Raw genomic sequence first — 273322 nt, 5'->3', positions numbered from 1 at the left:
TACTGTGGAAGAAAATATATAATGATGGCATTTGGGAGTATGTGTCATCCCTAGGAACATGGTGGTGGTAATTTCAGCACTCACAAAGCTCTGACTCATAGCAAAGCATGCTGTGCTAAGGGGATAGACCCAGCTCTGGATTGGACAGTTTCTAAGACACAGTCACCCAACAGGCCCGGGAAGCTCATTAATCCTCATCAGGGTGTGATTACTGTTGCCAACCCAAGCCAGCAGTGAACACAAATGCCCTGCTGAGATTCCCAGGCTAGGACGTGTGGGGGCAAGACTTGTCCAGGAAGGGATATAGAAGAGTCTCTACACTACACTATACTATACTACAGATCCTCCTCCCATGCTCACAGAATAGAGACAGCTTAGTCCAGGGTAGAAAGGGCACCAGGCTGGGGTGGTGGCATGGGGGACAGGGATCAGAGGCAGGATGGGTGGCTTGATCTCAGCCTTAGAGTAGTCATGCCTGCCATTCCTCAGCACTACCAAAGTAGGGTAAAGCAGCTATGCCTGTACCTGCAGGACTGTTGGCAAAACAAAGAGGACCCTTGAGGGTGATTGGAACTGGAAAATTCTGCTCCCCTCGTCAACACCACTGAACGCTGATTTTGGAGATCCTTGCGTCAGTTGTGGAGGCAACCAGGCAGAAGTACAAGGGAAAGTGCCTACCTGCTAGGAACTGCTGCTGTAGTGTGAGGGGAGTTCTGGGTCAAATGCCAAAGCCCCTAGAGAGGTTTGGGAACAGGCTGTGGAGGTTCTCCACGAACGAAAGAGCTCTTAAGTTCCTTCCATTCCTAACATTCTGTGATTCTGATTTAATGGGAGACTGGAGAAACATATGTTGAAAACACACAAATGCTAAGCAGCAAGAAATGTAGTGACAGAATGAAACCTTGACTTCCTGCCTTAAGCATGATCTTTGGCCGGGCACGGTGACTCAAGCCTGTAATCCCAGCACTTTGGGAGGCCGAGACGGGCGAATCACGAGGTCAGGAGATCGAAACCATCCTGGCTAACACGGTGAAACCCCGTCTCTACTAAAAATACAAAAAAATTAGCTGGGCGAGGTGGCGGGCGCCTATAGTCCCAGCTACTCGGGAGGCTGAGGCAGGAGAATGGCCTGAACCCGGGAGGCGGAGCTTGCAGTGAGCTGAGAACCGGCCACTGCACTCCAGCCTGGGGGCAGAGCGAGACTCTGTCTCAAAAAAAAAATAAATAAATAAATAAAAATAAATAAAAATAAAAATAAAATAAAAATAAAAAAAAAATAAAATAAAGCATGATCTTTATAGGTTGTGGTCCTCAGCAGGGCCCAGACCACCAATAGCAGGGTCGAAGACAGGAAGACAGTGAGGTTGGACATGGGACGAAGGGCATAAGTGTAAGAAAAGACAGGTGGGTCTAGCTGAAAGTTCAGAGAGGCCGGGCGCGGTGGCTCAAGCCTGTAATCCCAGCACTTTGGGAGGCCGAGACGGGCGGATCACGAGGTCAGGAGATCGAGACCATCCTGGTTAACATGGTGAAACCCCGTCTCTACTAAAAATACAAAAAAACAAGCCGGGCGCAGTGACGGGCGCCTGTAGTCCCAGCAACTCGGGAGGCTGAGGCAGGAGAATGGCTTAAACCCAGGAGGCGGAGCTTGCAGTGAGCTGAGATCCGGCCACAGCACTCCAGCCTGGGCGGCAGAGCGAGACTCCGTCTCAAAAAAAAAAAAAAAAAAAAAAGAAAGTTCAGAGAGCTGTTGTAAAAGAGACTGGGAAGAGGAAACGCCAAAAAATGACTTCTTTTTTTTTTTTTTTTTTTTAAACTCAGAGGCTGGAAATCTCTTTTCTCCTGGAGAAGAGAAACTTGGCTGTTGTTTCATTTAGATATGAAGTTCTTCTAGGCTAAGATGATTCCACTCTTCCCCCCTGAAAACGGTTTTTGGTGAGAGGGAGGTGGGTGCAGAGGATTCGGGGCTTCTTTGGACCTTGTCTGCAGTGACTGAGGCATCCCAGGATCCTGCCTCCTGTGGACCAAAAACCTGAGATGGGTTCCTCTCCTGCAAACACATATCCCGTTGTCATGTGGATGGACTGAAGATACTTTTGTGACTGCTCAGTAAATGTCTCAAGGGAAAATCATTTGGTGGGTAAGCTAGGAAAGGGGAGAGGTAACTAGAGTGTTCTAAAGCTAAGCAGATTCCAGCAAGCAGGAAGGTTTTCTAGAAAGGGGGAGTTCAAATCTGCTTGACTGATGAAGGTGAGCTGTCTTCTGTCTCACGCATGACCTGCAAATGCATCCCCATGTGTACTAACCTGATCTGCCGTGGTGGTATGGCTCTTAAACATCCAAGTTGGTCAAATCTCCTTTGATGGATTAGAGCAAGCAAAGGATGTTTATTGAGCACCTCCTGCCTCAGGAGGCTTCATAGTACCTTGGAAAGTGCCTGAGTTCTGTGGCCAAAAGGATCTGGGTACAAGTCCTGCCTGGGCCACTTACTAGTCACATCTCCTTGAATAAGTTGCTTAATCTCTCTGATCCTGCAGGGTCCTTAGTTATAAAATGGGGACAGCTACTCACTTCACAGGGCTGGATTGAGAATGAAATCTGACTAAAGCCCAGAGGTAGTGCCTTGGGCATGTCGGTTGTGTTTCTTCTTGGCATTCATGATAAGAGCTAAGAAGTGAAATTTCAAAAGGAGAAATAGTAGCTAAGATCACATGAATAAAACTTCCAGTAGATAGACAGATTTTTATTTTTCTTTTCACATTTCAGTATTATTTGTGAGTGTTCTTATATGAGAATGTTTCTGTCAGGGCTTAAATGTGTCAAACAAGAAAGAATCAGAGGAACCAGAAGTCTGGGTTTCTGCTCCAGCTGCTATTAACTGAGAGACCTTGGGCAAAAGCTTTCATCTTGTTGAGCCTTGATGATCTCATCTGTAAAATGGGAAGACTGGGGCCTCTCTCAAAGGGTTGTGGTTAGGATCAAATAAAATCATAAATGTAAAAGCCCTTGATGAACTGGGGGGAATGTGACACAAATGGAAGCTAGTTTTTGCATGTCAGATGTTCATTGATCATCTGCTGGAAGCATACATATTAACTGGGTTGATTTCCTAGGCAGTCTTATCCGGATTTTTTTTTTTTTTTTTGAGACAGAGTCTGGCTCTGTCGCCCAGGCTGGAGTGCAGTGGCATCATCTTGGCTCACTGCAAGCTCTGCCTCCCGGATTCATGCCATTCTCCTGCCTCAGCCTCCCAAGTACCTGGGACTACAGGCGCCCGCCACCACGCCCGGCTAATTTTTTTGTATTTTTAGTAGAGAAGGGGTTTCCCCATGTTAGCCAGGATGGTCTCGATCTCCTGTACTCGTGATCTGTCCTCCTCGGTCTCCCAAAGTGCTGGGATTACAGGCGTGAGCCACCGTGCCCAGCCAGTCTTATCCATATTTTAGCAGACATGTGCACCTGCTCTTTTTTTTTTTTTTTTTTTGACAGAGTCTCACCCTGTTGCCTAGGCTGGAGTGCAGTGGTGTGATTTTGGCTCACTCCAAGCTCCACCTCCTGGGTTCAAGTGATTCTACCGCCTCAGCCTCCCAAGAAGCTGGGACTACAAGTGTGCACCACCACACCCAGCTAATTTTTGTATTTTTGGTAGAGACAAGGTTTCACCATGTTGGTCAGGCTGGTCTTGAACTTCTGACCTCAGGTGATCCACCCACCTCGGCCTCCCAAAGTGGTGGGATTATAGGCATGAGCGTCTGTGCCCGGCCCGCCTGCTTTTTCTTTGATCCTTCAATCCTTATCTCAGTCTCATCCCTCCACCAGGTTAAAGGGACTGAGACGCTGTTAACCTTATTGTGCCTTGGGCAGGCCAGATATTCCTGAATGGTCATTAACTCAGGACCATGAGGATGATCACCACTTGATGGTGAAAGGGGCTTTTTCTGCTTGCTGGGAAAATCCTTTCAGGGCTCATGATGCTATAGCCAGCACTCCTTTGCTGTTCCCTGCCTTTTCTTCATCAAGCGTCATTTTAGGATAACCAAGGAAAGAAAAGATTAATGGGATATAGGTAATAGGATGTGACCACCAAGTTGCTCCACCCACAAACTTTGCATGAAACACCTGAATACAACACAAAAGAAATGGTAGTGTCATTCTCCAAATCTCTCTTTGCTTTTTTCTCTATGCACCTCGCTGTCAAAAACTGCAGAGATTGTAGAGAAGAAGACTATAGCTATACAGCATGAAAACAAAAGAGGGGTGCAACTCCCAATCATTCTGCATTAATGTGAGTTTACTGTCACTTGTTTATCTTGCTTTGAGCATAAACTACCTTGTCCTATCTATTTGTTTGTTTATTTATTTATTTATTTTTTTGAGAGGGAGTCTCCCTCTGTTGCCCAGGCTGGAGCGCAGTGGCGCCATCTTGGCTCACTGCAACCTCCGCCTCCGGGGCTCAGGCCATTCTCCTGCCTCCGCCTCCCGAGCAGCTGGGGCTACAGGCGCCCGCCACCTCGCCCGGCTAGTTTTTTTGTATTTTCAGTAGAGACGGGGTTTCACCGTGTTCGCCAGGATGGTCTCCATCTCCTGACCTTGTGATCCGCCCGCCTCGGCCTCCCAATGTGCTGGAATTACAGGCGTGAGCCACCGCGCCTGGCCTTATTTATTTTCTTGAGATGAAGTCTCACTCTTTTCTCCAGGCTGGAGTGCAATGGTGCGATCTCAGCTCACTGCAACCTCCACTTCCCGGGTTCAAGAGATTCTCCTGCCTCAGCCTCCCGACTAGCTGGGATTACAGGAGCCTGCCACCACGCCCAGCTGATTTTTGTATTTTTAGTACAGACGGGGTTTCACCAGGTTGGCCAGGCTGGTCTCAAACTCCTGACCTTAGGTGATCCGCCTGCCTCAGCCTCCCAAAATGCTGGGATTACAGGCGTGAGCCACCGCGCCCGGCTCCTATTGATTTATTTGCATTAAAAATTAAAACCTCGGCCGGGCGCGGTGGCTCAAGCCTGTAATCCCAGCACTTTGGGAGGCCGAGACGGGCGGATCACGAGGTCAGGAGATCGAGACCATCCTGGCTAACACAGTGAAACCCCGTCTCTACTAAAAATACAAAAACTAGCCGGGCGAGGTGGCGGGCGCCTGTAGTCCCAGCTACTCCGGAGGCTGAGGCAGGAGAATGGTGTAAACCCGGGAGGCGGAGCTTGCAATGAGCTGAGATCCCGCCACTGCACTCCAGTCCGGGCGACAGAGCGAGACTCCGCCTCAAAAAAAAAAAAAAAAAAAAATTAAAACCTTTTCTGGCCAGGTGCTGTGGCTCATGCTTGTAATCCCAGTAGTTTGGGAGGCAGAGGTGGGCAGATCACCTGAGGTCAGCAGTTCAAGACCAGCCTGGCCAACATGGTGAAACCCTGTGTCTACTAAAAATACAAAAATTGCCAGGTCATGGTGGCGAGCACCTGTAATCCCAGCTACTCGGGAGGCTGAGGCAGGAGAATCACTGAACACAGGAAGTGGAGGTTGCAGTGAGCTGAGATTGGGCCACTGCTTCCTGGGCGACAGAGCAAGACTCCATTTAAAAAAAGAAAGCCTTTTCTAAAAATAAAATTATACATACTTGTAGGAAATTTAGAAAATAAAGAAAATGATAAGGAAGAAAAAAAGAACACTTACAATTCCACCACTGATAATGTCTAGGGGTTTGCAGTCATAAATGTAAATAATCTGTCCACAGTTTTCTATATTTTTTCACTCAGTTTTATGACATGAAAAATTTCCGATAATGCTAAAATTATCAGAAAAACAGATTTTAATGACTGTATAATGTCCATTATACTGATGAATCATAAGTTATTTACTAATTCTCTATTGTTCAACGTTTTTATTTTTTTCTCCATTAAGAATAACACTGCTATTAATATCCTTGTGCATAAGTGTCCATGTCTCTGATTATTTCCTTAATATAAATTACTAGAATAGAACTACTGGGTCAGAGTCAGAACATTTCTGAAAGTCTTGATAGATGATGCCAATTTACCCTTAAGGGAATATGTACCAATTTACCCTCCCACTAATAGTGTATAATAGTAATATTTCAGCACCCCCTGCTAAGAAGGCTGCATATTATCTCTATTTTAATATTTTCTATTTTAATGAGTGAAACTGATTTGCTTTGTTTTTATGTGGCCACCCTGCCCTGTCACTCCAGCCATGGTACTTGTTTCTTTGTTACCTGTTGGTTAAATGTGTATGCCCTGTCTACTTCCAAACAGAATTTGAAGTGGTTCTGACTAAATCATAAGCCCTTAAAGCTAGCAATTTCCCCTCTTTTTAGCTTAAGGTTTCTGTGGCTGGCACAGTGGGTTTCACATATTCAATATTTGATATGTTTGGAGGTTATTTTTGAACTCTATAGAAATATCCACTAACAGGATATTTTCTCTTTCGTGGATGCATATGGCTCTATTATGTCCCCATCTCTCAACTCTCATCGTCCTTACAGGTATATTATGTAATTTAACGTTTCATTTTATATATGTATAATTATGCAGTAGTTTGTTGGGAGGAAAAAACAACAACCCGAAAAACCCTGTCTTCCTAGCTGGATTATCAGTTACTTGAGCTCAGGGAATATGTTATTTATTTCTCTTAGAAAAAACGAGCACAGCATTGAGCACATGCAAACACTGTGTGTGTGTGTGTGTGTGTGTGTTTCTTTGTTTTTTTTTTTTTTTCTTTTTGAGACAGAGTCTCACTCTGTTGCCCAGGCTGGAGTGCAATGGCACAATCTTGGCTCACTGCAACCTCTGCCTCCCGAGTTCAAGTGATTCTCCTGCCTCAGCCTCCCAAGTACCTGGGATTGCAGGCATGCACCACCACACCTCACTAATTTGTTGTATTTTTAGTAGAGATGGGATTTCACCATGTTGGCTAGGCTGGTTTTGAACTCCTGACCTCAAGTGATCCGCCTGCCTCAGTCTCCCAAAGTTCTGGGATTACAGACATGAGCCACCGCACCCGCCCTGATGTTTATTAAGGCATGACTTATCAGTAAAAGCTTTCTCACATTTATTGCACTCATAAGGTTCCTCTCCTTTATGGGTTCTCTGACAAACACTTTTTTTTTTTTATGAAACATGATTGTTTGTTATGTGTCAAGCACTTCACTCAGTGCTGAGGAAACTAGTGCACAGTCTGATAGAAGAGGTGGCATGTGGGGGCACGAGGAATGTGATGAGAGCTTTAGGAGAAACCTGAAGCCCCAATTGGAGGGATCAAGGAGGACTTCCTGAAGTAGGCAGTGACTCACAAGAGTTAGCCAATAAATAATGCAGCTGAGAGATTGAACATTTCAGGAAGACAGAATAGCATATGCAAAGTTACAGTAGACAAAAAAATTATTACTGACTGGAGGACTATATTCAACATATTCAGAACAGAGAAAATTGCAGGAGGTAAGGCTGGAGAGGTGAGCAAAGTCCATTATGTGCACAGTGAGAATGGAAGCCACTGGTTTTGGCCTTCATCAGTGTGTATAGTGGTGATCCCATTAGCGTCAATACCCAGCTCTCACAAACTCTTGAGTCTCACTGGCTTAACTAAAAGAAGTCAAGATCCATGCAGGAAATCAAAGTTATTTTCAGAGTTTTTCCTACCAAATACTTAGGGAACTCTTTGGGGAGTATTTTTATGTTTTCATGAACCCATCTAGATTACCACTTGCTACCATGTCTAGCCAGGCTGCATTTCTGCAGTTCCAAGGCTTAATGATTTAACAGGGTACCAACACAAGGTGGAACATTTTTCCTGTTATTGGCATGAATACCTAGACAATTAGGTTCATAATATTGAAACTGGAGCATCACTGCTGCATCTGAAGACCAGACTTTATTGCCACTGCTCTAGTCAAGTGTGAAGGAAAATGCTCTGATTGGCTACAAGTCAATTAAGGATTCCATGGCAAGCCTGCTTTGGCTCCAAAATAACAGCTCTTTAAACCTCCATTCAAGCCCCTGCAATGGTTGGAATGTTTGTGTCTCTCGAAAATCCATGTTGAAACTTAATCCTCAATGCAAGAGTGTTAAGAGGTGGGGCCTTTTGGGAAGTGATTGAGTCATGAGGGCTCTGCCCTTGTGAATGGCACTAATGTCCTTATAAGAGAGGCGTCAGGCCGGGCGAGGCGGCTCACTCCTGTAATCCCAGCACTTTGGGAGGCCAAGGCAGGTGGATCACCTGAAGTCAGGAGTTTGAGACCAGCCTGGCCAACATGGTGAAACCCCATCTCTACTAAAGTTACAAAAATTAGCCGGATGTGGTGGTGGGTGCCTGTAATCCCAGCTACTTGAGAGGCTGAGGCACAAGAATCACTTGAACCTGGGAGATGGAGGTTGCAGTGAACCAAGATCGTGCCACTGCACTCCAACCTCTGTCTCAAAAATAAATACATACATACAAACATACATACATACATACATACATACAAGAGGCTTCAGAAAGCTACCTGGCCCTTTTTGCCTCCTTTCCATCATGTGAGAACACAGCATTTGTACCTTCTGCTTTGTGAATACACGGCAAGAAGGTGACATCTTGGAAGCAGAGAGCAAGCTCTCTAAATCTGCTGGCATCTTGCCCTTTCACTTCCTAGGCTCTAGACTGGAAGAAATAAATGTCTATTGTTTATAAATTACCCAGTTTTATAAATTACCCAGTCTTGGTAAATTACCCAGTCTGTAAGAAATAAATGTCTATTGTTTATAAATTACCCAGTCTGTGGTATTTTGTTATAGCAGCAGCCCAAACACACTAAGACACCCATTTTCTCTCAGCACCCACATAGGCTGCCAAAGCAGCTGGGTGAGACAAGTTCCAATATTGGGTTCCACAGTGAACCCAGAACTGCTTTTGGACATTCTGGCTCAAATGCTGGGTTGGATCCAAGGGGCCAGATCCCTTCTGCTCTATGATGACCTACTTTTCAGCACCACCCACACTACCACCACTTTAATCATGCCTCCCTCAGGGCCACCCCAGTCCATCAGATGACTGAAATCCAACCAAGAACAAGGTTCAGACCTTTTCCTCATAGACCATACTGTTTAATCTGTGTGTAAATCAACGTATGTAAATGGACACATGGGGAGAAAGGAATTGAGTTGCCTAACTGTCCTTATCAAAGGCATCTGAACAGCATCTCCTGCCCAGACAACATACTTCACTTTGTTAAAACACCTGGACTTGGCCGGGTGCGGTGGCTCACGCCTGTAATCCCAGCACTTTGGGAGGCTGAGGTGAGCAGATCATGAGGTCAGGAGATCAAGACCGTCCTGGCTAACACGTTGAAACCCTGTCTCTACTGAAAAATACAAAAAAAATTAGCCAGGCGTGGTGGCAGGTGCCTGTAGTCCCAGCTACTTGGGAGGCTGAGGCAGGAGAATGGCATGAACCCAGGAGGGGGAGCTTGCAGTGAGCTGAGTTCGTGTCACTGCACTCCAACCTGGGTGACAGAGTGAGACACTGTCTCAAAAATAATAATAATAATAATTTAAAAACCTGATTTTGGCCTTCATCAGTGTGTATAGTACTTTATTCTGTAGGCAAAGAACAGTCAATAAAGTTTTTATGTAGTATGCTAGAATGCTAATTATACTACATTAATTGCTGATTAATACTCGTAATACACAAAAACTCTCAGAAATTGATTAGAAAAGACAAAACTAGTAGGAATAGATGATATGAATGAAATGTAATTCATAGAAGATAAATTCTAAGGATCTGATATTTATTTATTCATTTGAGACTGGGTCTCCCTCTGTTGCCCAGACTGGAGTGCAGTGGCATGATCATGGCTCACTGCAGCCTGACTTCCCTGGGCTCCAGTGATTCTCCCACTTCAGCCTCCCAAGTAGTCAGGACCACAGGTGTGGGCCACCATGCCCAGCTAATTTTTGTACTTTTGGTAGAGATAGGGTTTCGTCATGTTGCCCAGACTGGTCTTGAACTCCTGAGCTCAAGTGATCCACCCTCCCTGGCCTCCTAGAGTGTTAGGATTACAGGCACGAGCTACCATGCCTGGCTAATAAATAGATTTAAAAGATGCTCAATATGACCATCAATCCAGGAAATGAAAATTAAGGTAATAACATAATATTACTTTATACCCTTCAGATTGGTAAAAATTAAGAGTGAAAACATCTACTGTTGGTAAGAATGAGGAGGAAATAGGTACTCACGTATTGCTGGGTGCAGTATGAGTCGCTACAAACCTTTTGGCAATTAGCAAAGACTACAAAATTTTAATACGTTTGCCCTTCAACCTAGTAATCCCACTGCTGGGAATCTACTGTATAGAAATAAAAGCACCAATACAAAAAAAAAAAACGCATGTACAAAGGTGTTTATTGCTGCATTGTTTGTATTTGGCAAAACACTGAAAACCAAGCAAAGCCCATCATTAGGGGAATGAATGAATAAATTTTAGTGTTTATACATGGGGAATTGTGTAGCCACTTAAATATATGTTAGATCTATATTAATGGACTTGGAGGGATTTCCATGAAATGTGATTAAATGGGGAAAGCTATATGCAAAGGTATAGATGTACTCTGAACCAATTTTCAGAAACTGATGACATCTACCAACAGCAAAACAAAAACCCTAAAACCGTTTGTGTGTGTGTGTGTGTGTGTGTTTAGGTACAGTCTGCTAGCTGCCTACCTAAATCTTTTATTTCTTTCTTCCTTACTAAGAGAACCTCCATTATTAGGGGTAGCAATGTGCTCAAACGTTTCTCTTCTTGCAGATAGGAATGGCCAGTGAAATTTAAGTGGAAGTTTTGGATGAAGTGTTGGATGAAGTTTAGGTGAAGCTCTTTTTGGCCCCTGGTCTTCCCCATTTCTTACCTGAAAAGGATGCATGGCTGGTGCTTTTATAGTCATTGTTTGACTTTGAAGATATGACAATGTGAAAGGTTGCCAGGCACACAGTTTGAAGGAAGCTGGCTCTCTGATCACTTTGTGTAACCACCATAGCAGCCCTGGATGCCTACATACAAGAATAAACTCTAAAGTGATTAAGCCTGTGCTGAGTCGCTATTATGGGGAGCCAAATGCAACATATGATTATGTGGGCATGAAGAAAAGGTATGAAGGTACACATACCAAGTTATTAGCACTGGTTACCTGGGGTGCAGGTGAAGCTGCAAGGAGTAGAAAGACAGAGGAGGGAAGGTAAACAAAAAAGATTAAATAGAATGTTCTTGTAGCAGATTTTACACAGTAAAAAAAATTTAAAAACATATGATGTGCCCCTCTTTGAAAACCAAACGGCATTATGATTGTACTAGTGCATTTTCTGTTGCTTATAACAGAATGCCTGAAACTGGGTAATTTATAAAGAAAAGGAGTTCATATCTTACAGTTACGGATGCTGAGATAGTCAAGGAGCCACATCTGGTGAGGGTCTTCTTGCTTGTGGAGGCTCTGCACAGTCCTAAGGTATCCTAAGTCCTAAGGCACAGGGTATCACATTGCAAGGGAGCTTAGCATGCTAAGATGCTAGCTCAGGCCTCTTTTCCTCTTTTCATAAAGCCACCAGTTCCCCTTCCATGATAACCCTTTAATCCACTAACCCATTAATCCATTCATCCATGAATAATGGCTCTGCCCTCACGATCCATTCATCTTTTAAGGCCCAGACCTCTCAGTATTGCCACACTGGGGATAAAGTTTCCAACACATGAAACCAGGGGAGGCATTCAAACCATAGCAATTAGATTAAGCCATTTGTTTACGATTATATATACCCTCTTTCTAGGCCTTCTTCGTCCCTAATTAAAATTGTTCCTCTTTCAAGGCCACTCTCTGACATCTGAATCCCAATGAAGATCACAGTTCAAACCCTTTTCTCATATGACTGATCAACATAAAAAGGTGCATGAGGCCATGTGCGGTGGCTCATGCCTGTAATCCCAGCACTTTGGGAGGCCGAGGTGGGTGGAACCCAAGGTCAGGAGATGGAGACCATCCTGGCTAACACAGTGAAACCCCGTCTCTACTAAAAATACAAAAAAAATTAGCCGGGCATGGTGGCGGGCACCTGTAATCCCAGCTACTCGGGAGGCTGAGGCAGGAGAATGGCATGAACCCCCGGAGGCAGAGTTTGCAGTGAGCCGAGATCGCGCCACCACTGCACTCCGTCCAGCCTGGGTTACTCTGTCTCAAAAAAAAAAAAAAAAAAAAAAAAAAAAACAGGGTTCGTGAAAGGATAATCACCAAAAAGTTAGTGGAAGAATGAGGGTATCTTAGGGCGGTGGGATTTCAGGTGATCATTTCTTTTTTTTTTTCTTTTTTTCTTTTTTTTTGAGACGGAGTCTCGCTCTGTCGCCCAGGCTGGAGTGCAGTGGCCGGATCTCAGCTCACTGCCAGCTCCGCCTCCCGGGTTTATGCCATTCTCCTGCCTCAGCCTCCCGAGTAGCTGGGACTACAGGCGCCCCGCCTCGTCGCCCGGCTAGTTTTTTGTATTTTTTTTTTTTAAGTAGAGACGGGGTTTCACCGTATTAGCCAGGATGGTCTCAATCTCCTGACCTCGTGATCTGCCCGTCTCGGCCTCCCAAAGTGCTGGGATTACAGGCTTGAGCCACCGCGCCCGGCCTATCATTTCTTCCTCTTATTTTTGCGATTCTTTCTGTTCTTATATTGACCTTATAATATCTACATAATCAGAAAAAAAAACAATAAAGCTGTTTTCAGTGTGAAACAACAACAACCTAAGGATTGGAATGAGGCAAGATTGGAGGCAGGGTCAACTACAAGGGCATTTTAGTAATCCAGGTAAGAACTGATGATGGGCTGAGTGCAGGTAATGACAATGGACATATAGAGAGATGTAGAAACATTTAAAAATAATAAGGTTCTAGAATCAACAGGACACAGTGATTGATGAGGAGACAGGAAGAAGGCAAGCTTTCTAGCCGAAGTGAGTGGGTGGAGAGGTATGCTATGCTCTGACAGGGAACACAGGAGGAAAAGCAACCACTGAATGGAGGACAGGAAGCATCTTCAAAATACTGAAGCCCGGTCCCCACTCTGAATACTTTAGGCAGTTATTTCCAGTGATTCCTAGCCACAGCCAGGGCTGAAAAACGCTGGTGAAAACCCCAACATGGGGCTTTCAGGGGGCCCCACACTTGAAGTGTGGACTGAGGACCAGGAACTTGGAGGCTAAGAAAACATGGCCAGGGAAAGAAAGGGAAACCAAAGAAAAGTATATCCTGGAAATGGACAGAGGAGGAAGTTTCTGCTGGTGCTCAATAAATATTGACTAGATGACAGAAGGAAGGAGAGTACAATGGTGTCAAATAATCCCGAGGAGTCGAGAAAGAGAAGGGTTATAACGTGTCCAGTGGAGTTAGCCTCAAAGAGGTCACCTATGACCCTTCTGGATCTGTTTCTGTTGTTGAGTGAGAAGTGAGGGCAAAAATCAATGGTTTGACAACTGAATGGAAGAGGACAAGCTATCCTATTGGAAAGTGTGATAATACCTTAGAAATTACATTTACAAAACATAATTTGTGATATTGAAAAATACTTAGAATATAACACTAAGTGAAAAGCAGGATATAAAACATTACCTATAATATATGATTCCAATTCTGGTATAAATTAGAGGCATAAGGAGCAGGTTTAAGATCTCGCCCTCTGAAGCCAGACTCCCTGGGATCAAATCCAGACTAGGCCACTGACTGGATGTGTAACCATGGTAAAGTCCCTCACTGGGTAGTGGTTAGCCTGGCACGCAGAAAGCGTTCAGTAAAATGTTAGCTATAAAATGCTGAACATAGATGTATACACATAGAAGCAAAGTATCCTCAGGTGGGGCCGGGCACTGTGGCTCACACCTGTAATCCCAGCACTTTGGGAGGCCGAGGTGGGTGGATCACAAGGTCAGGAGATTGAGACCATCCTGGCTAACACAGTGAAACCCTGTCTCTACTAAAAATACAAAAACGTTAGCTGGGCGTGGTGGCACGTGCCTGTAATCCCAGTCACTCGGAAGGCTGAGGCAGGAGAATGGCATGAACCCAGGAGGCGGGGCTTGCAGTAAGCCGAGATTGTGCCACTGCACTCCAGCCTGGGGGACAGAGTGAGACTCCGTCTCAAAAAAAAGAAAAAAAAAAGATATCCTCAGGTGGAGAGATTCCAAAATGAGTGCCAAGGTTACAAAGTTTTGTTTTGTTTTGTTTTGTTTTCTGTACAGTTTTCTTTGTTTTCTAAATATTCTGTAATGAACATGTACTACTTTTATAAGTAGAGAAAAATGTAAAACAGCATTTAACAAAAAACAAGCTTTGCTGTTAAAGGAAAGAGAAAGAAAAGGCATTTTAGTCTGTTTTGTGCTACTATAACAGGATACCACAGACTGGGTAATTTATAAGAAAGGAAATTTATTTCTCACAGTTCTAGAGGCTGAGAAGTCCGAAATCAAGGTGCTGGCTCCTGATGAGGGCCTTCTTGCTGCATCCTCACATGGAAAGCAGAAGGGCAAGAGAGAACCAACTTCCTCTCCGAATCCCTTTATTAGGATACGTAATCCCATTCAAGAGAAGGAGCCCTCATAGCATAATCATCTCTTAAAGGCCATGCCTTTTAATTCTATCACATTGACAATACCTGGTTTTTGGAAGGGACCCATTTAAACCATAGAATTGGGCAATAGCTACAGGGTATAGGATTAATGCTTCATGTGCTCATGATGACACTTCCTGTTCACAGTTTTTGGGAAAGATCCTGAAAGGAGTTGAGGGTGGCAACTGATGTAATTGTTATTATTATTAATATTTTATTTTATTTTTTTTGAGACAGTGTCTTGCTCTGTCACCCAGGTTGGGGTGCAGTGGTGCGATCTCAGCTCACTGCAAGTTCCACCTCCCTGGTTCACGCCATTCTACTGCTTCAGCCTCTCGAGTAGCTGGGACTACAGGCACTCGCCACCATGCCCGGCTAATTTTTTGTATTTTTAGTAGAGACGAGGTTTCACCGTGTTAGCCAGGATGGTCTTGATCTCCTGACCTCGTGATCCACCTGCCTCGCCCTCCCAAAGTGCTGGGATTACAGGCGTGAGCCACCACGCCCGGCCATAATGATGTTTTTGAGGAAAAAGGAAAGCATGAATGTGGTGTGGGGAATTAGTCTTTAATAGGACATCTCTTCCTGTGATTGGGGAAGAAAGAATTTGTGAGTAGGTATAAATACAATAATTTGTAGATGCAGAAACAGAAGGCTGAGGAAGTTCATGACTGATAGCCTTGATGTTAATCACTGAAGCCAGCAAGGCTGTCCGCTGAGAGGGGGGTGTCTGAATATCCACAGAGGGGGAGAAGGGGGTGCCTGAATATCCACAGAGGGGATGAAGGAGGAAACTGACACACAGCTGCATTGCCAAACAGCACTGAGAGCCTGGTGCTGCCTGGAGACGTGACTCTGCCACGGCCCTGACCTAGGTCACCCCCAGTGCAGCAGATACAGCCACGGTTCTGTCACACCGTTCTCGTAGGCTTGTGGCTTGCTCTAGATCCTTGACTGAGTTGCTTCCCATGGGAATTCCACTCCTCCCTCTCACATACAGAAATCCTACTCAGTCTGCAAGGCTAGCTCAGGTTTGTTTATTCAACTATTCAGATATTAATTTATCCAATTTCCAGTTGGTCTCTCAGAACCCCATGGCTTCTGGGTTCAGGAACTTGCAAAAGCTCCATCTCTGTCTTTTCTCTTTGATACCTGTGCTATCTGATCATGAAAGAGTCGTTTCAGGACAGAGGGCTTGCCTTGAAGTCTGACTTCCTGATGATTTTTGATTGGGGGCCAGTATTATATTCAGTCTGTGTGTGAGTGTACATGTGCTTCCTTTCCTTCTGCTATTAGGGGTTTAATTTACTGGAGGGGAAGCACCTGTAATCCCTGTTTGGAAAAATGTCTGCTTAATGGCAGTTCTCCCGGATGTGACCCACTTGATAATAAAAGTTCCAGTGGAATCGGGTCTCTCTGTAGCCCAGTTCATGTGAAGATATAATCAGGCATTTGGCCAGCTATTCTTCGATTTTATCAAGATCTCCAGCACTTCCACCCCTCCATTTTCTACCATCTCAGTGCATCTCCTGGCACATTTTTTTTTTTTTTTACAGCCCGCCTGAAACCCATAGCATATTTTCTGGCATTCTTGGTATCCAAGCTCTCTCATCTTCCTGTCACATCTACTTTACAGAGTATCAGCTGTGAATCAGTCCTGACATTCCTCCTGCTTCTTCACCAAGGCTACTGGGCCCTTCATCAGGGTCTAGGCTTTGGCTTCAGCATGGCCAGCAGCAAATAGTGAGGGAAGAATTTAGTCCTGATATCACTGGCGGGAATCAGTGGGGCACCAGAACCAAGGACTGGCTCCAGAGTGGCCAGAATACTGGTTACATACAGGAAGATTGAGCAAATACATAAATGTACAGAAGATAATGAAAGCTGATTCTCTCACTGTGAATGAATAGAGTTACAAATATGGAAAGGGTCCTGCTGAGGAGCACCAAAGGAAATAAAAGTTAAAATTAAAAAGACAAAAATGGAAAGGGGAAGGCTAAAATAAACCCTGTGGTGTTGGATTGGAATTGGAGGCATTGGTGAGGGCTCACGGTTTTAATAGATAGTTATAGAAACAGAAACAGGTGTGCATGTGTACATATATGTGAGTATATACATATGTACATTTCCTAGCTCTGCCCACAGGGGCCTAGAAGTAATGAATGATACTCTAGTAGCAATGAGCACACTAGTACCTAGATCCTGCTTTGTGAATATCACTTTCCACAAAAAGAACCAAATCTCCTTAGAGAAATGGCTGATTTCAGGGGAAGGGCAGAAGACTATAAAATGAGCCTGGAACTTACTACCAGAAGTAACAAAGTGCTCAAAGAATGATGGGAGACATATCAAAAGGACACAAGAACTAACTTAAAGGGATTCCCATTGACCAAATCTGGGATGATTTGAAGACTAAAAAAATAATAATAACAGTAATAGACCGTATCACTGAATAAAATAGGAATCTGTGAGTCTATACAATTGAATTTTAACCAAAAGTTAACAATAATTTGTGGAGTTTATAACATATGTAGAAATAATAAAAGGCATTATAGCAATAGAAAAAAGACCAGAAAGGGAATAAATATAAGTATGTTGTTTTATGTTTCTTATCTTACACATGAAGTGGTATAATCTTACTTTGAGATATACCTGTGATAAGTGATGGATGCATATGATAACTTCCAGAGCAACCACTAAAACAAACAAACAAAAACCACCTGAACTAGCTCAAGAGTCAATAGAGGAGATAAAATGAAACCCTGATAATTTTCTTCTTGCTTTATACAAAAGAAAGCAGGAAAAGAGGCAAAAGGAACAGAGAACAGGTAGGCTAAATTGAAAATAAATAGCAAGACAGTGGACATCAACTGCATCAATAATTACATTAAATATAAATGGTCTTAACACTATAATTAAAAGGCAGAGTGGATAAATAGGATGGTCTAGGAAAACCTCGCTATGAAGGTGACAATTTAAAAAATACTGTAAGAAGAAGGATCAAGGATGCAGATAATAACTAGAATAAGAGTGTTCTAAACAGGTAAACACATAAAAGACCCTGAGGTGGGTGCATTCCTGGTATGACAGAAGAACAATGAGTAGGCCAGTGTGGTAGAGCTAAGTGAGCGAAAAGGAGGTGAGGTCAGCCAGCTAATGGGGTAATAGATTAAACAGGACCTTGAAGGCCATTGTAAGAACCCCGGATTATACTCTGAATGAAATGGGAATCCATTTTTGATGGTTTTGATCCAATAAATGACATAATCTAATTTGCATTTTTAATCTTTAATGCAATACAATTTTTTTGAGAAAGGGTCTTGCTCTGTTGCCCAGGCTGGAGTGCAGTGGCATAATCATATCTCACTGTAGTCTTGACCTCCCAGGCTCAAGCAATTCTCCCACCTCAGCCCCCTAAGCAGCTGGGACTATAGGCACACACCACCACGTCTGGCTAATTTTTTATTTTTTTTATTTTTTGTAGAGACAGGGTCTCACTATATTGCCCAGGCTGGCCTCAAACTCCTGGGCTCAAGCGATCTTTCCACCTTGGCTTTCCAAAGTGCTGGGATTATAGGCATGAGCTACCACGTCTTGCAATATAATTTGTACATAATAAAATTTGCCAATTTTAAGAGTATCATTTGATGAGTTTTGACAAATGTATGGACTCATGTAACCACCACCACAATCGTCATATAGAACATTTCCATCACCCTACTCTGGATCCTGTGCTGAGAAAGACTCGAAGATGGAAGCAGAGAGACGAGCTGAAAGGTTACTATGGTAATCTCGGTGAGAGATAACCATGGCCTAGATCAGGTGGCAGCAGTGCAGGTGGTGAGAAGTGGTCATAATCTGAATATATTTTGAAAGTAAGAACAACAGGTTTTTCTGAAAGACTGGCTATAAGGTCTAAAATAAGTCGTAAATGACTCCAGGGTTTTTGTCCTAGCATATTGAAAGGATAGAGTTGCCATTCATTGAAACGGGCAAGACTGTGGGAGGAGCAAGTTTGGTGGCAGAAGATGAGTCTGGGGTATTTTCAATTTAAAATGTGTAATGGATATTCAAGTGTAGGTAGTTTGAAACACAAATAAAATGTCCAATTCATTGGAACAATCTAAGCAGAGGAGAGGTGTGAGTTAGAGAGAGATTTGAGAGGGAAACTATATCGGAAATAAACTATAATGTACCATCAGGAAAGGACAGCACTCTTGGGGTGTTTGGTGTTAGATACAGACTATTTCAACAAGGGAGTTGATTAGCAGACACTGTCCAGAAGAGAGGCTTCCTGGATTCTCAGTGACTGAAACATTCAGAAATATTCTTAGACTATATATTGGTAAGTTATTATATCCTCAGAGATTTGTAGGAATATCCCTCAGAACACAACAAGTTCTGATTCTTGAATAGGCCTTTTCCGAGTTGATTATTCCACACTTTACCACAAGACCCTTGTGGAAAAGGTGCCCAGTTTATGGTGATAATTATTACAGTCGTAGAGTTAGAGCTTGGAAGATATCTTAAAGGTTCTCTTGGTCCCAACCTCACACCCATGGCATGGCTGATAGATAATTACAGTCACATCCAATGGAAATGATCTCACATCTCCCAGGCCAACTCTTCCCCTGATGGTCAACTCCATTAGAAAGTTCTTTCATGTTGGGCATAGTGGTTCACGCCTGTAATCCCAGCACTTTGGGAGGCTGAGGTGGGTGAATCACCCGAGGCTAGGAGTTCAAGACCAGCCTGGCCAACATGGTGAAACCCTATCGCTATTAAAAAATACAAAAATTAGCCAGGTGTTGTGGAGCATGTCTGTAATCCCAGCTACTTGGGAGGCTGAGGCAGGAGAATTGCTTGAACCCAGAAGGAGGAGGTTGCAGTGAGCTAAGATTGTGCCACTGCACTCCAGCCTGGGTAAAAGAGGGCGACTCTATCTCAAAAAAAAAAAAAAAAGAATTCTTTCTTGCGTGAAGCACAAATATGCCTCACTGTCGTTACATTTTTTTCTGCGTCTAAGAGACCCCGGTGAACGCCTTACTACATTTAGCAAATGAGACTCAAAGTGCAAGAGCGTCAATGTGACCGTAAGTTTCACCTTCACGGGGCCTGTCAAATGGTTTAGGTTTCAAAACTTAAGCCCTTGGCCTTCACTAAACCTTCCCAATATCTTCTGTCAAGAGGCTTCCTGGACTTTTGAAGAGAAAGTAAACCAAATGGGTGTTTGTTTCTCATCAGTGAAAGCAACGTGCTTGCAGAGGCCAGCTGGTCTATTTTTGTCTGTGGGTGGTGGATGGTTGCCAGGATTGAGCAGAGGTGTTTTCCTGTGGTAAAGACCAAAGATGGGGGTTGGTGGAGATGGTTCTTGACGCAGGAGAAGGAAGATTCCTGAACAGGATTCAGAACCTGGGAGCCTGTTGAGATGGTCCTAGGTCTACCTTCAAGCTCAGACCCTTCATTCGCCACCTCACTTGCATCCTTTTTTAATGTGTGCTCAGGGACTGCTAAGAGGGTCATTCCTCCCCTAATGGGCAGTAGCTATGAGGCTTTTAGTTGGGCCAAGTCTTGCAGGACACTCATCCTTCTGTATGATGGTCTCATTGCTGGTACCCTGGGTCCAAGTGTCCCCTACCTATCCTCACTAACAGCGCTCTGGCACTGCTTGTTTGGATGCAAATATCTGGGATAGGAGGATGTAACCACCTATAGTGGCACGAAATGCCCAGGAGTCAAGTTAATCCTAAGGATTCGGGGACTAACTCAGATGCAAAGCCTGAGAAACACCTTGTCCACAGGCCCAAAGAATGTCTAGGGTTTTAGAGCCATGGATTTGAGACCCAGTAGAGCTAGGACTAAATGAAAGCAGTTTGGGAACAAGCCAATGTAGGGTCCTGGGTTATTTTAGCATCTGCACTTTCTTTAAGGGCCCACGTGTATGTGGGATATTCACAAGTGTGAATTCAGGGTGGTTTTTTTTTAAATTGAGATTTTTAAATATAGATTTTAAAAATATAGATAAAAATATGGATTTCTGGGCCTTGTCCTTAGAAATTCTGATTCAGTGAGTCTGAGGGGGACTCAGAAAGCTGTCTTTTGAAAACTTTCCCAGATGTGTGCTTGCAAATCATCAGCTTAACGAATTAGAGGTGGGGCAGACGCTTGTCTGTCAACATCCAAACTTCCTGTCCTCAGCCTTGGTGGTGCGCTTGTCTTCACATTTCTTTTGCCTACCTGGATGACTCCCACTGCTTGATTACCTCCCTGCCCAGTCTTAGCAATTCCACAGGGCTGCTGTGAGGCTTAAGTGAGCTAATGTGTAAAGAGTGCTTAGCATAGGGCCAGTACGTAGTAATCACTCAATAAAAGCGGGTTGTTATTCTTATTATCTGTGGTTAAAATGATATGACATGCCTGAGCTGTATGACTCACTGGACCAGGCAGTAATATCCCTTGAACACAGTGGAATTAGGTCAACCTCCTACCACCACTAATCCTGGCGTCTCTCCTCCCCCAGTGAGCTTCCTATTTGGCCCTGTTGGGTTCTCACTTGGTGCCAGTCTGACTTTCTTGGGTTTGCTTTCTATTCTTTTGGCAGGACCCAGAGCAGGTGCAATCCCCTTTGTGTTTGTTTAGAAACTGCTCTTCAGCGGTTGAGAGGAGTTGGGCCTCCCAGTCACAGTGTTTTGGTGGTTTGTTTCCATTCCTCCTTTGTGGTTGTGTTTATGACTATGGTACAACTACTTGGAACTGAAATGTAGTTTCTTTGGAGACAGGGGTATTCTGTAGACACAGTGAAATTCCTTGGACTTGGAGGGTCTCCAGAATGCAATACAATATCTCTAACTGGCTCTAGAACTACCCAGAGTGAATAGGATTCTATTGTTACAGCTAGAACTAGGGTGAATGAATGCAGGATTCTTCATTTATTCAGCCATGTGTGTGAGCACTTCTAATGTGCCAGGCACTATACTAATACTGGGAAGAATAAAATAGCCCTGACCATTCCAGCCGAGATTCTCTTTGTTCCCTTTCCAGTCCATCAAGCACAATGCTGCCAGGTTAACCTTCACACACTCACACTCATAGGTATTAACACTTACTCTATGTTAGGGTAAAACGTTGGTTATGGGGCTGGGTGCAGTGGCTCACGCCTGTAATCCCAGCACTTTGGGAGGTTGAGGCGGGTGGATCACCTGAGGTCGGGAGTTCGAGACCAGCCTGGTCAACATGGCAAAACTCCATCTCTACTAAAAATACAAAAAAAAAAAAAAAAAAAATTTATCAGGGTGTGGTGGCAGGTGCCTGTAATCCCAGCTACTTGGGGGGCTGAGGCAGGAGAATAGCTTGAACCTGGGAAGTGGAGGTTGCAGTGAACCGAGATCACACCATTGTACTCCAACCTGGGCAACAAGAGTGAAACTCCGTCTCGAAAAAAAAAAAAGGTTGGTAGGGTATAGTCTCTGTCTCTCAGAAACACAAAATTATCCTATTTTAAGGCCTGTTTGGAATGAGTGAAATACATTTATTCTACCAAGTGCTTGGGACTAGAATAGAGTTATAATAGAAATGCATGGAAAGGCCGGGCGCGGTGGCTCAAGCCTGTAATCCCAGCACTTTGGGAGGCCGAGACGGGCGGATCACGAGGTCAGGAGATCGAGACCATCCTGTCTAACATGGTGAAACCCCATCTTTACTAAAAAAATACAAAAAAAAACTAGCCGGGCGAGGTGGTGGGCGCCTGTAGTCCCAGCTACTCGGGAGGCTGAGGCAGGAGAATGGCGTAAACCTGGGAGGCGGAGCTTGCAGTGAGCTGAGATCTGGCCACTGCACTCCAGCCCCGGCGACAGAGCGAGACTCCGTCTCAAAAAAAAAAAAAGAAATGCATGGAAAGTACAGGAGCATGAGAACTAAATCTACTGCAAAGGAGTCATTTGCTGAATGCCTACTATATGCCCAGCGATAGAGAAAAACAGCTTTGGCTTCCAGGCTGAGATGTGTGGACTTTTGAGTAAAAGAAACCTGAGTTTGTAAACTGGATCTACCACTTAGCAGCTGTGTGACCTTGGGCAAGCTCTTTATCCTCTCTGAGCCTCACATTTCTCATCTATGAAGGGAAGAAATAATATCTACCACAAAACATTATTGGAAAGGATAAGGGAGATTTTTTTTTTTTAAAGCTTTCAGTCTGGTAGCCTTTTGTTCTCATTTACCACCATATATGAGTTCGTTTTTTGGTGCCTGACAGTTGCCCTAGACCACGAGCTTTCCAAGGGTGGCGACTGTCCTATTCAGTTTCGTATCTACTGTGGCTGTTGCTTGTCGAGGTGACTGTTTCCAGCTCACCTCTGGTTTCAGAGTCTGCCTACCAGAGACCCTCACAGTTGTTGCTCATGCTCGCATGCTGCGGCCCATGAGCCTGTGGTTAGGCTGAGCTGATTCTCACTGCAGAGGACACTATCAGTACTGGGTCATGGTGCAGGAAGCTGCCTCTGGTTAAGTTGCTCCTCCTCTCCTGCAGGTTTCTGATGTGCCCCTTCCATTTCAACTTCCACTCACACCAGGTTCTTGAATCCACTTGGCCCCAACCCCTCTCTTGGTGCCCATGTGGGCACTGCCTTGTCTGCCTGCTGCTGACTTCCTGCCTGGCCTGATTCACCAAATCCAAGGTCACCTGGCTCCCTGGTAGTCTGATTGGCAGCACTGTGTGCTTCAGAAGTTTGTGGTCACGCAAGAGGCACCCCAACTGGGCTCTAGATCTCTGACCCAATGACCTACTGGTCACCTTGTTATCAGCTTGGCTGCCCTAGTTGGACTCTGGTTCCACCCTGACCCACTCAACATACATGCATTGAGTTCTGAAAGTGTACCAGGCCCTGTGATAAGCAACATGCAAATGAATGACATGGTTCTTGCCCTGAAAGACACCTGTAACTGTCCCTGTCTTCAACATCCTCAGGCTAAAAATGATGTTAGAAAAAGAGTCTACAGCTGGCAAGATGACTGGTTGCGGGAAAACACCCTTTTCACAGTCACAACGAGGTTTCTTTGCCTGCTTTGATGAGTAGATAGCAGTGTGCCGTCTGGCAGACAACTAGGGTGGGATCCTTTACCTGACCTGAAAGAACGCACAGACATGAAGCAGGTATAACGGAAGTGAGATATAGGCTGGGCGCAGTGGCTCACACCTATAATGCCAGCACTTTGGGAGGCCAAGGCAGGCGGATCACTTGAGGTCAGGAGTTCGAGACCAGTCTGGCCAACATGGTGAAACCCTGCCTCTACTAAAAATACAAAAGTTAGCCAGGCGTGGTGACACACACCTGTAATTCCAGCTATTTGGGAGGCTGAGGCAGGAGAATTGCTTGAACCTGGGAGGTGGAGGTTGTAGTGAGCTGAGATCACTCCACTGCACTCCAGCCTGGGCAACAGAGCGAGACTCCATCTCCAAAAAAAAAAGGGGAGATATAATTTCTGTCCTCACAGAGCTTGGAGTCTGTGGTAAGCAGAATAACAGCTCCTGGAGACGTACACATTCTTATCCTCAGATGCTATGAATTTACTATGCTACATAGCAAGGGGGAATTTAGATTATAAACAGAACTGAGGTTGCTAATTAACTGACTTTGAAATAGGGAGATTGGCTGAGTGTGGTGGCTCACACCTGTAATCACAGCACTTTAGGAGGCTGAGGTGGGAGGATCCCTTGAGGTCAGGAGTTCAATGACCAGCTAGGCAACATAGTGAGACCTTGTTTCCACAATTTAAAAAAAAAAAATTAACCTGGCATGGAGGCACGTGCCTATAGTCCTACTTATTCGAGAGGCTGAGATGGGAGGATTGCTTGAGCTCAGGAGGTCAAGGCTTCAGTGAGCCATAATTGTGCCACAAGCACTCCAGCCTGGGCGATACAGTGAGACCCTGCCTCAAAAAAAAAAAAAAATCAGGAGATTATCCTGGATTATCCAGGTGGGCCCAGTGGTATCACAGGGCCCTTAAACATAGAAGTTCAGCATTAAAATGATGTGATATGAGAAAGACTTGATCAGCCACTGATGGCTTTGAAGATGGCCAGGGAACCTAGGAACAAGGGCAGTCTCTAGAGGCCCGAAAAGGCAAGAAACAGTTTCTCTCCTAGAGCCTCCAGAAAACACAGCCCTGCTGAGGCCAGGATTTTAGCCCAGTGAGAATCATTTCAGACTTCTGATTTTTAGAACTATAGAACAGTAAATGTATACTGTTCTAATCCACTGAGTTTGTGGTAACTTCTTATAGCAGCAGTAGGAAATAAATACAGTCCAACTGGAAAGATGGCGGTTAAAGAAAGGATTACAATTCCAAGTGATGTGTGCAGGGACATGAAAAGTAGGGAATGCTGTGGGGATCCCCAGAAGGTCCCTCCCCCAGTCTTAGTGGGCACAGTGGTGGAAGACTCAGCCAATGCGTTCTGGAGGAAGAGGGCTTGGTACCCTCAGGAGAAGGAAAGGAGCCAGGCAGGAAATCTACTGGAACTGTGTGAGGAGGGCAATGACCTGATCCGTCCAAAGAGCTGTGGGAGGACCCGGGCTGTGAGTGAGGCAGGCGTGCAGAGCTATCTGGGTTGGTTCACCTGGGTTGACTCCTCTGCCTGAAGTTCCTCCCACATGAAGAGGAATTTGGCTGGAGTTCAAAATGTCAATGGTGGATTAATAAATTGGCATATTCATACAATGGAATGCAGTCAGTCTTTACAACTTCCCCGGTAGGTTCTTGGAAATTGAGACTTAAAGTGAAAAGGAGTATAATGAAACGAATTTTACCATAGGCTAATGGGTATAAACAAGAGTTAGGTTCCTTTGGCATATTTCTGGTCACAGAAACAGCTTCTAAATAAAGACAAAAACACTTCTAATATGAAATGTCTAAATAAATGTGAGCTATACGTACATTTAAGGAAGATTAATAAAATCAAGTAAGATCACTATATACCTGCTTATTCCAGTTCAGGATCTCCGGTTGCCAGAGCCCAGCCCGGCAGTTTGGGGTACAAGGCAGGAACCCACCCTGGCCAGGACACCATCCTATCACAGGACACAGTCACACACACACCCACTCTCACCCAGATGGGGACCACTGAGGCATATGAACAAGCCTAACAGGTACAGCTTTGGCATGTGGGAGGAAACCGGAGTACCCGGAGAAAGCTATGCAGACATGGGACATGCAAATTCCACACAGACAGCAGCCCTAGCAGGGAATCCATTTTTTTCTCATCAGTGTTATAATGAAACAACAACATTGTTTGAAAATCTGCCGTATTACACTTCAATTAAAAAGTTAATAAAAGTATTATTTTGGCCTGGCATGGTGGCTGATGCCTGTAATCCCAACACTTTGGGAGGCCAAGGTGGATGGATCATTTGAGGTCAGGAGTTCGAGACCAGCCTGGCCAACACGGGGAACCCTGTCTCTACTAAAAATTTAAAAAATGAGCAGGGCGTGGTGGCCCACGCCTGTGGCCCCAGCTACTCGAGGGACTGAGGCAGGAGAATCACCTGAACCCAGGAGGCAAAGGTTGTAGTGAGCCAAGATTGTGCCACTGCACTCCAGCCTGAGCAACAGAGTGAGACTCTATCTCAATAAACAAACAAACAAACACATAATATTATTTTACAGAAAAATGTAAAAGGCACAAACTCTTTGACCCAGCAATTTTCACTGCTAGGATTTGCCTTCCACATGTACTCTCACAGGGGTTCAAGGGAATGAGGAAGGAGGCTCCCTGCTGAATTCTTTGTAATAGTTAAAAACTAAGGGCCGGGCATGGTGGCTCATGCCTCTAATCCCAGCACTTTGGGAGGCTGAGGCGGATGGATCTCTTGAGCCCAAGAGTTTGAGACCACTCTGGGCAACCTGGCAAAACACCATCTCTACTAAAAATACAAAAATTAGCCGGGCCTAGTGGTGAGCCCCTGTAATCCCAGTTACTCCAGAGGCTGAGGCGAGAATCACATGAAACCGGGAGGCAGAGGTGGCAGAGGTCATGCCACTGCACTTTAGCCTGGGAGAGAACAAGCCTCCATCAAAACAAAAACAAAAACAAAAACAAAAACCCCAAAAAACAAAAAAACAAGCTAGGAATAACTATTCATAAATAGATGATTTAGTTACAATTAAGGTATCTGTGATGTGCCATTTCACGAAACTTACTAAAAGCAAAAAGGCGGATTCATTTTGCCTGATAAATAGAGTGACTATGAGATTTATCCAAACCAGGATTCTTTTGAGAGTGGGAAGGGATTCTACTGGTAATTATACTGGGACAAAAACTGTAAACGGGACTGGCCCAGGCAAACTGGGACATATGATCATACTACTGATAAAGAGTGATCGCCAAAGAAGATTTTTAGGTGAAGAAAGCAGATGTATAACAGTATGTATAGCATGATTCTGTTTGTGTTGTGTTGTGTGTGTGTGTGTTTTTTTTTTGCAGAAAAGATACATTCTTATATTTGCATACATACTTTTTAATAAAAATGTATAAGGAGCTGCTTACCATGGTCTTATCTGAGGAGGAAAACAAATTCTACACTAGGCATTTATACTTATTTTACATTGGGTATTTAAGTTACTTTTATTACACTGGGTAATAAAATGTGTGTTAGTCAGCTTGGGCTGCCATAACAAGATACCACAGACTGGGTGGCTTAAACAACAGAACAATTTTCTTAGAATTCTAGAGTTTGGAAGTCTGAGGTTAGGGTGCCAGTATGGTTTTCTGGTAAGGGCTCTCTTCCTGGGTTACAGACAGCCACCTTCTTGCTGTATCTTCACATGGCAGCAAGAGAGAAAGAGAGAGATTTCTCTCTCTCCCTTCTTTTTATAAGGCCACCAATCCTGTCTGATTGGAACCCCACCTTCTGACTTAATTTAATCTTAATCTCCTCCTGAGAGCCCTATCTCCAAGTGCAGTCACATTGGGGATTAGAGCTTCAACATATGAATTTTGGGGGGACACAATTCAGTCCATAACATTCCCTAGGAAAGCTGATGATATAATTCCAGTCCAAAAGCCTGGCAGGCTCAAGACTCAAGAAAAGCCAATATTTCAATTCAAGTCCAAAAGCAGGAAAAGATTGATGCCGCAGTTCAAGCAGCCAAACAAGAGACATTCCCTCTGACTTGCAAGAGGGTCAGCGTTTTTGAGCTATTCAGGCCTTTCATTAACTAAACAAGGCCCACCTGGATGATAGAGAGTAGCCTATTTGACTCAGTGTACTGACTCAAATGTTAATCTCATCCAGAAATACCCTCACAAACAAACCCAAAATAGTATTCAACCAAATATCTGGGGACCTCATGGCCCATTCAAGTTGACCCATAAAATTAACTATCACAAAATAGAAATTTAAATAGGTGCATATATTCTTTTCAGGGTTTTTTTGTGGACTGAGTCTTGCTCTGTGGCCCAGGCTGGAATGCAGTGCCACAATCTCACCTCACTGCAACCTCCACCTCCTGGGTTCAAGCGATTCTCATGCCTCAGCCTCCTAAGTAGCTGGAATTACAGGTGTGCACCAACTCACCTAGCTAATTTTTGTATTTTTAGTAGAGATGAGCTTTCACTATGTTGGCCAGGCTGGTCTCGAATTCCTGACCTCAAGTGATCCACCCACCTTGGCCTCCCAAATTGCTTGGATTACATGTTTGAGCACCCTTCCTGGCTACATATATTATTTTCATAATTAAAAAATGCAAATTTAAATAAAGTCATAGAAAGTCAAATACACTTTCGTTTAGTAGTGTGCCCCAATCTTTCTCTGTTTCATAGTTTGGCTTCCTTGCCAATCTTCCCCCTCTTAATCCCAGCCTCATCTCCTCACACACCACCCAGTATGAATTGCAGCAGTTGCAACAGGAGGTGATGGGAAACTTATAGTAAATAAATAAACAGCTCAACCTCACAGATGATAAAAATCTCCCCAGGTTTCCAACTGGGACAATTAAAAAAGTAGAGGCTAAAATTTCCAGGGAAAGGTATCTTTAAAGCTACAAACTATTCACTCAGGTTGTCCATTTTTAGAAAATATATTTCCTCTATATTCTAAAAACTACTGCAGGACAGTAAATTCTTCCTCCCACTCCTTTTTTCCTTCTGCACTGAAAAGGGAGCACATTTTAAAGCTTTTCTCCTTTAGATGATCAGTTCCTTCCAAGAAGAGAAGGGTTGAATTTTAGGTCATGTGTCTACCTACTTCCTGAAAGGAGGTCACTTCCTTAGTCCTTATTATGTCCCTGCCTGAGAGCAAGGGACGGGGACTGTTTCTTGGCTTGGTGGTTTGGTCAAACTGCCTTAGAGGGATCAAATTTGTCTGAAGACCTATTGATGTCCATGGATTTTTTTATTTTTAACCTTGAAACCTCCCTCAAGGAAAAGGAGAGGATAGAAACACCCAGATCAAAGGACAGAGAGGGTGGAGGTTGTTTGACTATTTCTATTTCCCTGAATAACTTTTTAATAGGAAGAATCCCTGTCAGATTCATTATGTTTCTGGCTTTTCCCTACTCCTCATGATCACTTAACTTTTCTGGCCTCAAAGAGCTTTCCCTCACAGTGAGGGGCAGGCGGTGGAGGGTGGAGGTAATAGCAGCAGTAAGTGGCTGAGCTAGGGTTTGATCAAGTCTGTCCTCCTCAAAAGCTTGAGACATCTCCACACATCTGGCCTATACCAGTTCATTCTCTCTTCTTCTTTTTTTTACCCCCTTTTTTTAGAGACATGGTCTGTTCGTTGCCCAGGCTGGAATGCAGTAGTGCGATCATGGCTAACTGCAGCCTAGAACTCCTGGACTCAAGCAGTCCTCTCATCTCAGCCTCCCGAGTATACCCAGGTAATTTTTATTTTTTAGACACAAGGTGTTGCTATGTTGGCCAGACTGGTCTCAAACACCAGTCTCCAGTGATCCTCCCGCCTTGGCCTCCCAAAGTGTTGAGATTACAGGCATGAGCCATTGCACCTCGCCCCCTCTTCTCCTCATGAGAATTCAGTATTCCTCCCTTCATGCCTTTCCTCAGCTCCTGTGTGTCCCTGCACCTTCTGCCCTCCACACCCCATTCCCATCCTCCCACCCTAACTCCCTTCCAAATACCATTCATTTTTCAGGGTAGACCAGTTCTCTCTCTTATTTTTTCATGAAGATTTCCCTGAGCATTGATGTTATTCTAAAAAGACAGTGGATTTTAAAAACTAAAAAATGTGCAAAAGATGTTTATTGTTATCATTCATAATAGTAAAGCCATTGACTAACTGTGGCTCACATACAAGCTCCCGGTTGAGCCCAGTGGCAGGGAGCCTGTTGTAGAAGCACTGGACTCTCCAAGCTGTTTTTCCAAACTGTGACCTAGAACAGCAGTAGGCAGGGACCAAACAGCCCAATGGACCCAGTAGCTCTTCACTCAGGGTGAAAGCCAAGCCAGTCACAACTGGCCTGATAGCAGAAGGTACCGGGAAAGAACAGGCTGCAGTTTGCACATCAAATCCCAAGCTGTTTTGCCAGAAATACAAAGGAGTCATTTTCTAAGAGGAAGTCAGCTCTTCCCGCTGCTTATCTGGTGCTACCAAAACAACTGTTGCTTGATTTATCTGGGCACAGGGGGATGGTGTGGTCTCAGAACAGAACCTGGCTGGACATTCATCCAGCCTGCTTCTCTAATTAGAGCATTCTGGCCTTTACCACCCAAACCCATGGGTTCTCATTTCCAGCTGTGTTCAGTGGAAAGAGAATCGGAACTTGAGTCAGATAATCATAAAATGTTAAGAAATAGAAGAAAATCAACAGGAATATTTGTCAGTCTTCCAAAAATGAAAATAAGGACAAAGTAGTCTCCTTTTATTTTTAGAATACACTGAATAAAACAAACGGAATTTATTTAATTTAAAAGATGAGCTGTTAATTTTGGTATCATGGTCTTCTTTGTTCTTAATATTAAAATGGCATTTCTTTTGTGCAATGATGTTTATCATAGATGGTAGCTGATTTTTAAAACTCTTTTTTTTTTTTTTTTTTGAGACGGAGTCTCGCTTTTAACTCTCAGGCTGGAGTGCAGTGATGTGATGTGATCTGGGCTCATGGCAACCTCCGCCTCCCAGGTTTAAGCGATTCTTCTGCCTCAGCCTCCTAAGTAGCTGGGACTATAGGCGCCTGCCACCATGCCCGGCTAATTTTTTTTTTTTTTGAGACGGAGTCTCGCTCTGTTGCCTGGCTAGGGTGCAATGGCTTGATCTCTGCTCACTGCAACCTCCGACTCCTTGGTTCAAGCTATTCTCCTACCTCAGCCTCCTGAGTAGCTAGGATTATAGGCATACACCACTATGCCTGGCTAATTTTTGTATTTTTAGTAGAGACGGGGTTTCACCATGCTGACCAGGTCTCGATCTCCTGACCTCATGATCCGCCTGCCTTGGCCTCCCAAAGTACTGGGATTACAGGAGTGAGCCACTGCACCCGGCCTAATTTTTTTTATTTTTAGTAGAGACAGGATTTCACCAATTTGGCCAGGCTGGTCTTGAACTCCTGACCTCAGGTGATCTGCCTGCCTCAGCCTCTCAAAATGCTGGAATTATAGGCGTGAGCCACTACACCCAGCCAAAATGACAAAGTTCAACTGGCATATGACCTTTCTCTGGGAACACTTGACTGGTAAGGGAAGAATGCTCAAGTGAGCATGTGTGCAGCTCCAGTAAACACACTACACATGTGGCCCAAGTGCTAGCAGGCCACTACACATTCAGACAGCCACCCCAAAGGAAGAATGAGGGGAGAAGGCCCCCAGAAGCGTGGCAAGGTATAAAATCCCAAGTCAAAGTTCAAACCATGCACTTGAATGTCTCAAGTCACCCTCTTGGCCCTTTTCCAAGTGTATTTCCTTTCGTTCCTGCTGTGAAATTTTTTTTTTTCTTTGAGACGGAGTCTTACTCTGTCACCCAGGCTGGAGTGCAGTGACGCGATCTCGGTTCACTGCAAGCTCCACCTCCTGGGTTCACGCCATTCTCCCGCCTCAGCCTCCCGAGTAGCTGGGACTACCAGGCACAACGTCACCATGCCTGGCTAATTTTTTTTTGTATTTTTAGTAGAGACAGTTTCACTGTGTTAGCCAGGATGGTCTTGATCTCCTGACCTTGTGATCCACCCGCCTTGGCCTCCCAAAGTGCTGGGATTACAGGCGTGAGCCACTGCACCAGGCCCCTGCTCTGAAACTTAAAATAAACTTTCACTCCTACTCTAAAACTTGCCTCAGTTTCTCCCTCTGCCTTACGCCCCTTGGTGGAACTCTTTCTTCTAAGAAGGCAAGAATTGAGGTTGCTGCAGACCTGTACCGATTAGCCGTCACTAACAAAAGGACTTTGAGAAGTAAAGTTTTTACATTGTACAAGAGCTTGGTGTGATTATGTCAGTCCATCCATTTTTGAGGCTCCAGCTGTGTGCAGATTATTTGCTTTGAAGGCTCTATTAGTTTCCCAGGGATCTCCAAACAAAGTTCCACAAACCAGATGACTTAAAGCACCAGAGACGTATTCTCTCAGAGTTCTGGAGGCTAGAAGGTATTGGCAGGGCCACACTCCCTTATAAGACTGTAGCAGAGGATACTTCCTTGCCTCGTCCTGGCTTCTGGTGGCCTCAGGCATGCTTTGGCTCTAATCTCTGCCTGTCTTCAGGGGCTGCCTTCTTCCTGTGTGTGTGTGCCTGTTCTCTCTCTCTCTCTCTCTTTTTTTTTTTTTGAAACAGTCTCTCTCTGTCGCCCAGGCGGGAGTGCAGTGGCGCAATCTCGGCTCACTGCAAGCTCCGCCTCCTGGGCTCAAGCAATTCTCCTGTCTCAGCCTCTCGAGTTACTGGGATTACAGGCGCACGCCACCATACCCGGCTAATTTTTTTTGTATTTTTAGTAGAGACAGGGTTTCACCATATTGGTCAGGCTGGTCTTGAACTCCTGACTTCAGGTGATCCACCCACTTCAGCCTCCCAAAGTGCTGGGATTACAGGTGTGAGCCACTGCACCCGGCCCTGCCTGTTCTTTTTATAAGGACACTGGTCGTACTGGATTATGGGGCCCACCCTACTCCAGTATGACCTCATCTTAACTTGAATTCATCTGCAATGGCCCTGTTCCCAGATAAGGTCACACTCTGAGGTACCAGAGGTTAGGACTTTGACATATCTTTTGTTGGGGGGACACATTTTAACCCATAACAAAGATGATGTAAATTTTAAGTTGCATTTTAATTAACACCATCTGCTCTGACTTTAAGGAAAACAAATTTCTCCCTATCCTTCTAAGAAGAAACACTATAGGCCGGGTGTGGTGGCTCATGCCTGTAATCCCAGCAGTTTGGGAAGCCGAGGCGGGCAGATCACGAGGTCAGGTAATCCAGACCATACTGGCTAACATGGCTAACATGGTGAAACCCCGTCACTACTAAAAATACAAAAAATTAGCGGGCGCAGTGGGCACGCCTGTAGTCCCAGATACTTGGGAGGCTGAGGCAGGAGAATCACTTGAACCCAGGAGGCGGAGGTTGCAGTGAGTCGAGATCACGCCATTGCACTCCAGCCTGGCGTCAGAGTGAGAACCCATCTCAAAAAAAAAAAAAAAAGAAGAAACACTGTGAGGCAGAAACAAAGGGAACCGGGGTGGGGCGGGAGTGTGGTGGGAAGTTGAGTTTTAGAGGCAAATTGAAGCAGTTGGTTAATGAACAAACAAACTCCTTGGCTCCTGAGAGACGAGCATTTTAGAGCCCGAGTGGCAAATCAGTAGTGACCAAAGCTTAAAAGCAAACTCTAGGCAGCACTTACTCCACGGAGAGCTCTCAGCTGGAGGCGGTTCCCCGAGATTAATCTGCACTGCCAGGGAAGGGTGAAGGAACCACAGTTTCTTAAGTCAACACACTTGGGCCTGAAGCAATATTTATTCAGGAGGATCTGAGTTGGGTTCTACTCTGCCCAGAACTGGGCTGTGCAGTCCCACCTCGCCAGGCCCTGGGGCCAGTGAAATGACGCCAGCACTCTTCTTTCCTACCTGCAGGCCTCCGCTTCCTTCCCAGAGAGCTGTTTTGTTTTTTATCCTGCCTCAAAGGATAAAGGCAGCTGTGTTCAGTTCTCCAAAGGACTGGGCCGAGGGAGGACATGGTCAAAGCAGGGATTCTGAGACCTTGGGGGAATAAACAATCTCGTCTCCAGGAAGTTTGTGGACCCTGAAACCTGTTACTTAAGGAAGTCAGGGCCGCATTGTAACTTCTGCTAGCCCTTGGCACTTATGCCTGTTATGGGTCCTTCCTCCATAAGAAAATATCATTATATTTTATATGACTGGTATAAAGAGTATGATCCAGGCTGGATTCATTATTATCTATCCATTCTTATTACATCCTTTGTATTTTCCTGGTTTGAAATCAAATTAAAACATTTTTGCTGGCCCCTAAAATATTCTCCACGCTGTGCCCATTGTGTCTATGGACAGGTCAGCCCTGGAGAGAGGCTATTCTATTTTTAAGCATGTGGGTGTGGGGTACAATAAGAGGGGTGTGTGTGTGTGTGTGTGTGTGTATGTTAGATCTGGGAGATGATTTGAAATCAGTCCAGTCTAGGCCAGGTGCAGTGGCTCACACCTGTAATCCCAGCATTTTGGGAGGCCAAGTCAGGCGGATCACTTGAGATCAAGAGTTCGCGACCAGCCTGGCCAAAGTGGTGAAACCTCATCTCTACTAAAAATACAAAAATTAACCGGGTGTGGTGGCAGGAGCCTGTAATCCTGCTACTCAGGAGTCTGAGGCAGGAGAATTGCTTGAACGTGGGAGGCGGAGGTTGCAGTGAGATGAGATTGCACCACTGTACTCCAGCCTGGGTGACAGAGTGAGACTCCATGTTAAAAAAAAAAAAAAAAAAGAATTAAAAAAAAATCAGTTCAGTCTAGTTAGAGGGGAATGATCAATATGATCTTTTGAGACCCTTGTAAGGTGAAGGAATAAGGTTTAAGGTATCAAGCTGTTTCTCTTCAAAGTTAGATGCTCCCATTTCCTCCTATGGACCCAGATGTATGTTCAAATGTAAAGTGCATCTACCTTGTCAGTGGTTCCCTGTTGTCCAACTGTAGTGTCTGGATGCCTTGCTCCACATCAGGTCAAAAAAGTGGATGGGGTTGTGCAAACAGGGCAATGAATGGGGAGAAAGTTGAGAGGAATTACCTGGACCACTGATCTGAACAGGGGCCCAGGATCTGACATTATTGCATACCACCACAAATTTTTCCTTGCTGGGGTCCTAAAAAACATTTTTTCACTAGGACCAGAACTATTCACAGTTTTGAGCACAAAGCATTTCATCTTCCATCTAACCTTGTACTCACTTCCCTTCTCCTCCATCAAGGAAAACTGTGTCAACTCTACGGAGTCTAGGAAGCACTGATTGAGTCACTTTAGACTAACCTAGAGGTTGGCAACTTTTTCTGTAAAGGGCCAGATAGTACATATTTTAGACTTCGCAGGCCTTATGGTCTTCGTTGTGACTACTTAACTCTGCTGTTAGAGTGGACAAGCATCCATAGACAATATGCAAATAAATGGGCATGGCTGTGCTCCAATAAAACTTTCTTTTAAAAAACAGATGGGGCCTGGTGCGGTGGCTCATGCCTGTAATCTCAACACTTTGGGAGGCCGAGGAGGGCTGATCACGAGGTCAAGAGATCGAGACCATCCTGGCCAACATGGTGAAACCCCGTCTCTACTAAAAATACAAAAATTAGCTGGGAGTAGTGGTGGGCACCTGTAGTCCCAGCTACTGGAGATACTGAGGCAGGAGAATCGCTTGAACGTGGGAGGCGGAGGTTGCAGTGAGCCGAGATCATGCCATTGCACTCCAGCCTGGTGACAGAGCGCAACTCCATCTCAAACAAACAAACAAACAAAACAAACCAGATGGAGGGGCCAGGCGTGGTGGCTCATGCCTCTAATCCCAGCACTTTGGGAGGCTGAGGCAGGTGGATCACTTGAGGTCAGGAGTTTGAGACCAGTCTGGTGAACATGGTGAAACCCCGTCTTTACTAAAAATATAAAAATTAGCCGGGCATGGTACGGGTGTGCACCTGTAATCCCAGCTACTCGGGAGGCTGAGACACAAGAATCACTTGAACCCAGGAGGCAGAGGTTAGAGTGAGCTGAGATCATGCCACTGCACTCCAGCCTGGGTGACAGAGCGAGACTCCATCTAAAAAAACCAAAAAAACCAAAAAACAAAAACAAAAACAGATGGAGGGCCAGATTTGGCCTGTGGTTTATTGTTTGCTGAACCCTGAAGTAACCTCTCTTTTATTACCTGACCACATCATTTTCCTTCTTTCCAGAATATTTTTTTGAGTGTCTTTTACATGCCATGTACTATGTTAAGTACATTATGAGGCCTTGTTATATATATATTATATATATATATAATTTTTTTTTGAGACACAGTCTCATTCTGTAGCTTATGCTAGAGTGCAGTGATGCAATCTTGGTTCACTGCAGTCTCCACCTCCTGAGTTCAAGTGATTCTCCTGCCTCAGCCTCCCTACTAGCTGGGATTATAGGCATGCTCCACCATGCCCAGCTAATTTTTGTATTTTTAGTAGAGACGAGGTTTCACCAGCCAGGCTGGTCTCGAACTCCTGACCTCAGGTGATCTACCCGCCTCAGCCTCCCAAAGTGTTGGGATTACAGGCATGAGCCACTGTACCAGGCCAAGGCCTTGTAATATTTAAGTTTTCCTGTCCTTTTTCTGGTTTCTTCAATAACCTCAATGGCCTTGTTTTCTTCCATACTCACCCTGAGGCCTAATAAAGTGCTGAGCTGAGCATACTCTGGCTTCTTAGGATATTTATTGCTTACATTCTTCTAGTCTCAAAATCAATGAGGAAGGCATTAGTTAAATTCACTAAAACCCACTTATTGGTTTTTGGGGTTCAACCACCTTTCCTCTCAGGCCTCTGCTTTCTTCATGGAGCAACCTTCAGCTCTTGCCTGCAAGGCTTATCCTACAGAGATTTGCTGTTAACTCTACTTGCCATTAATTTATTCAGTCAACAAATTTGATTGAGCGCCTACCAATATACTCTAGACAATGCTAGTAAGTGTGAACATTTCCAAAATAGAAGATACAATCTCTACCCTAAGTGTTTATAAACTGTGGTCAACATTGATGGCCCCCAATAAGCCACATCTTCTGCTAGTCATATCCTTTTGAAGACCTTTCCCACATTGACTTGGGGATTTTTGTTTGTTTTTTTTTTTAAGATGGAGTTTCTCTCTTGTTGCCTAGGCTGGAGTGCAGTGGTGTAATCCCGGCTTACTGCAACCTCCACCTTCCTGTTTCAAGCGATTCTCCTGCCTCAGCCTCCTAAGTAGCTGGGATTACAGGCACCTGCCACAACACCTGGCTGATTTTTTGTATTTTTAGTAGAGACGGGGTTTCACCATGTTGGCCAGGATGGTGTCGAACTCCTGACCATGTGATCCACCCATCTCAACCTCCCAAAGTGTTGGGATTACAGGCATGAGCCACCACACCTGGCCATGACTTAGGGATTTGTTGTGTGACTTCTTTGGCTAGTGAGATCCTAACAAACATGAAACAAGTAGGTAAGCTCTTGCATATGGAGGGTCAACTTCTTGAAATACTCTCTTTTGGAATTCAGCCACCATGCTGTAAAAAAGTCCAGGCTAGACCGAGCACAGTGGCTCATGCCTGTAATCCCAGCACTTTGGGAGGCCGAAGTGGGCGGATCACGAGGTCAGGAGATCGAGACCATCCTGGCTAACACACTGAAACCCCGTCTCTACTAAAAATACAAAAAATTAGCTGGGCGTAGTGGTGGGCACCTGTAGTCCCAGCTACTAGGGAGGCTGAAGCAGGAGAATTGTTGGAGCCTGGAAGGCAGAGGTTGCAGTGAGCCGAGATTGTGCCACTGCACTGCAGCCTGGGTGACAGAGCGAGACTGTCTCAAAAAAAATAAAATTAAATTAAAAAAGTCCAGGTTACCCTGCTGGAGAGAGAGGCTCATGTAGAGAGGCCCTGGAAGATGAGACCCCACATGGAGAGATGGGATAATCAGTCCCTCCTGTTATAATCTCCTCAGCTGAGGTGTCAGACAGGTGAATGAAGCCCTCTGGGATCCTCCCATCCCTGCTGAGCCTCCAGATGACTGAAGCTGCATGAGAAACATCAAGCCAACCAGCAGAAGAACCACCCAACTGATCCCAGCCTAGTCAGGAGTAAATCAATAGTTGCTACTAAGTTTGGGGGTGGTTTTTCATGCAACAGTAGATAATTGACAGACTAATCAGGAAGAGAGGGGACACACACACACACAGAATCCAGCCAAGAAGACACACAAGGCCATAGGCTACTAGATCAAATACATGTACCAGCAATACAGAGCCCAAAGAATAGGGCAACAGAGCAGAGTAGGCTGGAACGAAACCATTGAGGAAGTGCACCGGGCCCTGACTGACAGCTAGGATTTGAATATATGGAAAAGAGCAACCTAAGCAGGGGACAGCTAGGGCAAAGGCTCATTGTCCCTGGATTATGTGCCTTTCAATGGAGATTCTGGGGGCTAAATGAGTCCCTAAGGACTGACTCTAATAATAGAGAACAATGATGTGAGGAGTCATTTTTGTATACGACTGAGGCACCTCATGTCTCTCAGAACACACACGTAGGTAGCAACCTACTCCACTTACTTATAAAGTCAGCCCTGATAAAAAATAATCTCTTACGATTTTAGAAACCTCCTAGAGCTAAATCCTTAGGACCCTAATAGAGGCTTCTCTTAAGGGAAATAGCCAGGAACAGCTAGATTTCTACCTTCTACTGTATAAAATTGCTGAAGGCCAGGTCTTAGGGTCCCATTTTTCTCTCTCCTGGTCCATCTTATAATATGCTTTGGTTTCATGTTGTTAATCTCCTCTGTGAAGGCTAAATGCTTCTCTAACCCCTGACTTTTTGGTTTCCCAATGGCAACACCATCAGCTGAGATGCAGAGCTGGACAATTACTGCATTATATTGTAGTTGACTATCCACTTCTCTCATCCTTACAAGATCCTCAAAGGCAAAGACGTCTTCTTTCCAACTTTGTGTCTCTAATGCTTACATAGTAGCCAGCACAGAGTAAGTGTTCAATAAATGTGCAATTAGTGACTGAATTAGTGAGGAACCCAGAATACAGCCACCATAAAACCAGGCAAATTAGAGTGGAAACATCACCAGGCACAAATATCACTAACATTGATTGGCACAACTTTGTTCCAGATTCTGTGCTAAGCAGTTTATGAACCTTTTGTTCTTCTCTCTTTTTGTTTGTTTAGAGGGGTTTTAGTTCAGTTTGGAAAGATTAAATTATTTATCTGCAGAGCTGGAATTCAACTAAGCCCTTCTGTTCCCAAGTTCATGCTAGGTTTTCTTACCCTCCTGGATATTGAATATTGCCCAACTGCTCCTATGTGAGGGTTCACCAAATAGGGGCAGGAGATAGAGGGGAGATTCACAAGGAAATCCGAGAGAATTTTTGCTTAGGCCTCAAGAAAGAACTTAACCCTGAGTGCCGGCTGAGGAGGATTAGGATGCAGACAGGAGAGGCCCTGAGAGTCTTTGCATTGGCACAAGGAGAGAGGCCTTGGCACCCAGCTTCAGTGGGAATAATGAGGATGAGTTCTTCCCAGGCTGCTCTTTTCTTTCTGAGGAACGAGTTCATGCTCTCTGCAAGGACCGACAGGCAGGAGAGGGCAGCCAGATCTGCCTATTCATAGGGTGGGGTGTTACCACTTAACGTTATTTCCCCAAAGTTTCATGATTAAGACCTGGAGCTAGGGGTGGGGCAGGGGCTTGGCACTGGGGATGGGGTAGACAAGGCACATTTGGGCTCATGAAGGGCAGGGTGGAGCTAGGCTGACTCAGTGGGGCTGCCTTTGGCAGGCAGAGGCAGATCTGAGGAAAACGTCTAACTGCACATTTGCGCCTGTAACTTTGCAGGCACCATCTGGCAGCTGCAGTGCGCTAAGGTCATCTGTGGCTTGGTCTCTGACATCCTAGGCTCAAATTTTAGCATGGCCATTTACTCTCTTTGGCTCTGCCAAATCATTTAACTTTTCCAAGCTCCCATTTCCCCTTTTATAACCTAGGACCAAAAAGCTGGGCTGGGGTGACAAATAAATGGGAACACACCCTGAATATCAGTTTCCCTCCATCTCCCTGTCCTGACCGGCTCTTGCTTGATATTAGCCAGAGCCTTAAAGGGGATCTTAGTCAGGGCCACATTGTCATTTTCATGGGTCTCTTTTGCCTTCCTGGTTGCTTTCTCCATTAAAAAAAAAAAAGAGAGAGAAAGAGAAACTGTATTTTATGACTACATTGGTATAAAGATGATTATAATCCCAACTGGATTTTTTACCTCATATTAACTATTATGCTCATTTTTCTTCTGATTCTAAAATAAATTGAAATATTTCTGTGGGCCCCTAAAAGTGTCAGGCGTCCTTGGTGCTAAGTTTCCTGTGCCGAATGGACAAATCAGCTCTGGTGTCAGGCCACAAGCTATTCCTGCAGGCTCCAGTCTTTTCTTTCTTTCTACATCTTTGAGTCCCGTTGCAATCCAGGTAGTTCAGGACAGTGAATTCACAAGTGAGGGGGCCTTTCTCCCCCCAGGTCAGTGAGTGTGTTGTTTCCCATGGCTGTCTGGCCGTGCTATGTTTCTTTTTCTACCTAGGAGTGTTTCTATGGTTGTTTTGGTGCATCTGCATTTCAGGAGGTAGCTGTTTTGGAGTGGAGTGGGGTAGTGTGAATTCCTAGACTATAAAGTCCCTGAAACTTTACCTGTTCATTCAACAAATTCTTTTGCATATCGACTACATGCCAAGCACTGTTACAGGAATTGGAGATATCGTGCAATAAACAAAAACACAAAGTCCCTGGCCTCACGCACGTTACATTCTAGTGGAGGCAGATAGTAAACAAAAATTGACGGCAGGTGGTAAGTGCTAAAGCAGGGCAAAGGGGAATAGGGGGTGTGGGTGATGATAAGATGGGAGTAGAGGGCCAGGCACGGTGGCTCATGCCTGTAATCCCAGGACTTTGGGAGGCCAAGGCAGGTGGATCACCTGAGGTCAGGAGTTCAAGACCAGCCCAGCCAATATGCTGAAAACCCATCTCTAATAAAATTCAAAGATTAGCCAGGCCATGCTGGTGCATGCCTGTAGTCCCAGCTACTCAGGAGGCTGAGGAACAATAATTGCTTGAACCCGGGAGGTGGAGGTTGCAGTGAGCCGAGATCGTGCCACTGCACTCCAGCCTGGGTGACAGAGCAAGACTCTGTTAAAATAAAAATAAAAAAATAAAAAAAATAAAAGATGGGAGTAGAGTTTGTTATGACTTATGTGATGGTCTGGAAACATCTCTGTGTCAAAGTGATATTTGAGCAAAGTCCCAAAGTAAGTGAGGGATGGAGTCATGTGGCTATCTGGGAGAAAAGCTTTCCAGGCAGAAGGAAAGGCAAGTGCACAGGGTCTGCGGCAGGAGCATCCTTGGTGTGCCTGAGGAGCAGCATGGAGGCCAGAGGCTGGAACAGGGCTAGGGGAAGAGTGACAGGGGAGGAGGTCAGACAGGTGGCCCAGTGCCAGGACATGGAGGGCTTTGGAGGCTCTTGTAAAGACTTCAGCTTGTAGTCTGAGTGTGATGAGAAGCCACTCAAGGAATTTGTTAGAGAAGTGACATGAACAGACTTAGCTCTTAACAGGATCACTTTGGCTGCTTGCTTGGAATAGATGGGGCGGGGCAAGTGCAGAAGCAGGGAGGCCAGCTGGGAGGCTAGAGTGTGTTCCAGGTGAGAGTTTATAGGGATTTGGACCAGAGGGTTAGCAGTGGTGTGCTGAGAGATGGTCAAATTGTGGAGGTGAAAGTAGAGCCAACAGGATTTGCTGGCAAATTAGATGTGGGGAACCAGAGAAAGAGAAAAGTCAGGGAAGACTGCAAAGTTTCAGACTGGACAAAAAGAATGGAATTGGCATGTACTGAAATGGTTTAGGTTTAGAGAGAGAGACTTGGCTGTGAACAAGTTAACTTTGAGATGCTTTTTAGACAGAATTGCCTCAATCTGAGGCACTGGGCAAGGCTTTGTAACCCCGTATGGACCAGTCTTTGGATGTGGGCTGCCCCCAGTGAGGGGGGTAGCATTGAGTCAAGGAAGCTCCCTTCAGCTGCCAGCAATTGCCCAGAGAGGGACACAGCTGTGAGCCATCAATAGTCAACACTCTTGGATGCTGAGGAGATGAGTGTCTTAGTTCTGAAGGGGGAATTTGGATGTTCTATCACAGAGTCCCCTACAAACCACAAACCAGTCCTTTCACCATTCAAATCCATTTGCTTCTTATAATAAATTCACTCCATCTGGGAATAACTTCTCTAGGATTCTGCTTGGTCTATTTCCTTGGGAAACTTAAAGGTTAGCGGGACAAACTAGCCACTGCTTCCTCCATCCCCTCTGCTGCAGCTAGTCTTGAGGCCACATCAACATTCTTCATCTCAGATCAAGGCTGCACTTCTCCACTTACCTCTATAATTAGGAAAGGAAGTGTCAGGAGATATCTCAGTGGATTACATGAATTTGAAATTCTTCTCTGCCCTCACAGCATAACACAGCCTTATTGCCTTATGATCAGGGTCAATTACGTCAGCCTGTGTGGTCACTCCCTTTCTTGTATGCTGGTCTCTTGGCATGAGGAGTTTAGTGACTGGGCAGCAGCCATAGCTTAGTTTACTGAAACTACTATACCTCCTCCTGGTGGAAGCATTCTCCCTTTGGGAACTAGGACTTCCAGAGTCACAGAAGCCAAAGTTGCAGAAATAGGATGCACAAATTCCTCCAGGAGGTCACTGGAGTGATGGTAAGTGGGTCTACGCCTTGGTTCCTGGACCTATGTATTCTGCCCACTGGGGACACCGTGTCATATCATGGTCGTTGATTTAGGATGACACCCTGGAGGATGACACCTCAACTTTGTAGGATATCAACTCCAAGTTGGCACCTCAGCTGCATCTTTTTAAAATTTTTTAATTTTTAATTTGTATGGATACACAGTATTTATTTATGGGGCACATGAGATATTCTGATACAAGCATACAATATGTAATATTCATATCAGGATAAATGGGGTATCTATCTCAGCACCATAGGAAAGGTTTTAAAAAATGGAGTATCTATCACTTCAAGCATTTATCATTTCTTTGGGTTATGAACATTCCAATTGTACTCAGTTAATCTAAAATGTACAACAAATTATTGCTGACTGTAACAACCTTGTGCTATCAAATACTAGATCTTATTCATTGTATCTAACCATATTTTTGTACCCGTTAACAATCATTTCCCTCTCCCTCTCCTCCCACGACTTTCCCCACTACCTTTCCCAGCTTCTGGTAATCACCCTTCTATTCTGTATCTCCATGAGTTCAATTGTTTTAATTTTTAGCTTCCACAAATCAGTGAGAACATGTGAAGTTTGTCTTTCTCTGCCTGGCTTATTTCACTTAACATAATGTCCTCCAGTTCCATCCATTTTGTTGCAAATGACAGAATCTCATTCTTTTTTATGGTTGTACTCCATTATGTGTATGTACCACATTTATCCATTCATCTGTTGATGGACACTTAGGTTGATTCCAAATCTTGGCTATTGTGCATAGTGCTGCAATAAACATGAGAGTGCAGATGTCACTTTGATATACTGATTTCCTTTCTATTGGGTGTATACTTAGCAGTGGGATTGCTGGATCATATAGTAGTCCTATTTTTAACTGTTTGAGGAACCTCCAAACTGTTCTCCATGGTGGTTGTACTAGTTTACATTGCCACCAACAGTGTACAAGTGTTCCCTTTTCTCCACATCCTTGCCAATATTTCCTATTGCATCTTTTGGATAAAAGCCATTTTAACTGGGATGAGATGATATCTCATGGTAGTTTTTATTTGCATTTTTCTGATAATGAATCATGTTGAGCACCTTTTCCTATACCCATTTGCCATTTGTATGTTTCTTTTAAGAAATGTCTATTTAGATCTTTTGCTTATTTTTAACTAGATTATTAGATTTTTCCCTATTGAGTTGTTTGAGCTCCTTATATATTCTTGTTATTAATCCCTTCTCTGATGGATAGTTTGCAAATATTTTCTCCCATTCTGTGAGCTGTCTCTTCACTTTGTTGATTGTTTCCCTTGCCATGCAGAAGTGGGGTTTTTTTGGTTTGTTTTTTGTTTTTTAGAGATGAGGTCTCATTATGTTGACTAGGCTGGTCTTGAACTCCTGACCTCAAGTGATCCTTCCATCTTAGCCTCCCAAAGTGCTGAGATTATAGGCATGAGCCACTACACCCAGCCCTGTGCAGAAGTTGTTAATTTGAGGTGATCCCATTCTTGCTTTGGTTGCCTGTGCTTTTGGGGTATTACTTAAGAAATCTTTGCTCTGACCACTGTCCCCAATGTTTTCTTTTAGTAGTTTCATAGTTTGAGGTATTAGATTTAAGTGTTTTCTTTTTCTTTCTTTCTTTTTTTTTTTTTTTTTGAGACAGTCTTGCTCTGTTGCCCAGACTGGAGTGCAGTGGCACAGTCTCAGCTCACTGCAACCTCTGCCTCCTAGTTTCAGGCGATTCTACTGCCTCAGCCTCCCGAGTAGCTGGGATTACAGGCGCACACCACAGCGCCCGGCTAATTTTTTTTTGTATTTTAGTAGAGACAGGGTTTCACCGTGTTGCCCAGGTTGGTCTCGAACTCCTGAGCTCAGGCAATCTGCCTGCCTTGGCCTCCCAAAGTGCTGGGATTACAAGCGTGAGCCACTGCACCTGGCCAGATTTAAGTCTTTAATCAATTTTGATTTGATTTTTGTATATGGTAAGAGATAGGGGTATAGTTTCACCCTGCATATGGATATCCAATTTCCCCAGCACCATTTATTGAAGATAATGTCCTTTGCCCCATGTATGTTCCTGGCACCTTTGTCAAAACTGAGTTCACTGTAGATATATGGATTTATTTCTGGGTTCTCTACTCTGTTCCATTGGTCTATGTGTCTGGTTTTATGCAAGTACTATGCTGTTTTGGTTATGATAGTTCTCTAGTATAAGAGGTTGGGTAATGTGATTCCTCCCACTTTGTTCTTTGTGCTCAGGATGTCTTTGGTTATTCAGGGTCTTTTGTGGTTTCATATAAATTTTAGGATTGCTTTTCCTCTTTTCTGTGAAGAATGTCATTGATATTTTGATAGAGATATAGAGAGTTCCTTAAATCTGTAGATTGCTTTGGGTAGTGTGAACATTTTAACAACATTAATTCTTCCAATCCATGAACATGGAATATCTTTCCTTTTCTTGTAGCCTCTTCAATTTCTTGCATCAATGTCTTATAGTTTGCATTGTAAGGATCTTTTACTTCTTTGGTTAAGTTTATTCCTAGGTATTTTATTTTATTCATAGTTATTGCAAATGGGATTACTTTCTTGATTTCTTTTTCAGGTTGTCCACTGTTAGCATATAGAAATGCTACTGATTTTTGCAGGTTCATTTCGTATCTCGCAACTTTACAGAATTTGTTTATCAGTTCTAATAGTTTTTTTTTTTTTTTTTTTTTTTTTTCAGCTTCATCTTAAGCAGTCACTCCATCACTCTATCAGGCCAGGAGCTTTGGGGTATGAGATAGAACTAGTGCATACCATGGTCATGTGCCCACTTCCACACACCTTTTGCTGAAAAGTAAGGCCCTTGGTCCAAGCCAAGGTTATACTCTATCTTATGTCAGTGGAACAAATGTTTTCTGTAAACCCCTGGATACTGGTGTTGGCTGAGGCTTTACTGGTAAGAAAGGCAAATTCAAATTTGGAAGATCAATGTGGAATATGTTGTTTTAAAATTAAACTTTTATTTTTGAGATAATTGTAAAGGCACATGCAGTTGTAAGAACTAATACACGTACCCTTTTTCCAGTTTCCCCCAAAGGTAACATCTTGCAAAACTGTACTACAATATCACAACCAGGATATGGGCATTGATACAACCACCCAAACTTATTCGGATTGCTCCAGTTTTACTTGCACTCATGTGTGTATGTGCATGTGTTTAATATCAAATTTTATCACATGGTAGGCTTGTATATACACCACCACAGTCAAGGTACAGAACAGTTCCCTTCCCACAAGGATACTTGTGTTTGCTTTTTATAATCACACTCACCTCTCCCTCCCTTTCCTGTCCCTAACCCTTGGCAACTACTAATCTGTTCTCCATTTCTACAATTTTGTCATTTCAAAAGTATTTTAGAAAAGACTTAAAAAATGTTTATTTTAAGTTCAGGGGTACATGTGCAGGTTTGTTACATAGGTAAACTCATGTCACAGAGGTTTATTGCACAGATTATTTTGTCACCCAGATATTAAGCCTAGTACCTGTTAGTTATTTTTCCTGATCCTCTTCCTCCTCTCACCCTCCACCCTCGGGTAGGCCTCAGTGTCTTTTGTTCCCCTCTTTATGTCGATGAGTTCTCATCATTTAGCTCTCACTTATCAGTGAGAACACATGGTATTTGGTTTTCTGTTCCTGCATTCGTTTGCTAAGGATAATGGCTTCCAGCTCCATCCATGTTCCTGCAAATGAAATGATCTCATTCTCTTTTATGGCCACATAGTATTCCATGGTGTATAGGTACCACATTTTCTTTATCCAGTCTAGCATTGATGGACATTTGGGTTGATTCCATGTCTTTGCTATTATGAATAGTGCTGCATTGAACATATGTGTGCATGTGAGAATGCTTTATGTTCCTTTGGGTATATACCAAGTAATGGAATTCCTGGGTTGAATGGTAGTTCTGTTTTAAGCTCCTTGAGGAATCACCACATTGCTTTCCACAATGGTTGAACTAATTTACACTATCATCAACAATGTATAAGCATTTGTTCCTTTTTCTCTGCTCTCTGCAATCTTGCTAGCATCTGTTATTTTTTTATTTTTTTATTTTTTTAGATGGAGTCTCACTCTGTTGTCCAGGCTGGAGTGCAATGGTGCAATCTTGGCCCACCACAAACTCCACCTCCTGGGTTCAAGCAATTCTCCTGCCTCAGCCTCCCGAGTAGCTGGGATTACAGGCATGCACCATCAGGCCTGGCTAATTTTGTATTTTTAGTTAGACGGGTTTCTCCATGTTGGTCAGGCTGGTCTCGAACTCCCAACCTCGGGTGATCTGCCCATCTCGGCCTCCCAAAGTGCTGGGATTGCAGGCATGAGCCACTGTGCCTGGCCTATTTTTTGACTTTTTAATAGCCATTCTGACTGGTGTGAGATGGCATTTCATTGTGGTTTTGATTTACATTTTTCTAATGATAAGTGATGTTGAACTTTTTTTTTTTTTTTTTGAGGCAAAGTCTCACTCTGTCATCCAGACTGGAGTATAGTGGCATGATCTCTGCTTACTGCAACCTCTGCCTCCTGGGTTCAAGCACTTCTCCTGCCTCAGCCTCCTGAGTAGCTGGGATTATAGGTACATGCCACCACACCTGGCTAATTTTTGTATTTGTAAGAGATGGGGTTTCATCATGTTGGTCAGGCTGGTCTCGAACCCCTGACTTTGTGATCCACCCACCTTGGCCTCCAAAATGCTGGGATTACAGGCATGAGCCACTGTACCTGGCCCAATGTTGAGCTTTTTAAAAAATGTTTTTATGAAATGTTGGAACCATACAGTACAGAATTGACTCTTTTTATTCAGCATAATTGCCTGAAGATTCGTCCAAGTTGTTGCATTCATCAATAGTTCATTCCTTTTTATTGCTGAGTATCCCATGGTATGAATGTACCAGTTTGTTTAACCACTCACCCACTGAAGGACATCTGGGCCGTCTCCAGTTTTTTGGCTGTTATGAATAAAGCTTCTATGAACATTTGTATACAGGTTTTTTTGTGAACATAAGTCTTCATGTCTCTGGGATAAATGCCCAAGAGTACACTTGCTAGGTCATATGGTAATTGCACATTTGGTTTTATTAAAAACTGCCAAACTGTTTTCCAGAGTTTCTGTACCATTTTACATTTGCACCAGCAATGTATGACTGATCCAGTTTCTCCAAATCCTTGCCAGCCTTTGATGTTGTCATTATTTTTTAATTTTGTGTGTAGTGATATGTCATTATTGCTTTAATTTGTATTTATTTAATGGCTAATGATACTGAATATCTCTCTTCATGTGCTTATTTGCTGTCTACATATTCTCTTCAGTAAAATGTCTGTGGATATCTTTTGCCCATTTTCTAATTCAATTTTTTTTTACTGTTGAGTTTTAAGAGTTATGTATTTTAGATACCAGCCTTTTGTTGGATATGTGCTTTGCAAATATTTTCTTCCAGTTATAGCTTGTCTTTTCATCCTTTCCACAGGGTCTTTCACGGAGCAAGTTTTTAATTTTGACGAGGACAAATTTATCAAATTTTTCTTTTATAGATTATGCTTTTAGCATCAAGTCTAAGAACTCTTTCACTAACTCTTGGCAGAGCCCAAATATATTCTCCTCTGTTTTCTTTTCTTTTCAGATGGAGTCTTGCTCTGTTGCCCAGGGTGGCACAATCTCGGCTCACTGCAATCTCCACCTCCTGAGTTCAAGGGATTCTCCCACCCCAGCCTCCTGAGTAGCTGGGATTACAGGCATGCACCACAACACCCGGCTAATTTTTATATTTTTTAAATAGAGATGGGGTTTCCCCATTTTGGTCAGGCTGGTCTTGAACTCCCAACCTCAGGTGATCCACGTGCCTCGGACTCCCAAAGTGCTGGGATTACAGGCATGAGCCACTGTGCCTGATGGTCTCCTCTGTTTTTTCTAAAAGTTATATAACTTTACATTTTACATATATATCTGTAATTCATTTCGAGTTCATGGAACAGGTTTTAATCCCCAGTCAAGGTAAACTGTTATCTCTTCCAGAGTGAAGAAGACCCAGTGTAATCAACTTGCCACCAAGTGATTGGATTGTCTCCTCAAAGGATGGTGCTGTATTGAGACTGAGTAAGTTTTCGTTTCTGGCAGGTTGGGCATTTGCAGCAGCACTAGCTAGACCAGTCTTCGAGAGTGGCACTAATGAGTCCCATGACAGAGGCTATCTGACATCAGCTGGCTGAGCCATTCTGCCTGCTTGGCTGATGCTTTCTTGTGGGAATTAACTTGTGGTACGAAGATCTTCACACTTTGTAACTGTCTTTTCACACACACACACACACACACACACACCTCTCAGACCTCCTTGCCCCCAATCCAATCTTTCACCTTCCAGGACCCTGACCAATACAGTCAAACCCTTCACCACAACCTATGAATCTTTGTACTTTTTACCTCATGCAACTTCTCTTCCCTCATCAATGAATGACAGATGCATAGGAGCACTGTCTACGGGGAAGATTTCCCCTCACCACTGTCTTTCAGAGCTGCCCTGAAATGGGCTGAGAGGCAGTACCATCTGTGACTTGACCCATACGTGAATCAAGGCTGGTGCTTTTTCCTCCTTTGTTGGCCGATCCTAAGGGACCACCCAGGTGGTCACAAGTGCGAGCTGCAGGAGAGGTGGTAGATGACATTGGTGTCTGGAAGCTTCACTGCCTTTCCAACCTAGGCTCAAAGTCAACACAGCTTCATTACCATATTCAATTGGTAGAAACAATCATAAATTTTCCCAGATTAAAGGAGGATGGAAATAGACTCCACCTCTTAGTGTGGGAATAACAAGGTTGCAAGATTGGAACTATTGGTCCGTCTTTGGAAAATACAGTCTGTCACAAGGTCTCTCTACTTTGACTGGTCAGAACTTGAATGATCCAAGCCCTACATGAGCTCTAAGGATGTCTGGCTTCCATCTCCTCAGTCATTGTTATTTCCCCAGCAGTTGTTTTTTGGCCTGGCCTTGTGGAGTGTCACCCTATGCATGCACTACTGGTATTCAGCTAGAGACTCAATGTTTTATACGGAGCTCTTTCTCTGTGTAGCTCCCTCCTCACTGGTATTTTATCTAGCAAATTCTAGCTGATTTGGCCTCCCAGTACTCCAGTCTCTGACTCCTCAACTCAGGAAGACCACGAGGCTCTTTCTGAGTTCTCCTTTCCTGTATTGAAATCTGGAAATTGCCTCCACAACTGTGGGCTAACCTCATTTGTTCCCTTCCCTGAGTGGTCACAGTCCTGTACTGCCTTTTGTCTATGTCTGGAAATAGCTGTTTCATGTGTTTGATCCAGCTTCTCAGTGGTTTAGCAGGAGAAAGCAACTCCTGTTTCAGTTATTCCTCCATGAGTGGAAGCAGACTCTGAATATATTGTGAAAATAAAGCCAATAGGGCTGGGTGCAGTGGTTCATGCCTGTAATCCCAGCACTTTGGGAGGCCAAGGCCTATGGATCACTTTGGGTCAGGAGTTTGAGACCAGCCTGGTCAACATGGTGAAACCTCGTCTCTACAAAAAATACAAAAATTAGCTGGGCGTGGTGGTGTACACCTGTAGTCCCAGCAACTTGGGAGACTGACGTGGGAGAATTGCTTGAACCCAGGAGGCAGAGGTTTCAGTGAGCCAAGATGGCATCACTGCATTCCAGCCTGGGCGACACAGCGAGACTCTGTCTGAATAAATAAATAAATAAATACATAAATAAATAAATAAAGCCAATAGGATTTGAGTATGAGTTGGATATAGGTTGTAAGAAAAGGAAAAATATTAAGGATGACTTCAAGCTTTTGGCCTGAAACTGGGAGAGGGGCATTGTTATTACCTGAGGTTAGATCACATTTGGGGTTGTGAGGGTGGGTAAAATTAGGAACTCAGTTTTAAACATGTTAAATTTGAGATGCCTATTAAACATCCCAGTGGGGATGTCAGCTTTGCAGCTGGATATACAGGCCAGGCATTCAGGCTGGAGGCCAGGCTAGAAACATAAAACCAGGAATTGTCTGCGTACAGCTGGTATTTGAGGCTGAGTCTGGATGAGCTCAATAAGGAAGTGAGTGTAAAGAAAAAAGACAGAAAAGATAGAGCCAAGCACTGAGCCCTGGGCAGTCTAATATTAAGTTATTTGGAGAGGTGAAGAGGAACTCTTGACTGTTTGTGCCAACTCTCCCCACCCATTGTCTCTTACACCCATGACTCTCCCCATCCTGTCTGCTTGGTCAGCCTTCTCTTGCCACCTTTCTGGCACTGACTTCTGCTGACCTGCTTTGTTCTGTGACCATCCAGCTCCAGGCCTGACCAATCAGTTCCAGGGCTGGTTCTGGGCCTTGGAAACGGACTCTATCAGGACCAGTTTTCCGCCAAAGTATAGCCTGGGAATAAGGCAAATAGTCTGTGACTTCCAGAGTGAGCAGAGCCTTGTCCGGAAGCCCTTGCCAGTCCATCCGTGGTGATGCCTCTCACGTTGAGAGCTCCAAAGAACAGGAAAAGGGAGATATATCACCCTAGACAGAGCAAGTAGTTTTTTTCTTTCTTTTTTTTTTTTTTTGCCTCAGATTCTGTCCTGGACAGTGTTCTGGTGTGGTTGCTTAGTAGTTGTACTCCATGTTATTGACCTCAAAAGATTAAGTGTACATTCCAAACATCCCCAGTTTCCCTATAGTGATTTATTACTGACTGGATAGTAGTAATTAATGTTAGCATTATTCATCCTGTCACATCATATGTAAAAAGAACCAAATGAGGTTCTGTTTGTTGCAGTGCTATTTATAAAGGTAAAAATATTAGAAACTACCCAAATAACTAACAATGGGGGACTAAGTAAATAAGTATGACAAATCCATAGTATGCACTTAGTAAAATAATTTTGCAGATATGGGAGATGTTTGTAACATGTTGCAGATTTAAGCTTTTTTTTTTTTTTTAAGAGATGAGGTCTTACTGTCACCTAGGCTAGAGTACAGTGGCACAATCATAGCTCACTGCAGCCTCAAACTGGGGCTCAAGTGATCCTCCCACCTCAGCCTTCTGAGAAGCTGGGACTACAGGTGTGTGCCACCATGCCTGGCTAATTAAAAATGCTTCTTTTTGTAGAGACAGGAGGGTCTCACTATGTTGCCCAGTTTGTTCTCAAACATCTGGCCTCAAGCGATCCTCCCACCTAAGCCTCCCAAGTGCTGGGGCTGGGATTATAGGTGTAAGCCACCACACTTGGCAGATTTAAACATTTCAATGGAGCAGTACAGTGTGGTGTTTAAGAGCACTTTAGCATAAACAGACTTGAGAATGCCATGGCTTGAACTCTAACAATTAATGACTAGGTAGAGAAAATGAACCTGCAAATGAGACTGAGCAAGAGTAGTCAAAGATATAGGAATTAAGCAGGAAGAGTGTTTCATCATAGAAGACAAGGAAAGTTTTTTTTTTCTTTAAGAAAGACGAAATGGTCAATCATTCAACAGTGTCAAATGATGAAGAGCCAAGATGAGGCCTGAAAGGTGACCACTGTATAAAACAACACGAATGTCACTGATGACCATTGCAAGAGCTGTTCCAGTAGAATAATGAGAGCAAAAGTCAGATTGGAGCGGGCTGAGGGGTGAATGGGAGGTGAGAAATGGAACTAGAAAGTGTAGAACTATTTTGAGGAATTAGAGTGTGTAGAGGCAGAGGATTTTTTTTTTTTTTACAGGGATATCAGCTTCTTTAAATAACCATGAGATGGATCCAATAGAGAGGGAATGATGAAATGCACAAGAGAGGAACTGGGTAATCTAGAGAGAAGGGTGATGAAAAGGTAGGAGAAGATGGGATCTAAAACACAAGTGGTGGAGCTGCTCTTGATTAGACAGAAAAGAAACTCCTCAATTGCAACGGGAGGCAAGGAGGAGGGGTGTAGGTGTGGGTGGGTTTAAGCATTTGGTAACACAAGGAAGAACTCAAAGATTATGACATCTGTGGAGAGTGGGGGGGTGGGGTGAGTGTCAGAAGTATCGGGAGAGTGCAGAAGGTTTGAAATAGTTGATTATAGTAGGAATGTGAGCTATAGTACTACATTTTCAGAGCACAGTCGTCATATTTTCGAGCATCCTTTGGTCCCATGTGGAACTGGTGATTCTGAATTATAGAGAAACCCATCTGCCTTATGGTGACTTTCTCTGGTAGTATTTGGTTGCCTTAGTCCAGGCATGGTGGCTAATGCCTGTAATCCCAGCACTTTGGGAGGCCAAGGCGGGTGGATCATTTGAGGTCAGGAGTTCAAGACTAGCCTGGCCAACATGGTGAAACCCCCGTCTCTACTAAAAATACAAAAATCAGCCAGGTGTATAGTGCACGCCTGTAATCACAGCTACTCAGCAGAGTGAGTCAAAAGAATTGCTTGAACCTGGGAGGTGGAGGTTGCAGTGAGTTGAGGTCGTGCAACTGCACTCCAGCCTGGATGACAGAGAGAGACTGTGTCTGAAAAACACAAACAAACAGAAGTATTCGGAGCCCGGGTGCGGTGGCTCATGCCTGTAATCCCAGCACTTTGGGAGGCCGAGGCGGGTGAATCAACTGAGGTCGGGAGTTCGAGACCACCCTGACCAACATGGGGAACCTCTGTCTCTACTAAAAATACAAAAAATTAGCCAGGCATGGTGGCACATGCCTGTAATCCCAGCTACTTGGGAGGCTGAGGCAGGAGAATCGCTTAAACCGGAAGGCGGAGGTTGTGGTGAGCCGAGATCGCGCCATTGCTCTCCAGCCTGGGCAGCAAGAGTGAAACGCCGTCTCAAAAAAAAAAAAAAAAGAAAGAAAAAGAAAAGAAAAAAAGGCCAGGCGTGGTGGCTCACGCCTGTAATCCCAGCACTTTGGGAGAGCAAGACGGGCAGATCACAAGGTCAGAATAGCGAGACCATTCTGGTTAACATGGTAAAACCCCATCTCTACTAAAAATACAAAAAATTAGCCGGGCGTGGTGGCGGGTGCCTGTAATTCCAGCTACTCGAGGGGCTGAGGCAGGAGAATGGCCTGAACCTGGGAGGCGGAGCTTGCAGTGAGCCGAGATTGCGCCACTGCACTCCAGCCTGGGCGACAGTGCGAGACTCCGTCTCAAAAACAAACAAACAAACAAAAAGTATTTGGTTGCACGAAAGAAGGAAGAAAATAGTTTCCTTCATCTAGGGGTGGGATTTAGCCAGAGAAAGGAGAGAATTTCCCTGCACTGCTTTGAGACCTGGGTAGATGGAGAGAGCCAGCCACTCAGCTCTTCTGTGGAAGCACAGCCACAGGGAAGTGGGAGAGGGTGGTTGTCCATCCCCATAAAAGGAGGTTCCCTGCAGTTCACCTTCTAACTTCCTGTCCCTGGGAGAGCCCGCCCTTTGTTAAGCCTGACAGATTCCTCATGTAGAGCTCAGTCCCCCCATATGCTGTTTGCTGTTTTTACAGGCTTGTCAGGAACAATCCTTTTCAGCCTTCAGAAAGGTCTTTTTTCTTGATCCATACTGTGCTTGGGAATGCATGGGAGGGCCAGGTGTGACCCCCTGAGGAAAGTCACTATTAATATCAAGTGAGGACAAAACAGCCTTCTTTAATGCTCCCAGCTCACATGATACTCCAATACAGCCCATAAGAAGCAACGGGACTTCTCTTTCCTATGGCCCTTGGCTTCTGTGGGAAGCAAAATAGAATGGAGACACTTACTTTCCTGAGCTCTGTAATTTTTATGCAAAGAGACACAGGGCAGCCAAGTTAGAATTTGTGAATGTGTGGCTGGGCGCGGTGGCTCACGCCTGTGATCCCAGCACTTTGGGAGGCCGAGGTGGGCGGATCACGAGGTCAGGAGATCGAGACCATCCTGGCTAACATGGTGAAACCCCGTCTCTACTGAAAATACAAAAAAATTAGCCAGGCATGGTGGTGGGCGCCTGTAGTCCTAGCTACTCAGGAGGCTGAGGCAGGAGAATGGCATGAACCCGGGAGAAGGAGCTTGCAGTGAGCCCAGATTGTGCTACTGAACTCCAGCCTGAGCGACAGAGCGAGACTCTCTCAAAAAAAAAAAAAAAAAATTTGTGAATATGTGACGTTTCTAACTTGGTCTCTTGGCCAGAGCTGGTGCTGGGAAGGGAAAAGCTTAGGGAGGAGGATGGAAGGAGTGGTGGCATCAGGTTCCAGCTCAGCCACAGGCTCCAGCCATGCCTCTACTGCTCGGGAGACAGAGGAGTGAGGGCGAACATGGGAGGGTGGCTCTGCTGGAGGGTGGACACTATTCTCCAAGCAGGCTGGCCTTGGGGAAGGAGCCAGTCACCCCCACTCCCACCTGGACATACACACCCCAACTGGAGAAAGGCTGCCCTGTGCATCCTGCATGCCTCTGTTACCTCAGGCCAGGGACAACCCCATTTAATAAGAAGTCACTGGCCAACTGACAAGGATGGGGAGGTGATTTGTCATCTCTGGGCCTGTTCCTCATTTACAACCTGAAAATTGAACAGGGTAATTTCTTTTTTTTTTCTTTTTTTTTTTTTTTGAGATGGAGTCTCGCTCTGTCACCCAGGCCGGAGGGCAGTGGTGCCATCTCGGCTCACTGCAAGCTCCGCCTCCCAGGTTCACACCATTCTCCTGCTTCAGCCTCCTGAGTAGCTGGACTACAGGCGCCCGCCACATTACCCGGCTAATTTTTTGTATTTTTTTTAGTAGAGATGGGGTTTCACCGTGTTAGCCAGGATGGTCTCGATCTCCTGACTTCGTGATCCGCCCACCACGGCCTCCCAAAGTGGTGGGATTACAGGCGGGAGCCACTGCGCCTGGCCGAACAGGGTGATTTCTAAGGCTCCTTTATTTCTGGCTATTAGTCTCTGGTTGGTCTGAAATGACACTGGGTTTAAATTATTTTACAGTCTTTGGATATCAAGGTCTTCACATGATTCAGTTGATAAGCACAGAGTTCCGGCAATGGTCCCAGGGCTGTGGGGAAGAGAATGATTTGGGAGGGCTCTGCCTTGAAGAAAGGCCCTGACTCTACTCTGGAGGCCTCAGTTTCCTCAACTATAAAATGAGACTCTGAAGTCTAGAAGATCTTTGAGATCCAGTTGTGGTTCTCTATGCTGAATCTCTGTCTTCAGGCAATTTGGATCCCCAGTGAAAACATACTTCCTGAGCTATTTGCTTGGCATGTGTGCAGTACTATATTGGAACATGGTCCCTGTCCTTAAGGAGCTCGCAATGTATTTTAAAAAATAATAAGCCACATACATAGGAAAAACTAGTGTAATCCACATCCAAACGAAAAATAGAGACACCAGAGTATGGCTGTCTCTGGGTATACTGCAGGCCAGAGGAAAGCAGGCAGAGGCTGTGAGTAGAGCTTGCTCACCCCATGACTTCCTGCTAACTCCGCTCTCAGAGGGGCATGGTGGAGCCAGACTGTCTGGGTTCAGTCCTGTCTTCACTGCTTGCAAGCTTTAGGGAAGTTACTAAACCTCTCTCAGCCTCAGTTTCCTGATCTTTAGGATGGGGATAATAAAAGTATTGCCTTGCATCTTTGTTGTAAAGATAAAGTGAAATTATCCATGTAAAGTATTTAGCATAGTGCCCAACACATAGTTGGTGCTCTATAATGATCCCTTCCCACCCTGACCCGCCAGGAAGCCCAGCTGTGGGAATGACTCTAGATTAGGGAGGGTTCAATACAGCTGGCCAAGTCCAATATGACCCTGGCTTAGTGCCAGATCACTCAATTCAAAGTCTAAGTCCATGTCTAGGTAGGACTGGGCATCCTACCTACAGCATACCATTGTCCTCCTGGCCTACGGGTAATCCCTGCTTTTCCAGGAGAAAAATCTAGGTGCAGATGGAGTCAGGGCAGGATGAGGACTACATGCAAATCAAGAAGTGTCAGGGGCTGGGTGCGGTGGCTCAGGCCTGTAATTGAAGCACTTTAGGAAGTGGATGTATTAGTGAGGGTTCTCTAGAGGGACAGAACTAATGGGATAGAGAGATATATAAAGGGAGTTTGTTAAATATTAACTCACACGATCACAAGCTCCCACAATAGGCTGTCTGCAAGCTAAGGAGCAAGGAGACCTAGTCTGAGTCCCAAAGCTGAAGAACTTGGAGACCAATGTTCGAGGGTAGGAAGCATGCAGCATGGGAGAAAGATGAAGGCTGCGAGGTTAGGCCAAGTCTAATCTTTTCAGATTTTTCTTCCTGCTTTATATTCCAGCCATGCTGGCAGCTGATTAGATGGTTCCCACCCAGATTAAGGGTGTCTCTGCCTTTCCCAGCCCACTGACTCAAATGTTAATCTCCTTTGGCAACACCCTCACAGACACAGCCAGGATCAGTACTTTGCATCCTTCGATCCAATCAAGTTGACACTCAGTATTAACCATCACAGTGGAAGTGAGAGGATCACTGGAGGCCAGGAGTTTGAGACTAGCTTGGGCAACACATAGCGAGCCCCCAAGACCTTGTCTCTGCAAAAAATAAAAAAAATTAGCTGGCCATGGTGGCCTGAGGAACATAGAAAGACCCCATGTCTACCAATAACATAACGTAACATAACATAACATAACATAACATAACATAACATAACGTAACGTAACGTAACATAACATAACATAACATAAATAAAATAGCTGGGTGCATTGGCATGTGTCTGTAGTACTATTCTTTTTTTTTTTTTTTTTCTTTGAGACAGAGTTTCACTGTTGCCCAGGCTGGAGTGTTACAGTGGCATGATCTCGACTCACTGCAACCTCCACCTCTCGGGCTCAAGCGATCCTCCTGTGTTAGCCTCCCAAGTAGCTAGGATTACAGGTGTGCGTCACCATGCCTGGCTAATTTTTTTTGTTGTTTTGGAGACAGAGTCTTACTCTGTCGCCCAGGCTGGAGTGCAGTGGCACGAACTCGGCTCACTGCAACCTCCACCTCCCAGGTTCAAGCAATTCTCCTGCCTCAACCTCCTGAGTAGCTGGGATTATAGGCATCTACCACTACACCCAGCTAATTTTTATATTTTTAATAGAGGCAGGGTTCCACCATATTGGCCAGGCTGGCCTCGAACTCCTGGCCTCAAGTGATCCTCCTGCCTCAGCCTCCCAAAGTGCTGGGATTATAGGCGTGAGGTGAGCCACTGCGCTTGGTGTTTTTTATATTTTTAGTAGAGATGGGGTTTCACCAGGTTGGCCAGGATGGTCTCAAACTCCTGATCTCAAGTGATCTGCCCACCTTGGCCTCCCAAAATGCTGGGATTACAGGTATGAGTCACTGCGCCTGGCCTGTAGAGCTCCTATGTGCAAAGTTAGCTCAATTATTAGGGAGTCACTTGAGCCCAGGAGTTTGAGGCTGCAATGAGCTATGATTGTGCCACCACATCACCATACTACAGCCTGGATGATAGAGCGAGACCCTGTCTCAAAAACAAGCAAACAAAAACAAAGAATGTCAGGGATTGAGGAAAAGAAGCAGCAAGATGATGGAGTAACACGGTAGAGTCAGAACAGGGCTAGGAGCTTGCTTAAAACTAAAATAGTTTTATCTGCATCTAGCGTGGAAACCTGGCTCCCTTTTTTAGTTGTTTAGTTCCAGTATTTACTCAAACTTTTAGAGTTGCCCTATTCCAGAGTCACATGCCCATCGAAGATGAGTCTGAAACTAAAGTGGCCATAGATGGTAGAGGACCTTAAAATTGTCTCCCTCCAACTTGATTTATGACATGAAGAGATCTTGATGCTGTGGCCAATGGGATCCCTGGGTGTAGACAGCATCTGAATCAATATCTATGCAGAACAAGATAACTATATTGCCATAGAAGAAGATGCTGGCACCAAATTGTGTCCGTATGTGTTTGTTTTTGTTAGTAACTTCTTTTTTTTTTGACACAGAGTCTGGCTCTGTTGCCCAGACTGGAGTGCAGTGGTGTGATCTCAGCTCACCACAATCTCCACCTCCCGGGTTCAAGGGGTTCTTCTGCCTGAGCCTCCCAAGTAGCTGGGATTACAGGTACAAGCCACTGCGCCTGGCTAATTTTTTTTTTTTTTTGTTTTTGTTTTTGTTTTTGAGACGAAGTCTCGCTCTGTCGCCCAGGCTGGATTGTAGTGGCGCAACCTTAGCTCACTGCAAGCTCCACCTCCCAGGTTCACGCCATTCTCCTGCCTCAGCCTCCCGTGTAGCTGGGACTACAGGCGCCTGCCACTGCACCCAGCTAATTTTTTGTATTTTTGGTAGAGACGGGGTTTCACTGTGTTAGCCAGGATGATCTCAATCTCCTGACCTCGTGATCCGCCCGTCTTGGCCTCCCAAAGTGCTGGGATTACAGGCTTGAGCCACCGTGCCCCGCCTGTATTTTTTTTTTTTTTAGTAGAGACAAGGTTTCGCCATGTTGGCCAGGCTGGTCTTGAACTCCTGACCTCAGGTGATCCGCCCACCACCTCAGCCCCCCAAAGTGCTGGGATTATAGGCGTGAGCCACTGTGCCCGGTCAGTTTTTGTTAGTAATTTCTTAAGGAAGGTTTGAGCCTTATGGTAAATAGTACCTAGCATAGTGCTTGGTGCACAGTGGACGTTAAATATGTTTTTTTTGATAAATGAATAAATGAACAAATGTATGATAGACACTTAGTAAATACTGGCTGCCTATCTTGGTTCATATCTTTAAAAATGGAGATATTATAATCATGTGCTTTCTTACACATATAAAGTTGATATTCCTGATTCACCATTAAAAGAACATTTACTTTGTGGTGTGACATAGGCTGTAGTCCTGACCCTGCCAGTAATTATCCATGTGACCTCAAGTAAATGACTAATATTCTCTTGCTTCTTTTTTTTTCCTGTTTAATCTGTAAAAGGAGGTGGTTGAACTGAGCACATGCTAAACCTCCTTCTTGATCTGAACTTTTGAGATTATTCTGTGATTCTAAGATAAGAGCTGCTGTGTACAAAGTTGGCTCAACCACTTAGGGACCAAACCTACCAGCCTTGTTCCATCAGCATTGTGCTTGGGCTTGAATTGGCTTAGAGTAGTTTAAGGCATCTTTAAACAGAGATCTACAAATCTCCCAGACTCCATCAAGGGGCTTTATAGGGTTTACAAACTTGCAGCCCCTCCTCACACTCTTATAAGCAACATTTTGTATATAAGCATCTTGTGAATTTTTCTGGGGTATGTGTCCTTAGGTTTCAAAGAATCTCAAAAATGTGGATAACCTCTGAAGGTTAAGAAATCCTGCTCTGTCACCCAGGCTGGAGTGCAGTGGTGTGATCCTGGCCTACTGCAACCTCTGCCTCCCAGGTTCAAGTGATTCTCCTGCCTCAGCCTCCCAAGCAGCTGAGACTACAGGACGTGCCACCATGCCTGGTGAATTTTTGTATTTTTAGAAGAGATGGGGTTTTGCCATTATTGGCCAGGCTGGTCTTGAACTCCTGACCTCAAGTTGTCTGCCTGTCTTGGCCTCCCAAAATGCTGGGATTACAGGCGTGAGCCACTGCACCTGGTCTGTTTCCAATACTATTGCATTTAATCTGATAAATGAGTAAGTCCCAGTTGTAGCCACAGAAAAACTAATGGAATTCAGAACACAAATCTCACCATTTCTATGCTTTAGACATTTTGCCTACAGGGAAGCCTGAAACCCTCTTGATTAATCAACGACAGAGAAAAATATAGAACGCTCTGACTGCAGGACAATTATCTCTGGGCACAATAGAATTCCACCCGGTTGGGCTTATCACAGAAAGGAATCTGTCAGAAAGTTCCCCCAGTGTAGTGATGACCATTACCTGATGTGGTGATGTCCACACTGTCACACAGAAGGGGTCCACGCCTGTGGTCACAAGTGGTTTGGGTCTTAGACTGGCACAAACCAGAGATCAGCAGGTGGAGGGTGGGCCAACTGACAGAGGCAAAGACTGTGGGGCTCTAATCACTGCTGGGCTATAAAGTTCTTTTATTTGTTGTTTTTTGTTTTTTTTGAGGCAGAGTCTTGCTCTGTCGCCCAGGCTGGAGTGCAGTGGCGCGGTCTCCGCTCACTGCAAACTCCGCCTCCCAGGTTCAAGCCATTCTTCTGCCTCAGCCACCCTAGTAGCTGAGACTACAGGCACCCGCCACCACGCCCAGCTAATTTTTTGTATTTTTAGTAGAGATGGGGTTTCACCATGTTAGCCAGGATGGTCTTGATCTCCTGACCTTGTGATCCACCGGCCTCAGCCTCCCAAAGTGCTGGGATTACAGGCGTGAGCCACTGCGCCCAGCCGCTATAAAGTTCTTATGACCATTCAGTGCAAACCACTCAATCTTACTGGATTCCAATTCCTTTCTTTCTTTCTTTCTTTTTTTTTTTTGAGATGGAGTTTCACTCTTGTTACCCAGGCTGGAGTGCAATGGTGTGATCTTGGCTCACTGCAACCTCCCACTCCTGGTTTTAAGCGATTCTCCTGCCTCAACCACCCGAGTAGCTGGGATTACAGGCATGCACCACCATGCCCAGCTAATTTTGTATTTTTAGTAGGGACGAGGTTTCTCCATGTTGGTCTTGAACTCCCGACTGCAGGTGATCCACCTGCCTCGGCCTCCCAAAGTGCTGGGATTACAGGCGTAAGCCACTGTGCCTGGCCCCAGTTCCTTTATTTCATAAGGGTACTTAATATGAGAGAAATTGAATTCCTAAGAAAAAATCCCAAGGAATCAATAGGACATACTTTTTAAGAAAAAGGTGGGTCAGTATATAAGAAATTAAGATATTAATGGCAACTCACCTAGAGTCCAGACTTGGGGGATCTGGAGGGGTCTAAGGAAGACTGGAGATTTAAGGGAACCAGATCTACTATGCAAGAGCCATGAATATCCCCAGGGCTGAGTCTTTGGTTCTATATGTTTAGCAGAAATTAACCCAAGGGCTTGTTTCAAAGGTTCTCAGGGCCAGTTAGCTCAAGTTTCCAGAGCACTGTGCTCAAAGAATCGCAAGTTTGACCTTTGTGTATATGCGCCAACTAATGTCACTCTGTTTTCACATTAGACTGAGCCCTAGCTGTAGCCAGGAGCATCACTAGAGACACATGGAGGACTGGCTGGGAGAGTGTGAGTGGCATCCCTGCCTTTGGAAACCAGCTCAAAGTCTACTCTAGCTCAAACTGCACACCTTAACACCTCAAGTTTGTATGTGTTCTGCATGTCATCATCATTTTAGGTAATTTTCAAAGAACAAGTCAGCAGCGAAAGTAAACAAGTCTCACTCCTAAGGGACTTCGGGCTGAGGCACTAGCCCAGTTGGGATGACCAATGGGATTGACTCCTTCAAGAAGTAAGGACTCCTTTAAGAAGTAAAGACTCAATTCCCCCTGTCTTTGGTGAAGTCACATAACTCGTCTTTTTTACAGGGCCTGCCTCTCTGGGCACCTCAGCCAGTGCCTGCAGGGCTGGTTATCCAGGCTCGCACTGAGACCTGTCGCTGAGTGTCAGGCACACAGAACCAGAGGGCTGGGCCTTTGACAGCAGCTCCCAAAATAAGGTGCCAGGCCCTGCTTCTCACTTTCCCCTTGTGCCCTGTGAGCTGCTGGCATTGCCTTTGAGTCATTACTCAGCAGGCTGAATGTAGCAGAAATAGGATGCTGCACTGACTCAGGAGCACAGATTCTTTCTCGGGCTGAGTCCTGCAAGCCTGTCCCCTGCACTGCAATGGGGGGGCCCTGGCAGGGCTATGTGGGGACATAACCTGGCCTCTCACTCTCACTTCCTGGCAGGGCAGTAATCCAGGACAGTGTTTTGCTGCTAACTATCCCTGGGCTTTTGCAGGTGTCTCTGTGACCCTGGGCTGTACAGCACCAGCTATCTGGTGAACACTTTCCTTACCTCCTCCATTCTTTTCACACACACTCCTTCCCCCTTCTCATCCTAAATGAAAACCTGGCCTGCCACCAGGCCCCACCTCTCTTCCTAGGGGTCAGAGTAGGCTGACCCTCTCTAACCTCCTGACCCCAGCTTCTCCAGACCCCAGTTTCCCCTCCCTTCTTGGGCACATCATCCTGTTTTACTGCCGACTCAGTCCACTCAACTGTTCGCTGGTGTCCAGCACATTCTCTTACCCTCCTCAGTGGCTTAACACCTACCTGCCTCGTAGCTTTCATGGCAACTTAGCTTCATTATTGTTTTTTTTTTTTTTTTTGAGACTGAGTATCACTCTGTCACCCAGGCTGGAGTGCAGTGGTGCGATCTTGGCTCACTGAAACCTCCACCTTCCGGGTTAAAGCAATTCTGCCTCAGCCTCCCGAGTAGCTGGGATTATAGGCACCTGCCATCACGCCCGGCTTTTTTTTTTTTTAGTAGAGACGGGGTTTCACCATGTTGGCCAGGCTGGTCTTGAATTCCTGACCTCGTGATCCGCCCACCTTGGCCTCCCAAAGTGCTGAGATTACAGGCATGAGCCATTGCGTCCGGCCTCATTATTGTTTTCTAAAACCTACAAATGACATTAAATTCTGTCCAACCTGTCATTCACTGTAACAAATACGCTTTGGACATGGGCATCAGAATGGCCCATATCATACCAAATTCTTACAACCCTACTCTGACCACAAACATCTTAGCTTCTTTTTACTTGTCTGCTTCAGGTAATTCTTCCTCACCTGCTCACCCTTCCCAGAATCTCTTGCATCCTCCACATCCAGCCTGGATCCCTTGGCCTGCCATTTCCAGGGTGCCCGTGGGACCCACATGCTTTCACTCTTCCCTAGTCTTCCCTAGGTCGCCCCTGATGACTTCCCACCTTGGGTAATCCCTACCTCAGTTTTCTTTGGCTCTGCTCCCAGATTGCTGAGTGCAGCTGAAAACATACAAGCTCTCTGTGTTGTTGGAGCCTTCGACAACCCATTCCATTAAGACCATGTGTGTCTGACTGTCTTCCCCACTATTTGCACTTCAAGGTAGGGACTTTAGCACCCCCAGGATAATAATAAAAAGTTAAAATGCAGTACATGACTGGCACTTGTCTAGGCACCTTACATATAGTAATTCATTTAATCCTCCGATGACAACAGAGAAAGTACTGTTATTGAGGACACTGGGGTTCAGAGAAATGAAGTAACTTGTATAAGGTCACAGGATCAGTAGATGGTAGAGTCAAGATTATGGGATCTGGGTGACATGTTTATACTGTTCTCTTCACAAGAGCTCCATGGAAAGTTTGTTGACTTTCATCAGAGTTTCTGCTGCAGCTAGCAATCTTTTAAATCATCCCCTGTTCACTCTTAATTGGACTTAGGTATATTTCTTTTTTTTTTTTTTGAGATGGAGTCTTGCTCTGTTACCCAGGCTGGAGTGCAGTGGGGTGATCTTGGCTCACTGCAACCTCCGCCTCCCAGGTTGAAGCGATTCTCCTGCCTCAGCCTCCTACAGGCACGCGTCAACATGCCCGGCTAATTTTTGTATTTTTAGTAGAGACGAGGGTTTCATCATGTTGGCCTGGCTGGTCTCAAACTCGTGACCTCGTGATCCACCCGCCTTGGTCTCTCAAAGTGCTGGGATTACAGGCGTGAGCCACTGCGCCCGGTGGACGTATATATATTTCAATTCTGACTCTTTAATACTTCTGTTGAATTTAGACCAGAGAGCATTGCTCTCTGGTCCCAGTGAGCATCTAGACTCTCAGGGCATCCTTCCATGCTCTTCTTCCTTGTGTTTGACTGAATCAAGTTTGTATGTGTTCTGCATGTCAGCATCATTTTAGGTAATTTTCAAAGAACAAGTCAGCAGCGAAAGTAAACAAGTCTCACTCCTAAGGGACTTCGGGCTCATCCCAGATGAGCTTCCCTCAGGGCCCCATGTGCCACAACCCCAGATACTTCCACTGTTCAGCTAGGCTGTGCTGTCCCAGTTCCCATTCTCTAGGGAAGAGAGAAGACATTACAATTGTCATGATAGTTATTTAAAGTCATTTCCATGTCAACAGGTTTTGGAGGCTGGGACTTAAATCCCCCCTCTGCCACTCACTACCTTCCATGGGCAAATCACTTAAATTCAAAGAGATTTAGTTTCTTTCTCTCTTCTCTCTCTCTCTTTTTTTTTTTTTTTTTCGAGACGAAGTCTTGCTCTGTTGCCCAGGCTAGAATGCAGTGGCACGATATTGGCTCACTGCAACCTCCACCTCCCGAGTTCAAGCAAGTCTCCTGCCTTAGCCTCCTGAGTAGCTGAGATTACAGGCACGTGCCACCACGCCTGGCGAATTTTTGTATTTTTTAGTAGAGACACGGTTTTGCCATGTAGAACAGGCTGGTCTCGAACTCCTGACCTCAAGTAATCCACCCCTTGGCCTCCAAAAGTGCTGGGATTACAGGTGTGAGCCACTGTGCCTGGCCTAGATTTAGTTTCTTTATCTGCAAAATGAGAATAATAATGATACTATTAGGGTTATATTTATTAAAGAGCCTTGCACAGAGCCTGGCTCATATTAGGCACTGTAAATATTAGTTATTTTTCCTTCTCTTACCCCTACACCCCTCTCCTGTCAATTCATTCTCTGCAGATGACCTTTTAGGGTGAATTCTCTCAATTCCCTTTTATTTCTATCAAAAATTTCTCATTTATAGTACAAATTTCTTAAAAATGGGTTGGTACTTTTAAGGCAATTGCCTTTATCAGACCCTTTGTCATAGTAATTCCACTTCTAGGAATCTATTATGAAGTAGTAGTTGGATATGTGTGTATAATATTCTATAACATAGTTATATCATCTTATATAATCTGTTATATTTAAATATTTTCCATTATAAGACTCTATATTCTGTGTTGTTTTTTTTTTTCTTTTGAGACAGACTCTCACTCTGTCACCCAGGCTGGAGTACAGTGGTGTGGTCTTGGCTCACTGCATCCTCCACCTCCCAGGTTCAAGCAATTCTTGTGGCTCAGCCTCCTGAGTAGCTGGGATTACAGGCGTGTGCCACCATGCCTGGCTTATTTTTGTATGTATGTATGTATACTTTTTTTTTTTTTTTTTTTTTTTAAGACGGAGTCTTGCTCTGTCGCCCAGGCTGGAGTGCAGTGGCCGGATCTCAGCCCACTGCAAGCTCCGCCTCCCGGGTTTTACACCATTCTCCTGCCTCAGCCTCCCGAGTAGCTGGGACTACAGGCACCCGCCACCTCGCCCGGCTAGTTTTTTGTATTTTTTTAGTAGAGACGGGGTTTCACCGGGTTAGCCAGGATGGTCTCCATCTCCTGACCTCGTGATCCGCCCGCCTCGGCCTCCCAAAGTACTGGGATTACAGGCTTGAGCCACCGCGACCGGCCTGTATACTTTTTTTTAGTACAGACGGAGTTTTCCCATGTTGGCCAGGCTGGTCTCAAACTCCTGGCCTTAAGTGACCCACCCACCTTGGCCTCCCAAAGTGCTGGGATTACAGGTGTGGGCCACCATGCCTGGCTTATATTCTGTGTTTTTTTTTTTTTTTTTTTTTTTGAGGCGGAGTCTCGCTGTGTCACCCATGCTGGAGTGCAGTGGTGTGATCTCGGCTCACTGCAAGCTCCGCCTCCCAGGTTCATGCCATTCTCTTGCCTCAGCCTCCTGAGTAGCTGGGACTACAGGCGCCCGCCACCACGCCTGGCTATTTTTTTTGTATTTTTAGTAGAGACAGGTTTCACCTTGTTAGCCAGGATGGTCTTGATCTCCTGACCTTGTGATCCACCTGCCTCAGCTTCTCAAAGTGCTGGGATTACAAGTGTGAGCCACCGCACCTGGCCTGTTCTGTGTTTTTATACACATAAAGATGTTCGTTGTGAAATTCCTTATCCTGGAAAAAAATGCAAAACTTCTTTGTATCTCTGCTCATTATTTCTTCATTTTCTCCTGCTTCTGAGAAATAAGTAACCTCTTTCCTCCCTAGTTTCAACTAAACCTTATTTTGTAAAACAACTTTTAAATTTTATTTATTTATTGTTGAGACAGCATCTCGTTCTGTTACCCAGGCTGGAGTGCAGTGGTACAATCATGGCTCAGTGCAGCCTCAACCTCCTGGGCTCAAGTGATCTTCCCACCTCAGCCTCCCAAGTAGCTAGAATAGCAGGTGCTTACCACCACACCCAGCTAATTTTTACAATTATTTTTGGTAGAGACGAGGTCTCAACTATGTTGCCCAGGCTGCCTCAAACTCCAGGGGCCAAGTGATCCTCTTGCTTCAGCCTCCCAAAGTGCTAGGATTACAGGTGTGTGCCACTATGCCTGGCCTGGCTTAAAATAACTTTTCTCTTTGAGACGGAGTCTCGCTCTGTCACCCCGGCTGGAGTGCAGTGGCGCGATCTCAGCTCACCACAACCTCCACCTCCCAGATTTAAGCAATTCTCTGCCTCAGCCTCCCGAGTAGCTGGGATTACAGGCACCTGCCTCCACACCTGGCTAATTTTTGTATTTTTAGTAGGGATGGGGTTTCACAGTGTTGGTCAGGCTGGTCTTGAACTCCTGACCTCGTGATTTGCCTGCCTCAGCCTCCAAAAGTGCTGGGATTACAGGGGTGAGCCACTGCACCTGGCCAAAATAAGTTTTTAAAATTACAATATTAACATATGCTTCTTGTAGAAAATTTGGAAAATGCAAGCAAAAGAAAAAAATCACTTGTGGTTTCTACTGACTGTGATTACAGTACATTTCAATGTATGTGTCTATATATAATTTATACCAAGCTTGCCCAACCCATGACCCATGGGCTGCATGTGGCCCAGGATGGCTTTGACTGTGGACCAACACGAATTTGTAAACTTTCTTAAAACGTTGTTATTATTATTTTTTAAGCTTATCGGCTATTGTTAATGTATTTTACGTGTGGCCCAAGACAATCCTTTTTCCAATGTGGCCCAGGGAAACCAAAAGACTGGACACCCCTGATTTATACCATTTATGTATTTATTTAGAGACCGAGTCTCACTCTATTGCCTAGGCTGGAGTGCAGTGGTGCAATCTCTGCTCACTGCAACCTCCACCTCCTGGGTTTAAGTGATTCTCCTGCCTCAGCTTCCCAAGTAGCTGGGATTACAGGCACCTGCCACCACGCCCGGCTAATTTTTGTATTTTTTTAGTAGCGATGAGGTTTCACCATGTTGGCCAGGCTGGTCTCGAACTCCTGACCTCAAGTGATCTTCCTGCCTTAGCCTCCCAAAGTGCTGAAATTACAGGTATGAGCCACCGTGCCCAGCCAATTTATACATTTTATAATAAAATTATATATCTCTTATTTTATAACTTATGTCCTATTTTTTTTTTTTTTTTTGAGATGGAGTCTCACTCTGTTGCCCAGGCTGGAGTGCAGTGGCCGGATCTCAGCTCACTGCAAGCTTCGCCTCCCGGGTTTACGCCATTCTCCTGCCTCAGCCTCCCAAGTAGCTGGGACTACAGGCGCCCCGCCACCTCGCCCGGCTAGTTTTTTGTATTTTTTAGTAGAGACGGGGTTTCACCGTATTAGCCAGGATGGTCTCGATCTCCTGACCTCGTGATCCACCCGCCTCGGCCTCCCAAAGTGCTGGGATTACAGGCTTGAGCCACCGCGCCCGGCCCTTATGTCCTATTTTTAAAAAATCATTACAGTAGTATAATTTCTAACAGCCACATTTTAATTTATTTAAACATCCTCTAAGAATGTTAGAACTGTGTTATCCAGTGTAATACCCAATGTAATACCTATATGAAATAGGGGATTTTCTCCCCCACCTTAACTCTGATGCCTAAGATCAAAATTCCTCCTCATGACCAAATTGGCTAATACTGATGGGATCCCAGATGGTACTCACTTGACCTCTGAAGTACCTCTAAATTCATTAGAATCTAATTCCCATACTAAATGACACTCCCACAGCACCATGATAGTTGATCACCATGACAATGACCAGAAGAAACCACAAAAGGACATAAAGGAAGGTAGCACTTCTTTTTTGAGTTCTCTGCCTATTCCTAGAAAAGACATGAATATTCCTCCCCTGGCTTTTAATGCCCAAACCTTTCATTAAATATACCCTGTATCTGTGACTTCCCAGCTCTCACAAGCTGATAAATTGGTTTATGAGTCAAACTCCCACTTCTCAATTCCATGGCCATTGAATAAAGCCTGCACTGCTAGACACTCACTTTTGGTTTTGTGTATTGGTTTTGTAGCACTGAACAGGGAGAGATCCCATTTTTGGGGCACTGGCTTTGTTGGTAACAGAAACATTTAAGCTGTTTCTATTTTTCCAAGATTATACATAACACTGTGATAACTTCAACTGCATTTTTGGGCACTTTCTAAATTATTTCTTTGCCCATCTCTGTTCCTGATGCCATTCCTCCCAAACCTCCATTTCTGGGACCCTGAACTACTGCTTCACCTCTCCCATAGCATGGGCCCTGCCTCTGGCTGGCTCCTTCCCTTCTGCCTACAAATATTACAAACTTGGTGCAGGGTACCTATTCTTCCAAACCCTCCCAGATTCTTCTGGCCTTTCCTGGCATCCCCAGCCACACCTCTGGCCTCAGAGGTGGGGCTCCTCCTCCTGCTTAAGGCAAAGTCCCCTTCCTTCCTGCTTCCCTTGTTAACCCCTCATTGTCATCTGGGTCTTTAAAACCCTCCTCTTTCTTGCCTGCTTTCTCCTAGCCCATGAACTGATCTAAGCTTTCCCATCCCCAAGTCCTTTCTTGACCATGACCCCCTTCATACCCTCTCAGTGTCTGTTCTTCTCACTTCTCTTCTCAGCCAAACTGTCTCGAAATGTAAACTGCACTTGCTCTCTCCCATTCCCTGACACTGCCACTTGGCTCTAATCTTACCTTCCAGATTGTCAAATGCAATTGACATTATTTGTGCTTCATCTGGCTTGACTTTACTGTTTTACTCCTTGAAACTCTGTCCTGGACTCTCTCTCCCTAAAACAGCTTCTCAGTCACCTCTGTCAGCTCTTCTTTCTCTAATTATCCATAATGCTGGCCTTTCTCCACACTTAAGAAGACTTTAGTTTGCCATTTCAGGAGCATCTCTCAAAGCAGTAACATCCTCTCATGTGCACCATTGTTTTGTTTCAGGCCCACCTTCCGTACTGCATGGATCACTACAATCACCTCCTGATATGGTTTCACTGTGTCCCCACCCAAATCTCATCTTGAATTGTAGCTCCCATAATTCCCACATGTCATGGGAAAGACCCAGTGGGAGGTAAATGAATCATGGGGGCGGGTCTTTCCCGTGCTGTTCTCGTGATAATGAATAAGTCTCACAAGATCTGATGGTTTTATAATGGGGAGTTCCCTTGCATATGCTGTCTTGCCCGTCGCCATGAAAGGCGTGACCTTGCTCTTCATTCGCCTTCTGCCATGATTGTGAAGCCTCCCCAGCCATGTGGAACTGTGAGTCAATTGAATCTCTTTCCTTTATAAATTACCCAGTCTTGGGTATGTCTTTATTAGCAGTGTTGAGAGAAGAGAGACAGACCCTCTCATATTGTATTATATTGTTTTATACTCAGAAAAGGAAAGAGAAGCAAAACTAAAGGCACGTAGCCCGTCGCCTAGGAACCAGACCCGAAACCAAGGAACCAGACCTGAAACCAGGCCTGGGCCTGCCTGTCCTAAGCCTGGTAGTTAAAATTCCACCCCTGACCTAGCAACTGATGTTATCTATAGATTATAGAAAGACATTGTAGGCCGGGCGCGGTGGCTCAAGCCTGTAATCCCAGCACTTTGGGAGGCTGAGACGGGCGGATCACGAGGTCAGGAGATCGAGACCATCCTGGCTAACACGGTGAAACACCGTCTCTACTAAAAATACAAAAAACTAGCTGGGCGAGGTGGCGGCGCCTGTAGTCCCAGCTACTCGGGAGGCTGAGGCAGGAGAATGGCGTGAACCCGGGAGGCGGAGCTTGCAGTGAGCTGAGATCTGGCCACTGCACTCCAGCCTGGGTGACAGAGCGAGACTCCGTCTCAAAAAAAAAAAAAAAAAAAAAAGAAAGACATTGTAAAACTTTCTGGTCTGTTCTGTTTCACTCTGACCACTGGTGCATGCAGCCCGTCACGTACCCCCTGCTTGCTCAATCGATCATGACCCTCTTAGGCAGACCCCCTTAGAGTTGTGAGCCCTTAAAAGGGACAGGAATTGCTCACTTGGGGAGCTCGGCTCTTGAGACAGGAGTCCTGCCGATGCTCCTGGCCGAATAAACCTCTTCCTTCTTTAACTCGGTGTCTGAGGAGTTTTGTCTGCGGCTTGTCCTGCCACAGTGTGAGAACAGACTAATATATCTCCTAACTGGGCTGCCTGCCCAATGTCTGGTTCCTTTACAATCTTTATATTAACCATTTACATTACTACAGAACCATTTTTCGAAAATAAAAATCTGATTGTGCTTGTCCCCTGCTTGGTCATTCAGTAGTTGTCTAGTGCCTCAAGATAAAGCCCAAACTCAGTATGGTGGCAATGCCAGGCCTTTGTGCCCTACCGCTGCTTACCTCCAGTCTCATCTCCTGCTGTTCTTTACATGTTCTCTCTGCTGCAGCCATCAGGGAAACTGGAATAACAGAGTTCCTCAGACAGGCCATTCTTTCTCATGTCCTCAAACCTCTGTTCATGCTATTGTGCTATTTCCTTTGCTAGGATAATTCTTCACTTAAACATTTGGAAATTTTGTTTTTCTCCAGAGTTAAGCTTAGAGTTGGCTTCTGTATGCAAACTTCCTGGGATCTCCAGGCTCATTTTAATATGCTCCAACAGCCCCCAGATCATGCCTTCAGAGCACTTATCATTGTGTTCTTGTGTCTGTCGGCCCTGTCAGTCCAGAAGCAAATTGACAATGGGCCCATGTGTTGTCTTTGTTTAATGCAATGCCTGACACGTAGTAGATGTTCAGCAAATAGCTGTTTAACAAGAGAAAGACTCCTCCTGTCTTAAAAGGAATTTACATCTACTGCTCATTTCCTAGCCACCTGTATTTTTTTTATTCCCAGCCATCTTTCATATCTATCATCCTACTGAAGTAGCTCTTGAGAAGGACAAAGATGTGCTTAATTTAGCCTTATTTAAGTTATCTTCATCAACCTCTCTGCAGCAGTGAACACCCACTTCTCAGAAACTTCTCTTCCCTGGGCTCCTGAGCTGACGCTATTTGAATTCTCTTTCCTTTTGATCTGCACTTTCACTGGTTGTCTTTCTTCTTCATGCATCTTACAACCACTATGCCAAGCACTACAGCAAGCACAGGGGCAGACAGGTGGTGGTAGGGTATGTGCAGTGATGTGCTGGTAAGCTAGCTCTCCAGAAAAAATAAAAAAGACCCTGATTTGTACCTTCTGCCTACTTCCACAGTGTAAATACTCTTGCCATGATTGAGTATTTACTACTGAGTATCAGGCTACTAACACTTGAACAGCTCACAGAATCCCTGAATATTTAATAATTGGCTGTCACGAGTATAAGCCAGTTCCAGCACAATACTGGGTATAGAGAAATAAGTAAGACCAGTTGGATATTGAGGAGACTAGTCTAGTGGAGGAAATATATAAATAATTCTAAGACAAATGTGCTAAGCACTGTCAGAGTGTTGAAACCAGACACTATGGGGCTGAGTGGAAGGAAGCTATATGAGGAAAATCTGTGAAGAATTCCTACAGGAAGTGGTGGAGGGGTTGAACTGGATCTTTAAAAATGAGGGCTTAAAGGTAGTCCTAAGGTGGGAAAACTATTCCAGGCAGAGAAACATTTTGAATAGCAAAGTATTGAGGATAATGGCTAATAAATCAAGAGGACTGGGTGCAAAAACTGTAGGATACCAGCATGGATTCTGCCACTATCTAGCTTTGCGACCCTCTGTATCTTTAAAATAGGAATTGGATTTCTATGCCCCATTTCTGCATTGATTTGATGGTTGACCTTGAGGAGAGAAAGAAAATACAAGACTGGGGAAGAAGGAGAAAGGAGGAAATGCATATGATGTGGAGCTTTAACAGGCTGCCAAATGCTGCAGTGCTGGCAACGCTACAGGACCTCCCTCTGTTGGCCACCCCTTGCTGTCTTCTGGCTCAGTCCCAGCTATGAAAATCCCAAACCCCATGCTTCAGCCACAGCACATTTTGCTGAAGGGAAAATTCTTTTCTTTTAAACTGAATGCATATACTGAATCCTGACAGTACATGGAGAGGCAACTTAGTTTATCCTTCTGCTTTGAGGGAACAGAGGATTCTCCTGTTTTCCTTAGAAAGCATCAAGAAGACCCACAGTCTCACTCCAGTAGCTTATTCCCTTTGAAGAACTGGTGGCAAGTCTATCTAGACCTCCCCAATGCCCACCTCTTGTCTATCTTCTCTAGAGAACTATCTGATCTTCATTCCTTTTTAAAAAAACCTTTAAAATCATGAATCATAAAACATATATATAGAAAAATGTATAAAACATAAGTGCAAGATATAATTATAGAGCAAACACCCATATAATCACTAACCAGGGCAAGAGACAGAACCTTGTCATAACCTAGGAAGTCCTTCATGTTACTACCCAAGCACAACCCTCCAGAGGGAACTACTATTTCATTATAATAATCAAATCAGGATTTTGTTTTGCTGTTTACCACCTATGTGTATATTTCTCCATACTAGTTAGAATTTCCTGTCTTCTGTTAACACTTGATCTGAATGCAATCATATTGAATACATTCCTCTTTCTTGCTTCTTTTGCTCAACATTCTAACCATTCATTGGCATTGTCATGTAGCTAGTTCATTCTTTTCCATCTCATTGTAATATACGTTGTTATGAGTATTTTATAGTTTATCCATTCTACTGTGGACAGACATTTGGATTATTTCCAGCCTTTCGCTAGCATAAACAATGCTGCCACAAACATCTTTATACGTGTCCCAGTGCATGTGAGCTTCTCTCGGGTAGAAGGGTGGAATTGTTGGGTTATAGGGCATGTGTACCTTTATCTTCATTCTCTGCCGTCATATTCGGGGGTAAGCCTTTCTTCACTTTTTCTAATTTTAACTTCTGTGCTTTTGTTCCTGTTTTCCTATCACTGTGTTCATCAGTCTTCTTCCTGTGCTCTTATAACACACTCTCAGGACTGATTCTAGCTTCTAGTCCTGCATATTCCCTTCCTTCTATAGTTAACAATTGTTTCTTCTCCTAAGGAATATTTTTTCAAATATTACTCTAGTAGGAAATGTATTCTGAGAGTTCTTCTCTTTTGAATATACTGACAATGGAAAGCACATATTTGATTGATGGGGAGGGCCAGAGGACAGACACTCTAGGATGGGAATTAAGACTGTGGGCTTTGAGTCAGACCAAATCCACAAGCTGCCACTTGCTACATATCCTTGGGCAAGTTATTTAACTTGTGTTTTAGTTTCCTTATCTGAAAAAAAAAATGGGGATAATAATTATACCCATTTATAGGGTTATAAGTGGGTACAGGAGTGTGCACTAAATCAAACAATCTACAACTTTGATTGTAAGAGGTTTATACAGTTGGTCTTCAGGCAGGAAGAGGAAAGACAGGCAGCACTGAGAATGCCTTCAGGTTGTAGAGTGAGGATACATACTATGAGTTTCTATCTAGTGTTTATACCAAGTCTAAACTCTGTCCACTCCTCCTTGTGGAGTGGCTGGCTAGCGCAGGCAGTGAGACGCTGCCTGTGGCCACAGAATACACAGTGAAATGAATTGGCCCATTTGGGAATGAAACCCACAATCCTGGGTTCATGCACTACTCAAATGAGTACAGTGGCCAAAATGACATAAAAAGGGAGAATATAAATGGGCTCAGAAATGCTGTCAACGTAAACAGGAAGGCAAGAGGACACCACAGGATAACTCAAATTAACAAGCTGCTCTAAACAGCATCCTCTCTTTGTGCAATTTATTGTACAGGAGAGTTGGCTGGAACAGTAACTACTCGTATTCATTATAATTTTTTTTATACTGCAGGCTTTCCGTGTATAACTTCAGACCCTGTCACTTACATTTCTTGGTTTTAGTTTTCCAAAGCCAGATACTTAAATTACACGTGCACCACTCCAAGGCCAATACCTCATTATCTAATTAGGGAGTTGGGAAGTGTTTATCATAACCACACTCAAGATATTAATGTTTGTTTTAACTTGTCTTCCTCTTTCTGAAGACATTGATTTTTGGACTCTGAGTCTCTTACTCCCATATAAAACTGTCTAAATCCAAAAGGGCTTTTGAGGAAGCAGCATTTCCAACTTGACATTAATGGTTGGGCTGAATGTTGCCTCTTATAGAGGCAACAATACCCACTGGATTTTAATTTCTCATTCCTGAACCACTAATAAGTTATTTCACAGTTACATTTAATAAATCCTCTTTATGCTTCTTTTCAAATAATTCTTGGAAAATTGTGTTTGAATATATTGCAGGAGATGAGGGAAAGGTGGAAGAGAAATGAACAGTCATGCTGAATGATTATCAAGTGACATGGTATAACAATATTTGCTAACTCCATGTCAACATAGCAAGGCCAGATGGTTTGGTTTTGTTTCAGTAACATATATCATATGGTAATATATTGATAGAGAAAGGGTTGATTTGTATAATTGCTTTTAGACTTTGACTTCAGAAGTAAGCAAGGTTGTTATCAAGAAAAAAACAACCCAGCTCTTAACATCTTCATTTCAATTGATAACTGGCACAAACCCATGAAGGGGATACAAGGTGGCAGGACTATTTGCAGAAGCAGATACCAGCTTCCAATAAAAGCATGCCACATTCCTTAAGTTCCTGTAAATTGGAAACTAGGGTCCTTAATAGCATCAGTGGCAGCATAAATTCGATGCTTAGATGACAGCTGAAACCCCAGTGTTGGATTTATAAATCAAAATACCAAGCAAACTTTCAGGGCTGGTATTTTCACACTGATGTGAGAATGGCAACAAGTATTATTGGCATCAAAAACAGAGTAGCCTGGGGAAGAATCTCATCAAATGAGAGCGAAGACTCTAGAGTCTTCATTATACTTCAATGAAATGTTTTAATCTTCTTTTGCATCCTACTACTATCAGACAGCAACATGGCTTGTTTTCAGCTTTACCTATTTTATTTGTCTGCTCATGAGCAAGAGAGCACAATAGCCTAACAAGTGAGCAAGAGTAGGCTCTTGGCTCTAAAGACCAGCAGCTGCAGCTTCCTCTCTAAAGGTGATCACATCTTAAACAATGAGGCAGAGCTGGGGGCAGCAGTCAGGAAATGGGAGGGTGGGCTTTGTGTGAGCAAAGGCTTTGGTTTGTTTAAGAGTTCAGGATACAGATTTGAAGATTATGGTCTCTTTGAACAGTGGCTACAGGCCACGTATGAAATAATCTCTGTAATTTTCATGTGTACCTGGTAGGACAAAGTCATGAATTTCAAACTTGATTTTTCCCCACAGACCTACTTGCTCCTTTTGAAAAGTGCTGGGACTGGGAGGCCCAGGCAACATTTATGCTTTTGTTGTTTTTTAATTACCAGTTGATTCTGATTTGCGAAGACCTTTGCAGACTGTAGCTGTTAGTGGAAAGGGAACAGGAATGAGCTAAACTTTTATGTCCATGTATCGAATATGGATAATAACCCTTGCCCTCCATACTTAACAGCTAACAGCAACTGTTCAATAAAATATTAGGTATTATGTGCCAGGCACTGTCCTAAAAGCTTTACGTGTAATAACCACAAAAATCCTTTTTTTTTTTTTTTTGAGACGGAGCCTCGTTCTATCATCAGGCTGGAGTGCAGTGGCACGATCTCAGCTCACTGCAACCTCTTGACTCCCTGGTTTAAGTGATTCTCCTGCCTCAGTATCCCGAGTGGCTGGGATTACAAGCATGCACCACCACACCCAGCTAATTTTTGTATTTTTAGTAGAGACGGGGTTTCACCGTGTTGGCCAGGATGGTCTCCATCGCCTGACCTTGTGATCTGCCTGCCTCTGCCTCCCAAAGTGCTGGGATTACAGGCATGTGCCACTGTGCCCCGCCCCACATAATTCCATTTTAAGGTAGGAAACTGATTCACAGAAGGGTTAAGTAACTTGTCCACTAACACACAGGGCTTGGATTCAAAGCCAGACAGTGTGGCACTAGAGATCATGTTTTCAACCATTATTTATAACCTTGTAAGGAATTTAATAAAAACATGTATCCAAAAAGTATTTTACTTTGAGAAGTTAAAAGTTCTAAGCAGCAGCTGAATTAAGTTCCTGGAGGGAAAAGTAGGCTTCTAGACAGTACTTGCTACATAATAGCTGATTACAAAACAACTTTATTCAAAGGACTTGAAATCTGATCTTTGCTGTTTCTCTCAAATGCTGACTCTGGCCTCCTGAAGTATTATAAAGTGACTCCTTTGGCAACTGAAAATAAAGAAAGGAACTCTTTGCAGACCAGGTGCCTCACACACAGGGCTTGGCACCCAGGTGATATGTAAATGTTGGCTGACTTAAACGCCTTCCAATCAAAGGCATTTTGAAATATGCTATTCATATTTCACAAAATGGCTTGAATATAAATTATTCAGAATGTCAAAACAAAGGGGCATGTGGCAAGTTAAGGAAATTAAAGACAAATGGAGTATAAACGGAATATTAAACCTTTTACATTCAAAATAAGGAACCTAGTTGCATACCCTAAAAACCCTCTTTCCTGGCTTAGCAAGGGATGAACTTTAGGGATCAAATAAGCCCATTCTTTAGTAACATAATATCTCTCATTTGTGATGTTATATGCTTGCTGCAGGCATACCAATATAAACAAGCTGCTTAATATGCTCAGGTGATTTCTTCTTTAAAGGCTGAATTTATCTTACATCATTTCTCAACAACCCCTACACTTTTTAGCTTGTACTCAAACACAGCTCAGAAATAAAACAGGTTTTGCTACCACTTTAGGGAACAAAATGGTTACCTTATAACAAGCTAGGGTTGTATTCCAGGGATTAAAGCATTAAGCTTAAGTCCAACAAAATGTGTTCACCCTGCCTATAACTTCCAACCAATATCTAAAGAACTGATGCATAATCCAATTTTTTTTCCATAATCCCTGATAATTTTATGAGTAATGGGTTAATTGGTAATGTGGCATGATCCAAACCTAGGGCAGGCAAAGAATTCCCTGTGAAGACCTGTGTGAGAAGCAATGAGATCTACCGACAAGAGCTCAACTGGGCCTACATTTAGCCCTTTATGGAATTATGAAGCAGAAACCACTTGTGTTGAATTGCCATAGGGAGGAAATGAACTCAGTTTTTCTAGTACAATGTTTTCACTCAGTCTCTCTTCTGACACACATTTGTAAAATGTTGCCCACACTACCTAGTTGTGGAATTGATTTTTCTCTGTGAGACTACTTGGCCTTTGCTTTAAGAGCAATGTAAAAGGAAGTCTGGCCCTCTTGGGACTAGGAAAAGCGGAAAAACAGACTTAAGAGCAGCAGTGTGTTGGCTATGACAGGCTCTCAAAAAGCATTTGTTGAACCCACACACGACCGATGTTATGAACATGGCCATACGCTAATTTCAAGCTGGGAGTTAAAGCTGTTTTAAGCTATTAGGGCTGGGGATGGGGATAATGGGCTGACCCTCAATACAAGAGTAGCTACACATGGTCTTGATCCATCATCAGTTAAATGTGCAGTCCAGATGAAGAAACATTTGAAGGGACTAGTCAGTCATCCTCACAAAATTAAATTAAGGGCCCGTGTTGAAACAGCCAAAAGCAAACTCTTATACGGGATCCTAGCAATAGTGCTTGGAATGTATTCAAATGGAAAAGTTTGTGCTGGAAATACTTGTTTAGAAAAAGAATTACATCACTCCACCCTCCTTTATCAAGTAATCCAAGCCATCTTAAATGCTCAAGGTCTGACCCAGGCAAGATGTTTTTTATTTTTATTTATTTTATTTTATTTTATTTTTTTGAGGCGGAGTCTCGCTCTGTCGACCGGACTGGAGTGCAGTGGCCGGATCTCAGCTCACTGCAAGCTCCGCCTCCCGGGTTTACAGCATTCTCCTGCCTCAGCCTCCCGAGTAGCTGGGACTACAGGCGCCCGCCACCTCGCCTGGCTAGTTTTTGTATTTTTAGTAGAGACGGGGTTTCACCGTGTTAGCCAGGATGGTCTCGATCTCCTGACCTTGTGATCCGCCCGTCTCGGCCTCCCAAAGTGCTGGGATTATAGGCTTGAGCCACCGCTCCCGGCCGATGTTTTTTATTAAAAGCTCTTTCAGCTTGAAATAGATTATAACTTTGGGAATAAACATTTTATTTAATGAACAAGTAGAAGGGATTCTTGACTACTATAGTTCTTTTGTGTAGACTGCTTCTAGGTAATGCAAAAAGCTCAGAAAAGGACATCAGATAAGGTAAAAGGCTTTATTATTCAGGATCAGCTCAAAGTCTGACACTGACACAGGCAGGGATAATTATCTCATTACAGTTGACCTTTGGCACCCATTTAAAAGTACTAGCTTTCCAAGTGAGACATGTTATACCCAGTAGACTCTTGGTATAGTTTCTGACAGCCAAATGTATCCCAATTTCACTCAGTAGTGCTGCCAGGAGATGTGTAGGGATACAAACAAAATCACCTACTTTATCAATCCTTTTCTTTTTCATGGATTTTTCCCCCCATTGGCTTTCAAAGCAAGTGAGATAAACAGCATTACTGGCAGATATTGGTCATAAATAACATCCTTCCAAAGCCCAACAGTCAAAAAACAAACACCAGACATAAGCAGATTTCCTAAATATTCAGTTAAGGCTATGGTGTGCTTGGTTTTGACCAGAGCAATTTTATGGCTTCCTTTTATTTATTTTTCTCCCTGGATGAAACTATGCTTACTTGACCCATGCAATTTCAGTTGTTACAGCTTTAACTTATAAGATCAAAGGAATTAAAAAGTTGTCAGCAAGAACAGATTTTCAAATAATGACAAAAACCGACATAAAGTTACACAGTCCTCAGGGATATGGATAAAACGAACGAAGTTTCATGATTGGAAGGAGGCTCCCTTCTAAGTACATAGTACATAGAATGTATGTAAAGCCTCTTTCCATGAGGTTACAAAGGTGAAAAATATAAAACAATGGTTCAAGATCACTGATACATAATTGTTGATTAAGGGGAGGGATGTTGAAGATATTTTGCACATTATTAATTTAGAGTCAGTCTATACACTCTAATACAGATCTAGAGAAAATTCTATTACTTTTCGGCTCAAGGCTATCTATACTAAAAGGCTATTGCTTTTTATGTACATGAAGAGAAACTCAAGATTTATGTTTCTGGTTCTGGATTTTCAGTTAAGAGCTATATTCTGTCATAAAAATATCAATAAGAAATCATCACTTTTTTCTTAAAATCTGATGACTTATTTTTTAAAAAAACATTGCAGCCCCTAAAGAACCGATGACTACACCTGATTTCAAACCCCAAACTGATTTTATAAAACATCTTCCTCTAGTAAATGGCGAAAATCACAACCTCCTGTAGAAAGTGATGTTGGGTTGGCTGACATACCAGATTGCTTGGTGAAAACATGGGGACCCGAAATCTCATACGGGAGATATATTTGAGAGAAAAAAGACAAACACAGCTTTCTGTTGTTGTTCTCCTAGTTTCTCCAAAGAGTTGACATTTATCACTGCATTTAAAATAAAGATGACTTTAACTCAAGAGACTGCATTTTAACACTGAACTGATATAAATGTACTTATCTGAACATCACATTTTTATACATACTTAAAAAAACCCCACAAAAGCATAGTGAAAAGATTATGTATTTCATATAAAATTATACATGTTGGAGGCAGAACAGAACCAGGGGTCTTCAGCAGAGGATTTCTTCAGCAGTCAGCCTTCACAGGCCTCATGCTGCAGCTGGCAGATACTTTCCACTGAGCATAGAAAAGTTTCAGGATAACAAGAAACTTGTTTTTTGCCTCCATGAACCGGGATGTCATTATTGTAGAGAACATGAATAATTTAAAAAGTGAAAACTATTCATTCAAAATGCTAGAGTGACAAATTTACTTTATGAAATTTAAACACAGCATTCATCCTGGGGAAGCTGCATATACATTATGGTAGCAGAACCAGATTAGGTACATTTCAGCATTGAAAATATTTTGTCTAAAAATGAAAAGGCAGCTTTCTTAAAGACCAGAGTTATAGAGTCAGTCTTGTATTTTTCATCTTATTTTAGTGGACCAAAGCTCAGTAACTCACTCAGATTAGAATCTATAATTCCGTTGAGTGTTCAGGACCACAGAAGTCCTCCTGGGACTTTCTATGGAAGTATGTGCAGATTTTCCTCATGGAGCTGGGAGTGATGGTGACCTAGAAGAAGAAAGTTTAGATTTCAGAGATTTCCTTGAAGTTCAACTGTTACCAAGTTTTTACTAAGGTGTACCTTAAATTTGGCTGCCAGAAATTTGATTGTTTACTTAGCCTGCTTTCAGCTCCAAAAACTTTTAATGGCAATGTCTTTTTGGCTAATTTGTACTGACTACAGTAAAAACTTAACAGATGATATGTAGGGAAAGAAGGCATAGACTTTTTACATGAAAAGAAAACATTTACTAGCTAAGTCTCCTAACAAGAAACGAAGAAGTTACAATTAACATCCTTTTTGAAATAAATGAATAAATCAGCCCCCCATTTATAAACAAAATAGGTATTCAAATGGAAGCTGTTACTCTCTTCTGAAGTTGACATTATCATCATATAAAGGTAAAAAATTTTTAAGAAATGTTAGCTTCAAATAAATTACAAGACCAGCACACTATTTCTACTTTTTAAAGATTTTAAGATTTTATTTATCAGTGAAAGTAGTTTTTCCTTGAAACTACTTTTTTGCTAACACATAGCTGATACCAGCTCCCTTGAAAAAAAAAAAATAGAAATTTTGGCTAGGGATAAAGAGCAGTCACAATTTTGAGAGAAGGAAAGATTCCTTATAACTCTTTTTTCCCCACTTTCTACAGCAAGGTCTTGATTGCAGTTTGTGTACTAAGTTGTCTTTAAAATGTATCAGTTTATTTTTCTAAAATTATGGGATAGGCCTTCATGAGAGCAGGTGGGGGTTATGAACACTTATTAAACCAAAACTGGCCTAAGGATGGTTATCTAGCTTCTGCCCTTTAAAATGGCAGATGATGCTGATCATGATCCTGGATTCTATTTCAATCATCCTGCCACCACTTCCATAACTCATAATAAGAGCTACTGTGAAGTACAGTGGAAACTTGGTTAACCCATCTCCCCTTAACATGCAAACAATAGCAGCTTTTTATTCCCTCTGACAGGTGCCAATAGCTCACCCAATGCTCTCAGCTACTTCTGCCTCCACCACCGTAATGAATCTTGTTTTTCAAGGTTCACAAACCTATTTCCGCCAGCAATCACTGATGACTGATATTATCTAATTTAAATATTAAGTCAGTCAATGAAATGAGTTCTAAAAAGATAAGTGACACTACACTGAATGTTAAAAAGAATAGATATAGGTGTCAAAAGTATTACTGTGGTGTGGCAAGATGATTATAAAAGACTGGGGAGAAGTCATAAAAATCTAGAAAGATTCTGCACTCAAATTGTTCTGTAAGTATCTAAGTTTCACTGTATTTTAAATAATCACAAAATGTAATTACAAACTGGAAATCTACTTATGGATGTTGGCAACTTTCCCATGAACAACAGCTTTATCTATAAAAAGAAGATGGCATACTGTCTAACAGGGGAGGGGAGATATTTTGGAATTGATATCCTGGAGCATGATGAGGGCTTTAGTGAATCAGGCAACAGGGCTGAGGAGTATGGACACTGACAGGAGGGATTTTAATGGGAGTAAGAAGAGTTGCCAGATAAAATACAGCACATCCAGTTACATTTGAATTTCAAACAAAAAGTTTCTTAGCATAAAAAATTTTTAGTTAAAATATGGCCCATGCAAAATTTTGTATTTATGTGCTAAATTTGGTAGCACTAGGAATAAATAGATTTCTTTTAAAAAAAAAAAAAGCATCTTGACTTGAGACATCTGGGTGTCTGGCCTCTTTTAAATTAGGAAATGTATCTTCCCACCACTGCTGACTTACCGGGCTTGGTGATGTCTTTCCGCTCTGTCTCCTGGAATTGGGTGTCTGGGATGATGGACTTCGTGGAGATGGATTCTCAGCCTTCCGTTTGGCTGCCATGGCCAACAACCAGTTTTTATTCTCTGGGGAACTATTCTCTTTGCCTACCATTTCAGACCCTTCTCCACAAGGTCTCAAAGGAAGAGGTAGCGTTCCACAGCTTTCTGAAGCATATGGACTGACAGGAGACGGAGGCTCTGAGATACTTGTACCAGCTCCTTCAATTTTGCTTGATTTGGTAGGACCTAGAGAGTCCTTACTAAGGTCTTCCTGGTTACCAGCAAGGCAGCACAGATCCAAATGAAGATTTTCAACTTGGCCATCAAGCTCAGTCACACAGTTACAACTCTTCACACACTTTTGTTTCACACTCTCCAGACAGCTTGAGTCTAGCCTCCTCTTTACTCTATTTCTGGACTCAGAGCAAGCTTCTGCTTGGGATGACTTCTGGCTCACGGGAATAAGGGCTTTTCTTGGAGACATGATCTTGGTCTCGGAAGCAGGTGGAGTGATGGGTGGTGATGAGGAAGGTGTTCGGGTCACCCAGTTTCTAATCGACATCTTGAAAGATGAAGGTGGCTTGGGAGAGACGGAGGAGACAGAACTTCTTCTGTTGAGGGGAGACCGGGCCTTGGCAGGAGGGGTTTTAATAGAGAAAGTGGGAGTATTTGAAGGAAGAGGGAGGTCTCCAGCACAGCTTGGGGCACAAGCTGCGGATGACGGGGAAGAAATGGATGCATTGCACTTTACCCTGGGGGCTTTGGCAGGAGTACTCTGGCTACTCGTTACTGTTACTGAAAAAGAGGAGAGGATCATGAAAATCAGAAGTGAAAGCCACACAAAGTCCCTAAATTCTCATCAAGAAAAATCGTAGTTAACTTAATTATCTAAGGGTCAATTTGCCAGTAAGTAGGTTATATGTATCACTTGATTCCAACCATACCCTTTTATCATTTTCCTTTCTCTTTTCCAAGTCACCAACCTCCCAACTATCCCATTATAAAATACATACTTGTAAAAATCAACAAAATACCAAAAAACATAAAGAGAAAAAATTTAAAGCGCCTACATAAACGTTTAGCATACTTTCTATATTTGTGCATGTGATACATACTACATATCTCAACTTCTTTCTATACAAAAATGAGACTGATATAAGGGGAAAGTGGCAGATAGGAGGCAGGACTAACTTGCCACTCAGAACAGAACAGCATGTGGAGACTCACATAGTGAACTTTGGCTCCAAGAACTACCGCAGGAACATATCAGAAAAAACAAAAGAATTAACAGATCCTTTGAAAGAAGTAGCTTGCTGCTACAAAATCCACAAGACAGCAGAAAAATTGAGTGCCCAAAGTGTGAGAGGGCTCCCGAAACTGCACGCTTGGTTGAAGAGGACGACCATCCCTGATAGAGAACCGGTCTTCGGTCAAGGGTATACGAGCAGCTGCACTCCCCTGCTAGAACCTCCAAACAAACTCTCAAGGTCCAAAGTGTGAGAGGGTGGCCGCGCATGGTGATTCATGCCTGTAATCCCAGCACTATGGGAGGCCGAGGTGGGTGAATCATTTGAAGTCAGGAGTTCAAGACCAGCCTGGCCAATATGGTGAAACCCTGTCTCTACTAAAAATACAAAAATTAGCCAGGCATGGTAGTGTGCACCTGTAGTCCCAGCTACTCAGGAGGCTGAGGCAGAAGAATCGCTTGAACCCAGGAGGTGGAGGTTGAAGTGAGCCAAGATCTTGCCCACTGCACTCCAGCCTGGCCGACAGAGCATGACTCCGTTTCAAAACAAAAAACAGTGTGAAGGGTGAAAATCCACCTCTGCACACATCCTCACTGGGGAACCTGAAAATCCAGATCATGGGAGAAGGAGAACTGAAATGAATTTAGAGAGCCAAGCAAAATATAAAAGTAGAAGCAGCAGCAGGAAGAGCCCTGTAGGCACTCCTGGTCCCCAGGGAAACCATTTCTGACTATCTCACAGGGGTCTTTGGAGAGGGCAGCCAATGGAATTGGGGAAGGACCATAGGGAGAAGGAGACTTTCAGCTGAACTTTGTAATAATTTCAACTGAGCGTGAATTATCCTGGGCAGAATCTGTGGGGGGGATGGGACAAACAGGAAGTGCACATACAAGCACAGAAGCCGTGGCAGGCAGATGGGCAAGGTCTAAAAGCCCTGCTTGCTTTCTTGGCGGGAAGGCATGTAGTCTAGGGCAAGATATCCACCCTGTGCACTCGAGGCATGGATATAAATTTGGTTCTGTTGGGCTGTTGGGGAAGCACGGCAGGAGCGAGACTGGCCTTGCTGGCTGTGGCCTGTCACTGCTGGCTTTCCCCTATTTCCCTGGTGATGTGTATGAAGCAGCAGAGGCAGTCATAATCTCCCTTAGAACATAATTCCGTTGGCCTGTGAACCACCACTCCCACCACCCAGAGGCCACAGCAAGCCCCACCCAAGGAGTCTGAGCTCAGACACACTATCCCTGCCCCCACCAGATGGTCTTTCTCTAACCGCCCTGGTAGCCATAAACAAAAGACATAAACTTGTGGGAGCTCTATGGTCCTGCTCATTGAGTGAGAAACCCGAACATTTATCCAGGCAACCTTAGGGCAAGCTTATATCCCTGCTATACTACCACCGCAGTTGATACTCTCTTGAAAGCAACACCTCCGGGCTGGAGGCCAACCAATTCAAGCCATCACAGCAACTCAACAGAACAACCCTGCTCCAAGAAAGGAGAAAATAGCAGCTAATTCTACTGCCTGTAACATCTCGGCCAACCAGAGGTCCTGAGTCTGTCCATGTAATAACTTCAGTGCTAGTAGAACTAGCATTCAAGACAACCAGTGCACTAAACAAAACTACAACCAAATACTCTCACACAGTCCACTTCATTCCCTTGCTACCACCTTCATCAGAGCAGGTGCTGGTATCCATGGCATACAGACCTGAAGACAGATCACATCATGGGACTCTTTGCGGACACTCTCCGGTACTAGAACCCAGTAGCTCTGCTGAGTGGCTCGACCCAGAAGAGCAATAACAATCACTGCAGTCCGGCCCTCAGGAAGCCCTACCCCTAGGGAAGTGGGAGAGCACCACATCAAGGGACCACCCTGTGGGACAAAATAATTTAAACAGCAGACATTGAATCCCAGATCTTCTGATATAGTCCACCCAAATGAGAAGGAACCAAAAAAACAATTCCGGCAATATGACAAAACAAGGTTCTATAACCACCCCTAAAAGATCACACTAGCTCACCAGCAAATGGATCCAAACCAAGAATAAATCTTTGAATTGCCAGAAAAGATTTCAGAAGGTCAATTATTAAGCTACTTAAGGAGGCACCAGAGAAAGGTGAAAACCAACTTAAATTTTAAAACAAAACAGGATGTAGATGAAAAGAATCTCCAGAGAAACAGATATCATAAATAAAAAACAATCATGACTTTTGGAAATGAAAGACACATTTAGAGAAATGCAAAATACACTGGAAAGTTTTAACAATAGAATCAAACAAGTAGAAGAAAGAATTTCAGAGCTCAAAGACAAGGCTTTTGAATTAACCCAATCCAACAAAGACAAAGGCAAAAGAATAAAAACTTCTCTGGCCTTGCTCGAGATCTAGACATCCAAATACAAGAAGCTCAAAGAACACCCAGGAAATTCATCACAAAAAGATCATCACCTAGGCACACAGTCATCAGGTTATCTAAAGTCAAGATGAAAGAAAAAATCTTAAGAGGTGGGAGGCAAAAGCATCAGGTAACCTGTAAAGGAAAAACCTATCAGATTAACAGCAGATACCCTACAAACTAGAAGGAATTAAGGTCTTATCTTTAGCCATATTAAATAATTATTAGCTGACAAAATAATTATCAGCCAAGAATTTTGTATCCAGTGAAAGTAAGCTTCATAAATGAAGATAAAGTATTTTTCAAATGCTGAGACAATTTGCCACTACCAAGCGAGCACAGTTTACAAAAACTGCTAAAAGGAGTTCTAAATCTTGAAGCAAAACCTCAAAATACACCAAAATAGAATCTCATCTCATAGTGGGGGACTTCAATATAGAAAGTCAACATAGAAACAATGGACTTATACCCTAGTACAAATGAATTTAACAGGTTATTTACAGAATATTCTACCCAACAACTGCAGAGTATACATTCTATTCATCAGAACATTCATGGAACATTCTCCAAGATACAGACCATATGATAGGCCACAAAACAAGTCTCAATAAATTTAAGAAAATCAAAATTATATAAAGTACTCTCTCAGACCACAGTGGAGTAAAATTGGAAATCAACTCCAAAGGGAATTCTTAAAACCACGCAACGTTAAATAATTTGCTCCTGAATGATCTTTGGGTCAATAATGAAATCAAAATCAAGCTGGAAATTAAAAAATTATTTGAACTGAATGAAAAAAGTGACACAACCTAACAAAACCTCTGAGATACAGCAAAAGCAGTGCTAAGAGGAAAGCTCACAGCATTGAGTGCCTACATCAAAAAGTCTGAAAGAGCACAAATTGACAATCTAAGGTAACACCTCAAGAACTCAAGAAACAAGAACAAACCAAACGCAAACCCAGGAGAAGGAAAGATATAACAAAGATCAGAGTAGAACTTAGTGAAATTGAAACAACAACAACAAAATACAAAAAACAAATGAAACAAAAAGCTGGGTCTTTGAAAAGATAAACAAAATTGATAGCCCATTAGTGAGATTAACCAAGAAAAGAGAAGATCCAAATAAGTTCAATTAGAAATGAAACAGGAAATATTAACAACGAATACCACAGAAATACAAATGATCATTCAAGGCTACTATGAACACCTTTATGCTCCCCCACTGGAAAACCTAGAGGAGATGGGTAAATTCCTGGAAATATACAACCCTCCTAGATTAAACCAGGAAGAAATAGGAACTCTGAACAGATCAATAACAAGCACTGAGATTGAAATGGTAATTAAGAAATTGCCAACAAGAAAAAGTCCAGGACCAGGTGGATTCACTGCTGAATTCTATCAGACATTCAAAGAAGAACTGTTACCAATCCTACGGAAACTATTCCAAAAGAGAAAGAAGGAATCCTCCCTAAATCATCCTATGAAGTCAGCAGTATCACTCTAATACCAAAACCAGGAAAGGACATGACAAAAAAGAAAACTACAGATCAATATCCCTGATGAACACAGATGTAAAAATCCTCAACAAAATACTAGCTAACCAAATCCAACAGTATATCAAAAAGATAATCTACCATGATCAAATGGATTTCAAACCAGGGATGCAGGGTTAGTTTAATATACACAAGTCAATACATGTGATACGGCATATAAACAGAATTAAAAACAAAAATCAGGCTGGGTGTGGCGGCTCACACCTGTAATCCCAGCACTTTGGGAGGCCGAGGAGGGCAGATCACTTGAGGTCAGGAGTTTGAGACCAGCCTGGTCAACATGGTGAAACCCCATCTAAAAATACAAAAATTAGCCAGATGTGGTATCCCAGTTACTCGGGAGGCTGAGGCAGGAGAATCCCTTGAACCTGGGTGGCAGAGGTTGCAGTGAGCTGAGATCGTGCCATTGTACCCCAGCCTGGGCAACAAGAGCGAAACTCTAAGAGAAAAACAAACAAAAACACATGATCACCTCAATAGAAGCAGAAAAAACATTTCAGAAAATCTAGCATCGCTTTATGATGAAAACCCTCAGCAAAATCAGCATAGAAGGAACATACTTTAAGGTAATAAAAGTCATCCATGACAAACCCACAGTCAACATTATAGTGAACGCTGAAAAGTTGAAAGCATTCCTCACGAGAACTGGAAAAACACAAGGATGCCCACTTTCACCACTTCTATTCAACATAGTGGAAGCCCTAGCCAGTCATAGCCAGTCAGAAAAGAGAAATAAAAGGCATCCAAATTGGTAAAGAGGAAGTCAAGCTGTCACTGTTAGCAAATGATATGACTGAATACCTGGAAAACCCTAAAAACTCATGCAAAAAGCTCCTAGATCTGACAAATGAATTCAGTTAAGTTTCAGGATACAAAATCAATGTACATAAATCAGTAGTACTGCTATACAGCAATAGCAAACAAGCTGCAAATCAAATCAATAACTCAACCCCTTTTACAATAGCTGCAAAACCAAAGAATATACCTAACTAAGGAAGTGAAAGACCTCTACAAGGAAAATTACAAAACACTGCTGAAAGAAATCAGACGACACAACAAATGGAAAAACACATCCTATGTTCAAGGATGGGTAGAATCAATGCTGTGAAACTAACTATACTGCCAAAAGCAATCTACAAATTCAGTGCAGTTCCCATCAAAATACCATATAATTCTTCACAGAACTAGAAAAAACAATCCTAAAAGTTATATGGAACCAAAGAACAGCCCACATAGCCAAAGCAAGACTAAGCAAAAAGAACAAATCTGGAGGCATCACATTACCTGACTTCAAACTATACTACAAGGCTATAGTCACTCAAATAGCATGGTAATGTTATAAAAATAGGCACATAGACCAATGGAATAGAAGAGAGAACCCAGAAATAAAACTAAATACTTACAGCCAACTAATCGTCAACAAAGCAAACAAAAACATAAGGTGGGGAAAGGACAACCCTATTCAATGGTGCTGGGATAATTGGCAAGCCACATGTAGGAGAATGAAACTGGATCCTCATCTCTCACCTTATACAAAAATCAGCTCCAGATGGACCAAAGACATCTAAGACCTGAAACCATAAAAACTCTAGAACATGGGAAAAACTCTTCTAGACATGGCCTAGGCAAAGAGTTCATGACCAATAACCCAAAAGCAAATGCAAGAAAAACAAAGAAAAATAGATGGGACTTAATTAAACTAAAAAGCTTCTGCACAGCAAAAGAAATAATCAGCAAAGTAAACAAAGAACTCACAGAGTGGGAGAAAATCTTCACAATCTATGCAACTGACAAAGGCCTATTATCCAGAATCTACAAGGAACTCAAACGAATTGATACGGGAGTGCTGGGAAGGGAAGAGCATGGCCCCTTTAAATGATACAGAATGAGGGAAGAGAAGTGCTGGGTAGAAGGTGTGATCCCTGGCTAGGGCTCCATCCCCACGGACCTAGGTGAGGACAGGCATTTCCTGCCCAAATGTTGCATTTCCCAGACCACCTTGGCCTGCCACGCCCCCATCCTGTGCCTATGAAAAACCCCAAGACCCTAGCAGGAACACATGGTGACTGCATGTTGTGAGAAACACATAAGCAGAAAAAGACAGTAGTGGCTGCTCGTCAAGCAGACGTTGAAAGGAGCACGCTGGCGGAAGAGCACACTGACAGGCTTCGGCAGGCCGGCAGGGCATCAACCGGTGAAATGATGCAGTTTGGTTGGGGCAGTCGGAGGTGAACTTGGGCCGCCAAGGGCCCAACTCCAGGGGAAAACCATCTCCCTTCTGGTTCCCCCATCTGCGGACAGCTACTTCTGCTCAGTGGAACCTTGCACTCAAATTCTTCAAGCCCACATGTGATCCCATTCTTCCGGTACACCAAGGCAAGAACCCCGGGATACAGAAAGCTCTCTGTCCTTGTGATAAGGCAGGGGTCTAATACAGCTGGTTAACACAAGCCGCCTATAAACAGCAAAACTAAAAGAGCGCCCTGTAACACATACCCACTGCGGCTTCAGGAGCTGTAAACATTCACCCCCAGACACTGTTGTGGGGTTGGAGCCCCACAGCCTACGCATCTGTATGCTCCCCTAGAGGTTTGAGCAGCGGGGCATTGAAGAAGAGAGCTACACCCTCATTGCACGTCCTGCAAGGGGGACAAGGGAACTTTTCGAGTTTTAAAATCAGCAAGGAAAAAAACAAATAATGCCATCAAAAAGTGGGCTAAGGATATGAATAACAGAAAATTCTCAAAAAAAAAAAAAAGATATACATAGGGCCTTCAAACTTATGAAAAAATGCTCAACATCACTAATAATCAGGGAAATGTAAATCAAAAACACAATGCAATACCACCTTACTCCTGCAAGAATAGCTGTAATTGGGGTGGATGTGGTGGAAAGGGAACACTTTTACACTGCTGGTGGGAATGTAAACTAGTACAATCACTATGGAAAACAGTACAGAGATTCTGTAAAGAACTTAAAGTAGATATACCATTTGATCCAGCAATCCCACCACTGGTATCTACCCAGAGGAAAAAAAGTCGTCATATGAAAAAGACACTTGCACATGCACGTTTATAGCAACATAATTTGCAACTGCAAAAATGTGGAACCAGCCCAGATGCCCTTCAATCAAAGTGGATAAAGAAAATGTGCTGTGTGTATATATATATATACACCATGGAATACTACTTAGCCATAAAATGGAATTGAAATAATGGCATTTGCAGGAACCAGGATGGAGTTGGAGACCATTATCTTTTTTTTTTTTTTTTTTAAGCTGTTGTCTCGCTATGTCACCCAGGCTAGAGTGCAGTGGCACAATCTCGGCTTGCTGCAACCTCAACCTCCATCTCCCAGGTTCAAGCAATTCTCCTGCGCCAGCCTCCCAAGTAGCTGGGACTACAGGCATGCACCACCACGCCTGACTAAGTTTTGTATTTTTAGTAGAGGGGGGTTTCACTATGTTGGCCAGGCTGGTCTTGAATTCCCGACCTCAGGTGATCGATCCACCTGCCTCGGACTCCCAAAGTGCTAGGATTACAGGCATGAGCCACTGCGCCTGGCCTGGAGACCATTATTCTAAGTGAAGTAGCTCAGGAATGGAACCAAACATTGTATGTTCTCACTTACAAGTGGGAGCTAAGCTATGAAGATGCAAAGGCATAAGAATGGTACAATGGAATTTGGGGACTCAAGGTGGGAGGCAGGTAAGGGATAAAAGACTACACATTGGTTACAGCATACACCACTTGGGTGATGGGTGCACTAAAATTTCAGAAATCACTACTAAAGTACTTATCCATGTAATCAAACATCACCTGTTCCCCCAAAACTATTGAAATTTTTTAAAAAGGAGAGATCACTATATATATATATACACTATTTAGTAATCTTTTATCTCAAGTCAATTTATTTGTATTATGTATACAGGTTATATAATGTGATGTTTTGATACACGCATACATTGTAGAATGATTAAATCAAGCCAATTAACATCACTTCATATATTTTTGTGGTGAGAACATTTAAAATCTACTCAGCAATTTTCAGGTACATAGTACATTATTCTACTCTCTGCTCCTGTGAGTTCAACTTTTTAAGATTCCACATGTGAGATCATGCGGTATTTGTCTTTCTGTGTCTGGCTTATTTCTCCTAGCATAATGTCTTTCAGGTTCATTTCTGTTGTTGCAAATGACATTAACTTTCTTCTTTTTCAAGGTTGAATAGTATTCTATTGTGTATATACATCATATTGTCTTTACTGTTGATGAATACTTAGGTGATTCTGTATCTTGGCTATCATGAATAGTGCTGCAGTGAACACTGGAGTGCAGGTATCACTTCCACACACTGCTTTCATTTTTTGGGATATATACCCAAAAGTGAAATTGCTGGATCATTTGGTAGTTCTATTTTTAATTTTTTGAGAAACTGTCATTCTGTTTTCCATAATGGCTATACTAATTTACATTCCCACCAGTGTACAAGGGTTCCCTTTTCTCCACATCCTTACCAATCCTTGCTACCTTTTGTCTTTTTGATAAAAGCTATTCTAACAGGTGTGAGGGGGTATCTCATTGTGGTTTTGATTTACATTTCCCTGATGATTGGTGATGTTGAGAAGTTTTTCATATACCTGTTGGGCATCTGTATGTCTTCTTTTGAGAAACATCTATTCAGGCCCTTTGCCCATGTTAAAATTAGGAACAACCTGCTTCCTTAATGTATCGTGAACATTTCCCACATTAATAAAGATTTACCTTATCATTTTTAACAGCTACAATGTATTCTAAGGTATAGGTATTCTACAGCACATTTAATGCTGCCATTAGCATTCTTATATATATTCTTGAGCAATGCTAGGGCAGAAAGGCACTGCACAGGGGCTCTCACACAGGAACCCACAGTTCTAAAACCTGGCACAATCACTTACTATGTGACTTGGGCATAACCCTTTATCTCTTTGGACTCAGATTCTTTATCTGTTAAATGGAGATAGTTTTTCTTTTCACAAGAAGCCATTCAATCAGTTACGTGTTTAGGTTATCAGGCCTCACATGGCTTCCCACTTGATTTTACAAACGACTACTATTTTCCACAAATAAAAAAAAATTCAGAATCTCAGTGCTTGCTCTCTGTAAATCAAATCAAACTTAGTAAATAGGGTTTCTCTATGTGTACCCATCCCTTTGTTTACATACAATGGCAAGTACTTCAGGCAAATTTTTATGAACTTCATGCTTCTTCCCTCTCAGGCCCTACCACAGACAACACTTTTTCAATTTCCTTCTGAGCTTTCTAGATTGCTGAAATAGCATTCCTGTTGTCAAATAATAAGGGCATTTATTTATTTCTTAGTCACAAAGCCTTTGAATTGTTAACTATGATTTTTACCTAATTGCATTTATATCCAGCTGAATTTAGGATGGGCTGATATAAAAATGCAATCTCTCTTTTAGCAGAAATAAAGATTGGCAAGTACTCACTTTAGTCAGTTAATTATCCTGTCCTTTTTTACTTTGTGCTTTTCACTCCTAAAGCAGTCTTGCCTTGAGAGAAATTCTACAAATTGACTTTTGCTTAAACTTTTCTCATCAACCATATGTTTAGAACCAGCCAAAATGATACTGCTCTTTTTAATAAGGATCATTAATGAAAAACCCCATTTTGTCATAAGGTGCTATGAAAAGGACTTAGTAACAGGGACCTATTCATGAAGCCTCTGGTTATGGCTCTCATACTAATGCTCTAGAGCTTGATAATAGCTATTTTTTTCAGCAGAAGGAAGTTTTCATTTGTTGCACTCCTTGGTGTAGGTCAATAGTCACTGCACAGCTGCCACAGTCATCTGTTCCATTTAAGTGGGTCAAAGTGTACATTTAGGGCAGAAAGTCCTAAAATTTTATGAGTCCTATAATATGCCAATTAACAAGGCAGGATTGGAGAAGGAAGAGTTGGGACAGGGACAAACCAGGTATGCAGGTTTCTGAAACTTGCATGGCATACACTGGAAGTATTTACTGATAAGGCTGGTATAAAATTGATGTGTTAGATAGTTGGGGCATTTCCTCTTCCTTCAGGATGTCACGGTGAAAGAAGAAATGGACTATGGGAGTCAAAGAAATTTTGTTAGCTTTGAAGGTTAGCAAATGCTGGGTCAAATTTAGTGTGTGTGTATGTGTTTTTTAAACAGTAACTAGATTATAACAGTATGAAAGTTAATGGTAAAAAAATTCAACCAGTACAGAGGGGAAGAGGGTAGAAACAGGATCCTCTTTTCAACTTTTTCATTTCACTTTTACATTCTTGTGCATTCCACAATTTTCTCTATGCCTATTTAGCATATACAAAGGTTATGTACCATACCTTAAAAAACTCCAAAATACAAATGGATTATACTATATATATGTGCATGTTCTGCAATTTGCTCTTTTATTTTTATGTCTCTTTATGAAAGTACAAATAGATGCACTGCATTACTTTTTACAGGTGCATTGCATGCCATTATATGAGCCTACACATTTAAATATGGCATGCCATTTTCTTTAGTACTTCATCTACTTAAGTGGACCAACTCCTTATTGACCTTAAGCAATATATGAGATTTGATGACATGGTAGCATAGACTAAGTTACTGCCCTAAATGCTTCCTAAAGTCAGTTCCTTTGAAGAATTATATGGAGTCTACTAATAGTTTGCAGCTTCTTTCTTTATTTTTTGAGATGGAGTCTTGTTTTGTCGCCCAGGCTGTAGTGCAGTGGCATGATCTCAGCTCACTGCAACCTCCGCCTCCTGGATTCAAGCGATTCTCCTGCCTCAGCCTCCCGAGTAGCTGGGATTACAGGTGTGTGCCACCATGCTTGGCTAATTTTGTATTTTTAGTAGAGATGGGGTTTTGCCATGTTGGCAAGGCTAGTCTCGAACTCCTGACCTCAGGTGATCCACCCGCCTCGGCCTCCCAAAGTACTGGGATTACAGGCGTGAGCCACCGTGCCAGGCCAGCTTCTTTCTAGATGAGAGTTTGCCATCTGGCCTCAGCCTGCCTTTTCAGTCTTATCATGAACTTTGCTATTCTAGGATCATGTTACAGGACACTACTAGTTGCTTCCTGAACAAGCTGTGTACTGTCACATTTCTTTGTTCATGTGGTTTTCTTGCCAAGTTAGCTCCTCCTTTGTCAGGCAGAAATTCTTCTCATGTTTCAAGACTCTGATGACAACGTTAACTCCATTGTGAAGAATTCATAACTTCTTTCCTCTTCTCCCGCAGAGGAAGTAGGTTCTCAGAGTCCCTTGTTTATACAGCTAATGGCTGTGTGCTATAGTTTTTGAATATGCCTCCTAGACTAGACTGTGAGCCTAGAGGGCAGCTAACAATGGTTTATTCATCTTTAGGCCCAGTGCCCCTATAGTGCCTAGCAAGGAATTATTAAACAATGTTTGTTAAGTTTCATTACTGCTGACAAGGATACAGGTGAGGTTCTAGGCATCAGAAAATTGACTCCATAATTATCCTGTTGACTTGTGAGACTGCAGCAACTGAGACAGAATAGGTAAGGTTTCCTTCTCTTTAGGATAAGGATAATCAACTTTGTCACTCAATAATGCTTAAATCAGAGGTTCTCAATCCTGGCTACATAACAGACCTACTTGGAGCTCTGTAAAAATACAGGTACTTGGCCTCCACCCCAGTCCTATTGAATCAATCACTGGGGATACATGGACTTGAAAAGCTCCCCAAGTAGCTATGATGCATAGCCAAGATTGAGGACTATTGGTTTCAGCAGTGCTATGAGATCTCTGGCTAAAACACAGGGAAAGAGAGGTAAGCAATAAAGCAGGTGCCGGCTGGGAGCAGTAGGGCAGGGGAAAAGAGGCTGTGACTTGGCACTTAAACCCTTCCAGTTAATGTGTTAACTGGGGGGTTTACAAACCAGGGCCAGAAGTGAAGATACGCAGCCCAGGACAGCAATGAAAGGCTGGTGTGGCAATTAGAAGCTTGGGAAAGCAGGGGAACATGATTTTCAAGATGGCAATGTGATTAGAAGCAGTAAATCTGTGGCTGGAAGCTGGCTTAGAGAGCTGAATGGTCAGTGTGCCAGCCTTTGGCACCCATGTCAGGTTGTTGCTTCGTAGTGCTCTTCAGAGTAACCCTCGCATCACTCATAAATGGGGTAATCTAGGCATAACTCTTACTCCGATCTTAACCTGAACTTTTGCCTTGCTTTGTTAGGTTCTAAAGAAGGCAGTGCTGCAGAGTAGTTCCGAGCATGTGTTCTAGAGTCAGACTGTAAGGGTTCAGTTATAGACTCTGGTTCTACAACTTCATAGCTATGAGATTTTAAGCAAGTCTAACTTCCTTGACGTTCAGTTTCAGTTGTTTTCATAATTAAATGAGATAATCCAAGTAGGTCCTTAGAACAATTATGCTAGGAGTCAATAGTGGCTAAACGTTGTTATTACAACTCAAATTTGGTCAATATGTAACTTTTTGGTGACTTGGCTTCTAAGAATAATTAATGGCACACTAAAAGTACATAGTTAAAAGCCAGATACTTTTCATCACAAATTTTAAAAAATGGTATAGTCATTAACACAAGAATTCTACCTTTGGGAATCTTATTTTAATGGGAAGGGGGACACTAAATTCAGGGAGGAAAACCCTCCAACTTTTAAAATATTGGAAACAAATGTTTAACTACAGTAGAATAGCTAGGTAAATTATGGAACATTTACTCAAGTATAGTATTTTAAATAGTGTTGCAAAAAAGATAACAGAAAGTACTTAAGGCTGGGTGCCGTGGCTCATGTCTGTAATCCCACCACTTTGGGAGACTGAGGTGGGTGGATTGCTTGAGCTCACGAGTTGAACCCAGCCTGGGCAACATGGTGAAACCCCACCTCTACAAAAAATACAAAAATTATCCAGGTGTGATGGTCAGAAGTCAGAAATAAACCCTCACATTTATGGTCAATTGATTTTTGGCAGATTTTTTACTAAGGGTGCCATGACAATTCATTGGGCTAAAGAATAGTCTCTTTAACAAGTGATGGTAAGAAAGTTAAATATCCATATGTAAAAAATTAATTTGAATGCCTAACTCACCATAACACAAAAATAAACTCAAAATGAAACATAGGCCTAAATTAAAAAACTAGAAGAAAGCACTGGAGTAAATCCTTGTTACCTTGGAATAGGCAGTAGTTTCTTTCATTTAATATCAAAAGCATAAGTGACAAAAGAAAAAACAGATTAAACTGAACTTAATCAAAATTATAAAGTTACATGTGTCTAGAGACACCATCAGGAAAGTAAAAACACAACCCACAGAATAAATCATTTCAAATCATTACATGATAAGGGACTTAGGTCCAGAATATATAAAGAATGCTTACAACTCAACAATAAAAAGACAAATAACCCAATTAAAATATGGGCAGAAGATCTGCATAGACATTTTGCCAAGGAAAATATATAAATGGCCAATAAGCACATGAAAAGATGTTCAACATCACTGGCCATCAGGAAAATACAAATCAAAACCACAATGGGATACTAATTCACACCTGCTAGGATGGGTACAATGAAAAAGACGGACAATAACAAATGTTGACAAGAACATAAGAGAAACTGGAACCTTCATTTTAGGTGTTGAAAATATTCTAGAATTAGATTGTATTGATGACTACATAACTCTAAATATAGTTGACTCTCTGTATCTTGAGTTCTGTATGCTGGGTTCCACAGCCATGGATTCAGTTAACCACAAATTGAAAATATTAAAACAAAAATGCGAAAAAAGATGGTTGTATCTGTACTAAACATGTACAGACTTTTCTTTCCTGTCATTTATTCCCTAAATGATATAGTACAACAACTATTAGTATAGCATTTATACTGTACCAGGTATTTAAAGTAATCTAGAGATGATAAAAGCATATGGGAAAATGTACATAGGTTATAGGCAAATACTACAACATATATAACGAATCTGAGCCTCTGTGGACTTTGGTATCTGTTGGGGGTTCCTGGGTCCAATCCCCCATGGACCCTGAGGGACAACTGCATACTTAAAGGAACTGAGCTGTATCTTGATTTAACCAAAATCATGACTCTGTATTAGGAGGATGAGGAGTATGAAGGTTTGATAGTGATGGGACACAGGAAAGGGAGTTAAATCTTCATGCCACAAAGGAAAGAAGTTAATAAAGCTGAAAATTGCAAAAAATAAATAGAAATGCACAAAACTATTTAGAGGTCTAGACATACATATCAAAGAATCAGCAAAAAGATTTAAAAGAGGTTGCCTCTGGGAAAGGGAAACTATGAGGCAGAGGGTCTGTGGACTGCTATTTATCTTATTCACTCTTGTAGAACTAGCTGACTTAATACAAAAATTAGCCGGGCATGGTGGTGTGTGCCTGTAATTCCAGCTACTCGGGAGGGTGAGACAGGAGAATCACTTGAATCTGAGAGGCAGGGGTTGCAGTGAGCCAAGATCATGCCACTGCACTCCAGGCTGGGCGACAGAGTGAGACTTCATCTCAAAAAAAAGAAAAAAAAAATTAAAGAAAGCGAAGAGCAAAAACAAATAAGGCAGCACCATCAAAGACTACAGAAACCAGAATTAGAGCAAAAGACTCCTCTGAAGTCTAGTTCTGCATCTTATAAGCAACTAAATAAGTCATTAGAAAAATGGGCCTATATATTTTCCCTTTCTCACCTTCAATTCCCCATTAACCTTAGGCCTTGATGGCTGAAGTAAAATGAATCTTTAAGCTTAAACCTCAAGCTTAAAGATAATAAAGTCTGAAACAGTCACTGAGAGAATATAAGAGTAAATGGACAGGGAAATATGATTGTTGGCCAGTAGGAGTCAACTTCAGGCTAGCAGTAATTAATTGAAAGTGAGCATTCCACATGGTTGTGTGTTTACCATGTAAGTACAAATTGATACCCTGAGGATCCACTGTGGCTGTCTCATTGCTTGAAGATTTTTGCTCTTGGTTCATTGTTACTCTCTCCAACATCGTCTCTGTCAATTTGTGGTGATTAAAAAATCCATGTACATAATCTTTCCAATACCTTGGTTTCTCAGTTTCTTGACCTCCTTCTTCTATAATAATCTTGTCCTTTCACTTTCCTAAGCCACTTATTCTTGATCTTATTATTACTAATACCTGGAAATCTTCCATTATCTTAATTTCAGTCATCCCACCACTTATTTTCCCAGCTCCCTTTACTATTTCAATTCCAACAATCTTTTATCCTCAATCCATTGATAGTACACTATCCCTTGGCCCCATTATGTCCTCACTTCCCCTCCTGACATGGTTTTGCTGTTTCCCCACCTGAATCTCATCTTGAATTCTCATGTATTGTGGGAGGGACCTGGTGGGAGGTAACTGAATAATGGGGGCAGGTCTTTCCCATGCTGTTCTCATGATAGCGAATAAGTCTCATCAGATCTGATAGTATTATAAGGGGGAGTTTCCCTGCCCAATCTCTTTCTTTGTCTGCCGCCACCCACGTAAAATATGACTTGCTCCTCCTTGCCTTCTGCCTTGATTGTGAGGCTTCTCCAGTCACGTGGAACTGTAAGTCATTAAACCTCTTTCTTTTGTATATTGCCCCGTCTCGGGTATGTCTTTATCAGCAGCGTGAAAATGGACTAATATGCCTCCTTACCAAGGTTATATCCTATAGTCATAATCATCCTCTTTGCATCTACCCTCAACTTCCTTCTTCACTTGCACTGCTAAACCACATCCCTGGTTAAATCCAGCTAACAAAGCTGACTCTTTAGTTTCTTCTTCATACACACTCTACTAGTATGTCTTTTGTTAAATCCAGCTCCCTACCTATAGTACACTTGTACTTGCATAGCAAATACAGAACCATGTGGAGTGCTCACTTTCAATTAATTACTGCTAGCCTCAAGTTGACTCTTGAAGCCCAACAATCATATTTTCCTGACCATTTATTCCTCTATTCTCTCAGTGACTATTTCAGACTTTCTTATCTCTTCTAAAATCTCTACTCCCTTTCTCCCTTATCCTTATTCGCAGTTAATAACCCTGATTCACGTTTTAACATCAGAACAGAAGGAAGCTTCCATTAAGTTATGGCCATCTCATCTCTCCACCTCTCTCCCCACCATCTCTTAGTAGCCTACCTGCACCATGCTTATATATTCCACCTTTTCTCCAATTACTATGATCAACTATCCACGTTCCTGGCAAAGGCCTATGCTCCTACTGCGTATCAGATAGTATCCCCTCATGCTTAACACGCTCCAGCAAATTCCCCTGCATCAATTTCCCCCTCTCTATACAATCCTGCCAATCACTGCGAAATGTTATATTCCTATTTAAAAAACCCCCAGCAAACTTCAACCCTGCTTCTTTCTCCAGCTACCACTTCACTTCTCTTCTTTCCTTTATAACAAAACTCCTTGAAAGAACTGTCTATACTTGTAGTCCCCAAGTCATATACATGAATGACACCAATCAGGCCACCATACCACCAAAATGACACTCATTAAGGTCACCAAATAATCCCTACAACTGCCTAATCCAATGGTCAGTTTTTAGGCCTCATTTTATTTGGCATGCCAGAAACATCAGATCAAATTCATTCCTCTCTCCTCTTATTTACTTGGCTTCCAGGGTACAATACTCTCCTAGTTTTTCTCTTACTTCTCTGGTTGTGGCTGCTCAGTAGGCTTTAATGGTATTTGTCACCTCCTCAACCTCTACACACCAGGGTACCCCAAGACACCAGGCCTAATTTTTTCTATCTATACCTATTTTCACCCTGTGTGATAATGAACCTCACATCTACAATCTCAACCCTGAACTGCAGAATTGAACATCTAAATGTCTCCCTGACATGTACATTTGAGTGTTTAATAATCATATCAAACAACATTTCTAAATGGAACTCCAGCTGTTCCCTCCCAAACTTGCTCTTCCTGCAGGGATATTTATCTAGGTTAATGAAACTCTATCCTTTTAGCTTCTTAAACAAAACCTCTGAAGTCATCCTTGATAACTCTCCCATATAGCCCCACATCTGATCCCTCACCGTATTCTGTTGGCTCTGTCTTATAAATATATCCAAAATTGAATGACTTCTCATCATAGCTTCTGCTACTACTCTGGTCTAAGTCACCGTCATCACTTCCTGGATTATCTCAATGGCTTTTTAAAAGTAGCTTTTTGCTTTTATCCTGACCACCTTACAATTTATCCTCAACACAGGAGCAAGAACGATCAAGTTAAAAGTCAAATTATGACACTCTTCTGCTCCAAACCCTCTGGTGGACTTTTGTCTATCAAAATAAAAGCCAAAATCTCACAAGAATTTCATTTTCTACTACTCTTCCCTCCCTTTCCTTTGCCTGCTCCAGCCCTAGGGGCCAGCCAAGTTAGCCTCTCTGAGGAACAGAAAATATGCCAAGCATGCTCCTGCTTTAGGGCCTGTGTACTTTTATCTGCCTTAAATACTCTTCTTTAAAATATCTACATGGCTTACTACTTCACTTTCTTTACTCAAATGCCACCTTTTCATTGAGGCCTCCCTGGTCACCTAATATAAAATTTTGATAGCATACTTCACCCTTGCCCTTCTCCCTTTCCTATTTCCTTTATTCCTAAGCCCTTATTGTTATTTGACACAGTACATATTTTACTTTTTTATCTTGTTTATTGCCTCTCACACTAATATGTTAGCTCTATTTACATCTTCAGGATTTTAAAAATTATTTTGTTCATTGCTGAATCCCTAGCAACGAAGAACAGGGCCCAGCACATACTGGGTGTTCAAGAAATATTTGTTGAATAAATCCACCACTGTAGTACCTTGTATAAATGATAAACATAGTAGGGCTTGGGAAGTACTTATCAAAAAGAATGAATGGCAAGAAGATACCAAACACACCAAAGCAAGATCAAATCTAGCTTATTTCTCTGTACTATAGGATTAAACTAGTCAAACCATAAAAAACTTGCAAAGTACATAATATCCTTACCTAGGCCAGGTCTTGACTCTTTTTTCTTCTGAGAGGCCCAACCCACCATGGAAAATTTATCACTTCCTGGTTTCTCCTCTAAGCCTCTATTCAAGCGCCAGATTTTTAGTGTATTGTCATCAGAACAGGTAGCAATCTAAGAGGGAGCACCAAGAAGGGAATTAAGAAATTTTAATCAAAGATTCACAATACATTAAAAAAACAGGTGTGTCTTAAGGACTTGTGACTGGAGAATTATTTTGTCTAATAAACAGGACATAGAAAATAATATCTGACAGATCATGTACATCCATTTCTTGCTTTCAGGAATCATTCCAGATTTCTAACAAAGCTGACTCTTTAGTTTCTTCTTCATATACACTCTACTAGTATGTCTTTTGTTAATGGTCATTTCTTATCTAATCTAAAGTTCTGCTATAAAACCTGGCTCTTTATTATCTTCTGTATAAATACAAAATATGTAATTAAGACACCCTTTTTACTCTTCTGTTAAATGATCAATCAGTATATGTTACCAACATTCAATTTCTACAATTTTCTTCTGAATTCTGCATTTTGTGCCACATTGCTAAAGTAATGGCACCATTTGCAAGATCAGACTTGGCCCATGTCTCTAGTAGGCTGTGACAAGTAGAAGGAAACCATTCCTTTTGAGATTCTTTTTCAGATAGGTAAAGGAGCAATCTGGGAAAACAACAAGTTCACTAGGCTGAAAGAAGTTAAAAAATAACCTTTGCCCCTTTAAAAATATCTGACTATTCTCGATCTTGGTCCCAAGCCTTTTATGGCAGAGAAAGTCCAGCTTGAAGAGCTTGTGGCAAATGGCCACTGGTACCAGAGCTGTTCCCCAGCATTTGTTTATATAATTTCTCTATTTCAGTCACTAAAGAGAAAGAAAAAAATAATACACTTTCTCTTAAGTCTTGGCCCCCAAGAGACTGGCAGCTTTTTCCTTTCCTTACTGGGAGGCCAAAAGAAGATACACATATTTAACTGTTCAATATGAAATGTTTGGAATCTCACAGTTCCTCTATAGTTTATTAACAATAGTTATTTACAGAGCATCTACTGTGTGTCTGGTAGTTTACATTCTTTATCTTTAATTCTCACACTCTAAAAGCTTTGTACTCAAATAATCTCATATGCAAAATGGGAATAAAGTTATTTGCCCAAAGTAACCACAATCAAATGGAGGAGCTAGAATTTAAACCAAGCTTTCTCTTATTCTAAATGTCAGATATTAAAAACACAAAAACAACACAAACCATATCCTACTTTCCTAATTCTAGGCTTGGGATGAAATTATTTTTAAAAGACTTAAAAAAGTAGCCAATACATTAAATAAACAGCCCTGCTATCTCCTTTGAGCACAGGAAATAAGGATAATTAATATATGATGTCTGAGATGCACAGGGGTAAGGATAATATATGATGATTGAAAAAAGATAACATAATTAACTGAATAATTCGAAAATCATTCAACTTAGTAAGTCCATGAAGATGCAACACTCCATGTTAAAAGCAGACATTTCACTAGAAATTACATGGAATCTCAGAGAAAAAAACATCATTAACATGTAATTTCGGGTGATTAGAGTAATGACTAAAAAAAAAGAAAAGGTCTGCCATGAAGTTGAGCACAGAAATGGTAACAAGAATAAGGAGAAATCCACAGCAATACTAGAAGCTAGCAGGGATGCCACAAATAGACCAGACCATGAGAAGTTTCTGGAAGATAAAAAACAGATGGGAACAATAGGCAACAAAACCTCAAAATGTCGTACGTGAAAGGGGAGACCTCCACAGAAATAAGATGTCCTGTAAAACCCAGAATAACTCAAAGACCAGAGGCAATGGGGGTTGGGAGAATGACTGGAACTTGAGGTACTATTACATGAAATTCCAATATATACATAGGTTTTAATGTTTCTGGCCTTTCTACATTTTAGGGGTTTTTTTGTTTCTTAAAGTGTCGCTATAAAAAAATTAAAAGGTGGGCATATTGTCTTCTTTCTGGAGTATCTAAAACATTTCAGACCTACTTACATAGTTTAGCAACAGATAACCTAACATGTTAAGACTTCACAGTAACTATTTTGTTAGTCATATGTGAAAACCCAAATGAGGCTGTCAAGATGTTACCTTTAATATACTACATTGATAGTATCTAAAAAGTAAAAAAGACTAGTTCTCACCTTAGATTGTATTTTTATCTTAGATTTTAATAGAAAACTTTAATTAAGTTAACAACTTAATTCTATATTTAGGAAAGAAAGAACTCTATGGAACCAGAAATCTATCCTTATTTCACAGGGCATAATACCATTATGGTATGGGTAGAGAAAAGCAGAATATGCTTGAGTAATGGGAATATAGATCCTGGATGGCACCTAGATCTTTAAAATCTCAAACATAAAAATTTATATCATTCTCAAAACAAACCTTAGAAAAACCGATAAACCTGTGATCTACATTTTAAACCAACTATAGAGATTCATTTACAAACCTTTGTGAAGTCAGACGGACACCAGCACACAGATGTGACCTCTTGAGAATGACCCAGGAGCACAGTAGGAGGTTGCCAGGGTGTGGAGACCTAGTCCAATTAAAAAGAAATAAGTCAGCAAAGCAATGTTAGAATTCCCAGATAGAGGCCTTTGAATTCAGAAGTGTGTCTTGGAGAGTTTTAGGATTGTTACCAAAGGCCACTAGACCTGCCTAGATATAGTATGGGGGAAAAAAAAAAAGATTTCCAATGGGCAATGAAATATTTCTGTTACTGATCTGGGAAAACACAATGAAAACAGCCAAAATAAGTAAATAATATGAGCTTACACACAAGGATAGTTCTTATTTCATATTAGGAAAACCTAGGCATATATATTTTGACTAAAATTAAAGACTGGCATTGTCCCTCATTCCTCAGGTGGTAAACTTTCTGCAAGGATGTTATCCATCCTTAAGTAGTCAACTTGACAACTCGGTCCTGTTTTTACACAGCACAGACATTGTCAGATCTCTAGTCAGCTACTTCTAGGAACACTAAATTAACTGTGAAACTTGTAGATTTCCGAAACATGCTACCAGCTCTCTTGGGACAAAACGACAGTCTTCCTTCCAAAAGAAGACCATTCTCTTGTCCCAACAGAGCTGGTCAGTAACTTTTACCAAAACCCAAAGTTATACTCTTTCATTTTGAGTTGGATAACCTTCATTCTGAAGGGATATAAACTATATTTTACATGGCACTTTGGTATTCTTTCTGGAAAAACATTTTTTTCCCTCTAACACTTTGTTTCAGTTAATTTTGAGAGAAGTTTTGAATTTTCAAGTAAGTGTCACTCACATTTTAATATATTTTAATGCAGAAAGAAGGGTCACATTGTACTATCCTGTACATGTGACTAAGAATCGTATTTTTCCATCATCAGGTGCCACCAGTTATGTGCATTTGACAGCATCATACAGCTGACTCATTCAAGAGATGTCAATCTCTTTCATAGGCCATGGGAATTAATCAGCACAATAAGGAGTACAAACTCACATAACTATTATTAGCATGTGTGTTTCAAAAGAGCAAGGAGGTTGGGGCTGAGAGAAGTTATTCTCTTTCCATTTTCCTGAGGCTCTGAATCATGGCTCATTTGTTTGAAGAAAGTGGAGGTGACTCTGGAATGATTATTTGTGAGAATGACTAAGTAAACTTAATAGATTCTCCAGATTATAGTTAAGAGATCTAACACACTGATTGATAAGGTTATTCAACTCAATCATTAAATGGTTTAAATGGTACATATGCAATAATTCAAAAAGCAAAAGAATACAACGAGCAGAGTCTAACTTGTCTTGCTGAGTAAATTAAAATTTAACAGAAAGGAGGCTTTTTCCACATCCACAGGAACCTCACTTACTGCCTACTCCTACAATGGCACAGAGATAATTCGTTCTCACAAGGTAAAATATTTTAGAAAAGACTTTGAAGATCGTCTCTAACTATCCCAGCGATCACAGAAATTTTCCTTTCCTCTTCCATTTGGGAAGGCCCCAGTCTATTAAGTTTCTCTTCACCCGAGGTCCAAACAGGTCTGGTAGCAGCAAATTAAAAAGGAGAGGAAATCCTCAAGTCCTACTGAGCATCCCTGGTAGAAATACATTATTCTCTTCCATTGGTTCACCCTGCTTATTACCTCTAGCTTTTAATTTCATGATATTGGTCCTTTCTCAGTTTCTGTATTACTTATAATACCTAGGAGAACCTAAATGTGTACACCAAGGATTAAAATAAGTTTCAAAAAAACCCCTGAAATACCCACTAATAGAATATATGCACATTTTTGCATTTATCTATAGGGTTTCAGAGAAAAAAGAAAGAGACCCATTAGAAAAACATTTTGGAATATGATAACAAGGTATCAATGACGACAGTAAAAGTCCAATCCAGGCACTTTACATAGCACTAAAAGTAGGGGGAAGATTCCTCAAAAAGTTAAACAATTATATGACCCAGCAATTCTATTCTTAGGAATAGAATTCTGTTCCTATATTCCCAGGAGAATTAAAAACCTATGTTAAACAAGAACTTATACACAAATGTTCATAGCAGCTTTATTCATGCCAAAAAATGGAAACAACTCAAATATCCATCAACTGATGAATGAATAAACAAAATGTGGTCTATCCGCACAATGCATATTACTCAGTCATAAAAAGGAATAAGTACTGATTCATGCTATAACATGGATGAACCTTGATGATATTAAGTAAAAGACGTCAGACACAAAATGCTGATTTTGTATGATTCCACTTATATGAAATGTCTGGAATAGTAAATCCATAGAGACAGAATGAGGTTTAGCAGGTGTTGGGGAGGAAGAGGGGATTAGAGAGTGACTTAACTGTTAAAGAATACAGGTTTTTTTCTGGTGTGATGATGTTTGGGAATCAAATAGTGGTGATGTTGGTACAACATTGTGATTACAATAGTTAAGTACTCCATTGTAAACTTTAAAATGACTAAAATGGTGAATTTTATGTTATATGATTTCTATCTCAATAAAGAAAAGTTGGGGGAAGGGCATGTTATGGGTTAAAATGAGAAACGAATGTCTAACAAGTTTTTATGAACTTTTATGCTTTGATAGTTTAAGACTATCCTAGGGTATAGTATGACTACTTCAAGAAAGATTCATTTCTTCCAATGAGATTCAGGTGACTTTTAAATCCTTCATTTTTATTCAAATAAGTTTTTATTTATGTCCCTACATTATTATAAGAACATTATCATAATTACATAACTACATTTTTTAAAGCTTCCTTTCCCTTTTAAGTAGGAAGAAGACTATTAAGTCTAAGAGACATTTATATCCATGCATTTTGGAGATACTCAGACACAGAAGACTGTCCTCTCTTACATATTCTACTTTTTGTAAACTAAAGACTTCAATTCAAGGCACAAGGAATCCCAAAGTTAAATCTCCTAGAACTATGAAGGTACCTCTAGAAGTAAACGGCTCTAACCTACAGATCTCATAAAAGTTATTCTGTGTACTGAAACACACAAAGAAGATCAGCACTTTTTCTCACAAAATCTCTTCTCTGCCCAGTTGGAAACCAAGTCTAATCTTTATTTCTGCCATGAGATCATTTACACTTCCTAAAGTGTCAGGCTCAACGTTTCACCAGTCAGTGGTAGAATGACTATGCCAAATCAGTTTATTTATAACCACTTCGATGCTATTCAGTGGCTATATCAGAAACAAACCAGAGAAAAGAGGATGGGGTGAGGGTGGGCCAATAGTTAGGAAATAAAAAAGAAAAGGTATAATATTAAATCTTTTTAAGTCTTAGACCTCAATATCAGTCTGAATATATTATATTTCCCCTTTGCTGGGCAGTAGTGAGGATTAAAAAGCCATTCTTTTCTGTCTTAAGATACAAAACTCCCTTCTATTTTGTTTTCTTGTGCCCATGGGCTTTTGGCTTTTTAGCATAGAACAAATTCCAATACTTAAGAGAATTCTGACTTTTTAACATGTAGAAGAGCAATCTAACAGCCTGGATATTCAGCTTGAATGGAATTGCTCTTAAAATACTACTCCTTTTTTTAATCATGGAAAAGAGAAACTGAGCCACCTCACTAGGCAAATTCAATTTTAGGAGGTGCAAGCTTGCCAGGATCTCAAATATCAGAGCCTGTACACCGAGTTATGTGTGGACAGGCAGAAGAACATCACATCTGAACCACGTCATTCAACACTGACATGTGATCCAGCCTAGGAATTAAAAAAGGGTAACCCATGTATGTGGTAGCCACTGATTGGTTGTCTGAAAATGGCTTAGAAACAACGGCCAACTATATTTAGTATATATCTTTAAAGGCAGGAAGTATTCCTTCAACCTTCACTCCCTGAAACAAAATTTTAAAAAGGCCTTTGCGCTAGAGAAGAGGAAAGAACTTTAAGAATTGTCAAGAAAACTTTACACACATACACATAATATATAATTGTACACATAATTATGTATATATATAATTTAAAAATTTATTAAGAATTTTAAAACTGTATCAAGAAAACTATACAACACACACGTAATTGTATACATAATTATGTACATATAATTAAAACTTATTAAGAATAATTTAAAAAGAATCATGAATGCGTATTTTTTAAATTATTCTTTACATGCTTTTTGTTATGTTTGGAAAAAAATTTTTTTTTTTTTTAAGAAGAAACAAACTTTAAAAGATACAGACCTGTGGTAGGAATAAAATCCTCTAGTTAAGTTGGGAGCCAAAGTAGAGAAGGAAACATAGATAAGACAGTGAGCAAAGAAGAAAGGAAAAAGGTAGCAAAATAAGCATTAAGACCAAATTTGAAACTGAAAATTTAAAATATAAGAGCATTAGTGCCAGTGACATAACATTGTTAAAGTTAAAATCTCAAGTAAGAAGAATACTATAAAAAGGAAACTCCATCTTGTGATGGAGTCTCAAGTATATACTTTATAGGCAAATTTTCATTTAAAAATATAATGAAAGAAATATGCTTATAGAAAAAGGCAGGCCCAACATAGAAGCATCTTGGGTAGAGCAATATCTCCACCTTGTGACTATTTAGGATATTGTTACTAAAATTTTAATAAAGCAGTGTTGCATTTTCGCAACTCTAGTTATATAGAAATCACTTTTTTTTGTACTTCCCTCAGGATTGGAAGAAATTAAGCTGAAGAATTATGCTTCATACTAAACAGGTTTTACCCCTGTCCTAAAAAAAATTAGCAATATTACTTTCTAGAGCTTGGCAGGATAAAGAATGATATAACTTTCTCTTGAGAAGGGTTTGCTACTATCAAAACTATGGGATGTATGAAGTTTTAGACGTTATGACTTTAAAACCCAAAATATGTGAACTCTAATCTTTGAATTCACCAATGTCAAAGACATTTATGAAGTTACAGGGAGATCTAGAAGATAACTAATTTTTAGTCATGGATAAACAATGCATTAATGATCGTTCTCTGAATTCCCAGAACATTTCCATAATTAATTATTCCTTCAAGAGACATTTTTCAGTAATACGTGCTACCTGTTGTGTAATATTTTTATTTTCTCCACTGGGCTTCAAATGGACAGCTTTAAATTTCTTAGCTTATAGTAGACACTTTAGAATTACTGTTATTAAAAAAAGTTAATTAAAAGATTATTGGTCAGGTATGGTGGCTCACCCTGTAATCCCAGCACTTTGGGAGGCCGACTTGGGCGGATCACGAGGTCAGGAGATTGAGACCATCCTGGCTAACATGGTGAAATCCCATCTCTACTAAAAATACAAAAAAAATTAGCCGGGCATGGTAGTGGGCGCTTGTAGTCCCAGCTACTTGGGAGGCTGAGGCAGGAGAATGGCATGAACCTGGGAGGCGGAGCTTGCAGTGAGCCGAGATTATGCCACTGCACTCCTGTCTGGGTGACAGAGCGAGACTCCATCTCAAAAAAAAAAAAAAAAAAAAAAAGATTATTAAATAATGCTATTAAATATATAAAAATCTGATAAAGCAGCCATATCTACTTTAGTAGCCTGAAGATCAGCTACTTGTAACAAGAGAATAAAGATTAAATTAATCACACAAATAGTTTTGAGTTTCTGTTTTGTGCAAGGCTCCATGGGTGATTCAAACACAGGATCCTAAGGCAAAATACTGTATTCTGAATGAGAGTTTGAAAACACAGGGCAGAAAGTCAGTACAGCATATTTTCCAGGATGCAAGAACAAAGTAGTTAAGGTTCTTACTACCCTCTGAATTCTCAATTCCTAATCATTTGTGAAACAGAGGATACAAATTGTCAATTTCTGACAAGCTATGGCCCTGAAAGTGTCATACATTCTGTAGCAGAGTAAGGTTTCAGCTATATTAAGAGCTAAGAGCAACCTTTACTAAATATCTGATTTAGGAATAGTACAGTATGTGGTTACATTAAACTTACCTCATATTGGACAGAACAAATATTTGCAAGAATACTTCAGTCTAACATTTGTGGGTGAAGTTTAGCAGCTTACCTTCCATATGTAGGCAGCTTCATCACTTGAGCCACTGACTAAAAACTGGTCATCTGGACTAAGGCTGGATTTTACATAAAAGGTAGAGTTCTGGTGTCCATTGAAAATAGCCACTGCCAGAGGAAAAAAAACAAATTGCTTGGCTCTTGTTATTTCTAGTGGTCAAATGGATATAGACAGCATATATATTCTAGCAAGTTTTATCACTGTATTGCCTATTGAAGCAGATGGTCTAGCTTTATCCATCAAATACAAGGGAACTGGACACTGGCAGAAAAACAAAACCCTAGAAGGAGGCTTTAGATTAGATCCAATCTCATGAACTCAGTCTGAATACTTGGTATGAAAATGGCGGTATCAAGAGAAAAAAATTTGATGGAAAACATTTCTTAAAAAAAGAATGCAGCCAATGTGCATTCTTTAAAAAAAACAGTTTTTTTAACTGTTATTAAAAAAAGTTAATTAAAAGATTATTGGTAACTTACAAAGTTTTACTGTCTTTATAAGAGGGCCTTTATAAGACCCTCTCTCTCCAGCCCAGGGTAGGATTTCTTCCATTACATAATATATTCATCTAATTTCCCCTTAGACTTCAAGCCTCTTGAGGATAAATTTTATGTCTTACTTTCTCTTCACTAGATTTTATAGTGCTTTGAACAGAGTAGATCCTCACACATTTGTTCCATGAATAGGAAACAAACAAACAAACAAAAAAAACAGTGAAAAGTATCATTTGAGTTCTGGAAAACTTACTACTAGCTTATCTGGGATGTGAGAATCATTTTAATCCAGCATTTTAAGTAGGCTGAATGGTGGAAGTAGCTAGTGGGGTAAACTACGTTCATATGCAAGGCACTAGATTAGGTTTAGCCTTCTCACTATCAGTGGCAAAAGGGCAGGTAACCCAATCTAGCATACGTTCTTGATAGGTTCTTCTATCCTAAGAAGGTCAAAACCTGAGGCCTCTGACATTAGAACACTACTAGGAAATACAAGAGAAAAATCTCAATGTTTGGAGAATTTAAGGATACCTTTAGGCAGGAAAAAACAATCACACTCCAGACAGAAAAGTATTAGTAGGGGACTTAACAGCTTTCCATAAATGCTTATAGGAATCTCTTCCATTTTCTAGAATAAAGCTGGAAAATAACTTTGTATTTATAGCTTTTAAGGAAAAAGCTATGCAGGCATAGCAAATACTCCTCACATCAGATATTTTTACTGTGAAAGTGAGGCAGGATATGAATCAATTTGTATATACGTATTACCACTGCAAAATAAACAAGCTCCTTTATTCTGAACATTGTTTTAAAACTGTAATTTTTAATCTTCCTCAACTCTGAACTATGAATGGAAAACTCTAGCCTGAATTTCCCACTATACCTGTAAGGATTTATTGCCCTCTGCTGGTCTAAGAAAGGCTGGTATGATATGCACTGTAAATGTTTAAACCTTGCTAAAAATCCTCCTAAAATGCGTATTGGCTTTAATGAGCTCAATTTAATCTTGCAAAGTCATCCTCATGAACATCACTTAATATAACACCATAAATACAAAGCATGGCAGATCAAGTATCAAATCCAAGATCCTTTCAGAAGTTTTGAAAAGGACAAGTAATTACAAGATGTTATACACAAATACATACACACACACACACACACACACACACACACGGTTGTCATTCAATTTTTTTTTTTTTTTCAAGACAGGGTCTTACTCTGTCACCCAGGCTGGAGTGCAGTGGCAAGATCATGGCTCACTGAAGACTCAAACCTCCCAGGATCAAATGATCCTCCTACCTCAGCCTTCCGAGTAGCAGGACTAGGTACATGCCACCACATTCAGCTAATTTTTTGCATCTTTGTCAAGATGGGGTTTTGCCATATTGCCCAGGCTGGTCTTGAACTCCTGAGGTCAAGCGATCCACCAGCCTCGGCTTGGGTTTATAGGTGTGAGCCACCATGGCCAGCTGTCATTCAATTTTTAAGGAACAAATTGATCTGTTAATCTATTTACCTATCTATCCATCTGAGCAAATGAAATTAAATAGAATCACACAAAAGCTTTACTAAATTATTAGCGAAGTATTTGACGGCAGGACACTAAACTCAAGGCCCTTTTCAGTGCCACACTGCAGCAAAAATTATATAGAAAGAGCTCTTGTACATCTGATAATATAATCAGGATTAGGTTTTATCTTTCAAGGAAAGATTTTTGATTAACTAAATTAGCAGTTCTCCAAGCTCAGATTCCATTAAGGAAAAGAGCAAAAGAAACACCTCTTCCCTTTTCTAAATACTATTGCTCTTGTTTAGAGAAAACCAGACCCAGTGCAAAGCATCAGAAATGCCGACTATGACACTGCCACCAATACTAAAGTCCTAATAAGATTGCTTGGAGTGACCTTTGGAAACTTCTGTAAGATTTCAGCTAAAACGACAAGTTCTGGGCCAGCATGGTGGCTCACACCTGTAATCTCAGCACTTTGGGAGGCTGAGGTGGGTGGATCACGAAGTCAGGAGTTCAAGACCAGCCTGACCAACAAGGTGAACCTCCACGTTTACTAGAAATACAAAAATTAGCCAGGCGTGGTGGCGGGCACCTGTAATCCCAGTTACTTGGGAGGCTGAGGCAGGAGAATTGCTTGAACTCAGGAGGCAGAGGTTGCAGTGAGCTGAGATCGAACCACTGCACTCCAGCCGGGGCAACAGAGGGCAAAACTCCGTCTCAAAAAAATAAAAAATAAAAGATAAAATTCTGTACTTGAGATTTCTTGTTTATCAAACCATTTCACTTTAGTGGAAACTGGGTAACTCTGAGGATTGGTTATGGAATTCAAAGTGTTTTTGAAAGATCTATAGATGAGGAATAACCAGGCTACTAAGATGTAGCTTAAGAAATTGATGTTCTTAAAAATAACGTAACCCAAATAACTCTCTTATAGCATGCCTGAGGCTAGTGATTTGGAAGAGGGAGAGGAGAAGATTAAAAAAAGAGGAAAGCATGCTTGAGAAACTTGGGTTTTCTTTTTAAAACTACCATTTATTAGTTGTAAGTATCAGATTCTATTTTTATAGTTTTGAGGGAAAAAAAAAAAGGTGAGGCTGGGGAAAACATCTAGAAATAAAAGGGCCTCTCTTTAACATTAAGGAGAAGGCTGATAGGCCGAAACTATTTTGGAGGTCTGAGAAATTCAGTCCCCTAATTTTAACCAGCAGCCCCTAAAGAGGACAAAAGCTGAGCAGAAGTGCTTTTTCTACTCCACAGCTTATTAAATCAAAAATTGAGAGAATTCTAAATATAGGCCAAAGGGTATAATTTCAGGAGATATTCTCTATTAAAATAAAATTAAGTCACCATGTAAAGCACAATTCAGCTTACTTATGAAATCACAAGGAATGTACACTTAAGAAATTACCACCGGATGTAATCAAAGATGCCAAAGTCCTCATATGGCTTAACAAGTTCAGTTTAGAAGAAAACCCATTAAATTATCATTATCAAAAAAAAGCCCATAATGGTTTCCTGGTAAGAGAATTTGAATGACTAATGTCTTACCTGGAGAAGTCTTCAACCCAGTCATATTGAACATGTAGATGTTATCGTCTGTGCAATTAGCAAATAAAGTAGAGCCAGTGGAATCCAAAATCAGACTTGAATATCCTAGAAAAAGGAAACTTAAGTTAGCATGTCCTGATGATGGTGAGTAGATTTGAGGTTAAAACGTAGAGACAAAAATAGATCGTTCCTTAAGAAGAATCATCAGAATTCTTTGTCCCCAAAATATACACAAACCAAAAACATTCTTCTGAGTTTTTATCTTTTGAACTTCACATATTAGAATTTTTCATATCAATGTTACTGGAAACTAGCCTAATTTTTTTTTTTTTTTTTTTTAACAAAAACTCATATCTCCCCCAAAAGACCTATACAAAGGCTTACCAAGTTTTCGAGTGCTGCTACCTGGGTACAGGAAAGACTTGGATGCTATGGGTTCTTGTCGATAAGCAGTATAATTCTTACGTAAATCCCATACTTTGATTATCCTAAAAACCAAGGCAAATAAATATTTTGTAGACCTTCTTCCAACCCCAAACAACTTCAATTACACTAAATGTGCAATGACTTTTAATCTAACTCTTCTGGCACATTAGCTAGGTACAGTGAGGATATTTCATTGGGAAACAAATCAAACTATCTTACACTGTTGTCTCCAATACCAGGCTTATAATTCTGACAGAACGGAAACAGATGTGATTTGACCCAGTGATGGGTTACTGGAGTTTACTCTAAGGGAACGGAAAAGGAAGATGAAGGCTGAGTGCTGATAGTAATTGTTCCATTGTTTTTAGAAAAAACACTTCCTAAGCCTTAATATTCTGCATATATCCTTTGATACCATAAGTAGTAAGTTCTGTCCCTGTGGTTACATCTCCATACATAACTCCTTAAATAATCTAAACAAATTGTTCTGTGAAATAAAGTATTTTTTCATTTCAGCTACTGAGATAATTGTCTTAACCCTCTACTTTCTAGCATGAAGGCAACTTGAAAACACAGACCTGATATGAAATGACAGTATTCTTGGAAACAAACAGAGCAAACTTTCACAGTCATTCACAAGCAGAACTAACAACCTTTAGATAATCCTTCATTCCTGCCTGATAATTTGGTTCAGAGGGTTTTAGTGCCCAGAGGACACAACGGAAATCCTAGTTTGGTAAGCCATCATATTTTAAATTAAAAATTTTAAGGGAAGGATGCCTTGAGAGATATAATAGGAAGGAAGCTTAAAAAGAAAGTCTCCATTTGCAAAGAATTTATATTCTACAAAGCAACCAACCAACAAGCATCACAGAGCAGACTTATTTGGAAGCCAAGAATTCAGACTAATCATGGATAATAGGTATGTGAAAGTCATTAGGCCTTACTATCATCAATCTAGTTAGATTACTCCCAGAAATGTTAATTACATCCCCAGAATCAGATTTCTTCTTTTAGGATATTCTTAAACCTGAAAAAGATAAAACCCGAAGTAACAAAAATTTTACTCTTCAAAATGAGAATTAGTGACTAAATTATATTGCATAAGGCAAGCAAGCTACCCAGCCAGCTTTTCTAAGATAGCAACAGCAGCTACCACTGCTCTTACGTGCTAGACAATGTGTTAAGCGTGACACATGTATTCTTTCATTTAATTATCCTTCAAGAGTCCTTCAACTAGGTATTTTCCAGTGTGATCTACAGTTCTTTTTCTCATTTGGGGTACTTGCTATGTTGACAGTTGAAAGCACACACATTCAATTATAATGAGACTATGTGACTGTACCATCACAGCTCATAAAAAAGATCTCGTCGGAAGAAATAAGAAATAGACTCTTACCCATCCACAGCTCCTGCTGAGACTAATGTATTCTCATCTTGAAAGAGGACCACAGTAACACTTTGCTGGAAATCCTGATAGCACAAGAAAAGAAAAAGATTCTATCTTGAGCATCATAATCTTTACCATCAAGAGAACGAGGTGCTAAAAAACGACTTTTCTCCCCAGACTGACTTAGATGAAGTCTTCTCTAATGAGCTCAATCAGATATATATGCTGACCAAGAGGTAATTTTAGCAAGGATCATTAAGTTTTAGTATGTAATACTTCAACTTGTACTCAAGAAACAAACTGGTGACTAAAAGATTTTGCTTGTCTGAGCCTACTGCATCTAGTTAGACTCAGCCCTACTAATATGCTGTGTGTATCCTTAGGAAACTTATTTAACTTTCTTGTGCTGGTTTAACCTCTAAAATGTTGCTCTACCTAGATTATCATACAGGAGTATCAAAAGAATTATGAATAAAAGATTATTACATGCTCTCTGAAAAAGAGGCCCAGTGGAGTCTTACCTCCTAATTGCTATTACCTAACAAGTTATCTTGGCTCAGAACCCGATTAAATGTCTGAAATGTTACTCATTTTAACTTCATATGGCCTCCACTATCTGCCTGCATTCATGCTTGTGTCCTGTTCATGGTGTATAGTTTTAAGTCTTAATGTCTTAGCAGTCATACTTCCCCCAAAATATTAACTTGTACCCTACACACGAGGAATATAAAAAAAAATTAAAGGGAGAAAAAGGGCAATTTTTTTTAAAGAAAAAGGATATATTATGGGCATTGTTTGAGCTCTGACTGTAAGTTATTAGAGAGGTACTATGTTCTACTCATGTTTCTCAATATATTTAATAATATTTTGTCAAATGCTTAAAAATAAGCTGGCTAGGCGTGGTGGCTCACACCTGTAATCCCAGCACTTTGGGAGGCTGAGGTGGGTGGATCACGAAGTCAGGATATCGAGACCATCCTGGCTGACACGGTGAAACCCCCTCTCTACTAAAAATACAAAAAATTAGCCAGGCATGGTGGCGGGTGCCTGTAGTCCCAGCTACTCAGGAGGCTGAGGCAGGAGAATGGCGTGAACCCAGGAGGCGGAGCTTGCAGGGAGCCAAGATGGCGCCACTGCACTCCAGCCTGGGTGACAAAGCAAGACTCTGTCTCAAAAACAAAAAACAAACAAACAAAAAACAAAAAACATATCTCTCTGTAGTTTGTATTACAAAAACAACAGGTGTTCTTTCCCCATAGAAAACTGCATCACAGTACTTAATATGCTTCCTCAAACTACTCCTCCCCCACTTTTCCTAATGAATTCCACTATATTATAGGGGTGTGTGTGTGTGTGGAGAGATTTTTAGGGATGAGACACAGTAAGGTGAATTTTTAACATGTGCCTCAGGCAACTCTGATGCACATAGTATTTGAGGTGATGGCTATCTCAATTACCCTGATTTGATCATTATACACAGTGTACACCCCCAAAATATGTACAATTATGTTATCAATTTTTAAAAATGTAGATATTGAAATTTAAAAAAAAATAATAACTTGAAAGCTTAATGGCATGAGACAACATGATCTTATGATTAATTCAATCTAATTATTTAAAACCAGAGTAAATTTAAAGATATTTATCAACAAGGCTACGTATATTTTAATTCCATCAATAATATAAGTAAATGTAATTATAATTCAGAAGAACTAAAAATTAGAATTTGAGAACCACAAATGTAGGCACTGAATAAGCAATAAACCATTGATATCAAATGAAAATCATGAAGATTCTCATTCATCAAATGAATCTCATGAAGATTCTCACTCTTAACTCTCATTCTCATTCTCTTAATCAATAGCCTCCCATTTATTCTATCCTACAGATAAGATCTGCACACATGTATACATCTGTAAAACCTTACCACAGAAGGAGCAAGTCCTTTTGAATTCTGTTTCTTCTTGGGTTTTGAAGGGGTTTGCTTGTCTGAGGTATTGTGAGCTCCACTGATTTGATTCACTTGCCTATAAAACCCATCTGAAAGATATTCCAAGGAAATTTAGGTTTCAGGATTCTTACATGCTGAATACAACATGTGTACATAAAACTTCAATATTAAGTAATTTTTGACCAAACTGGTGAAATTAGAAGCCAGCAGAGCCAGCTACACTAGATCTCCTGTGGTGAGACTATAATGTATAAAAAGGGAGAGATGTTTATAACGGCTTTAATAATTGCCAAAACTTGGAAACAACCAAGATGTCCGTCAGTGGGTGAATGGATAAACTGTGGTTCATACAGACAATGGAATATTATTCAGCACTAAAAAGAAATGAGCTTGATAAAGCCATAAAATGACATGGAGGAAATGTGTCTAGGGGAAGTAATAAGATCAGTGGTTGCCAGGGCTTAGAGGGAGGTAGGGATGAATAATTGGAGCACAGAGGAATTCTAGAGTAGTGAAACTATTTTGTATGATGCTACAATGGTGGACGCGTGTCATTACACATTTGTCAATATCCACAGAATGTGTAATACTAAGAATATATAACACTAATGTAAATTATAAACTCTAAGTGACAGCATGTGTTGATATAGGTTCACTGATTATATAACAAATGTACCACTCAGGCATAGGATGTTGTCAGTGGGGAAGCTTGTGCACGGGCAGGACAGGGGCTGTATGGGAACTCTCTATACTTTCTGCTCAGTTTTGCTGTGAACCTAAAACTGTTCTACAAAATAAGGTTTATTAAAATTTTTCAAAATAATTTTAATATATATTTCAAAATAGCTAGAAGAATGGGAGGCCAAGGCGGGCAGATTGCCTGAGGTCAGGAGTTCCAGACCAGTCTGGCCACATGGTGAAATCCTGTCTCTACTAAAAATACAAAAACTAGCAGGGCATGGTGGCATGCACCTGTAATCCCAGCTACTCGAGAGGCTGAGGTAGGAGAATTACTTGAACCCAGGAGGTGGAGGGTGCAGCAAGGTGAGATCACGCCACTGCACTCCAGCCTGGGAGACAGAGTGAGACTCCACCTCCAAAAAAACAAAAAACAAAACACAAAAAACTAGAAGAGAAGAATTGTAATGTTTCCAACAAACACAAAGAAAAATGTTTGAGGTGATGGATTTCCCAATTACCCTGATTTGATCATTTCATGTTCTATATATGTATCAAGATATCACATATACCCCCTAAAATATGTACAACTTTATCAATTTTTCAAAATGCAGAAACTAAAAAAATTTTTAATAAATTAACTAAACGTGAACACTGAGATAATCATCATCGTCTGCTTAATGGCATCACCAGACAACCATGAGTTTATGTTTGAATTCAATCTAATTCTTTAAAATCAGGCCGGGCATGGTGGCTCACGCCTGTAATTTCAGCACCTTGGGAGGCCGGGGTGGGCAGATCACTTGAGGTCAGGAGTTTGAGACCAGCCTGGCCAACATAGTGAAATCCCATCTCTATTAAAAAAATACAAAAATTAGCCAGGCATGGTGGCAGGTGCCTGTAATCCCAGCTACTCAGGAGGCTGAGCTAGAGAAATTGCTGGAACCCAGCAGGTGGAGAGTGCAGTGAGCCAAGTTCATGCCACTGCACTCTAGCCTGGGCAACGGAGACTCCATCTCAAAAAAAATAATAAAATAAAATAAAAAAATAAAAATTCTTGAAAACCAAAATAAATTTAAAGACATTTACCAGTGAGGCTGCATATTAATATTTTTAAGTCCATCAATAATGTGGGTAAATGGCATTATCATTCAGAAGACAATATGAGATAAATACATGAGTGTAATACTTGTAACACTGACAAAGATCCTGAGATCTGGAACAGTGAGCAGAAATGGGGAATTATGAGTACAAGCCCCCTGGTGGTAATCAGATGAAATCACTAACTCTTTCACTCAAAATTAAGTACAGGGTAATCCCAAATCTCTCAGAATTAAAATCTAACCTTTTTTGTTGCACCTGGTATCCCAGACCATAATGTTGCCATCTCTTCCACCTGTACAGAATACAGCTGTGGGGGAAATAAACACATTATTGAGAGGTTAACAAAACCAGTAAATGACACATATATTTCAATTTAAATTTCCTAGACTATCTGTTATGTACAAGGTACTGTATCTGGCACTGGAGTCAAACATTTAAGAATATATAGCTCAATAACAAATAGGAAAAAGGATTACGAAGAGCTTGAGATACTAATGTCGAACCAAAACTTTATAGAATCACCCCTCTGTAAATTTTTTAAAACCCATATAAAATATATAGTGGTTATAGTAAGAATGACAAGCAAGAGTCAAAATACGGAGTGCCTAATATTCTAAATGTTAGCTACTATCCCACATGTTTTATACAAATTATCTCAATCCTTGCTATCAACCTTATTAGGTAGGTACCAAGAGAGGCACAAAGAGGGTAAGTAACTTGTAAAGGTATTCCTGGCAGTATGAATCAGCTTACACTCCAAACCTCTAAACTGTATTGGCTCAGTATAAAAATATGGACCAGATCCGTATGAAGTTTGTGAAAGAGGCTGCCTCTGGGATGCAATGGGATTGGAGAAGGCACTATAGGAGAACTTCAATTTATCTGTAATGTTTTATTCTTTAAAAGTAAGCCAAAAAACCCCCTGCCTCCTGTGTGAAAGAGTGAGCACTTAAAACTAATCCACTTGCATTAGTTGTAAATGGGATAAAACACAAAAACAGCTACCTGAGGGCTCTGTGGAAACTGAATGAAAACATGCAATTTTGCTTACTGATACAAAATAGTTTACATATTTATGGGGTATATGTGATATTTTGATATCTGCCTAGAATGTGTTATGATCAAGTCAGGGTATATGGTATCCATCACCTTGAGTACTCATCATTTCTACGTGCTGGGAACATTTCAAATTGTCTCTTCTAGCTGCTTGAAATATACAATACTTTGTAAGGTGACAATAGTCAGGTATCGAACAATGGAACTTATACCTTCTATCTAACTTTATGCTTGTATCCATCAACCTTTCTTCATTCCACCCTCACACCCACTCACTTTCCAGCCTCTGGTTATCTATCATTTTATTCTCTACCTCCATGAGATTGTTTTAGCACCCACATGTAAGTAAGAACATGTGAAATTTATCTTGTGTGCCTGTCTTGTTTAATATAATGTTGATGTGAATGACATTTCATTCTTTCTTATGGCCAAATAGTATTCAATTGTGTATATACTACAATTTTTAAAAACTCTTATTTGTTCGTTAATAGACAGATTGATTCCATATCTTGGTTATTGTGAATAGTGTTGCAATAATGTAACTGCAGTTATCCCTTTGATACACTGTTTCCTTTTGGCTCTATACCCAATAATGAGACTGTTAGATCAATAGTAATTCTATTTTTTTTTTTTTTTTTGAGAAATCTTACTGTGTTCCATAGTGGCTGTACTAATTTACATTCCCATCAACAGTGTACAAGAGTTCTCTTTTCTCCACATCCTTGCCAGCATCTGTTTTGTTTAATAATAGCCATTCTAACTGGGTTAAGATGATATCTCACTGTGGTTATGAGTCATGTTGAGCAGTTTTTCACATACCTGCTGGCCGTTTGTATGTCCTCTTTCATGAAATGTCTATTCATGTTCTTTGCCTACTTTTTTTTTTTTTTTGAAGACAGGATCTCACTGTCACTTAGGCTGGAGTACAGTGGTATAATCACCACTCAGGGCTCAGGTGATCCTCTCTCATCTCAGTCCCACCAAGTAGCTGGGACTACAGTAGGGCACCACCATGCCCAACTAATTTTTTTGTTTTTCTTTTCAGAGCCAAAGTTTTGCCACATTGCCCAGTCTGTGTTTGCCTACTTTTTAATAGTTTGTTTTTTCTACTGTTGAATTGTTTGAGTTCCTTGTATACATTCTACATATTATTCCCTTATCAGATGAATAGTTTGCAAATACTTCCCATTCAAAAGGTTTTGGCATGCAGAAGCTTTTTAGTTTAGTATAGTCTAGTTTATCTACTTGTTCTTATTGTCTGTGCTTTCGAGTTCTTGGCCATAAAATCTTTGCCTAAACCAATATCCTGAAGTGCTTTCCCTAAATTTTCTTCTAGTAGTTTTGTTTCAGGTCTTACATTTAAGTCTTTATAATCCATCTTGATTTTTTATTTTTACTTTTTTTGAGACTGAGTTCCACTGTGCCAAACAGGGTGGAATGCGGCGGTGCTATCTTGGCTCATTGCAATCTCTGCCTCCTGTGCTCAAGCGATTCTCAAGCCTCAGCCTTCCAAGGAGCTGGGACTACAGGCGCACCTACCACGCCAAGCTAATTTTTTGTATTTTAGTAGAGGTGGGGTTTTGCCATGTTGCCCAGGCTGGTCTTGAACTCCTGAGCTCAGGCAATCATCTGCCTTGGCCTCCCAAAGTGCTAGGATTACAGGCATGAGCCACTATGCCCAGCCTATCTTGATTTTCTTTAATACAGTGAGATAGAGGTACAGTTTCATTCTTCTGCATATGGATACCCAGTTTTCCCAGCACCATTTATTGTATGTTCTTGGTACCTTTATTGAAAAATCAGTTGGCTGCAAATATATGGATTTATTTCTGAATTCTCTATTCTGTTCCATTGGTCTGTGTGTCTGTTTTTACACCAATGCCATGCTTGCTGTTTTAGCTATATTAGCTTTATTCTTTTTGCTTAGGATTGCTTTGGCATTTGGGTTCTTTTTGGCTCCACATAAATTTTAAGATTGTTTTTTCTACTTCTGTGAAAAATGATGTTGGTATTTTGATAGGGATTGCACTGAATCTGTAGATTGCTTTGGGCAGTATGCCCATGGGAAAATAATTTTTCCCATCCATGAGCATGAAGTCTCTTTCCATTTGTCTCCTCTTCAATTTCTTTGATCGGTGTTTTATAGTTTTCCTTGTAGAGATCTTTCACCTCTTTGGCTAAATTTATTCCTAGGTGTTTTTTTTTTTTTGTAGCTATTGTAAATGGGATTGCCTTCCTGATTTCTCTCAGCTAATTCATTATCAATGTATAAAAATGCTATTGATTTTTGTACGTTGATTTTGTATCCTGCAACTTTTAATGAATTTATTAGATCTGAGGTTTTTTTGTTTGTTTGTTTGTTTATGGTAGAGTCTGGTCCTGAACTTTTCTTTGCTGGAAGACTTATTATTGCTTTGATCTTGTTACTATTGATTTGTTCAGGTTTCCTATTTCTTTCTGATTCAGTCTTGGTAGGTTGTGTCTTGTAATCTATCCATTTCCTCTAGGTTTTCTAGTTAGTGTATAGTTGTACACAATAGTTTCTGATGATCTTTTGTATTTCTGTGGTATCAGTTGTAATGTTTCCTTTTTCAGTTCTGATTTCATTTAGACCATCTTTCTTTTTTCTCTTGGTTAGTCTAGCAAGTACTTTATTGATTTTATCTTTTCCAAAAACCAACCTTTTGTTTTGCTGACCCTTTTTCTTGCTTTTTGTCTTTATTTAGTTCTGCTCTGCTATTTATTATTTCCCTCTGTTAATCTGGGGTTTGGTTTGTTCTTGCTTTTCTGGTTCCCTGAGGTACACCATTAGATTCTTTTAAAGTCTTTCTACTTTTTTGGTATAGATGCTTATTGCTATAAACTTTCCTCTTAGCACTGCTTTTATTGTATCCCATGGGTTTTGGTATGTTGGGTTTCAATTTTCATTTGTTTCAAGAATTATAAAAATTTCCTTCTTAATTTCTTCCTTGACCCAAGTCATTCATAACCATACTGCTTAATTTCCATGTATTTGTAGTTTCCAAACTTCCTTTTGTTGCTGATTTCTAGTTTTATTCCATTGTGGTCTCAGAAGATACCTAATATTATTTCAGTTTTTAAAAATGTGTTGAGACTTGTTTTGTGTCTTAACATGTGGTCTATCTTGGAGAATATTCTGTTTGCTGATGAGAAGAATGTGTGTTCTGTAGCCGTTGGATGAAATGTTCTGTAAATATCTGTTAGGTCCACTTGGTCTAATGTGCAGTTTAAATCCAATTTTCTGTCTAGATATCTGTCTAATGCTAAGTGGTGTGCTGAAGCCCTCAACTGCTATTGCACTGGAGTCTCTCTCTCCCTTTAAATCTAGTAATATTGGCTTTATATATCTGTGTGCTCCAGTGTTAGGTATATACATGTTTAGAATTGATATATCCTTTGGCTGAATTATCATCACTGAATAACCTTCATTTCTTCTTACTGCTTTTGACATAAAGTCTGTTTTATCTGATGTAAGTATAGCTATTCTTGCTTGCTTTTGGTTTCCATTTGCATGTAATATCTTTATATTCCTTTATTTTCAGTTTATATGTGTCTTCACAGGTGAGATGCATTTCTTGTAGGCAGTATATAATTAGGTCATGTTTGTCTATTTGCCCAATCTGTATCTTTTAAATGGAAAGTTTAACATGTTTACATTCAATATTATTGATATGTGAAGGCTTATTCCTAACTTTATTGACTGACTTCTGGTTGTTTTGTATATCCTTTGTTCCTTCCTTTCTCTGGTACCTTTTATCATTGTGGTTTCATGGTATTCTATAGTGGTAACATTTCAGTCTTTCCTGTCTCTTGTGTGTCTGCTTACCAGTGGTTTTTGTATTTTCATAATAGTAGATATTGTTCTTCACTTCCTGGTATAAGACTCCTTTAAGTAATTTTTGTATGGCCCATCTACTGGTGATTAACTTCCTCAGTTTTTGTTTGTTTGGGAAAGACTTTATTTCTCTTTTATTTATGAAGGATAATTTTACTGGGTGTAGCATTCTTGGGTGGCAGGGTTTTTTTTTCTTTAAGCATGTTGAATATATCATCTCATCCTCTCCTGGACTGTAAGATTTCTGCTGTGAAATCTGCTGTTAGGTCTGATGGGGTTTCTTTTATAGGTGACTAGATGTTTTTTCTTTGCTTTTAGACTTTTCACTTTGTCTTTGACTTTTGATAGTTTGACTACAGTGTGACACGGAAAAAAACCTTTTTGAATTATATACTTGTGGGGATCTTGGAGCCTGTTGTATGTGGATATATAAATCTCTTGCTAGACTTGGGAAGTTTTCACCTATTATTTTGTTAAATAGGCTTTCTAACTCTTTCATTTTATCTTTGTCTTCTGGGACACTGAAAATTCATATATTTGGCCACTTTATATAGTGTCCCATATGCCATGAAAGCTTTAGTCATTCATCTTTATTATTTTTTCTCTATTTTTGTCTGACTAGGTTATTTTAAAAGATCTTCAATACTTCTTCAAGTTCTGGGATTCTTCTGCTTGATCTAGTGCATTGTCGAAGCTTTCGAAGGTATTTTGTATTTCATTCAATGAATTCTGTAGTTCCAGAATTTAGCTCTATTTTAGAATACCGATCTCTTTGGTAGATTCCTCATTCATTCCCTTAATTATTTTTCTGTTTCTTTTTTTTTTTTTTTTTTTTTTTTTTTTTTTTTTGAGACGGAGTCTCGCTCTGCCGCCCAGGCTGGAGTGCAGTGGCCGGATCTCAGCTCACTGCAAGCTCCGCCTCCCGGGTTCACGCCATTCTCCTGCCTCAGCCTCCCGAGTAGCTGGGATACAGGCGCCTGCCACGTCGCCCGGCTAGTTTTTTGTATTTTTAGTAGAGACGGGGTTTCACCGTGTTAGCCAGGATGGTCTCGATCTCCTGACCTGGTGATCCGCCCGTCTCGGCCTCCCAAAGTGCTGGGATTACAGGCTTGAGCCACCGCGCCCGGCCTATTTTTCTGTTTCTTTGTATTGTCTTTCAGAATTCTCTTGTATCTCACTGAGCTTCCTTAGTGTCAATATTCTGGATTATTTTTCCAGGATTTTGTGAATTCCTTTTTGATTGGGATTTGTTGCTGAAGAATTACTGTGTTCCTTTGGATGTGTCACATATACTTGCTTTTCGATTTCTCTGTGTTTTTATGTTGATATTTGTGCACCTGGTGTAACAGTTGCTTCTTCCAATTTTTTGAATTTGGTTTGTAGTGGAGAACGTTTTCCTGAAGATGTATCTATGGTGATGGTTGGAAAGGATACTTGGCTTTGGTTCTGGATGCATGCAGTAGCATAGTCTCTATCATTCCTTTTGGCCATAAATACAGTCAGTGGTATCTGTGGTTTCATTGGTAGATTAGAGTGTGGTTGTCAGTGCAGACTGGTTAAGTTTTGCCAGAAATTGAAATACCAGGTAGGCCAGTCTTCAGGCCCCAGTGTTGGCAGCAGTGGTCTGAGCCTGCTTGTCCTTTGGCTCCAAGGCAGCATACACTGGCACTGGTGTTAATGGATCCACACAGGTAGATTCTTGGGCCTTCAGATGGCTTACTCAGGTATTGGAAATGGCAGCAGTGGGCCAGATAGGTGGGCAAGTTCTTGAGCCCCTGGGCAGCAGGTGTGGAGTGGTGTGGGTGATGACAGTAGCAGTGATGGAAAAATCCCCTGGAACCCAAGTGTTCCATACTAGTGCTGGCAGTGGCTGTGACAGGTTGGGCAGGCCAGTCCCCAGACCTGCAGGTTGCACGTACAGGTTGAAGCCAGCTGTGGTGGTAGCAGCGGATTGAGTAGGCCCAACTTCAGACTCTAGGAGGAGTGCTCAGGCACCACTGGTGATGAACTGAACTGGGCAATCCTCAGGCTTCCCAGATGGTGTGCTTGGGTAGTGGTGGGTATGAAGCTAGGCTGGGGAGAACTGCCCTCGGTGACCCTGGTGGTGCCTGCAGGTGCTGGCTATGGAAGGCAGGGGTGGGGTGATTCCCCAGGCTTCCGGTGGAATGCTCAGGTAAGGGGCAGCAGCAGCTATGCTGCAGTACTGACATGGAGAGTGGGGTTGCTTTCCCTGGGAGTATCCATAGGCAGGCAGTAAAGGGACTGGGCTTCGCTTATACCTCTGCCCTGCGGCAGCTCAGAGTAGTGGTGGTTGCAGGCAGTGGAATTTGTCCTCGGGAAGCGTGAAAATGTGCGGCTGCCCCTCCACTCAGGGGAATGAGGTTGCTGTGTGTGGCTCCTAATTCAGCCTGGGTGAGAGGGCAGGACACAGTCTGGTGGGGGCTAGGCTCTGAAAATCAAACTGTGTTACAGCTGCTTAGGACTTGGAGGTTTGTGGGACCCAGTATGATATCTCTCTGGAGCAATGCCTTCATGAAGTCTCCACGCAGCTCCCTATGTTAGTCTTAGGGTCCATGAGCATCAAGTGGGTCTCCCATGGCTATTATTATTAGGGTTCACAGTGGGTATTTGGGCTGCTGGGTGTCTCACTTCCTCTTTCCCTGCATAGGAAGCCTCTGCAGATTCCTAGCTGATCCCAGTCAAATAGGCTGCTTTTCTCTCCTTCCTTGCTTCCAGAGCTTCTTGTCACTTCCCGTTGAATCCCAGTGTTCTCTCTTAGACGATCTATCTGAAGTGTGACTATCTATGATCTCACTCTCACTATAATATCTCACTATTTTGGTTCCACTCTGTGAAAGAGGTGAGTGCCAGATGCATCTAGTCAGCCATGTTGAAACCATTCATCTAATTCAGCACTTTTTAAGTGTCAGGCACTATTCATTCCTTTTAACAGCTTTGGTTGTACAGACTCTCAATCAGGTTCATTTTCCCCCCTTTTGTTGGAATTTGTTGCCTAAAATAGAAACTCTTGTTTGGGGATAAAATTTACTCCTCCCTTTAAGTTACCACTTTCCTCCTTTTTTTTTTTTTTTTTTTTTGAGATGGTGTCTCGCTCTGTCACCCAAGCTGGAGTGCAGTGCCACGATCTTGGCTCACTGCAACCTCAGCCTCCCATGTTCAAGCAATTCTTCTGCCTCAGTCTCCCAAGTGGCTGGGATTACAGGCATGCACCATCACACCCTGCTAATTTTTTATATTTTTGGTAGAGACAGGGTTTCACCATCTTGGCCAGGCTGGTCTTGAACTCCTGACCTCAGGTGATCTGCCCACCTCAGCCTCGCAAAGTGCTGGGATTATAGGCATGAGCCACCAAGCCCAGCCCACTTTCCTCTTAAACATACAATTTTTGGAGGAGAGTCAACATCTTTAGCAAATGATTGGCCTGAGATTAAGTTACTGGGTTTTGTGTGTGTGTGTGTGTGTGTGTGTGTGGTTTTACCTTGAGGACAGCCAAAGTTGCAGCATTAATACCAGGCAGCTAAAATGCAAATTTAAAAATCTGCCATCTTTCAAGCCAGAAGAACCAGGAAAAGGAGACTGGGAGCAACAAGAACAGTCAGAGAGTGAGGGGATGGGGAAAACCTGGATACAGCTAGAGAAAGGGAACCCATGGAATTATGATTCCATGTTTAAACTCAGTCTAAGTCTCTGGCTAACCCCTGTACAATATGGGCAAGAGAAACTGAAAGCAGTTTACAACTGAGGCTTAAACTAAAGAAAATAATTAAGATCCACTGTCCTCCTGTAGGTGTGATAGTCTTCAATTTGGATCTAAACAAGTGAATTGACTGTGAAAAAAGGAACACCAACTCTTTTCTAATCAATATAACAGAATCTAGAATCCATCATACCATTCGCAATGTCCAGAATATAATCTTAAATTACTTGACTTACAAAGAGCCAGGAAAATGAATTATTCTCAATGGAAGCCAATCCCAAGATAATCCAGATGTTGATTTATCAGATAAGGTTGTAAAGGATACATAACCATGTTAAATGAGTTAAAGAAACGTATACTTGGCCTGGGCAACATGGCAAAACCCCATCTCTACAACAAATACAAAAATTAGTCGGGTTTGGTGGTATGTACCTATAGCCTCAGCTACTTGGGAGGCTGAAGTGGGAGGATCACTTGAGCCTAGGAGGCAGAGGTTGCAGTGAGCAGATTTCACCACTGTACTCCAAATTGGGTGACAGAGTGAGACCCTGTCTCAAACAACAACAATAACAAAAAAAAAAGGAAGAAAAAAATATATACACTTGCAATCAATAAAAAGATGATAAATCTCAGCAGGAAACAAACAAATGAAGATCAGGCACCGTGGCTCATGCCTGTAAACCCACCATTTTGGGAGGCTGGGTTGGCAGATCCCTTGGGCCCAGAAGTTCAAGACCAACCATGGGTGAAACTCTATCTCTACAAAAAATACAAAAAAAAATTAGCCAGGCATGGTGGCATGCACCTATGATCACGCTACTGCCCTCTAACCTGGGCAACAGAGCAAGACCTTGTCTTAAAAAAAAAAAATAAGAAAATTTTAGAACTGAAAACCATCTGAAATGAAAAAATTCACTGGACAGGCCTAAGAACAGACTGGAGAAAATTGAGAAAGTGAACTTTAGGACAAATTAATGAAAATCATTCAATTTGAAGAGAGAGAAAAACAGAACTGAATATTATGTTAAATTAAAGAAGCCCGTCACAGAAGATCACATATTGTATCATTCCATTTGTATGGATGTGTATAATGGGCAAATCTATAGAGACTGAAATTACTATAGTGGTTGTATAGGGTTGGAAGGAATGAGTGAAAGTACTGCTAATATGTTCAAGTTTCTTTTTGGGTTGATGAAAAGATTCTACATTTAGATTGTGGTGATAGCTGCACAACTCAGTGAATAAACTAAAAACCACTAAAACGTGCACTTTAAATGGATGGATGTTATGGCTTTTTCGGTTTATCTTAAATTTAGGATAACTGAAAAAAAAGAAAACCTCAAGGACGCATGGGATAATTTAGAAAAGTCAAATATATGAGTAATTGAAAATATATATATATGAGTAATTAAGGTACCAGAAGAAGCAGGGAGGAGAAAGAATATGAATAAACTAGGCAGAAAAAAATATTTCTTTCTTTCTTTCTTTTTTTTTTTTGAGTCAGAGTCTCGTTCTATTGCCCAGGCTGGAGTGTGGAGTGCACACTCACGATCTCAGCTAACTGCAACCTCTACCTCCCATGTTCAAGCGATTCTTCTGCCTCAACCTCCTGAGTAGCTGGAATTACAGGTGCCCACGACAACGCCCGACTAATTTTTGTACTTTTAGTAAAGACGAGGTTTCATTGTGTTGGCCTGGCTGGTCTTGAACTCCTGACCTCAGGTGATCTGCCTGCCTCAGCCTCTCAAAGTGCTTGGATTACAGGCCTGAGCCACCATGCCTGGCCCAGAAAAAATATTTCAAGAAATGATAGAAAAATTCCCTATTCAGTAAAAAGGAATTTACAAATACAAAAGGCTCAGCAAGCTTCAAATAGGAAAACTGTGAAGTGAACCATGACTAGACATACCACAGTCAAACTGCTAGAAACCAAAAAATCCTGAAATTAGTCAGGAAAAACAGCATATTATATACAGGGAAATGATTTTAACAACCACAGAGTTTCAATGAAAGCAGAGATGATAGTGGAACATCTTCAGGCAATGAAAGGAAAAAAAGCTGTTGACCCAGAATTTCATATCCAACAAAAATGTCCTTCACGAATGACAACGAAATAAGGACATTTTCAGATAAAGAAAAACAAAGGTAAATTATTACCATCAGACTCGCACTATAAGAAATGTTAAATCAAGTTATTCAAGGAAATGATACCAGAGGAGAGGAAAAAGATGGCATTGCCAGGGAGAAATCATGAGTTTAGGAAGGAAATTGTGGGTTCAGTTTTTGCTATGTTGAATCTGAAGTACTTGCAGAAAGGTTAAGGCTAGGATTATAGATCTGGGTCAACACAAGCAGAATGAAAAACAAAACCAAACTGGTACAGATGAAACTGTCCAAGAAGGTATAGGTTGAAAGCAAAAAAAGGCTAAACACCAAATCCTGGGCCTTGCTAACACTTCAAGCTAGGTAAAAGCAACTATGAAAGAATAAAGAGAAAGCAGAAGGAGTACCAGAGGGAGTGGGATATCACAGATTCTAAGCAAATACTTTTACTGGAATTTTATAAACACTAAAAGTGTAACATATTATAAACACTAAAAGTGTAGCATATTATACAAGCAGAAGAAAAGACCTGGAAAGTTTCATGCTTTCTGATAGTTAGATAATAACCTTAGCAAGAGTGATTTCAGGAAGAGGGCCAGATGTGGAAAATAGATTAAACCAAATTAAAGGAGATGGAAAATATGTAACAGTAACTAAAAGAGAACACAGGGTTAAGATATTTGGGAAAATAGGTCACAGGCATTCTTGAGTCTTTCCTAAGGAGAAGCAGCCAATAGAGAGGGAGAACTTGAAGATATAGGGTAGTGGGGATACATGCGATGGGGGAAGGTCTTGGGAAGAATCAAGAATGTTTCTCAATTTTAGCTACACATTGGAATCCCTTGAGGAACTTTAAAAAAATAAATGCCTGGCCCACTTCCAAGAGATTCTCAATTAATTAAAACTTGAGAATGATGAGAAAGAAGGTTCAAATATAGGTAAGTTTGTAGGAGAGGAAACAGAAATAAATTTATAATCAATTTTAATTTTCCACTAAGTTCTAATACTTGCCCTTTTGCCACACAAAGCACTTATCTGAGTCCATTTTCTTCGCTTTTAGTTGGTAGATACTTAGGGAAGGCAAATTCCATTAGTATGACTATGCCCAGTTAGGATTATTTGTATCCTACCCAGGTAGGGTGGGAAGAACTGGACCAATGATCTTTTCTACCATGCTACCTACAAAAACCCCCACAAAACACTAAGCATTTATATAATTCCCTGATTGATTATAGACAGATCAATTGATTTAATTTATTTTGAGACTGGGTCTCACTCTATTGCCCAGGCTACAGTACAATGGCACAATCATAGCTCACTACAGCCACAAACTCCTGGGCTCAAGCGATCCTCCCACCTCAGCCTCCCAAGTAGCTCGGACTACAGGTGCATACCACTGTACCAAGCTAATTTTTTATTTTCTTAGATATAGGGTCTCACTATATTATCCAGGTTGGTCTTGAACTCCTGCCTCAAGCCATCCTTCTCAGCCTCCCAAGTTGCTGGGATTATAGGAATGCGCCACCATAATGAGTTCAGATTTTAAAAAAAAAGCATTCATATTTCACCTCACTTTTATGTCTACAATATTTTTGTGACCTAAATAGAATAGGTACTTATCTCACAAAATTAGAAAATGAAGGCCCAAGGAGGTAAAAATCACTTTGCCCAAGAGTCCAGAATAAAACAAAGGGCTTCCACGTTTAGTTGCAAAGGTTTGTCCTATAAGAGGGCTTATGGCTGATGGAGTGAATAGAGCTATTATCTGTTCTGTTTTACCAAAACAAACCACAGGGCTTGGGAGTAGTATCCGATCAGATTAACTTACACTAGAGCACCTATGGACTACTGAAAGCCATGAAAAAAGCCACCTGCCCCAATCTCTAACTCAGTGCCTTTTCTTCTACAGCTCATTGTCATAAGCTGGTTCACATGCAGAGTTGTAAAACTTAAGCAAAAGGACCAAAAAATATGATGTTTTCCATTATTCTTTAGTTAGGTAAATTTTCATCATCTTAACATTATTTTTACAAACTCAGAGTGAACTCTGACACAGGAGTGTAGAAAACTAGAACACAAGCATACCTAACTACTTAAATATGTTAATAAAGTTATGCAGAAATAAGAAAAATCATGCCATAGTTCCCCTTAAAGGTTCCAGTTTCAACTGCAACCACAGTAGATTAAAACTGACTTTCTTAAAAGTCCAAGCCAGGCTGGGCATGGTGGCTCATGCCTGTAATCTCAGCACTTTGGGAAGCCAAGACGGACAGATCATTTGAGGTTAGGAGTTCGAGACCAAACTGGCCGACACGACAAAACCCTGTATCTACTAAAAATACAAAAATTAGCTGGGCGTGGTGGCTGGCGCACGCCTGTAATCCCAGTTACTCGGGAGGCTGAGGCATGAGAATTGCTTGAACCTGGGAGGAGGAGGTTGCAGTGAGCCGAGATCATGCCACTGCATTTCAGCCTGGGCAACAGAGGGAGACTTTGTCTCAAAAAACAAACAACCAGTCCAAACCAGCTTAACCTCCTAAATGGCTCAGGTGAATAAATGAAAACACTTGATTTTTAAAATAGAGTATTTTTTTTAAGTGATAAAGGAGATTGTAATGTCTGTCACTATTATTCAGAGATTTAAGTCAGATTACTTCAGAGACTCCTTTGAAATAAATGTTTGTTGGTCCATTAAAAAAAACTTATTTACTGAGAAGCAAATGGAAGGAGAAAACAAAACAAAAAACAGAAATGAAGAGCTTATTCAGACACCACTGATACATTTTTCCCTAGCTGCTACAGTACTGTGCTGTTATATCACTCTTAAATCTTCCTTGTCCAATTATAACAATAAAATAAACATAGGAAAATCAATTTTAAGTAATAGTTGAAAACATAATAGAAAATTGGACCATTTGGCCGGGTGCGGTGGCTCACGCCTGTAATCCCAGCACTTCAGGAGGCTGAGGCAGGTGGATCATGAGGTCAGGAGTTTAAGACCAGCCTCGCCAAGATGGTGAAACCCCGGCTCTACTAAAAAACAAAAATTAGCTGGCTGTGGTGGCGGGCTCCTGTAATCCCAGGTACTTGGGAGGCTGAGGCAGATGACTGCTTGAACCCGGGGGGTGGAGGCTGGCTTGAACCCGAGGGGTGGAGGCTGCAGTGAGCCGAGATTGAGCCTCTGCACTCCAGCCTGGGTGAAAGAGCGAGACTCTATCTCAAAAAACAAACAAACAAAGAAAGAACAAAAAACGGGCCATTTAAACCAAATACATGATAAATTTTTAGGTAGAAAATCATGTTCAGTTTATCAGCCTTATAGCTCATTTAGATTTTACAAGTAGAGTTAAAGTAACTCTGTTTTACAGAGTTAATGAGTGCCCAGTACAAGGTTTTAACTTCAATGAACAAAGTTAAACAATGGTATTGTAGCTATTTATAAATCTTCACCTTATGTGCAAGATTATAGAAAAATTTACCAAAGACTCTCGACTTTCAGAGACAAGCTAGAGATAATGTCCAGAAGAGTGGGCCTAAAACCAATTTAATTTTATTAAGGTTTTCAGTCATATTAGAATTTTATTTTATTTTATTTTATTTTTTTTTGAGACGGAGTCTTGCTCTGTCGCCCAGGCTGGAGTGCAGTGGCCAGATCTCAGCTCACTGCAAGCTCCGCCTCCCAGGTTTACGCCATTCTCCTGCCTCAGCCTCCCAAGTAGCTGGGACTACAAGCGCCCGCCACCTCGCCCGGCTAGTTTTTTGTATTTTTAGTAGAGACGGGGTTTCACCGTGTTAGCCAGGATGGTCTCGATCTCCTGACCTCGTGATCCGCCGGTCTCGGCCTCCCAAAGTGCTGGGATTACAGGCTTGAGCCACCGCGCCCGGCCATATTAGAATTTTAATCACCTGGCTGGGTGCAGTGGCTCACGCCTGTAATCCTAGCACTCTGGCAAGCTGAGGCAGGTGGATTGCCTGAGCTCAGGAGTTCTAGACCAGCCTGGCCAACATGGTGAAACCCCATCTCTACTAAAAACACAAAAAAATTAGCTGGGCATGGTGCTGCACGCCTGTAGTCCCAGTTACTCCAGAGGCTAATGCAGGAGAATCACTTGAACCTGGGAGGCAGCGAAGGTAGCAGTGAGCCGAGATGGTGCCACTGCGCTCCAGCCTGGGCAACAGAATGAAACTGTCTCCAAAAAAAGAATCTTAATCATCTATGTAGGTAAAGTAGTAACTTTGGTAGGGAAAAGGGTAGAAACAATTATAGGTTCTTATCTCCCCACTGTAAAGAAGGTTAAGGAGATGAAAGAGGATAAGCACAAACCTACCTTTCTCAAACTTAGAAAAGGCAACTGACTTGAGGCTGCACTGATGACCTTTGCACGTTCCAATCAGCTCACCAGCTTTCACATCCCAAAATTTGGCTGTTTGATCACCTGCTGCTGTAACCTTTCAAAAATAAGGTAAGCACAATTTAACAAAGCAATCTCTTATCAGTATTTACCCAGATCCTAATGAAATAAAGTCACTTACAAGTTTAAGTTCACCAGGAACCCAGGCCAGGTCAAAGACGGCATTCCAGTGAGCCATCCATTCTAAACAAAGAAAATGGTAAATATGAAATGTCTAAATTGTATTCTGTGGTAGCCATATTAATAGAAGTTTAAATGCCTGGAAAGCTGTAGTAGTAAAAAGATCAGTAGTCGATCATTAAGAGAAATACAAATCAAAACCACAGTGAGATATCATCTCACGCCAGTCAGAATGGCAATTATTTAAAAAGTCAAGAAACAACAGATGCTGGCAAGGCTGCGGAGAGACAGGAATAGTTTTACACTGTTGGTGGGAATATAAATTAATTCAACCATTGTGGAAGACAGTGTGGCGCTTCCTCAAAGACCTAGAACCAGAAATATCATTTGACCCAGCAAACCCATTACTGGGTACAACATACCCAAAAGAATATAAATCATTTTATTGTAAAGATACATGCATGCATATGTTCACTGCAGCACTATTCACAATAGCAAAGACATGGAATCAACCCAAATGCCCATCAATGATAGACTAGATAAAGAAAATTTGGTACATATACACCATAGAATGCAGTGCAGCCATAAAAAGGAATGATGTCATGTCCTTTGCAGGGACATGGATGGAGCTGGAAGTCATTATCCTCAGCAAACTAATGCATGAACAGAAAACCAAACACTGTATGTTCTCACTCAAAGTGGGAGCTGAACAACGAGCACACATGGACACAGGGAGGGGAACAACACACACTGGGGATTGTTGAGGGGGAGCACGGAGAAGGAGAACATCAGGAAAAATAGCTAATGCAGCTGGGCGCGGTGGCTCACGACTGTAATCCCAGCACTTCGGGAGTCCGAGGCGGGCGGATCACGAGGTCAGGAGATCAAGACCATCCTGGCTAGCTCAGTGAAACCCCGTCGCTAATAAAAATACAAAAAATTAGCCGGGCGTGGTGGCGGGCACCTGTAGTCCCAGCTACTCAGGAGGCTGAGGCAGAAGAATGGCATGAACCTGGGAGGCAGAGCTTGCAGTGAGCCGAGATTGCACCACCGCACTCCAGCCTGGGCGACAGAGCAAGACCTTGTCTCAAAAAAAAAAAAAAAAGCTAATGCATGCTGGCCTTAATACCTAGGTGATGGGTTGATATGTTCAGCAAACCACCACGGCACACATTTACCTACATAACAAACCTGCATGTCCTGCACATGTACCCTGGAACTTAAAATAATAAAAACAAAGATGCACACATAAAAAATCAGTAGTCAGCACCCTTTGGCATGAGCAAAGATAATTTGTGGACTCACAGAAATTACACATTTCCTTAATTACCACATGAGAACTACCATCTGCTGTCAACTTCCTTTCCATGAGTTCACTAGTAATATAATCTCTAAAATGGAATCTTTCTGAAACATATTCCAGTTCAAAAATCTCCATGATACTGGCTGGGCACAGTGGCTCACACCTGTAATCCCAGCACTTTGGGAGGCCAAGGCAGGCAGATCACTTGAGGCCAGGAGTTAACCAGCCTGGCTAATGTGGTAAAACCCCGTCTCTACCAAAAACAAACAAACAAACAAAAAATAAATAAATAAAAAGAACTTCATGATGCTCTCTGAATGGAATGTAAAATACTTTAATTTGACATTCAATATTTTGCATTCTTTAGTCTTTATCTTGGTTGCAAGCCTCATCTCTCACTGTTCTCGATATCTTATTCCAACCAAATTGGTCACTTCCTATTTTATTATATCCTATGCTTTTCCATCTTTAGACCTTTGCTAATGCTTTTCCCTTCACCTGGAGTACCCCCTTCCATTTCCACTGGTCTAAATAACCATAGTCCAACCCAAATGCCCCATTCTTCATAAATTTTCCTAGCCTTCTTTACTACATGAGAGTTTTCTCTTGGACACCAGTGTGTTTTCTTTCTACTTCTGTATCATTTACAGCCTTTGTTTTATTTTAGTTATTTCAACACTTGACTTATGGGTTCCAAATTATCAGCTTCTTAAGGTTAGAAGAACTTTGCTTTATACCTGAAAAATGCTTGATCAATATAAATATTTTAAAGCAACACTTCTCTAACCACATTAAATGTTTAAGATTCAACTTTTTGAAGGAATTGTTTTTAATCCTAAAACGTATTTTTCTTAACTTTGAGTAAAGGCATTGTCATAGTTAACAGTTGACAGATAGGTAGTCCACCATTCACATCTAACCTGGTCCCTAAAAAGACTTAATCAGAAGCTAACATAATCGGGAATGTGTTATATATACTTCAGATGTTTGTCCCTTCCCAAATCTCATGTTACAATTTAATCCTGAAAGTTGGAGGTGGGACCTAATGGAAGGCATTTGGGTCATGGGGGTGTATCCCTCATGAACAGATTAATGCCCTCCCTAAGAGGTGAACAGATGAGTGACTTCTTACTCTATTAGTTCCCTGGAGAGCTGATTGTTAAAAAAAGAGCTTGGTACTACCCCTTTCTCTTGCCATATAACCTCTGTATTCATGGGCTCCTCTTTGCTTTCTGCCATGAGTTGGGGCAGACTGAGGCCCTCACCAGATGTCTAATCTTCTAGCCAGTAGAATCATGCACCAAATAAACCTTTTTTCTTTATAAACTACCCAGTCTCAGTTATTCCTTTGTAGCAACACAAGACAGACTAAAACAGAATGTGTTCAAATAATAATATACTTCAGGATCTGTAAAGTTTTTTAAATGTTAAAACAAAAATTGTAGACCTAGACTTACCTTTGAAGCACTTCTTTCTGAAAGTTTGTGATTCTGTGTTATACAATCGAACAAAGCCTTCTTCATTGGCAACTGCTAGTACATGTTCCATATTGGGAGCTAAAGCAGAAATAAAGAATAAAATATATGAAGAGTAACACAAAAAAAATTTTTCTTTTTTTAGACGGAGTCTGGCTCTGTCGCCCAGGCTGGACTCCAATGGCACGATTTGGCTCACTGCAACTTCCACCTCCTGGGTGCAAGTGATTCTCCTGCCTCAGCCTCCCAAGTAGCTGGGATTATAGGCATGCACCACCACACCCAGCTAATATTGTATTTTTACCAGAGATGGGATTTCACCATGTTGGTCAGACTGGTCTTGAATACCTAACCTCAAGTGATCCACCTGCCTCAGCCTCCCAAAGTGCTGGGATTACAGGCCTAAGCCACTACGCCCAGCCACAAAACTTTTTAAGCTTATTCAAAACCACCAAAATTTTCTTCAGATAATCTCTTATTTAGAGAAGGGCTAAATCGAGGGTTGTACTTAAACAAAAAAGGAGTGCTACTGGCCAATGGCAAACAAAGGCATACAATGATGTAGGCCGCCAGCAGGCTGAGTCTATCCGTTTTTTTTTTTTTTTAATCATATTTTTATTTACGTATTTTTACCACAATCATGACTACGTAATAGTCTATTAGTTTTTATTTGTTTTTGAGACGCAGTCTCCCTCTGTCACCTAGGATGGAATGCAGTGGCGTGATCTTGGCTCACTGCAACCTCCGCCTCCCAGGTTCAAGCGATTCTCTTGCCTCAGCCTCCCCAGTAGCTGGGACTACAGGTGTGCACCACCACGCTTGGCTAATTTCTGTAAGGAGTCTATTAGTTTTAAATTTCCTTTTCACAACTTTTTCTTTCCTCTCAAACTGTTATGGGTGGAGACAAGTACTTCTATTTCTTTCTTTTTTTGGAGATGAAGTCTCACTCTGTCACCCAGGCTGGAGTGCAATGGCACAATCTTGGCTCACAGCAACCTCTGCCTCTCAGGTTCAAGTGATTTTCTTGTCTCAGCCTCCCAGGTAGCTGGGATTACCGGCATGCGCCGCTACGCCCAGCTAATTTTTTGCAATTTCAGTAGAGATGGGGTTTTACCATGTTGGCCAGGCTGGCCTTGAACTCCTGACCTCAAGTGATCTACCCGCCTTGGCCTCCCAAAGTTCTGGGATTACAAGTGTGAGCCACTGCACCCAGACCTGCCTTGGCCTCCTAAAGTGCTGGGATTTCAGGTGTGAGCCACTGAGCTTGGCCGAAGTACTTCTATTTCTGTTCATATATTCCCCAGTGAGTCACAGAAAGATACATTCAACCAGATCAAAGGGTATGTATCTACTGGGTAAAACAGTTTTCATTGTAGTCGAACCTTTGCAACCATTTCCTTATATTGGTTTTTTAAAAATGGTGCTATAACAATCCTATGCTTTAGAAGAAATATAGTTATGCTAATGATGCATAGAGATTAAGAAAAGTCATTTTATAAATCAGAAGATAACAGTTTTTACAAAAACTCTAACATCCACCTAGTTTACTTTTTGAAGTATATTTGCCCTGTAAATGTGAAATAGATCATTTCTGTCCAAGCCTTGCCTAGAGAGTAATTCTCTTACCAGAAGAGAAGGTACATCCAAAAGGAGGAACTGGGACTCCTGTTTCTCCATAAGAAGTGTGTTCATCATTACCACTGCATTGATAACCAGTCAGAAGGGATTGTAGAGGGTATTGTGAAGACCATCCTAAAACAAGACAATTCCTTACAGAATTCCAATAAAGCATCACATTTCAGCATTTTTAACAAATCCAGAGGTAAATATTTGTTCTTAAGAAACTTTAGATATTAACATAGATCCACTTACTATTAATATCTATGGAAGACACCGTTTCTGGTATTTCCTTAAAAGAGTCCTAAGGAAAAAATGAAAAAGCACTTCCAACTCCTGGGGAGGTATAGCTTTGGGCTTACTATCTAAAATGAAGACGCTCACTAGCACATTGAGATTAGAAGAAATAAGAGGCCTTTGCATATTAAGAAAGATCTTCCCCCTTCTCCTACCAAAGAGACAACCACAAAAGCATTCCATTAAAACTGTTATCCCTTTCTATTAAATTCTTATGCGGGAACATCATACAAAATCCAGTGGTCAAAGAGCCAAAGAAAATAATATATGTCAATGTAACTACTATAGCCAGTAACATATTCACCAAATTTACTTTCTTTTTCCTTTAGTGCTGAAATTGTAGGAATCTAAAATGTTAATAGCAACACTTACAGTATCTTAAATTATATTAGAGAAATTGTAAAGTGAAGTGTTATGTACCTACCCCTAGAAAACATTTAGTTAGCCCTGGCTAGTGGCAGTGGGTCAGGCAGTCTTTACAGAAGGTCTTGAAAGACTGGTAAATTTTCACTAAATTTAGAACAGAGAACAGGAAACTCAGGGTGGAAGAAAAGTTTATTCTGCTTGGGTCAGAGATCTAACGTGCACTATGGTCCTAAATAGTAAGACATCTTCAGAGATTTGTTTTTATCACACTGATTTGTGGTCAAGACATTTTAAATATATAAAAGAAACATTCATTCAACAAGTAATTACTGAAAACCAAATGTTCAATAAGCATTGGAAGAAACACTGAGTTTACAATCTATTGAAAGCATCTTAAATAATTAACAAACTCACATTTTAGGGTACTCTGAATTCTCACTTTTCATCAAAAGTACTACGTGGAGAATACATCCTAGCTTGACATAACCTCAGACAAATCTACATTTGGATGTTCACAGACATAACCTGAAGGAATCAATAGAAGGACACCAAAAAATTTAATCCAAATTTAATAATTAGTTCTGGGGCCATCATGTCACAATTTCAACATCAGATATCATTGTAAAGGAGCTGTTAAAGACCACTAAAAGAATGCAATAGGCTGGGTGCGTTGGCTCATGCCTGTAATCCCAGCACTTTGGGAGGCCGAGGCGGGAGGATCACGAGGTCAGGAGATCAAGACCATCCTGGCTAACCCGTGAAAGCCCGTCTCTACTAAAAATAAAAACAAAAACAAAACAAAAAAAATTAGCCAGGCATGGTGGCAGGCTCCTGTACTCCCAGTTACTCAGGAGGCTGAGGCAGGAGAATGGCGTGAACCCGGGAGGCAGAGCTTGCAGTGAGTCGAGACTGCGCCACTGCACTCCAGCGTGGGCGACAGAGTAACACTCCGTCTCCAAAAAAAAAAAAAAAAAAAGAATGCAATAGTTATGTTGAGTTCACAAGTATTAATGTACAGAATAAGTGTGTCAAAACAAAAGCCTCTGTTCAAAGGTTATGTAAATATACACGTTTTGGAATTTAAAAAAAATCAACTGCAAAATGCAAACTCAAAAGGGACTTTTGAACAACTTGGTTGAAATGAAGATGATACACTCCAAAAAACCTGCAATTTTTTACAATTAAACAATGACTTTAACTCTGCATAACTGCCTACAATTAACATCCAAACACCAATGAATGGTAAGTGATTGGTCCTTGCCTACTCCTCTACTTCTGCAATCCCTGCAATACACACTTCACTGATGAACCACCCTAAGCTACTTTTGGACCTTATTGTGTTATGAACATGAAACTGTAATGCTTTCCTCCACAACACATTTGGAAAAAGCTATTATTTCCTCTTTGTACAACTTAAGCCCCTGGAGTTACATGCACATATTCCAAGTAGTATACAAGAACCTGAGAGTTTTCAGAGACTAAATTTCCAGATACAGTAGTCACCCCTCATCTGTGGTTTCGCTTTTCGTGGTTTCAGTTGCCTATGGTCAACAATAGTCTGAAACTATTACATTGAAAATTCCAGATATAAACAATTCATAAGTTTTAAATTGTGTGCCATTTTGAGTAGCAAAAAAATTTCACACTGTCCTACTCTGACCTGTCCAGGGATATGAATCATCCGTGTCCAGAGTATCCGTGCCATATACATTACCTGCTCTTTGGTCACTTAGCTGCTTTGTCTGTCACATAGTTGGAAAGTCAATAGTAGCCTAATGTTAAATCACAGTGCCTGCCTACGTCATTCATCTCACTTCATCTCATCATGTTGTAGGTATTATATTATCTCACATCATCACGAGAAGGGCAAGTACAGTAAAATGAGATATTCCGAGAGGCCACCTTCACATAACTTTTATTATAGAATATTGTTATAATTGTTCTGTTATTATTAATTGTTAATCTCTTACTGTGCCTAATTAAACTTAATCATAGGTATGTGTCTGTATAGTAAAAAACACAGCATACAAAGGGTTGGGTCTTGGAACATATCCTTCAAGGATAAGGAGGTACTATTGTACTCAACTATGATATACAGTCATATGTCATGTAATGGCATTTTGGCCAAAGACAAACCGCATACACAATGGTAGTCTTACAAGATTATAATGAAGCTAAAAATTCCTATTGTGTCTTAGTTTTTAACAAAAGGTTCGAAAAGTTAAGAAAAAAAAGAAAAAAATTTAAAATAAAAAAACTTATAGAATAAGAATATGAAGAAATAAAATATTTTGCACAATTATACAATGTGTCTGTGCTTTATGCTGTTACCACAAGGGTCAAGAAGTTAAAAAATTTAAGATGTTTGTAAGTTTAAAAGTTACAGTAAGCCTAATTTATTATTGAAGAAAGTATTTTTTAATCAATTTAATGCAGCCTAAGTATAGAGTGTTTATAAGGTCTACAGTAGTATAATGTCCCAGGTCTTCACGCTGACTGACCACTCACTCATCGATTCACTCACAATAACCCAGAGTCCTGCAAGCTCCCATTCATAGTAAGCACTCTCCACAGGTGTACCATTTTTTTCTTTTATATCCTATTTTTACTGAACCTTTTCTATGTTTAGATACACAAACACTTACCATTGTGTTATAGTTGCCTACAGTATTCAACACAGTAATATGCTGTACAGGTTTATAGCCTAGGAAAAATACATAGCTTAGGTGTGTAGTAGGTTACACTATCTAGCTTTAAGTATATTCTGTGATGTTTGCACAATGATAAAATCACCTAATGATGCATTTCTCAAAATGTCATCTCCACTTATAAGCAATTGAATACCATATATGCATTTCTAAAACTCACCTGTCTGAAAAACCTGATGTCTCTGAGAAGTCACTTTTTCCCTTTCCCTTCATCACTTCCTTTCTTCCACTTTATAAAAGAAAGGCATTCCCGTGCCCCAATCTTAAACCTTGCATTGATCCAAAGAATAAAAACTTGTGGGTATCAAATATTTTAAAATAAAAACAAATAAACTTGTGGAACCTTAACTAACAGATAAATAATTCCTTCAATAAAGGAATCATAAACACCCAAATTCATCTCTTTAAAAGACGTACTTCCAACAAAATTTTACTTTTGGTTAATAATTACCAAAATTGGTAATCTATATTGTATTAAACAATCATATAGTACTAATAATTGAATTGAAAATTCAATCCATAAAGAAGTTTTAACACTCAGAGGCTTATGACAGAAAACAGCAATTTAAATACATCTTTTGACACAGAGGGGTATGACAGAGTGATCAGTAAAAGAGCTTTTCAAGCATAAAATTAAATTACTGTGGGAGAAATGAAATGGAAATAAATTCAAGAGGAAAAAGCAGTTATATGGAATTTCTAGCAGTTAAAGAGTTTGTTCGTATGTTTCTAAAAAATGGATAACGTGATTATCAGATCACTACAGTATTTACATTATATTAGATACACTTAAAAGAGTGATATAGCATTTCTATTTTAAAATGTCAATATTCCCAATATGGTCAGAAATTATATTCTTTGCATTTGTTTAAATTTATGATAAAAACTTTTAGATATCAATTTGAAAATACACAGAAGAGTAATCAGATTTCCATTTTAGAAGGATCATTAGCAGCAATGTGGAGAATAAAGTGAAGACAGACAAACCAGGAGGCCATTTGGGAGACTTCTTACAATCCAGACAAGAAGACATTAGGGCCCAACCTAGGGAAATGGAATGGTAAAAATAGAACACATCCAGGATACAGTAAAGATGCATAATCACAGAGATTTTAACGAAATGTTTTGAATGTGTAACTATGAGGAAGATGAGGAAGTCTTTAACTGACTCAGGTTTCTGGCTGGGAAAACTGGTTTAAATAATGAGGCCACTCCCTAAAATTGGTAATATAGCAGGTTTTGGGGGAGAAGTTGAGTTCAGTTTTGGGTATTTGAGTTTGAGATGCTTGTGGGATTGACTGTCTGGGTGACAATCAACCCACACAGCTTTTACAGAAATGAATCTCAGGTACATGAAGTCTTCCAATAACATCATTTTGTACAAAGTCATTTCCTCATACTGTTCATGAGAAAAAAATCAACTCCTGTTTGAGGCCACTGGCTGGGTGGAGTTTGTACATGTTCTCCCCATGTTCACAGAGGTTTTCTCCAGGTACTCTTGTTTCCTCCCACATGCCAAAGATGGGTATGTTAGAGTCACTGGCATGTCTACATGGTCCCAATAGACAATGGGTGTGTGTGAGTGCTTCCTGTGATGAAATAGCGTCCGGTCTAGAGCTGGTTTCCACCTTGTACCATGAGCTGCCAGGATAGGCTCCGGGCACCCACAGTCCCCAGCTGGAATAAGTGTGTCAGAAAATGAATGAATACAAATAATTATAAAATAAAAATGATAAACTTTACAATAATCATACAAATGAATGACAATAAACAATTTGGTATGAAAGGGCTCAGTGAGCTGCCATATTTGTGATTGTTTTTGAACTGGGTGGTGGTAGGAGGTGCTCCAATTTTCAGTTTGCAAACATTTATTCCTTGATTTAGCCCACCACTACTATGACCGAGGTCACTCACTGATACGCCAAACTTGGGTAAATAATTATCACACTTGTTTTTATTAATCTTTCTCAAATGTATGCATAGCACACAATTATTTCAACATTTAATATTAAAAGTGCTTTGGGTCTTTATTTAGAAGTTCGGTGGTGTTTGTATGACCAAAATATGCCACTGGAACTTAATTCTTGTTTATATCAAGTAGCCTATGGTAGAGTTGGTTTAGTTATACATTGTTTTCCCTAAAGTCACAGTTTCCAAGAGCCTATCTAGGCATTAAGTGAGGACTTACTGTATAAGAAATAGAAAGTTGTATGTACATAGAAGTGGAAGAAGCCCTGGTTATGGCTGTGATCATCCAAAGGAGGAGGAAGAAGAAGAAAAGGGGCCAAGGATGGAACACCAACACTGAAGAGGAAAGGAGATGATTCTATAGATTTCAGTGGGTAACATATAATAGTGAATTAATTTCAGTGTCTATTGTGTCACAACGAATGAGTACTCGTGAACAGGAAAGAGGGAAGGGAAAGGTAAACACATGGAGAATTAGGAGAAAATCTGTCACAAAACAGTCTGAACAGCTCCCCCAGGACACACATATAGTAAGGTGTGGAGGTATAATAAAACTCAGGTAGCACTGTGCGTACTGTCACTCTTAAACAGAGGACAGAGAAGTTAGTCAAACAAGGTCCCAGAACAGACAGAAAGAGGAGCATTTAGAGTATAATTACAAAGATTATCTAAGAGGGAAAGAAATAAGAATAGTATAAAGTTTCAGATTGCTAGCAGGAAGTTGAGGGACTACTACTCAGTCTCTTTCTCAGTATCATTTTCCTAGACTCATCCCTGAATATAAAAATTCCCTTCTCAGGTTCCTTTTCCACATGGTTTCAAGAGGAAAAAGAACCTCTGGCTATAGTCGACCTTCACATGAGTGAGATTTTATTTCTGTCCAAGGTTAGTCTGCATAGTTACCTCCCTTATCAGAAACTTACCAAGAAGTTTAAGTTGATGACACCCAAACCTAGCCTCAAATCTCTTATTGCCAATGTTTTAGCGTAAGAAAGTTAGATTTCTACATATTAACATGGGAATACGTTCAACTTATACCATTAAAGTGAAAAAACAGGACATTTTGATCCCATTTCTGAAAATAATAGATATTACCTCTAGTGTCGAAAACATCTGGAATAATATACTTCAATCTATTAACAGGGGTCATCTCTGGCGGATGTGGTTACAGGCATCTTTCACTCTAAATGTTTATGACCATGTAGTAAACGGGGAGAAAAAGATTTTGATACTGTTAGAAGCAGATATTCTGTCTTCTCTGCTTGACTGAGTTCCTTAACAGTGGGTCATATTCACTAGTATATACCCATAGCAAATAGCTGGGCTCACTAAGATTCTACAACAAACGAATGAATTAATCAATGAGTATAAGTTTTGACCATCTCAAATAACTGTTGAGAGAAACATATACACACAAACGCATGCATTTTCCCGTTAACGCGCAATGGAGATGTAAGCTGTAAGAGGCCTTGGAAGGCAGTTATTTCGACGTCCATGCCTAACGTTACGATTTTAAAAGCCCGATTACAAGTGTCCCGAGGAGATGAAAGCACAGCTTTCTTCAGTAGTCCCAGCTAACACTAATTTACCCTTGCCATGGGAGAACTCAGAAGCTGAGTTCAGAATTGGAGTCGGCCCTGGTCGGAGGTGGCGTGTGTTTCGGGGTAGATGAATCCCGCCAGCCCCGAGCAGCGGTTGGGACCGTTACTCACCATTTCTCAGGACGCCAAGCTGGGGCTGGCGAAGCACCGAATTGAAGAGCATCAGGGCCGGAGGAAAAGACTCAGCTGAGAGAAAAGTCGTAGAAATGCCTCCAAGTTCAGCAGAAACCGCAGCTTGCGCCTCTCACAACACAAATCGTTATCGCCTCCAACTCCCGCCACTGTAAGCCCCGGCCGCCAAACTCCGCGCCAAACTGACGTCACGCTCTCTGATTGGCTTCCGAGCGACGTCCGGGCGCCTCAGAGTCATTTCCCCCTTCGGATCCCCGCCTCCTTTTCTCCCAGCCGCGGGAACCTGGAGGCCAAGAGCTTCTTGAGCGCCTGCGCAGAAGGCAGCAGAGGCGCCGGCGAACCGCGGGGTGACCAGGGCGCATGCGTAACAGGGCTTGCCAGCGCGCGGAGGAAAAACCAACAAGAAGGCGGCGGGAGAAGATGGCGGTTCTGGGGTAGAGTTTGCAATCTTTCTGACTAGGCTAGTCGAGTAACTATTCGGGTCATGGCGTCAAACTCAACTAAGTCTTTCCTGGCAGATGCCGGCTATGGCGAACAGGAACTGGATGCCAACTCTGCCCTTATGGAGTTGGACAAAGGTATTCGAAAGAGCGGGCTGAATGGGTGAAAACGGGCGTGGGGGGAAGTGGCGCCACCACGTGGTGGTAGCTTTGGAGGACGGGCAGGCGCATGCGCCTATCTTCGCTGGGCGGGGAGTGCCTGTGCTTTTGCTGGGGCGTGGGCTTTGACCCCTTCGGGAGGTTGCGGGAAATTTGCAGGATTGTTTGGCCTTACACCGGCTAAACAAGTGGTGAGCTCTAGTGAGAGGCCCGTTTTGACCACTTGAGGGAACAGCCCCCTATTTTCTAAGCAGTGACAGTGGCTGATTTCTAAGAAACACTACAAAGAAATTGTGAAATTGGTTTTCAGTCTGTTCAGTTGAGACCAGGTCACCATGAATTGCACCGACTTAACAGCGATTCATTTGATTTCCGTAGCTCTGTTACCTGCGGGTTACAAGGCAGGCTAACCATGGCCAAGACCATGCAAAAAGCAAGGGCCCTGCTCATTTTCTGCAGACAAGTTCCAGGAGTTCTGTTGCCTTCCTTACAGAGAACAGTTTGGTGTAGAAGGAACTTTGGGGTTGCACTGAGTTAAATTTCAGTGCCGCTAATTTTATGATTAATTTCATCTAGCCTCGGTTTGTCGTCTGCCAAGTGAGTACAGTACAATTGAGCCGGCAGAATTGTTATATTAAGCGACTTAATGGTATGCAAAAGAAGCATTTAGTAAATGCTGAAGAGATATAGATATGGATTTGGGAAGCAAGGTCGGAAATTTGTCAGTAAAGAACTCGACTGGTGATATGAAACCTGTTTCATATTAAGGATTTTTATTGTACGGGAAACATTTCGGCAGCTGGTATACAATTAAATCTTGATTAATCGTAGCCAATATATAATGTTGGAGAACAGGACTAGAACTCAGAAGGATCTCTCTTTAAGTCCCCTTTGAGCCACTTCCCAGCTTTCTGAGTTTGATATGTCTATTAACGTTTTTGGGACTCTTTTTCCGTTTATTTTTTAAACTGTGAATATTTTTAGTGGGTTAGTCTAAATAAGAGTTTCCCAGGCTCTTAAAAAAGCTTTTACCTCCTTCTGATAAACACAAAAATTTCACAGCCCCCAATGGGATATTCCTTTGGTTGAGTCTCAGTATCTTTAGTGCACCCCCATCAACCAAGAAAATGATGTTGAACTTTTCTTTCTCTTACCAAATCTATAGGGTTTTTCTCCTCTGAAGAATAAAATTATAATATTAAATATGTTTTTCTTTTCTTTTTTTTTTTGGAGACAGAATCTTGCTCTGTTGCCCAGGCTAGGGTGCAGTGGCGCGATCTCAGCTCACTCCACCCTTTGCTTCCCAGGTTCAAGTGATTCTCATGCCTCAGCCTCCCGAGTAGCTGGGATTACAGACGCCTACCACCACGCCCGCCTAATTTTTGTATTTTTAGTAGAGACAGGGTTTCACCATGTTGGTCCAACTCCTGAACTCAGGTGATCCGTCCGCCTCAGCCTTCCAGAGTGCTGGGATTACAGGCATGACCCACTGCGCCGGGGCTTAAATATGTTTTTCAAACACTTTCCTCCTCATTCTGATACATCTCTTTCTTCTTCCTCAGTGGAACTTACAGGTCAGGATAGCATCTAATATCCCTACCAGTTCTAAGGACATTTCCTATCATTCTGGTCCAGCTGAGCTTGTACCATGCTGACAGTAGAATAGTGGTTGTGGAACAGGGATCAGGATGGGGCACTGAAGAGGAGTCTAAAATTGTTTAATTCCTCAAATTTTGCAGTTGTAAGAAAAAAACCACAATTTTCCTTTTTTTTTTTTTTTTTTTGGAGGCGGAGTCTCGCTCTGTCGCCCGGACTGGAGTGCAGTGGCCGGATCTCAGCTCACTGCAAGCTCCGCCTCCCGGGTTCACACCATTCTCCTGCCTCAGCCTCCCGAGTAGCTGGGACTACAGGCGCCTGCCACCTCGCCCGGCTAGTTTTTGTATTTTTTTTTTTTAGTAGAGACGGGGTTTCACCGTGTTAGCCAGGATGGTCTCGATCTCCTGACCTCGTGATCCGCCCGTCTCGGCCTCCCAAAGTGCTGGGATTACAGGCTTGAGCCACCGCGCCCGGCCTCCTTTTTAAAGAGAAGTTGAAATGAAAATATTTTATATCTGTAAGAAAGAAATCAGGTGTCAATCTTAGACACAGAGTAAGTGATCATTTTCACTCCTCCCAGCAATGCCCGGCATGTTTTACAGATGAATCTCAGGCTCAGAAAGATGACTTGTTCTTTTTCATCTCACCTACAGTACCTTTTAAAACTGTTAGGAAATTAAGTTATAGAAATAGCCAGTTTCATGTAGAATATAGTTGAGTATTTTAAATATTGAGTCATTTCATCTTGTACCTGTTAAAGTACTTCTGTTTTGTGAGCTAAAGGTCAGAAGGCTACAAATTACAACTCTTTGTTCGTTCCCAAACTCCAAAGAATACTGTTTTTGAAATATCTCCCCACCTCAGCACAGACACTCAGACACATGACTTATTTGATCAGGCTTTGTACTGGGAACATGGCAGTTAATGAAACAAAACAAAACTCCTGCCCTTATAGAGCTTACATTCTAGACAGCAGATGCAGACACTCAGCAAATACAGCAAACATGTGACAGACAGTGATACATATTCTAAAGGAAAATGAAGCAATGAAGGGGACTGGAGAAAACTGATCAGGGGCTGGAGTTGATTTCTTATTTTATGAAGGATAGGCAAGAAAGACCTCCTTAATCAAGTGGAGGAACAGCAAGTGCAAAGGCCCTGAGGTAGAAGCCTCCTTTGCATGCGGTTATCTGGAGCAAAGTAATAGAGAATGAATATAGAAAGATAACCAGAGTCGGTTGGGTGCAGGTGGCTCACACCTGTAATCCTAGCACTTTGGGAGGCCGAGGTGGGTGGATCATGAAGTCAGGAGATCGAGACTGTCCTGGCTAACACGGTGAAACCCCGTCTCTACTAAACAAAATACAAAAAATTAGCCGGGCATGGTGGTGGGCGCCTGTAGTTCCAGCTACTGGAGAGGCTGAGGCAGGAGAATGTCGTGAACCCGGGAGGTGGAGCTTCCAGTGAGCCGAGATCACGCCACTGCACTCCAGCCTGGGCAACAGAACAAGACTCTGTCTCAAAAAAAAAAAAAAAAAAGAAAGAAAGATAACCAGAGTCCAGTTCAGGTAGGGCCATGCAAACCATCAAAAGGACTGGCTTTCATTCTGAGTGAGATAGGAAACCATGGAGGATTATCAGCAGGTGTGTGACATGATCTGACTTTCCTTTGGAAAGTGTCAGTCTGGCTACTGTGTGGAGAATAGACTGAAGTGGGGAGGGTCAGGGACCCAAGTATGGAGACCAATGAGAAGGCAACTATCACAATCCAGAGAAAAGAATATAGTGGCCTGGACCAAGGTGGTGACACTGAAAATGTGTGAAGTGCAGAGATTCTGGATATACTTTCAAGGTAGAGCCAACAAGATTTGCTAATGGATTAGATGAGGATATAAGAGTAAGTGGTCAAGAAAACTTAGAGGTTTTTGGTCTGAGCTACTGGGAGGATGTATGTATGTTTAGTGAAATCAAATCAGTTTGGGATATGTTACATTTGAGATGTCTCTTAGACATCCAAATGGAGATGAGTAGACAGACATAAGATGTAACCTTTGGACGCTATTTTAAATAAATATTTTGTGGCACTGGTGTCGCTAGAAACACACTCGGGAAATGCTGCCGTTCATAACCTGTTATATATTTATAACCTATTGTACTTTATTCTGAGCCTTTTGAGCAAGCACTGGCAGTAAGCTGATTGTTTCTGATCTCTATAGGAATAAGTGGATACTATTTTGAAGCTGACTCAATTCCATTACTTTAGAATGTAGTTAGTAACAGGAAAATCATCCTCCATATGATAGCTATTCATTTACTCAACAGATATTTACTGACCACCTGCATTGTCTCAGGCTCTGTACTCAGACTAGGGGCTATATTTGCATACAAATAATAAGGAGATAGACAATGCTAGATCAAATGTGGCGCTGTTAGTCAGGACAAGAAGTTGGATTTTGTGCAGAGTGCAGTGGGAAGGCATTGAAAGTTGTAGGCTGATGGCCATGCTGACTGAGCACACACAAGCAGAGTTAAGTGTTATAATCAAATACATTACAGCTTATGTTTATCTGACACATTTCAGGATATAATCATTACTATACGTAATTGGCAATATAAAGAATGCATCTCACAAAAATTAGTGTAACTTTTTCACTAATATAATTTCTTAGTCTAAACATTTTTAGATCAGCTGATGGGAGGTTATCCTGGTGATTTGGGAAAACTTATGCAAGATCTCCTTCCACCTGGGAAAAGAGGAGTCTCTTAAATGACATTATTCAGCCTATCTGCCTTCTGCAGTGTTGACCTTGGAAAGGATGAGATGAAAGCAATGGGGAAGAGAGCAGTGGCTCATTCCTTTTCTTGCAGCTGATGCAATGGGAAGGGAGGAAATATAGAGGGTAGATTTGTTACTAGAGGTGCTGGTGAACATAATGCTGCGTGAAAAAGCTTGATGGTGTGCTTAATGAAAAATTTAGTTATGAAGTAGAGAAATGATGTGAATCAGGAAACTGAAATCAGTTCCAGCTATGGAACTGATTGATTCGGAAGGAGGCATGTGACCCACACTGAGTCAAATTCTTTCTCCTGAGAATCTCTGCTGCCAGGCCACACAGTCTGAGAGTGTTGAGAAGCGGACCTATAAAATCATGTAGAATTAGGCGGGGGGCAGTGGCTCACACCTATCATTGCAGCACTTTGGGAGGGCGAGGTGGGCGGATCACCTGAGGTCACGAGTTTGAGACCAACCTGCCTAAGATGGTGAAACCCTGTCTCTACTAAAAATACAAAAATTAGCTGGGGGTGGTGGCAGACACCTGTAATCCCAGCTACTGGGGAGGCTGAGACAAGAGAGTCACTTGAACCCAGGAGGCAGAGGTTGCAGTGAGCTGAGATTGTGCCATTGCACTCCATCCTGGGCGACAAGAATGAAACTCGGTCTCAAAAACCAAAACAAACAAAAACATATAGAATTGAAGCTAAGGTGAGACTCTGGGCAACTTAATGCCACATAAAAACCAGCAGCCTGGTTGGTAATTCCTTCATGGGCTATGAACTAATCCAAAAATTCAAGTTTTTACTGAAACCCACAGACTCATTCTTGTATATTACTAAGATTTACTGTCTTGGAATTTGCAAAGTAAGTTATTAAATATTCCTAGAAATTGGTATTCATAAACTCAAATTTGTTTAGGATTCTAAATTAGTACTCTCATGTGCGTACTGGATGACGTTGCATATATCTTACCATGTACATTTACATACATTTTCTGAAATTTGGGGGAATGGATGCTGCCTTATTAATGCATCATTAGTTTTCACTATCATTTTACTTGTTTCTATTTCTGCTTTTTAAATATAAAAATTGGCTTTGCCATCAATTTTTTAAGCTGTGGGTTGTATGCTTGTGTTCATATTTCTACCCATGTCCCCCCTCACACCTTTTATTAATGTATAGATTTCAAGATTTGTTTGTGTTATGGTTCAATTTCGAATCGTCCTCATTTCTTAGCTAAAGCGAATGTATGTCACAAATTCTCCTAAATTGTGTTTGTTTGGTAAGGCTTTATTTGTGGTGTTCTTTGTAGTGGATGTTAGTTATGTTGATGGTTGCTTAATATCTTTTGAACACTCTTTTTGTGCTTAAGGAATGTCCCATAGCATGAACCTTGTCTAACCAAGGTAGAAGCAAAAACTCATTTCCTAGTTTCCCTTGCAAGAATGCAGGATCTGACTTAGGCTCTGCCAATCAGACACACCTCCTTCACACTGTCTGATTTAGAAGTTAGAGATGCAAGAAGGAAGAGTTGAACTGTCCACTCACAGTTCTGCCCTGGCAGCAGCGGTATTTCTAGTGTACAGTAGCAACAACAATGGCTACAATATTCCTAGAAGACAGCAGAGCTAATTGTTGCATCTGGTGTTTCCTACCAAAGACAGGGTTCCTCCATCCAGTTGTTTGGGTAGTGTGATATTAGGTGTTCCTAGAAATTTAGCCTTAAAAATGTTTCTTAAGCTTTTAATAAACTCATTTTCTGTCTAATAAGCCAGAGTTAGCTTCTGTTGCTTGCAGCTAAGAACTGCTGATAGATGCTACTTGGAGATTTGTGCTGTTTTGAAAACTTGATTAATGTATATCCCAGACCCCAAGTTTACCATCATTTATGGCATTCCCCTAATTCCCTAGAATTCGTCACCTCAGAATTCCACTATTTAATCACTCATTTAAATGTCTCATTCTTGAATCTTAATCTCTTTCTTTCTAGTTGCTTGCTATAGATGCATTTTAGCATAATGGTTAGCACTATAGCCTCCGGAGCCACATTACCGGAATTTGAATCCCAACTCTGTCATTTGTTAGCATTGTTGTTTCTTATGCAAATTGCTTAACTGGTCTGTGCCTGTTTTCTCACCTTTCAAATGGGGAAAATAATGGTGCCTAATTTATGTGATTTTTAGTGAGACTTTAATACATGTAAAGTGCTTAGAGTGACTGGCACAGAATAAGCACTTCATGTGTATCATCATTAGCATTATGATTAACTGCTATTTTGGCTAGTCTTTATTTTCATTCAGACCTCAGTATTTCACCTCTCTTCTTTTCTGTACCTGTTTTACTTCTTTGTTCAGCTTAGATTTCATGGTCCCTCATTTTATTAACTTCATTTACTTTCTTTCCAGTACTTTAAATTCCCATCCAAGGTTCCATTCTTTACTATCCCTAAAGGCAGTCAAAAATTGCTGCAGAAAGTCATACAATAGGGTATATGGCTATCATAAATGGCAGCCAAATACACACTGACCTTCAACACGGACCTGCAGTACTGTAATGTTTCTGCAGTACTACTATGTTTCTTTGGTCAGACACTCCTACCTTCTTCAGTAACATTTCAGATCTTTTACTTTTCTAAAACCAGAGATCCCGGGGTTTTATGTGAAGTATGATTTGTAAAACCTGACAGTGTGTTCAAAACCTTTAAAAACATTGTGCCTGTCAGATAACAGCATTCTGAGGACCAAATTCAGCAGCCTAGTAGTTTTCTACCTCCAGTATAATCAGTGTGGGCAGGCCAGTCAAATAAATTATCAAGTGGCAGAAGTTAACTTGAGAATCTAGGTGCTGGCTGGGCACAGTGGCTCATGCCTGTAATCCTAGTACTTTGGGAGGCTGAGGCGGGAGGATCACCTGAGGTTGGGAGTTTGAGATCAGCCTGGCCAACATGGTGAAATCCCATCTCTACTAAAAATATAAAACTTAACCGGGTGTGGTGGTGCACACCTATAATCCCAGCTGCTCGGCAGGCTAAGTCACAAGAATCAGTTGAACCCCGGGGGCGGAGGTTGCAGTGAGCTGAGATCACGCCACTGCACTCCAGCCTGGGCGACAGAGTGAGACTGTCTTAAAAAAAAAAAAACAAAAAACAACCTTTTCAAAACAGTTAAACAGATGCCTGGGACTCTGCCCCGTATATTTAGTAGGTTTGGAGTAAAACCCGTAGCACAGATATTTTTCAAAAACTTAACAGATATTGCTGATGCAGAACAAAGCTGAAAACCACTAGCGTGGCAAAAAGCTCTGCACATTTTAAGTGCAAAATAAGATTAGAATAATGCATGCTTTACTTCTGCCAAATGAATTTTGAATGAATAAATGATTTTACAGCCTATTTTAATTCCCCTGGTCTACATGCATGTTGCAACTGAGTTAAGCACTGTTTAAGTCCAGGCACAGAAAAGCAGGAGAGATCTGTTTTTGTTTTTGTTTTGTTTTGTTTTTTGGTGGAAGAATACAAAATAAAATGTAGGTATGGCAATCACATCCATCCTTCTTAATCTTATCTCTGGGCTCACAGTAGTATTCTTATGATTAGTGGTCTTATGACCAGGGCATTCTTCCTGTAGCAAGCAATACAAATAAAATGTCTAACCCTCTTGTACTAGAACTGGAATGTGCTGAGCTCCTATTTTCCAGTGCTTACAAAATTGGCCTAGAGCAAGCAAGATGAGTACCATACTATCCCAAACCAGGGCTGTTGCTAAATTATAAGCCTTTAAAGCACTTTTTCCTTCTTTTTCACCTTAACTCCTATCCTTCAGAGGCAGCCTCCTTCTCACTTCCTCTTTCCTAAGAAGGGCTCTTATATCAGAAAATACAGAAGAGATTTCGTATTCTTTAGCTTATTTACCCCATGGAGTTATTATAGAGGAATGAGAGTCTACTTTATCTCAGATAAAAAAGTTTGACGATATTAGAGAAAACATTCTCTGGCTTCATTCAAAATAATCTTTGGTACATTTTAAATCAGCATGTTTAAACAAATCAATATGGTCTTTGGTTCTGTTTTTCAGGGAAGATAAAACATGGTTATATTCTGTCAAGGAGACTACCTGTACATAGGCTGTTTCCTACTATACCTTTTTCATCTCAGCCAAGGTTAATTCATTACAAACAGAACTTTACCATCCTTTGTATGTAACTCAGCTACTGGAAGTGAGAAGAAAATGAAACAATCCAATTAATGTGGATTTTTTCAACTCCTTTGCCAACACATATGCATAAGCACACATCTCTGTTCCTTGTCTCTTCCTCTCACCTCCATCCTCAGCTATGTCTTTCCTCTTCTGTGCCTTATCTGTGTGTCCCTTGACCCGTTTTTCATATCAGGCTTTTAGAAAAGCCTTTAAGGCTACGTGAGCCACACTGCCAGCTATGTGGAATTATCCCTTTTGGCATTGTGTGTTTGATAGGAAAAATATTTCTAGAGCTTCAGAGGCAGTTCTTTGTGTGTATATGGGGGTGAAGGGGAGGAGGGACCAGATGGAGGAATGTGTTCTATCTCAGTTAGAAATGTTAATTCATTATCCCATAGAAACTTTTATTATAAATGGTTATTAGATTCCAGAGTACTATGAGTGCTGATAGTGCTATTATTTTCCTATGAGGAAATAATGTTCTAAGTACTGAATAACTAACGTGAGTGTATTACAGAACATCACTCATTAGTAAATGAGAGAAATTACCTATGCAGTTTTACTTTGTGGTTGTCTTTTGTATAAAACATTGTGGCAACTAGGAAGAGCCTTCAGATTTCCTTTGTCTTTTTGCTTTTTGGAGACAGGGTCTCTGTCACCCAAGTTGGAGTGCAGTGGTGCAATACTGGCTCACTGCAACCTCTGCCTCCAAGTTCAAGCAATTCTCGTGCCTCAGCCTCCTGAGTAGCTGTGATTACAGGTCCCTGCCATCACGCTGGGCTAATTTTTGTATTTTTTTTTTGGTAGAGATGGGATTTTACCATATTGCCCAGGCTGGTCTTGAACTCCTGGCCTCAGGTGATCTGCCTGCCTCGGCCTACCAAAGTGCTGGGATTACAGGCGTGAGCCACTGCGCCTGGCCTCCTTTCTTGTTTTTGTAAGAATAATCAAAGGTTACTGGATGGAGATATTCTAAGATACTTATTCCTGTGAGGATATAATTAGCATTTTGTGACTGGTAAAATACTAAACAGAGACATTTGAAATTGATGCTACTACATCCTTACCATGTATTCACTCTTAGTGAATTTTTTTTTTTTCCTGATTCAGCTGTGACTCCAGGCAGGATCCAGAGGAGTTTTCCAATCTCTTCTCTGGGTTTTTTAGAAACTTACTTTATCCTTCTATATTAGCTTCTTAAAGCACTACATCAACCTTAAAAGGGCATAGGAAAGGGCGAATTCTTAATGAATTTTTTAGAAAATTGAATATTAATTCTTTTTTGTTGGTTGGGTTTTTTTTTATTTTTTAAAAAATCAGATTTAGTGAGGTATAATTTGTGTCAGATAAAATTCACCAAATGTATGTAGTCATGAAACCATGATCATAGTCAAGACATAGAATATTTCCTTTACCCAAAAAACTTTCCTTGTGCCCCTGTGCAGTCAGTTCCCTCTCTCTAGCTCCTGGCTACCACCAATCTGTTTTTTGTCCCTATAGTTTTGCCTCTTCCAGAATGTCATATAAAACAGAATCATACAGTAAGTAACTGTAGTCTTTCGGGTCTGGCTTCTTTCACTCAGCATAATGATTTTGAGATTGTTTTATGTGGTTAAAATAAGGTATGATTTCACAAATCACATAGTTTATTACCATACAGAAAGAGTTTTCCCCACCTTGTTCACAATGTTTAGAGGGGGAGAATAATAAGAACAAATCTCACAGGGAACACATTTGATAGACAAAGTCCATAAACCACATGTAAGTGAATACTAGTTTCATTTAGAGTCCAATAAGTAAAGTCTAGTTGTGCATTTAGGATGGAAACAGGCCACTGTGAATGTAAAGTCTAGTTGAAGTTTGAGGTGTACCTTTCTATGAGATGTTCTCTGGAGAGAAGATCTGACCAACACTGGAGATCCATGATGACAACAAGGTTTTCAATGCTAGGAGCCATGTCAGCAGGGAGGGAGATTACACTCCATGTTCTTACCACAGCAGAACATATCGGTCACAATAGCAGACTATGTGTTTGTAATCATTTCAAAGCTACACAACAGAGATCCACCTTTGTTGTTGTATGCATCAGTAACTGGTTCCTTTTTTATTGCTGAGTAGTAGTTCATTGTATGGATATACCACAGTTTTGTTTATTCATTTACCAGTTGGTGAACATATGTGTTTCCAGTTTGGGGCTATTAATGAATAAAACTGCTGTGAATATTTTCATACAGATCTTTGTGTGGACATATGTTTTCATTTCATTTGGATAAATAGCTAAAAGTAGCATTGCTATGTGTATAGTATGTTTACCTGTATTAAAAAAGAACCAACAAAAAATAAAATGCCTAGGAATACCTCTAACCAAGGAGGTAAAAGATCTCTACAAGGAGAACTACAAAACACTACCAAAAGGAATCATAGGTGACACAAATGGAAAAACATTCCACGTTCATGGATTGGAAGAATCAATATCGTTAAAATGGCCACACTGCCCAAAGCAATCTACAGAGTGCTATTACTGTCAAACTATCAACGTCATTTTTCACAGAATTAGAAAAAAAAACTCTTCTAAAATTCATGTGGAACCAAAAAAGAGTCTAAATAGCCAAACCAATCCTAAGGAAAATAACAAAACTGAAGGCATCGCGTTACCCAATTTCAAACTATTCTATAAGGCCACAGTAACCAAAACAGCATGGTATTGGCACACAGGCAGTCACACAGACAGCAGAATAGAGAACCCAGAGATAAAGCTGCACACCTACAGCCATCTGATCTTCAACAAAGTTGATAAAAATAAGCAATGGGAAAAGGACTCCCTGTGCAATAAATGGTACAGGGATAGCTGGCTAGCCCTATGCAGATGAATGAAACTGGACCCCCCTCACTTTCACCATATACAAAAATTAACTCAAGGTGGATTTAATATTCAAATGTAAGATCTCAAACTGTAAGAATCCTAGAAGAAAACCTAGGAAGTACCATTCTCGACATCAGCCTCGGGAAGGAATTTATGGCTAAATCCTCAAAAGCAGTTGCAACAAAACCAAAAATTGACCAATGGGACCTGATTAAGCAAAAGAGCATCTGCACAGCGAAAGAAACTATCAACAGAGTAAACAGCCTACAGAATGGAAGAAAATATTTGCAAACTACGTATCTGACAAAGGTATAATATCTAGTCTATAAGGAACTTAATTCAACAAGCAAAAACCAAATAACCCTATTAAAAAGTGGGCAAAGGACATGAAAAGACATTCTCAAAAGAAGACATACAAGCAGTCCACAAACATGAAAAAAATGCTCAGCTTCAGTAATCATCAGAGAAATGTAAATTAAAACCATAGTGAGATACCATCTCACACCAGTCAATGTGGCTCTTATTGAAAAGTCAAAAAATAACATGCTGGTAAGGGCTGTGAAGAAAAGGGAATGCTTATATATGTGCTGTTGGTGGGAATGTAAATTAGTTCAGCCAGTGTAGAAAGCAGTTTGGAGATTTGTCAAAGAACTTAGAACTGCCATTCAACCCAGTAATCCCATTACTGGATATATACCCAAAAGAAAATAAATCATTCTACCCAAAAGACACATATACTCATATGTTTATCCCAGCACTGTTAACTATAACAAACATATGGAATCAACCTAGATGCATGTCAATCATAGATTGAATAAAGAAAATGTGGTATATATACACCATGGAATACTATGCAGCCATAAAAAAGAATGAAAACATATCTTTTGCAGCAGCATGGATGCAGCCGGAGGCCATTACCCTAAGCAGATTAATGTAGGAACAGAAAATCAAATACTGTATGTTCTCACTTATAAGTGGGAGCTAAGCTTTGGGTACACATGGACAGTAGACACCCAGGACTCTAAAAGTAAGCAGGGAGGGAGAGGGGAAGAGTTGAAAAACTACCTATTGGGTACTATGCTCTCACTACCTGGGTAATGGGATCATTCATACCCCAAACTTCATCGTCTCACAGTATACCCATTAGCAAACTTGCACATGTACCCCCTGAATCTAAAATAAAAGAAAAATGAAAATTAAAGGAAAGAGCCAGAGGGTTGTCAAAAGAGCTGTACAGTTTTACATTCTTACTGACAATGTGTGAGAGTTATAGTTACCCCATATCCTCATTAGCACTTGCATTGTTGGTCTTTTTAAAGTTTTTGCCATTCTAGTGAATGTGTAGTGGTATCTTATTGGAGTTTTAAATCTTCATTTCCCTGATGACACTGTTGAGCATCTGTTCATGTGCTCATATTTGCCATCCATATTTTTTCCTCAATGAAATTTCTCTTTAATTCTTGTCCGTTTAAAAAATTGGTTTGTATTATTGATTTACAACAACTGTGGATGAAGTCCTTTATCACATATGTGTTTTGTAAATGTTTTCTTTCAGTATGTGGGTTGTCTTTTCATCTTAACAGTGTCTTTTGAAGAGCAGTTTTAAATTTTGATGGAATTTAACTTACCACTTTTTTATTTTATGATTTATGCCTTTTGTTTTATCTAAGAATTCTTTGCCTAACCCAAGCTCATAAAAATTTTCTTTATGTCTTCTTCTACATAGTTTATAATTTTAGCTCTTACAGTGAGGTCTGTGGTTCATTTTGAGTTAATTTTTGTGTATGATGCAAGGGAGGAGGTTGATTCTTTTTGCTATGCTTATCTAGCTTTTCCAGAATCACATGTTTAAAAGATTATTCTTTCCACATTGAATTATGTTGGTACCTTTATTAGATTATTGATTTGAGAACTTTCTTCTTTCTTAATATAAGCCTTCAATGTTATAAATGTTCCTTGAAGCACTACTCTAGTTGCATTCCATAGATTGTGGTTTTATTTTCATTCAGTTCAAAATATTTTTCTAATTTCTTCTTTCAGCTGTGGGTTATTTATTTATTTGTTACTTAAAATTTTTTTTTTGAGATGGGGTCTTGCACTGCTGCCCAGGCTGGAGCACGGTGACATAATCACAGTTCACCGCAGCTTCAGCCTCCCAGGCTCAAGTGATTCATCCACCTCAGCCTCCCCAGTAGCTGGGTCCACAGGCGCACACCACCACACTTGGATTTTTTTTTTTTTTTTTTTTTTCGTAGAGACGAGGTCTTACTATGTTGTTCAGGCTGGTCGTGAACTCCTGAGCTCAAGCAGTCCTCCTTTTCCCAGCCTCTCAAAGTGTTGAGATTACCGGTATGAGCCACCATGCCTAGCCACCTATGGGATAAAGGTGCTTTTTTATTTTCTTTTTTCTAATTTAATTCCATGTGGTCAGAAAACATGCATTGTATGATTTCAGTCCTTTTAAATGTGTTGAGCTTTATTTTGTGGCTTTGAATATTCTTAACTCGTACCTTAAAAATTTTTTTCATTATTATTTATCTAAAAGTAGTGATTTCCAGATTACTATTTGATATATCATTTTTACTTTTAAAAGGGTAATGAATTATACTTTACCTGCTTCTTAAGAATGATTATTTCTTCACTATCTAGTAAATTAATATTGCTATTTTTGCTTTGTAGCCACAAATATGCAAACTGTTCTTCCCTCTCTCTGCTTTTTTTTTCCATAGGCCTAAGATCTGGCAAACTTGGTGAACAGTGCGAAGCAGTTGTTCGCTTTCCCAGACTTTTTCAGAAGTATCCATTCCCTATTCTTATCAATTCTGCATTCCTAAAGTTAGCTGATGTTTTCAGAGTTGGGTAAGTCTTTTTAAAGGCTCAATGTTCTAAAGTACTTTGTTCATATTTCTTGTTTTCTATTGTGGTCTTTTTCTTTTTGCCTTTTAGGACTTCCACCTGGTTAGTTACCATTAGTGGACACACATGACCTGTGCAGCACATCAGTGTAAGATTTAATGACGTTTAAAGCAAAAATGAGGAGTATAATTTAGACAATACTTATTTCTTTGGAGAACAGAATAAAATTAAGACAACCTTGATATTTTACTGTATACTTCAGGAAAATCTGGGGCTTTGTACAGATTGTTTTTGAGAAGTTGCTGATTTAATAATTTATTTTATAGCATGAGATGCATGTCTGTGAAGTACCTGAAACATATAAGCACTGAATACATGCCTGTTTGCTTTTTCGCCCCCACCATTCCCTCTTCTGCTGCTTTCTGCCATTCTCCATGCCCTCATGTGCTCATATGTACACAATACCACACTTGAGGAGAAGAGAAGTTGTGGAATAAGCGCAAGAGAAGAGAAAGACCATCTGACTTCCTGGCCTTGGTTATAATACAGTTTGAGGAGATTTAGTTCTGCTCTAGGTCTTCTCCTTGTGTCACTGCCATTTTGGTGTCTTGCAGCAAGACTATAGCATAGCTAACTGCTTATGCTTAGTGTCCACATAAAGTACAAACTTTAAGTAACTCTTTTAGTAGTGAAACAAATAATGATAAGATTGAAAAATATTTGCTGTTGCTAAAATTTAATATTATTAGTGTTGCTTTGGTTCCTAATTAAATATTACTTTCTTTTTTTTTTTTTTTTTTGAGACGGAGTCTTGCTCTGCCACCCAGGCTGGAGTGCAGTGGCCGGATCTCAGCTCACTGCAAGCTCCGCCTCCCGGGTTTACGCCATTCTCCTGCCTCAGCCTCCCGAGTAGCTGGGACTACAGGCGCCCGCCTCGTCGCCCGGCTAGTTTTTTTTTTGTATTTTTAAGTAGAGACAGGGTTTCACCGTATTAGCCAGGATGGTCTCGATCTCCTGACCTCGTGATCCGCCCGTCTCGGCCTCCCAAAGTGCTGGGATTACAGGCTTGAGCCACCGCGCCCGGCCTAAATATTACTTTCTAAAGTGACCTAATTTATTTTATTTCTGGTTTTTCTAGAAATAATTTCCTGAGGCTGTGTGTTCTTAAAGTTACCCAACAAAGTGAGAAACATTTGGAGAAGATTCTAAACGTGGATGAATTTGTGAAGAGAATTTTTTCTGTGATTCATAGTAATGATCCCGTGGCAAGAGCCATCACCCTCCGGTATACTGTATTGTAATAATTCACTGTAAGATTATTTGAACTGTAGTTATGTACAAAAAAGGCAGTATATTTACATTTTTCGTTTTGAATATTAGGAGTTGTTTTTGGTTTTTTGACTAAGAGTCAAGGCAAAACTGTGATAACCATCCCAATCTGCAAATGCTTTTTAGTTAACATCTATGTTAACTGTTTTGGTTATAAATTGTTGCCTAACTTGTGTTTGAAATGCATCTCTATATAGGTAGGTGTTCTGATCAAATAACTTGGTGGATCTCAATATAACAGCCTCAGCTCATTTTGAACTTTGCCTTCCTGACCTTGTACTTAATGTTTTCTGTCAGTTTTCTATATTCTTCCCTGATTATGTGATCATTTTTAATGTGACAGATCATACTTGATCTCACTGGAGAACATCAGATACAACCACTATAGTTTCTTTAGCTTTTTCTTTTCTTTCTTGGCATATTTTAAAAAATGTATTTGTTAGAATTTCATTTTGTAAGCCTTATATCCAGCTAGAACTATATTCTCTTTTTAGCTCTGCCATTTATAGAATCATATCTATAACTTTTTATATCTTTTGAAATTCACTTTCCTAAATTATAGGGTTCATTTCTGACCTACCCTGCCCAGACAGTCTTCTTTTTAACCAGGAAGTTCGGGATGTCACATCTTCCCTGAATGTCCTTTTTTCCACACCAAGAATCAGTTCTTCCTTCTTGTTCAGAATTTAGTGCTTTTGTCATTTCTTTGCCTGTTGAGTGATTAAATTGTGAGCAGTATGTGATATTTTAAAGTCAGTTAATTGATTTTCGTCTTTTGAAAGCTATATTCAATAGAATTTATTTATTTATTTATTTATTTATTGAGATGGAGTCTCAGTCTGTCGTCCAGGCTGGAGTGCAGTGGCGTGGTCTCGGCTCACTGCAACCTCTGCCTCCTGGGTTCAGACAATTCTCCTGCCGCAGCCTCCCAAGTAGCTGGGATTATAGGTGCCCGCCACCACGCTCAGCTAATTTTTTTACTTTTAGTAGAGACACGATTTCACCATGTTGGCCAGGCTGGCTGGTCTTGACACCTGACCTCAGGTGATCTGCCCACCTCAGCCTACCATAGTGTTGGGATTACAGGTGGGAGCCACTGCATCTGGCCCAGAATTGAAACTTAAGATATTTTTACCCTTTACTTCAGCAAATATACCTGTAGGAATTTTTAAAATAAATCATTTTTAAAAGCTGGTGAATATATGTATATAGATGATTATAGTGTCATTTTTGTGGAATGAAAAATTGGGGAAAAATCAATGTAGGAATGGCTATTTGTGAACTACTGTGTAACTTTTAAAGAGTAAAGTGAGTTGTGAGTCTATATATGCTGACATAGAAAGATACTAAGTTTGGCCGGGCGTGGTGGCTCAAGCCTGTAATCCCAGCACTTTGGGAGGCCGAGACGGGTGGATCACGAGGTCAGGAGATCGAGACCATCCTGGCTAATACAGTGAAACCCCATCTCTACTAAAAATACAACAAACTAGCCAGGCGAGGTGGCGGGCGCCTGTAGTCCCAGCTACTCAGGAGGCTGAGGCAGGAGAATGGCGTAAACCCGGGAGGCGGAGCTTGCAGTGAGCTGAGATCCGGCCACTGCCCTCCAGCCTGGGTGACAGAGCGAGACTCCGTCTCAAAAAAAAAAAAAAAAAAAAAGAAGAAAGATACTAAGTTTTTAAAAGTTGTCAAATAGTATCAATTTTATTAACTCATTTTGTCAGTTAATACTAATATATATGTTTATATAGGCTCAGAAAAAAATCTAGAGGAATATATACCATTAACAGTGATCATTTTTGGTAGAGTCTTTGGGTTATAGATTACAAGAGGCTTTTCCATTTGACATTTTTTTGTAATGTTTGAATTGTTTTTCACAAACCTGGTTTTTTTTTTTTTTTTTACATCAAAAGATAATAGAATTTAACTGGTGGAATGAATTTCGTAAATAATTTAGAGCTAGCCTGAATATTTTGGTAAGAATGTAGATTAATATTTGTTATTCATTTTGCATGCTTGCCCTTCTCTAAGTCATGGCAGTTGACTCTTGCCTCAACTCTTTTTTTTTTTTTTTTGTGAGACGAAGTCTCGCTCTGTCGCCCAGGCTGGAGTGCAGTGGCCAGATCTCAGCTCACTGCAAGCTCTGCCTCCCGGGTTTACACCATTCTCCTGCCTCAGCCTCCCGAGTAACTGGGACTACAGGCGCCTGCCACCTCGCCCGGCTAGTTTTTTGTATTTTTTTAGTAGACGGGGTTTCATCGTGTTAGCCAGGATGATCTCAATCTCCTGACCTCATGATCTGCCCGCCTCAGCCTCCCAAAGTGCTGGGATTACAGGCTTGAGCCACCGCGCCCGGCCGCCTCAACTCTTTTTTTAAGCACTATGGTTATCAGTAAAACCAGCGATCTCTAGAAAGCTTCCAAAAAGAAGGATCACTTTAAAGGAAAAAAAAATTAGATTTAAAACAGATTTTTCTACAGTAACACTTGTTGCAATAAGTATTAAAGGAAAATTGAGCTAAGAATTTTATATCTAATCCAGTTTTCATTTAAAAGAGTGGTAAAATAAAAAGATTCTCAGGCACACAAGGCCTTAGGAGGTTTGCCATATAGGACCTATTTTGTAAACATTCTAGAAGGAGGTACTCAAGTAGGAAGAGAAAAATTAAGCTGGAAGCAGTGGGAATAAGTCGTTAAATATGTCAGTATTAGACTAGTCTAATCTTTTCTGGTATAGTAGATTAATAGTCATTTGTTATTTCTTTTGAAAAATGTATAATTTCAAAACCTTCAAATTAAATATAAATTACATATTTAGTCCATTTTAGTTTCTTGCTACTAATAGTATTACTTAATAGTACTAGAAACAGTACTAATTAATTGAGTAATTGCAGGGAATAATTAGGGGGTTACATGTCACATTGGAAGGTTATTTAGGATGTTGACTTTGAAAAAGGTTGTCATTGTAGGAACATTGTAGGTTTTGTTTACTGCAGTGTTTTGCAGATTTCTAAAATTTATGCCTTGCTACTGAAAAGATTTTTCAAACTACTTTCTGTTGTTTATATCACAAACAATAGATTTTTTTCCTTTCTAAGTGTGTAATTTTATTATGAAGCAGACTGTTTTCCAAGCTTTACCTTCTGCACCGTTGTTGATTCTGGCATGAGCCCCAGCGATGTACTCAACCACTCCTTTCTTGATCTTGAGGACATTTGAAAATCATCATACCAATATTTACTGATGTGGGAAAAAAAGATTGGGAGGTCTTACTTTTTTTTACTTTGTGTATCTGCTTAACAGCAAAAATGTAGTACTCTTAATGCTTTGCTGAAATGGACTTCTTTATGCAACATTGGAAAATTGATATTTTGATGCTTTAATAATTCAGAAGTTTCCTTTCTGGGCTGTTTGGTACCTGGAATGTACTTCAAGGTGATTGTTAAAAATTTTGCTTTTTAGATAAGCCATCTTAATTTTTCTGACATACTGAAATATGTAAAAGTGTTTAAAATTTGAGTCATGGATTTCTAAAGTTATGCTTTATTAACCAGAGTTACATGGAATTACCTGTAAACTTTAGTTTTGATAATCTGGCTTTGCCTGGCCTCTTCCTTTTCTGACCTTGACTTTATCATATGCCTGATATTCTTGGGTTTCTCTGTTTCTGTAGGATGTTGGGAAGTCTGGCATCAATAATTCCTGAGAGGAAGAATGCTCATCACAGTATTCGTCAGAGTTTAGATTCACATGATAATGTAGAAGTTGAAGCTGCTGTTTTTGCTGCTGCAAACTTCTCTGCACAGTCAAAGTAAGCATACAGAAGTACATCCCTTTTAGTAGTTTGGCTTCCCAAGAGAAGTTTTTGAAGGAAAAACTGATCAACTTATATAAACACTAAGAGATACAGGAAAGTGTAAATGACAAGGTATATTTTCCAAGAAGGTTTACCTTACACTGGGGAAACAAGACTTAAATTCATAAAATAGAAAATGTAAGTACAAATGTTGGCATTAATTGTGTAAATGAAATGAGTTTCCAGAAGGACAGGATCAGCGTAGATTAGTTGGGGAAGGCTTCATTGGGTAGCAGAGGCTTTATTCACTGAGGAGCTTCTCTCAGACATAGACATCTGTAATACTAAAATGCTTACTCACTGTCTTCTAATGTTAATTTGTTTTGCATTAGAGCTGTCCACAGTTTGGCAAAGACAATAACTTGAATTAAAACCAATTTTAACCTATTCAGAATGTCATGTCCTACACTTGTTTTACAGAACAGTATTTTTTGGAGGGGGGGGCGGGAGGATTAAATGTTGACCATGGTTTTATTACTATGTTTGATTGGCTTGTTTCTCTTCTGTAAAATAAAATATAATATCCCCCTGACTGACAGGAAAAGTAGCATTGCCTTCTGGGGAGCATTTTGGTCATATGTATGAAAAGCCTTAAACAGGTACAGCCCTTTGACCCAGGAAATTCACTTCCAAAATTTATCCTAAGATATCAGCAATATGTACTGATAATTATTTATATGGATGCTAGGTGTAGTGTTACTTGTAACAACAAAAGAAATGAGAAGCAACCTAAATTTCTGCCATTGAGCTTAAATAAATTATGATCATACAGTAGAATACGGTAACAACTTAAATGTTTCTAGAAACATATTTGGAAGCAGTTTACATAATAGATTATGTAATATGACAGGTTTGTTTTAAAAAAAAAACCCTAATAACTTATGTAATATAATAGGTTTGTTGAAAAAAAAGAAAAGGCCTAGTATTTGTATTTATGCAATAGAAAAAAAGACTGGAAGGACATATATATAAAAATCTTGTCTCTGAGTGGTAAGATGGTATATAATTTTTGTTTTCTTTTTATACATTTCTCTATATCTTGGCATGAACAAGTTCCAGTTTTATAACCAGGTGAATAATAAATTTTTTTTTTAACATTAAAAAAATTAGTATTTGCATACCTTTCTCTTCAGCTTTTGTTTTGTTTTGTTTTTTGAGATGGAGTTTCGCTCTTGTCACCCAGGCTGGAGTACAGTGGCACCATCTCAGCTCACAGTAACCTCCGCCTCCCAGGTTCAAGCAATTCTTCTGCCTCAGCCTCCCAAGTAGCTGGGATTATAGGCGCCTGCCACCATGCCTAGCTAACTTTTGTATTTTTAGTAGAGATGGGGTTTCAGCATGTTGGCCAGGCTGGTCTTGAACTCCTGACCTCAGGTGATCCACCTGCCTCGGCCTCCCAAAGTTCTGGAATTATAGGCGTGAGCCACCGCGCCCGGCCCCTTCAGCTATTCTTATCAAACCTTCAGAGTTCCAGGAATTCTTATTGAAAAAGTAGATAATAGAAAGCATGTAGTTTTTAATTTCATGGATCAAAATTAATAAATAGATGTGGCAGTAATTGATGATCAGAAATATCTGAATAAGTAGAGTTCCTTTTTGTCCCTTTGAAAATAAGCATTTTTTTTCTCATTGAGAGTCATTGGTATTGAGAGGACTTTAAAAAATTTCAGTCACATGTCTCTTAACTATGAGGTTACATTCTGAGAAATGCATTGTTAGGCAATTTCATCGTTGTGCAAACATCATAGAGGGCTTACACAAATCTAGATGGTATAACCTAATATACACCTAGGTTATATGGTATATAACCGGTTGCCCCTAGGCTGTAAACCTGTATAGCATGTTTCTATGCTGAATACTGTAGGCAATTGGAACACAGTGGTAAGTATTTGTATATCTACACATAGAAAAGGCTCAGTAAAAATGTGGCATAAAAGATAAAAATGGTATTCCTGTATAGGGCACTTACCATGAATGGAGCTTGCAGGACTGGAATTTGCTCTGGGTGATCAGTGAGTGAGTGGTAAATGAAAGTGAAAGCCTAGGACATTACTGTATTACTACTGTAGACTTTCTGGACACTGTACACTTAGGCTTCACTAAATTTATTTTTGAAGTTTTTCTTCCTTCAATAATAAATTAGCTTTAACTTACTATAACTTTTTAACTTTATACAGTCTTAATTTCTTTTAACTTTTTGACTCTTTTATAATAACACTTAGCTTAAAATACAAACATGTAGCTGTATAAACATAATTTCTTTATATCCTTATTCTGTAAGCTTTTTTTGTTAAAATTAAGACGTAACTGGGCACAGTGTCTCACGCCTGTAATTCCAGCCTATAATTGGGAGGCTGAGGTCGGGGTATCCGCTTGAGCTCAGGAGTTCAAGACCAGCCTAGGCAACATAGTGAGACCCCCTCAAAGAAAACACACAGGGACACATACATTAACCTAGACCTACACAGGGTCGGACATCAAGACATCTCTGGCCAATATGAATTTTTCAGCTCTGTTATAATCTTTTGAGGCCGCTGTCATGTATGTGGTTTGTTGTTGACCAAGACGTTGTTATGCTGTACACGACTGTACTTTTACTGATTAGGAGGTGTGCCTAGTGAATATCATCTGATTACCACTGCCAAGGTGTCAGTGCTTCATAGTCTGTCAGATTACATACGTACTTCCAGTGCTTCCAAAAATAGTTTTCTAAATTTAGTTTCTAAATTTGGATGATAAATTTGTAATTTAGTGATTAAATTTTATATATGAAAATCACTTTTAGTTCAGTTTTTCTCTTGTGTTCTTATTAGAAGCTAATTTTATTTCAGTCTATGTAATTACTGGTTTTGGAAAATGATTAAGACCAAGTAAGAGAAACAGCAATTCTTTACTTGTGGAAATGATGATTAAACATCTAAATTAGCAGTTTATGTAGAAACAGTTTTTAATATACCATGCTTTAATGTGGTAACTTGTAATTTGTTATATTAAAAAATACCAAATGAGTCTCTTGTCACCTAGGCTGGAATGCAGTGGTGCAATCATGGCACACTGCAGCCTCGAACTCCTGGACCCAAGTGATCCTCTCACCTCAGCCTCCCAAATTTCTAGGATTACAGGTGTGAGCTACTGTGACCAGCTGACAAGATTTATATTTTTGAGATCAGTGTTCATGTCTTCTCCCAGAAATAATGACCTGGCTTGAGATCACATATCTCGGTCAGTGCTGATGGATTTTTTTTCTAGTGTCTGTATTGATCGGTTTTGGATATTAAATCAGAGTAACAAGCCAAATAAGACTTTTAGAATTTATTTAATCCTGTTCTTCCCCTGTCTCCTACTGTCACCACATCTGTTTTATTCTAAACCAGAAAATTTTAAATTGCTAGTCTCTGGGTCACAAAGCAGGAGTTACAAGCTCAGATGCTTTCAGGGACCAGGTGAACATTGTCAGTGAGAGCAGTGTCCCCTAGTGGCATCTGTGGTGAACTGAAGCACATCCGCTCCATCTAAAGTGCCCCATGGCACCAGCCTGTTGTTAACAGTGTGGGAATGGATGCCCAGTGCTCAGGTCTCAATTTTTGGCAAAGGAGAGGGGATAATCTGAAAAACCAGATTATTCGATTTGGGCTCACTATATTTAAATGTTGACATTAAGAATTTTTAAAAGGTTATTTTAAAAATAATTTTAAAAATATTATTACACACAAAAAGCCTGCAGTCTCCTGGTTTGCAGTTTCTTGGCCCTAAAGGTATGTAACTGATTTTTAAATTTCAAGTTGTTATAAGAAGTCTTTATATGGTTATTAAAGAAATACTTACTGAATATCCACCATGTTCAGACACTTTTCTAAGTACCAGAAATATAGAGGTGAAAAAGGTCAGGCCCTATTGTTATATAAACACAAAATAATTTCAGATGCTTGTTAGTGTTATGAAAAAATAACACTGTATTTTGATAATGTCCTAAGTGAGCTGCTTTAGAGCAGTTTGGCATAGCCCATTTGGTTGCTGGAGTTTTTGTTTTAGTTGTGTTTCTTACCACCTCCCCTAATCCGAGCACCTGACCTTGGAATGTTAGTTGCAGTTTGGAATATTGGATTTCTTCTGTTTTATTTCTTTTAAGTCCTTAGAAAATAGAAGCAAGTGTAATTTTTTTGGTTTTAAAGTTTTTTCTGTTCTCTTTTCCCAAAGGGATTTTGCTGTAGGAATCTGTAACAAAATCAGTGAAATGATTCAAGGTATGTATTCTTCATTTAGTATTATGAGTGACTTTATGAGATTTATAATAGTTGCTAACACTAATTAAGTACTTACTATTTGCTAGTCACCATACATTCAAATAATATTTATTAAGTATCTTCTATGTGCCCACACTGTTATAAACGCTGAGGATACAGGAGTGAGCAAAACAAAGTCCTTACCCCCATCTAACCTACACTCTGGTCAGGGGTGGGGTGTGTGGGGATAGACAAATGTGCATGTGACATTTCTGGTGCTATGGTGAAGAAGTGAGAGAAGAAGGATAGAGAGTCTCAAAAGTAAGTCGGTGGGGGGAGAGAAGGGACTTATCTATTTTATATATATTGATCAGAGAAGGGACTTTCTTGTATATATTGATCAGAGACGATCTCTGATGAAGTGATATTTGAGTGAGACATGAAGGAGAAAAAGGAGTGAGCCATGCTGATATAGTCCTGCATTGCTTAACAATGGGGATCCTGTGTGAGAGATGTGTCCTTAGGCAGTTTTGTTGTTTGAACTTCATGGAGTGTACTTATATAAACCTAAATGGTATAGCCTCCTATACACTTAGGCTGTATGGTATAGCCTATTGCTCCTAGGCTGTAAGCCTATGCAGCATGTAACTATGCTGAATACCATAGGCAGTTGTAACAAAATGATAAGTATTTGTATATCTGAGGTAGAAAAGGTAATATATTGCACTGTGGTGTTACAGTGACTACAGGATCTCTGAAGTTACTCGGAATTTTTCAGCTCCATTATAATCTTATGGGACCACCATCTGTCATGTGGTCCATCATTCACCAAAGCATACTTATGGGGTGCATGATTATAGGGAAGACTGGTCTGTCTGAGAGAGAGTAATGTTATTAGGAGCTCTGGAACTCTCTGCTAATGTCCTTCCAGTGTCTCCCAGTTGCAGTTAGAATCAAATCCAGATTCCTTACCATAGATTACAAAGCTCTGGTTTTCCAATCTCTTCTTTTATACCGTGAGTCATGTGTATTAACCCTATTTATCCTTATAGCAGTCATTATGGGAGCCCAAGAACTCCCATAGGGTTAATACCCTTGTCTTACCCCTAATTTATCCTAGCAGTCATAAAAGGGAGCTCTTGGGCTATAGCATTGCATGACTCTAGAGAACACCACTTTGTTTATATTCTTATAAAGAGCATTCTTTTGAATTGTGCAACGTGGCAGCCTTGGATAGGTAATGCTATTATGTTCGTTTTACAGGAAAGGAAATGGAGCCACACTAAAGCTGAATGATTGGTTCACAGTCAAAAAGCTGATAACTTGCAGTTTGGCTTTGAGGCCCACGCTTTTAACCACTATGCTATCGTGCCTTTCTAAGACATGAATTTCTTAGTGTAGTTATATTTTGCATGCATTTAAATTGTCCTTCAAATTAAAATGAAAGAGAACTTGCTCACTTGCATAAATAATAAAAATCACTTCAAGACCAAGCTACAGTGAATGAGCTTTGTTGTTTTCCCCTTTATTCCTTTGTCTTTTTTCTTCCATCATTAGCAAAAGGGCTTTCCTGCAGAAAGGTATCCTTATGACATTAGAAGGAAGCATCACTTATTCATTGACCAGGATTTTATCAGTTGCCTACTATATCAGACAAGATCTCAGCAGGAAACAGGTGGCACATTTGAATTAAGATAACTCAAGGAAGGTGTAATAAAGGAGCCATTCACAAAGGCATGGCCAGGGTATACTATAGGGGATAATGTAGTTTTTGAGCCTGTAATAGCTGTTACCACATCTCTAACAGTATAGGTTAAAGAGGGGTTACTAGAAACTTGGAGTCATGTCAGGAGGGCCACTTTAAGAAACTAACCTCCAGGAGCGTGATGTGACCCTTCTGTGAGAGAACCAGGAAATAAATACTGTGACCTCATTCTCTGCAACTCCTGCTGGGCTCTCCATTGGTTAAACTCATAGGGCAGATAGCAAGGGAATTGATGAGAGCTATACAGGTGAGCCTTCTAGGATGCTGGAGTAGTCTGTGTATCTGATGGTAGTTATATGGGAATGTACGTATGTAGAAATTCATTAATCTGTACACTTAAGATTCATTACTTTATTGTTCCTTAAATTTTATCTTAGAAAAATCTAAAAGAGCCGGGCGCAGTGGCTCAAGCCTGTAATCCCAGCACTTTGGGAGGCCGAGACGGGCGGATCACGAGGTCAGGAGATCGAGACTATCCTGGCTAACACGGTGAAACCCCGTCTCTACTAAAAAATACAAAAAACAAGCCGGGCGCAGTGATGGGCGCCTGTAGTCCCAGCAACTCGGGAGGCTGAGGCAGGAAAATGGCTTAAACCCAGGAGGCAGAGCTTGCAGTGAGCTGAGATCCGGCCACAGCACTCCAGCCTGGGCGGCAGAGCGAGACTCCGTCTCAAAAAAAAAAAAAAAAAAGAAAAATCTAAAAGAACAGGAATTAGAAGAGAGAGCCAGAGGAAAACATAGGAGTGTGGGTGGAGGAAAAGTGGAAGAAAATTGGAACCCAAGACATAGAAATGGAAGAGGAGTTTTAGGAACAACGTATCCTGACATTTGGTTTTAAGCCACTTGTGTTTCTGCCAAGTAAAATCTCTGAGCCTCACTAAATCTTTAGTAAAGATGCCTGTAAGCACTAAGATCCCTCTGAGTACTGGGTTGAGAATAAACTTGCAGTGGAGGAAAGGAGGGGATATGAGAGTGGAGCCTGCCATGGGGAAAGGCCTAAGTAGGGAGAATACTTAGGAGACTTTCTATAATTAAGTAAAGAGATGGTAGTGGAAGTGGATCGGCATGGTAACAACGGAGGTAGAAAGAGTTAGTTTTGGGTTTTATTTTGAAGATAGAACCAATAAGATTTGCTAATACATTTGGAGATGGGATGTGAGAGAATCCTACTTTCATTAAGAAAGACTCCAGGGTCTAAGGAGCTATAATGATGTCATTTACTGAGACAGGAGTATTTTTGGAGGGGCAGTTTCAAGGTGAAGATCAGTTCTCTTTGGGCCCTATTAATACAAAATTCTTCTGAGACCTCCTAGTGCAGATGACCAGAAGGTAATGAGATACATGCATCTGATGTCCTGGGCAGGAGGACGGGTGGGTGGCAACCTTTCACATTTAGCTGATAAGGGAAACCATGGGATTATATCAACTCACTCAGGGAAAGCACATAGAATGAGAAGAGAATTTATTACCAACCTATGGAAATATCAGAAATTAAAGTGTAGACAGACAAGGAGACTGCAAAGGAGGTTAAGAAGGAACAGCCAGAGAAAGAGGTCAGAAAACAGTAAGAGTGGAAGAGCCAAAGCCATTAGGAGAGAGTTTCAAAGATAGAATGGTCAGCAGTGTCAAGTGCATTCAGAACCTTAAGGAACAAAATAATAACAACATGAGCATGATGTGACCCTGCAGAGAGGAAAGCAGGGAATACTCTGATCTCATTCTTTTCCCTCTGGCAAAACCAAGTAGAGACCATCCAGCAACGGAGTTTGTTGATGTAGGCAACTGTTGGACGTTGAAGTGCTGTCTTACGTTCATACCCACAATTATATCACAATGGAAAAACCAGCGATATGCAGAGTATAATTAGCTTGTGGCATGTATGTGGTCATACATTATGGCTGAGAAATTTGTGTTCACCATTACCACAAAGCCATGCCATAGAAGAAAAGATTTGTTGGTTTCACTCCACTGTTGACAGGAAAATGTGAATTAGGGTTAGTCTTCATGGACTCAGTTGTGTATGCAATAAAGAAAGGCATTTACTACACAAAGTTCAGAGGATTTCAAAACTGTTCTACACACAGTTTATTCACATCCTGATTCTGATTTAGTTGTTGAAGGAAATAATTAAAATCATAAGTATAATCAGACTGTAGCCATCAAGTGTGTGTGTTTGTGTGTGTGTATATATATATATGTATATGTGTATGTATAGTTTTTTTACTATAATAATGAGAGGAAATAGGCAGCAAATATGACTTTGTTTCTACTGTGCTTTTTGAAGACAGTTTTTATTATCAGCATGTAGTTTTATAATCATTGAAAAGTTGATGTCAAGATAAATGCTTTGGAAAAACTGAATTTATTGATTGGTTCTAGTATAATCTTTAATGTTACAAATATAATATTAGTATACTGTGTTTTTCAAGTGCAATTTTGCTAATTGAGTCACAGCTTTTTAATCTGGAAGATTTTTAAGGATGATGATCACAAATACCTTGAGAATTCTTTTTGTGTCTAGGTTTAGCGACACCAGTAGACTTGAAGCTAAAATTGATACCCATCCTACAGCACATGCACCATGATGCAATCTTGGCTTCCAGTGCTCGTCAGCTTTTACAACAGCTGGTCACATCCTATCCGTCCACCAAAATGGTGATTGTGTCTTTGCACACTTTCACTCTACTTGCAGCTTCATCTTTGGTTGATACACCTAAGCAGGTAATTTTGATTTTCTTTAAACTGCCTATTCTCTGGTAAACTTAAATATATGATTAGAAATAAGAAAGTGGCCCATAAGTCTTGAGGACATTAAGGTTCTTTTCTGCAATAAAGGTCAGATTAATTTCCTTTTGCTTGCTTTTTTATTCTCTCTTTTCACAGTACTGATTGTTGGGGGCCCTTGAGGAAAATGAGATGTTGTGGGGTACATGGCTGGCTGTGAAGCTGGCCATATTAAAAAAAAAAAAAAAAGATAGGATTGAGTATCTGTTAAATGCCAGGTCCTGTGCTAAAACTTTAAAGTTAAATGGTAGTATTTTACAAACATGGAGAAAGAGGTCCAAATGTGGGCACGTAGCTAATGAGTGATAGGGCTCTGATTTGAAGTGAGTCCTGTCCCTTTATAAGTTTCACTAAACTACACTGCATTTCTAATGATCATTTCAGTTACAGTATTGTTTATGGAGTGACTTATTTCCTTTATAGATTCAGCTTCTGTTGCAGTATTTGAAGAATGATCCCAGGAAGGCAGTAAAGAGACTTACTATTCAAGATCTGAAATTACTTGCTAGTAAAACACCATATACTTGGAGTAGGGAGAATATTCAGGTATGTAGAACTTGTAACATTTTATATAGAAAAAATAATATAACATTACAATATAGTAAAATGTTTTGCATTTTTATATTGTCTTTGTCATCTAAGTGGTTGAATATTAAAACTTTCTAAAGCATTGTTGATGTTTGTGGCAGAAGTTATTTTATAAGTGGCACAATAAATATATAAAACTTCTATACTTCAGTGTTTGTTTTAGTCAATGAAACTTGCCACTCAGTTGCTTGTTCATTTTCCCATAGTAGCACTAAGGCTAATTGAGAAGCCCAATTACATTGGTTTTTTTATTCTTGTATTTTTCAGTCAATTTGGAGAGAAAAATTTGGGGGCTGACTGTTATCTGTAATGGAGATGGGGCTGGATGGGCAACTGGGGAAGTATGTTTCTCCATGGAGAGCCGAAGACATTCTTAAGTCTTCTTTTGTAAACAGAAGAGCAGATCTCACTCTTTAGACTTCTAATGTGACATCTTTGACACCATCTATTACCATCGGTTAGGTTAAATTAATATTTTATATATTTTTTTTCTCAAAATAGAACCCTGTTTACCCATTACCAGTAGAGACACACCATTTTGCAAATAATGGTATTTAAAATGGAATGGAAGTTTTTATCTCTTAGCATCATCATGACTCCAGTGGATCAAAAATCTTTGAATTTCAGATTATTAAAACTAAACTGCTGTGTTTGTTTTTCTGTTTGTTTGTTTGCAGTTTTCTAAACATCTTTTAATTTACTATATTATGATTTGATGGTCACAGATATCCCAAGATAAGGACAGTTGTTAAATCTTCATTTCATAGATAGGCATTTAGGGTTCAGAGTTAATATGCTTAAGAGAGCATCTTAAGAGAAGTAAATTAAGAACTTAATTAAGAGAGCTTCTGTCCTCTGATCCCTAGTCCTACTGCTTTTTCTACTAAATAATGCTATCTTTCCAAGAAGAGAATGTACCCAGCCACTTTAGTCATTTTAGAGAATTTGTATAAAGAACCAAACCCGGTTATTTAGAAAGATCAGTGGGCGGAGCAAGATGGCTGAATAGGAACAGCTCCAGTCTCCAGCTCCCAGCGCGAGCGACACAGAAGACAAGTGATTTCTGCATTTTCAACTGAGGTACTGGGTTCATCTCACTAGGGAGTGCCAGACAATCGGTGCTGGTCAGCTGCTGCAGCCCGACCAGCGAGACGAGGCATCGCCTCACCTGGGAAGCGCAAGGGAGAAGGGAATCCCTTTTCCTAGCCAGGGGAACTGAGACACACAATACCTGGAAAATCGGGTAACTCCCACCCCAATACTGCACTTTACCAAGGGTCTTAGCAAACGGGCACACCAGGAGATTATATCCCACACCTGGCTGGGAGGGTCCCACACCCACGGAGCTTCCCTCATTGCTAGCACAGCAGTCTGTGATCTAATGGCAAGGCAGCAGCGAGGCTGGGGGAGGGGCGCCCGCCATTGCTGAGGCTTAAGTAGGTAAACAAAGCTGCTGGGAAGCTCGAACTGGGTGGAGCTCACAGCAGCTCAAGGAGGCCTGCCTGTCTCTGTAGACTCTACCTCTGGGAACAGGGCACAGCTAAACAACAACAACAACAACAACAAAAAAAAGCAGCAGAAACCTCTGCAGACGCAAACGACTCTGTCTGACAGCTTTGAAGAGAGCAGTGGATCTCCCATCACGGAGGTTGAGATCTGAGAAGGGACAGACTGCCTGCTCAAGTGGGTCCCTGACCCCTGAGTAGCCTAACTGGGAGACATCCCCCACTAGGGGCAGACTGACACCCCACACCTCACACGGTGGAGTACACCCCTGAGAGGAAGCTTCCAAAGCAAGAATCAGACAGGTACACTCACTGTTCAGCAATATTCTATCTTCTGCAGCCTCTGCTGCTGATACCCAGGCAAACAGAGTTTGGAGTGGACCTCAAGCAATCTCTAACAGACCTACAGCTAAGGGTCCTGACTGTTAGAAGGAAAACTAACAAACAGGAAGGACACCCACACCAAAACCCCATCAGTATGTCACCATCATCAAAGACCAGAGGCAGATAAAACCACAAAGATGGGGAAAAAGCAGGGCAGAAAAGCTGGAAATTCAAAAAATCAGAGTGCATCTCCCCCTGCAAAGGAATGCAGCTCATCGCCAGCAATGGATCAAAGCTGGACGGAGAATGACTGACGAGATGAGAGAAGAAGGCTTCAGTCCATCAAACTTCTCAGAGCTAAAGGAGGAATTACGTACCCAGTGCAAAGACACTAAAAATCTTGATAAAAGAGTGGAAGAATTGATAACTAGAATAATTAATGCAGAGAAGGCCATAAACAAACTGACAGAGATGAAAACCATGACATGAGAAATACGTGACAAATGCACAAGCTTCAGTAACCAACTCGATCAACTGGAAGAAAGAGTATCAGCGATTGAGGATCAAATGAATGAAATGAAGCGAGAAGAGAAATGTAAAGAAAAAAGAAGAAAAAGAAATGAACAAAGCCTGCAAGAAGTACAGGATTATGTAAAAAGACCAAATCTGTGTCTGATTGGGGTGCCTGAAAGTGAGGGGGAAAATGGAACCAAGTTGGAAAACACTCTTCAGGATATCATCCAGGAGAACTTCCCCAACCTAGTAGGGCAGGCCAACATTCAAATTCAGGAAATACAGAGAATGCCACAAAGATACTCCTCGAGAAGAGCAACTCCAAGACACATAATTGCCAGATTCACCAAAGTTGAAATGAAGGAAAAAGTCTTAAGCGCAGCCAGAAAGAAAGGTCGGGTTACCCACAAAGGGAAGCCCATCAGACTAACAGCAGATCTCTCGGCAGAAACTCTACAAGCCAGAAGGGAGTGGGGGCCAATGTTCAACATTCTTAAAGAAAAGAATTTTAAACCCAGAATTTCATATTCAGCCAAACTAAATTTCATAAGTGAAGGAGAAATAACATCCTTTACAGATAAGCAAATGCTTAGAGATTTTGTCACCACCAGGCCTGCCTTACAAGAGTCCCTGAAGGAAGCACTAAACATGGAAAGGAACAACCGGTACCAGCCATTGCAAAAACATGCCAAAATGTAAAGACCATCGAGGCTAGGAAGAAACGGCATCAATTAACGAGCAAAATAACCAGTTAATATCATAATGGTAGGATCAAGTTCACACATAACAATATTAACCTTAAATGTCAATGGACTAAATGCTCCAATTAAAAGACACAGACTGGCAAACTGGATAAAGAGTCAAGACCCATCAGTTTGCTGTATTCAGGAGACCCATCTCACATGCAGAGACATACATAGGCTCAAAATAAAGGGATGGAGGAGGATCTACCAAGCAAATGGAGAACAAAAAAAAGCAGGGGTTGCAATCCTAGTCTCTGATAAAACAGACTTTAAACCATCAAAGATCAAAAGAGACAAAGAAGGCCTTTACATAGTGGTAAAGGGATCAATTCAACAGGAAGAGCTAACGATTCTAAATATATATGCACCCAATACAGGAACACCCAGATTCATAATAAAGCAAGTCCTTAGAGACTTACAAAGAGACTTAGACTCCCATACAATAATAATGGGAGACTTCAACACCCCACTGTCAACATTAGACAGATCAGCGAGACAGAAAGTTAACAAGGATATCCAGGAATTGAACTCATCTCTGCAGCAAGCAGACCTAATAGACATCTACAGAACTCTACACCCCAAATCAACAGAATATACATTCTTCTCAGCACCACATCGCACTTATTCCAAAATTGACCACATAATTGGAAGTAAAGCACTCCTCAGCAAATGTACAAGAACAGATATTATAACAAACTGTCTCTCAGACCACAGTGCAATCAAACTAGAACTCAGGACTAAGAAACTCAATCAAAACCGCTCAACTACATGGAAACTGAATAACCTGCTCCTGAATGACTACTGGGTACATAATGAAATGAAGGCAGAAATAAAGATGTTCTTTGAAACCAGTGAGAACAAAGATACAACATACCAGAATCTCTGGGACACATTTAAAGCAGTGTGTAGAGGGAAATTTATAGCACTAAGTGCCCACAAGAGAAAGCTGGAAAGATCTAAAATTGACACTCTAACATCACAATTGAAAGAACTAGAGAAGCAAGAGCAAACACATTCGAAAGCTAGCAGAAGGCAAGAAATAACTAAGATCAGAGCAGAACTGAAGGAGATAGAGACACAAAAATACCCTCCAAAAAATCAGTGAATCCAGGAGTTGGTTTTTTGAAAAGATCAACAAAATTGACAGACTGCTAGCAAGACTAACAAAGAAGAAAAGAGAGAAGAATCAAATAGACGCAATAAAAAATGATAAAGGGGATATCACCACCGACCCCACAGAAATACTAACTACCATCAGAGAATACTATAAACACCTCTACGCAAATCAACTAGAAAATCTAGAAGAAATGGATAATTTCCTGCACACTTACACTCTCCCAAGACTAAACCAGGAAGAAGTTGAATCCCTGAATAGACCAATAGCAGGCCCTGAAATTGAGGCAATAATTAATAGCCTACCCACCAAAAAAAGTCCAGGACCAGATGGATTCACAGCTGAATTCTACCAGAGGTACAAGGAGGAGCTGTTACCATTCCTTCTGAAACTATTCCAATCAACAGAAAAAGAGGGAATCCTCCCTAACTCATTTTATGAGGCCAACATCATCCTGATACCAAAGCCTAGCAGAGACACAACAAAAAAAGAGAATTTTAGACCAATATCCCTGATGAACATTGATGCAAAAATCCTCAATAAAATACTGGCAAACCGGATCCAGCAACACATCAAAAAGCTTATCCACCATGATCAAGTGGGGTTCATCCCTGGGATGCAAGGCTGGTTCAACATATGCAAATCAATAAATGTAATCCAGCATATAAACAGAACCAAAGACAAAAACCACATGATTATCTCAATAGATGCAGAAAAGGCCTTTGACAAAATTCAACAGCCCTTCATGCTAAAAACGCTCAATAAATTCAGTATTGATGGAACGTGTCTCAAAATAATAAGAGCTATTTATGACAGACCCACAGCCAATATCATACTGAATGGGCAAAAACTGGAAAAATTCCCTTTGAAAACTGGCACAAGACAGGGATGCCCTCTCTCACCACTCCTATTCAACATAGTGTTGGAAGTTCTGGCTAGGGCAATCAGGCAAGAGAAAGAAAGAAAGCATATTCAGTTAGGAAAAGAAGAAGTGGAATTGTCCCTGTTTGCAGATGACATGATTGTATATTTAGAAAACCCCATTGTCTCAGCCCAAAATCTCCTTAAGCTGATAAGAAACTTCAGCAAAGTCTCAGGATACAAAATTAATGTGCAAAAATCACAAGCATTCTTATACACCAGTAACAGACAAACGGAGAGCCAAATCATGAATGAACTTCCATTCACAATTGCTTCAAAGAGAATAAAATACCTAGGAATCCAACTTACAAGGGATATAAAGGACCTCTTCAAGGAGAACTACAAACCACTGCTCAGTGAAATAAAAGAGGACACAAACAAATGGAAGAACATACCATGCTCATGGATAGGAAGAATCAATATGGTGAAAATGGCCATACTGCCCAAAGTAATTTATAGATTCAATGCCATCCCCATCAAGCTACCAATGAATTTCTTCACAGAATTGGAAAAAACGGCTTTAAAGTTCATATGGAACTTTAAAGAGCCCGCATTGCCAAGACAATCCTAAGTCAAAAGAACAAAGCTGGAGGCATCATGCTACCTGACTTCAAACTATACTACAAGGCTACAGTAACCACAACAGCATGGTACTGGTACCAAAACAGAGATATAGACCAATGGAACAGAACAGAGTCCTCAGAAATGATACCGCACATCTACAGCCATCTGATCTTTGACAAACCTGAGAAAAACAAGAAATGGGGAAAATATGCCCTATTTGATAAATGGTGCTGGGAAAATTGGCTAGCCATAAGTAGAAAGCTGAAACTGGATCCGTTCCTTACTCCTTATACGAAAATTAATTCAAGATGGATTAGAGACTTAAATGTTAGACCTAATACCATAAAAACCCTAGAAGAAAATCTAGGTAATACCATTCAGGACATAGGCATGGGCAAGGACTTCATGTCTAAAACACCAAAAACAACGGCAACAAAAGCCAAAGTTGACAATTGGGATCTAATTAAACTGAAGAGCTTCTGCACAGCAAAAGAAACTACCATCAGAGTGAACAGGCAACCTACAGAATGGGAGAAAATGTTTGCAATCTACTCATCTGACAAAGGGCTAATATCCAGAACCTACAAAGAAGTCAAACAAATTTACAAGAAAAAAACAACCCCATCAAAAAGTAGGCAAAGGATATGAACAGACATTTCTCAAAAGAAGACATTCATACAGCCAACAGACACATGAAAAAATGCTCATCATCACTGGCCATCAGAGAAATGCAAATCAAAACCACAATGAGATACCATCTCACACCAGTTAGAATGGCAGTCATTAAAAAGTCAGGAAACAACAGGTGCTGGAGAGGATGTGGAGAAATAGGAACACTTTTACACTGTTGGTGGGATTGTAAACTAGTTCAACCATTATGGAAAACAGTATGGCGATTCCTCAAGGATCTAGAACTAGAAGTACCGTATGACCCAGCCATCCTATTACTGGGTATATACCCAAAGGCTTATAAATCATGCTGCTATAAAGACACATGCACACGTATGTTTATTGCGGCACTATTCACAATAGCAAAGACTTGGAATTAACCCAAATGTCCATCAGTGACAGGCTGGATTAAGAAAATGTGGCACATATACACCATGGAATACTATGCAGCCATAAAAAAGGATGAGTTTGTGTCCTTTGTAGGGACATGGATGCAGTTGGAAACCATCATTCTCAGCAAACTATCGCAAGAACAGAAAACCAAACACCACATGTTCTCACTTATAGGTGGTAACTGAACAATGAGATCACCTGGACTCGGGAAGGGGAACATCACACACCGGGGCCTATCATGGGTAGGGGGCAGGGGGGAGGGATTGCATTGGGAGTTATACCTGATGTAAATGACGAGTTGATGGGTGCTGACGAGTTGATGGGTGCAGCACACCAACATGGCACATGTATACATATGTAACAAACCTTAACGTTATGCACATGTACCCTAGAACTTAAAGTATAATAATAATAATAAAAAAAGAAAGATCAGTGAGAAGCATGGTATTATTCCTTCTCATTTTTTTCTTATTGTGAGATAGATCACACATACAGAAAAGTATGTAAAATGTATAAATAGTTTAAATACTTTTAAGTGAGAAAAGTATGTAAAAATGTATAAATAGTTTAAATACTTCTAAGTGAAAACCCATGCAACTTCCATCCAGCTGGAAATAGAATATTACAGGATCACAGAACCCTGCCTCCTTCCCTTGCATGGTCCTTCCTGATTGAAACTTTATACCTACCAAAAGCAAACCACTATTTTGACTTTTGTGATAATAATTTCTTTGCTCTTCTTTTACCTTCTTCACATGTATTCCTAAAGAATACTGTTTAGCTTTCTTTTTGTTTCTTTTGCTCAGCGTTACACTGGTGAGACTTATCCATGTCTTTTCCCTTTAATTGTAATGTAGTATCCCACTGTATGAATGTATCACAGTTTATTTGCTCTTGATGGGTTATTTCTAGCATGGGCCTGTTGCAAACAGTGCAGAACATTCTTCCGTTTGTCTCCCAGTGCACACATGCAAATTTCTTTAGAGTGTATACCTAGGAATGAAATTTCTGACTTATAGAAAATGCGTATCTTCAATTTTAACAGATAATGTCAAACTATTTTCCAAAGTCAATGAAGCAGTTTACATTCCTGCTGTGTATGAGGGCATCCATTGATCACATCCTTACCAACACATAGAATTATCAGACTTAAATTTTTACCAGTTTAGAAATTGTACTTTTTATGTATGACTCCTTGATTATTAAAGAAATTGAACACCTTTTTAATACATTTATTGATCATTTGGATTTTCTCTTATGACATGGCTATTCAGGTCTCTTGCCTATTTTTCTGTTGATTTGTAATTATTTTTTATATATTTTGAATACTCATACTTTGTTGGTCCTTGGAAATTCTTTATAAATTTCAGAACCAGCTTGTCAAATTTAACAGTTTGATTGGGATTACACTGAATATAAAGATCAGTTTGTATGGTAACTTTATAATACTGTCTTCCAGTGCATGAACATGTTGTATCTTTCCACTTATTTTAGGTCCCTTTAATGTGTCTCTTGTCCTAGTCTATTTCGTCTGATATTAATATCACTACTTTAGCTTTCTTGTACATTTGTTGACATGATAGGTTGTTTACCATCTTTTTAGTTTCAGTCTTTATATATCTTTATGTTTCACATGTTTCTTATAAACAGCATTTAATTGGATTTTTTTTGAGAGAGAGAATTTTGCTCTGTCACCCAGGCTGGAGTGCAATGGTACAGTCTTGGCTCACTGCAACCTCCACCTCCAGGGTTCAAGCGATCCTCCCACCTCAGTGTCCCAAGTAGCTGGGACTACAGGCATATGTCACCACACCCGGCTAATTTTTGTATTTTTAGTAGAGAATCATCATCATGTTGCCCAGGCTGGTCCTGAACTCTTGACGTCAAGCAGTCCACCTACCTCAGCCTCCCAAAGTGCTGGGATTACAGGTGTGAGCCACCATTCCCGGCCTAGTTGGATTATTTTTAATCCAGCCTGGCAGTCTTTGTCGTTTTCAGATGGAACATTTGATTCATCTGATTTACTGTGATTTATCACACATTTGAGTTTAAATCTACCATTTTGTTTTGTGTTTTCTCTGTGTCTTCCCTGTTCCTTTTCACTCTTTGGAGGAGATGGGGGTTTCTTTCTGGATTGATTATTTTTGATATCTTACCATTCCATTTGACTTGACTAGTCTGGAAGTATACAGTCTTGTTAAATATTCTTTTAGTTGTTATCGTAGAAATGAAAACATAACTGATAGTCATTTTTATTAGTCTAAAGTTAATTCTGCTAAAAGTCCTTTGAACACACTTGAATGCCCTTTTCATCACTCTAAACTTTTATGTATTATTGTTTTGTGTAATTAAAATACAAGTTAAATAAAATACAATTAAACTATTTTTTCTTACATAGTTTTGTTATTGTTTAGGAAATTAATTGTTGATTTGGACCTTCCATTGTCTTTGCTCTCTTGCATCTCAGCTATTTCCTAGTTACTTTTCCTTCTGCCTTCGGAAGGTCCTTGAGTGAGAGTCTGTGGTGGTAAACCCTCTCAATATTTCCTTGCATAAAAATGCTTTCATTTTGTCCTCAATCTTGAAAAATACTTTCTCAGGATACAATTCCCAGGGCGTTGAGGATACCATTCTGCTGTCTACTGGTTTTCTTTATTGCTGCTGAAAAGTAGTAATACTCTTTGGAAGGAATTTTTTTTTTTTTTCTTTGCTTTAAAATTGTTCTCTTTGACTTGATTTTCTGTAGTTTCACTATGAAATGTCTAGTTGTGAATTTCTTTTTAAACTATCTAGACTGTGTTTGATTTCTTGAATCAGAAGATTGGTGTCTTTCAGCACTTCTGGGAAATTGTTACTTGTAATTTCTTCAAATATTGCCACTGTCTCTTTTTCTCACCTTTTCTTCTGGACCTCCTATTAAAGGTATGGTAACCCTTCTCCCGTTAATCCTTCATGTGCCTTATCTTGTTTTCTATTTTCTATCTCTGTGCTGTGTTCTCGGTAATTTCTTCTTATATATGTTTTAGTTCAATAATTATTTTTTCAGTTTATCTAAAGTCTGCAGATTTGTCTCTGCTCTCTATTTCTATACCCTTTTTCCTTGTTTACCTGGTTGTTTTTCACTTTGAAATACTCATTATTCTTGGAGAAGTATGTGTGGGAATTATTTGAGGCTCAGACTAAAAAGTACTTTCCTGTAGAGATTTGCATTTGCTTCTGCTAGACAGAGACGTCAGATAGTGATAAATGCTGCCAAGAAAAATTAAGTCAGGAAGAAGATTAGAGAATATGGAAGGTGGAGCTTGCAGTTTTAGGGCTGGTTAGAGAAACCCTCACTGAGAAATTGACATTTATGGAAAGACCTAAAGAAGGGAATGTCAATTTTGTGGGCCCCTGAAGGAAGGGTATTAGCAGCAGGAGAAAAGCCTGAAGACCCTAAAGTGAGAACATTCATGAGTGTGAGGTCAGTGTGACTGTTAATAGGGGAGATTAGTAGGAGGTGATGTTAGGTGATAATAGGGAAGAATAGACGTTCAGGGCCTTTGAGTCCTTCTTAAGGACTTTAGCTTTTTACTCTACATGAGATAGATTGCCTCTGAAGATTTTAAGCAGAGAACATTATCTGACTTAAGTTCTAAAATATTATCTCTGGCTTAGCTATATTGAGACTAGGTTGTAGGGGCCCAAAGGCAGAAGCTGGGAGAACATTTAAGAGGCAGTAACAAATAATCCAATTAGAAAATATATAGTTACCTGAACCAAGGTAGTTGGGGTGGTAGTGAGAAGTGGTAATAGTTTGGATATATTTTAAAGGCTAGAGCTGATGGATTTCCTGGCATAGTGTAGAGAAAGAAAGGTAGCTATAAACTTTTTGCCATCAACAAAAGCAATTTTCATTTACTTGGAATGGGCAAGACTCTGGGAGACTCATTTCTTGAAGATCAAGAGTTCACTTCTGAGTATATAAAGTGTAAAATGTCAGACATCCAGGTGGAGATGTCAACGACATATGTGCCTGGAGTTTAGTGGACAGATACAGCTGAGGTTATAAATATGAGAGTTATCAGTTTATAGATGGTATTTGAAGCCATGAGACTGGATGGCTCAACTAGGGAGACAATATGGCTAGAGAAGATTTAGGGAATGATGAGCTGAGAAACAGCCAGCAAAGGAGCCTGGAAAGGAGTGGCCAGTAATACATAAGTCAGAATAGTATTTTATAGGGAGAAGACCTTGATCTACCACGAGAGCTACTGCAGCCATATTCGCCAAGATAAGGACTGATAGTTCACCTTTGCGTTTGGCAATATGAAGTCATTGATAACCTTAAGAGAGCAATTTTGCTGCAGCATTGTGGGTAAAAGGCTAATTAGAGTGGATTCTGCAGAAAAACAGGAGAGAGATTTAAGGCAGTGAATGTACATTGGTCCCTCAGTATCCCTGGAGATTGATTCCAGGACCAACCCTTCTCAAGATTACTTATAATACCTAATACAATGTAATTTTAAGTAAAGAGTTGTATTATGTTGTTTTTTTATTTGTATTATTCTTTTTTATTATTAATATTTCAAATACTTTCGATCTGGAGTTGGTTGAATCAGTGGCTGCGGAACCCATGAATATTGAGTGCCTACTGTAGAAAACGTTTTAAAAGGAATTCTGGGCTGGGTGTGGTAGCTCATGCCTGTATTCCCAGCACTTTGGGAAGCCAAGGTGGGTGGAGTTCAAGATCAGCCTGACCAACATGGAGAAACCCTGTCTCTACTAAAAATACAAAGTTAGCTGGGCGTGATGGTGCATGCCTGTAATCCCAGCTACTCTGGGAGGCTGAGGCGGGAGAATTGCTCGAATCCGGGAAGCGGGGGTTGCAGTGAGCCGAGATTGTGCCGTTGCACTCCAGCCTGGCAACAAGAGCAAAATCTGTCTCAAAAAAAGAAAAAAGGAATTCTGCTCTCAAGGGAGCAGAGAAATGATATGGTATTGCTAAAGGGTATGCTGTTTGTTTTTATCCTGGGAGGAGTAAACTTGTTTTTTATTGATGGCAATGACCTGGTAGAAGGCAAAATTGCTAGAGCAATGTCCTTGAGTAGGTGAGACTGGAAGGGACCCAGAGTAGAAGTAGATAGGCTTTCTCTAGTTCACATAGAATCGGAAGGAAGACCTTAAGAAGCCTAATGTAAGTGCATGAGTAGGTATTATGGTAAAAAGTTACAGAAAGTCTTTTGTGATGGATTTTTTTGGGTTTTGTTTTGTTAGGTAATTAGGAAACATGATCATTAGGTATGGGTAAAAATGGGGGAGGCAAAGAGAAAGTTTTTAAGGAAACATAGAAATTCAAATAAATTCAAATAGAGGATTGCCAGGTAAGATATTTGAGTAAAGCAATATATAATGTGGTGTCTGGCACATACAAATAAATGCTTTTTAAAGGGTAGCTGTAAGTTATATTAAAGGTAAGTTTATTCTTTAGTTTTCCTTTTTGAATACTTTGACAGATTGTACGGTTGGGGTTGTGCTGTCTTAATAAAATGAACTGGGAAGTTTCTCTTTCTATACTCTGGAATGGTTAAGAACTATAACAGAATTTTCTGTTTCTGAAGGTATAACTTTAAAAGTACCATACATTTATCTGAATCTGGAACTTTTTCCAGTAATAGTTGTTTTGAGAACGTTTCCAATCACTACATGTTATTTTCCTGTCAGTTTTTTAGCTCTTTTGGAATCAGTTTTGGTCATTTGTTTCCCATTTACTTTCCTTCTCATCAGCATAAAGAGTCTTTTTAACTTCTAATATCTTTGATTTTTAAAATTTTTTATCTTGTACATTTGTGTTTATTTCCCCTTTTTCTTTTTCTTTCTTTCTTTCTTTCTTCTTCTTCTTTTTTTTTTTTTGTTGGAAATAGAGTTTCACTCTGTTGCCCAGGCTGGAGTGCAGTGGCACCATCTCGGTTCACTGCAACCTCCGCCTCCAGAGTTCAAGCAACTCTCCTGCCTCAGCCTCTCAAGTAGCTGGGATTACAGGCATGAGCCACGCTGCCAGGCTAATTTTTGTATTTTTAGTAGAGACAGGGTTTCACCATGTTGGCCAGGCTGGTCTCGAACTCCTGACCTCAGGTGATCCACCCGCCTCGGCCTCCCCAAAGTGCTAGGATTACAAGTGTGAGCCACCACGCCTGACCTATATATCCTGTTTTTCTTGATTAGACTTGCCAGAAGCTTTACTTTCTCATCTTTTTCAAGTGCTTGGTACATTTATTTTTATTTTTCTTATTTAATAATGAAAGCAGTTAAGACCATTAATTTGCTTCTTGGTACAGATTGACCACATTTCATAAATTATGTCTTGTGTTGTTCTTATTGCCATTAGTTTGAAATGCATTTTTTAAAAAGCTGGATTTATTGTGGTATAATTTATTTACAGAAACTTTTCTAGTTATGCAGTTGGATGAGTTTTTACAAATGTACAAAACCACCGCCACAGTTGAGATACAGAACATTTTCATCACCCCTCAAAGTTTCTGCAGGCCCCTCTGTAGTCAGTCCTTTCCCCAGCCCCTGACAACTACCAGTCTGATTTCTGTTGCTGTGATTTTTGCCTCTCTAGGATATAAATAGAATCATATGGTATATGGCCTTTTGGATATGGCTTCTTTCACTTACCATAATACTTTTAATATTTATCCATGTTGTTGCATGTAGCAATAGTTCATTCCTTTTTATTGCTGAGCAGTATTCAGATATATGGGCATACAACAATTTGTTCACAAGTTGGCGGACATTCGGATTATTTTTGTGTTTTTGGCCATTATGAATAAAGCTGCAATCATACATGAAAATCATACACGATTTTGTGTGACATCTCTTAGGTAAATACCTAGAAATGGAATTGCTGGATTGTGTGGTAAGCACTTATTCCATTTGACTTTGTAAGAAACTGCCAAACCGTTTTCCAAAATTGTGATACCATTTTACTTACCCACCAGCCATATATGAGTTCTAGTTCTGTATCCTTGCCAGCACTTTGTGTTGTATGGTTTTGTAAGAGGTGTGTAGTGGTATTTCATCATGGTTTTATTTTGCATTTTCTTAATGACTAATGATGTTGAGCATCTTACAGGCTTATTTGTCATCTGTATCTTCAGTGAAGTGCCTGTTTTAATATTTTATTTTTTATTAGGTTTTTTGTCTTGTTATTGTTATTTATATATTCTTGATGTTTTATCAGATGTATGTTTTACAGATATTTCCTCTCAATATATATCTTTAATATATATCTTTTGAAAAGAAGTTTTAAGTTGTGATAAAATCTAATTTATTAATGTTTTTTTCTTTTATAGGTTGTATTTTATCTAAGAAGTCTGCCTAACCCAAAATCACAAAAGTTTTCTCCTAAAAGTTTTGTAGTTTAATTTTTATATATAGCCCTGTGTGATCCATTTTGAGTTGGCTTTTGTGTATGGTATAAGATAGGCATCAAGGTGCATTTGGATAACCAATTGTAGCACCCTTTCGTGGGGAAAACTTTTCCCATTGAATTACTTTAGCATCTTTGTTGAAAATCAGTTGACCATATCTGTGTGGATTTATTTCTAAATTCTATTCTGTTCCATTGGTCTGTATATCTGTCATTAAGCAAATAGGACACTGTCTTGATTACTGTCATTTTATGGCAACTCTTGGAATCAGTGTGAGTCCTCTACCTTTGTATTTCTTTTTCAAAATTATTAGACTGGGTGGGATGTGGTGGCTCATGCCTATAATTCCAGCACTTTTAAGAGGCCAAGGTGAGAGGATCACTTGAGGTGAGGAGTTTAAGAGTAGCTTGGGCAACATAGTGAGACTCTGTCTCTACAAAAAAAATTTTTTTTTTAAATCAACTAGGCGTACTGGTATATACTTATAGTCCTTCCTACTTGGGAGACTGAGCTGGCAGGATCGCTTGAGCCCAGGAATTCAGTTTGGCTATTCTAGGTCTACTGCCTTTTCATGTAAAATTTAGAATCAGTTTGTCAATTTCTACCAAAAAAAGGCTGCTGGGATTTTTGTTGGTCTTTACATCTGAAGATCAATTTGGGATGAATTGACATTTTAATAGTATTGTGGAGGTTTTTTTGTTTTTGTTTTTGTTTTTTGAGATGGAATCTTGCTCTGTCACCAGGGCTGGAGTACAGTGGCGTGATCTCAGCTTACTGCAGCCTTTACCTCCCAGGTTCAAGCGATTCTCCTGCCTCAGCCTCCCAAGTAGCTGGGATTACAGGTGCACACCACCACCCCCAGCTAATTTTTGTATTTTTAGTAGAGATGGGGTTTCACCATGTTGGCCAGGTTGGTCTCAGACTTCTGATCTCAAGTAATCTGCCCGTCTCAGCCTCCCAAAGTGGTGGGATTATAGGTGAGAGCCACTGTGCCTGACCAATAGTATTGTGTTTTTTTTGAACGTGGTATATCTCTCCTTTTTTTTTTTTTTTTCTTCCTGTTTGGAGCTAGGTTTCACTCTGTTGCCCAGACTGAAGGGCGGTGGTGTGCAATCATGATTCACTGCAGCCTCAGGTGATCCTCCCACCTCAGCCTCTGAAGTAGATAGGACTACAGGTACATGCCACCATGCCTGTCTAATTTTTGTATTGATGGTATTTTGCCACACTGCCCAGGCTGGTCTCAAACTCCTGGTCTCAAATGATTCACCTGCCTTAGCCTCTCAAAGTGCTGGGATTCCAGGCGTGAGCCACTGCACGTGGCCTATCTCTCTCTCTCTCTCTTTTTTTTTAAGCTCTTCTTCAGTTTCTCATCAGTGGTATTTTTGTTTTGTTTTTTTTTTTTCCATAGGTTTTTGGGGAGCAGGTGGTGTTTGGTTACATGAGGAAGTTCTTTGGTGACTTGTGAGATTTTGTTGTACCTATGACCCAAGCACTATGCACTGTACCCAATTTGTGGTATTTTATCCCTCATCTTATCAGTGGTTTTTATTTTTATTTATTTATTTTTTGAGACAGGGTCTCACTCCAGTGCCCAGGCTGGAGTGCAGTGGTGTGATCACGGCTCTTTGCAATCTTGACCTCCTGGGCTTAAGTGATCCTCCTGCTTCAACCTCCCAAGGAGCTGAAACCACAGGTGCACACCAATGCCCAGCCAATTTTTGTATTTTTTTTGTAGCGACAAAATCTCGCTATTTTGTCCAGGCTGGTTTCAAACTCCTTGGCTCAAGCAATCTGCCTGCCTTGGCCTTCCAAAGTGCTGGGGTTATAGGCGTGTACCACCACGCCGGCCCACGTGGGTGGTTTTTAGTTCAGCATACAAATCTTGCACATATTTTGTTAGATACATTCCTAAATATTTCATGGTTTTAATGCTACTGTAAATGATTTTTTAAAATATCCATGAGAGCAATTTTTGTTTCTTCTTTGACCATGGCATTAGTGTAATGTTTTCTACTTTTGAAGTAATTAGTTTTCCATATTTGTTGGTGGAATTTTTGTTATTGCTAACTTTTTGTTATTCTTAAAGTTTATTTGTGGCCCATTGTAGGATCACTTTTTGTAAACAGTTCAGGGGTTTGAAAAGAAGACATGTTTTGTTTTGTTTTGGTTTGGTTTTGAGATGGAGTTTTCCTCTGTTGCCCAGGCTGGAATGCAGTGGTGCTATCTCAATTCACCTCAGCCTCCGCCTCCTGGGTTCAAGTGATTCTCCTGCCTCAGCCTCCTGAGTAGCTGGGATTACAGGTGTGAGCTGCCACACCCAGCCTGTAGTCTTACTGGAAGAGAATATTTGATTTATGCAACCTCTCTGTTACAGAGCAAAATATTATTTGTTCCAGATGGTCTCAAAGATGTAAATTTTATTTTTAGCATTATCTCTTCTGAGAGCTTCTAATTTGTACCTTACCCATGACTAGGAGGAGTGACAAGTTCAGCTTTAGAATTAGTTCTTGTAATAATCTTTTTCTTTGCAGTTAGTACAATGGAGACAGAAAACTTTGAGGTATTATGTCTCTGACAGAATACTTTCAAACACAACTTTTTTTTTTTTTTTTTTTTACTTTAAAGATTATAAACTTCATTTTACTATACTTTTCTGGAACACATCCCTGGTGGCCAGTCCTATTCCAGGGTATAGGAGAAGACCCTATTTAGGGATTGACCCAGAAAACAATAATTCAGGCCAGAGCCTCTAGTTGAGTAGTGAGTTAAGCCAGTAGAGAGGAAAATTTAGACCAGATAGTTAGTGAAGAAGGCAGTGGTAATAAATGAGACCGAGGACTCCTTTTGAAAAGACAGTTTTTCCTTTTTGTTGATATGAAAAATGATCCTGGTAACAATTTTGTAGTAGGTAATGTCCATAAACCAGATTTTATATTGAAACATGATTGACGTACCATTTCTGAGGAACTTCATGATTTGCTCTGTTATGCTTACTGATTTGGATTAATGAACGTTTAAATCAGTGTTTTTTTATTTTATTATTATTATTTTTAAGACAGAGTCTTACTTGTTGCCCAAGCTGGAGTGCCGTAGCACAATTGAAGTTCGCTGCAACCTCAAATTCCTGGGCTCAAGTGATTCTTCCACCTCAGCCTCCCAAGAAGCTAGGACTGCAGATGTGCCCCACCACACCTAGCTAATTTTTAAAAACTTTTTAGTAGAGATGGGACTTTGCTATGCGCCCAGGCTTAAATGAGTATTTATTTACCGAGACTGCTTTAGGTTCCCAATAATGTGCTAGATGACAGAAACAGAATATAACGTTGTAAATAATTTTATCACAAGATTTTCTAATATTCAGTTTTTTACGTGGTAAAATTCTTCTTATTTAAAATTATTGTCATTTTGTATAAAATGTCTCACCTAGTTTATTATCACAGAAGGCTAAATATGTATTATACATAGAGCAATCTGAGACATAATATGGAATACATATAAATACAGGACGTAGTTCCTAACTTCTGGGACTGTTTGGTTTAGGATATTAGTCCTAATCACAAGTTAATTAACAGTACAAGGCAGGCCAATTTAGGTAGCAAAAAGTAAACAAACAGAAATGGCCTAAGTGCTTGAATAAATAAATATAAATTATAGTATTAAATAATAATCACTTTTTAAAAATGCATTCTTTTGAACTTCAGTAATAGCGTCTATATCTGCTTTTATTTCCTCATCCTCTGCTGTTTCTTTTATACACTTGCATTTTGATCTGTTTTCCTGTCACTTTGCTTAGGCACTTTACATTAGGCACTGTCAACCTGCCCCTTCCTTTGGCACTTAACTGTCCTCACTCATTCATTACACTACCTAACCTGCACCTTCTCTGTATTCTTCACTGCCCTTTTTCTTCCAAGTTGAGTCCATGGCTCTCTGCTTTCTACCAGTTATTCTCTGTCATTCTTATGGCCTTTCTTAATGCCAGTTTGCAGGGCCTCCGACAGTCTAATCCTTTTACCTGAGCTTCTATATTGTTCTCTAGCATAGTAGCCTGTATGGGTTGCAAAGTGCTTTGACTTTCAGTGGCTTTGTAATCTTACAGACAGTAGATGTCACCTCACTTACATTTGATTTTTAATTTTAATTCAGTTTTTTAAATGCCAGCGCATTCATATGGTCAAAATTCCAAAACTACAGAAGGATATATAGTGACTATTTCCCACCTACTCTTCTGTCATCTACACAGCTCCTTTGCCCAGTGGCAATCAATATCTCTTGTATATTTTTCTAGAGGTGTTTTTTATGAAAATCAGCAGTTCTTTGTAAATACCCCATTTTACAGACAAAGAAGTTGGGACTCAAATATTTCAGTAATTGGCTCATATCAGAGAGATGATAGGTGGCAGAGCCAGAATTCTGATGTGTGTCTTCCAATTAAAAATTTGCTGTATCTTAGATTCCAAATGCCTGGTGGATGTTTTCTTCTTGGACTTCATATCTCATTCTATTTTCTGTCCTTTTTCTAAAATTGGCTTATCTTCCATAAATTTCAATCTTTTAAATGGAATCTGGTTACTAGATTTGAAAGTTTGCAATAATTATTGAATCCTTCTTGTTCATTTCTTGATATGTAATCTCTTTTAAAATGTCTGTCATATTCATTCACTATTCTCCATTCCTGCCACCAAATTCTAGTTCAGGCCATCATCACCACCTGCCTGGATTGCTGACAGAGGCTATACGTTAGCATCCTTCACTCTCAGTTCTCTTTGTTAACTTTGTTTTGTTTACCATTTGCCAGAATTATCTTCCCTAACACTTTAGATGCCATTATTCCTCTCCTCTGGCTTCTTTTTTTCGTTTTCCATTAGGTTTTAATTGCCTAACTTTTAAGGCCCTATATCATCTGGCCTAATCCCCCCCGATCTTAGCCTCTATCCTTTTGAACATTTCTCCTCTTAGGCCAAAATTAAACACCCCATATTCTGGCCTAATTGCCAAAGTATGTGTTGTATGCATTACCTAGACTGTCTTCCCTTCGATTACCAGAAACATACTGCATCTTTCAGGTCTATTTCCATTCCTTTCATGATAATTTTTGTGCTGCTGCTGTTTTTCTTGTTAACTAGGTCTTTCTTTCAGTCAAAAAATATTCATACACCTGACAAAAAATTTCTAGAGTTCAAAAGTATACAGTGAGTGAAATATAAGTCATCTCTTCTCATAGGTCTCCTCTGCAGAAGTGATCACTTCTTATGTAACCTTCCTAAACTTTTTCATCAATATGGAAACCTGTGTGCCCCATCTTTTTTTCTTTACAAGTGAAAATACACTACATGCATGTTTTAAACCTTTTACCTCTTAATATGGGGGAACATTTTTTTTTTTTAATTTTTTTTAGATGGAGTCTTGCTCTGTCGCCCAGGCTGGAGTGCTGTGGCGCGATCTCCGCTCACTGCAAGCTCCGCCCCCCGGGTTCACGCCATTCTCCTGCCTCAGCCTCCCGAGTAGCTGGGACTTCAGGCACCTGCCACCACACCTGGCTAATGTTTGTATTTTTAGTAGAGACAGGGTTTCACCATGTTAGCCAGGATGGTCTCGATCTCCTGACCTCGTGATCCGCCCGCCTCGGCCTCCTAAAGTGCTGGGATTACAGGTGTGAGCCACCGCACCCAGCCGAACATCTTATATTAGCAGCTAGATCTACTGCACTTTTTTTTTTTTATCAGCTATGTGGTACTTCTTTTATATACCCAATTCCCCACTGATAGACATTAGGGTTGTTTCTGATACTTTTACTGTTACTGTTGACATTTCTACATTGAATAGTTTGTGAAAAATCACCTTTGTGAACATAAATTTTCAGAAAAGAAATTTCTAGGTCTAATGATGGGTATTTTAAAAGTTTTGAGAGTTAATACCAATGACTCACCAGAGAGATTTATACCATTTTACTCTTCTAACAACAATGTGTGAGAACACCTATTTCCCCATATTCTTCAGTGTTATGTATTATCAAACTTTAACCTTGGTCAATCTGATAGTTAAAAAGTGACACATTTTAATTTAAAATTTTCAAAGTATGAATGAGGTTAGGCTTTTTATTTAAAAGACATTTGTGTGCATTCTTTCTGTGAGATACCAAATTTTTATTGAGTTTTTGCCTATTTATTAGTAAGAACTTTTTTTTTTTTTTGAGACAGAATCTTGCTCTGTTGCCCTAGCTGGAATGCAGTGGCGCGATCTTGGCTCACTGCAGCCTCTGTCTCCTGGGTTCAAGCGATTCTCCTGCCTCAGCCTCCTGAGTAGCTGGTACTACAGGCGTGCACCACCACACCCGGCTGATTTTTGTATTTTTAGTAGAGATAGGTATCACCATGTTGGCCAGGCTGGTCTAGAACTCCTGACCTGAGGCGATCCTCCTGCCTCAGCCTCCCAAAATGTTGGGATTACAGGCGTGGGCCACTGTGCCCAGCCAGAACTTTGTATATATTAAGGTTCTTGGTCCTTTACTGATGTTATATGATGTGAATATTTTTTTCTAGGTTTGCCAATTATCTTTTTATCTTTGTATTGTTCCATGTTACCTCATAGTACTTTTTACAGTTTTGATTTTTTATTTGCCATAAAAAAAAACAAACAGGGATATATTTTTATTTTACCAAATGACTGGTCAATTGTCTTTGTAGTTTTAACTGGTATCTTTAATTTTAAATGCCATTATCATATATTAAATTCTAGTATATATTTAAATCTTTTCCTTGCCAGTTTTTCTGGATGTTTTCTGATTTTTATTTTTTCACGTGATCTTTAAAATCAGGTAATCTAAATCGTCCTGCAATTTTGTTGACATTTTTATTGAGGGTCATATTAAATTTATTTTAACCCTTTCTGAAATGTTATTTTTAACTTTTTCCTTAGACTTTTAAGTTTTGCTTATTTTCTGAACCTTTGTCTTTGTGAGAGAATGGAAATTAATTTAACAAAACAGTTATTTGACTTGTTATATTACATGCAGTCGTATGATACAGAGCCGTGTGATAAAGGATAAGGCAAGAGTCACTGTACTGTGATTATATATTCATAGTTCACTACATTGAAAGAAAAACTAGCATCTTAGTTTTGGTAATACTTCAAACTACCTGGTCAGGAGTAGAGTAAATGACCAGAAATGGGAGAAGATAGCTCTATTCACTTAGAAACTAGATAGAATTCCATATTCTCTGTTGTTTTTAAAAATTACACATATATGAAATAATATTCATATCTCTCTTAAGTAAGCAAAATATGGTGGGGATTTCAGAATAGTTTTACATTTACAGAAAAATTGAGAAGATAGTACACAGGGTTCCCACATTCCCCCACTATTTCCCCTATTATTGACATGTTACAATAGTATAGTACTTTTGTTATAAATGAACCAATATTGATGCATTGTTATTATTAACCAAAGTTCATTCTTTATTCGTAATTTTTTAGTTTTTACCTAGTGTCCTTTTTATGTATCAACATAGTTTACATTGAGTTATCCTGCCTCCTGAGGCTCCCCTAAGGAGTTTGGAAGTTTGACTTAGTGCTTTTTTTGTTTTTTTTTTGAGACAGGGTCTTGCTCTGTCCCCCCACTAGAGTGCAGTGGCGTGAACATGGTTTACGGCAGCCTTGACTTGGTGGGCTCGAGCGATCCTTCTGCCTCAGCCTCCCAAGTAGCTGGGACCACAGGCACGTACCACTAGAGACAAGGCCTCACATTGAGCCCAGGCTGGTCTCAAACTCCTGAGCTAGAGTGATCCTCCCACCTCCCAAACTGGTGGGATTACCAGAATGAGCCACTGCACCTGGCCTCGACTTAAGTTTTTTAACATGAAAAAAAGTCCTTAATATATAATTTTCTAAAAACCAGAAAATGTAAATGGAGTAGACAATTTAGAAGTGTATTGATGTTTTTAACTTCTATATTCATTTCTCTTCTGCATTCCAGGCACTTTGTGAGTGTGCCCTCCAGACTCCTTATGACAGCTTAAAACTAGGGATGTTGTCTGTCCTTTCCACACTATCAGGGACCATCGCCATCAAACATTACTTCAGTACAGTTCCAGGTAAGGAAAAGAAGGGAGATACTATATAAATAATGTGCAAACTCCTTTATCCATATTTATGTTTCAGGTTGTTTCTTCTATAAAGCTTTAACATCAGGGAAAGTTTCAAAAATCTCATACTCCATTACATGCTAGTGGTTTATTTTAACGTGATTTCTTAACTAATGCCTTGATCTTAAGTCAATAATATATTTTTCTAGGTTTGTCCCTTTTTTTGAATTATATGTGGGTGAAAATATTTTTAAGGATGCTTAAAATAGTTGGTTTGCTTTTGTATATCTCTGACTCAAAGTGCCCTTTGAATTTAAGTACATTTCAAAGGTCAAGTAGTAGTGAGTTTTAAGAGCAAATGTCATATGCTTCCTTTTAGGTGCATATTATTTCTCTGGAAAACAATTAAAATAAAACTTTACTCCAGCTCAAAATGCTTTCCTAGTTACCAGTTGAAGATGATTAGCTCTAAAATGCTTTCATTAATGCCCAGTAAGGAGCTTGCTTACCTAACAGACTTAAAGCTAAACTTTTTTGTCATTTTGGGTTTTTTTGTTTGTTTCTTTGTTTTTTGTTGTTTTGTTTTGAGACAAAATCTCACTCTGTTGCCCAGGCTAGAGTGTAGTGGGGGAATCTTGGCTCACTACAACCCAAACCTCCTGGGTTCAAGCAGTTCTCTTGCCTCAGTCTCCCGAGTAGCTGGGACTACAGATGCCTGCCACCATGGCTGGCTAATTCTTGTATTTTTAGTAGAGATGGAATTTCACCATTTAGCCCAAGCTGATCTCAAACTCCTGGCCTCAAGTGATCCACTCACCTTGCCCTTTCAAAGTGCTGGGATTACAGGCATGAGCCACTGTGCCTGGACTGGTTGTTTTGTTTCAATGCAAGCTTTGTGGAACCTCTGTTGCTTCCTTTTGTAGTCAGTTAGTTTGAATTAAAGAACTGTAATGTAGATTTGTTTGTCCCTTTTATGGCCGCATAGTGTATGATACTTTCTAGGTGTAGGGAGTTCCCTGCCATGTAAGTCTTAATAGGAAGCTATAAAGACCTGATTGATACTCTGTTGTCACACCTCCCTTCCAGCTAGTATGCTTACATGTGGCCTGGACTCGACTAATCATTTCCATGCCACAGACTAAATTGGGAGCCAGTAACAACAAGGAAGTGGGGATATGAGAGAATGGGGATATGGTGATGTAGCAATGACAGAGCAACATTTGTTTCCAGAATATACTCTAGCAGTGGGTGTTTGCTATGTCTGGTAGCCTGTGACAGAAGTTAAGCTGTGACATGAAATAATCAGTAACAATGGCTGCTGTGTCCTCACTGGACTAATTCCATGCATGGTCTTTTGGGCTGTGGTCTTGGTTGCTCCCTGGCCTTTTTCTTATTTGTTTTCTGACCTTGTTTTCCTATTAATTTTGCAGGCTTTCCAGTGATTCTGTGAAGTACATTATCAATTATCTATTGCTACATAACAAAATCACCCCAAAACAAGTAGCTTAAAACCATGACCTTTTTATTTGCTCTAATTCTGTCAATCAGCCATTTTAACTGTACTCAGCTGGGCAGTCCTACTGGCCTCACTCGGGGTCACTTATGTGACTACGGTCATGTATGACTAGGATTGGATGGTCTAAGATGACCTCATTCACATGCTAGAAATTGAAAGGCTTTCTGCCGAGGCACCTTAGTTTTTATCCATGCAACTCTTGGTGGGTTAGCTTGGGCTTGTTTTCAGTATGTTGGTTGGAGCTAAAAGAAAGCAAGCCACCAACACACAAGCACTTGTCAACCTTTTGCTTGCAGCCTGTTTTGCAGTGCTTTATTGGCCAAAGCAAGTCACATGGAATTGGAAGATCACATGGTAAAGGAGCGTGTCCACAAGGGATGTGAGAGATTATCACAGCCTTCTTTAGAAACAACCTACCATATACCTAGGGTGCTTTCAATTTTTTTTTTTCTGCATAAATCAGCCAGTGTATTTCTTAGCTTGCAGTTAACATCCTTCACCGACATTGCACTTTGAAAGAGCTGTGGTAGACAAAGTCTTAATCATATATTAGAATAGATGAGAGCTTTCCCATACAAGTAGCCTTTCAAGTGAGGCATATGCAAAGGAGTTTATAAGTATTGAAACTGAGACTCACAAAGGTTTGACGGTATGTCCAAAGTTCACATACTTGTGAAGTGTGTGAGCCTAGGCCTGAACTCAGTGGTCTGACTCAGAATTCTCTTTTTTGTACCAAACTGACTTACATGCGTGATAACTTTCTTTTTCTTTATTTTTTAATTCCAAATACATGTATTAGCATTATGTCGGGTTATAATATTTAAACACTTTTCAAGCTAGGTATTTGTCCTTTTATTGAAGTTTGTGAATTTTGGCTTATATATGAAATTAAGCAAAGGCTTAAATAAATGGACTAGATAATATTTATAAAAAATAAAAGTCAAGGATTTTCCAAAGTTAGATTATTTCCATAAATAAAGGTAAATCTTTATTTCTGTTGATTAGATTTTTTTCAGTATAGCCAAAAGTAGTTTAAAAAGCAAACTTAAATTTAGTATGTCTAAATCATCACTAACACATGGCTCAAATATATAAGATGTTCAATATCAGACATATTTAAGATAAATGCACCTTAAAACAACACTTGAAATAATTTTAATCCATCAGATTGGCAAGGATTTAGAAGTTTGATAAACATGGTATGTCGACAAGGGTGTGGGTAAGCAGTTATTGCTGCCGCGAATGTAAATTATTAAGCTTGTACATAGGTGATTTGGAAATACTCATTAAATTACAGATAACCCAGACATTCCACTTCTAGGAATTTATCTTATTACATAGTCACACATTGAGAAATGGCATAAATACAAGATTATTCTTAGCACCATTTTATATAATAGCAAAATATTATCCCTCAGTAGAGGATGTAATAGCATTAAAAGGTCCATCAATGGAGGACTCAAAGAAATTATGACACATCACTGCAATAAAAATCAATGCAATTTACTAAAAAGAAAACATGGCATGGAGCAGTCTCCATGATATAATATTTAAAGAAAAATAAAACAAGGTGCAAAACAGTGTGTGAAAAGGAAAAAGAAAGAAAGAAAGAAATGTGCTTATAAGTCAATAGACTCTCTGGAATGATACCCAAGAAGCTGATAACATTGGGTCGGGGAGGAAAACTTTTCTCTCACTAGCCTTTTACTGTTTTCTACTCTTTGTTGTACCTTGTGAGCCTTGTGAGTTTATCTTAGAAAATCATTACAAAATAAAAATTAAATTAAAAATAATCTTATTCCTAGAAAACATAGGAAAAGGCTAAAAAATATTAGATTTTAAAAGCAGGATATTGGCCAGTATCTACATATCCTGATTATGTGTGAGTTTTTAAATTGTACTGTTGTACATAGGGGGAAAAAGATTTAAAAGAAATATTTCAGAAAATTAACAGTAAGCCGTGATTGCACCACTGCACTCCAGCCTGGGCAACAGAGTTAGACTGTTTCAAAAAAAACAAAAGAAAAACCCAAAAAACACTGAGGTTGTCTCCTAAGCTTGTATTATGTTAAACCAGAAATCAATAAAGTGACCATAGGTCCCACGCCACCTCAGATAGTCATGGTTTATGCCTATTGTAATTCTTAATAGTGTCCCTTTCAGCCTCAAAAAAATACAGTCACCCTTGGTATGAGAGACAAAGTTGAAGTTGACAGGAATCATGGAAAAATAAGCAAAGGAAAGGAAGACAGTAATGGGAGACTCTTTTAAGTGGTGGAACAAGCTCTAATCTCCTTATTTTCTTGAAGCTTATGCAGTTATAACTGAGGGCTTCTCTACTGTAAATTACAATAGTTACAACATGAACCTTACATTCCAGAATTTCAAATGTGAATTTTAAAAATTTTGCAATCTATAACATGAAATTTAAGGTATAAAGCAGAAGAGTATAATAACAGGGGCATTAGTACATGACTAGTAAGTTTTATGACCTTAATGGCAAGATTCTTAAAATTTCGGGGCTTTGGGCTTTGATTTCATCTGTAAAAATAGGGTGTGTTAAGTCAGATGATTCCAAAATTCTTTCCAGCTCTAAAATCATGAATTCTTATGTAAACCCTTTGAGGTATAAATGTATGCCAGCAATCTGAGATGGAAAAAAAAGCAAACTTAATTTTTTTTCTCTTTTCTCTCCTGCCTTGAAAGTGTGGTTTTGTCTGACAAGAGGCCTATAATGATACCTGTTTTAATCAGAATTCCTTTGAACTCTTAGGATAGTTGTTTTGGCTTTTGTACTGTTAGTCAACTTTTATTAATATTTTTTAAGAAATTATATGTTGATTTTAGATCTTAGTCATTACAAAACTGTTGGCACATACCTATTTTAAGTACCTTAATGGAGAGAAATGCTGATACGTATTGATAGTGGGATTGTGGTAGGAAATTTCGTTGAAGTTTATTGTTAGAGATTTTTCTCAAAAATTAAGAAAATTGAACCTGTAAGCAGAACTGCTTTTGAATTATTTGAATTAGAGTCTCTACTACTTTTCTCTGCTTTTTTAGGAAATGTGAGTTCTCCTCCCAGATCTTCTGATTTAGTCAAATTAGCCCAAGAGTGCTGTTACCATAATAACAGGGGCATTGCAGCTCATGGAGTTAGAGTCCTAACTAATATAACTGTTTCTTGTCAAGAAAAAGGTAAGTTTGATCAGGACTGATATTATATATAAACTTTGGTTTAGACCTTGAACAGAATTCTGTTTGATTTTTTTCAATCCCTTATTTTTAGCCTGTGAGCCTTGATCTGCAGATTGACTCCTTTCATAGTGTTCTTAGAGCATGTGTTCTCAAGACTACTTTATCCTTGTGAAAAATAGTAAAGAGATTAAGACCTTGGGAGTGGAATTGAAAGGTTTTATGGAGCATTGCCCATTTCCTTCCACTGCTTGCCTTTGCGTATATGGTGCTGGTGGATAGAGATTGCTTAGTACTCTACCCCTTTTGTATAAGGTGGTGTGTTCACTTATACAAAAACCTAGAAAATTTACTTAGGTTCTCAAGGGACTTAAATAACAAATAGTTTCACCTAGAGGCAAGTGAATTCGCAGACCAATGTGAATTAAATTTTCACAGAATTTACTCTAGGTATATGTGGCATTAAGCTGACTTGCATAATCGAGGACATGCAAGGAAAATAATGCACATATTTTGTTGTCTACCTAACATCTTTTGACTTGTGTTCAAGAACAAGAAATACATTTTGGATATTCCATCTGTTTCAGTGCTGATTTTGATCTTTATTAAGGATTACAAGCTTAGTGGTTCCTCTTATCCCCCATAGCCTTCAGCACTGCTTGTTCCAAGTACCTGTTTTTTCTAGCAACCTGACCTTCACTAGCCTTTACTCTGTTTGCTAAGCTCCAACACTCAGGAAACGTTTCTTAAAGTTGAATAATTAAGCCTGTTTTACAATGGCGTAGCAAAGAGTATTTTCTCCCTTGTAACATAGAAAACTGCTTGTTTCAGTGTTGAGAACACACTGAACTATATTAACCTAAAGGTAACTAATATATTCAGAACTGTCTAAAACCGTCAGAGAAATTTTAACCCTATGGTAGTGAAAAGATGTTGTAGTACTGCTATTTCATGAGACATCTAAGAGGTTCATTCTTTATGGTCAGACTTGAAACATTAATAAGGTTATGTGGAGTCATTATTTTCTAAAAGTGGTTCAGCTTTCATTAGAAGCTGAAAACTGTTACATCTTAGGTAAAAATGGACCTGCATAATTTATTTCTGATTAGGGAGATTAACACATACTGCATAGTTTGCTGTTCTTAGTATTTTCCTTAGCTAAGCTGGTGATACTATTTCAGTTTTGCTTTATTTATAGCTTTGTGGCTTTAGCTCTTGATTTAATGTGTATATTTTTATAAATACTTCAATAAAGTGGTAGAAATAAAGTCTGAAGATAGACTTTACATTCTTGAAGAAATGCCACGTGTACTTTTTCAAGGAAGGTTAGGTTCATCCATTTAATAATTCCCTGTATCTTAAACTCCTTAATGTTTTTTCTAAGAGAGCATGTGTGTTTGCATATATGTGTGTGTGTGTGTTTATATACACATGACTTGACCATCATAAAGCTTAGTGTTTTTCTTCTAGATCTTTTGGCACTGGAACAAGACGCTGTCTTTGGCCTGGAATCCCTACTGGTACTTTGTAGTCAAGATGGTAGTCCAGGTGCTCAGGCCACTTTAAAGGTGAAAACTTTTATTTTTTAAGTTGTAATAGATATATATGATGGTCTTAGGCAATAGAAAGCAAAGTTAAGCAGACATAGCTCTGGTACTCTTAGAAGTTTTAATCTAAGTGATTATATCTAGCTGATAAAACCACACTGATTTAATCTAACTGATAAAACCACAAAAAAAACTGATGAAATGACTGCAGCCAAACTCAGAAATGTTCATTAAGTTAACATAAGCGTTCATTAATTTCCCAATGACATAAGCCCTAGTTTATAAGCCAAGGGAAAAATATTTTAAGGAATTTTCACTTTCACTTAGTTACAGAAATCATCTTAGAGATATGTAAGATTTTTAAAATGTGAAATGAGGCCAGGCACTGTAATCCCAGCATTTTGGGGAGGTCAAGGTGGAAGGATTGCATGAGCCTAGGAGTTCAAGATCACCCTGGGCAGCATACTGAGACCCTATCTCTGGAAAAATTTTTTAAAGTTTAGCTGGACATGATGGGACACACTTATAGTCCTAACTACTCATGAGGCTGAGGTGAGAGGATCGCTCAAACCCGAGAGGCTGAGGCTTCAGTGAGCCATTATTGCACCACTGTTCTCTACCCTACGTGACAGAATGAGATCCTGTCTCAAAAAAAAAAAATTAAAATGCGAAGTGAGACTACTCTTTTTGGAGTGAAACATGAAATATAATTTGTGATAGTGCAAAATTAATAAGGAAAAGCATAATTAATAGAAGTAAGAAACTATTAGATAAACATTGGTACATATAAGAGCGTTAGCTTGTCTGAGGTATGGTTTCGAGGAAGTCATGGCTCATTTTAGCATGTTAAGGAAAGTAGTGATATGGTCATAGTGATGAACAATAAAGATAGTAATATCATTAAGTGAAAGCTAATAAGAAGTAGAGAAGAGAAGTAGACAACAGGTGTTTGGCAACACATTCTGAGGGGATCCTCACAATCCCCTTGGAACCACAGTACATTTAAAACTTTTTTTAAAAGCAAATCTTTTTTCCAACAATTGTGGGTGTCAGTAAAATGCTGGATTCAGCACAGTGGGACATACATAGATGGCCAAGAAAGGTTCCTGTAATAGCAGAGCTTTCCATCTAGAATAGGCTACTGATATTTATGTAGGAGACTATAATACCAAACAGAACACAATACATTCTCTGATACTTCACCAAAGAAGTGCAGTTCTAATGAGAGGTCAGAGTCGGGAGTGATTAACTTTAACCAAGGATATTAGGGAAGACTTCAAATAAATGTCATATGAGTTGAGTTGTGAAGGTGGAATCGAATTACAGTAATGAGGAAAGATTGTTTGAGCCCAATGACCACTATTATAAAAGACTTGAATGTAAGAATGTACCTGTTGTGGTGGAAGACTGGTGACTAGCCCACTGTGGCTGGATGAAATAATGTGAGATTGGAAAAGTAGTTCAATCATAGAGGATATCAAATAACATGCTATTATGGCTTTGATTCTATAGATAATGAGGAGATAATATAATTTAAAGTAATGGTAACCTTTGTCATAGTTATTATTGTTATTTGAATGTCTATTATGTGCCAAACTTCGTTGAAGACTTATATTATACATTTCTTTCAGTCCCTCAATAACCCTATAATGAAATGTGTTTCTCTCTTATACACATCCAAAACTTAAGGCTGAGAGAGATGGAAGTACCTTGTTCAAAGCCACCTAGCTAATAAGGGGCAAGCTGAGCTTCAGCCCTTGCATTTTTCAGACTCTGAAGTTTGTGTGTGTGCCTAACAGCCCACTGATGGCTGCGTGTTTGCATTGTGAAGGATGGATTGAAGGGCCCATCTTTTCAAAAAATTGGAATTAGGAAGAGATTTATGATGTGGTAGAGAGATTGGAAAGGCGCTAACAGTAAATATTGGAGATTTGACAAAAGAATATGTTAGCTTTGTAAAAGTGGGAATATTTCTAGGTTTCTAGTTTTTTGACTAGATATTAGTGATGCCTTTAACAAGGCCTTAATAAGAGAAATTCTGTAGCCAAATTGATTTTTAGATTTCAATTGAGAAGTAAGAGAAAATTAGGAATCTCTTTCCCACTTGAGTGTACTTAAGAGTCATCTAAGGCATCTTTTTAAAACTATGAACTCTCGGTAGCCTCAACACACACACACACACACACACACAGACACACACACACACGTATGTTAATTCATTAGGGTAGGGCCCAGGAATCTATATTTTTATTTTCCTTCTGGGAGATGCTGGCATAGTTTACAAGCCACACTTCAGAAGCAGTTCCTGAAAAGTAATGATAGTACAATGATGGTGACATTTGGCATATATTTGCCTCTTCAGCATTCTTCCTTATGATTTCCATCTTTCTTAAAAGTATTTTGATAGTCTTAGATTGAAATGAGTGGTTGACGTGCAGTCCTAATTTGTTATTTTAAACGTAGTGCACTTCACAAACCCTAATGTGGGATTCAGTACCTCATGTTTCTTATGAAGAAAAATGCTATGCCTACAAGAAACCTCGCCCTTGATTTTCCCCAGTAACCTGTGCAAAGCTCTTTTCTTTAAAGCTTCATCTGTATCTTCAAAATGTAACTAGTTAATTTTCTTTTTGGCGTGCAGATTGCTCTAAACTGTATGGTGAAGTTAGCCAAGGGCAGGCCCCATCTTAGCCAGTCAGTGGTTGAGACCTTGTTGACTCAGTTGCACAGTGCTCAAGATGCTGCCCAGATTTTGATGTGCCATTGCCTGGCAGCCATTGCCATGCAACTGCCGGTGCTGGGTGATGGGATGCTTGGTGACCTCATGGAGCTGTACAAGGTGATTGGACGATCAGCCACAGACAAGCAACAAGAACTTCTGGTAAAAAGCCACATTTTGAATCTCCTTTGAATGACTAGGATCTGGTCTAGTGGGAATTACTTTTAAGTTAACATTACTGTTTGACTTTACTTAAAAAACAGAACAAACAATGGGTTAAATTCATTACCTAAGACCAGAGTGTGCTGGTGTCAAAATAGAATTGGCTGTATGAGCTTTTTACTTTTTTCACTTGTGATTTAAAAAGACATGTTTTGTTCACCTCTAAAACTGCTTTCTTCCTAAACCCTGTCAAATCAGCTTAGTATAGCCAAAGCCTTCACTCTCATGTTTTTCTTTTATTACAAAGGACAAAATGAAAATGAAACTTTTTTCTTCCTTATACGAAGTAAATAATGAACTAAACCCTGTTTTGTACTTCAGAAAATAGAAGTTAAAAATCTAATGACAATAATGACCATAAATTAGCCCAAATTTATGTTTTCCATTCCAGGACCTCTTTAGCTGTTTAGGATTCAGTTTAGGCTTCTGTAGACCCTTGGGGTTAGGAAAGGTATATGCTTAGAAAGAAACAGAAACTGTGGAAGCTATAAAATGTTTAGTTGAAAAGTTCTGCAGGACTGAGAGTAGGCTATATTCTAAATAATTGTAAATTAAATGAAAGTTGTAAGATCGCCATTCCATATTGTGGGAAGAAATATAATGAAATGACTTATTCAAACCTGTTTTATATTTAATCTTCCAGAGGGAATTGTATAAAAGATTGACCCCATCTCATCATTTGCTGCCAGAAAAGGTTACCTTGATGACCAAATGTATAGATCTTTATATGAATCAGCTTTGAAATATTAAGAGGCAATTAAGCTAAGTTGTTTATTATGAAGTGGCATTTTGAACTAATGGTCCTGATATCTTAAACTACTACTTTAAGATAGTCTTAAATTACGAAATGTAATACTCAAAAATGTAATACTCAAAAAAATCTAAGGAATAATACAGTGAAAACTCTTCCGTTCATTATCTAGCTTAAGAAAAAGGTATTAACAGTTTAGTTGAAGCCCCCTGTGTACCTTGCTGATAGCATCTCCTCCCTTCTCTTAGGTAACCACTATCCTGAATTTGATATTTATCATTCTCATGCCTGTTATTCTTTTACTACCAAAGTATATATCCCTAAGTAATATGCAGTATTTTGCATATTTTTAACTTTATGTAAACTTTATCATACTGCTTGTAATCTTTTGCATTTTGCATATTTTTGCCTATTTTCCTTGTCATCTATATTGGTAAGTCTATCTCTAGTTTATCCATTTTACTTATGTATCTCATTGTGTGATTATGTTATATAATTTATTTATCCATATTGTGGATATTGCTTCTACTTATTTGCTGTTATAAAGAGTGCCCTGAGTGAATGGAATAAATTGCTTAATGACTTCAAAATAAAAAATTAAATAAATGTCAATGGAAAACAAATTTTGTTCTTTTGCAGTGGGCTCTAATTACTTTTCCTCCCTTTGGGGTAGGTTATCAATGACACTGGATAAAATTAAATGATTTTCTTGGTTTTCTTCTTGCCCAATGTTAGGTGAGTTTGGCTACTGTGATTTTTGTAGCAAGTCAGAAGGCATTATCTGTGGAAAGTAAGGCAGTAATTAAGCAGCAGCTTGAAAGTGTCTGCAATGGATGGACTGTATACCGTATTGCCAGACAGGCTTCCAGAATGGTATGTGTTACCCTTCTGAGTGAACTGGGTTGGCGGAAATGTCAGGTCATGTACCTTCAACTGTATGATTATTAGTTGTAGTCAAAACTGAAAATAAAGTTGAAGTACCCTTTAGTCATGGGTTCTGAAGATGAGGAAGGAAAGGACCTGATTTTTAACTTTTATCATAAAAGAATGGTATATATGTTGTTGGTATTAGTAATGAGGAAGTTAAAATCTGGGCCCTTTCTGGCTGTAGGTTGTTAGTGCCACTTTCATTTTGCCCTGTATCGTTATAACCAAGGCCACCTACCACCCGCTGTTTCTATCTTCCTTTCTCAGTATACCACATCTTTGTTCCTCTCCCCAACCATGTCATTCTGAAGTAGAAATGGGAAAGCTTTAGTATGCTGTACTCTTCTCAGCCATATGGAAAACCTAACAAGTTTTATTAATTTTGTTTGAGAGGAAATAGAAACCTTAGTTAGTACAGAAATCCTGGCCGGGTGGGGTGGCTTATGCATGTAATCCCAGTACTTTGTGGGAGGCCAAGGTGGGCAAATCTCTTGAGGCCAGGAGTTTGAGACCAGCGTGGCTGACATAGCAAAAGCCTGTCTCTACTAAAAATAAATAAATAAATAAAAAGTCCTTTGGGGAGAAGTCCAGAGACCAAAGTTTGAGAAAGCATTACTCTAGGTGATTGAAGTGCATGTTCTTAATTTTATGTTGCTTCTCAAATGGGGGAGGAGCACACACTCTTGGCAGGACAGTTCTTTATTTTACTGTTCTGTCCCAAGCATTGCAGGACATTGAGCATCCCTGGCCTCAGGCATTAAGTGCCATTCACATTTCTCCCAACAACTATGCCTTTTCCCCTGGGGTTTCTCTTACCCACTAAATAGTTTATTTAGAATAGCATTAAAAGGTATTTATACTTTCTATATTTTGGGCTAAAGTTCTAGACTTGGTTTATAGTTAATTCCATTTATTTTCTCTTTTGGAACTGTTTTAGTAAAGAATTTCAAGCATTATGTTACATAAAAGCAACTCCAGCATATTTTCTCTGAGGAAATATTTAGACAGAGTCTCAGAGAATTATATAATATGAGGAATGATTCTTCAGACATATCCAAGGTTTGGGTTTCTCTTTTAGCTGCTGCATCAACTCTTTCAATGTAAGAACCTCACCATGTGCTCCTTCTATTCTTTTTTCTTTTCTTTTTTTGTTTTTAGGGTAATCATGACATGGCCAAAGAGCTTTATCAGAGTTTGCTGACTCAGGTGGCCTCAGAACACTTCTACTTCTGGCTAAATAGTTTGAAGGAGTTTTCACATGCAGAACAGTGTCTCACTGGGTTGCAAGAGGAAAATTATAGTTCAGCACTTTCTTGCATTGCTGAATCCTTAAAATTCTATCACAAAGGGATTGCTTCCTTAACAGTAAGTCCTCTTAATTCACCTTTGGTGATGATGACTTGTATGAGAGTTCTCTCCTTTCTCTTTTTGGATTGGCCTATTTCAACTAACTTGAGAAACTTGCTGATGTGTATTTGACTATAAGAAGTAGGTCATGAAAATAAACCCTTAACCTTTTCCCCTTTTTAACATTCTTAGATTGATAGAAGTTTATCATTTTCTTGTTATAAAGAATTGGGTACCACTTTTTAACATAACAGTGTGAAGAGGATTGCTGAATCCATGCAGAATGGGTAAGTGGTGTGGAGATAGGATCCTCCCTCTACAGACTCTTACTAGTAAGATTCCAGCCTGCATGCATCAGTACCACCATCAAACATAAACCCCTGACCTCATCTCATACCTGGCAACTACTGACTAAGTAGCTAGAGTTTCTTGCTTTACAGATAAAGAGAAATTATCAAAGATTCTAGTGTCCCACTTTGTACCACTCTGTGATATCCTCCTACTCCACATTAACCATTAGCTAGATACAATTTCTGTTATCTCTGCCAAGAAAATGAAAGGGTTGCAAAGGGATCCTTATGTTTCCTTGAAATTAGTTAAATTCCTAAGTAGGAACCTATTCCCTAAAATCAGCATTTTTTGTATTAATACAAGGGCTTTTTCCCTTTAAAAGTAAAGAAGTTATATTATCAACATTAAACATTTAAAAAATACTGTCACATGACTTTTAAAATTGTATATATTGAGATGGGACCATAAAACTTTTGGTACCTGTTTATGTACATTTATAACATATCTAAACTATTTTGAATGGTGGGCTATTTCAAAAGAAATGTTTCAAAGCAGAAAAAGCAGGTGTCACTAAAGAGAATATTCAGACTACTGAGAGGCACATATATTTTGAAGTATTTTATATATATATTTTTGCTAGGATTGATTGATGACTGTTTAAAAAAGGAGTATAGGCTCTTCTCTATTTAAAGGGTAGCATTAACTGCTTTGATTCTTTCTTGATTATTCTGGGAAGAGATTGTTGTTTCCCATATTAGACTAATAAATGCCCCAGAAAATTAAAAGTATAATTATTGATTCAGATCAATAGAATGATTTCATTTTCTAGTTTATGTGGAGCAGAAAATTGTTAATTATTTAGTACCATAAGTGGTAAGAACTTTGGGCAGATAGGCTCACAAAACAGTGAGGCAGATGGAATTAATTTTATGAAAAATTATTTTGAATATTTAATACTCGGTTAATGATTTCTATGGTATGTGTTGTATTTAACGAGGGTTGACAATAATTAAGTATTGAATTCTGACACAGGAAGAAAGCACTTGATTCACAGAGAGGAGACCTTATCTTAGTCTTGGTTCTGCCATTAACACAGTGTGACTTTGGGTAGGTCATTGGGCCTCAGATATTCTCCTTTTGAAATGGAGTTATTTTATTCAACAGATCATAAACATTTGCTATGTGTCAAACACTGTGCTTTTAGGATTAAGAAAAACAGGAAATAATTCTTCACTTGAGTGTAGACTATAGGGGAAGGCAATGTGATCCTCAGAGTTGTTGGAAACTTCCCACAACTCTGATTGTATTATATACTCTCAGGGGTTTTTTGAGGACTTTTTTTATGTTTATTTTTTAACCTGTTCATTTGGTAAGTGTGGATTTGACAGTTGCTTTCTGTCTTTTTAACTGAGTAAATATGAGCATGTACTGCCCCTTTTAACTTACTGATGTGAATGATCCATACCTCAGATCGTACAGCTTTGAGGATCATGCTTTTTATCTGCTTCAGCCACACTAAACAGGAGAAGTTCAAAATTCTTTGTTTATGGAGACCCAATAGCAAAGTTAGGTGTTTAATTTCTCAATACAATGATTAATGATAGAGTTGTCTTTTTTTCTTAGGAATAAAAATTCTAAAAAGTGTTTATATTAGCTTTCTGTGCTGTGTAACAAATTACTACAAGGTTAGTGGCTTAAAACAATACCTATTTATTATTTCACAGTTTCTGTGAGTCAGAAGTCCAGGCACAGGCCAGGCGTGGGGGCTTATGCCTGTAATCCCAGTATTTTGAGCCCAGGAGTTTGAGACCAGCCTGGGCAATGTTGGAAAACCCTGTCTCTACAAAAAAATTTAAAAATTAGTCGGGCGTGGTGGCATGTGCCTGTGGTCCCAGCTACTCAGGAGGCTGAGGTGGGAGAATCGCCTGAGCCTGGGAGGAGGAGGTTGCAGTGAGCTGAGATTGTGTCATTGCACTCCAGCCTGAGACTCTGTCTCAAAAAAAAAAAAAAAAAAAAAAGTAATAGTAGTAGCAGTAGTAGTAGTCCAGGCATGGCTTAGCTGGGTCCTCTGCTCATGGTATCACAAAACTGTAATCAAGGTGTCTGTGAGGGTCAGTCTCAGATATCTGAGGCTCCAGGAGGCTCAGGGTCCTGTTCTAAGATCATGAATTTGTTGCAGATTTTATTTCCTTGCACCTGAAGAACTTGTGGAACCTGGTTCTTCCAAACCAGCAAGAGAATCTCTCACCCTCTTTTAATGGCCTCAACTGATTAGATCCGATTCACTCCGAATGATCTCCCTTTCTACTAATCTAAAGTCAATTCATTAGGGACCTAAACCATATCCTCAAAATCTCATCACTTTTGCCATATTCCATTAGTTAGAAGCAAGTTTTGGGTGCTATCCACCTTCAAAAGAAGATGTAGGTTTAGTATTCCTTAATGTAAAATGCTTGGAACCAGGAGTGTTTTGTATTTTGAGGTTTCTTTGGATTTTGGAATATTTTCATTATGCCAGTTGAGCCTCCCTAATTCAAAATTAGAAATGCTCCGATGAACATTTCCTTTGAACATCATGTCAATTTCAGATTCTGGAGCATTTCAGAATTTGGATCATTTCAGATTTTAGGTTTTTAAACTAGTGATATTCAGCCTGCCCAAGGTGTGGATACCAGGGAACTTGAATCAGAGGAACCAGCTTAACATTCTACCTACAATAGTGTTTTTTTTTTATCGTTTAATTTTTGTTATTAAATATTGAATAGGCATAATATCTACATATGTATTATGTAGGGCATTAAAAAACACAACAAATATCCAAACATCCAGTTAGAAAATAGGACATTATCATTACCTTTAAAATTCTTATATGCTTGTGAATATCACCCTGGGTAACATAGCAGGACGCTGTTTCCTTAAAAAAAAAAAAAAAAAAAAGTAAAATTCTTATGTGTGCCTCCACATTTGTACACTGTTTCCTTCCCACAAAGGTAACAGTGCTTTGGATCTTGTGTTTACTGTTCCATTGCCTTTCTTTATAATTTTTTCTTTTTCTTTTTTTTTTGAGACTGAGTTTCACTATTGTCACCAGGCTGGAGTGCAGTGGCACGATCTCAGCTCACTGCATCCTCCACCTCCCAGGTTCAAGTGATTCTCCTGCCTCACCCTCCCAAGTAACTGGGATTACAGGCACTTTTTACCATCCCTGGCTAATTTTTTTTTTTTTTTTTTTTTTTTTTTTGAGACGGAGTCTAGCTCTGTCGCCCAGGCTGGAGTGCAGTGGCCAGATCTCAGCTCACTGCAAGCTCCACCTCCCGGGTTTACACCGTTCTCCTGCCTCAGCCTCCCGAGTAGCTGGGACTACAGGCGCCCGCCACCTCCCCCAGTGGTGTATTTTTTAGTAGAGACAGGGTTTCACCATATTCGCCAGACTGGTCTCAAACTCGTGACCTAAGTTGATCCACCCACCTCGGCCTCCCAAAGTGCTGGCATTACAGGCATGAGCCCGATGCCCAGCCCTTTCTTTATAATTTCAACATGCTTCTTTGTAACTCTAAACAAGGTTCTGTTTCATGTTGCTTGTTTTTGACTTTTATATAAAAAGGAATCATATTTTTCTTTGACTTGCTTTGATCATCTAAGTTATGTTCCTAAGATTCATCTGTTTTGTTGCAGGAATCTATAGGTCAATTTCCCTGCCATATAGTCTTGCATCATAAGAATATACATCAATTTATTTTCCCACTTTAGTGTTGATAAGCATTTTGATTTTTCCAGTTTCTTGCTGTTACCAACGTACTGCTCTGAACATTCTTGTACATATCTTTTGATGCACTTACTGCAAAGGTTTCTCTAGGACAGTAGTTCTCAACCAGGGATGGTTTTATCCTCCAGGAGATATTTGGCAGTATCTGGAGCCTTTTTTGGTTATCACCACTTGCCCAGTTGTTACTGGTATTTAGTGCAGAGGCAATGCACAGGAGAGCCTCCCTCAACAAAGAATTATTCAGTTCAGAATGTCAGTAATACTCAGGTTGAAAAAACCCTTCTCTAGGGCAGTGGCCCTCACTCAGAGCTGGGTATCTGCCCCTTGCTCCAAGTTGGAAGTGTGTGTGTATGTTTCTTTTTGTCACAGTGATGGGGAGTTGGGAAGCATTCCTACTGGCAGTAATGGTCAGTGACTAAATACCTAATCTCCTAAAATGCTAAGAATACTCCTGTTCCTGTTTAGAGATATTGCTGTAAGATATTACCTAAGAGTGGAATTGCACAGGTTATGTACATCTTTAAATTGACTAGCTAATACCAGGTTTTTCCCAGTGGCCTTACAAATTTAAAGTCCTCCAAACAGTGTGTAAGAGTTCCTATTGCCATACGTTTTTCTCTTTGTCTGGTAGGTTCTAAAGCTTATGATTGGCTTTTCCCAGATTACTAATACAATTAGACATTTGTTTCATATGTTTGGCCATTTGTGTTTTATTTTCTGCGAAGTTCGTTTTGAAGATTTTTACTAATTTTCCTACTAGTTTCTGTGTCTTTTTCTTACTGGTTTATAAGAGTACTTTATACGTTCTGGATACTAATCTTTTGTTATAGAAATGCAGATATTATTAGATTTGTAACTTTTTTCCTGCTTTTTGTGTTCTGATGAATAGCAGTTTTTAATTTTAATGTAGTCTGAGATCTTTTTTTATGATGTGTGTTTTGTTTGTGTTGAAATTTCTCTCTGCTTCATGCCCATTCCAGTTACTACCTTCACCTTTCTCCCAAGAATTAGTGACTATTTTGATTTCTAAAACTATGGCTTAGTTTGGCCTTGTTTTCCAACTTTATTTAACACATGCAGTATTATTCTTTTGATTCTAGCTTTTTTTGCTCAGCACTGTCTATATAATATGATTCATTCATGTTTTTTGTTGTATATGGCAATTGTTCATTTATTTTTATTGCTGCAGAGTATTCCATTGGATGACTATTATACAATCTTGTATAATATTTGAGGAATGTTTGGCTTGTTTCCAGTTTGGGGCTGTTAAGAATAAATCAGTTATGAACATTCTTATACATAACTTTTGATACAGATGTACCTTTCTTCTAGGTGGTAGTGCCTCATCATAGGACATACTTAGGTTCAGCTTTAGTAGGTGACTGCTAACCAGTGTTGCCCCTGTTGGTTTCCAGTTTAACCAGTATTGTATCCAAATGCCTTTTGGGTTTTGTAGTGCTTTTTGAATCAGTTTTGGAATATTTGGTCATTCTCTCTCTCTCTTTCTTTTTTTTTTTTTTTAGACAAGGGTCTCAATCTGTTGCCCAGGCTGTAGTACAGCAGCGTGATCATAGCTCACTACAGCCTCATACTGTACCACTGCACCCAGCTAATTTTTTAAATTTTATTTTTGGTAGAGATGGGTGTCTCACTTTGTTGCCCAGGCTGGTCTTGAACTCCTGGCCTCAAGCCAGCCTCCCAAAGTGCTGGGACTACAGGCATGAGCCACTGTACCTGACCGTTACTTCTTTAGATATTGCTTCTGTCCCTTTTTCTTTCATTTAGGGCTTCAGTTGCACCTGCATTAATCCTTTTTACCGAGTCTCATATATCTCTTACATTCTCTTCTCCATTTTCCATCTTTTTATCTCTCTGCATTTCCCTCTAGATGTTTTCTCCTGTCCTATGTTCTAGTTCATTAATATTTTTACTGTTTAATCTGCTGTTAAACCCATTCATTACATTCTTAATTTCATTTATTAATATAAGTAGTGGCAAAAATCATACTTTTGCACTAACCTAATATATATTTTTAGTCCCAGACTTTCCATTTGGTTATTTTATATTTTCCACTTTTCAACTAGGCTTCTCCATCTTGTCATTTAATTTTTTAACATATTAATCATAGTTATTTTAAAGTTCATATCTGATATCTCTGCTATCTGGATCTATTGTTGTTTGTGTTTTTTACTTTTTTTCCCCTCTTGGTTTGGGGAGTTTTGTCATTTTTGTATGCTTGGTTATTTTATTTTTTCCCTACATGCTAGCACTGTCTTTCCAGCTCTGTCGCCCAGGCTGGAGTGCAGTGGCACAATCTCGGCTCACTGCAACCCCCACCTCCTGGGTTCAAGCAATTCTCCTGCCTCAGCCTTCTGAGTAGCTGGGATTACAGGTGTGCGCCACCACGCCCAGCTAATTTTTTTGTATTTTTGGTAGAGACGGGGTTTCACCATGTTGGCCAGGCTGGTTTCGAACTCTTAATCTCGTAATCTGCCCACCTCGGCCTCCCAAAATGCTGGGATTACAGGTGTGAGCCACCACTCCCAGCCACTTGGTTATTTTTTATTGAATTTTGGACAGTGTGTTTGAAAAATGATAGGTATTTACATTATAAGAGCCTTAAATTATTTTTCCTTTCTTTTGACAGGCGCTTAGGGTAAGGGTAGATGACCTTAATTCAGCCAAAGATTGAACTGATTCAAAGCTAGGCTTCAGTCCTTGTGAGAGCCAGCATATTTTTGGGTTCTCCTGATTCCTAGGGTATAGTTCTTTGAGGTTACAGCAGAAAGCCTGAATGAAGTATTTTCCACAGTCCTTTCTAGTTTTATGAGACCCCTGAAAGCTCTGCTCAGCTTTTCCGTAGCAGTTTTCAAATTAGCGTATGTCAGGGCTACCTTTTTGGGTTTCCCTTCTCTTCATAATTTTGGTTCCACAGGTCCTTATAACCTTAGTAGTTCTTCAGTGCTTTCACATAGATACTTTAAATATTTTGTTCCATTTTCCCAGCTGGTCTTAGTAGGAGGGCTTGTTTAATCTAGTTTCTCCTAGCTTTAGGCTTGGCTTATTCTTTTAAAACCTGACCTTATGCTAAGTAAAATAAGTCAGTCACAGAAGACTTATACTGTATGGTTCCACTTATATGATATCTAAAGTGGTCAAATTCTTAGAAACAGACAGTAGAATAGTGGTTGCCAGGGGCTTGAGGCAAGGGAAAAGGGGGAGTTGTTTGTTTAATGAGTATAAAGTTTCAGTTCTACTAGATGAAAACAGTTCTGGCGACCTCTTTCACAATAATATGAGCTTATCAGGTAGCTTTTTTCCAGCTATATTAGTTTCTTTAGCTAGCTCTGTTTAGAAATTCAGTGAAATAGTATTAATTATATGCCTGTTTAACACACATTTAACTCTATATGTTTCGCCAGAAAAAAAAAAAAAAGACTATTTGGATAGTGGAGACAATTCTGCCAGCCATTCTTCTCAATTAGCTTATACCCCAGAATGAAATTAGAAAACAATTAGAAAACAATTCTGAGTTTGTTGTTCCTTCATCTGGCTATGTTGAAATAACTGGAAATAACTCATTCCTGAGGAATTTTCAGGGGTAATTTTGATTATACACAATGTTTGCTTTATCTCCTGATGTTAGAACCCAACCTCTGTTTAAGCTTTAGCCCCAGTGGAAAGAAAAGGAAATGAGGTCCCTTTATTTCTCATTGGCATTATTCATACTTCTGTAATCCAAACCTTATTTCTTATACATCTCCTAATGTTATTAGATGATATTACCCTTTAAATAAAAGTCTTCAACTTTTATTACAAATCTGTCTCTGTGTTCTTTTTGAACACAAGTACTGTATGTAGCACTGCTTTCCTTCAGTATAACATGGTCTAGGATGGCACAATCACCTTCAAGGTTATCATCAATCAAATATTTCTTGTTAGAGATAAAGCCAGAGTAGCAGCAGATCTCCTTTACTACAACATCTTTCTTCTCTTTCAGTTTTATAATGTGTGTTAGAACAGTATTGCCAGTATTTTTTGTCAGTTAAGATGGCTGGTAGTATTTATATAACTGTATCACATACACTTACTTGTACCCCTGTCCCTTTTAAAGTTGCTGAGAAACATAAATTTAAAATAGCAAGTAGCAGTGTAAGAGGCAGAGGAGGTGGGGATATTTATCATCTAAGAAATTAAAAACAACTTAAGTAGTCTCTTTAATGTCCTAATCTGTGCTGTTTCATGATTACAACAAAATAATTCTGAAGGTCGAAAACCACAGAATTAAATATGTTGAGTATAGTTATTACTTCTACCTTATATAAAAGGTTTCATCAAGGGCCTTTGCAGTTTGAGAGGAATACTAGAGCAAGCATACATTCTTAAAAAGGATACGCTTTTATACTGTTGGTGAGACTGTGAACTAGTTCAACCATTGTGGAAGACAGTGTGGCTATTCCTCAAGGATCTAGAACTAGAAATACCATTTGACCCAGCCATCCCATTACTGGGTATATACCCAAAGGATTATAAATCGTGATGCTATAAAGACACATGCACACGTATGTTTATTGCGGCACTATTCACAATAGCAAAGACTTGGAACGAACCCAGATGTCCCTCAATGTTAAACTGGATTAAGAAAGTGTGGCACATATATACTATGGAATACTATGCAGCCATAAAAAAGGATGAGTTCACACCCTTTGTAGGGACATGGATGAAGCTGGAAACCATCATTCTGAGCAAACTATCACAAGGACAGAAAACGAAACACCCCGTGTTCTTACTCATAGCGGGGAATTGAACAATGAGAACACTTGGACAAAGGTTGGGGAACATCACACACTAGGGCCTGTCGTGGGGTGGGAGGAGTGCGGAGGGATAGCATTAGGAGATGTACCTAATGTAAATGACGAGTTAATGGGTGCAGCACACCAACATGGCACATGTATACATATGTAACAAACCTGCACGTTGTGCACATGTACCCTAGAACTTAAAGTATAATTAAAAAAAAAAGAATACGGAGAGTGGTTTACTAATTTGTAGAGTAAAATCTGAATGCTACCAAATAATGAAACAGATCATTTGACACTTAATAGTAGAGACGGCTATGCTAAGGTCAGTATGAGATAAAATTGGCCGGATAATGTTGTAACTGACTTCTAGAACCCCAAAATCATGTCTGGCTCTTTTGCTGAAAGACTAATGTGAGATAGTATCTAAGAAACAGCATCAGTGTGTTTTAAGTGGGTCATGTCATAGAGGAAGATTTTCACTATGCCTCCATTTATTGTTAAATTAGCACATTTTTAATATGTGCCTTTTGTTAAAACTACATAGTGCTAGGATCTCCACTAGGACAGTTGCCAAATAATTAAAGATTTTCTTAGTTCTCTGTCCACCCTGGCTTGCCTTACCATTTACCTTTTCTACCTAGCTAATGCTACCCAAGACTTACTCCTGACACCCCTCCATCTTCATTGAAACTTATTTGTGTGTTATAACCCCTTCTTCCTTGGTGTCCTCTCTGTGCTTTCTGAAGTCTCTACTCAGAAATTATTTTAAAAATTAATCTGGGCTACAGGAGTTTGAGGCCAGCCCAAGCAACATAGTGAGACCCAGTCTCTACAAAAACATTAGCTGGGCACAGCCAGGCGCAGTGGCTCTCGCCTGTAATCCCAGCACTTTGGTAGGCTGCGGCGAGCAGATCACGAGGTCAGGAGATCAAGACCATCTTGGCTAACATGGTGAAACCCTGTCTCTACTAAAAATATAAAAAATTAGCCGGGCGTAGTGGCACGCACCTGTAGTCCCAGCTACTCGGGAGGCTGAGGCAGGAGAATTGCTTGAACCCGGAAAACGGAGGTTGCAGTTAACTGAGATCGTGCCATTACACTCCAACTTGGGCAACAAGAGCGAAACTCCGTCTCAAAAAAAAAAAAAAAAAAAATTAGCCGAGCATGGTGGTGCGCACCCTTAGTCCCAGCTACTTGAGAAACTCAGGTGGGAGGATCATTTGAGCCCAGGAAGTTGAGGCTACAGTGAGACATGATTGTGCCACTGCACTCTGGCCTGGGTGATAGAATGATTCCCTGTCTCAAAAAATAAAAAAATAAAAAATAAAGAAAAAGAAAAAGAAATTTGGGCTACTGTGGAAGCAGGTAACTTTGAGGCAATGTTCGTTTTTTAAAAACAGTGACTGTCTAGAAACATATTTCTCCTGCCCTTATCTTTCTTTTTCTTTCTGCCCCCAACTTTTCAAGGTTCCAGTGATGGGAATTTCAGATTAGGAAGGTAGCAAGGTAATAGGGGATTTGGGGGATGGTAATGTCCTTGAAGCATCCCTTATGTGATTTTCTTTCTTTCTTTTCTTTTCTTTCTTTCGACAGAGTCTTGCTCTGTCGCCCAGGCTGGAGTGCAATGGTGTGATCTCGGCTTACTGCAAACTCCGCCTCCTGGGTTCATGCCATTGTCCTGTCTCAGCCTCCCAAGTAGCTGGGACTACAGGCGCCCACCACAATGCCCGGCTAATTTTTTTGTATTTTTAGTAGAGACAGGGTTTCACCGTGTTAGCCAGGATGGTCTCGATCTCCTGACCTCGAGATCCACCTGCCTCAGCCTCCTGAAGCGCTAGGATTACAGGCGTGAGCCACCACGCCCAGCCGTGATTATCTTCTTGATGATGTTCTTGACAACCCACATATTATGGGGTCTTCGTGAATGTAGGCAGTAAGAAACCTTTGAATAGTGATTGTACATACAGTTTTTCAGAGCTGGTGTTTAGTAACAATGTTTTTCATTCTAATATTACATTATTCTTTTTATCATTTAGGTCTTTATCCATCAGTGTTTTTAGAAAACTACTGCCCTTGACCACAAACTGATAAATACTTGGTACTGCCCCCCATCTCACTGTTATGTTTACTTTGTCTTAAATATCTCTTTTTTTTTTTTTCCAGGCAGCTAGTACACCACTGAATCCTTTAAGTTTTCAATGTGAATTTGTAAAACTCAGGATTGACCTTCTACAAGCCTTCTCTCAACTTATCTGTACTTGTAATAGCCTGAAGACAAGCCCTCCACCTGCAATTGCCACAACAATTGCCATGACCTTAGGAAATGACCTTCAGAGGTGTGGTCGCATCTCCAATCAGGCATGTCTTAACTTTCAGTGCATTTTTTATTTACACTTTAGAGGTTTTTGAAGTTATAAGATGAAAAGTTGTGAAATTTAAAATCAGTGGTTTGACTCAGACATTATCATAAATATTTATTAACTGTCTAGCTGAAAATAGGCTGATGTGTTATTAGAATGATAAAGTGATTGATGGTATCTCAATGGGTGCTACATATTTATATAAAGAGAAAGGACATAGATTTTTTTTTAAAAACTTGAGAATATTTATAACTAAACTATTTTAGTGGAACTTGAAGAAGCTAAAATACAAATGTTTTTGTTTCTATATGTCATATATAATAATCTTGTGAACATGTATAGTTTCATTTGCCATTTTTGTTTTTATTTAACAAAGTTTATGAAAGTGAATGGAATGACAGTGAAAAGACTGCAGTATTTTTTTGAGTTATTGTTTAAAGATGCTTTTTTATGTTTTGATTTTTGTGTTGTTTATACGATAATGAAAGCATGTTTATTTGTCATAATTGATTTTTTATAGATGAAACAGTCCATGGAAGAATTTCGAAGCCTTGCTTCTCGATATGGAGATCTTTACCAGGCATCTTTTGATGCTGACTCAGCAACTTTAAGGAATGTTGAACTGTATCCCAAGCCTGCCCTAGTATTTCTTGTTCTTTTTGGAAGTATTCTTTTAAATATAGACTACCTCAGATATGCTTATCTACAAAATACATGTTAGATAACCCTACAAATTTATTATATAGTTTCCCCTTTAAAATATATAAGCAGAATAATCTTACTTTTTAACTTTACCCAGGTGATTTTAACAAAAAATGGTGATTCAAAGGTGTCTTTTTTTTTGAAGCGGAGTCTCGCTCTGTCGCCCGGACTGGAGTGCAGTGGCCGGATCTCAGCTCACTGCAAGCTCCGCCTCCCGGGTTTACGCCATTCTCCTGCCTCAGCCTCCCGAGTAGCTGGGACTACAGGCGCCCGCCACCTCGCCCGGCTAGTTTTTGTATTTTTAGTAGAGACGGGGTTTCACTGTGTTAGCCAGGATGGTCTCGATCTCCTGACCTCGTGATCCGCCCGTCTCGGCCTCCCAAAGTGCTGGGATTACAGGCTTGAGCCACCGCGCCCAGACAGGTGTCTTTTTTTTTATATCCAGAAAGAGCATCCAAAGCAACATCCAAAGCCAGTGTTGCTTACCTGTGCTCACTTGAGCTACAACAGACAGCACAACACATTTTCCCACCAAAGAACTTGTGTTTCACCTCACCTTTCTTTGTGGCTAACAGTCCTAGTTTTTATCACCTTTATTAATGATCTTTCCAGTAGCATTAGTTGTCACTTTTGTTTTGTTTTTGTTTTTGTTTTTGTTTTGAGATGGAGTCTCACTCTGTTGCCCAGGCTGGAGTGCAGTGGCATGATCTTGGCTCACTGCAACCTCTGCCTCCCGGGTTCAAGCGATTCTCCTGCCTCAGCCTCCCAAGTAGCTGGGATTACAGGCACGTGCCACCCCAACCTGGCTAATTTTTATATTTTTAGTAGAGACAGGGTTTCACCATGTTGGCCAGGCTGGTCTCAAACTCCTAGGCTCAAGTGATCCACCTAAAAGTGCTGGCATTATAGGCGTGAGGCACTGTGCCCAGCCTAGTGGTCACTTTTAAACCCTTCCTAAGTTCTCCGTATTTTCTTATTAGCAACTTCACTTTTGAAAGGAAGGAATAGAAATTCTTTTTTTAAGTTGTAGTACTTACCAATCAGTAGTTCTTGGCATTTAGTTTACTGATTGAAACCCAGTGAGTGCTGTGGGCCCCCTGTCCTGCAAAATGCATATATGCAGAGACACCCAAAATGTGCATATAAGTTTGGGGGTTGCCGGACCTCTTGAGCCCTAGATTAGGAACCTCTGGGATAAAGGCTCCTTAGACCACTGTGTTTTGTTTTTGTTTTTATTTTTTTAACTTGTATCAGTGAAACGTTTATTTGCTTGTCCCAGACTCTTATGAAAAACCCCTATATCTAAGACAGATAAAAACAGAGTTGCTGTAATTGAATCACGGGGTCTATCACTTGATTTCCCCTTCCCACAGTAGTAGCCTCCGAAGTACCCTTCTTGGAACAGAGTCTGAGGATCGCTATTATAGACAATGTATATCCCTTAAAAAGAAAAGATAGAGCCCCAGACCATTCGAGTTGATAACATTATGATTACTTTCACTAGGCAATCAAATCTTGACCCGTTTAGTGTTCAGGTAATATAAACCTATAGTGGGTATCTTCTCTATTTTCATATGTAACCTTAACATCAATCCAGACAGCAGCAGAGCTGTTTACTGATATCTCATGCAATAGAAGCCCTGATTTTGGATCCAGAATCAGCAAGGTAATTCTAATATTAATAATAGTTGAAGTTACAGAACGCTTTCTATACATTGTCTTACCTAATCATCAGAATCATCAGAAGAGTATTTTGGAACAAGTATTATGGAAATAAAAACAAAGAGGAAGAATTCTTCCAGCATTTTCTCCGAGTTACGTAACTAGTGACAAAACATAGATTTTCTGACTCTGTTATCTATTTGCCTCCTGCCTCTTGTTTTCAATAAGTTAACATGGAAAGATAACTGGGAAGAAATTCTTTGAATATGAACAGTTTCTTCTCGTATATTATAATTAAACTGTGAAAAATTGAGTTAATGATACAATTAAACTTGAACTTAAGATTTTTTTCCTTTGGCTTCTTAAACCAAAATATCCCTGATTTTGCTCTTTTAAATTTTTCCCTTCCCCCAGTAACTAATTAATTATTCAAAATAGTTGTTTTCATTAAAGAATGATTCCTTTTTCTTCCCATGATAGTATTCTCTTTTTGAATATGCATTTTCTTTCTTTTTTAAGTTCAGTGTTACATGTGCAGGTTTGTTATATAGGGAAACTCGTGTCACCAGGGTTTGTTGTACAAATCATTTCATTGCCCAGATTTTAAGCTTAGTACCCAATAGTTATTTTTCCTGGTCCTCTTTTTCCTCCCACCTTCCACCCTCAGGTAGGCCCCAGTGTGTGGTGTTCCCCTCTATGTTTCCATATGTTCTCATCATTTATCTCCCACTTCTAAGTGAGAATGTGTGGTATTTGGTTTTCTGTTCCTGTGTTAGTTTGCTGAGGATAATAGCTTCCAGCTCCATCTATCTTCCTGCCAAGGACATGATCGTCTTCTTTTTTATGGCTGCATCGTATTTCGTGATGCATGTGTACCACGTTTTATTTATCAGGTCTGCCATTGATGGGCATTTAGGTTAATTCCATGTGTTTGCTATTGTGAATAGTGCTGCAGTGAACATATGTGTGCATGTGTCATTATGATAGAATTATTTCTATTCCTTTGGGTATGTACACAGTATGGAATTGCTTGGCCGAATGGTAGTTCTGGTTTTAGCTTTTTGAGGAATCACCATGGTGCTTTCCACAATGGTTGAACTAATTTACACTCCCACCAACAGTGTATAAGGGTTCCCTTTTCTCTGCAACCTCACCAGCATCTGTTATTTTTTAATGATTTAATAATATCCATTCTGACTGGTGTGAGATGGTATCTCATTGTGGTTTTGATTTGCATTTCTCTAATGATCAGTGATGTTGAGATTTTTTTCATATGCTTGTTGGCCATGTGTATGTCTTCTTTTGAAAAGTGTTCATGTCCTTTGCCCACTTTTTCGTGGGCTTGTTTTTTTCTTGTAAATAATTTAAGTTCCTTATAGATGCTTGATATTAGACCTTTGTCAGATGCATAGTTAGCAAAAATTTTCTCCCATTCTGTAGGTTGTTTAATCTGTGGATAGTTTCTTTTGTTGTGCAGAAACGCTTTAGTTTTATTAGATCCCATTTGTCAATTTTTGCTTTTGTTGCAATTGCTTTTGGCATCTTTGCATTGAAATCTTTACTCATGCCTAGTCCCGAAGGTTGTCTTCCAGGGTTATATCATTTTAGGTTTTACATTTAAGTCTTTAATCCATCTTGAGTTGATTTTTGTCTGTGGTGTAAGGAAGGGGTCCAGTTTCCATCTTTTGCATATGACATCCACTTATTCCAGCACCATTTATTGAACAGGCAGTCCTTTCCCTATTGCTTGTTTTTGTCAGCTTTGTCAAAAATAAGATGGTTGTAGGTGTGCGTGGCCTTGTTTCTGGGCTCTCTATTCTATTCCATTGGTCTGTGTGTCTGTTTGTATACCAGTACCATGCTGTTTGGGTTACTGTAGCCCTGTAGTATAGTTTGAAGTTGGGTAGCCTGATGCCTCCAGCTTTGCTCTTTTTGCTTAGGATTGCCTTGGCTGTTTGGGCTCTTTTTGGTTCCATATGAATTTTAAAATAGTTTCTTGTTCTGTGAAGAATGTCGTTGGCAGTTTGATAGGAATAGCATTGAATCTATACATTGCTTTGGGCAGTATGGCCATTTTAACAATATTGATTTCTTCTATTCATGAGCATGGAATGTTTTTCCATTTGTTTGTGTTATCTCTGATTTTGTTGAGCAGTGTTTTGCTTTCACCTCCCCAGTTAGCCGTATTCCTGGGTATTCTATTCTTTTTGTGACAGTCGTGAATGGGAATGCATTCCTGATTTGGCTTTCAGCTCGACTGTTATTGGTATATAGGTATACTACTGACTTTTTATGTTGATTTTGTATCCTGGATCTTTGCTGAAGTTGTTTATCAGCTTAAGGAGCTTGTGGGCCAAGACTGTGGGCTTTCCTATATATAGTATAATGTCTGCACACAGGGATAGTTGGACTTCCTCTCTTCTTATTTGGATGCTCTTTATTTCTTTCTCCCACCTGAGTGCTCTGGCCAGGATTTCCAATGCTGTGTTGAGTAGGAGTGGTGAGAGAGGGCATCATTGTCTTATGCCAGTTTTCGGGGGGAATGCTTCCAGCTTTTGCCCATTCGATATGATGTTGGCTGTGGTTTTTGTCATGGGTGGCTTTTATTATTTTGAGGTATGTTTCTTCAATTCCTAGTTTATTCAGAGTTTAATATAATGGGATATGAAATTTTATCAAAAAGTCTTTTCTGCATTGATTAAGATGATCATGTGGTTTTTGTCTCTAGTTCTATTTATGTGATGAATCACATTTATTGATTTGGATGGGCTGTGTTGAACCAACCTTGCATCCCAGAGATAAAGCCTACTTGATGGTGGTGGATAAGCTTTTTGATTTGTTGCTGGGTTCAGTTTGCCAGTATTTTTTGAGGATTTTTGCATCAATGTTCATCAGGGATATTGGCCTGAGGTTTTTGTTGTTTTGTCTCCACAGGTTTTGGTATCAGGGTGATGCTGGCCTCGTATATGAGTTAGGGAGGAGTCCCTCCTCCTTAATTTTTTGGGAAAAGCTTCAGTAGGAATGGTGCTAACTCTTCTATGTATACCTGGTAGAGTTTGGCTGTGAATCCATTTTGTCCTGGGCTTTTTTTTGGTTAGTAGGCTATTTATTACTGATTCAATTTCAGAGCTCATTTTTTATCTCGTCGGGGATTCAGTTTCTTCCTGGTTCAATCTTGGGAGAGTGTATATGTTCAGGAATTTATCCATTCCTTCTAGATTTTCTAGTTTGTGTCCATAGAGGTGTTCATATTTCTGTGGTGTCAGTGATTAATATCTTCTTTGTTGTTTCTAATTGTGTTTACTTGGATCTTCTCTCTTCTTTATTGGTCTTGCCAACTGTCTATCAAATAGATATTAATGTTTTTTTCAAAACACCAACTCCTGGATTTGTTGATCTTTCGAATGGCTTTTTGTGTGTCAGTCTCCAGTTCAGCTCTGATTTTGGTTATTTCTTGTCTTCCAGGTTTGGGGTTGATTTGCTCTTCATTCTCTAGTTCTTTTAGTTGTGATGTTATTTTGTGAATTGAGGTCTTTCTAACTTTTTGATGTAGGTGTTTAGTGCTGTAAATTTCTCTCTCAATCTCTTAATTTCTCTCTTAATCTCTATGTTACAGAGATTCTGGTATGTTGTTTCTTTGTTTTCCATTAGTTTCAAAGAACTTCTTGATTTTTGCTTTAATTTCATTACTTGCCAAAAAGTCATTCAGGAGCAGGTTATTTAATTTCCGTGTAATCGTATGGCTTTGAGCGATTTTCTTGGTATTGATTGCTAATTTTATTATGCTGTTGTCCAAGAAAGTGGTTATTATTTTAGTTCTTTTGCATTTGCTGAAGATTGTTTTGTGTCTAATTGTGTGGTTGATTTTAGAGTATATGCCATGAGGTGATGAGAAGAATGTATATTCTGTTGTTTTGGGGTAGAAAATTCTGTAGATGTCTATCAGGTCCATTTGATCCAGTGCTGAGATTAGGTCCTGAGTATTTTTGTTAATTTTCTGCCTCAATGATCTAATACTGTCATGGAGTGTTGGATTCTCCCGCCATTATTGTGTGGGAGTCTAAGTCTCTTTGAAGGTCTCTAAGCACTTGCTTTATGAATCTGGGTGCTCCTGTGTTGGGTGCATATATATTTAGGATAGTTAGGTCTTGTTGAATTGAACCTTTTACCATTATGTAATACCCTTGTCTTTTTTTTTTTTTTTTTTTAAATCTTTGTTGGTTTAAAGTCTGTTTTGTCTGATTTAGGATTGCAACTGCTGTTTTTTTCTATTTTTCATTTGCTTGGTAGATTTTTCTCTATTCCTTTATTTTGAGCCTATGGATGTAATTGCGTGTGAGATGAGTCTCTTGGCATACCATTGAGTCTTGGTTCTTTATCCACCTTGCCAATCTGTGCCTTGTAATTGGGACATTTAGCCAATTTACATTAAAGGTTAGTATTGATGTATGGATTTGATCCTGTCATGATAGCAGCTGGTTATCATGCAGGCTTATTTGTATGGTTGCTTTACAGTGTCTCACTGGTCTGTGTACTTAAGTATATTTTTGTAGTGACTGGTCTTTCCTTTCTATATTTAGTGCTTCCTTCAAGAGCTCTTATAAGACAGGTCTAGTGATGACAAATTCCCTCAGCATTTGCTTGTCTGAAAAAGATTGTATTTTTCCATCACTTATGAGGCTTAGTTTGGCCAGATATGAATTTCTTGGTTGGAATTTCTTTTCTTTAAGAATGTTGAGGCCAGGCGAGGTGGCTCCTACCTGTAATCCTAGCACTTTGGGAGGCTGAGGTGGGAGGATCACTTGAGGTCAAGAGTTTGAGACCAGCCTGGCCAACATAGGAAAACCCCATCTCTACGAAAAATACAAAATTAGCCGGGCGTGGTGGCACATGCCTGTAATCCCAGTTACTTGGGAGGCTGAGGCAGGAGAATCTCTTGAACCTGGGAGGCAGAGGTGGCAGTAAGCCGAGATCGCGCCACTGCACTCCAGCCTGGGCAACAGTGAGACTCTGTCTCAGAAAAAAAAAAAAAATAGAGAAAAAAGAATGAAAAGGAATGAACACAAACCCTGAGAAATATGGGATTAGGTAAAGAAATAGAATCTACAACTCTGCCTCAGCCTTCCGAGTAGCTGGGATTACAGGCATGCGCCACCACACCTGGCTAATTTTTTTTTATTTTATTTTTAGTAGAGATGGGATTTCAACATGGTGGCCAGGCTTGTCTCAAACTCCTGACTTCAAGTGATCCACCCATCTCAGCCTCCCAAAGTGTTTTTTTCTCTATTCTTGTCTTACTGTCTTACTCAGAAAGCCAACCTTCAAGCTCTGTGATTCTTTCCACAGCTTGGTCTGCTTTGCAATTAATTTTAAGAATTGCATTATGAAATTACTGCAGTGTGTTTTTCTACTCTTTCAGGTTGGTTACATTCTTTTTTATGCTGGCTATTCTTGTCTGTCAGCTCCTGTATCATTTTATTGTGCTTCTTTGCTCCCTTGGATTGGGTTTCAATGTATTCCTGCTTCTTGATGATCTTCATTCCTATCCATTTTCTGATTTCTGTTTCTGTAATTCCAGCCATTTCAGCCCAATTCAGAATCCTTGCTGGAGAGTTAGTGCAGTCATTCGGAAAAAGAAGGCACTCTGGCTTTTTGAGTTGTCAGAGTTCTTGCACTGGTTCTTTCTCATCTTTGTGGGCTGATGGTCCTTCAGTCTTTGAAGTTGCTGTCCTTTGCATGTTTTTTGTTGTTGTTGTTATGGTTTTTTTAATCCTATTTGATGACCTTGAGGGTTTGGTTGTGGTATAAAGCGGGTTTAGTCAACTGGCTTCATTTCTGGAAGATTTTAGGGAGCCAAGGCTCAGCTCATAACTCCTGGACTGCTTGTTCTGGGGGGCTGGTATGAGCCTCAGCTTTGTTCTCTGGCTCCTTCAGGCTAGGAACTGATTGTGCTGGGTAGGGGCCAAGGTACTCCAGGGCCACTGGTTACTACAATCCAACGGGTGGTGCCAGCCAGAGCGTTTCATTAGGATGATGGCAGTAGGATCCATCCTCAGTTGCACATGCCAGCAGCAGCAACAGCAGCATAACGGGATGCACACTTGTCCACTGTGGCAGGATGCTAGCAGGTCTGGGATGCCGGCCTTTGTGTGGGCCTTCACAGCAGCAGCAGCAGAGGCAGCATGGCTGACCGGTGGGGTGCAGGGGAGCCTTATTAGTGACTGCGTGCCATGGCACTAGTGGTAGTATAAGCATAGGGGCATGGCGCTGATGGACACAGAACTGTGTGTGCCCTCTGTGCAGGTGGAGGTAGCCACTTAGGGCAGGGGAAGGTCCACTGTTCTTCATGCCTAGTTTCACTCCCAGGGCAATGTTGGCGCAGGAGCTCCAAATGCAATGGCAGTAATGCAGGGGTAATGGGGGCAGAATGCACTCACACCAGCAGCAGTGACAGGGCAGGGTGAATGTGCACTGGTGGGACTGGGGAGGCAAGATCTGCCTATGCACACACGTTTGCAAAGCAGTGTTGGGGGGTGGCCATGGGCCCAGGGAAAGCTGCCAGTATGGGAAGGGAGCAGGTGAGCTGGCACGTGTCCACAAGCCGGGCTGCTGTGCTGGAACTCACTACCAGTTAGGCATAGTCCCCCAGCACAGGAGCTATGATGCAGGCTCCCCAGGACACCCAAGGCTGCACTGCAAGCAGGCACAGCCAGGTTGGGGCCCCAGGAGAGGCCAGATGGACTGGCCCCATCTGATCTTCAAGACAGCCCTGTAGACTTGAGGTCTGACAGTTCCCTTAGTAGGATAAAGTCTCCTATAAAGCAAGTCAGCAAGTTAAGCCTAGAGGGATAGGTGCCCCTGGCCATGTTCCACTACAGATGCTCAAACACCAAACACTCTGGACTCTGCATTGGCTAGAATACGGCCCCTAACACTTCTCTAAGCAGCCCTCTGTGCCAACTCACGTGTCCGTAGTGGTCGAGGAATCTCCTCCTGCCAGGATTCCAGAGGCCTGTTGCAGTAGCTGGTTGTTTTTTGCCAGTTCAAGTCACTGTTCCCCTGGTACGATATCCCCATGCACGGGTCCCTCCCAGCTTCCTCCCCTTCAGCCCAGCTTCTGTGTCTTTCCTCTGTCCACCCTTAGTTTCTTCCCTCTAAATATCTGTTAGGAGAGGACCAGTCGTCCTGGTCCCTTGGTGGCAGCTGTTCCACCAGGCTGCGTCTAGTCGGCCATCTTGCCCAGCTCTTGCATTTACACTATCTAGGATTTCAATCTAGTAAGGCCTGAGATTCCAATATCAGTTCCCTCAAAGAGAATATAATCAACAAAGCTGTTTAAATTTCTCTACCCAAATTAGAACAGAGGAAGAAAAAAGGCTGAAAAAATGAAGAGTCAAAGCTGGCCTCTGGAGTAATGTCATTTATACTAATATGCATGTAACTGGAATCCTAGAAAGAGGGAAAGGGGGAACAGAAAAATATTTAAATGACTAGAAGTCTTTTATATTTAATTAAACATATAAACCCACAGAGCCAAGAAGCTTAATGAACCTCTGGCAGGGAAAACATAAAATTAGAGCAAGGTACACCTAACAGTGAAATTGCTGGAAACCAATGATAAAGAGAAAATTTTTTTAAAGAGAAGGTATTATTTAAAAGGGAAGAAAATATTATTTAGAAGGGAAGAAAGATCAGAATGTCTACTGATTTCTCATCAGAAATATTGCAAGCCAAAAGATGTTTTTGGAGCAACATCTTTAAAGTCCTGGAAAAAAAAATGTTAACCTATAATTCTATATTCAGGAAAAATACCGTTCAATAAATTAAGGTTAAATTAAGACATTTTCAGAAAAAAAAATCTGATAAATGCCATCAGCAAGTCTGTACTACAAGAAATGTTAAAGGAAATTCTTTAGGCTGAAGGAAAATTATTTCAGATATAAACTCAGACCTACAAAACTGAATAAGGAGGATTACAAATGGTAAATTTTTTTTAATTTTTAAAAAGATAATTGACCATTTATAGCAAAAATGATGTTTAGGAGTTTATAACATATAGAAGTAAAATATATGAAATAAGACAACAGGGAGATATAGTAGTAAGAATCTTACATTTAGTAGTATATCTTTTGATAGTAACTTCTGATAAACTGAGGGTGAATATTTTAAACTCTAGAGCAGCCACCAAGAAATAAAACAAGCCAGTAGAGCCATAAAGTGTAATACTAAAATACTTAGTTAATCCAAAAGAGGCCAGAGAAAGAGGAAAACAGGAACAGAAACAGATAGAAAAAGTAGAAAACAAATCAAAAGATGGTACACTTAAATCCAGTCGTACCAGTAAATAGATATGGTCTTATTCTAAATAAAGATAGACTGGATTTAAAAAGGAAAATGCAGCCAGGTGCAGTGACTCATGCCTGTAATCCCAGCAATTTTGAAGGCCAAGGGGGTCAGATCACAAGGTCAGAAGTTCGAGACCAGCCTGGCCAATATGGTGAAACCCTGTCTCTACTAAAAATACAAAAAAAATTAGCTGGGCATGGTGGCATGTGCCTGTAGTCCCAGCTACTCGGGAGGCTGAGGCAGGAGAATCACTTGAACCTGGGAGACAGAGGTTGCAGTGAGCTGAGATAGAGCCACTGCACTACAGCCTGGGTGACAGAGCAAGACTCTGTCTCAAAAAAAAAAAAAAAAAAAAAAAGCAAAGTGCAACTATATGCTTACTACAAGAAATCCATTTTGAATGTAAAGACATAGGTTAACAGTAATAAAAAGATGGAAAAGGATATAACATAACATGCAAACCCTCCTGAGAAAGCTGTAGTGGCCATATGAACATTATACAAAGTATACTTTAAGATAGGGGGTGTTGCCAGTGAGAACGAAGTACAATTCATCATGATTAAAGGATCAATTCATCCAGAAGACATAATCCTCAGTATTATGGACCTACTGACAGGTCTTCCAAATATATAAAGAAAAAACTGACAGAATTGAAAGAGAAATACACAAATCTACGGTTGTAATTGGAGATTTCACCACTTCCTTCTGGGTAATTTATAGAGCAACTTGAACAATACTGTCAACCAACTTTACGTAACTGACATTTATACAACATCTGCAGCAGCATACATCTTTTCAAGTGCATTTGGAACATTTACCAAGATAAACCATATGCTGGGCCTTAAAACAAGTCTCAATAAATACTAAAGCATTGAAATAAAATAATATGTTATCTGATATAATTAAATTAGAAAAGAAGATTTCTGAAAAATTTCCAAGTATTTAGAAATTAAACAACATTTCTAAATCCAGTAGGTCAAGAAATTACAAAGGAAATTAGAAAACATGTTAAGCGGAATGAAAATGAGAACATACCACGAAACTTGTGGGATGCAGCTAACCTGTGGGATAAGAAGAACTTATGGAGAAATTTATAGATTTAAATGCTTATATGTATAAAAGAAAGTTTAAGATCAATGATCACAGTTTCTACTTTATGAAGTGAGGAAAAGAAAGCAAATTAAACCCAAAGTAGTTAGAAAGATGCAAATAAGAGGCCGGGCGCGGTGGCTCAAGCCTGTAATCCCAGCACTTTGGGAGGCCGAGACGGGTGGATCACGAGGTCAGGAGATCGAGACCATCCTGGCTAATACGGTGAAACCCTGTCTCTACTTAAAAATACAAAAAAAACTAGCCGGGCGACGAGGCGGGCGCCTGTAGTCCCAGCTACTCGGGAGGCTGAGGCAGGAGAATGGCGTAAACCCGGGAGGCGGAGCTTGCAGTGAGCTGAGATCCGGCCACTGCACTCCAGCCTGGGTGGCAGAGCAAGACTCTGTCTCAAAAAAAAAAAAAAAAAAAAGAAAGATGCAAATAAGAAAGACTGTTATCAGTGAATTAGAAACAAATAACTAGGTATCTATATAGTAGAAAAAATTTAATCTTACAGTGTACACAAAAATTAATTCCAAATGAATCATAGACCAAAATATAAAACTCCAGACTTTCTGTAAGACTACATTGGAAAACCTCTTCATGACCTTGAAGTTGGTCATGATTTCTTAGGATACAAACAGCAGTTACCATAAGAGAAAAATTTGCTGAATTGGATTTAAACTTTTAAATCTGCTTTTGTTAATATGTCATTTAAAAAATGAAAAAGGTTATGGATAGCAAGAAAATATTTTCAAAACATATTCTATCAAAAGACTTTTATTCAGACATTGTTTTATTAAGAACCACACAACTCGACAATCTGATTTTTTTCTTTTCTTTTTTTTTTGAGATGGACTCTCTGTCATCCAGACTGGAGTGCAGTGGCGTGATCTCGGCTCACTGCAACCTCCACCTCCCAAGTCCAAGCAATTCTCCTGCCTCAGCCTCCCGAGTAGTTGGGATTACAGACATGCGTCACCATGCCCAGCTAATTTTTGTGTTTTTAGTAGAGTCGGGGTTTCACCATATTGGCCAGGCTGGTCTCAAACTCCTGACCTCAGGTGATCCACCCGCCTCGGCCTCCCAAAGTGCTGGGATTATAAGCATGAGCCACCATGCCTGGCTGACAATCCAATTTTTTAAAACTGATAAGAGGATCGGGCGCGGTGGCTCACGCCTGTAATCCCAGCACTTTAGGAGGCCGAGGCGGGCGGATCACGAGGTCAGGGGATTGAGACCATCCTGGCTAACATGGTGAAACTCCGCCTCTACTAAAAATACAAAAAATTAGCCGGGCGTGGTGGCGGGCGCCTGTAGTCCCAGCTACTCAGGAGGCTGAGGCAGGAGAATGGCGTGAACCCGGGAGGTGGAGCTTGCAGTGAGCTGAGATTGTGCCACTGCACTCCAGCCTGGGCGGTAGAGCGAGACTCTGTCTCAAAAAAAAAAAAACTGATAAGAGTTTTGGACACTTCAAAAAAGAAAATATGTTAATACCCAATAGGCACATGAAAAGGTGCTTGACATCAGTAGTCATTAGGGAAATTAAAATCACAATGAGATACTACTCCCACTAGAACAGCTAAGATTAAAAAGACCTTCAATACCCTTTGTTGGTGAAGATGTGGAGGAGCTTGAATTCATGCTAATATGTTGTTGGGAATACAAAATGATATAGCCACTTGGAAAACTGTTTGACAATGTCATATAAAGTTAAATATACATTTATCATATGACCACCAATTCTACTCCTACTGTTTTACCCAAGAGAAAGGAAAACATGTTTCCACACAGACATATACACAAATGTTCATAGCATTTTTATTCATAATAACAAATCTGGAAAAATCCAAGTGTCTCTCAGTAGGCTAATGGGTAAATAAATTGTAGTGTATCCACAAATGAAATGCTACTTAGTAATGAAGATGAATGACCTGTTGATCATTCAGCAGATCATACAGAAACCATGAGTGCCCTCAAAAACATGCTGTGAAAGAAGCCAATAGAGAAAATCAGTGAAGCCAGAAGCTGGTTCTTTGAAAAGATTAATAAAATTGATAAAACTAGTCTGAGCAAGAAAAAATAATAAATCACTAATAGTAGAAATAAAATGATGGCATCAATACAAATCTTACAGATATTAAAAGCATAATAAGGGAAGAATAACTTTGTGCAAAGAAATTTGCTTAGATGAATAGGACAAATTTAAATACTCTTCATTAGCATAGACAAAAATTTTTAACAAAAGTTCAGTCCAACAATATAAATACAACATATAAATATAATACATTAAGACTAAATAGGGTTTATCCCAGGAATGCAAGGTTGGGTTAACATTAGAAAATCAATTTAAGTACTTCACCGTATTGCAAAATAAATGAGAAAAACTAAAGTGGGAAGACTTAACTACTAGTTTCAAGACTTAATATAAAACTACAGTAATTAAGACAATGTGATGATGGCTTAAGGGTAGGACAGAGAGTCCAGAAATAGACTTGATTTTTGTCAAAGATGCCAAGATAATTGTATGGGAAAAGAATAGTCTTTTCAACAGATTGTGCTAGAACAACTAAATATATAAAAGGGAAAAAATAATCTTCCTTACCCCACACCATATACAATAGAGTATGTATTGTATGGCCCTATTTATATGAACTATTAGGAAACAAATCTCATTTACAGAGATAAAAAGCAAATCTGTGGTTGCCTACCACCAGAAATGGAATTGTTTTGTTAGCAAAAAAATGGAAGTCTTTTATGTAGTTTAGTTGTCCTTAAAGTCCATCATACAAATGAGCTTCGGTTCTTGTCTCAATAGAACTTAAGATATAGTACAGAGCAGGAAACAGAACTTTGGAGCCCAGCAAATGTGAACATGAATCCCTTACTAGTCACTCCTAGCTCTGTGGATGTATATCATCCCAGTGAGCCATGTATGCATAAACTATAGGTAGATAATGATGCCTGTTTCGCAGAGTAGTTGTGACGATTAAATGAACTAATATATATAAAACAGCTGGCTGAAATACCTTCTACATAGTAGGCATTAAAATGATAGTAGGGAATAATAAGAGTAGTGTTATGGCCAGCATATTTAAATTACTTACATTGTATTTTTAAAAGTTTAGTTAGAAATGCCTTTTTTCACTTAGAAATATTTGCAGAAATTTGCAGGGGTTCGAAGCAGTAGAAGAAAAAGGAAGAAATCTAGGTTAAACTTATCCCAGCATGCTGTGTGTACAAACTGTCTTCTGAACATGCCTGTGCATTTCATCTCCAGGCTTTAGATTCATGCCATATCTCTAGCCATGAATGTCCTGTACTTTCCATCTCTCCAGAGTTTACCTGTCTTACTCACCTACTGATATGTTCAAGATTATTTTCTTCTGTGACATTCCTCCATGTTCTGACCTGTTATTTATATATCTAACCTGTTATTATTTATCTTTATTGATAGTTTGGCACTTATCTGCTGGCTTTATTGATAGTCCCCTTTTCAGATGTCTTTATGTCCTTTTTACCTATGGCAGTAACACTGTCATATTTCCTGGCAACCAAAGAGATTAAGAATTACATAACTTGAAGTCAGACCTGGGTTTGAATTCTGGTTTGCCATTTACTAGCTGTATGACTGTAGGCAAACTACTTACCCTCTCCTAGCCTCAATTTTCTCACCTATAAATGGAAATAACTTCATTATTTTAAAAATTAAATGAAAATATTTGAAAGTACCTGATACATGTAGGTATTAAATAGCCATGCTATTTTGATGAATTAATGAATATTGACCTTTACTTCAGTTTCCAGGAATACGGATCTGCTGGAACAGCCCATGCTGATAGTGAATATGAAAGAAGAATGATGTCTGTATATAATCATGTCTTGGAGGAGGTAGAATCACTGAATCGGAAATATACCCCCGTTTCTTATATGGCAAGTGGCATTTGTTTTATTGAGCTTTTATTGTACGGATGTGGGTTTTTCATACATCTATGGCGCTTACTAAATCTGTGAGTTCAACAAATTAACCTTTCTGTGTCTGTTCCCTTATCTATAAAACAGGGTTAATACCGACGTCACAGCGTTGTAGTGGGGAGTAAATGAGATAATCCATGAAAGCACTTACCACATCTCTAGCTGCTACAGAATGCAAATAAAACTTTTTTCTTTTTTTAACAATTTAACTGAAGTACAATAATTCTCAACCCAGGCTACACATTAGAATCACTTGAGGGCTTTTTAAAGAATACATGAATATACAGGCCTCACTCCTGACCAATTAACTCTGAATTTCTGGAATTGGGGCCCAGGCATTAGTAGTTTTACATGCACTCAGGTGATTCTGTCATGCTGCCATGGTTGAGAGAACCACTGGCCAATTGAAACAGGAAGAACTGGGCTTGTTGTCTGACTGGCAATGAATCATTTCCTACCAGGTGGTGACAGTAATGTCTTTCAGTACACTCTTCAGCCTTTAGCCTGCTGAATTTCTGCTGCCTTTGGCACTTCCTAAGAAGTTCTCAGAGTGCTCACCCTTTATTAAATCTTCTCCCCTGATTTACCAGTCACAGGACAGGCTGACACATTCTCACCCAAATTTTCTCCTCCCTGTCTGACCATTCCCCAGTGACTCTGCTCAGATTTTATAACAGGTGCCATAGGCTTGGTGCCTTAAACAACAGACATTTATTTCTCACAGTTCTGGAGGCAGGGAAGTCCAGGATCAAGGTGCCAACAGATTCGGTTCCTGGTGAGGGCTTTCTTCCTGGCCCTGGTGGCAGCCACCTTCTCACTGTGTCTTGACATGGTGGGGAGAGATCGAGAGCTCGGGTCACTCTTCCTCTTCTGGGAGAACACTCATCCCAGCCGGGTGCAGTGGCTCACGCCTGTAATCCCAGCACTTTGGAGGGCGAGGGGGGCAGATCACGAGGTCAGGAGTTTGAGACCAGCCTAACTAACATGGTGAAACCCTGTGTCTACTAAAAATGCAAAAATTAGCTGGGCATGGTGGCGCATACCTGTAATCCCAGCTACTCAGGAGGCTGAGGCAGGAAATTCACTTGAATCGGGTGTCAGAGGTTGCAGTGAACCGAGATCGTGCCACTGCACTGCAGCCCGGACAACAGAGCGAGGACTCTGTCTCAAAAAAAAGAAAAAGAACACAGGGACACTCATCCCATCATGGGGGCCCACCTCCAAATGCCATGACCTTGGGGGTTACAGCTTCCACATATGAATCTGGGGGAACACAAACATTCAGTCCACAATTCCCAGCCTTTGAATTTTACCCCTTGGAGAGTTTCTCTTCTGCTTCTCTTCTCATTCTGTACTTTCTTGCTTTATCAAGTATTTTAGAATAAATAGGATGTGTCATTAAAGAGTTAGGTTAGAGCTAAAGATGGGCAATTCCCTTGACATACTGCTTTCCATGTAAAATTGTCAATAGTATTTACTGAATCGAATTGACAGCTGTTTGACAGTGACATTGTTTGCTGAGAGAGTGTAAAGACAATCTTTGAAAGAAATACACACATCTGTGTGAGACAGTGGTTATTTTCATATTCCTCTAAGCTCCATCCTAAAAAATGAAATAGATGATAAACAGAAACTTGATTTTGATGGAATTGAATATAATGGAATGGGAATTTTCTGCCCAGCAGAAGACAGTACAGAAAAAAGGGCCCTAGGCTCGTTCAGAACTAAGTTCAAATTCTGGCATTGCCGCTCAGCAGTTCTGTGACTTTAGTCACATTACTTAACATCCTTTTATATGAAGTAGAAAACATGCCTGCGTCATAGGATTACTGTGAGGTTTAAATGAAATAATGCTTATTGCCTAGCACAGTGCTGTCATATAAGGAGTGGTTAATAAAACATTTCTCAGTCGGACATGGTGGCTCATGCCTGTAATCCCAGCACTTTGGGAGGCCAAGGTGGGCGGATCACCTGAGGTCAGGAGTTCAAGACCAGCCTGTCCAACATGGTGAAACCCCATCTGTACTAAAACTACAAAAATTAGCAGGGCATGATGGCAAGCGCCTGTAATCCCAGCTACTTGGGAGGCTGAGGCAGGAGAATTGCTTGAACCCGGGAGGTGGAGGTTGCAGTGAGTCGAGATCACGCCATTGCACTCCAACCTGGGTGACAAGAGTGAAACTTCATCTCAAATAAATAAATAAATTCTTTTTCTGTATTTCTAAATTGTATTTTATAGATTTGTTACTGTCTGAGCCTCCAGATTCAGTTCAACCATGCCCAGCTAATTTTTTGTATTTTTAGTAGAGACAGGGTTTCACCTTGTTAGCCAGGGTGGTCTCGATCTCCTGACCTTGTGATCCACCCGCCTCAGCCTCCCAAAGTGCTGGGATTACAGGTGTGAGCCACTGCACCCAGCTGAAAGAAAGATTTTATAAACAAATAAACACAATACAGTGTGTGTGCATTAATAGAATTCTGCACAACGTAGAGATGTAGTACAAAAAAGAGTAGTTCACGTCAAAAGATAGGGAAAATGGATTGGTGGTGCAGTTGAGAGGGAAGATGTATTTGTATATGAGTTTTCCAGACAGATAAGAAAGGATTGGGAATCTCAGGCAGAAAACATGTTCAAAAGCAGAGGCATGAAATAGCATGGTGTCTTCTAGGAACAGTTTGTTATTACTGCAATGTAACGTACAGGCTAGGGATTAGAGAGATGAAATCAGAGAGGTAGCCAGCGGCCAGGTGACAGAAGGCTTTGAACACAATATTAAGGAGTTTGGACTTTGTCCTTAAGCACTGGGGGGCTTCTTAGAAATTGTAAATGGGTGGGAGAGAGAAGTGCTTAATATAGATTGTATATTATCATCTAGAAGCAAAACAGGAAATGGCTGATAGGGTGTGAAATTAGAGGAAAGAATGACTGCAAGGCTTTTTCAGTAATCCAAAGTAAGGAACAAATTACTAAAATGGCAGTAGGAATGAGAAAAAAAGATATATATGAGAGATACTTAGTGAAAATATTTTCAAGGTTGAGTGTTGCTGTTTTTTGTTTTTTGTTTTTTGTTTTTTGAGACGGAGTCTCGCTCTGTCGCCCAGGCTGGAGTGCAGTGGCACGATCTCCGCTCACTACAAGCTCCGCCGCCTCCCAGGTTCACACCATTCTCCAGCCTTAGCCTCCCCAGTAGCTGAGACTACAGGCGCCCGCCACCACGCCCAGCTAATTTTTTGTGTGTTTTTAGTAGAGACAGGGTTTCACTGTGTTCACCAGGATAGTCTCGATCTCCTGACCTCGTGATCTGCCCGCCTTGGCCTCCAAAGTGCTGGGATTACAGGCGTGAGCCACCGCACCCGGCCCTTTTTTTTTTTTTTAAAGTAGACATGAGATGATGGAGGCATGCCTTCCAGGTTTCCAGCTTCAGTGATCAGTTACACAACTGATTGATCCTTTACTGATAGAATATAGAGAGGTGATAGAAGATGAAGGTTTTATTTTCAAACATGTTGCTGTCTTTAGGCAGTTGGATAGTAAATACATTGGAGTTGGAAGAAAGATGGGCTGGGATGCATATAAGGTCATCTGCACATAGAAAGTCTTAAAGTCATGGGAGTGGGGAGAATTGCCTATGAAAAACATGGATTGAGAAGAGAAGATGACAAAGAGAGTATCAGCATTTAAGGAACACACAAAAGAAGAGACTCTTCAGACAAAAGATGGTGAAAGGAAGAATCAGAAATAAGGGTATGGACTATTAGATGAAATTTCATGGAAGGAAAAGCATTATCAGGTGCCACAGAAATATCAGAAAATACAAACACTGAGAAGTATCCTTTGGATTGACAATTAAGAGAGCGTTGGCCAGGCGTGGTGCCTCCTGCCCGCAATCCCAGCACTTTGGGAGGCCAATGCGGGCGGATCACGAGGTCAGGAGTTTGAGATCAGCCTGACCAACATGGTGAAACCCTGTCTCTACTAAAAATACAAAAGTTAGCCGGGGGTGGTGGCACGTGCCTGTAATCCCAGCTACTCAGGAGGCTGATGCAGGAGAATGGCATGAACCCAGGAGGCAGAGCTTGCAGTGAGCCGAGATCGCACCACTGCACTCCAGCCTGGGTAACAGAGCGAGACTCCGTCTCAAAAAAAAAAAAAAATTAACGTCTTTCTGATTATGATATGTAATTTACATCTCCAGACATCTTAATAGTGGTCTGCTAATATACCTATGGAGGTCAATACCCAAGGGGCTGTTGACCTCAGAGGCACTCCACACTTTTCCAAGGGGGTATTGCAAAATCTGCACCATTCTTTTAAAAGGCAAAATGGTGACTTTCTGCCTGAAAACAGCCTGAAGTCCCTTGTGGTCCTCTGAGTCCACCCTTCAAAGATGTTTCTCTCCTTAAACACTAGCGTGGCAACAGAGGTCCACCAAAGGTGGATGTCCCTGCAAATACTTTCCAAATTACTTGTGGGAAGTTGATTAATGCTATTTTAACAGTTGAATCTGAAAAAACAGAACCAATGTCTTTAAATCTGTGCTGTAATTATCTCAGGTAATAGACCTGGCATTTGTACTATGGGTCTATTGGGCACAAAATGTTCAACTGCCTGAATCCAATAAGGAATGGATTTTTCTGGCTTTTAGCCTTAACACCCAACTTAAAAAAAGAAAAAAAAAATGTTTACAGCATGAGCAACTAGGTGACATTCTGCTTGAAAGCAGGAGCTTAGAGGGACAGACAGCATACCACATGGTGCATGCAGCAGTTTTCAACCTGTGGTGTTGGGTTTCAATCAGGCTGGTGGGAAAAATATTAGAGATAGTTATAGAAATAGACACAAATCTTGGAAGGCCGGGAAGTTTGTATAACTTCGGTAATAGATCTGACTGAAGGCGACCTGATCCCTTTACCTTTAGTTTAACAAATTAAAATAGTAATAAAGAAAGGCAGAGTAGTTTACCTAGCTAGCTTATTTACTCATGTAAAGACTAACCTTTGATGTACGGTGGGTGCTTAAGTGCCTTTTACTCAGAAGTCCACAATGTCAATTTCCCTCTAATGGTGTTGACTCAAGCTTTTGTTAATTAATCTTACTGAATAAATGCGAGTCTGACTAGCTGATAAGGGACCAGTCACAACTGTTAACAGGACTCAGCAGGAGCCTGTAAGCGGCTGGGACCCTCAGCTGGACTGGCAGATCAGAATATCTGGGTGTCAGTGTACTTTATTCATCCGTTGCTGAATCGGGTCTGCAGGAACAGACCCCCCGCAGCTAGTGCCCCCGCGAAAGGAGTGCTGCCTCACTGTTGTGCCTTAGGAGGCCACTGAGACCGGAGTAGACTGAGGAAGGGATAGTAGACCAAGCAGGAATGGTTCTGGTTCACCTAAAGTTAAAGGTGTTCTTATGATACTTTCAGTTTTCTTCTATTAAGTTGGCAAATCATTGGTGATATAGAAGAAAATCACTGAAGAGTCAGGCAACCTAGATTCTAGCCCCAGCTTGTTCTATGACCTATCTGTGTGACCTGTGTCATCAGCAAAATTGAAGATTAGACTGGAGAATCTTTAAAATATCGTTGAACTCTTAAATTCTGATTTTATGACCACTTTCATTAAGGCTCAAAATATTCTCTGCAGTGTTTCTGTACCTCTGCAGTCATGCTGGGATTTTCAAAACTCAGTTAAGCAGTTTTGAGAAATAAGGTATTTTATTAGAGTTTCAGGATTCCCCGACTATATAGTCCTCTTTCATCTGAATTCGCCTAAGTTTCCACCATTGCTTACTCTGAGGACCAGTGGCCATAGAGACAAAGAAGCCACCTAATGAAAGAATGAGCCAGCTCAAAGCCAAAGTCCTGCAAAATGCTCGGGCTTCTTTACCATACTGTTTATCATACTTTGCCATGTGATAGTTACTCTGTATTTTAGTATCTAATATATTTGTTTAATAATATACTGATATTTCTGAGTGCTGTAGAAATGTGGAATTTTCCTATTGCTTGGCCTTGAGGACTGTGGATTTTCTCATTTCTGTCACTTATATTTTATTGAATATACTTCACAATAAAGTAAAAATCTGTAATTGTGATTCATGACATGAATGATTTAGTATGTATGCACAGTTCCTGGATGTGATGCCTAGTTCTTGATTGGTATGTACATTTGTAATTATATGGGCATTTGTAGTTCTATACTGAATGTACCACTTGTTGATGAAATTTGAAAATTTATTTTTATTTGATTTAGTTTCTTTTTTTCCCCTAGCATACAGCATGCCTCTGCAATGCCATCATTGCTTTGCTGAAAGTTCCCCTTTCTTTCCAGAGATATTTTTTCCAGAAACTACAGTCTACCAGCATCAAGGTAATACAGGAAGAATACTAAGGTTAATATAGGTTTTAAAACCAGGTGTCTTCTGAAGATTATGTAGGACGTAGCTACACTTCAGTGTGTTACCTTTGGTTTATTGGTTTTTTTGGTTTGTTTTGTTTTTTGAGACAGAGTCTCGCCCTCTCGCCTGGGCTGGAGTACAGTGGTGTGATCTTGGCTCACCGCAACCTCTAGGTTCAAGCAATTCTCCTGCCTCAGCCTCCCGAGGAGCTGGGATTACAGGCATCCGCCACCACACCCAGCTAATTTTTGTATTTTTGGTAAAGATGGGGTCGCACCATGTTGGCCAGGCTGGTCAGGAACTCCTGACCTCAAGTGATCCACCCACCTCTGCCTCCCAAAGTGCTCAGATTATAGGCATGAGCCTGGCCTACCTTTGGTTTTGATAAAACCTAGTTGTAAGCCATTTCTCTCCTTTATCAAGGGGTTGGATGAAAGGAATGGATTTGAGAGTTAAACTCTCTCCCTTTTTAATTGTCAGTGCCAAATGCTATGAGACAGGCATTTGGGTAACTGGAGCTCTGTTGTTTGCCTCTTACCTCCAGGAATAAATTAGTGATATATCACAGTAGCCTGCAAGGATCTTGAGCTGAGTCTATTCAGACCCAACTTAGAATGAATCAGGTCCAGTAAAGTGTCACCAGTTCTACTTCCAAAGTACTTCTGCCTTTCAGTAACATATTTTGAGGGGCTAACCAGTGAGTAGAATCAGTATTTTGAAATATTTAAGCCACTCACAATTCAAAAGCTATTTTTGATTCAAAAAATGAAATTGTTGGAAAAGGGAGAAAATTGTCACTTCTAAGAGATTTCCTGGATTATCCCTGTTAGTTAATGTCTTCAGTAAACTTTTACATCCATGCAGATGCTTTTGATTACAAATAACAAAGCATTCCATTTCAAAATGACTGGAATAATGAGGAAGACTGACGATCTAGATAAGAAGTCCTAAAGTAGGATGTCTCCAGGGTTGATTAGTTTAGCAGTTCAACAGCATTATCAGAAAGACTCAAATTTCTTCCATCTTTTCATTTAGTAAGACTTGAGCTTTCTTTAATTGATGCGTATTTGGGATTTTTAATACATTTTTGAAGAAAAACTAATGAGAGGTAAAAAATGTCATTTGATTCATTTGTGGATATTGACTTTTTTATAGCACAGTGACTTCGCTGTGTAGATAATCCTGGAACTTTAAGTTCATTTACATTTGAATTTAGTTTACTTAAATTTACCTAAGACCAAAGAGACAGCAGCACTTAGGTAATGAAAATTGATATAATGCATTTCCCTACTAGAAGTGGTTCATTGTCGAAGAAATGCCTCACCACAAAAATTGGGAGAACAGTGCCTTTGCTTTTCTCTAGTTCTGTATCATCCTCAAGTAGAACTGAGGTTTGAGATGAAAACCACAGTGATATTTAGAAGGAGGCACTTTAAAGGTACATCTGTCTTTTTCCCGGCACAGTCAGGTCATGTGGGGGTAGGGGAGTGCACAATCGAATCTGTTAACCTGTAACCAGTGATTAGCACAGACATGTTTGTCAGAAGGAAGCTTGCTCTTGGTTGTTGGCATTTATTTGAGTGTTGGCATTCCAGCTTGCTCTGTCACCATCGCCCCGGAACCCTGCAGAGCCCATTGCTGTCCAGAATAACCAGCAGCTGGCGCTAAAGGTAGAGGGAGTGGTTCAGCACGGATCTAAACCAGGACTCTTTCGCAAAATTCAGTCTGTCTGTCTGAATGTTTCTTCCACACTGCAGAGTAAATCCGGACAAGACTACAAGGTAATTTAGGAAAGAGGCAGAATTGTGATACAGATTTTATATGAGCTCATTGATGGAAGTTTTCCAGTGTTTTTCATGGTTAAACAGATTGCAGTTATACCTCCAAAGGGATCAGATGGACATAAATTGAAAACCCACATTGGGGCTGGAAGGGGTTGATAAACACTTCTTTTTTCTCTCCCTGAACCAGTTAATAGGGACGAAGCATCCAGGCAAAGATCAAAATACGAGTTTTATTACTGTTAGAGCTGTGGGAAAACCTAACTCCGATGCCTGACAGCAAGGACTTTCTAACCTTAGACCCCTGAATTGGATTTTTTCACCCAGCCTCAGTCAGTACATATGGGAGCCTGCCCCTATAAAATTTATGGCAGGGCACAGAGAAATCGGGTGCCCAAAGCAGAAGAGAAAGAGCAAGGGCTTACCTTCCCATGTCTGGTTCCTGCCCAGAAACTCACCCATCAGCAAGACTCACCTCCTCCCTCCTCCCCGCTAGGCCGGGAAATTAATCTAATGAAAGGCCCCTCGCACATCAAGAGGTCCCTTCAAATGTCAGAAGTTGAAAAACAAGTGTCTCCCTAACCCGCCCAATCCCTCCCCACAAAAAATTACACATCTATTTAGTTTTCTCCATTTTAAGTAAATTTTATCATTTAAAAAAAGTATATAGCATTTCTATAAAATGATCAGATAAAGTAAAATCTTTTTTTAAGAGTGTAACCCTAGGGATTTGCTGCCTTGAGAGCTCAGGATATAGGTAAGTAATAACCTGAATCAGGCTTACATTGTTAGCCAGAGCTAAGATACTGAATCTGTACCCATGAAATGCCAATGTTCCAAATAAAGAATGTTCCTTGCTTTAGACATTTATTTCCAATTCCTTGGTGGTTTAACCACAGTAAATGGAGCAAGGGACCAAGTCCACAGTTGTAGCAGCAAAGTTATTCAGATGCCCAGATTGGCTGTGTTTAGGTTTATTGTGGCATAGCATGGAAGGCGGGTTATCAGTGAAGGTATAAAAAGAGAGCATTTTATTATCTTTGGTGGTTTTAGGTTAAAAAGCCAATGGAAGGTCTAGTTCTAAACTATTATTACTTTCTTAAGCCATTACTACTTTCTTAACTATGGCAAGTTCCTCTCACTTTGGCACTCTGACATGGCTCAGCCTTCATTCTCCTCTTTTCCTCTGTTTTGACTTCTATGCCATACTGCATGGTACCTTATGTAGCCACTCAATAATTCGTGAATGATGAAAAAATTATTTACTATATTTAGAGTATAGCTGTTAAAATTGGGTATCTCCTGTCACAGAAGGTTGTAATGAGAATTTACACAATTTATCCTTGTCTGCAGCTCTCTCTTCACTTTGAAACAGTAGTAACCATAATTCTCTTTGTTCCTTGCATATAATTTCTTCTATTAAGAAAACGACATTTAAACCTAGAAGCTATGGTCTTCTGCTTATTGACTTACCTCTCAAGACGCATTGATTAAAGTCAGGAAGCTGATATAATAAGCCGTGTCATAACATGATTACTTTGCCATGTTATTCACAGTGAGTTTGCAGCTTAAAATGCAGCCATCCGTTCAGGGTAATCAGGTTCCCTAGGTCTATTTCTGGTCCTTTTAAGGAGGTTCTTTGGTAGGCATATTCTTTAGGGAAATAAAAACTGTACAAAGGCTAAAGGTGAAAAAGTACCTGTACTATAAATAATTCTAAGACCTTGAATTGGTTGGTGAGGTCAGTTCATTAATGTTACAGGTAAATGTCTCTGGAAAAGTGACATGATAACTGCTCCTTGAGACACAAAGCTGCAGGGCACATTTATATAATTAATTACACCACAGAAACACACACATAAACCTAGAGCAATTTGGTCAAATACACATTAAGATCACCTTTATTTGCATTCTCAGGAGAAATCTATCTCTTGACATGTTTCATCTTGGGTACAGGTAAGAGTACGTCAGCAGGTTTTTTTTCTGGTCTTTGAAGAACAAAAGCATGAATGTCAGGCTAAATGAATGAGCCTGTAAATCTGTGTTTTATAACATATTGTACTTCCAGTCTGAACAAGACACTGATTATTAAATGAGCAATGTACAAATTGTTCAGTTAATTTATTAAAGGAGTAAGGAATCACTACATTAAGTAATAAAAATCAGACCAACTGGTTGTGGGAGAACCTAACTTAAATTTGCTTAGTGTTTTGTTCCTTTTCAGTCTCTTAGATTTTAAACTCTCTGGAGCGGGTGATTTCATCCTATTTCTTCAGAATATCTCTTCACAGTCTCAAGGAAGATAGGGATTTCGAGATGGGGTTGAGTAAGCAAGGAAGAAAGCCCAGCATGTGAAGGGGCTGTAAACAGCCCTGGGAGCTCATTCTACTCAAGGATAGTGAGGGGCATCGCTTAATAGTTCAGAGTGTAGGCCCTGGAGGTAGCCTGCCTGTGTTCAGATTCCTACTCCATTCACTAATCATGTGACTCTGGAGAAATTACTTCACCTGTCTGCCTCAGACTCCTCATGTGTAAAGCAAGGATGATAGCAGTACCTACTTTTTGGCTGTCTGCATAGTCTAAATAAGCTCTTAGACCAGGGCCTAACTCATAGTAAGTACTGAATAAATGGTAGCCATTGTTGTTGTTTAACAATTGTTTCATTCCAGATACCCATTGACAACATGACCAATGAGATGGAGCAAAGGGTTGAACCTCATAATGATTACTTCAGTACTCAATTTCTGTTGAACTTTGCTATCCTTGGAACACACAACATTACAGTGGAATCTTCTGTGAAAGATGCCAATGGTATAGTATGGAAGACTGGTCCCAGAACTACCATATTTGTAAAATCCTGGAAGACCCTTATTCCCAGCAAATTCGCTTACAACAGCAGCAAGCCCAGCAGCCATTACAGCAGCAGCAGCAGCAGCGCAATGCCTACACCCGGTTTTAACCATGGGATGAATGCACTGCAGACTTTCAAGAGATCAATCAAATTGCCAGAAACAGTTTGCTTTTTCATATGGAATATGTATGAAAGTTATAGTGTAGTTCATTTATTCATTGATTTTTATAATGTAATATTCTGGAAAAATTTTGTTTTCTTAAAAATTTTGTCTGAAAAATAATTGGGCTCCTGGCCAGAAGACTGTTTTGTTTTGTCATTACTGTTTTTTCTGTTGCCGAGCTTTTTCTTTTTCTTTCAAGAATAGTCACATGTTGAGATCATTGAATTGATAAATTTGACCACTACTCTTCCAAAATACATCATTTGCTGCCTGGCTTAGACCTAGGTTTCTGAGCTGTTCATTGGGAAGTTCTGTCCAGTCACTACAAGGTTTATCCATGGTAGCAGAACCTGAGTCCTTCTGTAGATGGACTTGAAAGGGCTCCCTATAACATCCAGCCTTCTAGATTATGAAAGCCCACCATCTAGCAGTACTGAAACATCCTGCTGTATTGTTTCAACCACATATCTGTCTATCTCTTCCTGTGCTAAAGCAATCTTAATTTATTATTTTCATATTTATTGAAACAAAGAGCAGCTAGCAATTTCATAGAAAATTAAAGATTAATTTGTTTTTTCTAATGTGTCTGCAACTGTGTATAATACAGACATTTCACATTATTTCCAAAAGTGAAAAAAAATCACTCATTTAATATCTTTAATGTTTTAAGTTAGAAGGGGTGGATCTTTTCCTTTGGTTGGTGATTGGTTTGGTTTCTACTTGATGAGTTATGCTAGACTTGATTGTTTAGAGAGAACAGTCTCTTTATAACACAGGCTCAGTTTGTTGAGATGCTCAGGGAACAGAGTTTTCTGGTTAGCCGGAAAACCCCTTTTTTTTTCCTATTTTAATACTGGTTGAAAACCATGATAAAATAGACTTTCTTAACACAGTATGCTAAATATAACTTAACTGCTTTTTGATTGGGGATCATTTAGGGCTTCAGGGTCACGATTTCTAAACATCAGGGATCATGCAGTTGCAGATATTGATGCTATAAGTAATTTGGCCGGATGCAGCTCCTAAGGTAATGCAGGGTACTTTCCCTGGAATTTCCTTTTTAAATAAATATCACAGTTTCTTTGCTTGTGTTTTGCCTTTTTCTCTTATATGTCAACATTAATTCGAAGGAGAATGGAGTCTGAGTTAAAAAATAAAAAGTTTTTTTGTTTTTTGTTTTTTCTTGTCATGTGGCCTCAGGGACTGAGAAGTGAATCACAACTTGGGTCTCTCCAAGATTGCTTGCTTTCATGAGCACAACCCATTGTGCTGCTAACAGCCACAACATGCTCATAAAATGTGTACAGATCTACGGTGTCCACTGTGAATGACATCTCTTTAGATGCAGCCCAGTTGTATGCGGTTCACACAACCTGCACAGTCATCTCAGCATCTGGGAACACGTGCTTAGGAAAAATTGCCAGAGCAGTGCAGAAGACGTGTGCAGAACCCCTTGTTCTTTTAGCAGGTGTGGAAACAGCTGAATCAGAAAGCCTGGGTTTCACTCTTTGTTCTGATGAATTAGCTGTGTGACCAAGCAAGTCACTTTAACTCTCTGCATCTTAGGGGTTTTTTGGTCTGTAAAGTGACTGAATTAGACTGGTTTTCTGGATTGTGGCCTAGAGTTGTATTATCAAGTGACTGAAAGACTAAAAACAAACAAAAACATTTCTTAAACTGGGGAAGATCTTTTTTTGCGTAATTAAGCGGCTATTTTCAGGATTAAAGTTTACAATGTGGATTTCAAGCTTCTGGTGCCATTCAAGGTAGATTTCTCCAAAAAAAGAAGCAAATCTTGTAAGCCATCAATTCCCTTTGAGAACTTCCCAAATGTTACATTCTTAAAAGATAGATTTTTGATAGCTGTGTTTATGAACTTTTTAACTTGGTGTATTATGGGCTCCTGGCACACTCAGAAGAGAATTTTTTTTTTGACAGAGTCTCGCTCTGTTGCCCAGGCTGGAGTGCAGTGATGCAATCTCAGCTCACTGCAACCTCCGCCTCCCGGATTCCAGCGATTCTTCTGCCTCAGTCTCCCGAGTAGCTGGGATTACAGGCATGTGCCACCATGCCCGGTTAATTTTTATATTTTTTAGTAGAGATGTGTTTCACCGTATTGGCCAGGATGGTCCCAAACTCCGGTAATTGCCCGTCTCAGCCTCCTAAAGTGCTGGGATTATAGGCGTGAGCCACCGTGCCTGGCCAGGAATTATTAAAATAAAAGCAAGTCCAAGAAGTTCAGAGTATAACTGAACTGAACATAACTCTAAAACAGGAAAGACTTATTTTAGTATGTCCATTAGATCCAGGATTGGAGCTCTGATTTAGTTTGGTAAAATATCTACTGAATTTTTGGCATCAACTGTTAAACAGTTGTTTGTGGTGGGGGGAAACTGTTTATACCTTCAACACTACACTAATGAATGAAAAGAAAAATGAGATGCAGAAAAGAAAGATATGTATACTAATTGGGAAGTGGGCATGTTCCCTAAATTTAGAAGTATCAAGGGCACTTGCTGGTTAAAGCTAGGAAGACGGGACTAGTTTTTCTCAGTGCTTCGTCACTTTGCAGTGCATTAGTGTCTCCTTATCTGCTGTTTTGCTTTCCACAGTTTCGGTTCCCAGAGGTGAAGATACCGAGAGTCCACATTCACATAATTTTTATTACAGAATATTGTTATAATTGTTCTATTTTATAATCTCTTTTAATATCTTACTGTGCCTATTTTATAAATTAAACTTTGGCATAGTTGTGTATGTATAGGAAAAAAATGTAGTGTGTGTAGGGTTCAGTACTATCCTTAGTCATAGACATCCACTGGGGGTCTTGGAATGTATCTCCTACTGACAAGGGGGACTGCTGTGTAGTCGTGACTGAGAGCACCAGCCTTTGGAGCCATACTGCCGAGGTTTCAACCTTAACTTTGTGACCTTGGACAAGCTACTTAGTCTCTCTATGCCTCAATTTCCTTATTCCTAATAGAGAAACATTAGTGTTTCATGGGGTAGGTATGAGAATTAAGTGAGTTAGTGTAGAATTAATGTATGAAAACACTTAGAACATGCTTGGCATATAGTAAACAGATATATAAGCATTTGCTTTTATTATTACTACTACTGTCATTATCCTCAGTATTTTTTTTTCCACAGTGTTAGATCAGTTCTCACTGAGCATTTTATTACCTTGTCTCTACTATTAAACACATTTAAGCTGTCTTTCCTCATATGTGATTTGGGTACATTGAGTAATAAAATAATGACCTAAACAAAATAGAATTTCTGTCTACTATGCTGTAAATCATTTAATTAAAATATGTAAAGGCAAACATACAAAGAAATATATGTAAATACATTCTGCTGATTGCCTTCAATGAAGATAGCAGTAGAATGTTGACTGTTCAGAAATTAATGTATTCCAGCTTAAATTAAGATCTTCAGACATAACCTTTCTAGCACAAACCAACCAAGATAGCAGGCAATTTGCAACTGGGGAATATGCCATTTCTCATGTTAAGATACAGTTCAGAGAAGAACAAATCAATTATAACAAGATCCTCAGACTAGAGTCCTAGAGATGTCAGTTTAAATTCTATTTATAAGACTCAACATTAATCCTTAGGTAAGTCACTTGATCTTTCTGTGCCAATACCTGCCAAAAGAATACTGAGATTAAGATGACCTGGCACTTGGTATGTGGAGTATAGGCACTACTGACCATCAGAACTTTCTGTAATGATGGAGGCATTCTAAATTTGCACTAACCACTATAGCCACTAGCCACATGTAGCTATTGAGTACTTAAAGTATGGCTAGTGTGATTGAGGAACTGAATTAATTTACTTTTAATTCAGTTAAATTTAATTATAGTATTTTATTTATTTATGTATTTTGAGATGGCGTTTCACTCTTGTTGCCCAGCCTGAAGTGCAATGGTGCGATCTCAGCTCACTGCAACCTCTCCCTCCCGGGTTCAAGTGATTCTCCTGCCTCAGACTCCCAGGTAGCTGGGATTACAGGCATGTACCACCACGCCTGGCTAATTTTGTATTTTTAGTAAAAACGAGGTTTCATCATGTTGGTCAGGCTGGTCTTGGACTCTTGACCTCAGTGATCCACCCCCCTTGGCCTCCCAAAGTGCTGGAATTACAGGCATGAGCCACCATGCCCTGCCTGCTTCAATTAAATGGCTTTGTGTGGCTACTGCCTATGGAGTTGGAAAATGCAGGGAATAAGAAATTAAAAAATGAGAACTATTACCTTAAGACCCACATAACCCTTAAGTGGATTTCTAGATAAAGAGACCTACATTGAAATCTTTGACTCACTAAAAGTTCCAAACAAAAGAGTGTATAGATGACGAGGAGGGTATTTAGGTTCATGCATTTGCTTTGCTTCTGGTATTAAAATACTATGCTGAGGCTGGGCATGGTGGCTCACGCCTGTAATCCCAGCACTTTGGAAGTCCGAGGCAGGCGGATCACGAGATCAGGAGATCGAGACCATCCTGGCTAACACGGTGAAACCCCGTCTCTACTAAAAATACAAAAAATTAGCAGGGCATGGTGGCGGGTGCCTGTAGTCCCAGCTACTCAGGAGGCTGAGGCAGGAGAATGGCGTGAGCCCAGGAGGCAGAGCTTGCAGTGAGCTGAGATCCAGCCACTGCACTCCAGCCTGGGCGACAGAGCAAGACTCCGTCTCAAAAAAAAAAAAAAAAAAAAAAAAAAAAAACCTATGTTGCTCAATCAAACCCTGTTTTTTGCAAAATGCCTTGGACTTAGCCTTTGCCAGTCACATAGGCATTAACAGTATGATGAGATGTAGTGAGAAGTCCAAAGTCTGGTGAGTTGGCTTAATTTGATTTTATTTTCTTCCTTCATCCATAATAATATATCCAAATTTTGTCTTTATGGACGGATCTGTAAACACAGGCTTACCCATCCCACTTACAGGCAAGGCAAATGCTGCTTCTTGAAAAGCAGGGGTCCGTGGTGGGTCATGATCCTCCTTACCCAAGTCGTCCCCAGGCCTGGCTTTATCTTCACTATATTGTGGAGCCACTTCATTGAGTCTTGTACTAGATTTTAACTTTCCATGGCTTCCATGGTTTTGCCTTGTTTTTCGCGTAGAATGTGTCTGTTTGCCTTGTCACCACCCACTTTGGGGCCCTGAGCCTTCTCATCAGCACTGTTGCTCCCAGAGATGTGTCCCCATTTCCCCCTCTTCCAGAACCATTTCTTCCTTTGGGCATCATCTTTGAAATTCGCTGTTCTAAAAATATTTTGTTGTTGTTTCCAGATAATTTTTCAAGTGAAGTTAATAAAGATGGGGTAATGCCAAATGAAGTATAACAATCAGGAAAATGAGCATCTCAAATACCCAGAAAGTCAGGATGTTTTGAAGAAAATTATATGGTATGCAGAGAAGAAATACTCTCTAACTCAACTTTCTTTGGTTTTCTTGGTGATTTCATTTGAGGGTTTTGATGAATTTATCTGTGGTGATGAGTCAAAAATGTTTAAAGGATTAGGACAAATAAAAGGGAGCTAAATTACACTAAGGAATTATGAGAAGATACCAGTGTCTACCTCTCCTGTTTCCCAAGACCACGGAAGGTGAAAATAGGCTGAGCTGCCTGGAATTTCCCTCCACCCCCCACTGGAAGCAGTGGAGCTAATGATGCTTTCTATTTGTGTCATCTTGCCCTGATGGCATGAAAGTGTAATGAGATGAGCAAAGTGATGATGAATTGTTAACACTTGCTCCTGCCTTGCTTTGCCTTCCTATCCCACCCACCAGCAAAAGCGGACATCCTGTGATTAGGGGGCTCACAGGAGAGGCAGAAGACAGGACTACTGTGGAAATGCAAATGGAGGAGACAGACTCTCCCTGTGAGAGCACAACACGTCACCAGGCCTGAGTTGGCCGTGGGAGAGTCAAAAGGAAACTGACAGGGAGAACCCCCAAGCAACTTGGAGTCTCACTGGACAGAATAAGGCCTATTTTTAGAAAATGTCGCGAGGGCTTTACAAAAATGACAAAACATAGTGCCATTTCTGAAATTCATGATAGTGTCCCCTTGTATGTAGCAGTCGGGAGAGGATCTTAAGTAATTTAAAAACTGACCACGGCATTTTTTTCTTTTGCAACATTTAGAATGCATGTGTCCCTTCCTTCTCAGCCTCTTCTTGATGTAATTCAAACAATTGAGCACCTACTACTTGTTATCCAGAGAGGGACAAAAGAGCATTTCGAAAAAAAAAGATACGCCCCTAAAGTGTAAAGGAAATATTTAACTTCAAGGAGATAGGAGTTTACACTTTAAAAAAAGTTAAATGCTGTCTCCTTACAGAAACTGCTGCTGCCTCTGGTCAGGCTGCTAGATGATTTGAACCCCTCTGTGTCACATTTCAAGGTATTGGAGCATTAGGGAGAAATAAGTATAATCATAGAATCCCTTCAGCAACATCAGAGCTATCCTACTCAATGGTTACCATGTCCCCTGGGATGCTCAAAAGCATATTAGCCCTGGCTAGAATTGTTCTCTCTCAGAGTGAGCACATCTGAAATCTCTCCTTGAGGGCCCTTGACACAGGAGAGGGCCTGAGAATCTATCCTAAGCAGTAATTCCCCCTGCCCCCCACTCCCAAGTGGCTGACCGGGAGTAGCTGATGAAAAGAAAGCGCTCCTGAGCATTGAAGGTAACTCAGCTGACGTCAACAAGGCATTGCAGCTCAGTCAGCAACATTTGTCAGAGAAGGAATTTGAACACACATTTCCCGGATGTATGCCAAAGGCATGGCCAGCAAGGGCATAAACCATTTTGAGAAGGTATTCTTCGATTCATACACGAGATGTCTGTCAAACACACACAGCATAGCAGGTGCTGGGAATACAGTGGTGGCCAAGCTCCTGGAGTTCAGGGCCACACCACCCCCTCTTTCCTGAAGAGACAATGGGAGGAGGGTGGTGAGAAACACATTCTGACCCTGACTATGCAGGGTGAGCCTGAGCTTCCTCAAGAGGCTGATCATGTTCTCCAGTGAAAGGAGAAAGGAATGGGTTTGGACAGGACACCCCAGGGCAGAGTCACTGCAGTTACCTGTGGAGCCCTTCAGAAAGGCTCACTCACCCCGTGTCTCCTTTGGTATAACCATCCTCACAACCCACTAAGTTTTTCTTACATCCAGCCTAAACCACTCATTGCAATCTTTTAATTTTCACTTTTAAAAAATGAGAGATCCAGCTACTCCGGAGGCTGAGGCAGGAGAATGGCGTAAACCCGGGAGGCGGAGCTTGCAGTGAGCTGAGATCCGGCCACTGCACTCCAGCCTGGGCGACAGAGCGAGACTCCGTCTCAACAAAAAAAAAAAAAAAAAAAAAAAAGAGAGAGATCTGTCACCCAGGCTGGAGTGCAATGGCACACTCATAGCTTACTGCGGCCTCAACCTGAGTTCAAGCAATCTTCCCACTTCAGCCTCTCACTGCAATCTTAAGCCTGCTTCAGTTCTCTGCGATTGGAGAAGATGGCAAAACTTTGGTCAGAGGGAAATAGCTCCTGTCAGAATTCAGTCTTCCCTGACACCAACTATTCCACATTGAAAAACTCATCTGTCCCTCCAGACCCTGCAGAAACACCCTGGCCCTGATTTGTCTAACCAAGCACGATCCTTCGTATTTTTCTTTGACCAGTATTGTGTACATTCAGCTGCCTGACCCTGGGGTTGGCTGAAATGTGGATAAATGGTGGCTAATGTTATCAGGTCCTGTTAATGGGAACAAACAGCTCTCTCCACTGTCCCACACCCCGTATCAGCCACCTGGCTATTCTCCGAGTCTCTGTTTCTTCTCATCACATCTCTCTGAGCCTTGGCTTCGTCATCTGTGAAAGGGGGCTCATAGTTACCCTGTTGAAGAGTTGTGAAGATTAAATATGATAACACACACAAAGCCTGGTGCCTGGAGGGTGCCCAACAGATGTTGGTTGCCTTCCTCCTCAGTGGTGGGTTGGCCAACCTGGCCCAGTGGCCCAGAGGCCCAGACAGCAGCGGGGACAGGAACTTCAGCCCTACAAAACGTTTCAGGTCATCTCTGCCTTAAAGAACGATGATGTTCCAGGTCTCATTTGAGGACCTAGAAGGGACTAAAATCTCTTAGACTCAAGAGGAACGTATCCTTTTCTGTAGGGAGGAGAGTATTTCCATCTCTCAGCCTTCCCTGTCAGCACAAGTCTTGATCCCTGGGAAAGTGAGAGAGGGGGTAGGAGTGCGCCAGGAAGATATGGAAGAAGTATCACCGGTGCAGTGAGCTGACCCAGACATCCTGTCATTCTTTCTGAGACTTATTTGATCAACTGCAAAATAAATGGGCTTATATCCAAAGTTAGTTCATGTCATCAAATCCATTGGACATAAGCCCCATGGTTCGATAGGCGCTTCATACCTAACTGATCAGAACCCTTTGCCTACTGACAAGGTTTTGGAGAGTTTGCCACCCCTCAAAAACGGAGCAAGAAGCAAGGTGGCCTGCTTCATGTAAGAAGTTTAGGATGGGTGTAAGGAAGAACTTACTGAACTCTGGAAACAATTACATACTGAAAGAAGGAAGCATTCAGGCTTCATGGGTGCTTCTGAAGGGCCTTAAGATAGGAAGCCTGTTCAGTCACAGGGATGCATTTGCCAAGAACCTTTCTGGAGGCAGAGGAATGGACTGTGTGACCTCTTGGCCCTATCTTTTCAGCAAGATCTCATAGAGGCCACAGCTGCAGACTTCCCAGCAAGAGGGCTTTGCCTGGGAGATGAGGTGTGGCCCAGCTCCCCACCAAACACATGCCTTCGAGACTAAGGGCTCAGGCAGTGCAGCCGCAGATATAAATAAGCTTCGCGTGACTCTGTCCTTAGAGCGGATGCCTCCAGCCATTGCCCAAAATGGGATGGAGGGAACAGGAGACAGGTGTAGAGAGAAGTGGTGGGGGTGGAGTGGGGGTGGAGTTGGGGAGGGCTGGGGTTGACAGCTGAGAAGAGAATGACGGTGAAGAGGCTGTGTTTTCTCTCACCTCCTAAGTGTGTGTGTCTGCATGTTTCTGTGAGATAGGTGTTCATGCAGGGAGAGGAGCTGTCCTACTTTTGGGGAAGGGGGTGCTGTTCTTCACAACATGCTTTCTTTCTGTTCCCACTACCATCATCCTAGTTCACAACCTCATTATGTCTTCCTGGAATATTGCTTTCATTTCCTAATTTCCTTGCTGCTAGTTTCGGTCTCCTCTGAGTGAACTTTTCTTACCATTGCTTCTCAATTCTTTTTCTTTTTTTTTTTTTTAATCTAGACAGAGTCTTACTCTGTCGCCCAGGCTGGAGTGCAGTGGCATGATCACAGCTCACTGCAGCCCTGACCTCCTGGGTTCAAGGGATCACCTACCTTAGCTTCCTGGGTAGCTGGGGTGACAGGCGCATGCTACCATGTCCGGCTAACTTTTTGTATTTTTTTGTAGAGGCAAGGTTTCACCACGTTGCCCAGGCTAGTCTCAAACTTTTGCGCTCAAGCAATCTGCCCACCTTGGCCTCCCAAAGTGTTGGGATTACATGTGAGCCACTAGGCCAGCTGCAATTCACTCTTCTAGTTAAAAAAACCAAAACTGGGTTCCCAATACAGTCCACATTCAATTTATCATTGAAGATCCTCCACAATTAGACACAGGCCTAGCAGCCAGACCTGTTTCCTACGGGCCTCTGTGTGTATCCCAGCCCACAGTAAAACTGGCACGCTGGGCATTCCATGAGCTCAGTTTGCACGTTCTTACCTTTGTGGCTTTGCTCATCTTTTCTCTCTATCTGAACACTCTTCCCTCCATCCCTGAAAAACCTGTTCGTCCTTCCGTGTCCTGACCTCCAGCCAGGCACAATACTCAGTATTCCTCCATAGCCCGTATCCCAATCCATCCGTGTGAATCAGTCAAGCTGCATGGCCCTCTGGTCGGAGCCACTGTGGACAAATGGAGGCTAATGTTACCATGTCCTGCCAGGAGCAGCCCCATGCCTCCCATCAGCTCCCTGGCTATTCTCTGGCCTCCAGCCCTGGTTCTCACCGTGACTTGAAGCAGTCCCGGCTGATCTGCCTGCTGGCCATCCCTGATGTTCACCTTGGAGACTGAGGCAGAGAGGCAAGCTGTCTGAGCTCTGAGCAGTGGAGAGGCTGGAGCAGGGCCTGCTGGTATCACAGAGGCCCACTGTGGTCCTCGAGTGCAGCTGAGGCTCTAAACTGAGGGCTGAGGTAGGAGCGAGTGGGCAGTGACTAAAACTTGCAAGAAAGTTTTATTTTTTTATTTTTTTTTAAAGAGTACTTATCTATCTCTTTCCTCCTAGTCATTCTCACCCTCCTCCAGCAGCAGCCTCCTCTTGGTCAGAATTTAGAATATGTTGTTGCTTTGGATGGCTGGGGTTTCCGTTTCTAACTAGGTTCTTCCCTGTCCATCCTTCCTCCCTCCTGGCCCTTCTTTTTCCTAGACTATCTACTATGTGCCAATCATCATGTATATGTGTAGCAGATACAGAGTCCTGCCCCCAGGAAGCTCCCAGATGTTGTCACCTGTGTCAGGGTACTCAGTGAGTGTCCATGGTGCCAAGGTCTAGCTGAGGTGGCAAAGTGGCACTGAGGGAGACTTGAGCAGGACATACATTATTCTTGTTGACTAAGGAGGTATATGCAACCCGTAAGACCCTGTGGAAGGTGGAGTGAGCAAGAAAGACACCAGGGAAAAGAAAGACAAAGAGGCCAGGCGTGGTGGCTCACATCGATAATCTCAGCACTCTGGGAGGCCGAGGTGGGTGGATCATTTGAGGTCAGGAGTTTGAGACCAGCCTGGCCAACATGGTGAAACCCCGTCTCTACTAAAAATACAAAATTAGCTGGACGTGGTGGTACACGCCTGTAATCCCAGTTACTCGGGAGGCTGAGGCAGGAGAATTATTTGGACCCAGGAGGAGGAGGCTACCATGAGCCAAGATCGCACCATTGCACACTCCTATTTTGGGTGACAGAGCAAGACTCCATCTCAAAAAAAAAAAAGGGCAAAGAAAGGAAGCCAGAGGTGGCCTTTGGTTTCCCACCACTGCAGTCCAGCCCGATTCCAGAGCCAGCTGTGAACCCGATTCCTAAAGCTCAAACCTGAGGCTTCTGCTCCTACGTGGGCCTTCTGTTAGGCTGCCTGCCAGCTCGCGTTTTCTCCTCACACCCCTACCCCCCATGTGTTTTCATCTATGGATTCTGCAACAAGCTTTGGCCCGCAGAATCTCCCTCTGGGTGGCCGGATCTATGACAGGTAACCTTGGAAGCTTTCCAAGGCCATGTTTTCTGCTGTAAAGATGGTAAAAGAAGGCCTAGCTGGGTTCCTGCCCAAAATTCCCTGAACTGCCTCCGCTTGTATCCTCATACTGCAGTGAGATAGTCATCTTTGTGCTTTTTTTTCAGGAAAGATACGTGACCTTTCCCTCCTCAGAGGCACCCACAAGTCCCTGAGGAGAAATGAAAGGTTAAAGCAACAAGGGAAAGATAAAAACAATGTTCAGCCTTTTCAACATCCAAAATAAAATATTGAGCATAGAAAGAGAGATTTTTGCTGTAGTAATAGACAAGAGAAAGAACAGTGGGATGACCATGGCCACTTGGGACATGCTGACTTTCTCATTGCTCCCTGAACCCCAGTACATTGCACGTCTCTGGGCCTTTGTCTGTGCTTGACTCTCAGCATGCAATGCACTCCTCCCCCAACTCTGCCCAGCAAGCTCCAGCCCATCTCCTACGATTTATCCAAGTCAAAAGGCCTCCTCTCCAGGAAGCAGGAAGAACACCGTGAAGGCCCCGGGGCTGAATACTACTAGCCTTCTGTTCTACTCTCTAGTAAAGCACCCGGCCTCTGATAACTTTATAACGTTCTGCTTACATATCTGTCTCCTCTTCTAGACTGTAAATACCCAAAGGGAGGGATTGGGAGTTCATCTTTGCCTTCCTGGTGCTCAACATGGTGGCTGGCACATGGTAGGCAATCAAGAAAGTTTAACTATTTAACTGTAAATTTAGTTTCAAATTACCTAACCTTTGTGCAGTTTCTGGTCTGAGCCTTGCCACTGAGAACTGGCTGTAAACACAAGAGCTATTGCTCAACCAATTCCTGGGTGTGGCTAGAAATGGCAGAGGCTAGTTCTCAGTCCTCAACTCAATAGCGGATGCCCCCTAAGCCATACTGCAAAGGATCCAGCATTCCCTGCTATGCCCTGAAGCAGTCTTATAATTCTGCAATCACTGCTAGATAAGCAATGTAGCCCGGGCCCTGAAGCTTGGCTCCTTTGTGACCAAGGTGAAGCCTCATCATCCCTGTCTCTGGGCTTCATGTTCTCCATCTGTCGTAAGGTTGTAGGTCCTAATTAGAAAGCTCTTAGAGATTCCTGGAAGGACTGTTATTGTGCTGCAGCACAAAGAATATTATGTCAGGGTGCTATAAGAGCACAGCAAATAATGTGAACGAGGAAATAATAAGGGCACTTATTCCCAGAAGCATATTGATTTAAACCACAAAAGCTCCTTGGAACAGGGCTCAAGAATTATAAAAGCCTGAGCAATCAGCAACCCCTGTGGGAGGGGAGCCCATGCCAGGCAATTGCTGGAGAGTTCATTTGGCTGGTCTTGGCAGGCCAGTTTTGTCCCTCAGGTGTTCTCACTTTGGTGAAATTTCCCTGTTGTAATGAGCCCAGCCTACCTGCTGGGTTCTAGGGAGAAAGGACCATTACTTCCACATCCTTTGCATAAGAAGCAAATAACTGGCCTTAGCACACAAGTCAATTCAATTCTCATTCTCCGTGTGATGAAAACAGATCTCCAGATAACGGAAGCTGCATCATCACTTTTGTTTCTAAAATTGGCATAGCAGGTCACACCCTGACCCAGCCATTGCTATCTCTGGACAACAACTTGGGAAAACCAGTTACTCTGTGAATATGAAAAATAAAAAGTCACCCTAACAAATGCATCATCCTGGAGTAGAAAAGCATGTTTAAACCTGCTTCCAACAGCAGAAAGGGCAGAGCTTGTAAGAAAAAAAGAATGATGGCACTAATTGGACAAAAATTTTAATTTAAAACTTGAAATGGGGGAGCACTGACCCCATTTCTCTGGAGTTTGCACATCCCAGGGGAAAGAAATAAAACTTTAAATGGCAAAAAGTATCATAAGCCAAACTCTAAGATAGAATAAGTTATAGGGAATATACTTGCAGCATTCATAATAGATATCAGAGTAATATCCTTAATATAGAAAGGCATTTACAAATCATTAAGAAAAAGATCAGCAACTAGCACGGAAAATTGACTGAGAACACAGAGAATCCACAAAAGAAAAAATAAAAATGACCAATGAACAGCTAAAAAAAAAATGTAATAATGTAGCTATGTGCAGTGGGCCTGCCTGTAGTCCCAGCTACTTGGGAGGCTGAGATGGGAGGAATCGCTTAAGCCCAGGAGTTCAAAGCTGTAACGCACAAGATCACCTGTGAATAACCACTGCACTCCAGCCTGGGCAACATAGCACAACCTCATCTAAAAAAAAAAAAAGGAATAGTGAAATACATATAATTTAAAAATGCAAATTTAAGCAATGAATTTAATTTTTACCTATTAGATTGGCCAATTTTTGTTTTTTTAGTGGTAAGTGGTGAGTTCATGTATGACATTGAGTGAGTGGTAAGTGGTGAGTTCATGTTCTAAAGCGAACAATAACTATATTCTATGACCCTGAAATTCCATTCCTAGTTTCTCCTAAAGAAACCTTTGCACCTGGGAATAAAAAGACACATAGGAGAATGCTGAGAACACCCCTGTTTATAAGAACAAATGCTGGAAGAAACCCAAATATCCATCAATAGATACATAGATATATAAATTATATATTTGTGTAATAGAACACTATACAGTGGTAAAAATGAGTGAATTGTAGCTACATGTAGCAAGAGGTATGAACATAAAGTTGAGTGTGAGAAATCAGTCACCCTAATTCCATTTATATAAATTGTATGGTGTTAGAAGTCAGAATAGTTGTTCCCTTCAGAGAAAGACAGTAACTTGGAGGGAGTCAAAAGGGTTTCTGGGGTGCTAGTAATGTTTTGTGTCTTGATCTAGGCATGTGCTCACTCAGAAAATGCACCAAGCTGAACACTTATGACACATGTACTTCTCTAAAAAAAAAAAATTAAACAAAAGAAAATAATCAAAATATATACTTCAATTATTTTTAATAGATCTGCAGTATTAAAAAAATCACCTCAATTGTTTACTTTCCAGATATATTACAGGCATAGAAAAATAATGTAAGAATACATTTTCTTATTACTAACATTCTGAAACATGAGAGGAAGCCCCTCAAAATGCAAGGCCCCCTTCATTGTACACAATATTTAGTGTAGCACGCAGGCAAATACAGGTTTACAGCTTTCTAAGAAATGTGTCTGGTATCATCTCCCTCTCCTTTGTCCAGCACTTTCTGAGCTGCCAGCAGGGAAGGCATTTGAGTGTGTGATATACTTCATTTACAAAATTTTTCAAGCAAGTTATAAAAGAATACATAAGTACAATTTAATTTATATAAAGGAAAAATATACAGAACTAAGGCACATGTTGTTAAAGGATACAAGCATATGTGGTAAAACTAACTAAAAGCAAGGAACTGGTAGAGACACAGTTTAGGAAAGTGGATTCTTCTTCTGAGGAGGAGGAAGAGGAGGACTGCAGGGACGGGGTCAGAGAGGGCATGGGGGGCTTCTAGGAGACTGGTGATATTCTAGCTCTTAAGCTAGATGGTGGGTTCACAGATATTTGAGTATTCCTTATGTCCTTCACATTAGAAATATTATTTGTATGTATTTAATATTTAATAAAAACAAATTTAAAATTATTTTAAATAGACTTTTATACCATTCCTGTTGGGGGTGGGGTGGAGTATAAATGGGTAGAGTTTTTCTTTTTTTTTTTTTTTTTTTTTGAGACGGAGTCTCGCTCTGTCGCCCAGGCTGGAGTGCAGTGGCCGGATCTCAGCTCACTGCAAGCTCCGTCTCCCAGGTTTACGCCATTCTCTCGCCTCAGCCTCCCGAGTAGCTGGGACTACAGGCGCCCACCACCTCGCCCGGCTAGTTTTTTGTATTTTTTAGTAGAGACGGGGTTTCACCGTGTTGGCCAGGATGGTCTCGATCTCCTGACCTCGTGATCCGCCCATCTCGGCCTCCCAAAGTGCTGGGATTACAGGCTTGAGCCACCGCCCCCGGCCTGGGTAGAGTTTTTCTAGATGAAAGAGTGGCTATGAGTGAAAAATCATGTAAAGATTATACTTCTGAGAAATTTTCCTAAAACAGTGATCGGACAAGAAAGCAGAGGTATTATAAAAATATATTTATCAAATGTAGTTTATTAAGACAAAAATTAGAAACAAGCTAAAGTCTTTTTTTTTTTTTTTTTTTTTTGAGACGGAGTCTTGCTCTGCCGCCCAGGCTGGAGTGCTGTGGCCAGATCTCAGCTCACTGCAAGCTCCGCCTCCCGGGTTCACACCATTCTCCTGCTTCAGCCTCCCGAGTAGCTGGGACTACAGGCGCCCGCCACCTCGCCCGGCTAATGTTTTTTTTTTTTTTTTTTTGTATTTTTTAGTAGAGACGGGGTTTCACCGTGTTAGCCAGGATGGTCTCGATCTCCTGACCTCGTGATCCACCCGTCTCGGCCTCCCAAAGTGCTGGGATTACAGGCTTGAGCCACCGCGCCCGGCCGCTAAAGTCTTAAAATAGAAATTGACCAAATTATACTAAATCCATAAAATAGAAAAGTATGTAATATTAAGATTGATGATGATGATGTACATCTGTTGACTGTCATTGAACTATATTCACGATATATTTTTTAGTAAAATAAAGTTTCAGAACATTATGGTTATGGTATGACCTAATTATTTTTAACACAATATATTTTCATGTAAAGGTACATAAGTAAGAAGGTCTATAGAAATATTAATAAGGTGGTTCTTTCTAAATGGTACATGTATTACTCACAGTCAAGAAAATAGGCCGAGTGCAGTGGTTCGTGCCTGTAATCTCAGCATTTTGGGAGGCCTAGGAAGGGAGATCTCTTGAGCCTAGGAGTACGAGACCAGCTTGAGCAGTATATTGAGACCCTGTCTCTACAAAAAAAAAAAAAGAAAGAAAGAAAAGAAAAATTAGCCAGATGTGGTGGTGCACTCCCGTAATCCCAGTTCCTCAGGAACCTGAGGCAGGAGGATTGCATGAACCCAGGAGATCAAGGCTGCAGTGAACCAAGATTGCACCACTGCACTCCAGCCTGGGTAAAAGAGCAAGACCTTGTCTCAAAAAAAAAAAAAAAAAAAAAAAAAATTAAACAAAAGAAAATAATTAAAAGATATATTTCAATTATTTTTAATAGGTCTGCAGTATAAGAAAATCACCTCAATTGCTTACTTTCTAAGATATATTACAGGCATAGAAAAATAATGTAAGAATACATTTTCTTATCATTAACATTCTGAAACATGAGAGGAAGCCCCTCAAAGTGCAAGGCCCCCTTCATTGTACACAATATTTAGTGTAGCACGCAGGCAAATACAGGTTTACACATTTCTAAGAAATGTGTCTGGTATCATCTCCCTCTCCTTTGTCCAGCACTTTCTGAGTTGCCAGCAGGGAAGGCATTTGAATGTCCACGGCCTTCACCTTCATCCACAGCCGCATTTCAGTCAGCACCCCACAGCTGCCTTCTGGGGTGATACAGCCGAGAGGGCGGGACAGGAGGGTGTGGCCTGGGGACACTTGGCACTGGAGTAACGGCCCTGATTGCTCTGAGCATAAGACTGCTGCTCTTGACTCAGAACCTCTCCCCATCTCACCAAAACCATCACCCACACCTCTGGAATGTTTTTAGGTGACAAATTTGGTGATCAGTAAGCCACTATAAAAAGCCCTTTCCAGTCGGGTGCGGTGGCTCATGCCCGTAATCCCAGCCCTTTGGGAGGACGAGGTGGGTGGATCTCTTGAGGTCAGGAGTTTGAGACCAGCCTGGCCAACATGGCAAATCCCCATTTCTACTAAAAATACAAAAAATTAGCTGGGCGTGGTGGCGTGAGCCTGTAATCCCAGCTACTTAGGAGGCTGAGGCAGGAGAATCGCTTGAACCTGGGAGGTGGAGGTTGCAGTGGGCTGAGATCACGCTACTGCACTCCAGCCTGGGTGACAGAGTGAGACTATGTCTCAAAAATAAGATAAAACAAAATATAAATAAATAGCTCTTCCGACAAGGAGCTACTCAGCCTTAAACAGTGGCCAAAGGACTCCTTAGGGTTGCTCTGTTGTTCCCCCAAGCTCACCTTCTTGGGGACCATCTTGGTGACCCATTTCTGACCGCTGCTGGTTCATGGCTCTTCCCTCAGCCATCTCTTTCTTTGGTTCTAAAGCTCAGAAAGGCAATTGGGCTCTGGCGAGAGTCTGCTGGGTGATGTGTCCAGAATGGCAGCGCCCAGTTGCCCTCTGTGCACTATCCTAACTGCAAAGTAAGACACAAATCGCGGTGTCTGCAGTGGGGCCCCAGACAGCACATAGCCCCGCAGTCGGGGCCACAAAGTGGTGAAGGAGGCTGAGGGCAGAGAAAGGGTGCTAAAGAGAGGCAAGGGACAGAGCTTGGAACAAGGAAGAAAAGGAAATGTGCCACAAGAATTTCCCTCTCATCTATGTTTTCCCCCTTTTTAAAAAAGCACGGGCACTTACCTAATGGCTGCCTGTTTCCTAAATAATATCTGGATAGAAAGAAGGATAAATGAGTAAATCTGAGTGTAGTTTTAATATTGTTTACCCTAGAAACATGCAAATTCATTATTTTTGTCCTAGTCAATCAAACTTAATTCAGCTACTTCAGTGTCCTTCAAGTGCCTGTGAAGGTGAGGGGTGGGCTAGGCCAATGAGATGCACAAAGGTGAATAAGACACATTCTTGCCCTCCATGGGTTTCTAGAAATGTTGGAAATATTCAGTAAAATACGAGCCGTGGGCTGGGTGCGGTGGCTCACTCCTGTAATCCCAGCACTTTGGGAGGCCGAGGCAGGCGGATCACAAGTTCAGGAGATTGAGACCATCCTGGTTAACACGGCGAAACCCCATCTCTACTAAAAATACAAAAAATTAGCCGGGCGAGGTGGTGGGCGCCTGTAGTCCCAGCTACTCGGGAGGCTGAGGCACGAGAATGGTGTGAACCTGGGAGGCAGAGCTTGCAGTGAGCTGAGATTGCACCACTGCACTCCAGCCTGGGCGACAGTGTGAGACTCTGTCTCAAAACAACAACAACAACAACAACAAAAAACAAGCCGTGATGATACCACAGAAGTGCAGAGAGAAACAGAGAAAAAGTAACTCACTTCAAAATTCCGTATCTTTATTTATGAGGACTAGCGAGCTTTCTGATTCCATCTGTGTGTACGTGTGTGTGTGTGTGTGTTTTACTAGAGTCGATTATTTCCATGTTGTGTTTTCCTGTGTTGTACTGGCCCAGAATGGGCAATTGCTGTGGCTGACCTTGGATGTGCAGTAGCAGTGGTGGTGGGCTTCCCTCCAGGAGGCTGCCATAATGGGTCGGCCTCCCCAGACAGCCCCCTTTCTTTGTGCCTCTGTGTCTAAAATTCCAAATTCCTGGGAGAGGAATCTGGGCAGGTCATAGCATAAAAATGGCCACCTGGAACTATCTAGGGGTGTGTGCATCAGAAGGGCGGGGGAGGTTGTACTGGTCCCAGAGAAGAGCAGCTGAGCAGATAACCCACTGCAATTCTGAAGTATGCACTATCGTTTCTTGTAAGCGTATCTTTACATCACTAACATGTGACAGGCAGAAGGCATGGAGGTGCTCAATGATTGCCCTCATGGTTTACATTGTGTGGCAGATCCATTTGTTTTATCTCTTTCTGCAGTAAAAAGCATCGTGTGATGACTTCCTGTTAAGTGACAGTATGCCTGACTGCCGAGTCACCTTTTCAGATAAGGTGTGTTCCCCTTTTATTAGGTGCTATAAGGAGCAGTATTCAGATGCGCAGTCATTTACCTGGCAACCACTTACTGGGTAGCAACTACATGCCTGATACGTGATTGCTTTTCTTGAGGAACCCACAGTCTAAGGTGCTTGAGGAACTCACAGTCTAAGGTGGGAGTCTGTGATACATACAGCAGCAAAGTGACATGAACCCTTAAAAATTAAAATCCGTCTTCTCTTTCAACTACTTGCCTACATTAGAGATGAAATGCAAGGAATACCTACTTCCAAACAGACAAGCACAAGCCTTCTTAATTGGGACCAAGCACAGCTGGCCGCTGCAGCAGCAGGCACAGTAACAAATACTCATTGCAAGTGTGCAGAGCCCTCATTACACTTTTGGGGGTGTCACAGAGAAAGAAGAGATCTATTTCCTACCCTTGGGAGGGAGTGGAAAGTCTCATGGAAGAGACAGGCATATGCGCAGATGACCCCAGAATTTCCACCTAGGAGGGACACAGGGGCTTCATTTACTTGGGAAGGGGCAGGTTTGGGGACCTGGATTGTTGTCTTTTCGCAGGACTTTACCTGAACTGAGAAAACGCCAGGTGCTCATGACAAAGAAGGAAGTGTGCGTGTGTTGGGGGGCATGGGATGCTGATGGAGATTAAGAGGAGTTGGCTAAGACTTCCAACCCTGCTCTTGAAAGCAGCACTAGCCACAGGTAAAACTACATCATATATATATGAAAGAAACATTGAAACATGCACACGGGAGTCAGGGACCCTGGCCTCAGGTGGCAGTTTGCCGCTGACTGGAGCAGGTCATTTTTCTCTCTGGGCTGCAGTTGGGGCTCCTCTGGGATGCCCCAGTGCTTCAGGAGGCTCCAAAGACAGATGTGAGACAAGTGTGATATGCCGCAGAACCAAATAAACCTTGCCAAGCCAACCTCAGGTAAGGGCTGCTGCTCACTCAGCTTGCCTGGTCAGGACACGTGGTCTTGATTTCCATGGCCTGGTAGAATCCACCCAGCCCAAATGAACAGAAGAGTTACACAACTGAGGAATGTATGTAGACAACAAAAGAAGGAGGTAAAAATAACTCAATCTGCAGGACTAAAAGATAATTGCATTGCTTAATCATAAATTTACCCAGCTAACTACTGATACACGATCTGATGTGATATATGATTTGATATGTGCTCTCAATTCCCTTCTTAGTAAGAAACCGGAAAAGACTTTTCTTTGAGATAAGATCTCGCTCTGTCGCCCAGGCTAGAATGAAGTGGCACAATCATGGCTCAATGCATCCCTGACATCCTGGGCTCGAGCAGTACTCCCACCTCAGCCTTCTGAGCAACTGAGAATAACAGGGGCACACCACCACGTTCAGCTCATTTTTTTTTTTTTGTAGAGACAGGGTCTCACTATGTTGTCCGTGCTGATCTCAAGCTCCTGGGCTCAAGCGATCCTCCTGCTTTGGCTGGGATTACAGGCATGCACCACTGTGCCTGACAAGACTCAAGCATGACTGAGAGGTGGGTGTGGAGTGTAGGGTTGTATATGGAAAGAGAAGAGAGGTCAGGGTCACTCCAAAGTGTCTGGCATCCCAAATCTGACAATTACCAATTGTGCGACTCGAGGGATACTACTTGGGGACCTCAGTTTCCTCATTTGTAAATTGGAGATAGCCTCCTTGGTGGTTGTGAGAACTAAATGTTAACATAGATATAAATTGTGTAGCACATACTACGTGCCTAAGAACAGTATCTACCTGCTTCATTCTTGTTTCCAATACATTATTCTTTTTTTTTTTTTTTTTTTTTTTTTTTTTTTTTTGCGAGGGCATCTCGTTCTGCTGCCAGGCTAGAGTGCAGTGGTGCGATCTCGGCTCACTGCAACCTCTGACTCCCTGGTTCAAGTGACTGTCCTGCCCCAGCCTCCCAAGTAGCTGGGATTACAGGCACATACCACCACGCCCAGCTAATTTTTGTATTTTTAGTAGAGATGGTGTTTCACCATGTTGGCCAGGCTGGTCTTGAACTCCTGACCTCGTGATCCGCCCACATTGGCCTCCCCAAAGTGCTGGGATTACAGGTGTGAGCTACTGCATCTGGCCTATTCTTCCTGTCATATGTCCCAAGTCCTCCCAGTCCTCACTTGGCTATACTCTGCTACTCATATCCCATGTCAACCTGGGTAACAATGTCCTTTTAAGATTTAGGGTGTCTAATTCTACATGAAGAAAATTCTGTGTTAGACACTTGTCCCAACTCTTGGAAAGAGGCCTGAGTCACCATACCCAGCATCTGCCTGCAGAGAGAAGACAATACTGGATAGCCACGGGGTCCCAGCTAAACGGGTCAAGTGAAGCCAGAGGGGTTGGATGGAGACAAACAACAGCCAGCTTCCTTAATTAGGGATAACCTGTAAGGTTGCTTCCAAGTCTAAGATACAATGATTTTGATTTTTTTTCTCTGTTTATTTCATTGATCCAGATAGACTAGGCAAAGTCTAGAGAGGTCAGCTGACTCACATTGAGCAATGGCTGGGCTGGGATCAGAAGCTCTGGCCTTTGAGCCATCATCACAGAGCTGGAAGAGACCTTGAGCTCATCAAAAACAGAGCCAGCTCCCGGGGGAATTTCAAATCCATGCATGCTACCAAAAAATAAATAAATAAATAAATAAATTAATTAAATAAAATAACAAACCACCACGTTCATTTTGAAAGTATTCCTGGATAATTTCCAACTCGAATAATTTTACTACGTAAATTCCTTTGATAAAATATTTATTTGGCATCTATTCCACGCAACAAACACACAGCACACACTGAGTTATCTTTGAGGGTATTTGTTTTCTTCCCTAGTGACATTTTCTAATTGGAAATAATGAGTGGGAAGCTCTAGGCAGGGCATCTCGGCATTTGCCTGTGCTGGTGCCAGCCTGTGTTCAATCTTCAGGCTGCCTGCCAGACACAGACTTGTGATTAGAAATGGAGCGCAGGAAATAGTGCAAAAGGAAACCATGCAGAGGTCAGAGAGAAGAGGGCTTGAGACTGTAAATAGCATAGTGGTTAAGAGGAGCAGCGGCTGCATCAGACCTTCCCACTGATGCAGGCAGAGGATAAGGAAAGATGGAGATGTTGTGATTGGAGAGGAGGGGCGGGTGGAGAGATGGAGCAGGTGTGGGCAGGAAGCAAAGAACAGAAGCGGGAAGCTTTGGCCGGCACGGTGGCTCACGTTTGTAATCCCAACACTTTGGGAGGCCAAGGTGGACGGATCACCTGAGGTCAGGAATTCAAGACCATGCATGCATGGTGAAACCCCTTCACTACTAAAAATACAAAAAAACTTGCGGGGCATGGTGACACACGCCTGTAATCCTAACTACTGGTGAGGCAGGAAAATCGCTTGAACCCAGGAAGTGGAGGTTGCTGAGGTGGAGGTTGTAGTGAGCCGAGATCCTGCCATTGTACTCCAGCCTGGGTGACAAGAGTGAAACTCCGTCTCAAAAAAAAGATAAAAAATAAGAAGCAGAAGAAGAAGGAGGAGGAGGAGGAGGAGAGGAAGGGGAAGGGGAAGGGGAAGGGGAAGGAGAAGGAGAAGGAGAAGGAGAAGGAGAAGGAGAAGGAGAAGGAGAAAGCTTCTTTGTCAGGGACCACCCAACAGTATTTGCATTCATCAGGGCCAAACCATGGAAGCAGAACCACTGATTATTATGGACTAAGGCATTTATTGTAAGAATGAGATCTTACACAACACAGTGGAGAAAGTGGGGAAATAAAGATCTGAAAAGAGGAGGTGAAGAATCACAAGAGAGTCACTGCTTGGCCTGGCATGGGTGAACAAGGTGCAGCTTGCAGAAAGCAAGACAAGTCTGGCTGCCATCAAGGGCCAGGTGACAAGAGGACATAGAGCCTCAAATGTAGGACAATGTTTCTTTTTAAAGTTGAGAGTAAAACTGTCGGAGAGTTTCTGTTCATCAAGACTAAGTTGCAAGTGGTAGAAATTCTAAAACCGACTGGCCTAAGTGAGAAAAAAAGAGAGAGTGACTTTTGGGGAAAACTCTGGAGTAGCTCGAGGAATCAAAAGAACAATTGCCAGATGATGCCAAGAGAGTCAGACCTGGGAACTCGACACCGCAGACCCTTTCCTTGTTTCCATCTCTGTCTCTCGCTGCCTCATTTCTTCTTCCCTCTGGCTGGTGGCCTTGTCCTCCCAGCCTTCTCATGTGGCACATGGGGTCACATTGATAAAGCTCCTTGACCAGAAAGGAAAGATACTTTTCCCTACAAACTTAATTTAGAAAAATCCCTGGCTTGCTCTTCCTTCCTTCCTTCCTTCCTTCCTTCCTTCCTTCCTTCCTTCCTTTCTTCCTCCCTCTCTCCCTCCCTCCTTCCCTCCTTCCCTCCCTCCCTTTCTCTCTCTCTCTCTCTCTCTCTCTCTCTCTGTCTCTGTCTCTTCGGATTGATCCTTGGATGAATTCCTAGACCAATCACTGTGGCCAGATGAGTAGGTTGTTATTATGGTTGAGTCAGGGTCACATGCCCACCCCTACGGCCCAAGAGGAGGAGGCCAGGGTCCTTTGAGCAGCACCCTCCTCACAACCACGTGGAAGAAGAAAGGAGCAGTTCCCCCACGGAAGGAAGTTCTGTCCCCTGAAGAGCAGAAGAAGTGCTGAGCAGACACAAGTCACAGCTGTCCACGCTGGTGTCCCAGGGACTGAATGAAATGGTCCTTAAATTCATTGTTCTCATCCTTACCCATTTTCTTTAATGTTATGCTCATTGCAGCAAGTTTCTGAGAACACTCAACTGACAGTTTGAAGAGAGCTGCCACAAAGAAGGAAATACTTTCTAAAGGGTGATGCTTAGTGATCATAATCATCTTAGAGACCTAGAGAGATTGAGGAGCGACTTGCTCGAGGCCACTCAATTATTAAAAAGGAGAACTAGGGCTCTCACAGAATATCCCCATGGAATAAATTAATAGTCTGGTTTATACAGCACTCTGGAGACTTGAGCAACTATGAATCCATCATCCAAGGCCTGATCAGATTGTTTTCCTGGACGATAAAGAGCAGACCAGGGCCAGAGTGATTACTCAGACATTGAAGCATAAAAGACATTACTTGGAATCTGACTTCAGCATGCAACCAGGCAGAGATGATTCATGAAGAGTGTGTGTGTGTGTGTGTGTGAAATCTTCAGTGTGTGTTTAGATTGCTAGGTAAGAAAAGTAATGTAATTGAAGTCACATACATCTTTTCTAGGAAGAAAAAGGTACTTGAGATTAGGGTTTCAAGTACCTTGAAAAAGATAGGCAATTTAATTGTTCTCTAAGTTGGCCCTTAGTTATCCACTCTAAAGACAGCTTAAAACATGTCTATGTCTTTAGCTCACAATTTATTTCTCTTCTCCTGTTTGTCTTTTGTACTTTGTCAGTGGTTTCCACATTTGGATGTGCATCAAAATCACTGGTGGAACTTAAACAAAAGCATCCAGTCACCAGCCTGCCCCTAACCCCTACACTCACATTTCAGGCTCCATGGAAGATTCCAGTACATAGGCGGGGCAGAAAACATCTCCTCATGCTGTGAAATGCTCTCCAGTGTGCTTTATCTTGCCTGATACCCTACAACTGTGGGGGCAAGGTCAGACTGGGAAAATAAGGAGACAACAGTTAAATGGCATTCCTAAGGTCAGGCAACTTTTAAGTAGTAGAATTAGGAGGACTAGAACCTAGATTTTGCTCCTAATCCAATCAATAAGGATGACTAGGTCTTGGTCTCGACCAACTGTGGAGGAGTAGCAGGCAAAAGAGGCATAACTAATAAGCATAG

General features: G+C 40.6%; 2 protein-coding genes, 1 non-coding gene and 1 pseudogene across 5 annotated transcripts; 1 reads left to right on the top strand and 3 right to left on the bottom strand.

The window, feature by feature from the left end:
- Window positions 1–78951: 78951 nt before the first annotated feature.
- On the bottom strand, window positions 78952–146718 carry DTL (denticleless E3 ubiquitin protein ligase homolog). Its single transcript, XM_033200714.1, has 15 exons — window positions 146334–146718; window positions 139292–139417; window positions 137648–137746; window positions 134889–134950; window positions 134684–134804; window positions 119864–119929; window positions 117817–117929; window positions 115899–115972; window positions 114458–114561; window positions 114074–114178; window positions 110516–110628; window positions 104470–104559; window positions 101964–102099; window positions 82692–83524; window positions 78952–80931 (listed from the first exon to the last, which is right to left on the bottom strand). The coding sequence occupies exons 1-15, from the start codon at window positions 146383–146385 to the stop codon at window positions 80833–80835; spliced, it is 2193 nt and encodes a 730-aa protein (XP_033056605.1). The 5' UTR covers window positions 146386–146718; the 3' UTR covers window positions 78952–80832.
- Window positions 146694–249526, top strand: INTS7 (integrator complex subunit 7). Of its 3 annotated transcripts, XM_033200712.1 has the most exons (21): window positions 146694–146788; window positions 146873–146932; window positions 161114–161243; window positions 162379–162525; window positions 166239–166376; window positions 170619–170665; window positions 174931–175130; window positions 175617–175739; window positions 197921–198038; window positions 202609–202743; window positions 204211–204308; window positions 206929–207168; window positions 208715–208852; window positions 210065–210271; window positions 221276–221470; window positions 221993–222096; window positions 223772–223840; window positions 237072–237204; window positions 243514–243612; window positions 245236–245421; window positions 248091–249526. In XM_033200712.1, exons 2-21 carry the CDS (start codon window positions 146917–146919, stop codon window positions 248553–248555), a joined length of 2988 nt encoding a protein of 995 aa, XP_033056603.1. In that variant the 5' UTR covers window positions 146694–146788; window positions 146873–146916; the 3' UTR covers window positions 248556–249526. The 3 variants fall into 3 exon arrangements, with proteins under 3 accessions (XP_033056603.1, XP_033056602.1, XP_033056604.1); XM_033200711.1 differs by having other exon boundaries at window positions 146715–146932; XM_033200713.1 differs by lacking the exon at window positions 146694–146788 and having other exon boundaries at window positions 146794–146932; window positions 162379–162550.
- On the bottom strand, window positions 156630–156749 carry LOC117077065. Its single transcript, XR_004434651.1, has one exon. It is a non-coding gene; the product is annotated as a small nucleolar RNA SNORA26 (small nucleolar RNA).
- A 3769-nt stretch (window positions 249527–253295) lies between the features above and the next one.
- LOC117076320 lies at window positions 253296–253701 on the bottom strand (annotated as a pseudogene).
- Between the last annotated feature and the right edge of the window lie 19621 nt (window positions 253702–273322).

The sequence above is a fragment of the Trachypithecus francoisi genome, unplaced genomic scaffold, assembly GCF_009764315.1.
Source record: "Trachypithecus francoisi isolate TF-2019V2 unplaced genomic scaffold, Tfra_2.0 Lachesis_group5, whole genome shotgun sequence".
Classification (NCBI taxonomy): Eukaryota; Metazoa; Chordata; class Mammalia; order Primates; family Cercopithecidae; genus Trachypithecus; species Trachypithecus francoisi.
The sequence above is the reverse complement of the archived record's forward strand: the minus strand, read 5'-3'. Positions and strand labels throughout refer to the sequence as shown.

Bases quoted from the DNA above. Each gene is read 5' to 3' on its own strand.
- INTS7 (XM_033200711.1), top strand. From the start codon at position 146,839: ATGGCGTCAAACTCAACTAAGTCTTTCCTGGCAGATGCCGGCTATGGC. The intron at 204,309-206,928 runs GTGAAAACTTTT...TTTGGCGTGCAG, and splicing joins GTGCTCAGGCCACTTTAAAG to ATTGCTCTAAACTGTATGGT. The intron at 243,613-245,235 runs GTAATACAGGAA...TTGGCATTCCAG, and splicing joins TACAGTCTACCAGCATCAAG to CTTGCTCTGTCACCATCGCC.
- DTL (XM_033200714.1), bottom strand. From the start codon at position 146,385: ATGCTCTTCAATTCGGTGCTTCGCCAGCCCCAGCTTGGCGTCCTGAGA. The intron at 134,805-134,888 runs GTAAGTGACTTT...TATTTTTGAAAG, and splicing joins TTCCTGGTGAACTTAAACTT to GTTACAGCAGCAGGTGATCA. The intron at 119,930-134,683 runs GTAGGTTTGTGC...TTTCCCCCACAG, and splicing joins CTTTTCTAAGTTTGAGAAAG to CTGTATTCTGTACAGGTGGA.